Raw genomic sequence first — 288,358 nt, forward strand, 5'->3', positions numbered from 1 at the left:
ATCACGCCCGGCTAATTTTTGTATTTTTAGTAGAGATGGGGTTTCACCATGTTGGCCAGGCTGATCTCGAACTCCTGACCTCAGGTGATCCACCCCGCTTTGGCCTCCCAAAGTGTTGGGATTACAGGCATGAGCCACCTCGCCTGGCCCAATTCCTCAAAATTTGAAAGATAGAGTCACTTTATTAATCAGCAATTCCACTCTTAGGTATCTGCCCAAGAGAAATGAAACAGTTCATCCGCATAAGCACTTTTACATGAATGTTAACAGCAGCATTATTCACAATAGCCAAAAGGTGGAAACAGCTCACATATCTATCAACATTTGGATAAACAAAATGTGGTACATTCACACAATGAAATATTAACGATACAAAGGAAGTACTGACACATGCTGCAACATAGATGAACTGAAAATATGCTAAATGAAAGCAGTTATGTAAGACCACATATTGCATGATTTGGTTTATGTAAAATGTCCCGAAAGGGCAAATCCATAGCTACACTATAGAAAATAGATTAGTGGTTGTTAGGGACTGAAGAGAGTCACTGGAGTGACTGTTATGGGTACAGGGTTTCTTTTAGGGGGACAAAGGTTATTTTGGAATTAGTAGTGATGGTTGCACAACCTAGTAAATATACTAAAATATATGAAATTGTACATTTTCAGTGGGTGAGTTATGTAGTCTGTGTGATTTATATCTCAACAAAAAGGAGTTTAAAAAGGAGTATGTGTATCATTTATTCTTTCGATATAAAGATAGAAATCATTAGACTTATTGAAAGGGATGAATCTTTAGCCTCCACGGGATGTTCTTAAGCCTATTGCTGTTTTTTGATTTGTGAAGGAAAATAATCAAATTGAAGGTACATTAGGAAAGACAGCAAACGTATGATCAGTGATTGTGTCTAAAAATGCAGGTGTAATTGGACATGCTGTACCACTTTTTATTCCCAACATAAATTTGTTGTTTGACTTTCATACTTTTGACATTAGTGATATTTTCCGAAATACATTGTGTATGGAAGCAGGGGACTGTGTTTACTGTGTCATGGGGAAGGCAAATGATCTCTCAGCCCTCTTCGCTTCCCATTTGTTTAATGCTAGACCGTCAAGCAAACTTCCCCTAGAGAATAATTCAGCTGGTACCAGGAGACTGCACATAATTATTTGGGCCACTGGAAAATTCTAATGCCCATGAAAAAATAACTTTTGGTTTATAGATCAGTGTTTTGTGAATTTGGGCAGGAAAAGTCAGCCCTGGAAAGTGGTTTTATTTTGACCATAACTAAATATGCAAATAATAGTAGGATAAATAATGAGATTATTAATAAGTCTCACAAAACTATAATTCCAAGGTTTAGCTTTAGTTTGGTTGGTTCACCAACAGCTCAACAATTTTGAAGGTCCATATCTGTTCTGGTAAGAGCTGGGGATAAAATGGTGGATGATACAGACACAGTCTTGCTTGCCCAAAGTCAAGTGAAGTAACCAATGAGTGAATAACATTAATTATGCATTACCCATAGATTCCATTGTTATACTCATTTACAGATTCCAGATTTACAATTTACCTACTCACTAAAATTTATTTGTAATCTCAAAAATCAATGTTCATGGCCGGGTGCGGTGGCTCACGTCTGTAATCCCAACACTTTGGGAGGCTGAGGCAGGTGGATCACCTGAGGTCAGGAGTTCAAGACCAGCCTGACCAACATGGTGAAACCCGGTCTCTACTAAAAGTACAAAAATTAGCTGGGCATGGTGGCAGGCAACTGTAATCCCAGCTACTCGGGAGGCTGAGGCAGGAGAATCACTTGAACCCAGGAAGTGGAGGCTGCAGTGAGTCGAGATTGCACCTCTGCACTCCAGCTGGGGTGACAGAGCAAGACCCTGTCTCAAAAAAAAATAAATAATAAAAAAGAAAGGAAAAAAAAAATCAATGCTCATTGCACTTTTAAAAAATTGTATTTTTTGAGACTGGGTCTCACTCTGTCACCCAGGCTAGAGTGCAATGGTACAATCACAGCTCATTGCAGTCTTGACCTCCTGGGCTCAAGCAGTCCTCTCTCCTCAGTCTTCCTAGTAGCTGGGACTACAGGCGTGTACCACCACATCTGGCTTTTTTTTGTTTGTTTTTTGTAGAGATGGGGTCTTGCTATGTTGCTCGTGCTGGTCTTAAACTCCTGGCCTTAAATGATCCTCCTGCTTCAGCCTCCCAAAATACCAGGGTTACAGGCATTAGGCACCACACCCTGCCATATGGCACTTTTGAGATTACTTAAGGATGTGCATATGCACAGAGTGGTGAAGAAAATTCGAGTTGTTCAACATGCACTGTCACAGACTGAATGTTTGTGTCCCTTCCTGAATTCGTTTGTTGACATCCAAATCCCCAATTAGGAGATAGGGCCTTTGGTAAGTGATTAATTCATGAGGATGGAGCTCTAATGAATGGGGTTAGTACCCGTATAAAAAGACACTGCAGAGCTCCCTCTTCTTTTCCGCCGTATGAGGACATAGTGAAAAAATGGCAGTCTGTGAACCAGGAAGTGGGCTCTTAACAGATACTGACTCTGCTGGCACCTTGATCTTAGACTTCCCAGCTTCCAGGACTGTGAGAAATAAATTTCTGTTGCCAACTACGTTAAGTTATTTTGTTATACTAGCCGGTAGGCATACACGTTCACAGCTAAGGTCAAACCAGAGGACATCTGCCTTCTTGTTTCAGCTCTCATACTGTAAACAAGTGTCCTTTGGGGGTTTATTGAGTGCCACATTTTTCATATTTTTATACTTTCTGTTGGTGATTTCGGTTTACATGGTGCCCAAGCATAGGGCTGAAGTGCTGTCTAGTGTTCCTGAGCACAAGAAGACTGGGATGTGCCTTACAGGGAAAATATATGTGTTGGAGAAGCTTTGTTGAGGCATGAGTCATAGTGCTATTGGCCATGGGTTCAATGTAATGAATCAATGATAAATATTAACTAAGGTGTCTCTAAACAGAAATGCATATAAAACAAGATTATGTCATGATTACTTGATTAAAATGTTGTGATCAGAGACTTGCAGGAATGTAGCCCTGTACGTCCCCTAGGGACAATAGTTCAGTATTCACTAACTGTGTTCATGGTGACTTACAGAACGTAACTACCATGAATCATGAAAATCGACTGTAAGTCAGGATACATGCCACGGGGCTACAGAGGTGCTGAGAATGATTAAGAATGATGATGGGGGGATGTCTATTCTTAATAGGGTGGTCAAGGAAGCCTCTTGAGGGAGGTGACAATAAAGCTGAAACCTAAAGGATGAAGCTGCAGAGCAGCGGGGAAGAGTGTTCCATGCCAAGAGAACAGGGTCCGAAGGTGAGAAAGCCTTGGACTGTGTGTGTGAGGCACTGGGGCCCTGCCAGGAGGTGATGGAGAAGTAGGCAGGGGTCAGCCCCAACAGGCCTTTTGGACCAGGCTAGGGAGTTTGAGCTTATTATAAAGGCCTGGAGTAAAGTTACCTGTAGGGCAGTGGTCATCAAGTTATTCTCTTTTTATTTGTGTGGGGACTCATCTGTTTTCATCACTAGGCCATAGAAGTTATAGATCATCCCTTATGCACCTGGTATTTCCAGGGCTTAGGACAGAGCTGGGACCAATCTCTGTGGGTACAAAAATGCGAAACACCATGGGCCCACAGTACCTATTTCAATCCATGTTTGTTGATTAAATGACCAAGCCCTGGGATTCTGTGGCTGCAGCTGTGAAGAAATCATAGCAGGGATTTTTTTCCCAGATCCCAGAGAAACCCAGAATTTGGGCCTCTGCTTCCCAGGCTGACTGATAGGCCAGTGGCGTGGTGTGGGGGCTTAGCTCTGGGCTCTCATAAAGGCAGGCCTGCCATGCTCTTCCTCCTACCCGAGGGTGGAAGCTGGCAGGAGATCAGACGATACTTGGGATTCCAAGGAGCTCATGAACAAAGGCTGTAAAGTTGCTAAGAAACTGCCTTTCTGAGGTTCACCATGTATTTTGTTGTTGTTGTTCCCATGGTGTGTGTGAGTGTGAGCACACCCAGGGCTGTCACTCTGCCAGGCCCGAGTGAAGTCACACTCGAAGGGAAGAACTACAGGCTGCCATGCAGCACCACCATGGACCCCAGGTGTCCCTAAGCTGGGCAGACCAGGCATTGAGGATAGCAAAAGTGGAGCCAGCTGCCCGAGGCCAGAGATTGGCAGAGCCGTGTGCAGCTGCAGCAAGAAAGCCTTGGATGTTGAGTGTTGGACCCACTTGCAGCAAAAACCAAGAAGCCCTGGGTTGGGAGACACCAATAATAGAACTGGGAGGGAGTCCCACCCCTGCCCCCCAACTGAGCTTGGAAAGTAAATTCTTAACAAAACCAGATCATTGCAAAATACAAGATGCAAGATTCATAGAACTCATAAGAGTCCAGGCTGACCATTATCTAACTTGCCTCCTTCTCCCTGTTCTCATGTGGAGAATCTGAAGCCTAGGGAGGGGGAAGGAACGCTCTTAATGGGATATAGAATATATCAAGTGCAGGAGCCTGGCCTATCAGAAGGGCTGTGGGCTGTGAGTGGAGGGAAGAAAGGCCTGGCATGTGTCTGAAACTATAGTGCTCATCCATTTGTCCACTCGTCAAGTACTTATTGAGCCTCTGCTAAGTTCCAGGATCCCCTAAGCCCCAGTTCCAACCAAACAGAGAAAAGTAGAACCCAAAACTTTGAGCAAATTGCCAGCTTCTCTGATCGTTTCCCAATAAGTATGCCACCGCCAACCACCACTACCACTACCACCACCACCACCGCCGCCAACCACCGCCGCCACCACCACCGCCAACCACCGCCAACCACCGCCAACCACCACCACCACCACCGCCGCCGCTGCCAACACCGCTGCCAACCACCACTACTACCACCGCCGCCGCTGCCAACCACCACCGCCACCAAAACAGCAAAGCTCACACTCTGTGTCTAGCTCAGCATCGTAGATACCTTGGATTCTACTCTCGCTTGCAGGCTTGGAAGGAGAAGGAGCTAAAATGGGTGAGAAATGTAATACCTCCTCCCATTCTTCCACCAGCTCAAGGAAGGGACCTTGCCCCTAAGTGGTCAGTGTATTTGAGGAGGCACCAGAGGGCTACTTCCCTTGGCTTGTTTCTCAGTCTGTTTGCCCTGGGTGCGCATTATGTGCCAAGCAGTGGAATAAGTCAATTCCTGGCTCCAGACATCAGTCAAGGGCATATCTGATAATCTCACACTGTGCCCAGTTTTAAACCCTTTAATGGTTTCTGTTACTCTTAGAATAAAGATCAAGTCTCCTTAACGTGGCCCACAAGGGCCTATGGTGCTGGCTTTTGCCTACCCTCTCCCTGTTCTCCTCTTTCCTTCCCACTCTCTGCTCCAGCCTGCCTGCCTTTCTTGCCTGTCATACTCCCTCCATGGGGTCTTTGCACATGCTGGACCCTGCACCTGGAATACTCTCCCCCGCCCTTTTTTTTCTGTCTTTTTTTTTTCCTAATAAAACAGTTTAATCTTTTTCAGGAAATGATTAAACATTTTGGAAGTAAATATAGATGAAAGTTGATCTTATTCATTAGTGGAAAAATATTTTTTAAACAAAACAAAGTTACAAAAGAAAATATTGATACATTTGGCCACATAAAATTTGTCCAAATAAACTTAAAAAATGCAAATATAGGACAGAGTTTTAACATCGACATATAATAAAACATTCTTGTGTGTTGACAATAAAGGAACTTAAACTTTTAAAATGTATATATTAAAAGATACAGGCCGGGCTCACGCCTGTAATCCTAGCACTTTGGGAGGCTGAGGCAGGCAGATCACTTGACGTCAGACCAGCCTGGCCAAAATGGTGAAACCTTGTCTCTACTTAAAGTACACAAATTAGCCAGGTGTGGTGGCACATGCCTGTAGTGCCAGTTACCCAGGAGGCTGAGGCATGAGAATCGCTTGAACCCAGGAGGCGGAGGTTGCAGTGAGCCAAGACTGTGTCACTGTACTCCAGCCTGGGCAACAGAGCGAGATTCTGTCTCCGCCCCCACAAAAATAAAATTCACATGCCATAAAGTTCACCATTTTAAAGTGTACAATTCAGTGGTTTTTAGTCTATTTACAAAGTTGTGCAACCATCACCCCTTCTTTTTTAATTCATTTGTCTAAATTTATGGAGTACAGTGTCATTTTGTTACAAACCTAGATTACACAATGGTAAAGTCAGGGCTTTTTGTGTATCCATCACTGGAGTAATATACATTTTGCCCATTAGGTAATTTCTCAGCCTTCACCCCCTCCCAACTCCCACCCAATGGAGACCTGAGTTTTCATCGACTATTACTTCATACTCTATTTCCATGTGTATACATTATTTAGCTCCCACTTATAAGTGAGAACATGCAACATTTGTCTCTCTGTGTCTGACTTGTTTATTTTGAGTTAATGGCCTCTAGCTCCATCCATGTTGCTGCAAAATACATTATTTCATTCCTTTTTATGGCTGAATAATATTCCATTGTGTGTGTGGGTGCCTGTGTGCATATATATATACACACACACATGGATATACACACACAATGGAATACTAGTGTATGTGTGTATATACACACATATGTATACACACATACATGTATATATGTGTATATACAAACACACACACAATATATATTTACATACCACATTTTCTTTATCTAATTATCTGTTGATGGACATTTAGGTTGATTCCATATCTTTGCTATTGTGAGTGGTGCTGCAATAAACATACCAGTGTAGGTATCTTTTTGATATAGTGATTCCTTTTCCTTTGGGTAGATACTGTTTTCCATAAAGGTTATACTAATTAACATTCCCACCAGCAGTGTATGAGAGTTTCCTTTTCTCCACATCCTAGCCAACATCTGTTTTTTTTTGTCTTTTCAATAATAGTCATGCTGATTGGTGTAAGATGATATTTCATTGTGGTTTTAATTTGCATTTCCGTGATGATTGGTGATATTGAACTTTTTTCATATGCTTGTTGGCCATTTGCTTTTTTTTTTTGAAAAATGACTATTCATATCCTTAGCCCACTTTTTGATGAGATTATCTGTTTGGTTGTTGAGTAGTTTGAGTTCCTTGAAAATTCTGGATATTAGTCCCCTGTTGGGTGTACAGTTTGCAAATATTTTCTCCCATTCTGCAGGTTGTCTGTTCACTCTTTTACTATGCAGAACTTTTTTTTTTTTGAGATGGAGTCTTGCTCTGTTGCCCAGCCTGGAGTGCAGTGGCGCGACCTCTGCCCCTCGGGTTTAAGCGATTCTCCTTCCTCAGCCTCCCGAGTAGCTGGGATTACAGGTGCCTGCCAACATGCCTGGCTAATTTTTGTATTTTTAGTAGAGACAGGGTTTCACCATCTTGGTCAGGGTGGTCTTGAATTCCTGACCTCGTAACCCACCCGCCTTGGCCTCCCAAAGTGCTGAGATTACAGGCTTGAGCCACCGCGCCCGGCCTGCTATGCAGAACTGTTTAAAGTCCCATTTGTCTATTTTTGTTTTTGTTGCCTGTGCTTTTGAGGTCTTAGTCATGAATTCTTTGCCTAGATCAATGTCTAGAAGAGTTTCCCCTAGTTTTTCTTCTAGTATTTTTATAGTTTCATGTGCTGCATTCAAGTCTTTAATCCATTTTGAATTGATTTTTACATGGTGAGAGATAAGGGTCCAGTTTCATTCTTCCGCGTATGGCAATCCAATTTTCTCATCACCATTTATTGAAAAGGGTGTCCGTTCTGCAGTGTATATTTTTGTTGACTTTGTCAAAGATCAGTTGGCTGTAGATATGTGTTCAAATCTTTGCCTGGGTTATTCATCTTTTGATTGTTGTATTGCCAGAGATCCCTTTATGTATTTTGGATACCAGACCCTTGTCAAGTATGATTGGAAAATATTTTCTCATTCTGTGAGTTTTTTCTGTTTTCTGTTTCTTTTCTTTTCTTTCTTTTTTCTTTTTCTTTTTTTTTTTTTCAAGGCAGAGCCTCACTCTGTCACCCAGACTGGAGTGCAATGGCATGATCTTGGCTCACTGCAACCTCCGCCTTTTGGGTTCAAGTGATTCTCCTGCCTCAGCCTCCCAAGTAGCTGGGATTACAGGTGTCCACCACCACTCCTGACTAATTTTTGTATTTTTAGTAGAGACAGGGTTTCACCATGTTGGTCAGGATGCTCTCAAACTCCTGACTTGAAGTGATCTGCCCACCTCAGACTCCCAAAGTGCTGGGATTATAGGTGTGAGCCACTGCACCTGGCCTCTTTTCACTTTCTTAATAGTGTACATTGAGGTAAAGTAGTTTTTAATTTGATTTTAATTTTAAAATTTAATTTAAAATTTAATAATTAATTTTAAAACAATTAAAAATTTCATAATTAATTTTAAGGCTAGGTGCAGTGGCTCATGCCTGTAATCCCACCACTTTGGGAGGCTGAGGTGGGCAGATCATGAGGTCAGGGGATCAAGACCATCCTGGCTAACAGTGAAACCCCCTCTGTACTAAAAATACAAAAACTAACTGGTCGTGGTGGTGCGCGCCTGTAGTCCCAGCCTGCCCAGCACCTAAACTCCCAGGTGGGGGAATTGCTTGAACCCAGGAGGTGGAGGCTGCAGTGAGCCGAGACCACGCCACTGCACTCCAGCCTGGGTGACAGAGTGAGACTCTGTCTCAAAAACAAAACAAAACAAAAAATTTAATTTAAAATTTAATAATTAATTTTAAAATTTAATTTTAAATCAATGAAGTCCAATTTATTTATTCTTTAGTTGATTGTGTTTTAAATATATATTTAGGAAACTATTGTCTAATTTAAGGTCACAAAGATTAACATTTATTCTTTATTCTATAAATTTTTTAGTTTTCACTCTTACATTTAAGTCTTTTATCCATTTTAAGGTAATTTTTGTATGCAGTGTGAGGTAAAGGTACAAATCCGTTCTTTCGTATGTGGATATACAATTGTCCTAGTGCCATTTTTTTTTTTTTTTCTTTTTTGAGATGGAGTCTCACTCTGTTGCCCAGACTGGAGTGCAGTGGCATGATCTTGGTTCACCGCAACCTCCACCTTCCAGGTTCAAGTGATTCTCCTGCCTCAACCTCCCTAGTAGCTGGGATTACAGGCATGCGCTGCTGCACCCAGCTGATTTTTGTATTTTTAGTAGAGATGGGGTTTCACCATGTTGCCCAGGCTGGTCTTGAACTCCTGACCTCAGGTGAGCCACCCATCTCGGCCTCCCAAAGTGCTGGGATTACAGGTGTGAGCCCCTGCGCCCAGCTAGCATTGAAAATTTTGATGGAGATTGCATTGAATCTGTAGATTAGCTTGGTAAGTATTGTGATCTTAATATTGTTTTCTGATTCATGAGCAGGGAATGTCACTTTCTTAGGTCTTCTTTAATATCCTTCAACAATGTTTTATAGTTGTCAGTCTTGCACTTATTTGGCTAAATTTATTTCTAAGTATTTTATTCTCCCCAATTGCTGTTATAAATGAATTTTCCTTTTTGTTTTGTTTTGTTTTTTTGAGACAGGGTTTCACTTTGTCACCCAGGCTGGAGTGCAGTGGTGTGATCTTGACACACTGCAGCCTCAAACTCCTGGGCTCAAGGTATCCTCCCACTTCATCCTCCCTAGTAGCTGAGACTACAGATGTGCACCATCATACCTGGCTAAGTTTTAATTTTTTTTGTAGAGACAGGGTCTCACGATGTTGTCCATGCTCGTTTTGAACTGGGCTCAAGTGATCTACCTGCCTTAACCTCCTAACATGCTGGGATTACATGCGTGAGCTACCGTACCCAGCCACAAATGGATTTTCTTAATTTAATTTTTGTTTATTGTCAGTGTGTAGAAATACAACTTAGTTTTTCTTGGTCAGTCTAGCTGAAAGTTTGCCCATTTTTGTAGACAACACTTTTCTTTACAAGGAACCAACTCTTGGTTTCGTTGATTTTTTTCTATTTGTCTAATCTCTTTAATTGATTTCTGCTCTAATCTTTATTATTGCCTTGTTTGCTTTGGGTTACATTTGCTCTTCTTTTTCTAGTTTCTTTTCTTTTTTTTGAGACGGAGTCTTGCTCTGTCGCCCGGGCTGGAGTGCAGTGGCCGGATCTCAGCTCACTGCAAGCTCCGCCTCCCGGGTTTACGCCATTCTCCTGCCTCAGCCTCCTGAGTAGCTGGGACTACAGGCGCCGCCACCTCGCCCGGCTAGTTTTTTTTTGTATTTTTTAGTAGAGACGGGGTTTCACTGTGTTAGCCAGGATGGTCTCGATCTCCTGACCTCGTGATCCGCCCGTCTCGGCCTCCCAAAGTGCTAGGATTACAGGCTTGAGCCACCGAGCCCGGCCCTTTTTCTAGTTTCTTAAGGTGGAAGGTTGGATTATTAACTTAAATTTTTATTCTTTTTAAGTGTAGGCATTTATAGTCATAAATTTCCCTCTGAGCACTGCTTTTTCTACACCCCATGAATTTTGATATACATGTTTTTATTTTTGTTTATCTCCAATAATTTTCTAATTTTTCTGGGAATTCTTTTTTGACCCATTGGTCATTAAGAGTGTTTGTTTAATTTCCATATATTTTTGAATTTCCCCAAATTTTCCATTACTGATTTCTAATTACATTCTATTGTAGCTGAAGAACCTATTTTATGTTACTTCAGTCTTTTACAATTGATTGAGTCTTGTTTTATTACCTGACATATAATCTATCCTGGAGAATGTCTGATGTGCACTTGAATTCTGTTGTTGCTCTGTTCCTTTTCTCCTTTTTGTGTTGTTATGGTATTCTGCTGTTGATGGGTGGAGTGTTCTATAGATGTTAGTTCTAGTTGGTTTACAGTATTGTTTAAGTTTTAATATTTCCTTATTGATCTTATGTCTACTTGTTCTATTCATTATTAAAAGTGGGGTACTGTAGTCTGCAGCTATTCTTGTCAAATAATTATTTCTTCTTTCAATTCTGTCAGTTTTTACTTCATGAGTTTTGGGGCTCTGTTATTAGGTACACATATATTTTTAGTTGTTACATCTTCTATCTTCTTCTTGACCCTTTATCATTATAAAATGTCCTTCTTTATCTCTAGCAAGAATTTTTGTCTTAAAGTCTGTTTTGCCTGCCATTATAACCACTGCAGCTCTTTGTTGGTTGCTGTTTGTGTGGAATATCTTTTTCCACTTTAAAATCTTCAATTTATTTGTGTCTTTATATCTAAAGTGTGTCTCTTGTAGACAGCTTATAGTTGGGCCATTCTGTCAATCCATGCCTTTTTATAAGGAGAGTTGAATCCATTTGCATTTAATGTAATTGCCAATAAGGAAGGACTTACTTCTGCCATTTTGCTATTTGTTTTTTTATGTCATATCTTTTTTGTTCAATTCCTCCATTACTACTTTCTTTTGTTATTTTCTAATGTGCCATTTTGATTCCCTTCTCTTTTTAAAAACTATGTATTTTTGAGTTATTTTCTTAGTTGTTGCCCTGGGGGTTAAAATTAACATCTTAATTAAAAAATTTCTGATTCAGGTTATAGTATACGGCAACTTTGCTCTTATATAGCTCTGTCCCTTTCCTCCCCCTCTTTGTTGTTAGTTATTGACATATAAATTACATCCTTGCACATTGTGTGCCCATCAATAGATTTATAATTATTTAATTATGCAGTTTCCTTTTAAATCAGCTAGGAGAAAAAATGAGTTACAAAAAAAACCCCTATCTATACTGTCTTCTATATTTACCTATATAGTTATTTTGACCAGTGCTTTTTATTTCTTTATGTGAATTTGGATTACTGGGTTTACTCAATGGGAGGCAGTGAGTAGCAGATGACTGGAAGGTAGAAAAGGAGGAAGGACAGGGTATGTATTCCTCCCATCTCCTCTTGTTTTGGCAGTAGCTGCAATTTACTACCTGCAACTGCAGATACCATTGGGAAGCCCCCGTTCCTGGCTACAGCCTTCTCTGCATTCTAGTAACACCACTGCTTCTTGCCTTTTCAGGCTTACGAGTAGTAACAGCTTCCCATTTCTGCTACTCCTTAGGTGCTTCACCATCCTTTGTTGTTTCCTTAATCCCACACATACTTCTGCAAGTTCCTTCATTAAACTCTCTTCTGTTACTCCAGGAGTGGGCTATATCATGACAAGATCTTAGCTGATTCAGCATACTCCATGACCTTCTTGCTAAGGTCAAATGCTTACACTATCACATGTACTTCTCCTTTGCAGAGCTTACCACAGTCCCTAACTATACACTTATTTTAATGATCATTTGTTTAATGTCTGTTTTTCTAACTAGATCATAAGTGCCTTGTACAATCTTTTAATTTCTAGCAGAGTGCCTGGTATATAGTAGGCACTTGATAACATTTTTACTGAATGATAGCTAATATTTTTCTCTTATCTGTTTCATGGAATTCTTCTGAGAGTCTGGGGGGTACAACAGGTATAAAAGGCTTTAAAAATGGAATCTCTCCCCGTGTCTACAAAGCTGTAAGGTGTTATTGTGTGAGGATAACATGAGCGTGGGCATACTGAAAACCTGGACTCAGTCAGTCACCACCATGCCATCTTGGGTCAAAATTTCCCCTTTCTGTTATTCAGCCTTCATCAAGCCATGGTCCATAGCACCTTCCAGTGGTCCCTGAGTGACAGCATGAGGGGGCAGCTTCCGTTCATTGTCACCTGTAGCCCCCAACCAAGACTCAATCATAGGACCACAGGTGGAGCTGGAAGCGTCATCCAAAAACTCATCATTTTACTGTGGGAAACAGGCCTAGTTGGAAGCAACATTTGCACGAGATCTGAGTTTTTTTGCAGAGCTGGGCCAGACAGTGCTTTTCCTACCATATCTAATACCCGATAGCATCAAAATGTTTTGGCAAGTAAGTACTCATCCCTGGTGGGTGAGCATCAGAAATGAGCTATAGCTGGGTGTGGTGGCTCATGCCTGTAATTTCAGCACTTTGGGAGGCCGAGGCAGGAGGACAGTTTGAGGCCAGGAGTTCAAGAACAATCTGGGTAACATAGCAAGATTCCATCTCTACAAAAAAATAAAAAAAAATTAGATGGGCATGGTGGTGTGTGTCTGTGATACCAGCTACTAGGGAGGCTGAAGAGGGAGGCTCACTTGAGCTCACGAGTTGAAGGCTGCAGTAAACTATGAGTGCCACTGCACTCCCGCCTGGGTGACAGAGGGTGACCCCATCAAAAAAAAAAAAAAGTTATGTTTATTTCATATTGTCACTGCCCTCCTGAGATCCTCCACTCCTGGGTGTGACCCTTTGTGGGCTGCTCCACGTAACTCTTCAAGCTCACCTCCTTCTGCTCGTCCAACACAGAAACTTCTACTTACCTCAGGGCCTTTGTACTAGCTCTTCCCTCTGCCTGGAACTCTGTTCCCTGAAATCATCTTGGTTCACCCTCCTTCATGTCTTTCAGCTCTCACCATTCCAGCTAATGTTGACCCCCACCCCAGTCTCTAACACATCATTGCTTTATACCCTTCATAGCCCTATTTGCATCTGAAATCATCTTAGTTGTTATAGGTCTGCCTTCCACTCTAGAATGATGGCTGCTGGGAATTAGTTTTTAGTACCCAGCAGAGTGCCTGAGTCCGAAGTGGGTGGTCTATGTGAAGAACGATGGAAAGAAGAATGACACATGAGAAGGAAGAAGGCAGAGACCACTTTAGAGAAAGTCTGGAGGTTTACTCAACAACGTTTACAATCACAATTGTACATGGTAAATCAGTTTTTCACAAAGGCTCATTTTTCCAGGCAGGAGGAGAGGCTGGTGGTCTTGAGCTTTCGGCCTGGAATTCCAGTCTGAATTTCCAAATATTCCCTGCCTGCAACCCCTTTGGGATCCTAGTCTTCAAGCCGTTATTGGCTTGATAACATATAACAGATCAGGAGTCTGACCCTTTTCTGTTGCCTGGCACAGCTGAATCAAAGCCATTCTGGAAGCAGATGTTAAGATGAACTTGTCACTTGGTATGTAGGTCCAACTCCCACCCCAGAGGTGGCAGTGGGCCTTGGCTTAAGATCAAGTTTGAACTAAAATATTACTTGGATTTTTCACAAAGAGTGTCCGTTGAAAGCAATAAAGAATTCCAGAACAGAACTGCACTTCTTGTCCCTCTCTCACACACTTATAAAGCTTCAGAAAACATTACAAATGCATTACCTCCTAGGAATTATAAAAGATCACCCAACTGTACAAACTAGGTATCGCTGAAGCAGGGAATCTGATTCCTCAGTTATTACTGTAAAGTGCTTTGCCACTCTTTTTGAGACTCCAGAGACTAGGAAAATGGAGATGCACAGAGAGACACAAGGAGCTGTTTTCCAAGACATCACCTATTTCTTACAGAAAAAAAAAGAAATTCAACTGGTGGGAAGTTTGAAAAGTGAATGTCATGTAGACTTTGGAAATCTATTTGCTACATCTTCAACAGAAACTGCTCTTTCTCTCCTGGACCGAATGTCACATCCTCTCGTCAGATTCTTCCTGTGGATGTACCCCGTTCTGCCTGAGTGATTTTTTCCTAAAGGGAAGAATCAATAGTTTCTGATTGTTTTAAAAGCTGAAAGCTCCAACTGATGGCTTTTCACACATGTGCCTGCAAGGTTAGCCACCTCCAAAGACCTTGTTCTTAAAGCAACAGTGCTGTCTGCATTATGAAATGTTTCTGGAGTTCCCCTTTGGAAAGGCTGCTGGTGGGCCACATGGTCATGATACTTTCAAGTCACACCCTATTTTGTGACCTTATCTTCAGAGTAAAGGCTTTAGAGGAAAAGGGACCCGCAGTCTCACCCATCACCTGTCAGCATCTCTATACACTCCTGGCTGAGTTCTACTGAGTATCAGCTGGGGATGTGAGTGGAAACCTGAATCCTTGAGACAGGCAGTTTTCAAAAAGGAAGCCATAACAATGAGAGGCTTAGTACTGGCAATTGATCAGTTGGTCCATCAAACGGAGAGAGTCAAGTTCTGTCCTTCCTTTCCCTCCCGCGTACTTTGTCAAGTCCCAGGACCTACTGATGTGGACTCAGCAATGACAAATGCCAGAGTGCTCAGAGGACACACCCATCCCTTTTCAGGGTGTGAACCCAGACTGGAAAGGAGAACCAAATGATGGAAAGGCAGGCCCGGGACGGCTTGCTGCCGCTCCTGCTTTCACAGGAATCCTGGTCATGCCAGGAACACTGCCGCCCACTTGGGGCGAGACCATGTGGAAGTCTAGCTAGTGCTCGGCACCCCTTAACCCAATGGTGAGAAACAGGACAAACATGCTGGGGTTCAGAGGGTGGACCGCAGGGATGGCCCCCAAACAGGTCCCAGTGAGGTAATGCAAGGCCTCCTCTCAGGGGCCGATGAGGCCTTCTAGGCCACAGACTAAACGCACCGCCCAGCCTTTAGTTTGGAGTGTGACTTGCACTGACTGGAATAAATCTGGCCTCTCACCCCTGGGGGACATCTCAGTCTCAGATGTTGCTCCAGGCCCAACATCTCCTGCTTGAAATTAGACATTAAGAAACACACACTCATCCGGTAGGAACTGCACATGCCACCAGAAATGTTCCCCTCCCCACAACCCTGCCCCTTTATGTTTGTCTCACAAGGCACTAGGAAATGGTTCAAGTTTAGGGATTTGCTGTATATTTGCATTTTTCTTTTTAAAAGGCACATTTTTTATTTCAATGACACTGCATTGCTCTTTGATGATGAATCTCAATTCAACTCCTCAAACTGCCAACATTCTTGTTATCCTAGATTCTAGAAGGGGCCTCATCTTTTGATTTCTATGGAGGGCCACTTCTAAAGCTACAGCACTTATTTGGAAAAGGACACTGGGATCAACACGTAAGCGCTGCAAGCAGAGGGGCCACCTCTCTTGCAGACAGGTGGCCAGAGCAGGGCTTGTGCCGGGCCAGAAGTGGAAGTAATTTCTTGCCAGCTACACATTCGGTCTGACTGGTGGATGATTGGGAGTGTCTGTCCCTCCCTCCCCCAATAATTGATGGCCTTGAGATCTGCCAGCATCTCAAAGGCAGATTCGTGGCTCTGTTCCCAGACTTAGGTCTCAGTCATTTAATTGGTAAATGACACAATCAAGAGACTCAACACTAATTGGAATGCTGATTTCAAGTATTTCCTGGGCTAGCTGGTGGAAGCCATAGATTGTGGAATGCGATTTCCATTTCCGAATCAGTGGGCGGCAGGTTGGTTACAGAAATGCTTCCTATTAGTCTGGAGGCCCTCCAGGAGTCTGACAAATTAATGTAATTAACAAAGCAAAAGGTAAACATGAAGGGCCAGCATGGAGCTGGGTGTGTATCTGGCTGTGGGACATCGGGTTCTTTTCTCCACAGAAATGAGACTACAGTTGTGATGATGGTGGGAGATGCCGGGGGTGCAGGTCTTTACCGAGGACCATGTTGTACTACAGCCTCTGCTGAGCTGAGGGACACATGTACCCCTGCTTCCCCAACACCACCAACTTTGGATTTCACAGATTGTCTCTAGGCTGGGGGCTGCCTTGACTGTATTACACCCAGCTGGCTCCTTTAATCACAGCATTCTAGAAATCCATATTGGATGTGGGATACCAGAATCCTATGTAGCATCCTAGTTTGCAATCCAATTATAGAGTTCTTTAAAAATTCTGGGGTTTTATATGAGAACTAGAACCATGATGAGGTCAGAGGCAGGCACTTTGCCCACAGTTGATCCTGGAGACCTCCAGACTCTGTGAGGTGAGCACCTCGCAGCACCTCTGTTCCTCTTTTGAGGCCTGGGGAAGAGAGACGGGGAAATGGAAGCATGGATCAGGGCAAATCAGCCAGCTTTTCTAGTTTGGAGCTCTGCTCGGACTTTTCTGTGGGCTCAGGGCCATCTGAAACACTGCCCTGTAAAGCTGGTGGCTGGGCTGTCCTTGTGCCTGGAGAGTGCTGAAATGGACATTTCAAATACCCAGAGAGCAGAGGGAGATATCCCGCATGTCCACAGCTGCAGAGAAATGTCTGGGGGTCCCTCTTCTGACTCCTCACCTGGCAGCTGATCAGCAATCAGTATTGAACACTCTCAAGACCCTAAGTATGGCCTTTGACCAGACCAAATGACCTGGGGCTGTGACAGAGAACAGAAGCTGGGCAGTTACTGCAGTGTCCCCCCCAAGGACAGCAGAAACTAAAAAGCCCCAAGAGGACTTCTTTCCCTTCTGCTGCAGATGAGTGACATCGATACCAAAAGCTGCCCCAAACAGGCAAATTTTACATTTCTTTCTAAAGCACCATCATGTAGGAGAGCCATCTGAGAGCTGGGCAACCTTGCAGGACTCACTTTTGGGTGGCCTAGGCTACCTTGGTATTCTCCCACATAATGCTCAAGGGGACATAGTGACAAAGTTGAAAAGGCCCTGTTGCTTTTCTGTGATGCCAGCAGGGATTAAAGCAGGCTCTGCTCCCTGTGGGGCCTCTTGTGGGATATGCTCTTCACCCTACCCCCACAACTCAGGGGTTCAAGGACCAGGCAGACCCCAGGCCCTGAATCAAGAGCCCTCTTCACCCTGAACCATTTTGGCCAGCACCTTTTACACCCAGTGCCCACAAAGGCCCTGCCTCCCTTGAAAGAGGAAGGCTGCAGTGAGTGCCAGACCCTGGGGGGAGCCTGCCAAGGGGACACGAAGGCTCAGTTCCTATTGAATTTTTCCAAGACTGTTGAGTTGGTGTGTTCAAACAGCCACTGCTGGGTGAGAGAGGATGGGTTGCAGGTGTTCATGAAGATCCTATGGTCACTTTCACTGCAGTCCATGCAGCTGCCACTGACAGGGTGGTACAGGGTCTTGTCCTATAAAACATGGAGGTAATAAACCAGACAGCACTGGAGACATGTGACCAGTCAAACCACAGCAACAATACCAGCAATGAGAAAGTGAAGAAGTGACTGACTAGCAGTTCATACACCTGTTGGTTTTCCTCCTGAGCACACAACCAGCCTCCCTTGCAGCTGCCCAGCCTCCCTTGCAGCTGGTGTTGCCATGGGACTGGGTTCTGCCCGCTGGGATGTGACCAGAAATGATGCATGCTGCTTCCAGGCCTGGGACCTAGACACTGCCCACGTCCTGTCAAATCTTACTGGTCCTTTTGTGTGTGTGTGTGTGTGTGTGTGTGTGTGTGTGTGTGTGTGTGTGTATGTGTATGCACTTTTATCTTTTTCTTTTTTTCTTTTTTTTTTGAGACAGGTTCTCGCCCTGTCACCCAGGCTGGAGTGCAGTGGTGCAATCTTGGCTCACTGCAACCTCTGCCTCCCAGATTCAAGTGATTCTCCTGCTTCAGCCTCCTGAGTAGCTGGGAGTACAGGCATAAGCCACCACGCCCGGCTGAGTTTTGTATTTTTAGTAGGGACGGGGTTTCACCATGTTGGCCAGGCTAGTCTCAAACTCCTGACCTCAGGTGATCCACCCGCCTCGGCCTCCCAAAGTGCTGGGATTACAGGCATGAGCCACTGTGCCCGGCCATGCTTTTCTTTTTTAAATGGAATCAGTTGCCAACATTTAAGACTTGGTGATTTCACAGTGAAGTCTAGATTTCTGACTACTCTTGAATGACTGCAAAATCCAGCATGGTAGGTTTGTGGCACAAATGAATAAGTGGATGGACTCTGTTGAAAGAAGGGGTGAGGCACTATATGGCCTTAAAAAATATCAAGCAGGTGCCCTGCTCCCCGCACATCCCGTCTTACTTTGCGGTATTTCCACAGCTGGTTGCCCTTCATGCTGTGGCAGTCGTAGAGCGTGACAGGGCTGGTGTGGGAGATGGCATCAAAGCAGAACTTCTTCGTATGCTGGGGGTCTCCAGGCCGGATGTCCTCTCTCCAGGTGAAGGTGAATACCTGTGCACAGGGGTAGCATAAATAAGAACAGCAAAGCCAAGGACTTTCTTTTTTTCTCCATTTTTTTTAAATTATGGAAAAATTCAAACTCAGAGGTCCAAAAAACAATATATTAACTGTGACTCCTATTCTAACCACCTAGCTTTAAAAGTTACTAACTTGGCTGGGTGTGGTGGCTCACACCTGTAATACCAACAGTTTGGGAGGCCAAGGTGGGTGGATCACTTTGAGGCCAGGAGCTTGAGAGCAGCCTGGCTAATGTGGTGAAACCCCGTCGCTACTAAAAATAGAAAAATTAGCTGAGTGTGGTGGCGTGTGCCTGTAATCCCATCTACTCGGGAGGCTGAGGCATAAGAATCACTGGAGCCCAGGAGGCAGAGGTTGCAGTAAACTGAGATTTTACCACTTCACTCCAGCATGGGGGACAGAGTGAGACTCTGTCTCAAAAAAAAAAAAAAAAACTAAGTTACCAACTCAAGGCTAATGTTGTTGCAGCTCTACTTCCACCCCTATCGTTACACTCACATTATTTTGAAGCAAATCTCAGATATTGTATCATGTCAGGTATAAACACTTCAGTAAGTGCCATTATAACACCTAAAAGTAGTTACTACAAAGTCCAAAATGTCATCAAATATCCACAGTTCAAGTGTTCTTGGGATTCTTTTTTTTTTTTTTTTTTTTTTTGAGACAGAGTTTCGCTCTTGTCGCCCATGCTGGAGTGCAATAGTGCAATCTTGGCTCACTGCAAACTCCACCTCCTGGGTTCAACCAATTCTCCTGCCTCAGCTTCCCAAGTAGCTGGGATTACAGGTGTATGCCACTACACCTGGCTAATTTTGTATTTTTAGTAGAGAAGGGGTTTCACCATGTTGGTCAGGCTAGTCTTGAACTCCTAACCTCAGGTGATCCACCAACCTTGGCCTCCCAAAGTGCTGGGGTTATAGGCATGAGCCACTGTGCCCGCTCAGGATTCTTATCAATTTCTTTTCACAGTTAGTCTGTTTGAGTCATGATCCATTTGGTTGATAACCTTTGTTTCTTTTCGGTAGCTTTACTGAATAATAACTGGCATACAATAAACTGCACACATTTAAAGTGTACAATTTGATACATCTTGACATACGTTTACACTGAGAAACCATCATCATAGTCAAGGTAATGAACATACCCATCACCCCGCAAAAGTGTCCTTATGCTCCTCTGTAATCTCCTCCTCCTGTCCCCACCAACCCCCATGTCCTTAGGGCAGTCACTGATCTGCTTTCTGTTTCTAGAGATTAGTTTGCAATTTCTAGAATTTTCTATAAAGGAATCATACAGTATGTATTCTCTTTTGTCTCATTTCTTTCACTCAACATAATTTTGTTGAGAATCATCTATGTCCTAACAGCATTTATCAGTAATTCATTGCTTATTATTGCTGAATTTGCACTTCAGTTCCTTGTTATGGGACATCTTGGTGGTTTCCAGTTTTTGGCTATTAAAATGAAGCTGCTATGAACATTTGTGTACAAGTCTTTGTACGGACATATGTTTTCTTTCTCTTGGGTAAATACCTAGGAGTGGAATGACTGGTTCAATGGTCAACTTTCTAAGAAACTGCCACAGTTTCCCAAAGTGGCTGTGCCATTTACTCTCCCACCAGCAGCATACAGGTCCAGTTCATCCACATCTTTGCCAATCTTAGGTATGGTCAGTCTTTTTACTAGGTGTGTGCTGGAATTTCCTTGTAATTGCAATTTCTATTTCTCTATTAACTAATGAAATTCAGCATTTTAAATATGTTTATTTGCCACTCATATACTTTTTTTGGTAAAGTGTCTGCCCACTTTATTATTTATTTATTTATTTATTTATTTATTTTTGAGACGGAGTCTCGCTCTGTCGCCCAGGCTGGAGTGCAGTGGTGCCATCTCGGCTCACTGCAAGCTCCGCCTCTCAGGTTCATGCCATTCTCCTGCCTCAGCCTCCCGAGTAGCTGGGACTACAGACGTCCGCCACCATGCCCGACTAATTTTTTGTATTTTTAGTAAAGATGGGGTTTCACTGTGTTAGCCAGAATAGTCTCCATCTCCTGACCTTGTGATCTGCCCACCTTGGCCTCCCAAAGTGCCGGGATTACAGGTGTGAGCCACCACGCCTGGCCTGCCCACTTTAAAATTAAAAAAAATTATTGAGTTTGAGAGTCTGAGCAGATACAAGTCTTTTCATTTATATATTCTAGATACAAGTCCTTTATCAGCTATATGCTTTACAAACATTTTCTTCCCATCTGTGGCTTGCTTTTTATTCATTTTGAATTAGTCCAGTTTATCAATTTTTTTCTTTTATGGATTGTGTTTTTGCTGTTGTATCTAAAAAATAATTGTTTAACCCAAGGTCACTCCACCCAGGCTAGAGTGCATGGCACAATCACTATAACCTCGAACACCTGGCTTCAAGCAAGCCTCTCCTAAGCTTCCCACACTGTTGGGATTTCAGGCATGAGCCCACTGTGTCTGAGCAGTGGCTCTTCCTGCAGGCTGGCTCACCCTCTGCATCCCACCCATCTAGCAGGGGAGGCTGACCATGCCCCTAGGCTCCAGGAGTCAAGGTAATGAACATACCCATCACCTCCCAAAAATGATGGTTCTGTCCTCATCAATATGAGGGCTTCCTCACCTCCTGCATAATCAGCTCAGGGACATAATTCGTGGGAGCCCCGGGGCTTTTCCGGAACTCTTGGAAGGGGCCTGCCTATCCATCGGGCTGCTGATGGCCACACCTGCCTCTGTATAGGAAGAGCCAGGTGAGAATGAGGCCCGCAGAGAGGGAAGCACTCTCTTGAGAGATCCAGCAACATAATCAAGGCTTTTCAGTGACATGAGACAATAACCTCTTTTTGTGGAAGGCCATTTGGGCTGAGCATCCATCATTTGTAACCAAAATGGTCCAGACTGATGGTTTTATTGCAATGTGAAGGAGTCCCCTTTCCAGGGTGTTCAGGAGGATCTTAAAACTCATCCCTGGGGCTGACTCTTGTCACTTATCATTGACCCATGCCTCTTCCTCCCAGCTGGTCACGTCAGCACCCCAGGGGGCAGACGTTTCAAAAAACCTGGCTGCCAGTCCCTGAGGGGCAGCCCTTACCTGCATGTTGTTCCAGGCGGCTTCCCCGCGGCCCCGGACACAGCCCTCTAGCCTCAGTGGGGAGCCCAAGGCCCCGTGTTTTGTGTCTGCACATAGCCCTGTGCCCACATTTCGGATCTGAAAGGGAAAAAGGGAAGAAGTGGACCACTGAGGTGCCTCAAGGTGCCCACCGGGTCCCTGCCAGGTGAAAGGGGAAATCAAGGGGGAGACATTAGCTGGATTAAGTTCAAAATCGTCTTGATAAAGCTTGCCCTGGGCTGTCGGAAGTACCTCGAACCTCTCAATAAAGGAAGACTCAGTCCACAGAGTGTAATCCTCAAAGCACTGCTGCGTTTAGAGCATGCAGAGTCCCGGGTTGGTGGTAGGGGACTGGAGGTGAGGAGTTGGTAAAGGATTCCCTGGCCCCACTCCTGGAGAAATTGAACCAACAGATCCAGGAACCAGATTTTACCCCCATTTCAGGTGATCCAGGTTCTGGTGGTCCGGGGACCATACCTTGAAAGATCCTAGAAAAGGACACGAAACCTTTGCTGTATGTCATGGACTCTCTCTGTCCCTTAGGGCAGGTGAATGGCAAGAGGTGGCAGGAGGCCCCCTCACGCCCTGCTGAGCTCCAAAGAACAATAGTTGCCTCCTACCCTTCAACCATGAAGATGGGTGTGATGGCAAGAGCACTGGGCTAGGAGTCTGAAGCCCTAGCCCTCACTTGCATAGCCAACAAATACCGATTGGGCACTTACTGTGGGCAGGCTGTTGTGCTAGGTGCATAGTGTCACATCATATAGTTCCTACCTTACAGATATCAGTCCTACTTTGAGGGGTAGGGGGCTGTGGTGGCTATGAAAATGCACCACCCAATTTCCTGTTGCAGGGCATCTCATTGCACCCAGATCCTGTATTCTGAATCCACCACTGTGTCCACCCATGGATGGATCCCAGCCAATGAGTGAGGCAGACCCACTCTTGCGAGATGCTGAACTCCTCTGGCTGGTGATTTGGCTTGGGGACTCTTCAATAACCTGACCAAAGCTTTCTTACAGCTTTACTGCAGTCTGGACTCTTCCTACCCCAGCCGTCCTTCCTTCCCTCGTGCCTTCGCAGAGGTCAGACCAGTGTCATGGTCTTGTGGCTTTCCTAGTCTCCCCAGGCGTCTTCATTTTTCCTCTCAAGTGTTTTAACCATAAATCTCTTGCGTGTCTAATCCCACTGTGGCATCTGCTTCTTGGAGGACTTGAACTAACACGAACCGGTAAAGAGCCAAAGAGCCTCATGAGGGAAGTCCACACAGCAGTGCTCCTGGAAAGTGGTGGTGATGTTGGGGTACGCTAGTCAGGCAGCTGAGCCAGGCAGGGCTCTGTGATTTGCTGTGTGAATTTGAGCAAATCACACCTGGTGTTCCTGCCAGCCCACCATGTCTCTCCCCTTTCCTCTGGTAACACCACTCCGACTTTCCATGGGGCTACTGCTCCTCATGCACCCTGTGGCCAGTCGTAGTGTCCATCCTACCCTTGCTTTCCCTCTTCCCCGATGGCCCCAGTGATCGGTGCAGGATCCAAGAATAAGACTTGATTCCTGCACCTTTACTGGTATACTGGGAAAGACGTGTATACTTTCTGCTGGATTGGCCAAGCAGTAGGGGTTGGTCAGCCTGAAGCTTCTGGAAGCCATTCTGATACCTTCAGTATGAGACCAACACAAAAGGAAGCTGAGTTCAGCAGGAGAAAAAGAGACTGACATCATTTGAGGCCCTGGATCCAGGTTGTCTTAAACCATAGCTACGCCAGGCTCCTATGTGAGTCAAACACAATATATTCCCCCCATTTTTTTTCACTTTAAATTGGTCTTCTGAAAGAGTCCCAACTCTTATGCTCCCCTTTTCCAAGCTCCAACCTATCCATCTATGAATGGGTAGGTCCTCTCAGCTCGGAGACCCAGGATCCCATGATGGCATGCTCGTCTGCCTGCGAAGACTGGTCTGCCTCGGCCAGCATGGGCCTCATGGGCCGTGCCATGGCCCGCGTTCACAGGGCCCCATGCTCAGCAGAGCCTGGCTTGATGTAAAGCTCTGCTGCTGCTGTCTTGAAATTCTGAATAATTTTATCTTTGAACTGTTTTGTAAGTGAAATCTGATGGAACAGTGGAGCGTGTGCATGATAGAGAAGCACGCTGTTCTGCATTATAGAGAAGCACGCTGTTCCTCTCTGCCCTGTCTGCATGCAGCATGTGCGAAGACACTGAGTAAGTGAGGGCGCTGGGGGTCCCAGAGGCCCTGCTTTCCCTTCAAACCAGAACTTGCTCTGGGTGTGCTAAGAAGGGCAACGGCATCCTAAGAAGCAGGAATGACCAACAAGTCCTGTCATGTTCTTTCTTTCTTTCTTTTTTTTTTTTTTTGAGACAGAGTCTCGCTCTGTCGCCCAGGTTGGAGTGCAGTGGCTGGATCTCAGCTCACTGCACGCTCCGCCTTCCAGGTTTACGCCATTCTCCTGCCTCAGCCTCCCGAGTAGCTGGGACTACAGGCGCCCGCCACCTCTCCCGGCTAGTTTTTTGTGTTTTTTTTTAGTAGAGACGGGGTTTCACCGGGTTAGCCAGGATGGTCTCGATCTCCTGACCTCGTGATCCGCCCGTCTCGGCCTCCCAAAGTGCTGGGATTACAGGCTTGAGCCACCGCGCCCAGCGTCATGTTCTTTCTTACTTGTGTTACTGCCCCGTGTTAGCCAAGGACTTACGTAGGAAAGGGAAAGATAGGGCAACGCTAGTTCCTTTTCTTTTTTGAGGCAGGCTCTTGCTCTGTCACCAGGCTGGAGTGCAGTGGCACGAGCACAACTCATTAGAATCTTGACCTCCTGGGCTCAAGCAGTTCTCCTGCCTCAGCCTCCCAAGTTGCTGCAACTACATGCACGTACCACCATGCCTGGCTAATTTTTTTTTTTTTGTAGAGACAGGGTCTTCCTATGATTCCCATAGGAAAATGTTGTTTTCAAACTCCTGAGCTTAAGTCATCCTCTGGCCTTGGCCTCCCAAAGTGCTAGGATTACAGGCATGAGCCACCGCACCTGGCTCCTTAGTTCCTTTGCATTCCAGCCCTTCCTTACTCACCAGTAAATGGAAGGTAGAGAGTATTGGAAGAACATGCACATTATCAAGAAGTGAAGTAAAAACAAGCTGAGTTAGTTTTGTGCCATGTTTAGACTGTTCTGGTGAGAAATACTTATGCTTGCAGCAGGTGGGAAATACAGATCATGTCATTTCACCCATTCTGAACATGAGTTACATGCTGTTAATTTGCATTTTAAATTGTCACTGCATAATATAAAGATGAAAGATGAAAGGTAAAATTCATGCTAATAACTTAAAGTTTTAATTTGTCTACACTGAGAACACTAACTAGCAAGTAAAAATACACCATGACAAGGCTAGAGAGAGACCAGGAAAGAAAGGAAACAGTTTTATATTCATGCCTTTCCTCCCTGCACTTACTTTCTGCCTTTTGAACATGGGGTCTGCATTTGCATTTTACACGCCCAGCAAATTATGGAGGAAGCCCTGCCCTCCAGGCTCACCTCCCCCCAAGCTGCAGCCGGGGGCTCCACGGGTGGGTAGAATTTGGGCAGGTCCCAGGCTATCTTCGTCATAAACCACTTGAAACTTTTGCAGTTAAGGGAGCTGCGGAGCTTTTTCTGGGCGGCGACGTCCCCAGCAGAGAGGTGGCGGTATTCAGGCCGGCGCTGGTAAATGTACTCGGCATACTCGTCCATCCACACTTCAGCCACCCGCTTAAGGTTCTGTGGGGGCAAGAGGCAGTGGAGGGGTCAGTCTCTCCAAGAAGCCAAAGCCAGGCAGTGGGGTGAAAGGGTCCTGGCAGGTTGAGGTCAACCCTTCTGATTTTATGTTGCATCAGAAATCCCCGCCCCACCATGGGTTTAGGCCTTCTGTGTTACTGTGTATCACTATGCATGTTTTAAGGGCTTCACAGCTTAGAGTTGGCCCATAGGCTGCTGTTGTTTTGCCTGCCCATCTTCCATCCCCTCTTCTTCTAGCGATAGCTCCTACTGATTTTTCCTCTGGACAGCCACCCTGTCTCCCTGTCAGCTCATGTGGCAGGAGGAGAGGCATGGACCCAGCCTGGCTAATGTGAATACAGGCGCCTCTGGTGCAGGGGCTGGTCAAACAGCAGACCCATTCCCTAAGCCCTACCAATCACAACCAACAGGCATCAGCCTTGGGATTTTTGCAGGAACCATTGGAAGAATCGCTCTGTTTCTGCTTGGATTGCTGGGTAAGACAGGATGACAGCCAGAGCTCCTGGGCCATATGGCCTCCACACAAGGAGAGCCTGTCCAAGGATGAAATCAACCCAGAATGAAGCAGAGCAGAGGGCTGGATCCAGGAATGCATTCCGCCTTTTAACACCAGAATCCAGCCATGTCTGAAGCTAGAGCTACCTCGGACTTTCCAGTTACAGGAGTCTGTATATTCTCTCTTCGCTAAGCCAGTTTGATTTGGCTTTTTGTCATTTTTGACTAAGAGTTTTGACCAAGTTATGTGATAAAGGCAAATGATAATTTGAAACCAAAAGGTTTGGAAGTGGGAATTTCTAATAATCCTTTGAAGTGCAAAGGTTGCTGCTACTTTCGTCATGAAGCACAAAGATAATCAGTTTTAAAAAATGATAGTCACATGATTGGCAAGCAGAGGCAGCAGGTGAGGAAACTGTTTGTGAGTAGACTTGGGGACAGAGGAAGAGGGAATTCTTATGTATGTGATGAAAATTCCTGATTCCATCTGCAGTGTAGACCCCACCCAGTGAGAACTTCTGATATGTGATACATCTGAGAGCAAAACTTCAGGGTTCAGGGGAAATTCTCTGCTCCAAAACATCTTTCTTCAACCCCTAGCTGTTGTCCCCCCTCCCAATTTTAACTCTTCAGCTTTACCTCCTTCATCCGTTTTTTCCCTATTGCAATGTAAAATTTCCTCTGAAAGGCAAAGGGGAGTTAGTTAGCACTTGAAGCTGTTATCAGTCATTTGCACCTCAGTGTGAAGGACTGCTCTAGAAGCAGGTCAGGCAGGGATCCCGAATGTTTAAATGTCTTCTATAAAGAGCCGGAGAGTAAATACTTAGGCTTTGCAGACCATATGGTCTCACCTCTGATGTAGCTATAAAGCAGCCATAGACACCATATAAATGGTGTGGCTGGGTTCCAATAAAACTTATGGATACTGAAATTTGATTTTCATGTATCACAAAATATTCTTCTTTCGATTCCTGTTCCCTCTAATGATTTAAAAATGTAAAAACCATTCTTAGCTCACAGGCCATACAAAAACAGGTTGCTGACTCTTGAGTAATGGAGAAGGAAGCCAACATGAGGGAGGCCCCCGCACTGGAGACAAAATTCACCAGCTCCCCCATTTTGCTGGCTCTGAGTTGGGGACCAGGAAACAGCTGAATTTCCTTGTTGCTACCTAGTTCTTCCTGAGTGCTGAAGAGTCCACAGTGGGTTAGAAAACAGCTCAGGAACTGTTTATTCCCACCAGGCCCCTGCACAGAAAAGGCTGTGTTTAATTTAAAAGTGTGCTAGAGGAAGTTGAAGGCCTAACAGAGACTGTATATGTGAACAGTCTAAAACACAATATTTCCTCTGCTTTTTCCAGTATGCCCACCAGGCTCTTTTGGCTCACTGTCTGAGTCACAAAGGTAATGAGGAACTGCTGTAGTTTCACTCCAGCTGAAAGCAAGTCCAGCTACTCTGACCATGGCCAGACTGGTTAAGAATGATACTGAATGATACTGAAGGCCGGGCGCAGTGGCTCAAGCCTGTAATCCCAGCACTTTGGGAGGCCGAGACGGGCGGATCACGAGGTCAGGAGATCGAGACCATCCTGGCTAACACAGTGAAACCCCGTCTCTACTAAAAAATACCAAAAAAAAAAAAAAAAAAAACTAGCCAGGCGTGGTGGCGGGCGCCTGTAGTCCCAGCTACTCGGGAGGCTGAGGCAGGAGAATGGTGTAAACCCGGGAGGCGGAGCTTGCAGTGAGCTGAGATCCGGCCACTGCACTCCAGCCTGGGCGACAGAGCAAGACTCCGTCTCAAAAAAAAAAACAAAAAAAGAATGATACTGAAATTTACCAGTGTTAGTCTTAAAGGATTGAATAACATCATATTTTAATTCTTATTATAATTACCATTTTAATTTATATTGCATAATTGTATCTTCCAAACATAGCTTGAAAAGCTCTTTCTCCCAGATTTTGAACTTTTTTTGCTACAGTTCACTGTTTGCGCCAAAGGAAATGACTTTACACTTATTTCTCTCACATTTCCCCTTGTTAGAGACAGAAAAAGGACCTTGGGATTTTAGTGGGCTTCGGGCTCCTCATACCCCTACTCTCAACACCTTCCTGCTTCCGAGTCCCAGTCCCTTCTGAGGCCCAACTGTACTTCTTGTGCTTGGATTATAGAGATTTGCCTGGATCCTTGGAGTAAGTCTCCGTTTTTGTTTCACCAAGTTTGAGTAGTTTCTGTTACTGCCTTCCTTAAGATCCTTTTTCCAGAGGTAAAGATAAGACATATTTCAGCAAGTGTAGTAAACAATGTAAGACTAGCTACTTGTCCCTGAGGCAGGCAAGCTGGTGGACTGCTCATCCTTCCTGAACTGCTTCTACCTCAAGGCTGTCTGGCTGTTTGTCCTTCCGGAGTCGTACAATCTCAGTTTCTCTCTCTATCTGGCTCTCTCAGAGCTATCAGGACAACTCTCAAATCTATCAAAATGATCATCTAGGGGACAATGTTCTAGAAGGCTTAGGATGTAGCTATTAAAACATTGAACACCTTTTTTTTTTTTTTTTTTTTCCCAAGACAGAGTCTTGCTCTGTCACTCAGGCTGGAGTGCAGTGGTGTGGTCTCGGCTCACTGCAACTTCCGCCTCCCAGGTTCAAGTGATTCTCCTGCCTCAGTCTCCCTAGTAGCTGGGATTACAGGCACACACCACCATGCCTGGCTAATTTTCGTATTTTTAGTAGAGCTGGGGTTTTGCCATATTGACCAGGGTGGTCTTGAACTCCTGACCTCAGGTGATCCGCCCGCCTTGGCCTCCCAAACTGCTGGGATTACAGGCGTGAGCCACCACACCGGCCCACTGAACAAATATTTTAAATGTGGTCTGCAAGTAATTGAGGGTTGTTAGTCACCATACTAAAAGGCCACCCCTGATTCAGGCATCTCCGTGGTTCTGTAAACCTACACATAATCAGACCAGATGGATCACAGAGTCCCTGGGGAAGAAGCCATGGAGCATCAATCAGATTGTTAAGTGGTTTAAAGGCAAACACAGGACGTGGCTTTAGTACAGACAGCTAAAAGAGAAATATGTTAAAATGCCTAAAGACAGAATTTAGATAAGACTTTTAAATACACGTTCCAGTCTTTATTGTTAATGTTGACGCTAACACTAATAATAGCAGTCACTGTTTAACGAACAATTGCTATGTGCCAGGTACCTGTCAGACCTACACGGGTTTGAATTCTGGCTCTAGTTACTTAACACTTGCATGGCCAGCATCACATGTTTCATGTTCCCCATCCGTTAAAAACAAGTGAGAATTAAGTGAGATAAGTAAAATGTTTTGCATGCCTGGCTCGAAGGGAATTTTTATATGCGTTACTACAGTTAGCTCTTATCCACTGAATTAATCTATAATAATGGTTCTATAACAAGCAGGAGACGGTAGTGTCTCTTCATCAGGTGGGCCTTTTTAAAAAAAAAACAACAGCAGCAACAACAACAGCAAACTTTCTTTGAGACATGGTCTCGCTTTGTCACCCAGGCTGGAGTGCAGTGGCACACACAGCTCACTGCAGCCTCGACCTCCCTGGCCCAAGCGGTCTTCCCACCTTAGCCTCCTGAGTACCTGGGACTACAGGCACACACCACTGCGCCCGGCTATTTTTATTTTTAGGTGAGCCTTATCAATAACACCTCTGCAGAGCAAAAGAATATTTTAGGGTTGCTCCTGGTCTGGAGTTGGAGTGTCCCCAGTGGTCCCTTGTAGCCGGAAGAGTCGCAGTCTTGGGCGTACCAAGAGAGAGTACGCTCTTTTCCCGCCTGGCACCTTCCTCAGGGATCGCCAAATGGCCTTTCAGAAGAACGAGATTCCTGCTTCAAGGGGCTGAACCCAGAACCCACCCCCGGCGTCGGATGGGGCTGTGGGCAGCGCGGATGGCTGGTGAGGGCGTCGTTAGGCTCTGCTACCACTGGAGGGCACTGCCGGCTCTCCTTTCCCTCCACGCGGTCCCTGACACTTCCCGGAGCTCAGCTCTCACCCAAGGATGGCGCTAGGGGAGACGCGCGGCCCCTTTGAGCCTCTCGGCTTTCCTTGTAAGTCACGGGACAACGCTCTTCTAGGACCCGGGAGCCACAATTCTACACGTCAAGGTTGTTAAGTGACGAGGGAGGAGGAGGCAGCGCCCTGGACAGGAGGCAGTGCGGTCTAATGCCCACCCGGCCAGCACCGGGGTCTCCTGGCGGGGGCGGGGCTCACAGGCTCCGCGGAGGCAAAGCTGTGCGGAGGGTGGGGGGGTCCTTTCCAGCTTCCCCGCAAACCTCCCCGAGGCTCCTTCTATCCTCTGCGGACCCCCCCTCCTCTTCATTTTTCTTTTGTGGTCACCAGGATTTATTTATTTTTTCCCAATACATTTAATATCAAAAACAAAAACAAACTCTGGCTAACAGATTTCCATGTGCAGTCAGTGGCCAATTTAACTGAAGCAATGATTGATACAAACCATTTTAAGGCAGTGAAACAGTTTGACATGCAGAGGTTTTGGCAGTGAGAGTGGACAGGGGGTGAGGAGAAGAGAAAGACACTGACATTTATAAACCCCACTTCCCCTGGAGAAACTTAATACGCAAGCTTTCCCAAACACACCACACCACACCACCTGTATTCATATTTATCTAACATGTTTCTTTACGTCACCTCTGGTCTAATTTTGTACCTACTTTAGCTGTATGCTAATTAATAGTATCTGTGAAATTACAGGTTAGCCACATGAATACACATTAATTTAGAATCCATATTAACTTAAAACACATGAACAAGAAAACGTTCCTGTGTTTGCCGCCTAAGATTATCCCCTCTGCCACACTTTGGGAAACAGTATCACCTCCTGAATTCTCCTGGCAATGCTGAGAGTGGGAAATAATTAGTTCTCTTTAAACAAAGGAGGAAACACAGGTTCAGAGGAGTTAAGCAACCCTCCCCAGGTCACACAGCCAATGAATGGTTAAGTAGGGATTTAAGGGAGTTCTTTTAAATTGGATTTCACCTGGAGAATGGGAGCATATCCTCAAACCCAGAGATCACATAACACAGTCTAGAGCCCCAGGGTGACTCAGTGCAGCTGGTGGTCCTAGGCCAACCCCTTCTCCCCCCCAGGAAGGCCACCACCTTACCCGGGCCAGGCTGACTCCGGCCGGGACCTTGTAGGGCACATACTTCCTGTAGATATGGCCCACCCTGGAGCAGGGGATGTCCTCCATGCGGCCCCCACACATCCACACCTGCATGGCAAGAAGGGAGAGATTATCACGTTTCTGCTTCCAGTTCACCATCCCTCCAGGCCAGCATCCCTTAGTGCACTCAGCAAAAGCATCAGCCTGGATTGTCTACTGAAGCCTAGATCACAGACCTAATGACGTGGGAAAACACAGTAATATAATAACAGCAGTAAAAACAGCTGACAGCACTGAGTTCTTACCACTGCCACACACTATGCTAAGATGGTCACATGCACAACCACACTGAAGTCTCGTCAGAATACCTATGAAGTAGGTTGTAAGATTTTACAGATGCTGAAACGGAGGCTCAGAGAAGCTAAGAAATGTGTCTAAGGTCACAGAGTAAGTGGTGGAGCCAAAATGTAAACCCTGTTTTAGCTGACTTCAGAGTCTGAGCTCTACTCCACTATGGAGTGCTGTGTGGAGAATTCTAGGGTGGCATTGGGGGATCCGTGGGAAGGACCTGCTGGTCACAAAGTGACATCAGCCACAGCACAAGTAGTCAAGGTGCTGTAGATTTACTGACACATATTTATTTTCCTCTTGGATCTATAAGCCTCTCGCTGGGTCTGCCTGAGCAGTTCCATCAGCCTCCCTGCCCTGCCTTCTCTGAGTCTGCCTCGCTAGGCTGTGCAGCTGGGTCTTGCCGCAGTGTGGGATCTGATGGTTCTCTTTGCGTCCCTCTCCCAGGGAGGAGTATCTGACATCACAGAGAGCTCCCGAATTTGCCCACTGGGCTGACAGCAACTTGGAAATCAGAACATGTACAGCCAATACTGACTCCTACCCACTGAGGGGCCCAGCCTACAGACTCTCCTTGGCAGGCCTGGGTTTGAATCCTGGCTCAGTCACTTACCCACTTTACGACTTTGATCAAGGTACTTAACTTCTCTGAGACTCAGTTTCCTGTAAAGAAATAGAGGAGGCAGGACTGGAAGATGAGATACTGCGTGTAAAAGGGTTTAGTGCAAGACCTGGTGCATACACAGGGCACAGCAGTGATCAGTCAGCAGAGGCCCCAGCCTCCGAAGTAGCCTCACAGTCCCTGCCTCCTCATATTTGTGCCCCTGTGTAGATGCCCCCCAGTGAGTCACATGAGGACTGACCTGTGTAACCCACAGGATACTGCAGAAATGATGGTCATAAAGATGCCGTGGCTTCCACCTTTCTCTGTGGGACTGCTGGCCTTGGAGGAGCCAGCTGCCATGTTTGAGGACACCCAAGCCATTCTATGGAGAGGTCCATAAGGTGAGAGCTGAGGCCTCCTGCCCACAGCACTAATTTGCCAGCCAGGTCAGTGAACCACCAAGAAGCAGAGGTGGTGGTCACAGTCAAGCCTGCAGATGACTGCGGCCCTGGCTCATGGCCTGACTATTCTCCTATGCGAGACCCAAGGTGGAGCTATCAAACCAAGCCACTCCCAAATCCCTGGCCTAGGGAAGCACGGTCATCATAACTGTGTATTGTGTTAAGATGGATTCTCGGAGTAATTTTTCCTGGCATAGGTAACTAACATGGGAGATGGTTTCAGGTGGCGATGGCAGAGCAGGGCCATTGCATAGACTTGTTGTGGGGGTGTAAGGGATATGAGAGATGCTACTTTATGCTCCTCAGTCAGGGAAAGCCTCACTTCGGAGGGGATGTTTGAGGTGAAACTGAGAAGGTTAAAGTAAAGGCAAGGGGAACAGGTGAGAGAAGAGCAAGTGCAAAGGCACCAGGGCAGGGCCAGGCTTGGCATAATCAAAAAGAAAGCCAGGGCAGGAGCAGAGGGAGGAAAGGGGAAGAGGGACGGGAGGGGAGGCCAGAGAGGCTCTCACAGGGGCCTCACAGGGCAGATTAAGGAGTCTTCACAGAAGGTCTTCAGTGAGGGAGATACACAATCCACTTACATCTTACAAAGATGATTCTGCCTGTGGGGTGGAGAACAGCCTGAAGGGGCAGGCCTGGGGGAGAGAAGGCCTGGGAGGCTCTTGTAGTCATCCTGATGAGGCCTCCTGACCCTGGGCGAGGGGTGCTGAGGCGATGGAGGGACACAGCTGGATTCAGGACATTATTATTAATCTCGCTACTATATTCTCTCGTTTGTGGGATGGGGGGCAGGAATGGGGACATCTGCAAACCAGATTCTGTGCAAAAGTGCTCTTTTCAGTTGGAACTGCTCGATGAGGTCGTGGGGATTGGGCTTCACGTCTTGACTGATTCAGGGACTCTAGAGGGGCTTGCTCTTCCACCTGGCTCCTAAAAGGTCCTTTGTCCCCCACTACTTCCTGCTATCTCCATCCTCAGCCCAGATGTACTCTGGCCCTCCCGAGAGGGGATATGCACAGGGCTGCAATTAGTGGAAGTGCTGCCTGGAGAAATGCAATTATATTCTGATCTTGGGGGAGAAAAAAAATCCAGCCAGTCAATAGAACAGAACATTGGTCTTGAGATAATGGGCTCCTGATGGTAGATTAATGTCAAGGCCAAGCCAAGAAGTTTATTTTCAAAGCAGGAGATATTGATCAGGCGCCAGCATCCCATAACAATAACTCTTCCTTTATACAAAGTGATTGATGTGGAAGTGATGCTTTTGTCTGGCGGGTATTGGTCAGGTCGCCGCTGGGCTGCCCTCTGCCTTTCAGGTGGTGCAGTGGCCCTGAGCAGGTGGGACACCTTACCCTGCTCTATTTCTGGACGTCTCCTGGGCAGTTGACCAGGTCGGCATCCAGCTTCCTTGTCTTCATATTAAACTCGCATTAGCTAATGAGGTGGTGCAGTGGCCCTGAGCAGGTGGGACACCTTACCCTGCTCTATTTCTGGACGTCTCCTGGGCAGTTGACCAGGTCGGCATCCAGCTTCCTTGTCTTCATATTAAACTCGCATTAGCTAATGAGGCTGTGTGTCCAGCTCTGCTTGGCAGAGGCACCTAACTTTATGCAGGTGGATGATAAATTTCCAAATCCTTCTCTTTACTGTGACCTCTGGTTTCTTTGGCCCCAGTCATGCTGGTCATCAGCCTGAAGGTTCCTGAGGGACCAGGGTGACCCTGATATGTCAGGAGGCTTGAGGCATCCAGGATGCCATCAGATTCCTGGGATGTCTGGAGGGTTTGGTCAGTGGGTTTACTCCGTGGCTTCCCTGCCCAGCACAGGATGGCCTGGTGGCCGACTCAGAATGTGAACTACCCTCAGGAAGACAGACATCTATGAAGCTGCTTCACTCCTGGGTCCTTTGGGAGTATCCCAGCAAGCGGGCCACGCCCATCACTTCAGAATGTCCTCCGGCCTGACCAAGGGCCCCGTGCAGCCCTCCACCCTCACCTCATCCCACTTACTTCTTGCTCACCGCACCCATTGACTCCTCTTACAGACTCCTCCCTCTGCCTGGCTACCTCCTACTCATCCTTCAGGTCCCCTTAAGAGCCACCTCCTTAGGGGCTTCTCATCCTTTTATACCTACACACAGCACCTTGTTTCATTGCCTTTTACCAGAAGTGCAATATTAATTATTCACAGGATTATGTCCCTGGTCTAATCTCCCTGCCACAGGCATCTGTTGTTTTTGCCTGTCCAGTGCACCTTCTCCCTATTGGTGACTGTCCTCCCAACTGCTCCACCTGCGGCCTGTGACCCAGGATGGCCAGCCGGAGCACCCAACCTCCTGGGCTCTGAAGCTGGTGTAGGGCAGGGTAATGGGGTATATTTAACGGTTGCCATGCATGCTGGTGCTTGATGTGATGGCCACACACTTTCTCTGGGGGGAAGAGCGATGGGGACAACGCACTGCAGCTGCCAGTGATCACCTCTGCACCACACAGAAAGGGAGGGCCTGTCCATGAATGCAGCGAGTGCCGAGTCCCAAGACAGGGAAAGAGACACCTGTTTGAGCACCTGGAAGCAGGCCTGTTGAAGACAGCCCCCCACCCCCCACCCCCGCCGTGCCTTTTCTTGGCTACGGCTAGTTTAAGATGATGTTTTCACTTTTATATTTATTTATTTTTGAGGTCTCCCTCTGTCACACAGGCTAGAGTACAGTATCATGATCACTGCTTACTGCAGCCTTGACCTCATGGGCTTAAGTGACCCTCCTGCCTCAGCTTCCCAAGTAGCTGGGACCACAGGTGTGTGCCACCATACCTAGCTATTTTTATTTTTTGTAGACATGGAGGTCTCCCTATGTTGCCCACACTGGTCTTGAACTCCTAGGCTCAAGCAATCCCCCAACCTCGACCTCCCAAAGTGCTAGGATTACAGGCATGAGCCACTGCACCCAGCCTTTCTGTCACTTTTAACATAAGAGTCCTTACCAACCCCTCTGTGCCCCGCCAGACTCAGGGCCAGTGTTGGCAGGGGTCTCATCTGTTGCATTTGCCATTGGACCCCCAGTGCCCAGCAGAGTGCTCTGCCCGTAAGAGGCACTCAGTCATGAAGGAGGAGGTGAATCAAGACTGATTTAAAATCTTGGGCATAGGGACTTGACTAGAGAAAAAGACGACCTCATTTTGTCATCCATTCTTCAGTCACCGGCTTCAGGGATGAACTGTCTTTTTTGCTTCCAGTAATCCTAGCAACAATATAAGTCATGAGCAGGGAGCCCGAGGTTTCCTTGTTTCTCGGGCAGAAAGCACCATTGCCGTCTCTTTAGGGCTGGATCCTGGCTGAGCTTGTCTGGGGGGAAGTGGGACAGATGTAGGAGGCCAGAGACAGCATCGCCATGGTGCTCCCGGCTTGCTCACCTCCCTCTTGTGACAAACAACTCTCAACTCTGCCACGGAGAGACAGGATCCCAAGACAGGAGGGGACTCTCCTTCCAAGGACATGCTGGGGTGGGGTGCTGGCCACAGATCCCAGGCCCTGTGGTGCTCATAGCCCAGGTCACTTGTCCTTTGTATCTCTAGGCTCCTCCCTTCCTTCACAGCGGAGGCAGTGACCATCCAAGACCGAGACAGACACTGCAGACCCTGCAGCCTGACTCCCCTCATACCAATCCTCACACCGCCAATGCCCACTGTGTGACCTCCTGCAGGTCACTGAACCTGGGAGCCTCACTCTCCTCATCTGTGATGTGGGGATGATGATGGCTGTTGAGATGGCACAAGACAGCATGTGAAAAGCTGTTAGCTTGGTGCTTGACTCTTAGAGAACCGGATGACTATTAGTCATTTCTACTTGCAGAAGTACGAGAAACACTACCACCCTGAAATTAGAGCGCCTGTCCTCTGCCCAACAACATCCTGTTTTTTCACCCTATGGCCTGATTTCCCAAATGGAGAGACTGAAGTGCAAAGAGAGGAAGTATTTTTTCTTAACTAATTGGTGGCAAAACCTGCAAGTGACCAAGTAAATGAAATTATTATTAATCTCGCTACCATATTCTCTCATTTGTGGGGTGGGGGGTAGGAATGCGGACATCTGCAACCCAGATTCTGTGCAAAAGTGCTCTTTTCAGTTGGAACTGCTCAATGGGGTCGTGGGGATTGGGCTTCACGTCTTGATTAGTTCAGGGGCTCCAGATGGGCTGCTCTTCCAGCTGGCTCCTAAAAGGTCCTTTGTCCCCCACTACTTCCTGCTATCTCCGCCCCCCGCCCAGATGTACTCTGACGGGGTCAGGTGGGGTAGGGAGAGGTCACTGTACACCCTTTGGGGCCTGGCCACCCAAGAGCAACGTCCTCTCACCCAAGAGGCAGGAACAGAGTCCAGCTGGGGGCAAAGAGAAGGGGAGCTCCAGGGATGGCAGCAGCTGGATCATCTTTGACCGGGAACCCATCTTGTTCGAGATGGGGACAAATACAGGCCACCAAGATGATATTTTGCTGTCCCTCTCCTTGTGTTGCTATCAGCTGTCTCCCTGCCCTGTCCCTTCAACTCCCACCCCTACAGGGGGATGCAGCTGTCTGCTCTGGGTCCCTTGCCGCTCCACCACAGGAGTTCCCAAACATATCCTGCCAGCTTGTTTCCAGGCCCCTTTCACTGCCCCTGTGGCAGTCTTCTCTCTAGAAGCACCATGCCTCTAGACAAGTACAAATCTAATTGTGAAAGCCTGTTCCCCATTCATTTTCATTGCTGCTTTGATTTATTTTATTAGCAAACTTCTTTTGTGTGATGACAGGCTTCATTACAGTGTCTATAAAAGACAATTACCCGCTCTTATCTCCTAAACTGAGGGGGAAAGAAACGAGTGGTGATGTGCATTGGGAAAACACAATGGGACCCAGAAAGAGAGCGCAGCGGAAGGGCTCATCCATGGAGGAGAACCCGAGAGGGCAGCAGGGGCTGGGGCAGAGCCTCTCTCTGTCGAGGAAATGGCTGCCTGGAAGCCAGCCAGGAATGGCACGGCACCTGACCTGCCCAGAGATAAGGAAAAGACTGGCAGCTGGCCACGGCTTTTGCTGTTGGCATCTCAGTTGAGGACCCCTATGAAGTTCAAACCCTAATCAGTTGCACTTGGGGGAAAGACTAATAATTGCCACCAATCATTCAGCATTCACTGTGTGCTTAGGAGGCACATAGGGCAGCGGTTAGGAGCTTGGTTCTGGAATTAGAACTGAGGTCTCACCCAGACTGTTAAGCAAGTTATAAATCTGAAAGCCTCAGTTTCCTCCTCTGCAAAATGGGAAAAATTACTGTGCCTACCTCCTTAGGGTTGTGGTGAGGCTAAAATGAGGTAATGCAGAAGCTTGGAGGACACCGTGAGCTATCCATATGGTGTCCTGTGGGCATGTGGCCTGTCGCTACTGGTGGAGGGCGTTGCATGAATGCTACACAATTCCCTGCTGAAAAGAAACTCACGTTATTTTGAATGTATTAGTTTGTTTTCAACAAGATATTGTTTCAAGAAGTATCACCACCATGAAAGGACAACCTCAGTCATGCTGGTTTTTGGATGTTTACTGGATGCAGTTGTTAAAAAGAAAAAAAATAGTAGAAAAGAAGAACTTTGGTTTTAAATTTACTTCTAAATTTAAGCTGTATTTTTTTTTTTTTTTTTTTTTTTGAGATGGAGTCTTGCTCTGTCACCCAGGCTGGAGTGCAATGGCACAATCTCGGCTCACTGCAACCTCCACCTCCCAGGTTCAAGTGATTCTCCTGCCTCAGCCTCCCGAGTAGCTGGGATTACAGGTGCCCGCCATCATGCCCAGCCAATATTTTTATGTTTAGTAGAGACAGGTTTTCCCTATGTTGGCCAAGCTGGTCTCGAACTTCTGGCCTCAGGTGATCCACCCACCTTGGCCTCCCCAAATGCTGGAATTACAGGTGTGAGCCACCGTGCCTGGCCTAGTATTTTTATATGATACAGTTTTAAGCATATGTGCATCTAAATTAATAAATTAAACATGACTATTTCAACAATATCCTTAAGTGTTTATAGTTAGTTAATTCCCCAACAAGAGGGGATGGTTACTTTACATTAGGTTTTGACTCAGATTTGGAAATACAGCAATCTCACAGCAACCCGGTGAGGGAGGCACGATCACACCCTTTACAAATGAGGAAACTGAGGTTTACTTAACACTTTACCCAGGGTTCCTCAGTGCATAAATGGCAGAACCCAAAATGGAACCTGGGGTTGGGTCCCCCAGAACTAGGCAGATCTGAGTTCCACAGAGACTGTGCCTTCCTAGGGTCTGGACCGACCCTATCACGGTCTTCTTCAAAGATCCCTAACAGCACTTGTATTGTCTGCAGAACAAAGGGGTCACCCTTGGCTTGCAATCAGGCCCTCTGCCACCTGCTCCCCTCTATCACTTCCTACCCTCTTCACACCCCCTGGACTCCCTATGTGGATGCTGCTGACAACTGGCCACAATGCATTCACTTTTCTGCCCCAGGGACTTGTGAATTTTTCTTTCTGTGACTGTTGAAACCCCAAACAAACATTAATTATCTAATTCATTCATTCATTCATTCATTCATGATCTGGTCATTGGTCAGTTTTGTTCTAAAAACCATGCTGAAAAAAAATGGTACAGAAATGAACTGCCACGGGTGGACCAAAGATATAGAGCCTTGAAAGCCAGGTGAAGGTGTTGGAACTTGTTGGCCAACTTGCCAACCAACCTGCCCATTTACTCTGTCCTTCCACACCCAGGCCTAAGCATCCTCTCTCCACAACCTCCCACCCATTCAGTACAGCTGCGATTTTCAACCTTGAGCCTCATCGGAAGCACCTGGAGGGCATGTTAAAACAGCTGCCTGGGCTCCACCGCAGCGTCTGACTCAGCAGCCTGGGAGGAGCCTGATAATCTGCATTTCTAGTAAGTTCCCAGGTGATGCTAATGCTGCTCGTTCAGGGATCACACTTTGAGAGCCACCGCATACTGGAATGGTGACAACCTCTCAGGTGACTGTGCCTGCCAGTTCACAGTACATTTCTTAATAGCCCTGTGAATTTGGGACTATTGGTGCCCCTTTGTAGGGCTGCAGCTGTCCGAGGCAGAGGTGCTGGTAGGGGCAGGGAAAAGGATGGGGAAATGCATCGCCATACAGGTGCCCAATGGTGGCCCTGGATCTCCTTCTGGTGCTTGGGGCTGGCCTTTGGCAATCATTTCTCCCTCCTGTGTGGCAACTTAACCCCTCTCAGGGCTGGTCCTGACCTCTGGGCCCTTCCTGGGACATGGGCCTCTCTCTAGACTGGATACACCTTTTCTCTACTCTTACCACGAGGCGGAATGAGATGAGCACTGGGCTTGGAGCCAGGGCATCTGGGATTTAGCCCTAGCACTGCCACCTTCCAGCGGAGGGACCCTGCCCCGTCACCTAACCGCTCTGGGCATCAGGTCGCAATATTACCCTTGCGCAGCTTCTGGGTGTGTCCTGCCTTCTTTTCACACGTCCTGTGTCACTTAGTCTTCTTGATACCACTGAGTTTTATGGAAAAAAAAAATCAGACTTTTTTTTTCTTTCAAGTCTGTCCCTGTAGCCTGGGACTGGGCTAGCCTTTCAGTAACCATATCAGTATCACACAAAGCCAACCCCAGTCTCCTTTGAGTCTTCATTCCTCTACCGAGAGAATGGATTTTCCTCTCAGAACAAGCTCAAAGATCTTCCTGACTTCCGCAGTGGAGGGTGTCCTCCCTCTCGTCCCCTCACATGGCTTTCTATCACTCCCTTGCTCTGCAAGCCTGCCTGATGGAACCCTCGTACCTGTCTCCATTTTGCCAAGGACAGTGGAGCCCACCTCTGCCTCCTGAAGCAGACCCTGCAGAGTTACTCTTGACCTCAGGCCTTCCCTGGGAGTCTCGCACTGCTGACTTGTGCACAATCTCATCTCAGAGCTTGCAAATGGCCCAAACAATGTGCTGGAATGTATATGGATGGGGGGTGGGTTGGGAGTGCTGAGAACCCAACATTTTCTTCTTTTTTATTTCCTTTCTTTTGAGACAAGTTCTCACTCTATATAACCTAGGCTGGAGTGCAGTGTCATGAACATGGCTTACTGCAGCCTTGATCTCCCAGACTCAAGCAATCCTCCCACCTTAGCCTCCCAAGTAGCTGGGACTATAGGAGCGCAGTGCACCACCATGCCCAGCTAATTAAAATAACTTTTTTTTTTTTTTTTGTAGAGATGAGGTCTCAGTGTGTTGCCCAAAGCTGGTCTTGAACTTTTGGGCTCAAGCAATACTCCTGCCTCGACCTCCCAAAGTGTGAGAATTACCGGCATGAGGCACTGCGCCTGGCCCCTTCTTCTTTTTTTTTTTTGAGACGGAGTCTGGCTCTGTCACCCAGGCTGGAGTGCAGTGGCGTGATCTCAGCTCACTGCAAGCTCCGCCTCCCAGGTTCCTGCCATTCTCCTGCCTCAGCCTCCCGAGTAGCTGGGACTACAGGTGCCGCCATCACACCCGGCTAATTTTTGTAATTTTAGTAGAGGCGGGGTTTCACCATGTTGGTCAGGATGGTCTCGATCTCCTGACCTTGTGATCCGCCCACCTCGGCCTCCCAAAGTGCTGGGATTACAGGCGTGAGCCACCGCGCCTGGCTGCCCCTTCTTCTTATAACTTTTCCTGGTTACAGAAGTAATACATACTTATGATGAACACATTCAATGTTATAGACACACATTAGGTAGAAAGAGACGGCTATACTCTGAAGCCCTCCCACCCCCAATGGCCACTAGGGATAAAGGCTTCATGGCACTGTGAGTCATTTTCAGAAGTGAGATGGGCTGGGTGCAGTGGCCCATACCTGTAATGCCAGCATTTTGGGAGCCCGAGGCAAGAAGACTGCTTGAGGCCAGAAGTTCAAGACCAGCCTGGGCAACCTATGGAGACCCCATCATTACAAAATATTTAAAAATTAGCTGGGAGTGGTGGTGTAGACCTGTAGTCCCAGCTATTTGGGAGGCTGAAGTGGGATGACTGCTTGAACCCTCGGGTGCTGAGGCTGCAGTGAGTTCTGATCACATCACTGCCCTCCAGCCTGGGCAACAGTGTGAGATCCTGTCTGAAAAAAATGTTTTTTTGTGGAGACCTCCAATTTATTTTATGAAATATTTTCTCGTTTAGATATGCTCTAACTTATTTATCCCCAAAGGACGTGCATTTGGGTCATTTTCAATCTTCTGCTATGGTAAGTGACATTTCAGCAAATAAATCTTTGCTCATCGCTGTCTGTCTTGGATAAACTCCTGTGCATGGAATTTCAGGTCAAAGAATGTGCTTGCTCTGAAATGTAATGGATTTTGCCAAATTGCTATTCACAAAAGATAGATCCACTTACATTGCCCCAAAGCCTACATTTTTCTCACTTAATTTGGTCACATTGTCCTGGTTGGATACTTTCTGTCTCCTGTATCTCACAGTTGGAGATATCCTAACTGTGGCCTACTGGGGACACTGTGCAGTTTCCTTTCTGCTCATCCTGCTGCCTCCACCCCTAATCCAAACAACCCCTCATATCTGTGTGTATCAGAGAGCTTTCCACACAGTATCTGATTTGATCCTATCTTGTGGGGTATGAAGGAAAATCGTGTCAGCACAATCTGGGATGTGAGGACTGGAGGTCAAACAACTGGCCCAGGGTCCTAGGACGGAAGGAGAGCCTCCTTGCTGAGCACCTTTCCCATCATACACCATTGTCCAAAGATGGCCTCCTAAGTCTGGGAAGGGTAGTATCAAGGAGGTTTATCAGTTGGAAGTGATGCCACTAACACACTAACAGTTACTGCAAACACTGATGTGGGCCAGAGACTGGGTATATAGAGGTGGACAAAACCTCCTGCCTACCTCCAGGGAGCATGCAGATATGGGAGTGCAACATGGGTTGGTTCCCAGGCAGCATGGGGAGCCATCTATATAAGCTGAGATTGGAAAGATGAGTGAGCGTTGGCCAGACTAAGGAAAGGCATTTCAGGAGTGGACAGTGTGGGCCTGCAGAGAGGGGCTGGCCCATAAGCCTGGATCTTACATGTAGTCTTGTCTGGCCGGGTTTGCCCTGCTCCACATCCATTCTCCCTTCTGGGCACAGCACCTGGACTTTCCTTTGGGTAACTAGCCCATCCCCACCTTCCTGGCTCCAGGATGGGCATGTGACTGCAGGTGACCAATCGCAGTATTGTTCAGGGATGGGCATGGGGCCAGCAGGTCAATGAGACTCAACCTGGGGACTTGTACAAGATGATGGGAAAAGCAAACTCTCTTTTCACGGGCTGCTGAGGATCTCCACGAGAAAAAGCCCACCTGAGAGGGAAGCCAGCTCAGATAAAATATGGCCTAGGCATTGAGAGAGACCTAGCCCGAGTGAGATGAGTGAGTCCCTGCATCCAGCCCGGCCTTAGGGTCTATCCTGGAATTTCAGTTGTGTGAGCCTATCAATTCTGGTTTTTGCTTAAATCAGATTGACTAGGGTTTTGGTTATCTGTAAGCAAGAATCCAGACTAATGCAATGGGATAAGAGGAAAAGGGGGAAGGAGAGAGCAGCAGGGTCAGCTCATGAAGCTAGCTGGAGGCTAGGCTATGGAGTTAAAGACTTGTCCAACCACTAGAACTGGGAAGATTCTGACTTCCATGTGAGAACTTTGCTCTGCTGAGAGAGACAGACAGAGAAGGAGGGAGGGAAAGGGGAAGTTAATGACTTTTCTAGAAATTTCAGAGCTGTTGGAACACTTTTTGGGGGTTTTCTCATCAGGATAGACTGGAATCAGCCCTCAGCCCTGAAGGTACATGTTGATTGATCTTAATTTCTGAAAATACGCTCATGCCTTTCAGACTGGGCTTCTCTCTGTCACCAAGAAAAGGGATCTCTTAGCAGAGATGAATCAGAGGGAATTTGGTCCTTTGTAAATGCCCGGTTCTGGTTGAAAGAGAACACCTGCATTCCAGCAGGGCGCTGCCAGGGATGAATGGGCTCGCCTGTTCCCCTCAGCCCTGCAGGCAGCCTTTCCACAGGGTCCTGGGAGACAGTGCACTGCCAGATGGGCTGTTGCTGGCTCCAGGAACTCTCCTTTTCCAAGCCAGGAGAGAGAAAGCCCAAGGAGAAAAGTCTCCCTTCTGGACCTCAGGAGCCTCCTCATTACACCATCTCATTTCCTCTGGAAAGGGATGGACATAATTGGATCAAATGGCAATGTAAGCCAGCCTCCTTCCCCCTCCCGGGTGAGAGACTTCCAATATGGCTTCATTACCAAGTCTATGGTAAATAACTGTGAAGAAAAATGCCATTTGTTCTACCATAATTGCCTGATGAGCATCAGTAGAGGGGTCTTTGAAACACATAGAATGAAATCATTTTGGGCTGGTTTAGAAATTCCTTTGTGCAAATCTTTCTCCATTCACTGTTCTCCATAGAGGGGGTTTCTGAAGGGGGTCTTTTAGACCAAGTGAGCCAGTTAGGAGCTTGGAGGCTGATTCTGGTCAGGGACACACTGACTTGGAATATTCAGCCAATATTTATTAACTGCTGTCAACTAAAAAAAAAAAAAAAAAAATGAAGCTTTTCAAGAATTAAAGTTAGTTTTATTTAGAAGTCTCACTGAAGATTATAGACCAAGGCCTGTAGCCTAGGAGGAGGCTTTTAGAAAGTTCTCTCAGACTCCTCCAATGTCGTATTTTAGTTTATACATAGGTGGTGAAGATTTAGTATGTGTAATATTACATCAAGGTTTGGGTGTTAGGTCTATAACATCTGGTTATAGATTACAGAAGCATAGTCACTAATCTTGTCGGACGTTATTTTATGAGCAGAGAAAGGCGAGGACTAGGGTCATTTATCTTTGATGGAATGTAGTGACTCAGGCAAGAGACATGGGGGGCCATGCGTTCTATCCCGTTTTGCCTTTAAGACATCTTTCCAGATTGCTGCACAGTGTCCCGGAGTCAGGGGCTTTGTGAAATTCTCCTGGCAAAGGGAAATGGGCAAACATGGCCTCTTACATTTGCTACTTTATCTCACAAAGTTTTTGGTCATAAATTAATTGTCTGGTTGTGTTGATAAGACTAATATTGATTGCCTTCTGTAGTTAGGAGGGCTCTTGTTTAGGAAGGTTGGTAATTTTTAGTTATAGTTGTATCAGACCTAGTGTGTTTTTTAGCCTTTTCTTGGAAAATATGTTTTGGATTGAATGTAGTTCTCATTAGTATGATGTGGGGGGGGTTTTGATGGTGTCTTTTTTTTGTATTCAATACAATATTTTAATAGGATTATTATGAGGATATTATAGATTCTATACATTAATATATACTTCATAGTAATAAAGTCTGTTGTAGATTGAAAAAATATGATATTTAATAAAATTGGAATATATATTTGCATACTTTTAATTGTATTATTTTTTATACTTATATTTATTAGAGTCTTTTTAATGAAAACCAATGTTGGACTAGAATTTATCGTAAATGCCTTTAGAGAAGAATTTAGAATAATTCTAAATAAGTGACAAAAATAGAATAATCACGGTTACAATTTGATAAAAGTTTTTAATTTTTTTTTTTTTTTTTTGACACAGAGTCTCACTGGGTCGCCCAGGCTGGAGTGCAGTGGCACGATCTCGGCTCACTGCAAGCTCCGCCTCCCAGCTTCAAGCAATTCTTCTGTCTCCACCTCCTGAGTAGCTGGAATTACAGGCACGCATCACCACGCGTGGCTAATTTTTGTATTTTTAGTAAAGATGGGGTTCCACGATGTTGACCAGGTTGGTCTCGAATTTAGTTATTTTATTCTATGTAGTATTTTAAAATGATAACCAGAATTATGGCTGACAGTGTTATATCAGAACTACTAGACTTTTATACATTTTACATATTTTTAGAATATTTATAATTTATATAAATATAATTTTAGAAAAGATTTAATACAATAATAAAAATTATGACTCATAAAAATTGGTCTCATAGTGTCTTTTCTGTGTTGGGCCAGGCTTTAGGTGCCTGGGATATGGTAGTGAGTGAAACACAAAAGGATCCCTCCCCCACTGACTACACTTTGCTGGTAAACTTGGAATGCCTCAGAATGCACATCAACACCCACCTGGGACAGCCCTTACCAATGGATCAGAGTTGGCCAGGCAGGGAGTAGAAACCTATTTGCTATCTCTCTCTCTCTCTCTCCCTCCCTCCCTCCCTCTCCCCCTCCTTCTCTCTCTCTCTGTCTCTTTCTTTCTTTTTTTTTTTTTAAATGATATGGGGTCGTGTTGTGTTGTCCAGGCTGGTCTCAAACTCCTAGGCTCAAGAGATCCTCCCACCTCAGCCACTGTTCCTGGCCCTATTTGCCACTTCCGACTTAGACTGTTATTAATTCCATTAACTAAGAGGTTGCAGAATATCCAAGTAAATTAGGAATAATCCCAGAAGAGGCAAAAAAAAAAAAAAAAAAAAAAAAAAAAAAAAATCCCAGAAAGAGTGAGGCAGAGGTCCATAAAACATGGCAGGTTTTCAGAACAGTCTGGGTATGATTTAAACAACAACAAAAATAGGTCAGAGCATGGGCTTTGGAGTCAAGCAGACCTGCGTTCGGGCCCCAGTTCTGCTTCTTCTGACTGTGTGAGGCCTTGGTCTCAGCTTTGCTTGCCTTCCTGGTGAAATGGGTATAACAATGGTACCACTCTCCTAAGGCTGTTGTGAGGATTAAACAAGTCAGCATTTGTGAAGGGCTTGGCACACTGTCCTGTTAGCTATGATCAGGACTGAAATTCGCTTGTTACATACTGGAGTGGATGCGCCATTGTTTATAGCTGGTGTCTGTTCCGACTGTATGTGCTTGTGTCATCAGAGTTGTTACATATTTTGAATATTACCCTCTTATGTGAATATTAATTTTATTTGGGGGGGCTGGTCTCCTTATGGGAGACAACTTCAGAACTCTGGTGGTTAAAATAGATATAAACTGGCTGGGCACAGTGGCTCACACCTGTAATCCCAGCACTTTGAAAGGCCGAAGTGGGTGGATCACCTGCGGTCAGGGGGTCGACATCAGCCTGGTCAACATGGTGAAACCCCATCTCTATTACAAACACAAAACATTAGCTAGGCGTGGTGGCGGGCACCTGTAGTCCCAGCTACTCAGGATGCTGAGGCAGGAGAATCACTTGAACCCAGGAGGCAGAGGCTGCAGTGAGCCGAGATTGCACCACTGCACTCCAGCCTGGGCAGCAGATTGAAACTCCATCTCAAAAAAAAAAGAAAAGAAAAAGATATAAACTGCTTTTCAAACCTAAATAACATCAGTAGAATTCTAGGTTTTGGTTTTTTTTTTTTTTTTGGCTAATCAAGAATTTATGTTCTCCAGTTCTGAACTACCCAACCACTGTTGCAGATAGTAATATTAATGTATCAATAATAATCTTTAGGATAATTTATTAAGACGCACCTAATAAACATGGTCTCACTTAATCCTCTCAACAACTCTGTGAGGATTAACATTTCATTAAACCCATTTTATGGAAGTAGAAACCGAGGCTCAGTGAGGTGAGGATTCCTTGCCCAAGATCACACAGCTGGCAGGACATGGCAGAGCTAGGATCTGATCTTGGCACTCTACTGCCAATACCAAAGCCTTAATTCACTGTGCCTGACAATGGTCCTTTGCATTGAAAGTTGAGGCCTGACTCAGGGGGCATCAGAGTTGTGTATTCACAGAGGTCAGATCAGTAATGGTGTTATCTGTCCCTCGTGGGTTGGGGATATGCCTTAGCCAGGGGTCTAAGCTGTTAGAAGCTGACTCTGACAGGCCACAAGGGCATGGAACAAGCTAACCCTCCCCTCGGAAGGTCCAAGCCTTCACTTGAGAACAAGACAGACTCCCACAAATAAAGTGGAGAATGTAGCCTTGGAAGTTTGGGTGCTTAACTAGTTATTAGTTAACTAGTAACTCCTTTACCACTACTGTCAGAAAGCTTCTAGAGCCCATAGGCTGGTCAAGTAGGTTACAGTAACTATTTACTCACTGAAACTTTAACAATTTCTACCAATTATTAATTGCTGGTCATGTTCCCAGGTTGTGTGCTAAGCACTTTCTAGACATGCTCGCACTTAATCTTCACGATAGCTCTGTAAGCTAGGTAGTTATCATGATTCCCTTACTTCAGATGAGGAAAGAAAGCTCAGGCGGGTCATCTAACTTGCTCAAAGTCAGATAGCTACTGATGATGGAGTTGGGATCTGAATCTAGGCCTGTGACTTTACAACTGGAGCTTATGCTCACTGGTCTTTGTCAAACTCCCAGAGCAACAGGTACAAAAGGGAAAACTTGAGGGGGTGACCAAGAGCACTCCTCTAGGCCTACGTATCCTGTTTGGCCTTCCTAGCTTCTCTGGCCCACTGCTTATTTGCTGGACATCTCAATCTCAGACCCGCCATCTTGAGTAGAAACAAGACCTTATTCCAACATCTTAAGAAGACACAAGGCAAATGCCCGTCAGAGCTGTGGTGAAGACCAGCCTTTGGCAGCTGGAGGGTACTCCCCTTCCCACCCACACCTCCCCCTCCACCACAACAAAGAGTGGCCCATGAGCCCCTGTCTTCTTCACCTGATGGGCTGAAGGGCTATAGAACCCTGAGGTCTCCAGTCTTTCCAAGCTCAGGCAGAAGCTGAGGCACCTACTGGGACAGGCACTCAGGAGGCTGTGCCAAGAAGGGGGCGTCCGGAGGGCTGGCTCACCTTGAAGGAGATTTCATACTGCTCCCCTCCCCAGATCTCCAAGCCTGGGTCATACCCGCCCAGCTCCCAGAACCACTTCCGATCCACAGCAAACAGTCCACCGGCCATCACGGGAGACCTGTCAGAGAAGAAGAACATGGCGTGAAGGTGCAGATGTCCTGGCTGCGTGCTCTCTGATAACGCCGTTCCCCCAGTGATGGTGTTCCATGATGCTCCCTGAACACAGCTCAAGTGTCTTCCAGGGAATCCAAGGCCCTTCCAGGCATTCCCCTTTCTTGCCTACAACTTCCTTTCATAAGAGCTACATTTTAACCAAATGGGACCCGAAGTTCCTTTACACAATTAACACCTAAGAGTACTTGTGAAATGAAATCACAGTACTTTGTCCACATGGGACCTGTAGTTGTATCATAAATATGTACATGTTAGTCCTCTCACTAAATGGTCCAAGTTGGTCTCTCCAAGAGTGTCTGTTATAGAATCTCTTAGAGAGATGAAAAAATATACAGCTTGCTGGGCCCCACCTCAGACCTGCTGAAACAATCCCCGCGGGAGGGAGCCTAGGACTCTTTTTGAACATGCTCCTTTGACAATTGTTACTCAGCAGGCCTGGCATGGACATTTATTCTGCTGCGGTGTTTACAGAAGAAGCCACCGTTTCTGCCTTTTCAGTTAAACTGGGAGATAAGATTAACTCCATTCATTCATTCTCTCATGAGTTTGTTCATCCCATGCCAGTTGTGAGGGAGGTGCTGGAAGAATCTCGAGGTCAATCAGTCCTTCAGGGGATAGTGGTGTAGTGGGGCAGCCCCCTCAAGACAGAGGGTGCATAAGGGACTCTGGGAGGTACACATAGAACATTATAGGAATCTGAAAGGAGTGTGTCTGTTTCCAGCTTTTGGGGTAAGGAGGATGGCTGGGGCAAGGGTCAAGGAATGAGGCTCAGGGGAGATGGCATTTAAGTGGTTTGGACAAGGGGAAATTTGGGGGAGGGAAAGGCACTGAGGGGAGGATAAAACGACGTCAGCAAGGACACAGAGACGACAAATCGTGCAGTACCCACGGGAACAGGAAGTCCGCCTGGCACCGTGCTAAGTGAGGAAACGTCATGCTGCTGACTGCCGGCGTCCCCCAGGGTATCTCACACAAGACTGGCACCTGGTAGGGGCCAACCAGCGTTTGCTGTGTGCAAATCTATCACAGTGGCTATATCCTTGTCTGGCTCCACTGGAAAACTCCAAACCCTCAAATCCAAATATTCCAGCAGGCCTCATTATCATCACCATTTTACACATGTACAACTGGAGTGCAGACAGGGAACTTGCTCAAGGCCCCATGGCTACAAAGCAGCACTGCTGGGATGTGAATCTCTAACCTAAGCCACAGTTCACACCCCTCGCCACCACAATATACTGCCTCCAGGCAGGCAGGAACACTGGAGGAGCAGGTGATGCATGCAAAGAACAGGGCATGAGAATTGGGAACCCTCACTCTCATTTCTGCTTTCCTTAACCTGCTGTGTGACCTGAGATGCAGTGTTTAACCGTTAACCCTGTGCTGCCCAGGAAGGAGGCCACTGGCCACAGGTGATGACTCCGTACTTAAAATGTGACTGGTGTGAACTGACATGTGCTGTGAGCGTAAGATACACACCAGATTTCTAAAACTTAGGATGAAAAGAGTATGAAAGAACTCAATAATTTTAAAGCGTTGGTTACACGTTAAAATGATAATATTTGAGATATACTGGTTTAAATAAGATATATTATTAAGATGAATTTTGCCTGTTTCTCTTTACCTTAAAAAAATAGTATCACATATGCGGCTTGTATTATATTGGACAGTGCTGACTTAACCTCTTTGAGCCCTATTCCCCATCTAAACAATGGAGTGATAGCTATACTTCCTATCCCACACTGCTAGTGATATGGTTGGCTGCGTCCCCACCCAAATCTCATCTTGAATTGTAGTTACCATAATCCCCAGGTGTCATGGGAGGTACCTGGTGGGAGGTAATTGAATCACGGGGGCAGTTACCCTCATGCTGCTGTTCTCATGATAGTGAGTGAGTTCTCATGAGATCTGATGGTTTTATAAGGGGCTTTTTCCTCTTTGCTCAGCACTTCTCTCTCCTGCTGCCTTGTGAAGATGTGTTTGCTTTCCCCTCTGCCATGACTGTAAGTTTCTTGAGGCCTCCCCAGCCATGTGGAACTGCAAGTCAGTTGAACTTCTTTTCTTTATAAATTACCCAGTCTCAGGCAGTTCTTTGTAGGAGTGTGAGAATGGATTAACACAGCTAGACTAGTTCTAAAAGTACCCAGTACTATAAAGAAATAAGGTATTGACTCCCCTTTGTCTTCTGGAGATTGGGGGGGTCCTGTTTTTTTTTTTGGCTGGAGCCACAAAGTCCCTGGAAAGGCTGACAGTGTTTCTGACTTGGTGCTTCATGGGAGACTGAAATCGAGGCTTTGCATATGAAAATCAGCCTGGGTCAAAGCAGGGGCAGGGGCCGAGGAGCTACGCGGAATAGGCAGGATATCAGCCGTAAGGCATTTGGGATGCTTGAGGCTTTGCCTCCAGAGAGAGGCTTCTCTGCCCAGCCTGTTCTGGTTTCTGCTGTGTTTGGCAATACTAGTAACAATTCTGAGGGTCCAGTGTGTGCTACTCATTTTACTGACACCATCTCTAGCTCTCACAAAGCTCTATTATTAGTCTCCTTCTCGGATGGAGATATTGGAAAATCAAAAATGTTAAATAATTTGCTCATAGTGAGTGGATAAGCTATGACAACTGTCCTTAAGTGCCTTTCAATGAGTCTGCTTATTGCAAAGGTTCAAACAATAAAGGAGGTTCCAATTACCCCCTTGGTTGCCCTGAAAAGTCCATTTTCTGGAGCAATCTATTCTACCTCAGCTTCCGCAGTCATGTCAACTCAGACAAGTTTTGTTTCCTCTCTGAACCACAAGGCCTCCATCAGTCAAATGAGGGTAATTCTACCAACACCTGAGGATCCTACATTATTGTGAGGATCATGCACAATAATGTCAGTAGAAATTGCTTTGCCAACACAGGCCAGATGTTAGTTACTCCTGGTGTTGGTATTATTCTACAAGGACTTAGGTCAACTGAGGATTGATTCTGAGGTATACGGAAGGTGGAGCAGACTGCATAATGTGATCGTGGCTAAATCATATCTTTGGGCCAGGAAGGGATCTAATAGTAGTGATCCACTGTGTTTAAGATAAAAGAGGCCAAGAGAAGACCACAAATGTTTGACCTGCTGCTGGAGACGTGGAATCCACTCTTGCTCTCCACTCTTGGCTCAGGCTGGTCCATTGTCCTGGCCACCTTTCATTTCCTCAAAGAAGCCCAGCTCTTCCTATCTCTGAGCCTGCTCTGAGGCCCATAGTGTTAGGGGTTCCTCTCAGGAGCCCTGGGTATGTATGTACCATGCCCACGAAGATGGCTGAGCTTCCAACAGCCCTGCTTCTCAGGCGGGGAGGGTAAGGCACAGAGAAGTATGGTTCACTGGGGAACAAACTGTGGTGAGAAGTGTGACTCCCCATTTATGGCAGTGTCTGAATCTCCAGAACCTGTGAATATGTTACCTTTTATGGCGAAAGAGACTTCACAGATGTGATTAAGGTTAAGTACCTTGAGGTGGGGAGGTTATCTTGGCAAACCTGATGGAATCACATATCATTAATGTAATCACAGGGCTTGTAAGTGAAAGAAGGAGGAAGGAAAGTCAGAGTCAGAAGGAGATGTGATGAAGGAAGCAGAGGTGTGAAGGAAAGTGGGGAGAAGGAAACAGAGATCTGAAGATGCTATACTTCTGGCTTTAAAGTTGGAGGCAGGGGCTATGAGCCAAGGAATGTAAGCATCCTCTAGAAGCCAGGAAAGGTAGAGAAATGGAATCTTCCCAAAGCATCCAGAGGGAATGCAGCCCTGCCGACGCTATGATTTTAGCCCAGTAAGACTCATTTCAGGCTTCTGACCTTCAGAGTTTTAATCATAAATTTGTGTTGTTTTAAGCTTCTAAGTTTATAGTAATTTATCACAGCAACCATAGGAAACTAATATAGCAGGAGAGCTTGGGCTTTGGCTTTGTATCCAGAGATCTTTTCCACAACTGTTGCAGGAGAGCTGGAACAGCTCACAGGACAGCTGCAGGGATGGTGAGCCTACTATTGGGGAGAAGCCCTTTCCAGAGCTTGGAGCACCAGAGAGGGGCTGGCTCTATTTCTGTCTTAGCCACTCACAGAGCTCCTCCTTCTGGAGCCTTAGTTCCTCATCTGCAAGGGGTTGACTTCTTCATTGGTAGGTTCCTTCCAGCCTTCACATTCTAGGATGCTATGAGTCCAGCCCATCACCCTCCCCCAGTCCGCAAACTTCTGCTGTGGGACAAACTGTTATTTTCCTAACACTTCCAAGTGGGTATAGCAGTATGATGGGAAAATTGGCCCCAGAAGCAGGCAGACAGACCTGCATTTGTATCTAGTGACCTGGGCAAATTACTTAGGCTCTTGGAGCATTGGTGTCCCCATTTGGAAAACATGGATAATAATTTTCACCATATATAGTTGTAGGGGGTTGAATTGGATCAGAGTGTAATGTGCTTAGTACTGGGCTGGGCACCTGGTGACGATGATGGTTATAATTGCATGCCAGGCTTGAGGAAGAGAGCATGAGAGACCACTCACCCCTGCTGGCAATGCTGGCAAACTGTGCAGAAGTGGGCAAAGTGGAGACCAGCCTGGTGGGCCATGAGCTGAGGTTGTTACAAGCTGGGAGGGATGATGCTTCTGGCTGGGGATATCTGACACTTGGTACTAAGTGGGGCTGGGAAGCTGGACCCTCTGCATTGGGCTTTTAAGGGAGATGGTGACCCTGAGTTGTGTGCGTGCTGGGAGCGGTCATTGGGTAGCCACTGGGAGCAGCCAGGGTTGTTCATACTTACTCAAATGGGTCGCTGGGGTCAGCTTTCTGCAGTTCTGGAGGGATTGGGATCCGCTTGTAGTACATCTCCCAGTCAAAGGCTCCCCGCATGGCATCCCCTGCCTGTGTCTCGTACCGAAAGTCATCATGATCAATCACGTCAATCATTGGGCACACAATGGTCTTGCGGTTCCGAGCAATGCGGTCTGAAGAAACCAAGAGATGCCTATCAGATGAAGCAGGATGGGGGAGCAGCTAAGTGCACCATCCTGTTCTGCAGCTTACTTGTATTTTTAACATCTCTGAACCCTCAGTTTGACAATCCATGCAGGGGATGGGAGAGTGCAAGCTTTAAGCAAGAGGGACCAGGGTTCTCATCTCAGTCCTTTTACTATCAATAGGGCCCTGAGTCAGCTGCACAAATAATATCTCTAAACCCCAGTGTTCTCCTCTGTGCAATGGGTTAAGAAGAGGCTCTGCCTCATAGATTACGAGGACTGAACACAGTATGTTTGAAAATGCTTAGCATGCATGCCTTATTAGCCTAATGATCAGTACCACTATGGAAAAAGATAGGTTTCCTTCTGGGAAGGCCCTGTTCTAGTCCTGCGAGGCTCCGCATTCCAAGTCCTGAGCTTGACTTACGGCCCAAAGCAGTAGGCACCCCAGCACTTTCCTTCATAGCAGACTATGTGCCCCCAACAGCTCACTGACACCCTACGCTGTAATCAGTGAGCAAATGGCCCTCCTTGCAAGAATTCAGCCCAACTTTTTCAATCATTGGAATTATGGATGGGGGAATGAACTGCCCCAGAAAGTTTGAGTCCTCAAGACTGGAGGTATGTAAGCAGGGCCTGGTGGACCATCACCCTGCAGGGATGCCAGAGGCTGGGTGATTCCAAAGGCAAATGGAGGTCTTGACCTAGATGGCTTCATGGTCCCTGGGAGAAGCTGATTCTAGAAAATCGAGTCTCTGTCCAACCTACCAACATAATTCCAGCTTTGGTTTGCTTTGCCCTTCTTCTTTGTGCCAAGAAACCCTGACCACAGCTAGGGGGTAACAGTGAGCTACCGGGTCCCCAATCTGCTGTAGGGGACAAGTGGGCTGTGCTCAGTGCCTGGCTGCTTTGGACCAGAAGTCAAATTCGAGGCTTGGAAATGGGAGCCTGGTAGGGCCAGGGCAGTCAGCAGCTGCCTGGGGCCCAAGCTTCCTTCATCAAGTGATAGCACATTTTTCTTCCAGGGGAGAAAACAGCATTTTTGCTTTTTTCTAAACTGCAAGGCATGATCCATAGGTGGGGTCATGAAATTGATTGTGCGTGCGTTTGCAATGAACCAAAAAACAATACTAAATATCAGGCTGCATTTCAGGTGACAAGGGATACTGTGACAGGTGTTCAGGAACATGTTTCTGTCATACTGCATGAGTGTGTATATCTGTGTACTGGATTGAGATGCCCAAGGTATTTCTTACTGGGGCACATGGTTTAAAGGGTTTGAGAAATACTGTTTTTGGCAGTGTACCCCCACATGTGGATCACGGGCCATCAGTGCCAGACGCACCTGGGGGTGTGTTTAAAAAACTCATGTGCCCGCCCCCGACCCAGGCCCATTGAATCAGAATCTCTGGAGGTTGACTTGGATTTGCCTTGTGGACAGATTCCCCAGGGATTCTTAATGAAGCTTAAGAATCTCCTCCAGGGAAAGATCTAGAGTAGGGCCTCCCATCTAATCGTTCATGGCCGTTCAGCGGACTTCAAGTCCAAGAAGGGCTGGGGCTGAGGACACAGTGACCTGCTGGCTGCTGGCTGATTGTGGGAGGCATGAGGTCAAGGTAGCTTCGGAAGGCAGTGTTCTAAGGCACTGTGCCCACCTGGGGACAGAATGCCCAGGCTCAAATCCTGGTTTTCTCACCTCTTAGCAGTATAACCTTGGATAAGACTATCTGATGTCTTGGAGCCTCTGTTTCCTTGCTGACAAAGGGGAGGAAGACAGCACCTATCTCATGGGGCCTCTGTGAGGTCCAAGTGGGATGACGGAACCACAGCGCTCAGTGCAGCCTCTGGCACATAGTCAGCACTCAGCAACACTCTCTGTGACCAGGATTACTGAGGGCAGCTCAGAAGCGGGAGAGGAAGGCTGAGCATCTCCCTCACTCTGTGCCTCTCGGTTTTCTCGTTTGCAAAAAGTGGATAATAATGCCTGGTCTGCCTGCCTTACCAGGCAGTGGTCAAATTCAAATGTCAATGTGGCTGAGAAAGTGAAGGGGTTCTGAGAGCCACGATGATGATGATGATGATGATGATGATGATGATGATGATGATGAAGGAAATGATGAGCAACAGTGGCTTTCCATAGGGGGAATGAATCCTTCTCAGGCTCAAAAACGTGTGTTCTCCAAAGGAGGCAGAGTGAGCTGTGAACGGAGGTGTTAATGGTTTCACAGACAAAAGCCATGATGCGCTCTGTCAGCTGCTGATATTAGCAGGGACAGACTTTTAAATCTATACCACTGGTTCACATTTCTATTGGAAGAAGCAAAAAACAAAACAACAACAACAAAAAACCAACACGGGGATGTTTCTTCCACGTATGTCTGCAGATTATGAAAATTGCCCTCATACATTTCCATAGAAACAGAGTTAAGGGCTATTTAGACTACAAGCTCAGCTTCGAGCCCCACCACTTCATTCTCTTTATGAGTCACTGAATGACCCTACAAATGAGTTGTTCCTTCAGGACTATAAATTAGGCAATTTATGGTAAGGCTTTTTTCTTTTTCTTTTTTTTCTTTCAGTAATAAGAGGCAAATGCAGAATATCTCTTGGTTTAATTAAATAAACAGTTTATCAGAAATTCTGGGTTATATCCTTTCCCCAGCCCAGTGAGATCCTAGACCCTTGGGGTCGGAAGCACAGAATCGAATGAGAAAGTTTCTTGCTGATCTGTGTTACAGATTTACGGGATTATCTTTCTGTGTGTTTGTGTGGGTTCTGTTTTCTGTCCTCTCCCTTGAATGATGGCATACCCTAACCAGTGCTTCTCAAAGTATGGTCCCTAGACCAGCAGCACTGGCATCACTGGGAGCTGGGTAGCATGCAACTTGTGAGGCTCCACCCCGGGCCTCCTGGATCAGAAATTGTGGATAGGGGCCAGCATCTGTGTTTTCATAGTCTTTTAAGTGATTCTGATGCACGCTCAAGTTTGCCCTAAACTTCAGTCCTCTTTGCTCCCTAAGCTTTCTATAGTGGAGAGCTTACCCATCCTTTCTTAAGGAGTTCATTTTTCTCTCCAGATGACAACTCTTCCCCAGTCTGCCTCCAGCCCTGGCTGTGTCCCTCACCTGACTCCCAGTCTCAACGGGACAGTTCCTCTTCCGTGTCTGCCTGTCACAACCAGCACACTGCCCTCGTCAAAACTGAACTCAAGATTCAGGCCTGATTCAGGCATGTTTCACCCAGCCTCCAGTCTTCCCATCTCCTTTCTGTCTGTAGGCTGTGGTGGTGGGCTCCTGGATCATGCTGCCCTCTCTACAGCCCTTCCCTGATATCTGCCAGGAACTCTTGTCTAAGAGGAAGTGAATACCGGGAGGCAATGTACAACTGCGAAGGAGAATAGACTTTCGAGCCCGACAGATGGTGACTTTGACACTTATGGCCCAAGGGGACAAGAGAGTCATTCAACATCTCAGAACCTTAGTTTACTACATAAGGGGTATACTTATGAACTGCATGGTTTTGTGAGAATTAGAGATAATGCTTATAACTGCCTGGCTCACAGTGGCAGCAGTCTATGGTAACTCTTCTAAGTTGACATGATGATGATCCCCCCAGTTTGGCTATTAACAGCAAACAGCATGGGCTTGCTTTGCAATGAAATGAAATGATCTGAGGAAAGCAGTCATGTTACTAGATGGTGATATGCTGTGTGACTTTGGGTAAGTCAGTTCCCCTCTCTGAGTCTTAACTTCTCTGTGAAATGAAGGGACAGGACTGGTTGGATTTTAACTTTGAGCACTCCTGAGCTTCTGAATCCCTCATGGCACCTGGCATTGTGCTGGGGGCATCTCGAGCAGGCAAGGGAAGTCTCATGGATGGCTCTCTGCTGCAGGAGGGGGCCACTGGCACAGGCTCATTGCAGTTTGCTTCCCTCCAAGTGGGAAGGGCTCCCTTACCGAGCAAGGGGGGAAGCCAGTTGACATTGGCCTCACAGTGTGAATCCAAGAACGTGATGACATCCCCAGTTGCCACTGAGGCCCCCAGCATTCGGGTCCTTATCAGCCCTTCCCGTTTCTTGGTTCGAAGAATTCTCACGCTGGGGAAAAGAGCCATGTAGTCTTCAAGGGGCTTCTTCAGGTGCTCTATGAGACAGAAGAGGACAGACGGGTGAGAACAGTTGCTTAGTAGTCATCCTTATGACTGCTCCCTTACATGCGAACTGCACTTCACAGTCTAGAAACATCTTTCCTGTACACTGCCTCACTAGACCTTTCAGACAGGGCGAAGAAGGGCAGGGCTCATCACCTGTGTACTACAGATGGAGAAATTAAGGCTTAAAGAGGTCCAGAGATGGTGCCACGACCTGGAACCCTTCTGTCCAAGGGTGTGAGCATTTGTGGTTTATGCCTGACTGGGAACCATTTCCCCATCTTCTGGTCACAATATTTTTTATTTTTCTTTGGGACACTGCCCCTTCCCTTCTCAGTCCATTAGACTTTGGTAGGGCTGATTCCATTCCACAGGTCCAACACGTGGTATAGGCCTGACCAGTCAGGGCATTCCATTCCCTTGGCCACAGTGTTTGTCTCAGGAATGGCCATGTGACCTTAGTTGGTCCAAATAATGGGTCCTGAGAATGTTTTGTAGGATTATTGAAAAATGAGGTCCTTTCCTTTTGCTAGTTGGTTGGCCCTAAGTTTGGAGCCACTGGTAACATCTTTGGTGAAATGAGGTGATGAGAGGTGGTAAGCGAATATGCTGAGACTGAAGCCAACCTGTAAAAATAGGAGTCAAGACATGGAGAGAGAGAAAGACATTGTCCTGATGACATTTCAGTTCCCTAGACCCACGTGCCTGAAGCAGACAGACTCCTAGATGCTCTTATTACACAAGACAGCAAATTCCTCTCCTTGCTTATCCTAATGTGGGTTGGATTTCTGCCCCAAGCCTGGATAAATTGTTTTAAATAAATATCAGACAGTCTATTTCTCCTAAAAGTCTCAGCCTCAACATTGGTGTCTCTCGATTTTAATCAGGCTTGGTGTCCTTTATGAAGACTCTAGGACGGCTGCAAAAGAAACCTCCAGCATACGTCATACTTACTGATGAAATGTAGAATGCTTTCCTCCTCTGATCAGGAGAAAAGCTGTATGCTTTCACAACATCTATTCAATATTGTACTAGAATTCCCAGCCAGTGTAATTGGTAAGAAAAAGAAAAGGCATAAGGATTAGACATACAGCCAGTGAATTCCTGGGTTTGCTGTGGAAACATGATGGTCTCCTTCTTCTAGCTGTGTTTTCCCAGTCACTGACAAACATATACTACCATCTAGATTTTTGCCACATTCATCTACTTTACTACAATTTACTTAATTGTTTTAAAAATCAACTAACTTTTACAAATTAAAGTTTTTATTAAATTTATTTTAAAAGGAAACTTTAAACACCATAGATGAAAAATTGGTATCATTTCTAATAAAGAGCTAATAATTAAAAATCTCCAAGAAATAAAAATTTGTTGTAAGGTTTTAGATTTCTACCAGATACTCCTGCCTCTCTACAACTGTGAGCTTAAGGTCTGCCCTCTCTTTGTCAAGCAGGGAGCTATGGAAAACCCACCAAGGCTCCTCATTTCAGGTGATCAGAAGAATGAAAGAGAATTGAAAAGAGAAGGCTTTCCCTCCACATGATCCAGTGTTACTTTTAATGCAAAGTCTCTGAACCACCTGTAATCATTTTAGGTGTGACTTAAAATCACTTTTGGGCCAGGCACTGTGCCTACAATCCCAGCACTTCAGGAGGCTGAGGTGGGGGGATCGCCTGAACCGGGAATATTGAGGCTGCAGGGAGCCATGATCGAGCCACTGCACTCCAGCCTGGATGACAGAGCAAGAACCTGTCTCAATGAATGAATGAATGAATGAATGAAAGAAAAAAATGACTTTTGCGTTGGTACACTTAGTTAAGCACTGCTTCCATCACTGTGATTTTTGTCACCAGGAACTTCATTGAGATGAAGTGTGTTTCATGTTATGTTGTCTGGCATCTTGTAGGCAGGAGAAATTAGAATACAGAGAAAAGATTATCTACATACATACAACCAGAAGCTAGAAGGCTAAAAAATGCTCCAGGTCTCTTCTTGCTTGTGCACAAAGATTAATATGGCTTCCCTCACCCTTTCCCACTTCTCTTTGGAACAGTGACTCTGTAGAAAGCAGAAATCAATTTGCCCTAATTGAGGGACTAAATCTTTCCAAAAGAGACTTTCTTGGGCAACAAGACAAGATAGCAAGAGGCATGATCACACTCCAAATATGCTGCTGTTCGGGCAGGAACACTATGTTTGAAAAAAGAAAAAAATCCATAGTCATTGTCTGTGACCACCGCTTCTTCTTGGCTGGGTTCAACTGATAGGTCATTACAACGAGAATGAGATAATCTCCTGTACCACACACCACTACTCCCATCAGAGGGAGAAATATCACCCTGGCCGGCTCTAATCATTGAGGCCCCCACTTGGGCAGAGCCCTATCGCTAAATCACCCCGAACGCAGATGGCCACAGTCATTACAGAGTGACCAATTAAGGCCTTCTGACAGCTTGTGGTAAAGTCAGAGCAATTATTTAGGGGCAATTATGCTCCTTATTAAACAGTGCATTTACACAAAATCAGGGCCGTTGCCCTATTTTACCACACTATCTTCCTGAATGAGGACATTTCATAAAGTCATACAGTTTTAGAGCTGGGAGGGACTTTAAATGAAGATGATGATGATTATGATGACAATTATAGGGAACAATTACAGAGCCCCTGCTCGCATGCAAAACTCCTTCTTTCACCTACATTACCTCTGATACCCACACCACCACCACAAACTGGGTACTATAGAAGGAGATGCCGAGACTCAGAGTGGAGGACATGAGTCGCTCAAGGAACACAGTTTATAAATGATGATGCCAAGGTCTAAGACTCACCCTGCTTGATTGTAAAAGAGCAGGCTCTTCCTACTGCACCAAACCCCATGTCTGCCTCACTTTAGTTCGTCCCTTCATTCTACCCCGAGAAGAGCAGGGAGAGTCAGAGAAGTTAAATATCTTACCTAGAATCAAACAGTGGGTCCTTGACACAGCAGGATTATAACCCAGTTCAGAGCTTTTTCCAGCCTCAAATTTACCCCAGCTTCATAAGTCCTAAGGCAGGGCTGACAACCTGTGTTCACCAAAGTGCCCACACTGATGGGTTTGGGACACCTAAAGCTCTGTTAAGAAAGATTCTGAGGCTGTATCCTGGCTCAGTATGAAAGTGTCAGGACTGAGAAGAGATGCCTCAGCGTCTGACACAGCATCCCTAATGCCACATACTCATCATCCCTATTCTAGGGGCTGCCCTGATTGTAAACAGCACAGAATTGTTTTTGTCCTTATTACCCCTAATTTAATAATGATTCAGAGCCATCAATAGACACTGAGGCTGATTCTGAAGGTGGGAGCGCCCATCATTGTAAGGCATTACGCAGGTGTTAGACGAGCACTTGTCAGAGAGCTGACAGATGGTTTCTGCGGCACATGCATCTGGTGCCCCACCCATATCCCCTCTCAGCATTTAGTCTCATGCCTGCCTGCCCACCACCTGCCGGCATCTGCCATTCTTCCCCAGTGGCTGCATAGGTCCATGTGTCAGACCTCGGCCAAAAACCCCCCGAGCTCCCTCACCCCTCAGGTGGGATGACACTGAACACATGCTCCACGCTGGCTCCCAGAATTCCCAGGGGACCATGCTTAGCCACCCACAGTGCTGCCTGTCACAGGCACTCTTCCTGGGGGCCCCTCTTTCTGTTCTCACTTACCTACTTTCTTGCTGATATTTCCTGGCATCTCCTCCCAAATAAACTATTTGCACTGTCCCAGGATCTGCTTCAGAAAACCCAAACTCAGATTCCAAGGAGCAGGCATGACGTAGAAGATCTCCAAAGCTGAACGCGTGATCCCATGAAACTCACAGTGATAACTTCAGCACAGCAACATGTAGTTCTTTGGTGCCCACTTTCTCCAAACAATGGCTAACATGTTTTTAGTACTCACTCAAACCACAGCCCCAGAAGCTTTACACCGGTTTAATCCTTTAATATTCACAAAAACTCTATGAAGCTAGTCACTAATTAGTACCCTCATTTTGCTGATGAGGAAACTGAGGGCACAGAGAGGTTAAGTAACTTTTCCAAGCTCCACACGGTAAGTGGTAGGTATTGGATTAAAACCCAGGCAATCTGGCTCCAGAGTGTAGTTTTCTTTGTTAAACTTTAAACATCAAGAATCACTGCAGATATAGTTTTAAAAGTAGAATAGAATGATGAACCTCCCATGTACCCATCCTTTAGCTTTATGTCTCTTGTTTCATCTCTGTCTCTGCCTGTGGGATGATTTGGAAGCGAATGGAGTCTGTACTTGTAACTACCAAGCTGTAAGAGGAGACGAGCCCAGGGGATTAATGGAGAAGGATGTAACAACCTCAACTTGTATAACTCTTGCTCCTCTCCCAAGAACACTCCCAATAAGTTATCTCAGTGTTGGGCAGGTAGTAACTTCTCAGGAAATACTTGATTATCCCACTGGACTCCTCAGAGCCAATGTAAGGAGGATGGGGCAGGCAGGTAACATCACTTCTGATATCACTGGAGAGAAAACTGAGACCTAGGGAAGGGAAAGCCTTGCCCCAACTCTCTCAGCTGGTGAGGTCTGAGTGAGGCCAGAACTCAGGGCTCACGCTTCCCACAGTCCTCTCTCTACATGCTGTCCTGAGTGTGTGCACATGTGTACACACACACACACACACATACACACACTGTGGTGTGTCTGGGGCCTGTGGCTCTCTTGGTTCCTGTCTTAAAGTGGAGCCTCTCCCTCCTGTCTGGTCTGAAGGGTTCTTAGGACTCTGATGATGGTTCTACCGGGTTGATCGTGGCACAAGGAGGAGTTGTTGTGGCTTGAATCATATCCCCCAAAAGACATACTGAAGTCCTAACCCCTGGCGGTTGTGAATGTGGCTTTATTTGGAAACAGGGTCTTTGCAGATGTAGTTATGTTAAGATGAGGTCATACTGGATTAGGGTGGGCACTCATCCAATGGCTGGTGTATTTTTAAGAAAAGAGAAATCCGGACCCAGACACACAGAGAGGATACTGCGTGATGATGGAGGCAGAGACTGGAGTAGTGAGTCTACGAGCCAAGCAATGCCAAGGCTTGCCAGCAATACCAGAAGCTGGGAACAGGCATGAAATCCTCTCGAGGCCTTCAGAGACAGCAGGACACTTTGATTTTGGACGTGTAGGCTCCAGAACTGTGAGAGAATGAAATTCTGTTTTAAGCCACGCAGTTTTTGGTTCTCTGTTACAGCAGCCCTAGGAAACTAAGATAGGAACGGTTAAGATTCTCACGCACTGGCACTGTGACAGTGACAAGGCAGAAATACAGCCTGCTGGTGGCCTCTACTGAGCCTGGTCTGGAGCACCGCACTCCATGGCCTATGCACCGGCCAGGGCTCGCCCCTCTGTAGTCTAGACTGTTTGTAGCCATTCGAGCAGTCTTTAAAAGGAGCAGTACGTTGCATCTTGTTACTCTTCCACTCTCCTGTTTAAATTTAAACCCTTCAACGGCTTCGCCTGGCTCTTGGAAGAAGGGTCATATGGCAAGGCGTGCACAGTCAGTCTCTGTTCCCTCTCCAGCCTCGTCCTGCTCCCTCCCTCAACGATGCTCCCTCCCTTACTATCTTATTTCTGGTTTTCAAAGGCCTCATGATGTCTCCTTCAGCCTCAGGGTCTCTGCCCATGCTGGTCCTTCTGCCTGGATTGGTTGACATCCCAAGGCCTTCACATAATTCCTCCCAGTTAACTCTGTCTCATCCTTCAGATCCCAGTGCAAACTTCAACTCCTTACAAAGCCTTTCTTGATGTACTCAAACCTCAGCAGGTTCCTACGTCAGCCCCTTGCAAAGGCCTGGAACTCATCCTTCAAGGCACTCAGCTCAGATCACCCTGCATATTTGCGGAATTCCTCACTGTCTCTTTCACTCAACCCTAAGCTTATGAGGGCAACTTCTGTGAATGGTCCTCTCACCAGGGTGCCCCTCGTGCCTAGCACCCAAGCCAGAGGTGTCTGTGAACCTTCATCTCATCTGAATTTCACAACCCTTTGAGGGAAGCAGGTCCCAGTTCCACACCTTCACTTCAAGACAAGGTCCAGAAAACACTTCTCATCCAAGGCTACACAGCTAACAAGTTATGTGCTGAAGACAGGATTCAGATATAGTTTCGTTTGTTCAGGAATCTTCACTACTCTGTGTAATCAGATCAATTCCCAAGTGGAATATTTCAGAGTTTCAATCTCTGATGCCACTGAGTCTTGCAGAAACACCACTGAGGAGCACCAAAAGTAAAGGAGCTCTACTGTTCCATGCTCTGGCAGGACGCAGAGCATCGGGAAGAGCACCCCATGGAGTGGCCCAAGAGGGAAGAAGAGGAGGAGCAGCAGAAGGGAAGCAGGGAGGGGCCACCAACCAGATGAGTCAGCAGCATCACCAGAGTCAGTTCTCTGGTCCCTGGGGTGCTGCTAACCATGCAGAGTCCTGAACTGGCTCTGGGACTTGTAGGTGTTCCGGGTCTTGTCAAGTCTTCGTTCTGCTTGGCTTCTGCTCTTAAAGCACCATAGTTCATCTGTTTCCTGGGATAGATTTATTCACTTGTAAATCTTGGTGTATCACAAGGTACCGGCAATCCATTTGGAGAGAGAGGAGAGTACATGTTAGAAGTGGCATCATCCCTTATCCTGTTTTGATACTCTGGTGTTTCCAACCAAAGGAAATGTTAAGATGAGGTGGGCCCTCACCTTTATCATCACTGTCTTGATTTCTGTCAGGTGCTTACCATGGCCTAGGTCCTGTGCTGTCTGTCATTTCATTCTTCTTCTTTTTTTTTTTTTTTGAGATGAGGTCTCGTTCTATCGCCCAGGCTGGAGTGCAGTGGTGCCATTTCAGCTCACTGCAGCAGTGCCATCTTAGCTCACTGCAGCCTCCACTTCCTGGGTTCAAGTGATTTTCCTACCTTAGCCTCCCGAGTAGCTGGGATTACAGACCTGTACCACCATGCCCGGCTAATTTTTGTATTTTTCGTAGAGATGGGGTTTCGACATGTTGGCCAGGGTGGTCTCGAACTTCTGATCTCAAGTGATTCACCCATTTCGGCCTCCCAAATTGCTGGGATTACAGGCATGAGCCACCGTGCCTGGCCTCATTTCATTCTTGTGACAAATCTCCTAGTGACAACTCTCTTGTGACAACTTTCTTAGACCAAGAGAAACTGAGTCTCAGAAAAGTTCTATGTGAATCTGTTTTCAGACAGCTGGTAGGTGACAGCCAGGAATCAGAGCAGGTGTTTCTGATTACAAAGCTGTTATTATTAACCATGCAACTATACCACCTCTCAATGCCTTCAGTCTGTCTATTCTGCCTGGCAAATACCAGTTTCCAACCCTAATCCTCTAGGATGTCCAAGGCTTTCCCTTGCTTGAAAAACTTACAGACAGGTAAATACAAACAGCAGGAAAATTAAAAAGACAGGTTGAGAAGGAAAGCTATGCTTATACCAGGATGGGTTTTGGCAGGTGAAATGCACAAGCATTTAAGCATCATTTACTGTTTGGAAAAGGGAAACAGATCAGCCCTTCAGGAAAGACATACTTTTTCTGGCTCAGAGCCCCAGGAGGAATTTTAGAGAGTGGCAGAGCTGAAAGGAAGCTCAGAGTTCAGCTAGAAGACCTTTGTTTTCCTTTGACATGAGTCTGCTCATAAGACAATTTCAGGCGTAATGGACACTTTCAATGAGCAGCTTGGAAAGCTGGCCATTTCTTTTCTTTCCCTTCCCTTCCTCCTCTTCTTTTTGATAACAGCTTTACTGAGATATAATTCACATATTATGCAATTCACCCATTTAAAGCATACAATTCAATATCAACCAGCCATTTCTTGCCCCACTGAAAGCAGAGAGCCAACTGAACCTCAGCGAGAGCATCTCTGCTGAGGAGAATTCAGTCCAGTTTAATCAGGAAAGCATTTACTGAGCTCCTGCTGTGCCAGGAGCTATGCTGGGTACATTCCTTTCTGGTGATCTCACACAGTGGTTTTCAAAGTGTGGTTCCAGACCAGATGCATCAGCATTGTTTGGGAATTTAGTAGAAATGCCCATTCTTAGGCCGCACCTTAAACCTACAGAAGCAGATGGGTGGGGCCCACTGAGCCGGATTTTAACAAGCCCTCCCCGTGATTCTTAGGCATGCTAAAGGTTTGAGGATCACTGGTGTGACATAATGCCGAAGGTGAGTTCAGAAAAACCAACCTAGGCCATCTTGATCATATTAGGAACTCTAAGTGATCAAAATCAGAATCCCATGTTTCCTGCTAGAACAATGGAAAAACTGAAGTTCTTTTTTTTTTTTTTTTTTGAGATGGAGTCTCTCTCTGTCGCCCAGGCTGGAGTGCAGTGGCGCGATCTCGGCTCACTGCAAAGCTCTGCCTCCTGGGTTCACACCATTCTCCCGCCTCAGCCTCCCGAGTAGCTGGGACTACAGGCGCCCGCCATCACGCCCGGCTAGTTTTGTTTTTGTATTTTTAGTACAGATGGGGTTTCACCGTGTTAGCCAGGATCTCCTGATCTCGTGATCTGCCCGCCTCAGCCTCCCAAAGTGCTGGGATTACAGGTGTGAGCCACCGCACCCGGCCAAACCTGACGTTCTTTAAGGAATACAAGAGTATTTTGCCCCCTAACCCAGCAAACCTGTGAGTGGGAGGGTGCTGGCTTGGGTGCCCTCACATCCCTCCTCCTGTCTCTGAGCACAGCCCTCAGATTCACACTGGTCCCCACCTAGCCTGGCTGCTTTGTTTCCATCCTCTCACCTTCAAGTGAGAAAAGGTCTGACAAATGAACACATCTCCCAATAGCGCTCACAGCAAAGGTTGTCAAACCTCAGCCCTAAGAACCCCCAAGGAAGCTGGTTTCCACACAGATGCTGAGGCAGTCTCACAGATTCTGATTCTATATTTCTGGGAACAGTGGCTTTCAAACCTTTGACTGTGACTCATAGAAAGAAATACATTTTACATCATGACCTGAAACAAAAACATACAAAAGTATACACACACATATAACTGAAATACAAGGTGTGATTCACTGGGATACATTTATTTTTTCTATTCTATCCTCTTGTATTATATTTTTATTAAAATCCTAGACATGATGACCCTGTAAACTGATTTTATGACCTTCCAATGGGTCTACTCCTACCATCTGAAAAACCCTGGCCTAGGGCACAGCCTGGAACCTATAATGTTAAAAGGTGGCCCACCTGATCCTGAGACAGGTGATCCTCCGCCACGGCCCCTGACCAAGGCTAGTGCTCTGCACGACATACCATGGTTACTATTGCTATTGTTATTGGCCTTCTGAGAATGGACAAAAGTGCACCCAGGGTTTTATACACAGGACTATCATTGCATTGCTTACCTTAATAGATCATTCCAGAATTATTTTCTGTTGACTTGAGATCTCTGAAGTACCAATAGGTGGAGGAAGCGGTTATTCCCAAATAGCCAATTTCCTTCTCCCAAAGACTCCAGAGGGCCTATTTTAGGTGTCTTTCCTACCACCATAAGAGCTGCCAGGAAAAGGTGTGTATTGGAGCTTTTGGTATCTACGGGCCTATTGTCTCAGCAGCTGGAAAACATCAAGGACACAGCACATCCGAGGGAATTGGACCTAACCCCCTTAGTCAAAGACCAGCATAGCTCCAACATCTGGCTGACTCACTCACCCTCTAATTCAGGGGTTTTCTTTTCTTTTCTTTTTAAAAATTTTTATTTTTACCTTGTAGCTCTAGCTTAAAGGAAAATTCAGGGGTTTTCAACCCTCTCCAACTCAATGCCCCTTTATGAAACAGCTGTTTTGTATGGCACCCTTTAATATTTTAAAATAAAATTAACAAGTAGTATAACCTGCCTAACACCCATTTCCAAAAATTCTAATAATGTCCCAATTGTGATGTAAAGGAGAAATAATAAAATAACATGTGTTTCAACATAAATGCTTAGGCTGACTACAAGAAGACACAGAAGAAGCCAAATGCTCGTACTTGTAAGTGCCATATATTGGACTGCATATTACTTCACCTAACAGACAGGGCTGGCAACTCAAGTACCCTAAGCAGCATTGCTGTTGATGACATGGTTGTCTAAAACAGCAAACAACTGCTGGTGGAGTTTCAACCAAAACGAGTACCATCTGCTCTTGATATACGTGCCTTCCTGGACAAGTCAGTGCAGTGGCAAGCCTGGGAGGAGACAGCAAAGAGATGGAGACAATTCCTTTCACTGGAGTTCAGTTTGGAAAGAATAGTGTATTGCCTGTAAGTGGTTTTGGGTGGTAGCTGACAACAAGTGAAGAGGAGTTTGAGTGGAATGCTAATGGGCATGCTCCATTAACAAAATAAATTTCTCAGGGGAAAATTTAGGAACAAGGAGAGAGGAACCAGTAAGGCTGAGTGTGGTGCGGAAGGAAGGGTGAGAGGGCAGACAGTCCCCAGTGGTGTGGTCTCGGTAGGGGACTTTGGAGAGCAGGAATGTCTAGTGAGATTGTGAGTGGGTTGCTATGGAGTATGTGAGGTAACTGCCTCTTCCATCGAGTGCTCAGTTAAGTTTAAAGTCCTCCTTGATGATGGTTTGGTGCACGTAGGTTCTTTCAGGGGACTCTAGATTACCACCCAAGATTAAACAGCTCATGTTGGCTTCTCTGGAATTCAAGTCTAAGTCAGTCTCTTTTCACCATCCCTTAACAATTGAGGCCTCCTGGACTGATGGCTTAGATTAACATGTTAAGTTTATTTCTCTGACCTTTTTCTGAAAATGAATGGTTGGAATGACCTGCAACCTAAAGAAAGATTGTACACCTTCCCCAAACATTTGCTGTGAAACCACAGGCCCGCCCATTCTTAGGTGTCATGCTACAAATTAGCCTACTCCTCAGGGTGCAGGTATTTGGCCTGAACAAGCCTTTGGTGATTTTAAGAATGAATTATTCTCCTTCTTCAAGCAATCACATCCACCAGCCAGCTCCCAGAAATAGAAAGCACTTCATCACACAAATTAACTCCTCTCTCCTATTTTGCAGAAGATGAGTAATCTATTAAAAAAGAGATGCTATTATCTAAACAGGCAGCTCTGTCTGCACTTTTAATTTCAACTAAATGCCCTGCTCCCTTTTTGGCAGTGGGCAGGACCGTAAATCTGTTTAATAATCAGACGACGAATAAAAACACTCCAGAAACCACCCCTATCAAGTTAATTACAGTCTCCTCTGTTTTCTGAAAGTGACTCCCCACCAATCAGCTACAAATGAGAAGAGAAGACCAGGCCCTTTGGACTTAGCCCACTTTACTTTTTCACCCAGTTGGAGCCCATCCAGGGGAGCAGATTCATGGGCAATTCCAGTTGTGGGCTTCTGGTAGCTGCTCTTAAATTATGTCAGGTTGTCAGGTGTCGGAGAGCAACATGTGTTTCATTTAGGATGCCGGCTTCCATGACTATCGTTTAAGGTGTTATTAAAAAAGAAAAAAAAAATCCTTCCACTTCAGCAACAGTGTCGGCCTGTCAGTTTCATATTTGTTAAAGGGCAAAAGTGTTCTCCTGAGGGAAATTTTCCTGCTCAGTGCACAGGAAGAGAAAGCTGAACATATGTCGGAACTTTCCTTACCACCTCCTTCAACCATCACCGCCCCCTCCCCATGCAAAAAACCCCAACCCAATCTAACACCAAATATTTTGAAACCTCCCATTCAGGGCCTCTTCCCTCTGCTTCTGCATTGGGATCTTCTGCCACTTACAGAAATGTCCACACCAGAGACTAATCTGATGTGCACAGGTCTTCTGGCATCTCATCCCTCACCTCTCATCTCATTCACACTACCGGTGCTACAGCACAGGTCTACTGATGTCATGTGGTGACATTTCAGGCTTCTCAGGATGGCCAGAACCAACCCTTCCAGAATCATCTCTCATCTCACCCCTGCCCCTGGTGCATTCTCTGCAGACACTGCTCGACTAATTTCCTTGCTTTCACTCTTGCAAATCTGTCAGCTCAGAGCATCCTTCTCTGCTTCTCTGTCTCAAGGAATCCTATTCTATTCTTCCCCCAAGGCTCAGCACAAAGTGCTCCTGAAGCATCACCTGCATGTTCTGATTTGGGACTTGTGTCTATCTGCTTGGCACAAGCTACTTGAGGGCAGGACTCAGAGTGATCGATTTTCCTCACAGCATCTGGCATACTGTAGGCACACAGATGTTCGATCATAACTTAACATATTTTGCTTGTCATTTGCTGCTTTTATTTTATAAAATCTATATATACAGTGTGCTTCCAAAGACTCAACATGTCACCCTGGGGAAGATATAAAGCATGTTTGGGAGGCCCTGTCACTCAGGTACACTTGTGAGTCTCCAAACATAGGAGGTAGCATCAGGAAGCAAATGCTATCATCTGGGCAGGATATTTATCAATAAAAGCACCACTCATCAATAAAGTTCCCACTCAAACCTCTCTCCCCACTTAACAACATCTCTGTCCATCACATGAAAGTGTGTTTGTGGATGGTTGTGTTTCAGGTGTGCCCACCCTGTTAATATCATATATGCAGCAAATGCAAAGGCCCTGAGGTAGACTGGGCAGGACCTAAAGCAGTCACTGATTTTGTCATTGTTGTTAGATGTTTGGAGCCATTTTTTTTGCAGCTAAATGCTGGCACAAAATCCTTTCAGGATACGCCTTGAAGATGCAGACATCCTGCAGGGAAAGAAGCACCACAATTGATACAGGTGGTCTCCATTTTTGGACATAAAATATTCTGGATATTTCATCTTTTTCTTTCTAAAATGGAAAGTCTTGACTATTTTTTGTGATTCTAAATATGACACATTTTCGAAAAAAATGTTTTAACCATCATGGCAGAATGTAACATCTGAGTGACAAGCTGTGCTAGTCACACCCACCAGAGATGGCCACTCTTAAGTTTGCTCTATTTCTCACCCAATTTCCCAATCTTTTTATGCTTCTTTATTTCTTCTGAAACCTATTTTTTCCAGTTGACAATATGCCAAAATCATCTTTCTATATGAGTACATGTAGATCTAGCATGTCCTTTTTCTTTTCACTATCTCACTTTATCCTCAAATTAACTGAAGCCAGGGAGGTAGCCCCACTTTGACTGATACAAAGACTGAGGTTGGGAGAGAGTTCTTCTGCCCAAGTGGACAACTGGTAGGTTAGAATACTGGGCTCTGTGATTCAATAGCTTATGCCCTCGCCCTGACACCATACTCTCTGCCTCCAGAAGACAAGACTAGAACCAGAAGATACACTTTGCGGAGAGCTAGAGTTCCGCTCCATGTAAGGAAAAAGCCTTCCGATAAGAAGAGCTGTCTCACAAAAGAATGGGATAGCTCATAAGACAGTGAGTTGTCCATCACTGGAAGAATTCAATCAGAGGTGAAACTTACTATGCAAACCATACAAAAGACTCAAATATTGGAGAAATAGTTGAACTGTGTAGCCTCGAAGACCCCCCTCCAGCACTGGAATTGTGTCATTTCACAGTTCCAAGATGCTATGCCTCTCTGCAATTGGTTCTAAGAACAGTGAAAATCCAGCTAAGGACTTAGTCCTTTAATCCAATAGCTCCTTCTGAGATGCATTAGTAATTAGCAGAGAGAGACTGTGGTTTTCTTTTCACTAAGCTCTAGACTATTTTATCTACCCATGTAATTTTCTCCCTACCCTAGCTGTGAGCAACTTTTACTTTTGAATGTTTAATTTGTCAAAGGCCCGAAAGCACACTGAATGCTGCCTTCGAGAGAACTCCACAATGTGGGTGTATGTGAGGCAATGTGGGCTGAGAGGTCTATGCATTCTGAACCCAGACCAGAGATGGACAGAAAGACTGTTCAGTCCTCTGGTTATGTATGAGCTGCTCGATGCCCAGGTATTCCGATTTGTTAGCACAGGCTCAAACACAAACATGAACAAACACACGCATACATCCCAATGTCCATTGTTGGAGTGAGGGGGACACTTTTCACTTCCTGCTGGGGTGCCCAGTTTGAACAGAAGGTGTTTCTTATATTTGGGGTATCATAAGCTCAAAAGCAAACAAGGAGCACTGGTCTGAGTACGCTGTGGCAAAAGACTCTCAGCCCTGGACAGGCATCTTGTTCCCATTCCAGGACCCAGATGGCTGTCTGGGTGGAGCCATAGATGACCCACATCACCCAGAAGCCAGGTGGTGTGATGTGAGTCTTGCCAGCAATGCCGCATGGCTCCTCAGTACCTATTCCATTTGAGTCTGTCACAGCGCCTGACCTTCCACCACTGGTTACCCGATTCTTGTGGGTCACCACTGCCCTCCTCTGGGGGGCATTAAGACATTATACAAGTCATATTAATACGTGTTCATGTTAGAAATTTTTGAAAATCATAAATTAAATACTACCAATTAACCCACTGTCTAGATGGCCTCTTTTAATACCTTATGGTCTGTTGAGGCTTTCACGTTCCTTTAGCAGAAAATCCTTATGGACCAAAAGGTCATCCTTCCGTATTCTTCATTGCACAGTTCAGTACAAAACAACATTTAACTGAGCCTCCAGTATTTTTCAGGGATGATATGAGCCGATCAGAAACCAAGTAACCAAGCTCGGGTCCCAGGAAGACATTTCTGCAGGAGAACATGAACAGCTGACACCTAGTGAGAGTGTACTCTGTACCAGGCATGTGCTAAGCATCTTTCATGTATTATCTCCCTTAGTGCCCTCGATGATTTTACAAGGTGGGACTGTGATCCCCATTTTAGAAAAGAGAAAATTGAGGTTTGGAGAGTTGGAGGATCTTATCATTGCTGGTAGGTGGCAGAGCAGGGACTGAATCCAGGTCGGGTTGACTCCAGAGCCTGTGCTCCTAACTACTGTGCTTTCCTTTAATAGTGGAAGCATTTGCAAAGATCAGCAGCAGCTCTCTAGGAAAGGATTAACTCTGCAGAGGAGGACCAAAGGCAGAGGAGGTCTCCTAAGCAGAGTTTCAGTGAAACTCACCAGGTGGACATTCTAGACAGGAAAAAACAACCCATGCAAAGACACAGAGTTTTAAAACATCTGAGTACACAGGGAACTAGAGTTCCATATATTCCCTCTAATGATAAATCTTTTAAATAAACAATGATGAAGTAATTCGTAATTCCTTTCAATTGAAAGGGTGCATTTCTTAAGTATCAAATATAGGCTTTGCTGAGAAACAAAAATTTAGCTTATAAAGGATTATAACACAAATCTCCAGCTGGGAGGGGAAGATGTTAAGTCTCTAAAACCTTCTGGGAAATAAATTCTTGGATCAATCACTTTCTTTTCTTCAAGATAGTATTGTTTTTTAATTAAATGAGAAATACATAAACATATTCTCCTTGTGAAAAGAAATAAAACCTTATAAATACAAGAGAGGGTGAAGTTTCTTTTGACCACGATCTGGATTGGCTCCCCTGTCTCATAGGTAACCACTGTTGGGACTTCAGAGTATATCCTTCTCTGTCTTTTTCTACACGTTTACACACATATACTTCACACTGAAAAGGTATGGTATTGGTTGTATTCTGTGCTGTATTACATAAGTGGTTCTGCAACTCGCTTTTTTTCACTTTATAATACGCCTTAGAGCTCTGCTTATGTCATGTGGATCCAGTGTGTGTGTGTGTGTGTGTGTGTTTTCAGATGGAGTTTTGCTCTTGTCACCCAGGCTGGAATACAGTGGCACAATCTTGGCTCACTGCAACCTCCACCTCCTGGGTTCAAGTGATTCTCCTGCCTCAGCCTCCCGAGTAGTTGGGATTACAGGCACGTGCCACCATACCTGGCAAATTTTTGTATTTTTAGTAGAGATGGGGTTTCACCATGTTGGCCAGGCTGGTCTCGAACTCCTGACCTCAGGTGATCTACCCACCTCAGCCTCCCAAAGTGCTGGGATTACAGGTGTGAGCCACCGCACCTAGCCCAGTGCATTGTTTTTAATAGCTTCATCATATTCCATATTAGAGATGAGGCATTGCTTATTTCCCTTAGCCTACTGATGAATACTGAGGTTGCTTCTAATTTGGTACTATTACAAACAGTGCTGCAGTGAGCATCCTTACATATGCTCATGGTGTAAATAGTGAAGAATTCTCCAGGATACACACTGAGAAGTAGGATTCCTGGATTATAGAATATGCACGTTAAAATTTTTTTGATACTTCCAAATTGCCCTCTGAAGTGGCTTTCCCAATTTTAGTCCCACCACCAAGCAGTTCCTATTTAGAATGGTGACAAGAATCTTGGGAGGGAAGAGGGGGTTGAGTGAGAAGTGAAGCTGTATTTTAAATGGCATACTTGATATCATAAAATACTTAGAAAAATAACTACTGTTTTCATAATACAAACTAGACAGGGCTCCAGCTTTACTTTTAGAGCTGGTCAAAATCTTGGCTTGGGGTGATACACAAAAGGATGGCCCCTCTCAAAGAGGAAGCCATACCCTGTCCCCCCAAGAACCTCTGGTAGGGTGATGGGGAAAGGATATAGGATTTACAAGTTTTTAAAAAGGAAGTGTTTTTTCTTTTCTCTCTCTCTTTTTTTTTTTTTTTTTTCAAAAGAAAGAAACAGAGTCCTTTTAGGATTTAGGTGAAGGCCACTGACTCAGGGCTGGGAAGAAGGCGCCAAATAGGTAGACTGCACTCTCCTCCCCAGGCCTCCAGGGCCACCTTATGTTTTAGGAGGCACGTCTGGTCATCATCAAAATCGGGTTGAGCATGAATTCCCTGGGGCCAGAGGCAGGACTGCTCCACCGACCTCATAAATCTCTCTAGGGTCAAACACCCCTGCCCAGCTGGTCTGAGTCGAGAGGGCTTGTTTAACTCATACAGCCCAGGATTTCAGGGGCAAAATGCGGCTCTAGCAAAAAGCTGCCTCTGCGGATGGCTGTGGTTAGGAAGGTGCATTTACCATGGCATTAATGGTACATGAAGGAGGAGACAGCCCTTCAGGAGAGAGTCCCACTCCGCTCCAAAGTGTGCACCAATTAAGATGATTACTGGTTTCCTTACAACACAAATACTAATGGCCTGTCACACTCTGGCTATTTTTCTTGGTAACCTTCAACTCCGAATGATTAATAAGACTCTTGTGGCGAGGCTCATACACACACAGGCAGAAAACAGGGGAAAAATAATACAACACTCTGACGGAGGCATATTCAATGAGGCAGAGGTTTGTGAAAACAAGTTCTGAAGGACCGTGACTGTTTGGGAAGTCCCAGCCATGATCAGCGGGGAGAGTGTCCTGAGAATGCTCTGAGCAGTTAGGATGAGGACTAGCCATGCGACCCCACAAAGGTCACTTTCCTGCCCTGGCCCTCAGCGCCGTGTCTGTTGAATGGGGGAGTAATCCCTCTCCTGCTTGCCAGGCAGGATGTTTGTACTGAAGTGTGCTTAAAGATGCGGAGAGTGGGAGCACCGTCATTACTGGCAGTGTTGAAAGTGGAAGAGGGCACACAGGAGGAGTGGGAGGTAGCACAGTGTGTGGGAGAGAGGCTCTAAGTGTGGGAGAGAGGCTCTAAGAGCAGCCAGACTTAAGTGGAATGTCTACTTTTCCAACAGACCAGCAAGCTCTGCCAAACTACTTAAATTTCTCTAAGCCTCAGTTTCCTTATCTGCAAAGTGGAAATAGTAATAGAAGCCTTTTCCACTGGGTGTTAGGATGATATAAGGTGATATCAGAATGCTCAGCAGGCCCAGTGACTGAGACAGACCAAGCATTTATATTTGTTGGTGGCGATTGCTATTATTATTGTTGTTGTTACTCTAAGCCAAGAAAAATGGCATCAGCCCTGGAGCCGCCAAGGAGACCCTTGCATGTAATTACTAGAGACACGTCCCCCCATGCAGAACATTTCTTGTTTTTTTGGAGACAGAGTCTCGCTCTGCTGCCCAGGCTGGAGTGCGGTGGCCGGATCTCAGCTCACTGGAAGCTCCGCCTCCTGGGTTTACGCCATTCTCCTGCCTCAGCCTCCTGAGTAGCTGGGACTACAGGCGCCCGCCACGTCGCCCGGCTAGTTTTTTTGTATTTTTTAGTAGAGACGGGGTTTCACCGTGTTAGCCAGGATGGTCTCGATCTCCTGACCTCGTGATCCGCCCGTCTCAGCCTCCCAAAGTGCTGGGATTACAGGCTTGAGCCACTGCGCCCGGCCATGCAGAACATTTCAAAACCCATTGCTTCCCCTTATCAAGGTCAGATAAGGCCTCCAATTGTGCTGCACACAATTCCCTCCCAGTGTTCCATGGGCTTTATTAAGGGAGAAAAATGGTAAAGAGTGTTTTCCACGTGGCCTTCTCAGAAATGTGAACTGCCGGGTAGAGGTACCAATACCTCACTGATGTTTTTTGTGTAATATTCAGTAATTAATGAGGATGTAGTTAGAGGAGGTTCTGCCTGACCACTCTGGGGTTTTCTTTCCCCATTCATTTTATGTAAAGTACTGTGCAAAGCCCTCTCTTCCACCCAACTGTCATCCCTAAACCTTTCTCATGAATAAATTTTGGAGCATGCTGAGCCTTGGGTGAGTCAAATGTCCACCTCAGCTCACATAGGGAGCGGCCCCTGTGGGATGCTTAAGGCCCACCCCTCTCCAGGTTGGAGGACTGGGAGTCCTGAGAGCAGAAGAGGGGCTCACACACTCCCAGGGCCAGGCAGCTAAGGGATACGTGGGAAATGGGCCATAGGGAAGCCTGCAAACCCAACTGTGGCCTTGTGGGAATGAGGTCTCGGAGATGATATCAGGAGAACTGGAGAAGCAGATTTTTATGGGAGTTCTCATATTGGCAATTCAATCAGATTTTAAAAAATTATTTTGAAGGCCAAATAAGGAGGTTGATGGGGCTGTTTCCAGCACCTTGAAAGGAACATAAACTCTTCAAAGCCAGAAGTTTATGACCTAGAGCAAAGGAGGAGTAATTCACCAAATGGAGTTCTCTAAGACCAAAGGCGTTTAATGGATTGGAAAAAAGAAGACAGTAAAAACCACCTGTAATTCTACTACCCAGACCACTATTAACATTTTGATATATATACTTCTAAACATTAAAAAAATCCACATATATAACTATAGTTAGAGATGTGTTGCTTGGTTCCTATATTTCATAGGAATGGGCCCAGATGTACATCTCCATCTGTAGCCTTGGCTTTCCTGCACTTAACCCCTACCTTGTAAACATCTTTGCAGGTTTTTGTTTTCCGGCAGCTTCCTTACACCAAACCCTCCTCACTACCAAAATTTGCTCACTCGGCAGTTTTTCTGGGATGGGCTGAGCCAGTGTTTCCCAAATGTAAGTAATAAACAGTCCCTTTTAAAAGAAAAAAAAAATTTTGTGGCCTCTTCTATAAACATACCCAGGAATGTATCTAAGAAATACTAATCAAAGAAACCAAAGTTTCTGTCTTTTAATTGTGAATTTTCACCACAAAGAGGAGTATCATAGTTGGTAAAAGAATCTTTTAAGACACTAAAAATCAAAATAAAAAGATGGGTAAAATTCCTGTCTACCTCTTGGGTGCAGTGAACCCTCATTTGAGAAGCACTGGTCAAAGGCATGATAACGGATCCCTCACAACCCAAGGTCCTCGTTGGTTCGGCCTCTGCAGCCCTCTTTATCTGGGCCCAGCCCTGCTGGCCCTTCCTCCCTAATGAGGGACCTTAGAAACTGCATAGGTCACTGGTTTGCACCCTGTACACCCTAGAGCCGTGGAGTGCGGCTCAGGTTCTCCCAGGGTCTCCCTTCTCCCACCTTCAAGGGGAGTAGGCATCCTTTACAATTTTTTCTGCATCAGGCTCTTGGGTAAGATTTATTTTGAAAAAAGTTTTTACTATTGAAAAAGGGAAAAAAGCTAGAAAAGCATAAATGTAGGCCATTCCATGTCACAGATGGTGAAATTATGAACCAGAGAGGGCAGGGCTTCCTGGGCCACCAGCAAGTTTGTGGCAGACAGGCCCGAGACGTGGGGCTCCCTCCCCCAGCTCTGCCACACCTCAGATCCCTCTCCCAGAGCCTTTCTCATACCCAGCCCCCAGCCCTCACAGTACCCTGCTTCACTGTCTCCTTGCTTTCCCCAAAATAAGCATCAATTTTTAAGAGTTCCCTATGTATTTCCTCTCACATGCAGATGGGAAGACACAAAAGCAACGGGTGCAGAAGTCTCCAAATGGAATCCTGGCATCATCCCAGAGCTGCGTATGCTGAAGGGTCTTTAGCACACAAAGGGAGAGAGAGTTGATGCAGTCGGCAGATCTGTAATTGCAGACATAATCTTTTTAGCTGGAGACACCTTTCTGATTCCACCGAAGATGAAATGAACTCAATTTGAGAATTCATTCCCATTCTAAATACCAAAACAGAGGCTTTCAGGAAATGAAGGCTCTCTCCTTCATGGAGCCAAATGTCTGACAAGTGGCAGCCAGGTACTGGATCTGTGACCTGGAAGAGGGAGGGGCTGGGAGGTACAGTGTGGGAGGTAGGTACCTTGGTGTAGACCTGGCTTCCAGGTCCAGTGAGCCTTGCCTCAAATTTGCCATGTGACTTTAGACTACTCATGTATCCTTACTAAGCGCCAATGTCCTCATCTCTAAAATGTGTTCACTGGATTGTAGTTACAGTGCAAATGATGGATGGTGCCTGGAGGCAGGCTGATGTGTTTTGTCACTCAGCCCCAGCATGTCCGATATCTCATCTGCAAAATGGGAGCAAACAAATTTACTAATGGGGAGAGGAGTAATACTGGCATCAGAGATTCTCCATAAATAGGATACCAAAAAAAAAATCACTTCTTTCTTTGACATGCAATGGCAGCTGCTGCCTCAAACATGTCATTTTTTGGTGAGTGCTGATATCGCCAATGAGCTCTAAGGCATGCCTACTCCCACTGAACCTGGCCCTGGCCCTTCCTTGGCTCCCTCCTGAGCTGGCAGAGGCAGGGCCAGGCCCAGAATGGGAGGGGGAGCAAATAACAAAGGGCCAACCATTCAAGCTGCAGGACCTCCAGGGAAGAGAGGGCTGGGCCAAAGCATCAGAGAAAGCTTCACAGAGGGCAGAGGGCCTGATAGTCCTGGGCCTTGAGGACGAGTGGGACTGTCAGGAGGCAGATAAACAGATATGCACTGGGCCATGAAAGCATGTGTGATGATGAGAGAGAGTGATGGGGGAGGAGCAGGAAGGGAGGTTGGACAGGAAGGTGGGGCCCCATCCTCTGTCTCCTGGTAATGTCAGGCCTGACCTTGGGAGGGCAGATACTGAGCCCTGTCCTGCAGCAGCATCCACCCCTCATCTGTCCAACCCCAGCTCTACAGTGTGCAAGACAGACAGCGTGTGTGCGATACATTTCAAAGGGGCATTCTACATCTATCATGTGGATGTCATAATTGAGCACAATGCACAAACAGTACCACAATGCTTTGACAGTCTGGCTGGGGAGATGAGAATTAGATAAGCAAAAGCAATATCCAATTTATCAGATGGACTTGGAGCTGAGATGAAAACACATATGACTGATGATGTTCACGAAGTGACAGGATCCCACGGATATACCCAGGGTCACGTACAGTTTCCATGCCTGGGGCTCTAAGAGCTATAATGGCATCTCTTTTTCTCCCACCCAGTAAAGCACAGGGCACAGCAGATGTGTGAGTGTCATGATATAAAGACATACTAGACACAAGGCTGTGTGCCTTCTGCAATGTCCTTAACTGTCTGTCTCCTCTCCCCAACAATACCCCCCCACCCCAATGCCCCAGCATCTCACCTGAATCAGGTCAAAGAGAGACTCAGATGAAACATCACACAGTACACTGGGGCATGGGATGTGGCTTTCTGAGTAGCCACCAAAGAACTCGACGACACAACTGGGAAGTCAGTTCGGACTATGACCAATGGGAAGCAGGAGACGAGAGACAAGCAGGTAGAAAAACTTCCTCTTCTCTCTCCTCTACGGACTCCTCTGAGATGCTGTCCCCCATGGTGAGCTACTAGAGCAGCGCCCCTACGCTGCGAGAGCACACCTGCTGGATGCTGGCACTGCTATGAAGAGGAAGCTGCAGTCGTCCCTTGAGTTTTCCTGAGTCACTTTCCCTTTTATCCTCACCGTCACTATCTCAGGCTCACACTCCCTTCCCCCAAATGAACTGTCAGTGACTTAATCCTTCCTTAGGCTGTGTTTTCTAGAGGACACAGGCTTAACTATGACAAAGAATAACCATACATTTGATCTAATTTGTAAGATAAAAGTAAATCATTCACAAACATTGATGCTTTTGGAATGGTCACAAAATTGCTTGTGACGCTCTTACAGCACATCCCAGCCCACAGTATCTCACAATGCTAGGGAATGGTAGGTTAGGATACAGAGTGCTGGTGGGTTGCGATTCAAGTCCTCAAAGGCGCTCTCGTACCTATTCACTAATTCAACAAACACTTAATGATGTCGCTATGCATCTAGCATTGTGGCGAGTACTGGGACACAGAAGTAACTAAGACATGGTCTGTGGGAGGGTCAGCATGGAAGTGCAAGGGCAGGTGCCACATGAGAGCTGAGAGTCAGTGAGGGGGAAAAGGGAGGTAAGGCTGTTCCCTGTCTGAGGACAAGAGATGGGGATGGCATCACAGAGGAGGGGACTCTTGAGTTTGGTCCAGAAGGATGAACAGGAGTTTGCCAGGAGGAAAAGTGAGAGGGAATGAATCACTCTTTTCTCCGAACTTCCACTGCCTGTTGCCTATTCTCTCGCAGCATAGACTTCATTTTGCTAAAGAATCTCAGGCCCTTAGGGCAGGGCCCGTGTCTTCTTATTCATCAAGGTATCCCTAAAGTCTAGCCCAAGGCCTGGTTTGTGGCAAGGGCTCGGCAGAGAACGACACAGACAGCCCGGCTCAGTGGTCTAGCCCTCCCTTCCACCCAATGCGCCTGAGGGATGCTGCTTATTCCTTCCCACTGGCCACAGTGACTCCAGGGAGCTGTGCTCCCCTTGGAAGGTGGGGTGCTGAGGACAAAAGCCCTTTTTGCAGCTTTGCTCCACTCCTCTGGGTGGTGTGGAAAATGTTTCCCCTGGGAGAACCTTAGCCGGGGGTTGGCTAATGATTAAATTGAGTATGGTAGGATAATATTTAGAAGGTTGTTTTGGGGGTGGTGGTGTCATTGCAATCTGTTTTTGCTCATAATTGCTGCTTCACTAGCTCCACCACAACCCAAAACATAAACAGAATTCACCTTGAACTCCACCGCCCCCAGAGATGAAAGCCATACTCAACATCAGAAAACAAAACAAAAGTTTTCAGCAAAAACCAAGGTCCTGACACAGCAATCCATGTGGAGGAACATCTGCTGAGTAAGTAACCAGCCCTCCCAGGCCTCATCAGTACCTGGACTGCAAACTCTCCCGGGCTTGGGGAGTGGGCCGTTATTAGAGAGGAGCGGGGAAGAGGTCAGAGCTGGTGAGGATTCCTGGATCCAAGTTCCCCTTCAGATGACACAGAGCTTGCGACAGAAGGAAACTGCATTCTATGTAAAAAGTTTACATCTTTGTCCACCTGAGTTGGGCGCCCTGTGAAAATTTCTTCCCTCCCATAGCCATGTCCCAGTGCAAGACCGCGGGGTGATCAAGGTTTCTTAAACCGAAAAAAGTGAATGCAATGTCCTAAGCAGCTGAATTAAAACGTTCAGACCCTTGGAAGGGCTCACCTTCTTCCATCTGGTCAACCTCCCATTGGTATACCAGCCAGTATCTCTGCCATTCATAGTGGGCTTTGCTCAATTAACACAATTTAAAAGACTCTGCAGCATTACACACTACTAAATGGGCCTCTGCACGAACAAACATGCAGTTGACAAAATTAAAAAAAAAAAGTCAGAGGACAGGGACAGGTCCAAGGCCAATTCCCCTCTGCCTGAATGACAGGCAAGACCTCTGGGGGCAAGATGGTAGAAAGCAGTGGTAGGGACCTGGGGCCCACCCAGCCCAGGGAAGCTCCCAGCTTCCGTTTACTAGCTGTGTGATCTTGGGCCAATTACTTAACCTCTCCCAGCTGCAGGGTTTTCACGGGCAAAATGGGGATAATATTATACCTCCCTTATAAGGCTGCTGTGAAGAATTACTGAGATGTGAGGGTAACTCACTCAGAACTATGCCTGGGACATAGTAAGTACTTTATCTAGGGCCAGGATCCCCAGGTGGAAACCCAAATGAAACAGGTGAACTTTATGTCCACTGGCAGAGGGGCTACCAGCACTCAGTTATTCCCACCAGTGGGTCCTGTTGAGTTTGGGGTGTGGAAGAGTGGTTGGAGCCAGGGGTGGCTGAGCGAGCCTTCCCTTGTGAGCCCTGCCTGGGAACAGTCCCTGAGGCCCAGGTCAGGGTGCTGGGTACAGAGTCAGGCCAGGAATGGCCAACGCTAGAAACTCAGGTATCTGGTAAACAGATACAGAGTGCGTATTTCATAAATATTCCTTTTTTTTTTTTTTTTTTTTGAGGCGGAGTCTCGCTCTGTCGCCCGGACTGGAGTGCAGTGGCCAGATCTCAGCTCACTGCAAGCTCCGCCTCCCGGGTTTACGCCATTCTCCTGCCTCAGCCTCCCAAGTAGCTGGGACTACAGGCGCCCACCACCTCGCCCGGCTAGTTTTTGTATTTTTTAGTAGAGACGGGGTTTCACCGTGTTAGCCAGGATGGTCTCGATCTCCTGACCTCGTGATCCGCCCGTCTCGGCCTCCCAAAGTGCTGGGATTACAGGCTTGAGCCACCGCGCCCGGCCTTCATAAATATTCCTTAAGTGAATCAGTGGGCTTTGGAATCATCAACTGGTTGTGCATCCCTGTACACGGCACATAGCCTTTCTGACTCTCATTTTCACCTCTAAAAAGTGATGATAATGTCTTCCTGCTGGGGTTGTTGCAAAGTTAAAATGCAGTAAGTAAAATACCTGGCACAAAGTAAGTGTAATGAATGGTAGCCATTGAATTACACTGTGAACTAGGAACAGGAACCAGAAAATAAGTGAGTCATAACTGAAGGGAAATCACTCTACTTAAGTGTGTAACCTCAGGCAAGTCATTTTCCTTTATTAAAGTCTCAGTTGCCTCATCTATAAAGTGGAAGCAGTCAGATGGCCTAACCCATAGGATTGCTGTGGGGATCAGGCAAGGTACCCAAAGTGAAAACTTCGTAAAGTCTAAAGTGGTGAACGGATGCTAGTGGCTGAGCAGAGTCAAGCTGGACTGTGGGTTACAGAGGAGTGGAAGCCACTCAAACCAAAGGAGCCAGGAACAAGGTGTGTGCACAGCGAACCAAAGTCACAATGGCCTTTCCAATTTATCATGTTTACTATGTTGGATATTTTTTCTGATTATAAAAATATTGTATTGTAGAAAATTTGGAAAACACATACAAGCAAGCAGTACAACACAGAAATCTTCTGTGATTCTATCACCTAGTCACCTAGAAATAACCATGGGAATCTGGTTGTGTTTCAGTGTGGCACTGCCCTAGGTGAGCCCCAGGTGAGCCCCAGATGAGTGGACACAAGGCTGCACACTAGAGTGGTTTGAGGGCAGGCCCTCAGGTCAGCTGCCAAGTTCAAATCCTGTCTCACTCCCACTAGATGCGTGGGAGAAGAAACCTCACTTCTCTAAATCTCAGTTTCTTTGTATGTAAAATGGGGATAACAATAACATCACTTTCTTCATAGTAGTGAGGAATAAACAAGGTAATACACATCAATTGCTTGGCATAGCACTTGTCACATTACATGAATTCAATCAGTGTAGCTATTATTTTCATACATACATACATACTCATAACATGGGATATTTTTGGTAATTATCATGTCATCAAAGTTTCTTCTATAACAGTAGTTCTCCAAGTATAGATTCAGGGCCAGCAGGATCAGCATTTCCTGGGAACTTGTTAGAAATGCAAATCCTCAGCCAGACTTGACCTGCTGAATCAGAAACTCCAAATGGGGAGACCCAGCAAACTAGGTTTTAACGAGCCCTCCTGGTGATTCTGGTGCACACTCAAGTTTGAGAACCACTGGCTTACAGCATATTTTTAATGGTTTCATGGAATTTTCTACCATGATTTACTGACTAGGTCTCCTTTTTGCAGACACTTAGGCTATTTGCTAGCGGTGTGCGGGAGCAAGCTTGCACAGGCTCACAAGAAGCAACTGTGAACATCTCTTCCCAGCTCTGTTCCATTGGTAGCTTGAAATCAGCAAAAGTGGGGTTTTTAATGCCACAGAAATCGGCAAATGGAACAAACCAGGGCTCCTCCCCTTCACTCCAGCTTGTTGGTAACTTTTACCAGCATACTACTGGCTATTTCCATTGGTTTTTGTATGATAAACCACATTATGGTGAATAAACCTGCACATACATCTATTTAACTATCTTTGATTGTCTCTTTAGAAAAATCTCTAGAGATGGAATTGCTAGATCAAAGGATATGCTCATGTAAGGTGTTTTGATACAAACTGCCAGTTTGGCCTGTTAATTTATACTCCCACTAGCAGAGTAGGAGTGAGTTTATTTTCCTGCACTGGTTGCAATGGACATTTGCGCTATGGACTGTGGACCCAGGGTCCTGTACCATGCCCCAGCCATGGTGAAGAATAGAGCAAGTCCTGACATTATAAAACAACCACTGCCCCCTATCCCATTCTCAGTGCCTCCAGCTCTACGGGGACTACATTTTTTTTTTTTTCTAAAGGGAAAGCAAGTTTATTAGAGAAGTAAAGAAACAAAAAAATGGCTACTGCACAGGCAGGCAGTCAGGAACTAAGTGTTAATGGCTGTATCATGTGTCCCACACTTGTCTTTCTGGAGTAGGGCTGTCCGGCAGAATTTTCTATGATGATCTGTATCTGTGCTGTCTCAGTTACATATGGCTACTGAGCATGTGAAATGTGGCTTGTGTGACTGAGAAACTGAAGTTTTAATTTTACTGAATTTTAATTTAAATGTGAATAGCCACATGTGGCTAGTGGCTACTGTAATAGACAACACAGCTCCTGGAATTCAGGAGGGACCAGGACTTATGGTTCTTCTATAACTGATAACCATGGTGACCAGACATCCTGCATTACTGGTCTCAGCTCTAATTTCAAAGTCTGTTCCCACTGACTCATAAACACTAACATACTGAAAGTTAAAAAAAAATTTTTTTCTTCAGACATGGGGTCTTGCTATGTTGCCTAGGCTGGAGTGCAGTGGCTATTCATAAGCACAACCCCACTACTGATCAGCACAGGAGTTTTGACCTGCTCTGTTTCCAACCAGGCTGGTTCCCCCCACTTTAGGCAACTTGGTGGTCCCCTGCTCCTAGGAGGTCACCTGATTGATGCCAAACTTAGTGCAAACACCCAATCAGCATAGTGCACTAAAGTCCCAAACTCGCCAGCTCAAGCTATTCTCCTGCCTCAGCCTCCTGAGTAGCTAGGACTACAGGCACACACCACCTTGGCTGGAGAAATTTTTTTAATGTCTGGAAATTCTGATATTTCAGAATTTAAATTATATCTCCCAGACTACTCTTTCTACCTGGAATCCTTTTTCAGATTATGTGTCTCCTTGGGGATCAGGAAATGATCTCCAGGCTCAGCAGGGAGGACAGAGGTACAGTAACTCAGGAGGTACAGCCTCCTGACAATCACCGCTCAGGACTGCTGAGAGATCATCCTGCCTCGATGCTTTTGCTTATGCTATTCTCTTAGCCCAGGGAACCTCCTTTACGAGGCAATGACACCTATCTAGGAAGCCTTTCCTGATTACTTTTATTTAAAATAATATAAATAAAGGGTTTGCTGTCTCTCTGGCCGCTAAACATTGCTCATAAAGTCTAATCTCAAGTGAGAGCCTTGAGCCACCCACTTAGGATCTATTTAACCCATCTATTTACTTTAGATAATACCTGAAAAACTAATAACTGGCTTTCTTATTCCAAAGCTGAATTGAAATAGCAAATTAGAAAGGGTACAAGCCACCTAGGGACAGACACACTGGAGGTGACAAGAAGTAAACATCATCTAAGAGTTATGCAGTAAGGGAGAAGATTTAGAAAAAGATATAACTGAAATCAAGACATTGGAAAGTTATCAATTTATATCTCTTAAACTCTAGGGAAGAAGTGAAGACAGTCATTCTAGGATTCTAGGATTTAAAGCTTGACAAGATTTTAGAAGTCATCCGTACTTTCTAGATGCAGACACTGAAGCACAAAGAAGTGATGTAATTTGCTCAAGATCACAAAGCTATTTATTTACTGGTAGGGCTGGAGCCAAAGCTGGTCTACTTGTTCTCATACCAACACCTAGAAAAGTCACTAATGGATGTTCTACTCCACAAAGGAACTGAATTGATGAGGTATTTATGGAGGAAAAATAATAATAATTCCCCACCCCTCTACACAAAGATATTTTCTCTTATCACTGATGACAAACTCTGGGAAAGAATACCACTCCATAGAGAAACAAGTGTCAAAAGGAAGAATAAAACAATAGCTGGCATTTATAGCTTTATGGTATGAATAGCGCAACAGTGGAGGTGATACAACATTTGAAAGGCCATTCTCTAACTGAGGTAATTAATATCTAAGACGGTATTACAAATGGACAATGTGACCAAAGGCTGTAATGAAAATGAAATCCCCCAAACATATGGCTCTCCATCAAAATGCAACTAACAGAAGAGAAACAAGTGACTGATGATATACAAATGATTTCAATGCTCTGTACATCACCAGCCATTTATTTTGCGGCTTGAGCCATGGAGGAAGAATAATATGATTGATCTAAGGCAGCTATGAACCACCACTGATAAATAAATAGACATCTTCCGGCTCTACGCAGGAACAGGTATTCAGAACAAGGTGGTTCACACAGACAGACAGTTCTTTAAATGACACCTTGCAATGACATTACAGCCTTCCAGCAGATAATAAACCTTCAATATCTTGAATAATTTAAAATTTTCCAGTGGCGTGAAGGTCGAAGGGAAAGAAAATCACACTCTGTTTTAGAGGGGACAAAATTCTCAGCAAATCAACCGTGGGGATTGATAACCAAGTAGAAAAATGTCTGGTTTTTCATTCCTTCTCCTGATAGGTGAATATTTTCTCTGGCTCAACCTGGTCCCTGATTTTCAAAGTCAAAGTGCGAAGACTGAATGCTTCTATGAGAAATAAATGAAGAAAACACAAGGCATTAAATCCTTAGAAGTAGGCCAGGTGTGGTGGCTCGCACCTGTAATCCCAGCACTTTGGGAGGCAGAGGCGGGAGGATCACCTGGGCTCAGGAATTTGAGATCAGCCTGGGCAACACAGCGAGACCTTGTCTCTACCAAAAACTAAAAATTAGCTGGGTGTGGTGGTGCATGCCTATAGTCCCAGTTACTCGGGAGGCTGAGGTGGGATGACTGATTGGGCCCAGGAGTTTGAGGCTGCAGTGGGCTATGATTACATCATTGCACTTCAGCCTGAATGACAGATCAAGATCCTGTAAAAAAAAAAAAAAAAAAAAAATCCTTATAAGTTATTCCTATCATCATACACGAGGTAATGGGAAGTAATACATAATCGTGTATCACTCTTGAACTCTTGATCCAAATAAATTTGAGTTTGGATTCTGACTCTGCCATGCACTTGTCCAGTTCACACCTTCCTAATCCTCAGTTTCACCTCACTGAGCCCTGTGAGGTTGGCACTGTTATATATCAGACAACGCCAGACAACAATGCCAACCTCACAGGACTCAGTGAGATCATAAATGAACAGATCTTGGCACATATTAAGTGTTAATAAATGGTGACATTTATTAGTGTTCTCATATATCATTATTAATGATCGTTTAAGTTTAGGATCTTCAATGTGGAACTAGAAAGGAGGATGAAAGAAAGAGCAGGGATGAATAAACACAGAATTTCCTAGCAAGGAATGTTATGGTATCAAGGTTGATGGATGCTCTGAGCCAGGCACTGTTCTAAGCTCTCTACACAAAATATCTCAATTAATCTGTAAAACTCTGAGAAAGTAGCCCAGTTTTACTCAATCAGGCACAGAGAGGTTAAGTACTAGCTCAAGGTCACTGCTGCCTGACTAAAGCTTGTGTTCTAAGAACACAAGGAGTCAAAGCCCAAACAAGTTAAGGTTTAAATCTTGCATTTAGCTTCTTTAAAACAAAAAAATCGGCACTACTGTGATTTACACTGCTACAAAAGCAGTACTACCTATAGGAGAGTTGCTGGTTATAACATTTGGTTCCTGGTACTGCCAAGGCAGCTTCTGTCATTAAGTTAGCTATAGACGCAGCACATTGAGGTATGTCCAAAAAAGTTGTCATGAGACGAAATGCCTTTGTTAGATGACTAAACATGTTGTTCAGTCCTGCTAAAAGTATTTACTGCATGTGTTGTGTTAGCAATTAGCTAAAATATAAAGACAGGGCAGATACTTGAATGCACTAGTCAAGAAATGTTACTCGAGAATGAGCTTTGGTTCATATTTTCCATACAGCCATTATGCAAAACAGTATGGAGGTTCCTCAAAACAGTAAAAACGGAGCTACCATATGATCCAGCAATCTCATTTCTGGATATGTAGCCAAAGAGAATAAAATCACTATCCCTAAGAGATATCTGTACTGCCATGTTCACTGCAGCACTATTCCCAATAGCCAAGATATGGAAACAATCTAAGTGTCCATCAACAGATGAAAAAAGAAAATGTGGTGTGTGTGTCTCTCTCTCTCTCTCTCTCTCTCTCTCACACACACACACATGAATATTATTCAGCCTTAAAAAGGAAGGAAATAGCCAGGCATGGTGGCTCATGCCTATAATCCCAGGCACTTTGGGTGGCTGAGGTGGGTGGATCACTTGAGCCCAGGAGTTCAATAACAGCCTAGGCAACATGGTGAAACGCTGGCTCTACAAAAAAAAAAAAAAAAAATTAGCTGGGTGTGGTGGTGCAGGCCTGTAGTCTCAGTTACTTGGGAGGCTGAGGTGGAAGGATTGCTGGATCCCAGAGAAGTCAAGGTTGCAGTGAGCCATAATTGGGGCACTGTACTCCAGCCTGGGCAACAGTGTGAAACTCTGTCAAAAAAAAAAAAAAAAAAAAAAAACCAAGGAGGAAATTTGCTGCTTGTGACAACCTGGATGAACTTGGAGGACATTATGCTAAGTGAAATAGGCCAGACACAGAAAGATAAATACTGCATGATCTCACTCATATGAGGAATCTAAAAAAGTTGAACTCATAGTAACAGAGCAGAATGGTGATTTCCAGGGGCTCGGGGTGGGGGAAATAGGGAGATGTGGGTCAAAGGGTACAAACTTTCAGTTCAAAGATGAATAAGTTCTGGAGACTTAATGTGCAGCATGGTGAATATAGTTAATAATAATGTATTATGTACTTGAAATTTGCTAAAAGAATAGATCTTAAATATTCTCACCACAAAAAAGATAGCTATGGGCGGTGATGAACACATTAATTAGCTTGATTGTGGTAATGACTTCACAATGTATACAAATATCAGATCATCACATTGTATACCTTAAATATACACAATTTTTACTTGTCAATTATCCCTCAATTATAGGTGGGGGTTGGGGGAGGATGAGTTTTGATGCATCTTTGGCTCATTATGTTAAGTCAGCAAAGGAACAAAAAAGGACCCAACTAGAGTGTCCATACCTGCTGCCGGCAGATTTGTCTTCTGGGCATGTGGATGGTCCTGCCACTGTAGCATGCCCACTGGGGACAGCCTGGACTGGGGGGCTATGACTGTGGGCCTGATTTTTGGAGGGGCCTGGCAGCTTGTCAGAGCTATGCCTGGCCAGCAACAGGTGCTCCCTGAAGGTGGAGCAGGACTTGTCATTAACCAGTCATATAACCTTAGGAAGTTCCTAAATGTATATTCTCATCTCTAAAATGTACAGGTTGGGTGAAGATTCCTGAAAATGGTGCAGAAATTCCCTTAACTCTGAAGTCATGCTGCCTGGGAACACTCGGCTTTCTAACATCAGTGGAAAGCCTTGATTTCTTCTAGATTTAAAAATAGACTTTGTGTGTGGGTAACTTGCAAATACCTGAACTTGAGGTTTTGTATGTGGAGGGCTTGCTAAGAGATAGGATCCGTAGTGGTGTAGAAGAAATATTTAAAAATAAAGGTTGAAATGTGAATAGAAGCAGAATATCTGTTCTTGAACTCAGTCTACCATCACGTTTTTTAGAAATTTATTGGCCAGGTGCAGTGGCTCATGCATGTAATCTTAGCACTTTGGGAAGCCGAGGTGGGCGGATCACGAGGTCAGGAGATCGAGACCATCCTAGCCAACATGGTGAAACCCCGTCTCTACTAAAAATACAAAAATTAGCTGGGCATGGTGGCACACGCCTGTAATCCCAGCTACTCAGGAGGCTGAGGCAGGAGAACCACTTGAACCCAGGAGGCGGAGGCTGCAGTGAGCCACTGCAGAGATCTTGCCACTGCCTGGGCGACAGAGTGAGACCTGTTGCCAAAAAAAAAAGAAATTCATTTTGTGGTGGAAGGAACTTATGGACTTGGATACAAACAGAGTCTTCTAAAACCTGGAGGGAGTCATGGGAAGATCAGGATAGATGCAGACCCCACTGATGAACCCTGCAAGGAGTGTGATTCTAAATCAGTATGAGGAAATGCTTTCCTAAAAGCTATCCAGTTAATCATGACACAGCAGGACAAACACACACAGAAGCACAGAGGTAGCCTGCAGGATCAGCAACCTGGCCTCGAAGTACACTTGCAGCAAACCCAAGCCACTGAGTATTCTGAACTAAAGGAACTTTAAGACCTGGGGTGCCCTGATTTCAGCTTTCCTATGTCCAAAGCCACAAAGATGTTAGAAGTGGGCTCATATGGAGGAAGCATTCTGAGGGCAAAAATGTTCATGGATGAGTTTTATATGTTCCAAGAAAGGCCAGAAGTCCACCTGCTGGAAAGCAGGGCTTTTGAAGCAGGTACCCGAGGTTGGAGGAGATGTGATCTTCCCCCAGAATTGATGGGGCCAGGCAACAGAAAAAGGAAACTTCTGACTGAGGACCAGGCAGGGCCTCAAGCACATTCTTCTATAAAATATTTTTTTATTGGACATTTCAGGAGGAATTTATTCCATGCCTGGTGAATTTAGAGTTATGGGCTTGGCTGAGGCCTCAAACAGGTGATTATGGTAATTTAGAGAGAAAGTACTAAGCCATTTCTGTCACAAGGCCGGCCCAACCTGAAAATAATAGTGCCTCCTTGCATTTATAGAGTGCTGAATACTTTCCAAAGTGCTTTCCCATCTATTATCTCATTTGATCCTTACAACGGGCCAGAGATGTCAGCAGTGTCTCTGCCGTGGGGCTTTGAAGGAGAGCTTTCCCCTCTCTGGGTGTCAGTTTCCGTACTGAAAAATGAGGGGACTGTTCTCATCACTCAGTATTTGTTCTCATCAAATATCTCTTGAGAGCTTCTACCAGCAGTAACATCTGAAGGCAGAGTTTCTCAGCTCAGGGTCCCAGAACTGGCTGCATCACAATCCTCAGAAAGCTGGTTACAACACAGATTCCTGGACTCCTCCGAGACTGAGGACCTGGACACTCACAGGGCCTAGGGAATCTGCATGTTAAACATTCTTCCCAGGTGATTCTTATGCATACCAAAATTTGAGAACCTCTGCTCTCATATTTCATAATTCCTCAGCTCTGAGATCTTGTCACATAAAACACATGTGGCAACTGAAAAAATCCTGAAAAAGTGTAAAATTCTGATGAGTGAGGAGAAAACAGTCTAGTGTTGGCTGAGTGTATCTGATCATCCAGATAATAACAGCCTCTCAAGGATATAATTAGTGCCCTCAAAATTGGAATATATGACTGTTTAATAATTTAAGTGAGATCATCAGGATTAATGAATAGCGGCTGAAATTAAATGTGAGACCATAAATCCACACAAGCCTGTTATAGCAAGGCAATTATTTAGGACAAGACATCCTAGAAAACAGGGGTCTGGCCAAGGCTGAAGGCATCTTAACTTATCTCCTCCCAGAAGGGCCATGCGTTGTTGCACTTACCATGACCCAGGGTATACATTCCAAGACATCACTATCCAAATCTATCACAAAGCACACTGAGTGACCTGCCACACCTGGAATCCTGTGTTTTCCAAAAGTCCGAGGATCTTTTCAACTCTATCAAAATAATCTGAGATGTCTGTTAAGAATGCAGATTCCTGAGGCCCACCCTAGAACCGCTGAATCAGAATCTCTGTGGGTGGGCCCTGGTAACCTGCATTTAACAAGCTCCTCAGTCAAAGTTGATAAGGATAAGAGTTAAGAGCCATTGCTTGAACCCAGATGACCTGGAGACCGCGGGGGCACACTCCAGGTTTGGAATGTCTGCTTTGAAGGTCACATTTTTCTCTGCCACCCGACTAGAAAGTTCTCCTCGGGGTTCTTTCCTTCTGTGAAAATCAGTACCCTCTTGTATGTCCTCATTGCATTGTTTAGCTCATTAATCTCACATTTTTAATTTCATCTCATTCCCATAATGAGACTTTGAGGTAGACAGGGTAGCGCAGCATTTCAGGTAACAGTAATAACAACAAGCATCACCATAACAACAGCATCATTAACAACCACCACTGAAGGAATGATGACCATGTGCCCGGCCTGTCACGGTGCAGGACCTTACTCAATCCTCACTCATCCCGCAAAAGGGGAGACAGTACTTACGGCTTTGGGGTTAGACATGACAGAAAATCAACTCCAACTAGTTTACACAAGAAGAGAATGTACTGGCTCATGGGATGGGGAAAGGATGGGGTGGGACTGGTCGGAGGCACATCTGGACTTAGGACCCAGCTGGCATGACAAGCACTGGGTGCGAGGTGAGGAGCTGTTCACCAAAATGACTATGTCCTCCACCTCCCTGCAGCCGAAAGGGAGAAAGGACACAGGGTTTTGTGTCTACTAAAAAGAATATTCGGCATCACTTTGCTCAGGAAGAAAGTCTATTTATAGGTCATTTTCATTCCTTCATGAGTTCAAGTTCTGTGGTATGGCAGCAGAACGTGTGTGCTGGGAAGGGTCAGGGCTAGTCTTTCCTCCTGTCTGGTTAAGATAAATCTGCTAGCTGGTGTGGAGGCTCTGGGAAGGTTATTGTTAGTTTGAGTTTTCTATTAACAGAGACTGGAGTGAGGTTATTATTTAGAATATTCTAAACCATGTGTTCTGACAGCATATAGGAAAACAAAAACAATTTCTGAGAAGACTAGACAGAAAGCATAGCCTTATAATTCCATCTGCTTTCACCTTCACTGCAGATTATTAGCAATGCCCAATAAATCTCATTCATTAACAAGTCCAGGAGTGGAGGACAAATAGGAGATGATAGGAAGTTATTGGTTATTTTGAGATTCCTGGTTGCTTATAAATAAGGTGGGCATCTCTGAAGAGGTCCGCATTTATAAAGTAAGCAAATAAAATACTTTTATTATTATTCTAGGAGGAATGAGCATTTTTGTCTTTTAGGCGAAGAAATTGAGTAAAATGAGGATCCCCAAAGGTTGGAAAAGGCAGCCTGCATCTGTGAATATTTTACAGGAACTAACTTCACTAAATCACACGAGAAGAAGGGATGTTACTTTGGCCTTAACACGTGTCTATTTCTTTGTTCCATATACTGATGTAAAAATTCCATTTTCATGAGATTTCGGTATGAGACAGTAAAATAAGAGAAAAAGAGGGAAAAAAGAAATTAAACTTTCAATACCCACGAATGCTATATTAAGGTACAGTGGTGGAATTTTCTTTTTTAAAAAAATTTGAAATAAATAAATGATACATAAATGTGTATATTTGGCCTTCTTGATCTTTAGAGCTGTCAACTGTTGCCTATTTTTGGCTATGAAAATTGGTAGCATTTTAAGCCTCTGATGTAAATAGCTCTAAAGGTGCCTCCAGATTCAGATCAAAACATAATTGACTCTGGAGTTGTGGTTGTCTGATAAAGATGTGCTTGAAAGCTTCAGGGGCTGGAAGTTCTTTAAGGAAATTGGGAAGAATCCCTGAACTATCTCTGTTTGCAATGGGTTTACTTGGAGATTCCCGTGGGTTGGGGTCAGGCAGCAGATTAGAACTAATGCCTACTTTTTGGCCAACATGCTTCATTTGTCTGCTAGAACCAATATTATTTAGAGGATTTACAATAAATGAAAACAGAATAACATACCTATTAGACATATAGACATACATCAAAGGTCATGCTGTAGTCATTTCACATCTATATTTAAAAGTTTTTGTTTTATTTAGGAGGCGGGGCACACAGAGAAGGGAAATCTCTTGGATTTGGTTTGACTGCTCTACTAAATGTGAATTTTTCCTTTAGGCAAATGTTGTCTATAAAGAGGCTTCCTATAAAGTGAAATATAATGTGTTTAAGTCACTTACAACAGTGTCTGGCACATAGAAAGTGCTATATAGGTGCTGTGTCACATTATTATTATTGCTATTACTGCTTTTTTTCACTCTGCAATGCAGGCAAATGAGCACTTTCAGCTCCCCACTTATTGAGCTTGAGAATGTGAATGATGTGAATAGGACTTGGCTGGTGTGCACTAGACCAGGTTAGTTATTAAGGAACCTACTGTTAGGTTGGTGCAAAAATAACTGCGGCTTTTCCTATGAAAGGTAATGGCAAAAACCGCAATTCCTTTTGCACCGACCTAATACTTTTATTTCAGCCTCAAATCTCATCTCTCTTCAAACCCTGAGCAGATAAGAATTTACATCAGGCCTAAGCTGGCAGGAAGGCCCAGGAGCTTTCTGAAGGAAGACTATGACAGAAGGGGGCAGTTCCTCTGCCCTCTCCCTGGGGACATTATCCAAGGCTCCCCAATCTGGTGTTCCATTGGTTTTTACTCCCCCACACTGTGTTTTTAAGGAAACACTGAAACAGTGGAAAAGGTTAGACTTTAATCCCATAAGAAAATCACGAGAATATCCGTGATTTACCGCACTCTTACCGCACCAAGTTTTTAAAATGTAGAAGGTTCACCCACGTCAAAAGAAGCGTCACCTTTCTGAAAATACAATGCAGCTATTTTCCACTACAGAAACAATTCTTTCTCAAACATTGGAGCTTTTGATGCTTCAGATGCAATCTGAGCGATTTATTTGATTTTTTTTTTTCTCTCCAGTAAATCATTTATACAGTACTTGATCCACAAAATCCTGGGGTTTTTTTTTTTTAAAGATGCACAAAATATCCCATAGATATATTGACTCTTGCATCCTGTGTTTCTACCAGATATCCACCAAAATGTTTATAGATTTCCCTCATTATAAACTAATTGATATTCTGTAACAGTTTTAATCTTAGCTGTTCTCTCCTTTGGAGTCTGAGGGAGAAGCGTTTAGGATGTCAAAGATATGAAAGGAGAAGAGAATCAAGAAAGCCTGAAGATTTCCTTAGTGGTGGAGACTGATACTTGAGATGTGGGATTCTTAAGATTACTGAGCCCACTGTGGGGACGATCAATCCCTTCTGTCAATGCAATTCCCAACGAGGAGATGACTATGAGGGCAGATAAGCAGCTGAGGCCACCTCCCAACCATCTCTCCAAGCCTCAGCTTCATCATCTGGAACAGAAGTCACTTCCCCTGCCCTTGTGCTTTCGTAGCAGGAAACTATTTCACCTCTAAGGAAGGTTGTGGAGGTGAGGCCGGACAGGCTGAAGTGAAAACAGTCACTGTGCCTGCACGGCTGGCTTTATCTGTCCTCCTTGTGCCATGCTTTTTGGCCGACTCTGCCCTGCCAGCGAGGCCATGGTTCCACACCTGCTAAGCCTGTCCCTGGGTCAGTCATTCAGAAGAAAACGGGTACAAAGAGATTCATGTTGTGTTCTCTGGATCAGCCTCTGCAACAATACAGCTGATATTCTGGACTTGCTTGACTCCTGTCTCTATGTCACCATTGTCTCAAAGAAAAAGAGATGGGTAGTCATTTCACAATGACAAGGGGAAGGGATTGTAAAAAGTTAAGTGAAAGAAACCAGGATGCAAAGTTGTATATGATTGAATGTTCACTCCACAAAGTGCCCTTAAAAAGGGACTAAATATAGATTACCACTATGGAATATTAATTTAGTTATTAAAAGACAAATGAGTTTGCTCTGTTTCTACTACTGACCTGAAGGATGGCTGTGATACATTAACAGAAAAAAAAAAAAGTTGTAGCTTTCTGCCTGTGGACGCCACTGAGGAAGCATCATTAAAGTCTCTTCCCACTGCTATCATGTCTAAGTCAGAGTCTCCTAAAGAGCCCAAGCAGCTGAGGAAGCTCTTCATTGGAGGGCTGAGCTTTGAAACAACTGATGAGAGCCTGAGGAGCCATTTTGAGCAACGGGGAACGCTCACAGATTGTGTGGTAAGGAGAGATCCAAGCACCAAGCGCCCCAGGGGCTGTGTGTTTGCCACCTATGCCACCGTGGAGGAGGTGGATGCAGCCATGAATGCAAGGCCACACAAGGTGGATGGAAGAGCTGTGGAACCAAAGACAGCTGTCTCAAGAGGAGATTCTCAAAGACCAGGTGTCCACTCAACTGTGAAAAAGATATTTGCTGGTTGCATTAAAGAAGACGCTAAAGTACATCACCTAAGAGATTATTTTGAACAATATGGAAAAAATGAAGTGATTGAAATCATGACTGATCAAGGCAGTGGCAAGAAAAGGGGCTTTGCCTTTGTAACCTTTGACGACCATGACTCCGTGGATAAGACTGTCATTTAGAAATACTATCCTGTGAATGGCCACAACTGTGAAGTTAGGAAAGCCCCGTCAAAGCAAGAGATGGCGAGTGCTTCATCCAGCCAAAGAAGCTGAAGTGGCTCTGGAAACTTTGGTGCTGGTTGTGGAGGTGGTTTTAGTGGGAATGATGACTTTGGTCACGGATGGAACTTCGGTGATTGTGGTGGCTTTGGTGGCAGCCATGGTGGTGGTGGATATGGTGGCAGTGGGGATGGCTCTAATGGATTTGGTAATGATGGAAGCAATTCTGGAGGTGATGGAAGCTACAATGATTTTGGCAATTACAACCATCAGTCTTCAAATTTTGGACCCATGAAGGGAGGAAACTTTGGAGGCAGAAGTGCTGTCCCCTATGGTGGTGGAGGCCAATACTTTGCCAAACCATGAAACCAAGGTGCCTATGGCAGTTCCAGTACCAGCAGTAGCTATGGCAGTGACAGAAGATTTTAATTACTGCAAGAAAACAAAGCTTAGCAGGAGAGGAGAGCCAGAGAAGTGACAAGGAAGCTACAGGTTATATCAGATTTGTGAACTCAGCCAAGCACAGTAGTGGCAGAGCCGAGCTGCTACAAAGAAGACATGTTTTAGACAAATACTCATGTGGGTGGGCAAAAAACTCAAGGCCTGTATTTGTGATTAACTGTCTAACAGGTTATTTTAGTCCCTGTTCTGTGGAAAGTGTAAAGCATTCGAACAAAGGGTTTTAATGTTGATTTTTTTTTTTTGCACCCATGCTGTTGATTGCTAAATGTAATAGTCTGATCATGATGCTGAATAAATATGTCTTTTAAAAAAGTAATGTATACAGTATGATTCCAATAAAAGAGGGGGAAAAGCATGTAAAGCTTAGGAGTAAAGGTTCTGGAATCAGAATGGATGGTTTTAAATCAAAGCTCTGCCTCTTTCAGCTAAGTACACATCAGCAACTTACTTGTGTCCCAGTTTTATCATCTGTAAAATGGGGACAAAAATATTAAATTTTTAAGTAGAAAAATGAGGTCTGATATCATTGAGGCCACTATGGTTTTCACACTGGGCATGACAGAACCTATCATAGTGCTGTGATAATAAATGAGTGAATGCACTTAGCACACAGTAGAAGCTCAATAAACATGAGTTCTTTTTATTACATGTTGCTATATGTTAGTTAGTATGATTATACAGAATGGTCTGGGATGATACATACCAGACGGCAAACCTGAATTTCCTCAGCAGGGTGGGACTGGAGGGGAATTGGGAGGGTATGAAAAAGAAAACAGAAATGATAAAATACTGAGAACAAAAAGAAAATTTACAAATGGCAGATAGGCATACAAAAAGATGCTCCATATCATATGTGACTAGAAAATTCAAGTGAAAATAAAAGTGAGAAACCACTAAGCAGCTATTGGCAAAATCCAAAACACTGACAATATCAAATGCTGGCGAGGAGGTGGAACAGCAGGAACTCTCATTCATTGCAGGTGGAAACGCAAAATGGTAAGCCACTTTGGAAGACAATTTGGCAGTTTCTTATAAAACTATATATACTCTTACCAAATGATCCACCAATCACATTCCTTGGCATTTACCTAAGTAAGCTGAAAACTTATGTCCACACAAAATCCTGTACACAAATGTTCACAGTGGTTTTACTAATATTTGCCAAAACTTGGAAGCAGCCAAGATGTCCTTCAGTAGGTAAATGGATAAACAAACTGTGGTATATCCAGAAAATGGAACGTTATTCAGCACTAAAAAGAAATGAGCTACCAAGCCATAAAAAGACACAGAGGAACCTTAAGTGCATATTCGTGGGTGAAAGAAGCCAATCTGAAAAGGTTTTATATACTGTATGATTCCAACTACATTACATTGTGGAAAATGTAAAACTATAGCGACAGTAAAATGATTGGTGGCTGCCAGGGTTTAGGGAAAGGGAGAGATGAACAGGTGGAGCACAGAGGACTTTTAGGGTAGTGAAACTACTCTGTATGATGCTATAATGGTAGATATATGTCATTATATACTTGTCCAAATCCATAGAATGTACAACACCAGAGTGAACCCTAATATAAACTATGGATTTTAGGAGAAAATGATGTATTGATATGGGTTCAGGGATTGTAACAAATGTACCACTATGGTATGAGATTTTGATAGTGGAGAACTCTCTGTACTTTCAGATGAGATCGGGTGTGTTCAGGGTAGTATGGCCATGGACCTACCTACTTTTTACTTAGTTTTGCTGTGAACCTAAACTGTTCTAAAAAGTAAGGTCTATTGAAAGAAAAAACACTGGGGCAAAAAGCCTAAATATTAATACTAATTGCCTCCACGTGATAAGGTTATGGACGGCTCTTTCTGCATTTCTCACATTTTCTCCTCGACTTTCAGCCTGTGCTTTTCCTGCTCTTTCTGCCTGGAATGTTCTTCCTTTCCCTAACCCCAAGGAGTAGTATCTACAATGCTTTGGATTAAATTTCGCTGGAATTTTTTCCAGGAAGTCTGCCCTGTTGTCCTCTGTACTCTACATTGCTTGGACTTTCACCAGGTAGCACATATTTCATGGTTTCATGGTCTTACAACTGCCCCTTACCTCCTCTAGGCCTACTGGAGCCATCGAGGGAAGCCTATTTGACTCCTCTTATATCAGCACAAACTACAGCATGTGGCACAGAGTCATGTCACAAATACTGCTGAATACATGAATATGAATTACTTTGATAAATCAGAACAGACATAGAAAAAAACAAAATAAGCAGCAAAAAAACTCAAAAATGTGAAAGAACCTGAGCAATAAAACGTAAGTGGGAAAAGGCCACGCCAACAAGTTGTGGTGGTATCAGAAGCAAACTAAGGCTGCTCGAGAGAAGACAAGAAATGGGGAATAGATGCTTATCGGGCAGTGTCAAGAGTGATGCAAAGAGGGACGGGGCAAAATGGATTTCCGTGATGTGTTCCCATGACTGGCATGGTGTGAGAGTGCAGGTCAGACTTAATAAGCCCATCATGGGAAGAGGACTACTGACCCTGGCCTCATGGGCGAGGTGAGCTCACTACCATGTGAACTAATGGGCCCGGCATTGTCTATCCTCCTTCCAGCACCAATCACTGCCAACAACTTTTCAACAGCTCTGCAAACACCTGCTAAGAACTTCTGTTGGGAACCATTCCCTATGTTTGTTTGTTTGTAGAAAGGGAGTTGAGCTGGAGAAAATGCTGTCAATGAGATCATATAGCCTGTCACTTTTGTACCTCATCATTCTGGGCAGCCTGTAGTTAATCCAAACACAGTAATTCTTTCCATTACCACATAACTAATTTTTCTGGAAAAACAACACTGTTTGAAAGTGGAGAGGCTAAGGAGACAGGGAATAAAAACAAACAAATGAACAAGACCTCTCTTGTTTTTCCTCATAAAAACATGCCACCCAGGCAGTGCAACCCAGAGACAAGTCTGCCAGCCTATACCCCCATCTTTCCCTTCCACATGTGCAAAAACACCTCAATGTTCTCCTAATCCTCAAGCAAAGCTCGTGCATTTGAAGAGCTTTTGGAGACCCCTGGCAAACTGTAGTGTTCTATTTGTAAGCAGAGCCAGGATTATTCCGGTGTCAGCTTCTGCTTCCACTCGAGTCCCTGATACTGCCCGCACAAAGCTCTGGATCTTATTTCAAGAATTCATTTGCTCCAATTTTGTCTCCTATCTGAGGTCTCGACCCTTAGCTGAACTACAATTAGTTGCCCTGAGGATCTTGGAGGAGATTCATTTCAGAGGAAAATGCCTTCTGCTAGGCAGTGCCAATCTAGCTTGTAGTTAGCATCTATGAATTTCAGCTCTGAGAACAGCCTCTGCTAACGTAGCCCAGAGAAATCTGTCTTGTAGGATGGTCCATATTTGCTGTACTTTAGACAGGCCTCTCCATAATCCTGAAATTGTTTCTCCCAAATCTCATTTTTAAAACAATCACTGCTGAGTAAGTTTTCTTCCAAAGCCGCCTTGAGAATTTCTTCTTGAAACAAGAATAATGATTGCTTTTCTGAAAAATGCAGGCTGTAAAACATGGCAGCTGAGGTGCAAGACTGAGGGGTGTGAGGTGGGAGTCCGCCTCTGGGCTGGGTGCCTGATTGATTGAGAAAAAGGGGCAGCGATCGGGGGTCTCAGTTTTCATTCTCACCTGTGAAATGGGATGGTATTATTTTTCTTCTGTATCTTTTTAGGATTGGGTATGGTACCACATTGAATTAATATTTTTGCTCTCTGGAGAAACTGATGCACTTAGAGAATGATCTTCTTATGAAGTGTACCTTTTCTTTGTCAAGACTGCTACACTTCATTGGCAGGGGAGGGGGTTATTCTGTTATCTTTACCACTGGGTACAACACTGAGGAAACTGGGATATTTAGAAGTGCAAACCACTATAGGTCAGGACTAATCATGTTTGATAATGAATTCTTTTTAGCAAAAAGTTTACACTGTAATACAAAGGGAAAGTAATTTATTAAGAAGTGCCCTTGGAAATAGAAAGGAATAACGCATTTCTGCAGATGTGTCACTTAACCACCCGAGGTGAGTGGGGACAAGGCTGCACTGTGGCCCAGATATGGGGTCTTGTCCCTCTCCTGCAACCAGCTAGCTGTGTGCTCCTGGTTAAGTCTGCCTACTGCTCCAGGCCTCGGGCCTCTCATCTGTAAAATGAGCAGGTTGAGTTACACAGTGGTTTTCACATACTTTTTTTTAGCAGTGGAACTCCCCCAGTGATCACTTTTTCAGAAAGTAAATACAGATCATGCCGGGAGAGGCACCTGAACCCCACTGGTGCCTGTGTGGTTCTCTATACCTCTCACAGCATTTCCTGAGACTTCTCTGGGGCCTCTGCTGCTCTGAGAAGCAGGCACGAAGTCACTGGCCTAGATGATCTTGAAATTCTTTTCTAACTGAACAAGGAGAGATGCTTGTTTCAAATCTGGCTGAGGTCTGGTTTACTCCATGTCTGAAGGATGGATGCCCTATCATGCCCAGAGGGGGATCCTGCTGAGTGCTGCAAGCCCAATCCCAGGGCAGCTGATGCTTCAGAAAAACAGGTTACAGGGACCCCAGCCTGAAAACACAGGCGTGGACCAGCACCAGTCACTGCAGGAACTGCAGTGTCTTCCACAGCCACATCTGTCTTGCTGGCTGAAGATGGCCCTGCTGCTGGTGATGGTTTTCTGTATGCATGGGTAGCTGCCATACATTCCCTCCCTCCCTCCTCATGCATCTATTCACTCATTCACAAACATTTACTAATCACCTCCTTCTAGACCACAAGTGGTCTAGTGGGGGAAGACTGACAATGAATAAACAGCTCAACAAATAGCCATGTAACCGCAGCATGGTGAATAATGGTAGTGGTGCGGTCTAAATGACGATGGGATGAGGGGAGCCAGCCATTGGAAGAGCTGGGAAGAGGGCGTTTAGGCAGAGGAAGAGCACAGGATCCCGAGGCAGGACAGAGCACGGTGTGTGCTGTGCTCCAGGACAGAGGGCCCTGCTGTGGCTGGGTCTTTGGGGAGTGTGAGAGAGTGAGCACAGCCCTCACTGCCACTGCTGTGGCCCTGAGAAGGAGTACAACAAGGAGCCTGCTCAGAGCAAGCAGCCCGTACCGAGGGAAGGCTCAGGTGTTTGTCCCCAGGTGGCGGAGGCTGTTTATGCTGCAGAAAGTCAATTAATCACTTGAGCAGTTCGCTCATTTTTTTCCCTTTCTACTGCCCAGCTGTGAGCCCTTGGCTTGTGGGTGGCAGCCCACACTGGGACAAGGATGAGGTTGGGAGAGGAGGCTGGGAAAGGGAAAGCAGAAGAGAGGAAGCAAGAGGCAGAAGTGGAGCCAGGGTCTGCATGCTGAGTCCATAGGCCTAGGGATGCCGCTCCATGGCCTGTGATTCTGGGCAAATTACTTAGCCCTCCTCATCTGAGAGGAGGGACCCCAAGGCTTCCTTCAGAGGCTGCTGTCAAGAATAAATGAGAGAATATATGGGCCTGGCATATTGAGCTTCTCCCCAAAATGGGGGCTGCTATTATAAAGAGAGGAGTGAAGGAACAGGGAGATATTTTAGGCAGAGGATGAGACCACAGACTGTTTGCTCAGTGTTTTACAGTTTGCAAAAATCTTCTTCCCTACAGAAAGAAAAGACATACCTGCACCCACACATCCGTCCTGTGCATGCACCTCTGTACACTCATCCCTGACTTCCCTTCCTGCACACCAACCATAAGTAACGTCCACAACAGAAATGATACCAAGCTCAGATGTCTATCTTTAATGTTCACTCTGCACCAGGCACTGTCCTAAGCACTTGATAGACATCTATTAACTCATTTGACAGTGACAGCCACCTAAGAGGTCATAGGTACTATTGTGATCCCATTTGATAGATGAGGGGAGTAAAGTTCTGAAAGGGGAAGTGACTGGGTCAAGGTCACAGAGACAGTGTGTGGCAGGGCCGGGATCAGAGATATAGCTATTTCCAGGCTCTCTGCCAAACAGCAGGACTACGGGACGAGGAAGGCACACCCCTACCATCAGCAGGCTCACAGGCCTTGCTCTGTGGACACAGATAAATCTCATACAGTGTGCTCGAGGTTTACTGTTAGTACTTCCAGGGTGGAAGCACTAAGAAGACTGAAGAACCAGGCTCTGATCATGCATCAAACATGTAGTAAGCACCTGCTGTATGCCTAAGGAGCTGGGATCTGTGGTGAACAGGACCAATGTGGTGGTCCTTGCAATCAGAATAGACAGTCTAGTAGGAGAGGCACACAACACACCAATGTTCACACAAATACATATTTTAATTTCACCTGTGATAAGTTGTAAGGGAAGGGAAGGAAATGTAAAGGGTAGCATGAGAATGAGTGTATGTCAAGAGTTAGGGAAGACTTTATAGACCGGGTAAGAACTGAGTTAAATGTCTACACACACACACACACACACACACATACACACACACATACACACACACATACACACACACATACACACACACATACACACCCTCTCTCTCTCTGTCTCTCTGAGGCCTCTGTACTAAAGGTGTGTAATTAAGAGCATGGTATTAAAACGGGGCGATGGCAGGTGAGGCGCTCCTGAAACTGTCAGCTGCAATTATTCTGGAGTGCACGCATACTCCCTCTCTTCACTGCTTATTAGTGCCTCTGTAAAAAGGTGAGCAGAGGAAAGGGATTCTCTTAATTTTGCAGCAATTGGTGAAAGCTTTGATGCAAAGAATAAGCTTGAGGCCACTGGCTGAAGGGCAATTTCTTCTTGGATTTCACTTTTGGCCCCATCTCTGTCTCTTAAACCCAAGACCGAGAGTTATTCCACAGGGTAAGATTCACAGCTAAGAGGCTCTGGATGTAGCTAAGATCACATGCTTGGGGCCAGACAGACATGGTTTGGTCGCCACATTACTATCTGAGAGCTGTGACCAAGGGTAAGTCACTTAACTTCTCTGGGTCTCAGTTTTCTCATCTGTAAAACGGTGTGCCAGACACTGCAATCCCAGCTGGACCTACTTGACATCTCCAATCCACTTCTCCTTTTCCTAACTCACCAAAGAGGCCACAAACCAAAACACTCACATTCCCTGCCTTCCTTGCAGATAGGGGTGCCCAGATGTCAGGGATCTGGCTGTGAGTCTACAGGACACTTTCTTGAATTAGAAGGCAAAACCTTGACAGATGAAGGCTTTGTGCCCTTTGTTTTCCACCCTTTTTCCTGCCTGAAAGGCAGACTTGCCAGAGGTACCATTTTGTGACCATGAGGATGAGGAAGCAGAAACAAAGAAACAGCCTGGCTCTTGGATGACAGCTCTGAGCAGCCAGTTGTACCAGTCCTGGAGCTCTTGTTATGCAATATTTAATAAATAGATAGAGACAGATAAGTGAATGAATCCTTACACTTGTTTGGGCTATTGTGTATCAAGTTTTCTGTTTTGGTTTTTTTTTTTTTTTTTCCAGTTAATATATTTCTAAACAGATACACAGCGGTAAAAATAGCAGCCACTTCATGAGTTGTGAGGATTAAATGAGAAAATGTGTGCACAGTGCAAGGTCCAGGCATTCAGCCAATGATGGCCTATACGTTGACGCTGCTAAAGAAGGGAAAACCTGCCATCCCTTTGGTGAGTCACCAGATGAAGCACAGGGGGTGGGAGGCTCGGTGGGACAGATCCTACCTCGATCACTGAAGTCGTCGACCAGCACAATCTCAGCAACCAGCTCTGGGGGCGAGCGGTTGAGCACACTGTGGACGGTGCGGAGGAGGGAGGACCAGCCTTCGTTGTGGAAGGGGATGATGATGCTTGTATTGGGAAGTGTCTCCAGGTAGCGCTTGCTGTTGCAGCTAGAGGGAAACACAAGGGGAGGCAGAGGACAGGGTCAGCTCTCCTCCTGCCAAGAGAACTCAGTCACAGGGTTTAGCTAACTGCAAATCCCACTTTCTCTCTAGTCGTTAGGGAATGAGCAAAATCCAGGGAGACTTTGGTCACATAGGAACTTCTACATGACATCCCAAAGTTGTACCTCTAATCTCTGCATATATACCACACAGGGATATGTATAAAAGACCTCCCTGATTTTGAATAGTCGTGATTTCATGTGGAGGACAGCCCTTCAGTAACACTCTGGCCTCTCTGTCCAGCTGTGATATTGTGATTTATAATAAGAACTACAGACTTTGGTCTTTGTCCTTGGTTCCTGGCACAGAGCTTCTAAAACTTGTCACTTCCTAAGCAACAGGGGTGCCAGGAAAATCTTATGTTCTAATATTTCATCTTTGACCCCAGTTCCTGACACAGAGCTCCTAAATCTCTCGGTGTTTTCTGGGTGACAGACGCATCTTTTGTTCTAATGAGGTGACTCTTGGTGGGCTCCAGGAGGCAGGGTGGTCACCAGAAAGAACATGCCATGATTAGAAGCTTAGAACTCTCAGCCCCACCCCACCGTCCTCCAGGAAGGGGACAGCAGCTGGAGACTGTGATGATAATTAATCATGTCCATGTGATGAGGCCTCCACAAGAACGTGGGAGGTCCTTCCCACAGACCCCGCCCTATGCAGCTCTTCATCTGGTTGTTCATTTGTATCCTTTCTAATATGCTTCATAATAAACTGGTGAAGGTGTCCCCCTGAGTTCTGTGAGCCACTCTGGCAGATAATCAAATCCAAGGAGGGTAACCACCAATTTACACCCAACTGGTCAGAATTACCCCAGGCCTGGATTTGCAAATGGCATCTGAAGGTGGGGGGTGAGGTATAATCTTGTGGGACCAAGCCCTTTACCTGTGGGATCTGACTCTAACTCCAGGCAGGTAGTGTCAGAATTGAATTGAATCACAGGATAGCAGGCTGGTGTTGGAGAATTGCTTGTTGGGGGAGCCCCTCTCCCTACCCCGCACATTTGGTCACAGAAATACTCTGTGTTGCATGTATGAATAGAGAGCAAAAAACAGTGAGTTTGTTTTTTCCTATTACACATTCCTCTCCAATAGAGGAGAAATGATTTATCCATGAGTTTGGAAGAATAAACTGGGCTTCAATGGCTCAGCCCCTCCTCTTTCTCTCCCTGGGCTCTAGTCTCCACCATGGTAAGCTTAGGGGTGGAAGGCCCTGCCCCTTGTGCATCTTTCATACCATTATAACACCCAGAAGAATTAACATTGTTCCTTAATATCATCAAATATCTAGTTGGTGTGCAAATTTCCCTGATCTTATGTCTTTCTATAGTTGGTTTAAAACAGGATCAAAACAAGGTCCACATACTACGTACAGCTCATGGGTCTCCTAAGTCTCTTTTACACATAAACTTATGCCCTCCTTTTTTTTCCCTTTGATTTATTTGTTGAAGAAACTGGGCCATTTATCCTATAGGAGTCCCCACAGTCTGCATTTTGCTGCTTGCGTCTCTGTGGTATCCTTTAAACTGTTCCTCTGTCTGTCCCCCTTTAGTTCTTATAAACTGCTAGCTAGATCTATAAGCTTGACCTAATTCAATAAGCTATTCTGACAGCCTCTTCAAAGATGGTGGTACAGGGATCCCTTAGGAGACACATTGTGTCCAGTTGTCTTTCCTTTTGTGATAATCGATGCCTAAATATTTTATTTCATCAGGAGTTTGAAAAATGATTACATTCTAATTCTATTACTCCATCTTCATTTACCAGCTGAAATTATTCTATAGAGAAAAATTTACCACATCAACTATTTGTTCACTCCAAAGTATAGGAAAGGCAGGGTAAGTTCTTGATTCTTTACAAGTCTTTAGAATGAGTTGGTTACCTAGCATCCTCCAAAGATGGTCAATTATGTTAACTCACAAATGGACACATAACTAATGTGGTTCAATCCAATGCAGTTCTCATTCTTACTGGTTCCCAAATAAACCCATCTTTAGCCAAAAGGAGTCTTCTCAGGTTGACTCCAGAGTCCTTTGGACGTGACCAGAGTACTGATAGCTTCCTTGTTTTGTGATAAAAGATATGAAAAGATTCCCCAGACTTAACTTGCACATTTCCTGCCCTAACCTGGAATCAGCCATTCTGCCAAGGAACCTTTAATCCTTAACATCATCAATATCACCATTCGGATGCTGCAATATGAGCACTAAGGGTGTTCCTTACCACTAGGTTGGTTATAGTTTCTATGCCTTTCCAGTGGTCAGAACTACAAATATATTTTATTTTATTTTTTTGAGACAGGGTTTCACTCTGTCACCCAGGCTGAAGTGCAGTGACACAATCTCGGCTCAATGCAATCTCCATCTCCCAGGCTCATGCCATCCCACCTCAGCCTCCCAAGTCGCTGGGACTACAGGCGCACGCCACCCTGTGCCTGGCTAATTTTTGAATTTTTTTGTAGATACAAGGTTTCACTAAGTTGCCCAGGCTGGTACAAATATATTTTAAACAATACATTATGAGTTTAAGCAGAAATTTTATATTTAACATATAGAATTACTGAGTTTTACTGAACTCTAATTTTATATTGTATCTCCTTTGTATTGAGATATAATTCGCACACCATAAAAGTTACTCTTTTTTAATTTAGCAGTTCTTAATATATTCACAGAGTTGTGCAACTATAACCACTGTCTAATTCCACAACATTTTCATCACTCCTAAAGAAACCCTGTGTGTACTAGTGGTCATTCCCCATCTTCCCCTCCTGCCAGCTAGCTGCTAGCAATCCCTAATCTGCTTTCCGTGTTCATGGATTTTCCTATCCTGGACATTTTATATAAATGGATTCATATTTGAGGCTTTTTGTGTCTGGCCACACTTAGTGTAATGTTTTCAAAGTTCATCCATGTTGTAGCATGCATCAATGTTTCATTTCTTTTTCATAGCTGAATCATAGCCCATTGTATGAATTCACCACATTTTATTTATCTATTCATCAATTAATGGATATTTGGGATGTTTCCCCCTTTTGCCTATTATGAATAATACATGAATATGAACATTCATGTGCAAGTTTTTATGTAGACATGTTTTCAATTCTATGGGTACACAGCAAACAGCAGAACTGCTGGGTCAAAGGCAACTCCATTTTTAACTTTGTAAGGACCTATCAAATGGTTTTCCAAAGTGATAACACCATTTCACATTCCCACCAGCAATGTGAAATGAGATTTCCAATTTCCCCATATCCTCACCAATGCATGCTATTGTCCACCTTTCTGATTATAGCCATCCTAGTGAGTGTGAAGTGGTATCTCCTTATCATTTAACGACTAAGGACGTTGAGTATCTTTTCATATGTCTATCGGCCATTTGTACATCTTCTCTGGAAAAATGGCTAGTAAATGTACATTTTACTTTCAATTTGTTTTGCAAGTGTGTAGAAATACAATTATCCTTATCTTGTTCCTGATCTTAGGAGGAAAAGCATTCAGTCTCTCACCAGTAAGTAAGATGTTAGAGTGGGTTTTTCACAGAAGCACTTTATCAGCTTGGAGCAGTTCCCTTCTATTCCTAGTTTGCTGAGTGTTTTAATCCTGGAAAAAGAAGTGTTGGATTTTGTCAAATGCTTTTTTTTTTTTTTTTTTTGCATCTACTGAGATGATCATGTCAGTTTTGTCTTTTATTTTATTAATATGATGTATTTACATCGATTTTCATATATTGAACCAGTCTTCTATTCCTGCAACATCCTACTTGGTCATAGTGTATAACCTTTCTTATACGTTGCTGAATTTGGTTTGCTAGTATTTTGTTGAGAATTTCTGCATCAAAACTCACAAGGGACACTGGTCTATAGTTTTCTTGTTATGTCTTTGTCTGATTTTATTGTATCTCTTTTGCTAAAAATATGAATTCTCAACATTAATATGGCTACTTATTTGCTTTTTTCTACAATATATAATAGTTTCAGAAAACAATACCAATATTATGGCTAAGAATATGATTACAGAAAAGTTATTTGTCTCCAGCATACATATATAACTAGGAATCTACAGTCAAATTTTTATATATTTAAGCCACTTGAAACAACTCCTCTCTGCATGGTTAGGCCACCAACTCACACACATTGGGCTCATTTATTTCATTTAGCTCTTTATTTTTAGGGATTGCTTTCTGCATTTAGTTTAGACTTAATCTTGTTTTTATAATTATATTAAATATTTATATGGTTCCCAAGTCAAATCCAAAAACCAAGTAATGCAAAGATTTCTGGCTTTTATCTATATATCTTCCATCTTGATTTTTCCCTCCTTCTAAGACTCCATTTTATTTTATGGTTGATCCTTGCATTCTTTCTTTCTAAGCAAGTCTACTTGGTCACACCAAGACCATTTTACAGAAATAAAATTTATCAATTTGATTTCGATAAGCTCTATGATTTAGCTTTAGGTGAGAAGAGGAATAAGAGGAGGGCAGCAACTTACTGAGTTCTAAAGCACGGATTTGGAAAGTGGTAGCATCACCGAGAGCTTCTTGTTAGAAATGCAGATTCTCTGGCCACCCCAGACCACTTGAATCAGAAACTCTCAGGTTGGGGCCCAGCAATTTTTATTTTATCAGGCTCCCTGGGTGACTTTGATGCCCACTCAAACCTGAGAATCGTTACTCTAAAATATTCACATCCATAACTGGTAGATATTGGGTTCCCTGGGAACAGATCTTGAGGTGAAAATTGTTTTTTGATGGCTTCTTGGGGAGCACTCTGGGGAGATTCACCTGTAAGGAGGTGAGACAGGCAGAGGAGTGAGGAAGAGGCTGCCCCCATGTGGCTGCATTTGAGCCCCTGGCCCATTTTTACCAGGAACTCTGTAGCTGAGAAGGCCTTTCTAAGTGGTCCTAGAGTGAGACAAGGGGCCTGGCCTTTATATCCAAGCATCAATTAGTCATTGGGAGGGGGCATAACCTTGAGCAAGGCTGTCTAGGGCAATTCCCGGTGGGAAGCACAGCTGTGAGCTGCCCACTGTCCCTCCTGCCAGCAGCTGGGGACACTGCATCTGCACAGAGCGCTGCCTCATCACTCAACACTGACAGAACCCCACATGGAAGGCATGATTACCTTCCCCGGGTTACACGCAATGAGCCTGAAGCACAGAGACGGTGTAGAAATGTATGTAGTCACACAACTAGAAACAGTAGACTCTGAACCTGGTACTCACCCCAGAGCCTGTCCTCTCAACCATGAGGCTGACATCCACAGGCCACTTTCACATCCAAATTTTCACCAGAGCCCCAGGGAGCAGGCAAGGCAGGGCTTCCATCCCCATTTCACAGAAGGTGCTGAGGCTCAAGGCAGAGGAGGCGGCCAGGGAAGGTGGAATTCTCAGTGCTGCGGCACTCCACAGTGTAACACAGCCCTACCCCCGTAATGGGGCTTGAAGCACTGAACATCGTAGGGGGTGGTAGCAGCTCTGCCTGCCATACCTGGTTTCAGTACCTGACAGAATCTCAGGTAATGCTCAAGACAATCCTGTGAGGAGGAAGGAACGCTGAGGGAGGCTCAACGAGGCGAAGGAACCTGCTGAGGTGGAGAAGCACCAAAAAATGGGGCTTCCTCTTGGTTCTTCGAATTGTCAGCAGGGGTTCCCTTGACCTCCCTGTCCACACCTGCCCTCCTACATACATCACCTGACTGCCCGGCTGGCTGCTCCTCATACCTCCACATCCTAGCTTGAAGGTTGCCTCCTCACAGAAGTCTCTCCTGGCCCCTGCTTCCCCAGCTGTAGGTAGGTCCCTCCTGATATTCCGTCCCAGGCATCAGCCAAAACTATGGTCTGAAGGCCAAATCCAGCAGCCTGTTTTTGTATGACCCTCAAGCTAAAATGACTTTTACATTTTTTTTTTGAGATGGGGTCTTACTCTGTTGTCCAGGCTGGAGTGTGGTGGTGCAATCATAGCTCACTGAAGTTTCAAACTCCTGGGTTCAAATGATCCTCCCACCTCAGTCTCCTGAGTAGCTGGGACTACAGGTGGGTGCCACCACGCCAGGCTAACTTTTAGATTTTTAACAAAACAAAACAACATACAGATCAAAGTAAACTATGCAATAGAGACCCCATGTGGCCCGCAAAGCCTGTAACATTTACTATCTGGCCCCTTACAGAAAAAGTTTGCTGAGCCCTATTTAATCTCCTAGCACACTATGCTTCTCTTCATTGCACTTTATAGATTTTATCTGGGAGTTTACTTGTCTGTGTTCTTCCCTAGAATATAAGCTCCATGATGAGGGACATTTTTATGCTTAGCCTAGCACAGTATCAGGCACACAGTCTGTGATCAATAAATACTTGCTGAATGAATAAATGATACCAGAGTTCAACTTCAGTCTTTTTATACCGTATCCCAAGTTCTTTTGTCTACGTGTCTCTTGCTTTGTAGCTGTAGGGCAGTGTGATTCCCTTGCAGGAAATGCTCTTGCCCTTGCTGCAGGGAGGCCAGGGTCCAGGGAGGAGGGGGAGTCTCAGGAATTGTACCAGCATGGTGAGCTCTGGCTGAGGACATCAGCTCCTTTGGGAGGACAGGGAATTTTCCCAGGGCCCACAAGAGGGCCCTGGGAAAGGCAGGCTCAGAAAGAACAATTGCCCACCTGTGTCTCCAGCCAGAAACCAGGTGTGGTAAGCAGAGTAGCAGCCCCCAAGGATGGCCATACTCTAATCCCTGGAACCTGTGAACATGTGTACCTTATGTAGCAAAGGGGGCCTTGCAGACATGATTGAGGTTAAGGACCTGGAGATGATTGAGGTTAAGGAGCCAGGATTATCTACATGGTCCCAATGTAATCACAAGGGGTCTTTAAAAGCAGAGAACCTTTCTGTCTGCATTAAAAGATGAGACAGAAGAAGTAGAGATTTGAGCTACAAGAGGGACTCCACCCATGGTTGCTGGCTCTGAAGATGGAGGAAAGGGGTCGTGAGCCCAGGAAGGTGGGCAGCTCTTAGCAGCTGGGAACAGTCCTCAGCTGACAACCAGCCAGGGAACAGGAGCCTCAGTCCTCAACCCAGACAAGCAAGGTTCCCCTAGAGCCTCCAGAAAGGAAAGTAACACTGCCACTGACACCTTGATTTTAGCCTGGTGAGACCCACGCACGTTGTATTTCTGACCTACAGAACTGTAAGAATACCTCTATGTTGTTTAAAATGGTAAGAATACATTATGCATTGTATTGTTTAAGCTTCCAGATCCATGGTAATTTGCTATGGCAGCTATAGAAAACAAATACACGAGGAGTTGTCCTTGATACCCTTTTGCCCAGGGTGTAAACATTATTTGCAAACATTTAAAAAGTGGAAGATTCCACACAAAACCCCTCATTTCTGGTTTTTCTTAAACTTGGGCAACACTGACCCCAGAGTCTCATGCAACAGCAATGGGCTAGAGGTGACAGCGGGTGCCCCTCTCTAGGGGGCAGGTGCTCTCCAGACACTTCAGCTCTCCCCACAGCCTCACACCAGGGCAGCTTCAGCTGTTTCATTCCCTCATGTTAGCTCCCAGATCCCTGGTGATGCTGGAATCTGAGAGCCTGGAAGTAAAAAGCCTCAAGGGAAGGGGCTCCAGAGACTGGTAACAAGTTTTGGGGGTGGCCAGGTGCAGTGGCTCACACCTGTAATCACAGCACTTTGGGAGGCTGAGGCAGGAGGATCACTTGAGCTCATGAGTTCAAGACAGCTTAAGCAATATAGTGAGACCTCATCTACAAAAATAAAAAATAAAAAATAAAAAAAACAACAATTAGCGGGTGTAGTGGTGGGCACCTGTAGTTGTAGCTACTTGGGAGGCTGAGGCTGAGCCTGGGAGGCAGAGGAGGTTGCCGTGAGCCAAGATCATGTCACTGCACTCTGTCTGGGTGACAGAGCAAGACCCTGTCTCAAGGAGAAAAAAAAAAAAAAAAAGTTTTAAGCAGAAACTTGTGACATCTCAGGGCAATGCATGTAACAACATCTCTTTGTATGCCACTGCAATCTACTGTTCAACTGTCAAAATGGGCAGGAGTCACTTTGCAACTTACTTTGAAATGCATCAAAACATATAGTGGATTGAGGAGTGGAGAGAGGGTTAGATGGATAGAGATGTGATCCAGTAAGTAAACCAATGCTAATTATGGACATGATGGGAATATGGGTGTTCACTGTATAATTCTTTCAACTTTTCTGTATGTCTGATGATTTCAGAAAGAAATGCTGGGGGAAAAAAACAGGTCAGAGTCCAGGACTTCTTAGTTTCAAATTATACCTCTGCTAGAGGCACAAGGGGAAACTGTGGGAGGGCAGATATGCCTTTGCCCTGACTTCACCATTACATCTGGCAGAGAGCTCATTCCGTCGTGTGAACAAGACTCCTCTGATTCCAGTAGTCCAGTTCTGATGGAAAAGTCAGCCTCTCTCCCTTTGGGACCTTCCAGACATCCTTCATATCCTCTCTTGCTCTACCATCTTGCTGGCCTCTTTTTATTCAGTCCCCACACAGCCTTCCTCTGCCCCTTCCCCTCCTCTCTAATCCTTTTGATCATTTCAGCCAGCATTCTCTGGGAATCTGCTCCAACTTCATTATGTTGGCCTTCACAAATAAATGAAAGCACCCCTTCTTAAAAATCCCCTTTCCTTAACTCGGCTAAATCCTTTGCAGCCAAGAAAGACTGGTGATATCTGGTTTTCTACAAAAGTTCCTGTCTTAACATCTAATTTCACAGGAGGCTTGCTTGATTGAAGCAGGGTTGGGGGTGGGGTGGGGTGTTAGCTGTAATAAATTGCCTGGGGGTCCACGGGTGAAATACAATATAGCTATTACACATTAGAAAGCCCTCACTCACTCCAGGCCCAGAGCCGGGCCCCACAGCCTGCAGTTAGACACACAAACACCATCATGCATTAAGGGAAGTAGACAAAGCCACAATAGACTAAATTCACTTCTAATTTAATTCAATCATGGAATTAAAGATTATTCAGAACTCAAATAAAAGGCTCAGCTTGGATCACAGCCCTGAACGTGTGCCTGTCTTTACAATTTTTTTTGATCTCTCTTTTCCTCCTCTATCCATCCAGTCATTTCCTAAACAAACACAAAACTTAAATTCGACGTTTGCCATGAGCACTAGTCATTAGTTTGGTTCCTAGCTTCGTAGAGATTCTTTGTTTAAACAAAAAAATCGTGTGACCTGCTTAAATTAATCTCTCCAGCATCCAGCAGGGTACCTGGCTCTATAGACCTGCCCACAAGCCACCTTCCAGTCCAGAGCCCAAGCAAAGCCCCTTTTCTCTGCCTCTTATTAGGCTACAGATCACAGCAGACAAAGGGGATCTGGGGACTGCACATAAGAAAATAGAAAGCCGCTACTCATACCAGTGACGTTCCCATCTTAGCAGCTCCACTTAAGACCTGTCTACATGTTGTGTTTTAGGATCTTAACACTGGATGGTGGAGTGTGCCCTCTTCCTTTGTGTATGATAAATAAGAAGCATCCTTTTGTCCACATGTCCTCAGAAAGCAGCCACAGGAAAAGGGGCCTAGGGCAATGCTCCCACTGCAAAGAGGCTGGGCATGGCTACCACCGTGGGCCAGGCAAGATAACCTCTGCTTCCTCATGGTTTATGCCTGACAGTTTAGAGAGCACGTTTCCTTCTTTCTCCTCTAATCTGTACCATATTCAAATAAGGTAGATGATGCAGGGAGTGTTAACCCCATTTTCCAGATGAGGAAAATGGAGCTCAGAGGGGTAAATGACTTGGATTTGGGCCTCAAATCTAGGTAGTATTTATTTAAAATAACATATTTTTTAAAATTTCAAAAGTGATCATTGCTAAGCACAAAAGTCTGGAAGACACAGCGAGGTTCAAAGGAAAACTGACAACAGCAAACATACTGTCCTGCCGCTAACATGTGGGGCTGGCCTCTGCTAAACATTCAGGATGTGTCCTCTCTGTGTTCTCCTCTGCACACGTGCATTTGTCTTTACAACATGGCACACAGCACACGGACTCTTCCGTGTCCTCCCTCTGCTTCCCCCACCCCAGATGGCATCCAGGTCTTTGTGGGCTTCTAGATGCAGCGTGATCTCCTGAGGTGCTTGGAAGGGTCTCTCTGGGGTCAGGATCGGGCGGAGTGGTGGCCCAGCAGAGGGTCAAAGCAATGGCACTCTGAAACTTCCAGCACATAGCCTCAATGTTGAGGCCCTCTTGAATCAATACTTCGGACCCCAAAAGGTACTGTGAAAGAAGAGACTTCTGTGGAGTTTAGAATCTTACAACTGAGAGTTGGTGGAAACATTTTCTCCGTTGTAAAAGCACTTTCACTGTCCTGTGGTTTATGGTCTGATTAGGTTCCGAGCCTGCCTGTGCAAAGCTTAGTGAGAGGTGTACAGCACAGGGACAAAGAGACACAACTGGGGATGTTCATTGACACACACTGAAATAGTGTAAAGAGCAGAAACAGTGAATGTCCACCAATAGGGGAAGATGAAATAAAAGATGAAAAATTCAAACGATGGAATACTGATAAGCAGTTAAAAAATAAGGCAGAAAGTGACAATGACAATAATAGAAAACATCTGTTGAGGATTTCCAATATGCCAGACAGTGCTGTAGGCACTAAATATGCATTAAGTCATTTAATTGTCAAAATAATCTTATAATGTAGGGAATATAATTCTCATCACAAAGAAGAAGAAACAAGCCACAGAGAAGAAACTTGCCTATGGTCAAATAGCTGGCAAGGAATGAAGCCCAAATTTAAACCCATCTGTCTTTTATATATATTAGTATTTTATAGGGATAATTTATCAATCCTATTAATTGTATCGGCACAAAAGAATGACTAGGTAAAAAACAAATATTGAGGAAACTAAGTAGGTGTTTGAAATTGTGGCTTCTAGCCTTTATTCTGCCATGCAACAATCCAAGTCAACAATCCATGCAACTGAGGTCCCAGCTGGACCTCAGTTTCCCTTTATGTCAATGAGGGAATGGACAAGTCTGCATGTCTTCTCTTTCTCTTTTTTTTTTATTTTTATTTTTATTTATTTTTATTTTTTTATTTTTTTATTTTATTTTTATTTTTTAATTATACTTTAAGTTCTAGGGTACATGTGCATAACGTGCAGGTTTGTTACATATGTATACTTATGCCATGTTGGTGTGCTGCACCCATCAACTCGTCAGCACCCATCAATTCATCATTTATATCATGTATAACTCCCCAAGGCAATCCCTCCCTCCTCCCCCCTTCTCTTTCTCTTGGTAGCAGCAACCTGATTTTCCTTGGGGAATCTCCTACACATCACCTGTAGAGGGCTGGGGTGGAGCTGACTCCTTCCTTGCCTTGAGGGTGGGCAAAGGAGCCTGGCTTAGCCAGTCACAGCATCTCACCTCTCCAGCCTTGTTATAAGTAGGTTGAGGGCAGGCACACCTGCAAATCAGAGAAAGTCTTGGCTGAGACAACTGGGAAAGACACAAGCTCTTTTCTGTTGAGACTGAACATGGGAGGATATATATCTGGTCTTCCTAGGGCAACCATGTGGACTGTTCCTTGCCTCAGAATGAAGTTAACAGAGTAGAAAACAGAGCCAAGAGTTGGAGAGAGAGATTCCTATTGGCATCAGTTGGGGACCGGGATCCAGCTATGGCTGAAGCCAAGGTCTATTCCTGGCCTTTTCAGTTATATAAACCAATACATTTTCTTTTCTTAAGTCAGTTTGAGTTAGGTTTTTTGTCACTTGCAACTAGAAGAATCTTTGCTGATATAACTAGATAATCTTAGGTATATTCAGTCAAATGAATCTGTTTTGGACCCAGTGATGGCTTCTGAAGGACAAACAGGCACAACTGTTGCCCAGACTTTACCCCTGATCTGAAGTGGGCAGGTTCTCTCTGCTGTAGAAGAACTTTGCTTGTTCACTGACCAAGAGAAAGTAACCTGGGCAGAGGGGCATGATGGGACTGGGAGGAAAGGAGATAACCCAGATTGCTTGTGACCAAACGGTTCCTAATTTCACATTCCCTAGAGGATTCTGAGCTCTTGGGACACAAAGACATATATAATATACTAAGATGTACCATCACGGCTTAATGCTGGAGCACTAGAAAACAAAAGTCAAAATACAAGAGACGCATTTCAAAAATCTCTCTGAGTTAACTTTGAAATATAACAATCTAATCATTTAAAAGGGAACTATAACAAACATTCAGTTCCCTAGCATGGGACATGATCCACAGACCAAACTGAAATGTTAAGTCAATTGAACAAACCCAATATTATATATGCCTAAGGGAGCAAGAATGCTCCGGACCTGGGTTCAAATCCTGACTCTGATCCTTTGCAACTGTGAGACCCCAGCAAGTTCCTATCCCATGCTGAGCCTCAGTTTCCTTATCTATGGAATAGGGATGGTAACACCATGAGAATGTCATGAGAACCAAATGAGACAGTACATTTAAAACAGCCATATGGAGGGATAAGTAGCTGGCTGTTCTTGGAGATGGGTAAATGTGGAGGTCAACTCACAGCAAAGATTTCACAGCTCCTGATTTCAATTCTCTCAGAATCAGGGCTGACCATCCCAGGAAGGGCATGGGGCTTCAGTAAGGCTTCACTGAAGAGTTCTGCTCTAGTAGGCAAGAATCCCACTTTTGGTACCTCAGGCTTTGGCTGGCTCATGACTCAAAACATTCTCATTTGCTCACGCCCTTGCATCATTCATGTATTCAAGAAATGTAATACACTGAGCACTTACCATGTGACAGGCACAATGCTAAGCCCTGGAATTAAAATGGCAGGAAATAAGCTGTCGTTCCTGTCCCGTGGGATACAGAGTCTAATCAGGGTTGTGGACGACAGGCAAATAACATAAACAGTAATAAATTATGATAATTTTTTTCTGCCTTCCTGTGTACGGCTGTGAGGTGACAGCAAAATGAAAACAGCCTAGAAAGGCACAGACTGAAGTGTTACTAGTGGCACAGCCTCATGCCCAGGCCTGTGCCTTGCCATCAACAAGCATGCCATGAGTAGTTGCTGAGTTGAAGTGGAGTTGGAAGTTGCCTCGTCCAACCTGTCTGTTTTCCAATTCCAAGTAAGGTAGTGAGGCTTAGAGGAGCTGTTTGGTGATCCCAGACAACGTGGCCAGCTGGGAGGTGGACCTGGCTCCTCAGTTTAGTCCCAAAGAGAAAATCTTTTGGAGACTCTGGATGTAAATAACAAATCTAAATCGGACACAGTTTCAAGGAGCCAGTGTTTGCCGTCATGTTCCAAGTGGTGCCTGTTGGCTTGGCAAGTCCATGGGGGGCTGACCACGCAGCCTAGAGAAGTGGGATTTTCAAGAAGATTCAATGAACTTCAGCAACTAAAAACTCTCACTAATAAAAATGTGGATGCCCTACATATGCTTGCTGAGGTCCATTCAATGTTCATTCTCTTTTCTCAGAAGTAGTTTGGTATGGACTTGGAGCCAAAAAGACCACAGAGTATTAGCTATATAGCCTTTGGCAAGTTATCAAACACCTGCTTAGTTTCTTCCTTTATAAAATGGACTTGTAGGTTGAGCTGAGAAGTGAATAAGAAAGGAATATGTTGGTGCTCTGTAAACAGGAGGGTCATCAGGTACCATCTTGGTCCAACAAGGAACTTACATGGTGATCAGGTCAGTCACGGGGCCTACCTTGTCCATGCCTTCCCTTCTGACAGAAATGACCAAGCCCACAGTCCTGGGTGGGCTCTATGACCGCCCCTTACCTAGCCACAGTTGCTTAGGGCATTAGCAGAGCTCTGACTCAGGGTCACCAATCCATTGACTTGCCAGGGGTCAATGGCCTTGCAAGAAATCTGTGCCAAAATGAGGCTCACCAGACCAACCAAATTCTCCCTTCTGAGGACACAGCTTGATGTGTGGAAAGAATGTCACAGAGCTAATGAGAGGAGCAGACAGAGCTACACAGAGGAGAGCTAAGGCCTCTTAATGGTGGAATCTAGAAATTCCTGGTGCTGAGGAGATCGTAAGAGAACCTGGAGGCCAGCCTTGGAAAAATTTCCCCTTTCAGGCACTGAGAGGTCTGTCTGTGCCGTGGCTCCACCTCCTTCCCCTGGGGGGCCTTTCTCACATTCCACCTAGACAACATTCCCATTTCCCTCTACTGCCCGTGATTCCTTGCGTGGGATACTCCATTAGCTGAGGTAATCTTGAAGCCAAGGAATTCTGTCCATCTCTAAATCTGTTCCCTGGATTAAAAAACCAAGAGTAAGCACCCAAAAGTTGTACTAGAGCTGAGTCAATTATTTTTATTATTTATTTTTGATTGTGAAAATAATTGGATTCTTTTAGAATTCAGATTTCTAAACTTCAGAAGTACCATTAATATGGAAATCTGGACTTTCAGGTCATAGACACAGACTGCTAGGACACACTGTTGTTCCACATGATTTGCAATGCCCTATCAACATGGAACTAACTGGGCCATCATGACATTAAGAGCAATTACTTGTAGTTCACAGCACTTCACCATCACTACGCTCTGCACATTGTGGCAAATTACTCTTCGGCAATTTTAGGGATTCGTTTTTGGGTTTTTCTTTTTTTAAGGAAATTATCATTTTAAAAATTGTCAAGTGACTCTTGTTTGAAAGCTTTTAGTGCTTGGACTCCTAGATAAACAATCATCTTCTGGAAATGGGCACCACTTTAGCACTTTCTCATGGTAACCAAATCCAACATACCCTCCTTTGCCAAGCAGATGACAACTTTGGATTTTTCCCTAATGAGATGGAGCTGGTTGGGAGCTGGTTTGTATGTTGTGGGAGGCAGGGAGGCAGGTACGCAGACGCCAGCATCTGTTTGGGTTGAGGACCAAGGCAGAAGGCCAATTATCATTCCCAGGCCACATACACAGCTTTAACCTGAAAGGCCAATCAGAAGCAATGAATATATTAAGTCTGGAAAGCCTGACTCTCATCTCATTTGTGCTCCTTGGTTTAAAGATGAGGAAAATGAGCCCTAGAATGAGGAGGGACCTTCCCAGGGTCACAGAGGGAGATAACATATCCATATCTCAAACAGTGGCCCTTGGTCCAAGGGTAAGAATCCTAGGAAGGGCACTTCCTTGGGATGCAACTACAGGTGTGGTGAGGGAAGCAGATAGGCTGAAGAGACACTCAGATCTGGGTTCAAATCCCATGTCTGTCACTTAGCAGCTGGGTCACCTTGGGAAAGTCATAACCTCCCTGAGACTTAGTTTCCTCTTGGGTAAAATGCATCCTTCCTATTAAGGCTGTCACAAGGAATAAAAGAGGTGCCATATGTGAATGCACCTGGTATAGCATCTGGTATGTAAATTTAGTTTCCACTTTACAGAGGCCACAGCATAGGTCATTTTCCAGCAAATGGTGTAAGTTCAAACTTCTAGAATTTTCTCCTCTCTATTCTGCAAAAGACAATCCCCTTAAAATATAACATTCTCAGAAAGACTACGACCAATGGTCTTGGAACCACCAAGAAACTGACTAAGTGGAAGTCAGAGACAGCTCCACCAGAACAAGAGGCAAAAGCTGAGTCTTAGTGGGTAGAATGTGAGAAGTCCCTGTTCCCTTTCCCCATCCTCCCTCGAGCTGCAGACTTAGGCGTTCTCCTGACACACTGATTTCAAGCCTCTTTCCTCAGCTCAAGGCTCAGGCTCATGCTCAGCTATCCAGCCCTTCTCTACCCTCCTCTCGGGGATGAGATAGGCACGAGCTTTCTCTTTAACACAGTCTGGCTGGAATCAGAGGACCCAAAAGATTACCTGACAACGTGTGCCAAGGCTGACATCTTTATGAAGGCCCTTTGCCATTCAGGGGAGGCTTTGCTGAGAGCCAGCCAAACCCACCTGCTAGTCCCTGTTCAACAGACAGCTAAGAGACACACAGAGGTTTATTCTTATTATTCATATTGTTAATTATAAACCTCAGCAGTATCAGTTCGTCACTAGTTGTGCACCCCCTGACTAGGACCAGAGATGTCAGATACAAGGAGTATTTAAAGGATCTTGGTTTGTGCTTTCTTGTCCTTCCTTTTGAACTTACATTTTGGGAACTGTTTTATTTAGGTCATATCTAGTTTTAAGATGGTTATAAAAACAATAACTTTTTTTCTTTTAGAGTCTCGCTCTGTCACCCAGGCTGGAGTGCAGTGATGTGATTTCAGCTCACTGCAACCTCCGCCTCCCACATTGAAGCAATTCTCCTGCCTCAGCTTCCTAAGTAGCTGGGACTATGAGGCACTCACCATCACAACCGGCTAATTTTTGTATTTTTTGTAGAGATGTGGTTTCACCATGTTGGCCAGGCTGGTATCAAACTCCTGACCTCAAGTGATGCACCTGCCTCGGCCTCCCAAAGTGTTGGGATTAAAGGCATGAGCCACCGCACCCAGTCTAACAATAACATTTTTTAAAAATCTAGCAACAGTTTCTTTACACTGCTGTCCCACATGATAAAATGTTTAGTCTTCCTACAGATGTAACATGCAATATATTCTACATACTCAAGCTTTAAACCAAGGATGACAGCAGGAAGGAGGAACTCTGGTCAATGAATATGCTGTGCAAGGCATAAAACAACCCTAAGGACCACACCTCACATACCAGTGAACTGCCAGCTGCCAGGCAAACATTCCTTAGAAGGAAATGGACTTTAATATCAAGTTACTTGATGATTCACAAAAGAGGAGAAAAGAAGAAATAACAATGTAAAGATATGTGTTCCAGGATGTTTTTTGCCACACTGTTTCCAGAAGCAAGGACCTGGGAATGACCTGTATGTCTGTCTACAGAGGAACTGTTGACTAAATTATATTCCTATGGAATATTACACAGCTATTAGAAATATCTTAAAATGTGACCACAACATATTAAGTGAAAAAAGTACTTGTAGAATAAAACACAATAGTATAACCACATTTTTATAAAACAAAACAAAACCCTAAGCCCCATTCATATGTCTCTATATATTATATAAGCAAAGAAAAAACTATGGAAAGCTATACACTAAACTGTTACAATTCACTACCCGGGAGAACTTAGGATTGGAGTGTAAAGTGGGGGGATAGAGAGGGGAGAGGGACTATTGATTTCTTCCCCTGAAAGGTGTGGGGAAGGAGGCTTACAATCAAGAAAGAATTATGTTCTTTTCTATGTAACAGTGCTCCTAAGCTAAGCTGTTCTACTTGTCTTATCATCATGCTGCCCTTGATACCATCTTAATGAAGGGAGAGAACTGATAATCACTCTCATCTTCCAGTCATTATTTTCTTTTCTCTTAAACCCTTTCAAGGCCAACACCACTTAGAAATCAAACTCATCTCTGTAACCAATTTTGCTGAATGCTATTTATCTGCTTCTGGACAAGAACATATTACCTTCTGCATGGTGAATGCGATGCACGCAGAGGAGTCTGCTGGTTGTGTTTGCTGGATTTATATAGCAAATACCACTCACTAGGCCTGGTCCAAGTACCTTCATGGACAGAGGATTCAGATTTAAAAACGTTTCCCTCCCCCAGGTATGGTGGCTCATGACTGTAATTTCAGTACTTTGGGAGGCTAAGGTGGGCAGATCAACTCAAGGCCAGGTGTTTGAGACCAGCCTGGCCAACATGGTGAAACTACGTCTCTACTAAAAATACAAAAATTAGCCTGGGTGTGGTGGTGTGTGCCTGTAGTCCCAGATACTTGAGAGGCTGAGTACAAGAATTGCTTGACCCCGAATGGTAGTTTGAGGTGAGCTGAGATTGCATCATTGTACTCCAGCCTGGGCAAAAGAAGGAGAATCTGTCTCAAAAAAAAAAAAAAAAAGTCCCCCTCTCTGTGAGACATGGGTTTCGGGTCTCAGGTCTCAGGTCTCAGCCTGTGTATGATGCAATAGAAAAAACACAGGCTTGGATCTAGGTCAAGCCTTCTTTGCCTTCTACTAGCAGTGTGAACTGGAACAAAGGGCTGAGGTTCTCTGAGGTTTAGTTTGTGCATCTGTAAAATGGAGCTAGTGATGATCCCCATTTGATACAATTTCAGAGAGGCTGGAACCACAAAATAGTTGTAATAGTTTGTAAACCGGAAGACAATGTTGAGTATAAAAGAAATAAATCATCATCGCACAACAGTTCAGAATAGGAACAAGCAAAGTACAACTGGCAAGGTGTTCAGCACAATGCCTGGCACATTGACAAATAAATAGGAGCACTTGACAAACAGTACATGTTGTTATTAATGGAGAACACAGCATCCATCTCTAGAAGACTTAGAAAATGCATCTGTTTGCAGAAATAATAAAAAGAAAACAAGTTATACATCCAGTCATGTAGATATACGTGGCTTTTATCTAGCATAAACTGTAGGGAGTAGATGCTCATATAATTTTTAGTTGATAGGCATCCATTTTTGCTGGTAGATTATTTATCGTCACAATTTCAACCTGAGGGCCGAATTCACTGAACTCTTTTAAAAATTAGAGAAAAGAAGTCAATGTGAGAAATGTTATTGGCTGCCATTTTATTTTAAGGCATATAAGCACCTTTAAATCCCAATATTAGTCAATATTGGGATCAATATTGGATCAATAACTGTTATCTTGAAAGAAACACCACTGTTCAGAAGGGAGTCATTTAATTTCAGAGGAGAAGAGCTGACTTAAGTCTCCTAAAAAATCAGTAATGCGGCCAGGCACAGTGGCTCATGCCTGTAATCCCAGCCCTTTGGGAGGCTGAGGTGGGCGGATCACTTGAGGTCAGGAGTCCAGACCAGCCTGGCCAACATGGCGAAACTTGTCTTTGCTACAAATACAAAAATTAGCTGGGTGTGGTGGTATGCACCTGTAATTCCAGCTACTTGGGAGGCTGAGGCAGGAGAATCACTTGAACCCAGGAAGTGGAGGATGCAGTGAGCCAAGATCACAGCTGCACTCCAGCCTGGGTGACAGAGCAAGACTCTGTCTCAAAAAAAAAAAAAAAAAAAAAAAAAAAAAAAAAAAAAAAAAAAAAAAAAAAATCAGTGATGGTCCAAAAAAAGAAAAACCTACATTTTTTCCTTTCCCAGCTTACAAATCATTCCACCTACAGGCCCTCCCCTCCCACAACAGTCTCGCTAACAACCTGCCAAAACAGGGAGGCTGCATTGCTCTCGAATCCTGAGTATCTCTGGGGCACTAACCTTATACTGAAGTACTCCATTATAAAGGTGTCAGGCAAGCTTGCTCTACCACATGAATCATGATTAAAAAGCGTAAAAACTACTAGTAAGTACTAAATATGTCTTCTAAGCCTGTCACTGTTCTATGGAGGGTCTGACAAACCACTCTGCACCACGGGGTAGGGGCGGGTACAGACTCCTGTCATTCATTCCCAACAAAAAGGGTGCAAGGTTATGGGCACCGCTCTTGCCATAACCTGAACGCTGACCATAAACTCCATTATGCCCCATGCCACACACCACGTCTGGTCTTGGGTCATTTTTAGGCTTACTATCTGTTACGCCTCAGGCACTTCCTGATATTCTAGGAAGGTGAGTTAATTAAAACCACAATAAAAACACAGCAACTCAGAAAAAAATCCTGTCACTATTTCCATTTTTCACAACACAAATGGAATCATTTATTCAACTGCCTACTTGACACTGACATTTGGATGTGAAACAATGTTGCAAACTTTTCTGCAATCAAAATCGTGATTTTCCCCAAAACCTGCTCTTCCCAAAGTCATCTCCATTTCTGCAGATGGCAGCTCCATCTCCCCAGCTGGTCTGGCCAAAAACCTTGGCATTATCCCCGGCTCCTCTCTTATTCTCATATCCACAATCTTGTAAGTAAATTCTGGCACCTCCATCTCCACCTTCCAAGTATGTCTAGAAATCAGCCATGGCTACTCCACTACTCCTACCGTGGACTGACTCTCTCTCACGCTCCCCTGCCTTGCTGTTAACATACTCCTAACTAGTCTCCCTGCTTCCACCCTTGGCTGCCTACAGTCTGTTCTTAAAACAGCAACCAAAGTGATCCTTTTAAGATGAAAATCAGATTATGTCACTCTCTGTTCGAAACCTTCCAGTGGTGTCCCGTCTTAGCCATTTTGGGAAAAGCTCCAGCCCCACTACAACCCCTGACCACCACCCAGACACCTCTCCAGCCTTCTCATCACTCGCATCATCAGGCTCCAGCCACACTGGCCTCCACAAGCCAGGCACAGTGGCCTCTGGGCCTTTGCATTTGCTATTTTCTCTGCCTACAGGGCTCTTCCGCCAATTAACTGCCCTGCTAGGCCCCTTACCACTTCATAGCTCTGTTCATATGCTATCTTATCAGAAAGCACTTCCTGACCCCTGAAATAAAATCTACCCCATTCTTACTATTTTTTTCTACCCTTTATCCTGTTAATCTTTTTCCCCCTACATCACTTATTGCTGTCGAAAAAATCAATCCATTTATTTGTTTGTTTATATTATGACTCTCCCACCCCTACCCCCAGTGGAATGTAAGCTCTAGGAGGGAAGGAGATTTTGACCATTTGCTCATTGCTGATTCCCTAGGACCTAGGCCATACAGTAAGCACACAAAATAGACACTCAATAAATATTTGCTGAATGAATAAATGGCTTTCAGAGACAGTTTTAAGTGACTAATAGGCTTGAAATCTCTTCAAGACAGGGACTATCTCTTGATCATTTTAGCATAATAGGCCTGAGTAAGGGCTGGCCGCATTTCAGATGAGCTGCAGACTGGAGGTGGAAGGGTCGAAAGGAGTCCATAATAAACACACAGTTATCGTAGATAAAGTTCCTGATTTAGTTAGCTCTGGATACATCAGTTGGGTGGGCCATGCAAGGCAGGAGCCCAGGAGCACAGGCAGCAGCTCTGCCAACAGCTTGTCCTAGTTCTCAGGGTCTCCAACAGGGATGCACAGCTGGCGATGCCACCTGGGGCAGGAAAGCTCAATCCTTTTACACCCCTGCTCTTTCTTGCCCCAGGCTTACATCACTATTCGAGAAGACTCCCTTTCTGCTATGGGAATATTTATGAACATCAAGTTTTTGCTTTTCAAGCCAAACTCAGCGTCACTAAGGCCATATTATCATGGGGGCAAGTGGGTGGTCCTGAATAGGACCTCAGCCACCAGCTCTGCTAGGTCCAGGATGCTATTTCCTCATAGTCCACTCCCTCCTTCTGATTCCTCACCCTTTTATCAGGGTGTTTTGAATGCTGCAATGGTTGGCAAACCATGATAACAAATCCCTTTCCAACTGCACTCTACCCCACAGTCAATTATCTTTTATAAGATTTAAACAATAAGAAAAATAGCATATATTTACCCACATGGCTACTATTTGCAGTGATCTTTATTCTTTGTGAATAAAGATCTCTATTTCTATCTGGTATCTTTTTTATTTTTTTGGAAGATATTTTCACTGGGTATAGAATTCTAAGTTGACAGGTTTTTTCTTTTCATACTTTATTGTTATTATTTTTTCACTAAACACACAACCCTGCTCAGGGTGTACCTGTGTGACTTTGGCGCACTTCTTTATCCTTTGATCTTTTAGTTACTGATCTGAAAAAAAGTGAATAATGATGACGATACCACTGGCCCAACCCATTCACGAGGGATATTGGTCTGTAATATTTTTTTTTTGTAATGTCTTTATCTGATTTTGGTATCAGGATAATGCTGGTTTTACGATGAGTTGGAAAGTACCCCATCCTCTTTAATTTTGGGGAAAAATTTGTATAGAATTATTTCTTTTTTTTTTTTTTCTTGAGAGAGAGTCTCGCTCTGTCGCCCAGGCTGGAGTGCAGTGGCGTGATCTTGGCTCACTGCAAGCTCTGCCTCCAGGGTTCATGCCATTCTCCTGCCTCAGCCTCCCGAGTAGCTGGGACTACAGGTGCCCGCCACCATGCCCGGCTAATTGTTTGTGTTTTTAGTAGAGACGGGGTTTCACTGTGTTAGCCAGGATGGTCTCTATCTCCTGACCTCGTGATCTGCCCACCTTGACCTCCACAAGTGCTGGGATTACAGGTGTGAGCCACCGTGCCCGGCCAGAATTATTTCTTAAATTGTCAAAAGAATTCATCAGTGAACCCACCTGGGCCTGAAGTTTTCTTTATGAGAAGGTACTTAACTACACTGTCAATCTCTTTAATACATATAGGACTATTCAGGTTGATTGTTTCTTCTTAAGTGAGCTTTGGCAGTTTGTGTCTTTCAAAGAATCTGTAATTTCAGCTAAGCTGTTAGAAGTTTAGGCACAAAGTTGTTCAGGATATTCCTCTATTATTCTCTTAACAGTTATAGAATCTATAGCTATGTCATCTCTCTCATTCCTGATACTGGTAATTTTTGTCTTCTTTTTCTCTTTTTCAAGCTGGTTAGACGTTAATTAATTTAACTGACCATTTCAAAGAGCCAGCTTTTGTTTTTCTTGATTTTCTGTTTCATTGATCTCTGCTTTGATCTTTTTCATGTCCTTTCTTCTGTTTACTGTGGATTAATTTGCTCTTCTTTTACTAGTTTCTGAAAGTGGAAGTTGATGTCATCAATTTTAGACCATTCTTTTTTTTCTAACATAGGCACTAATGCTGCAAATTTCCCCTTATGTAGTGGTTTAGTGACATTCCACAAATTCTGAAATATAGTGTTTTCATTATCATTCAGTTAATAATACTTTCTAATTTTGTTTTTTATTTCTTTTTTGACCCATCTGCTATTTATATGTAAGTAATATATTTTCTAATCTTTTGGAAAGTTTAAAAGGATTATTTTGTTACTGATTTCTAAATTTAATTTCATTGTGGTTAGAGTGATACTTTGCATCACTTGAATCCTTTTAAATTTATGAGGACTTGTTTTCTGGCCCAAAATATAATCTATCTTGGTAAATGTTTCATATCCACTTGAAAAGAATGTGTATTCTGCTGTTATTGGTGGAGTATTCTATAAATGTCAATTAGGTTATATTGGTCGACAGTGCTGTGAGAGTCTACTATATCCTTGCTGACTTTCTGTCTATCTGTTATTACCAATTATTGAGACAGAGGTGTTGAAATCTCTTAATCTCATAATTGTGGCTTTTAAAAAAAAATTCTCCTTATAGTTTTGTTGTTGTTGTTTGAGACGAGTCTTGCTTTGTCGCCCAGGCTGGAATACAGTGGCACAATCTCGGCTGACTGCAGCCTCTGCCTCCCAGGTTCCAGTGATTCTCCTGCCTCAGCTTCTTGGGTAGTTGGGATTACAGGCACGTGCCACCGTGCCTGGCTAATTTTTGTATTTTTAGTAGAGACAGGGTTTCACCATGTTGGTCAGGTTGGTATGGAACTGCTGACCTCAGATGATCCACCCTCCTTGGCCTCCCGAAGTGCTGGGATTACAGGCGAGAGCCACTGTACCCAGCCTCTCCTTATAGTTCTATCAGTTTTTGCTTCATGTATTTTGAAGCTTTCTTATCAAGTACATAAACATTTAGGATTGCTATGTCTTCCTTATGAACTACCTCTTTATTATGACTTTCTTTATTCCTGGTAATATTCTTTGCTCTGAAATCTACTTTGACTGATATTAATATTGACACTACAGCTTTCTTTTGACTGGTGTTAGCATGGCATATCTTTTCTTTTACATTTAACTTATTTGTATCTCTACATTTAAAGTGTGTTTCTTGCAGGTAGCATGTATTTGAATCTTGTTTTCTTATCCAATCTGACAATCTCCACCTTTTAACCAGAATAATTAGAGCATTTACATTTAACGTGATTATTGATATGGTTAGGTTAAAGTCCATCATTTTAGTATTTTCTATTTCTTCTTCTTCTTCTTTTATTTTTTACAGATGAGGTCTTGCTCTGTCACTAAGGCTGGAGTGCAGTAGCATGATCATAGTTTACTGCAGCCTCAAACTTCTGGGCTCAAGTGATTCTCCCACCTTAGCCTCCCAAGTAGCTGGGAATACAAACATGTGCCACTATGCCTGGCTAATTTTTTTTTTTTTTAAGAAATGGGGTCTTGCCCAGGTTGATCTTAAACTCCTACGCTCAAGTGATCCTCCTGCCTCAGCCTCCTGAGTAGCTAGGATCACAGGTGCAAGCCACTGCACCCAGTTCTATTTCTCCTTTCTGATTTTGATTCCTTTCCTTGCTTTCTCTGCCATATTTTGGATTACTTTTTCTGATTTCATTTCATCGCCTCTGTTGGCTTATTAGCTATAATTCTGTTTTGTTATTTTAGTGCTTGCTTTAGGGTTTATAATATATGTTTTTAATTCATCAGTCTACCTTTATACTTCACATGCACTATTGAGAGGTGAAGCCGGCTGGGCTTCTGGGTTGGGTGGGGACTTGGAGAACTTTTCTGTCTAGCTAAAGGATTGTAAACACACCAATCAGCACTCTGTGTCTAGCTAAACGTTTGTAAACACACCAAGCAGCACTCTGTAAAAACGCACCAATCAGCACTCTGTGTCTAGTTAAAGGTTTGTAAACGCACCAATCAGCACTCTGTAACATGGAACAATCAGCAGGACGTGGGTGGGGCCAAATAAGGGAATAAAAGCTGGGCACCTGAGCCAGCAGCAGCAACTCTCTTGGGTCCCCTTCCATGCTGTGGAAGCTTTGTTCTTTCGCTCTTCACAATAAATCTTGCTGCTGCTCCCTCTTTGGGCCCGCACTACCTTTATGAGCTGTAATACTCAAAGCAAAGGTCTGCAGCTTCACTCCTGAAGTCAGTGAGACCACGAACCCACAGGGAGGAACAAACAACTCCAGACACGTCACCTTTAAGAGCTGTAACACTTACTGTGAAGGTCTGCAGCTTCACTCCTGAAGTCAGCGAGACTACGAACCCACTAGGAGGAATGAGCAACTCTGGACGTGCCACCTTTAAGAGCTGTAACACTCACTGCAAAGGTCTGTGGCTTCACTCGTGAAGTCAGCAAGACCATGAACCCGCCAGAAGGAAGAAACTCCAGACACATCTGAACATCTGAAGGAACAAACTCCAGACACACCATCTTTAAGTACTGTAACACTCACAGCGAGCGTCATGGCTTCATTCTTGAAGTCAGCGAGACCAAGAACCCACCAGAAGGAACCAATTCTTCCAGACACACCGTGAGAACCTTATGATAGCAGATTACTATTTCTCCCCTCCAATCTTTATGTTGGCACACATTTTATTTTACATATATTTTAAATCCAATAATGTTATTATTCTTGGTTACACAGCCAATCGTCTTTTAAAAGATTTAAACAATAAGACAAATAGCATATATTTACCCACAAAGCTACTATTTCTAGTGATCTTCGTATTTTGTAAATAAAGATCTCTATTTGTAGACAGTATCTTGTTTAAAAAAAGATTATTTTCACTGGGTACAGAATTCTAAGTTGACAGAGTTTTCTCTTCCATACCTCATTTTTTAATTACTAACCATAGTTTACTGATATTTCCATACTTTAAAGATGTTGCTACACCATATTCTTTTTGGAGTGTTTACAACAAGAATTCTCCTGTTATCTTTGTTCCTCTCGCTATAACAAGTTTTATTTCTCTGGCTGCTTTAACATTTTTTTCTTCATCGCTGGTTTTTAGTAATTTGATTATAACATGCTTTGATGTCATTTTCTTTGTATTTCTTGAGCTTGTGTTTCACTGAGTTTCTTGGATGTGGTATTATAGTTGTTATCCAATTTGGAAGACTTTCAGCCATTACTTCCTTACACACACTCTAATTACATGAATACTAGAATTTTTAAAGTTGTCCCACAGGTAATTGAACTTCTTTTCAATTTTTAAAGTTCTTTTTCTGTGTTTTGCTTTGAGTAGTTTCTTTTGCTACAGCTTCAAGTTCATTAATCTTTTTTTTTCCAGCAATATCTACATCATTAATCCCATTCAGTGTATTTTTCATTTTAGACATGGTTGATTTCATTTCTAGAATTTTGATTTGGATCTTCTTATATTCTCCATATCTCTACCTAACTTTTTAAACATATGAAATACAGTTACAATTAACTCTGCTAATTCTACTGTCTTTGTCAGCTCTGGGTTGGTTTTGATTGAGTGATTATATTTGTCACTGTGGGTCATTTTTTTCTACTTTTTTGCATGCCTGGTAATCTTCGATTGGGTTTCACATTGCTTAGTACTGAATATTTATGTATTGATGTCAGTATTATCAAGCTTTGTTCTGGGTGCATTATAGATTTGGAAACAGTTTGATCCTTTTGGGTAATAATTTATGATTTTTTTAGACTGGTCCAGAGCACCGTTTAGTCTAGAGCTGATTAGATGCCACTAAGACAAAACTCTTCTAAGTACTCTACCTGATTCCCCATGAGTTATGAATTAGGAGGTTTTCCAGTCCGGGTGGTAGGAAGAGGCACTATTCTTGGCCCTGAGGGAGCACTAGGCACTGTTCCTTATAGCATTTTAGGGTGATTCCTTTCCCAGTGTCAGATAGCTTCCTCATGGCATGTGCTGATCAACAATCTGCTGAGTGTTTGAGAGGATTCTGTAGATCTCTGTAGGTCTCTCTTTGCACAGTTCTCCTCTCTCCAGTACTGTGTCCTCTGAACTCTAGCCTCCTTGATCTCCTTGGACTCTCAGCTCCACTTCCTTAACTCAGGAAGTCTTCTGGGCTCTATCTTGGTTCGCCCTCCCTGCACCATGGCCTAGAAATTCTCCCAAGGCAATAAGCTGGGGCAACTATAGGGCTCACCTCATTTGTTTCCCATTTCTTAGAAATTATTGTTCTTTACTGCCTGATGTCCAGTATCTTAAAAACCAGTGTTTCATGTATTTTGCCTGGCCTTATTTATTTATTTATTTTTTGGTTGTTTTAGGCAGGAGGGCAAATTTATCTTACTTTATCTTGACCCAAATGTGATTTTATACCCACGTGTATGTTCCAATCAGGGCACTATTATATTATGACTACAATAAATGTGGTTGACTTAAACTTCCTGTGTTGGCAAGCTGTCATTTTTTCAGGGTTTGTATTTAATACATGTTTGTCAAAGGTAATAAGTGATAACTCCCTTCCTTCTTGCTTCTATTACACTTTGTAGCCTGTTAGGGATGTACAGGTGCTCAATAAAATACTGGCCTATTATAGTAATATGAGCTTACAAGTTCTTCTGAGGAAATTCAGTATATGTCATAAATTGACTGTGTTAATTTAACAAAAAGGAAGTGCAAAAAGGAACATGGAAGTAGGGATCTGGTAGACTTGGGCCTTTTATTGAAACACAGGTTTATTCATTAGTGAAGCTAAAACTATGGAATGGAGAAAGCAGGTCAGAATTGTGGACTGCTTTCATTCCCACTATGGATAATCTTTGCATGGGAGAAACTGACCACCTAACATGGGGTGTGCACAGGAAACTGCAGATTCCAGGCACTTTAGCAGTTGGGTCTCTGTTGTGCCATCAGCTCGGTGCTCTGGAGGGGCCTCCACGTTCAGTTGCCAAGCAGCCCAGCAGGGCTCCCAGGGAGTAGGGAAAGTGGGCCAGCCCACCAGCCAGCCACTGTTCATGCTCACTTGGCAGGAGGTGCAGAGGGCAGGCCCACTCAGAGCCAGCTGGCTGACTCCCATTTGCAGGACCAGTGAGTCTCGGCCAAACTGCCTCGCTTCCGTTCTCTGGCTACGCGGTCCCCAGTGCAGCTTCTGGTGGAAGCAAAGGCAGCTGGCACAAACAAACAGCCCCTCAATCCTGTTCTTGACATGCTGTTGCCAAAATTCAGTTTGAAGGAACAAAAGGCAAACATAAACCTCAGCTCCTGCTGGAGAAGTTGTTTAAGCTAAAAGAAACCGAAGGGAGTGAGCGGCTCAGCTGCTCTAATTTACTCACACATTTCTGCTGTCAAACTGCAGGAAAGATTCCCCTCTGGAAAAAAAGGAAACCTCTTCGAGACATCTGTCAACCCATTTCTGAAAAGTCAGCTTCCACACTTGGTGACTCTAAAAAAGGGAGGTGTCAGGAGCGCTGGCAGTAGTGACATCTTTTGCAGTTAGTAGCTTGGATGCTGGCTGGCTGGCTGGCTGGGTGGGCTCGTGATAGAGGTGCCTGAGACCTCCTTAGCTCCACTCCCACCCACCTGGAACAGGAATTGCACAGCTTATTGATGCCAGGGGCCCATCCGCCAGGCTGTGGGAGCCTAGGGACACTTCTCAGAGCAATGCTCATACTCCATAAAATGTACCAGATTTTAAAGAAAACCAATTAGACTGAAATACAGTTATCAAAATGTATTCAAAGCCAAGTGTGATGAGGTTTTGCCTGTAATCTCAGCTCCTCAGGAGGCTGAGGCAAGGGGATCGCTTGAGCCCAGGAGTTCAAGACCAGCCTAGGCAACATAGCAAGACCCTGTCTCAAAAACAAAAAAAAAAAAAAAGAGAAGAAACAAGATCTAGTGGTAAAAGAAATGATAAATGATTGAGGTGATGGATTTCCCAATTACCTTGATTTGATCATTACATATTGTACGCTCATATCAAAGCATCACATGTATCTCATAAATATATACAATCATTATATAGCCATAATAATTAAAAATAAAAAGTAAATATCTAGAAAAAAAAGATCAGTGGTAGTTCTAAAAACTACCTCCATTTCCAAGTAGTGATGAGTGTCCATGGGATTCAAGAGGTCTGTAAGTGATGTGAAAGCAAATGCTTTCCTTGGGGGACATCACAGGGCTCTGTGGATTACATTCACAACTGAAGGGAACACCAAATTGCAGATAAAGCTTAATTTAAAAAAAAAATTGAACGTTTTTCTCATCCAACTTTACAGACTCCCCTGAATTCTACTGAGGGACACATCTGTGGATCCCAGGACTCTGCGATGAAGAAAAGGTTTCTTTTTCTGGACTGTCAGGAAAGAGCACTACAATGGGAGACAAAGGGGTGAGGTCCTCATCCTGGCTCCACTTCCTAAGTCCTAAGCCAGAGAACATGTGCTGTCTGGCCTGGAGGCCTCTAGGGCCAGGCCACTCTCTCTACCCACAGTGCTCTTGCTCACCCTCGTGCCCTGGCCAGTCCTAGCTGTTCCTTTCAGAGGCTGTAGATAGCACCCCTTCAGAAGGCCTTCCTAGCTTTCAAAGGGCAGGCACAGGGTCAGGGTATCCTCTGTGGTCCCAAAGCACCCTGTGCCCAACCCTATTATTGATCTTCTCAACTATGGTGTAATGCCCAGCTCATGTCATCCGTCCCCACCTCTTGCACAAGAGTGGGAGTTCCTTTGAGGCAACACTAATGATTCATTTATCTTTGTGATCCTAGTGTCAAGCACAGGGCTTGGCACATAGAAGACCTACATATTTACTATGAGTAGATGAAAGAATGGAAGAAAGCTGTGACCACATCCAGCCTGTGTCTCTCTCTCACTGCAGAAATATTAATTTCACACCAGTGATTCTCAACCTTCATTATATATGAGAATTGCTTTTGGAGATCTTAGAAAATACTGAGATCCAGGTAACAACCTCAGAGATTCAGATTTTAGTGGTCTGGGGTAGGGTCCTAGCTTTCGAATTTTTAAAAAACCATCCAGGTGCAGCCAGGGTTGAGAACCCACAGTACCACAAGAACAGCAGCTGTGGTGAGAGAACAATGAATGAACTCACCAGGTGAACTTCTTTCCTAGATTCAGAAAGATGAAATTAGTGCAGAACTCAGAACTCCGCAAGGAGCTAAATACATACATTGAGTTTCTGACCCTCAGAGTCAGGTTACAGTTCCAAATCCAGTAACATCTGTGATAGCTGAACTACAAACAGTCTAGACTTACATCAAAAAATCTGGGGCTCGGCCAGGCACGGTGGGTCACACCTGTAATCCTGACACTTTGGGAGGCTGAGGCAGGAATATCACTTGAGTCTGGGAGTTCAAAACCAGGCTAGGCAGCATAATGAGATCCCATCTCTACCAAAAATACAAAAAATTCGCCAGCAGTGGTGGCACACACCTGTGGTCCCAGCTACATGGGAGGCTGAGGTGGGAGGACTGTTTGAGCTCAGGAGGCAGAGGTTGCAGTGAATATAAAAAATTCGCCAGCAGTGGTGGCACACACCTGTGGTCCCAGCTCCAGGGGAGGCTGAGGTGGGAGGACTGTTTGAGCTCAGGAGGCAGAGGTTGCAGTGAATATAAAAAATTCGCCAGCAGTGGTGGCACACACCTGTGGTCCCAGCTACACGGGAGGCTGAGGTGGGAGGACTGCTTGAGCTCAGGAGGCAGAGGTTGCAGTGAGCCGAGATCGCACCACTGCACTCCAGCCTGTGTGATAGAGCAAGACCCTGTCTCGAAAAAAAAAAAAAAAAAAGAAATCTGGGGTTTGACAGTGAAAACCATGAAACAAATGGCAAACCCCAAGGGAAAGCATACTGCGGCCCCTGCTCTGCTCCCCTGCTGTAAGGCATCTTTGGAAAAAGGGCCCAATCCTAGGTGACAGCACATCTTTTACATCTACAAAGTAGAGACGATCATAGTAATGCCAATCTCAAAGTACTGTTGTAGGAACTAAAGGAGGTTATGGGGATGAAGGCATTTTGTAAGCTGCCAAACATGTTACCAAGATGAAGTCTTTAGCACGGCATTCTACTGATTGAGTTCTTATAGCTGGGAAGATCTTTATGGTTCAGTGATTAAAACCATAGATTCTAGAGCCAGACTCCCTGGGTTCAAATTCTGGCTCCATCTCTTTTCAGCTATGTTATCCTATGCAAATTACTTAATCTTTTTGTGCCTCAATTCCTCATCTGTGAAATGGTTATAATAACAGTACCTACCTCACAGGGATTTTAGAAGATTTGACTGAGTTAATATACTTAAAATACCTGAAACAGTGGTTCTCAAATGCAAGCATGCATCAGAATCTCCTGGAGGCCTTGTTAAAACACTGATTGCTGGACCCTTCCCCATAGCTTTGATTCGGTAAATCTGGGCTGGTGTCCAAGAAACTGCAGGTCTACCAAATTCCTAGGTGATGCTGATGTTGCTGGTCTGGGAACCACACTTTGGAACCACTGGCTTAGAAAAATGCCTGGCATATAGTGAGCAACAAATAAATGTTAGCTTTTATTATCTTTTCCTGGGCTCTGTTTTCTCAGTCCCTGAGCAAAACTTACGCTCCAGTGCTACTCAGTACTGCCTTCACGTGGAAGCAATTCTGAAATCTACTTGCAGTGATTCTCAAAGTGTGGTCCCAAGATAAGGAGCACCAGAATCCCCAGGGAGTCTGTTTGAAACGCAAGTTCTTGGGCCCCCATCCAGACCTACTAATCAACAGCTTTGAGGCTCAATATCCTGTGTCCTAACAACCCTCCAAGTGATTCTAATGTACCTCAAGTTTAAGAACGGCTCTACCAGAAAATCACCATCATCACAATGACCCTTATTGAAAATGTATGGGGAGGCAGGATAGCTTAAAGTCCAGGGTATAGTTTTTGATTGAACTGGAGTCTAAGGCCTGGCTCAGCCTGTTAATCACCTTATGGCCTTAAGTGAGTTATGACCCTCCTTTAAGCCCCAGTTTTCTCACTGTAAAACTGGCATCATTACAGGACCTACCTGACAGCAACCTGAGATGATACAAATAAAGTGTTTGGCACATACTACCAGTTCAAAGAATGTTAGCTGTCACTGTTATCAGCTTTATAATCATTCTGATATGTCTGCTCTCAATGTGAATAGAGATGGTTCATAACAAAGACAGAAATATAAGAAAGATTTTTTAAAAAAGAAATAAAAACATCACATAGAAAATGAAGATAATGAAAGTTAAAAACTTCATGACAACTTGTCCTCTACATTGGGGTCTGAACTTCCCTTCAGCCCAGAGCGAAAGGGGAAATGCAGAGGCTTCATAGTTCCAACTCCCTGAAAAGAGGAAGGAGGCTGGCTCTTCTGAAGCGACAGTATTATCCCTTACCCTCAACACCACGAACCTTTGCACAAATGCCTGTGTAAGAGGAGGGAGTCTCTGTCAGCAGGGCTCCAGGTACCTGCTTCTTTAATTAATTCTCAACAAGGCCAGGGGCAACATCCTTAGATCTCAGAATTTAAGAGATGTTACACTCACTTTGGGTGCCGGATATCTGGGAGAGAGCGATTCAAGGAGATTTTGTCACTGACGTAGATGTTAAATCCATTTTCTCGGTACGCCTGATCCACTCTCTCAGCATCGGTCATGGGGTAAGGTCTTCCTTGTTCTCCATTTCCTAGAAGCAAAGAGCAAATTCGATGTTGCTAATGGGGGTACTGTATATGGAGTGGGGAAAAAGGATGAAAAATATGATTAAACCACCAACATAAAACTTGACTTGGATGTACAGCATAGCTCAGATTTTGCAGTGGGAAGTACAAAGAGTAAGCGAGGAGCAAGCATTTATTCAGCCACTTTGCACATCTTGTTCTCATGTAATCACAGTGGCTCTGTGGGGTGGACATGAGACCTCTCATTCCATAGAAAGATAATCTGAGACTCAGAAAGGTTATCAAATCAGGAGTATGGATTCCAAAGCCCACATTCCCCTCACTCCGTCAGGAGCTCCGAAGACCCATGCCCTCGGAGACCAGTCACTGGACAGCTAGGTCCACCATCTGTGAGTGGATCAACCTTGGGCCAAGTCCCACCAGCTTTCAGAGCTAAAGCTTCCCCCTCCGATAACCACAGCACACTTGGAAGAGTCAAATGAGAGCTGCCTATTCGAAAGCTTTTTGTAAAGTATAAAACACCTCATAAACACGAGGAAAGATGATTACTGTAGGTAAGGCAAACTTTAAAAGTAAATCAAAATTGTCATAAATGATAAAAGATGCTTTGATTTTATTTTTGTTTTTAGGCCAGCAAACAAATTAAGATCTGCCTACTCTAAACCAGGAGTGCCTGAAAAGTGTTGCTTTGAGTCGTGGATTTGGGTGGGTTAAAGTGCTAGCTTTCCTCTCTCTGCACAACCCATCTGGAGAAGGAGTCTGATACTCTGGGAAATTTTTCTCTAGGTTCCCAGGGTACATATGGTAAGAGGGAATGTCCACATCCACCCCTGCAATAGTAGCTTAAGAGTCTGTCATTGATGGCTGGACGCGGTGGCTCACGCCTGTAATCCCAGCACTTTGGGAGGCCGAGGCAGGCGGATCACGAGGTCAGGAGATCAAGACCATCCTGGCTAACACGGTGAAACCCTGTCTCTACTAAAAATACAAAAAAAGTTAGCTGGGCGTGGTGGTGGGTGCCTGTAGTCCCAGCTGCTCAGGAGGCTGAGGCAGGAGAATGGTGTGAACCCAGGAGGCAGAGCTTGCAGTGAGCCGAGATTATGCCACTGCACTCCAGCCTGGGTGACAGAGCGAGACTCTGTCTCAAAAAAAAAAAGGATCTGTCATTGGTGAGGATCTTGAAGAAATGGCAATAAAACCAGCTGGTTAAAAATCATCTTGCCTTCCAGAGCTTGTGGTCTGAGCAACACCTATTTACTCTGCAAAGTAAACATTGACAAAGTCAGATATCCAGGAAGGTGCAAGCTGAGACGTGGAGCCGAAGGGCTCTGACTACTCCAATCCAGTCAGACAAGAAACAGGACTCCGTCATCTACAGTTTGTAATGCTTCATAAGACATCACTGATTAGACCCCAGGACAGATAACACGAGGGATCCAAATTCAGTAAGCAGAAGACCAGAAGTGTTTGCTCAGGGAGGGAAGCTTCAAGAGGGCAATACAGGAGAGCAATTCAGAGTTCAGGTCCTGGAGCCAGATGGAGTGGAGTTCCAAGGCCAGCCCTACCCGTCCCCAGCTATGTCATCTTGGGCATGCCGTCAGCCTTTCTGAGTCTGAAGATTTTGCCTTTTGTATTAATTAGAATGAGGAGGTTCAATGTGAATGATGTGATGATTAAGGAGATAATGCAGACAAGATGCCTGGCACATAATTAGCATTCGACAGATGCTGGTTATTATTATTCTTAATGTCTCCACTGCTGGTTACTCTTGTCTTGCTGTTTAGCCCAATGTTCTAATAATTCTGGTATGTCTGGCAAATCAGCTCTTCTCAAACGTTTTCTTTCTTAATTTAGGCAGCACCGGCTGGGCATGGTGGCTCACACCTGTAATCCCAGCACTTTGGGAGGCTGAGGTGGGCAGATCACTTGAGGACAGAAGTTTGAGACCAGCCTGGCCAACATAGTGAAACCCTGACTCTACTAAAAATACAAAAATTAGCCTGGTGTGGTGGCACGGGTCTGTAATCCCAGTTACTTGGGAGGCTGAGGCAGAAGAATCACTTGAACCTGGGAGGCAAAGGTTGCAGTGAGCAAAGATTGCACCACTGAATTCCAGCTTGGGTGACAGAGCGAGACTCCATCTAAAAAAAAAAAAAAAAAAAAAGAGCAGCACCCATTCCCCATTTTCTGGCATCTCTAGATTTCTCTTTCCATCAGTTAAGTTATTGTACCAGCTCTATTCAGAACCTTGTGGTAAGTTGGTTTTGTCATAATGTAATTTTAAAAAAATCAGTAGTGGTGGGAGCCTTTAATGGAGATAAAAATGAATAAAATATTAATACCAATGCCTTAGATTTCTATAGTGCTTTCTAGTATTGCAAAGCTACTACATATTCATTGCTTTATTTGGCACCTCACAATAACATCCTGAGGTTGTCAAAGCAGGAAGCATGAGTCCCACGGACAGATGAAAAACCTGAGGCTCTGGGAGTATGGACTTTAACTGCTGATTAGATGGCTGTAAGTGGCATCAGAGCTGCTCTCCTGACTCCTTAGTCTAGGCTCCCTAGAGTTGATTCTCCATATAATTTCTGTACCACCTTACCCCAACCCTTCCCAACTCTCCAGTATAAACGGAACTGCTCCCAAGACTAATTAGCCACAGAAAACTTTAGCTGAAGCCCTCTAAGTTGACTCAGTCTCATGGCTGCAGTGTCAGGTAGGAATCAACTCTGCCCTCCCTCCAGACCTGGGTTCAAATTCCAAGTCTGCCTCTTTCTTTCTGTGCAACAGTGGGCAGATTACCACCCCTCTTAGAGCCACAGGTCCCTTCTTATTAAATGGGCCATAAAGGTTGATCTGAGGTTTCACAGAGGAAATTTCCAAGCACAGAGCATGGATCTTCCTCACAACAGGTGTTCAATAAATGGTGGCTCCTGTTAATACTGCTCCTTGTTTTAGTTGTAATCCCATAAGGGAGAGACATTTCTATCCTATGAAAATAAAATACAAAATATCCTATATGAGGGAGACATTTTCTATCATCCAATAAAGGTGGCAGGCAAATTCTTGCAGGCAGCAGATCTGGTGATGGGAGTGGAAAAAGGGGTCAGCTAACCAGTGAAGAGGGGCATCTGGGAATCAGGGGAAGGGATGGTGGCTGACGGGGAGGGAGCCAACAGGAGGTCCAGACACCCCTACTAAACACACACACGAACACACACACACCCACACACACACGTAAGCATATGTGCATATGCCCTTCACAGAGCCCACCCATGGCCAATCCCGCCCTCCATACCTACGCGCTGAGTGTCCCTCCGGATGGCCTCCTTGTCATGCCAGTCCTTCAGCTTCTGTCCATCTCCTAAGAAAAACGCCTTCTTTTGTCGACTGTGTGAGCCCTTTAAAAAAAGACAAAAACTATGAAAAATAGAAAAGGGCAAATAAGTTCAGTAACACAGGCCCAGGAGTTACACTGCCTAAACGAGCTTTTTATTGACCAAATGCCTGTCATCCTGTGTTCCTTTATCCACTCCCTCAGTATACCTTTGTTGGTGCCTTGCCATGTGCCAGCCAGGTGTGCAAACGTCAGCAAGATGACAGGAACGCAGTGTCTACCTTTCGGGAACTCACAAATCAGTGATGGAGAAAAAAGATGATCGCATTCTTTTTACCCACAGGAGAAAGTGCGCAGTGTGGTGACACCCAACAGAAATATAACATGAGCCACATATGTAACTTGAAATTTTCCAGTATCCACATTTAAAGAAGGAGGTGAAGTTGTTTTAATAATGTACTCTACCTAAAATATTACCACTTCAACATGCAATCAATGTAGTAAACAGATTAAGGTATTTTACATTTTTTGGTGGGGAGGGTGAGTGGTGGGAGACAAGGTCTCGCTCTGTTGGCCAGGCTAGAGTGCAGTAGCACCATGACGGCTCACTGCAGGCTCGAACTCCTGGGCTCAAACGATTCTCCATCCTCAACCTCCTGAGTAGCTGGGACTACAGGTACGTGCTACCATACCAGCTAATTACTTTTTGTAGCGATGGGGTCACCCTATGTTACCCAGGCTGTTCTTGGACTCCTGGGCTCAAGCTGTCCTCCCACCTCAGCCTCCCAAAGTGCTGGGATTACAGGCATGAGCCACCATGTCCGACCTACATTCTTTTTCTTTGTACTGCCTTTGAAATCCAGTGTGTATTTTACACTTGTGGTCATCCCAATTCAGACTCATTTCAAATGTTCAACAGTTGCATGTGGCTAATCACTACATATTGGATAGGGGAAGGGCTCAGAGAATGCACCACATGAGTTCAGTTCCACTGGGGAGAAATGGGAGAATGTTTCATGGAGCTGAGTGCATTTGGGCTGGGTCTCAGACAGATCAACAGGAGAGGCAGGCAAGACAAACATCCTGGGCACTGACTTGTGACGTTTGGGTGGAGTAAGGCAAAGCAGTGTGTGGCCCAAGGAAAAGGAGTGCCGTAAGCAAGAGCAGAAGGCAGGTCTTGGTCATCCCTGTGGTCCTGAGGGCCCAGCTCCAAAGAGAATAAATGTGTGGCAAATGGGCGTGGACTGTATGAAGAAGCAATTGAATGGCTGAAAGGAGAAAAAAAAAAAAAAAAAAAAAATATATATATATATATATATGTATGTGTATATATATATGTATGTATGTATATATATATGTATGTATATATATATATGTATGTATATATATATATGTATGTATATATATATATGTATGTATGTATATATATATATATGTATGTATATATATATATGGCAGCCCCAAGAGAGCAGCCCCCACGGCCTGGGCTCTGACAGCATTTATCATTTACCTGGGGAGGTGAGCCCATCCGTACAGGCTCAATACTTCCCATTAGGAAGTAGTTTCCCTAATTAAAGGAGGCTGCATTTCAGTGACTGGGGTCAGCAGAAGGAACCTGATACTTTCTCAAGCCAACAGTGAAGTCAAAGGCCTCCAGGCCCAGAGCCTTCCCCAGGTAATGCTGCACCACACAGCTACTTACATATATTCCATGTTCATGTAAATACTTTCTGAATCACCTTGCCCATTACAAATCTTGCGGACTTGTTCTTGCCACTGTGGCAGGCAGAATCCAATAGTCCTCTTTCCGATATAATTAACTTCAAAGGCCCGGATGTGTGGTGTGCTGGACCTTAGTGCTAACAAGAAGCCCCCTGAATAAAATCATCCCTGCGCTTGTTTATTAAGCGTCTGGTTGATCCTTGTGTTAGCAGGCTTTCCACAATGGCTCAACATCTTTATGACAGCTCTAGTAATAATAACAATCCTTTGTATTCTCTCTCCTATAGACCTCTCTGAATTGCAAGAAGATAATTCTGAAACTTGGTGTGTTAGATGTCTTGGTTAGAGGGGGGAAAAAAACTACAAAAACTAAGGCCACATGCTTTCAACAGTTCTCAGGGTTCTTAGAAATCACAGAAGCTGAGCTAGAAGGTCCTTATGGAACCATCTAATCAGTTCAGGATACAGTTCCACAGGAGAGGCCCCCGGCACTGCCTTGGGAAGAGGAAGGCTGAGAGTAGGGGCTTGCTCTGCCCGCTCTTCAATCAGAACAACAACACATCTGTTTTATGCACTGGGGTTCCATGTGGGATTTCATTTGAAGACAGTTCTTCTGCTAAAAATAAATAGATACCAAATTTCCTACACAAGTAAACAAATATATTTGGAAGCTGAGCTAGGACCACTTCCCCATACCACAGACAGAGAAACCAAGCCTTGGGGCAGGCCAGGAACCTGCCCAAGGTAATATTCTGCTTCTGTGATGTCAGGGTTGATCAGTTAGGGGCTAGTTAGCTCTCCTTTCTCCAGCCCTCCCTCCCAATCTCTTTTTCCTCTTCTGCTGCCCACAGATTGGAAACTTTGGTTGATTACTTCAGCCTACTGGTAGGACTAGAGGCTCTGCAAACCGAGGCTCCCTTAATGGAAGGCACAAAACTAAAGCCATGGTGCTCAAAAGGTTGTGTCTGAAGGGCACAGGATGGGCACCACCTGGGAACTTGCCAGAAATGCAAATTCCCAGGGTCCTACCCTAGACCTCTAGAAGCAGAAGCTCTGGGGGTGGGGCCCGGCAATCCGTATTTTAGCAAGCCCTCGAAGAGATTCTGACACACGCTGAGGTTTGAGAACCACTGGTCTACAACGAAGCAGACGATAATCCTACCTGATCTGTGTTGGTCACATCAAGTTGAACAGATAATTATCATAGATGGTTGCAAAACCCTGAGGCCTGTTGGCCAAATGTGGTCACTAGCAAACAACCTGGTGGCTTTCAAGGTGCTTTTTGTTTTGGTTTGGTTTTCTTAATTCTAGTGTGAAAATAGGGAGATTTCATATTGTTTTATCAAGATTTTTGGCTTCTCCTGAAAACCTAAAAGACATGCCAGTACTGGGCTGACTTCCCTCAGCTCATCAGCTGGGCTGTGTGGATGGGGAACGTCTCCCCAGTTTGCCACAGTCCCTACCATTCCTTATTGCATTTCACCTGCCTCCCATCTCTCATTTTTGTTACCTGCCTGGCCCTGGTGAGCTTGAAACATGCTGGGATATTCAGGAATGTATCCTGGTTGGGGAAGATTAGAAACTACAAGGACTAGGAGACAAGAAGCCCTGGAAGACATGGGAGATGTTATTTTGTTCTATGAAGTCCTAAGGCTACACTGAGGACCAATGGTAGACGTTACTGAATGACTGAGGGGACTCAGACAGAGAAGAAATTGCAAAAGTCGGGTTGCTGCTAGGATGAAACAAGACCATTTGGAAGAAGATATTAGAAGTGGCCAGGAATAGAAAGACCGAGAGTCCATCAGGATGTGAAGGAGAAGAATCAAGTGCAGGGTTGGGACTAGTGCTTCTCAAATTTTAATGTGCAGGAGAATCATGTGGGGATCTTGTTAATACTGATTCTGGTACACTAGGTCTGGGGTGGGGCCTGAGATTCTGCATTTCTAACAAGAACCCGAGTGATGCTGACGCTGCTGGGCCACAAAAGACACTTTGAGTAGCAAGGGTTAGGCAACTTTAAAGGGCACTTCAAGAGTCTAAGATTCCATGAAGGGTACTATTTCCTCTACAAGCCTGCGAATGTCTTCCAGTGCTAGTGGGAATGGGGTACAGGGATAAATCTCACTGTTTTGATCTCACAGAAGTAAACCCCTAGAATCTCGTTCTCAAAACAAAACACTGGATTGCTGAACTGATGGCACTGAGAATTAAGGCTCCAAAATCCTGGGAGTTTCATACCTAACTCCACTGCCTTTGCCTTATGATGCACACTGCTCCCTCTATCCCTCCCTCCCTCCCAGGATCTGCAGAGATGAACTATGCTGCTTTAGGTCTCATTGGTCCTTATATCTTCCCTAAACCAGGAGGACTTTGGAGCCTGCTGATACAAGGAGTTCTACATGTCTAAGCACGCAGCTGCTAGAGTCCTCAGCCATCTGAGCTAAGTAGCTATTCAGAGACAATTAGTCTACCTCCGCTCATCTTACAGATAAAGGAACTGAAGTCCAAACAAGCCAAGCTACCCAACCAAGGCCTCACAGCAGGCAAGAGGATAAAAACCATGTCCTTTGACTCCCAGGCTAGTTTTTAGTGGGAAAGAACCCTTGACTGTGACCTTGCACAAGCTACAGGAGTCACTGGTACCTCAATTTTCCCACCTGGAAAATGGAGTCAGCACTACCTGCCCAAAAGGTACTTTCAGATGAGCTGAGACAATCACAAACAGTATAGCCTGAGCACTCTCCTAATTTACACATGGATTGAGGATACTGACTCCTTAAGGATTTTAAAAATCTACTGTAAATTGACATCTCACCAAATCATGTAGATATAGAACTCAAATGTTATTGTATAGGTTAAAAAGTATTCCAGTTATAGGTCAGGGCCTTCAGTAGGGTGGAAAACAAGTTTCAGTCTTAAAATTATAGAGTTGGTCAGGAGTGGTGGCTCACGCCTGTAATCCCAATACTTTGGAAGGCTGAGGTGGGCGGATCACTTGAGGTCAGTTCGAGACCAGCCTGGCCAACATGGTGAAACTATGTCTCTACTAAAAAAAAAAAAAAAAAAAAAAAAAATTAGCCGAGTGTTGTGGCATACACCTGTAATCCCAGCTACTTGGGAGGCTGAGGCAGTAGAATCACTTGAACCCAGGAAGCAGAGGTTGTGCTGAGCTGCAATTGTGTCACTGTACTCCAGCCTGGGCAACGGAGTAAGACTCCATCTCAAAAAAATAAATAAATAAATAAATAACAGAGTACATGAAGCCTGAAGGGCCCTAAGAATCCTATCCAAAAACCTTAACAGAAATTGTAGTTAATTTCAGGTGGTTTAGGAGCCCCTGAGGACAATCCATGGAATTTCTAGAGGTAGTGCAGATTAAGAAACCCCAGATCATCTGAACTATCACCAAATGTTTACTGACACCTACTCTGTACAAAGCAGTGTGTCAGGCACCAAGGATGCAGGTTTGACAGCACAGATACCATGTAGGCCTAATGAGGTTTACATAAAGATCAGTCTCTCTCAAAAGGTGGTTCTTGGAGAACCTGGACCCTTATTATAGATGCAAATTCCTGGACTCAAATGCTGAATCCACTAAGTCAAAGTATCTACAGATAGGAGCCCAGGAAGATATCTTTTTTAGAAAACACATTCTCCATGTGATTCTAATTCACAATAAAGTTGGAAGACCTTTTGTCTAAACCCAGCAGGTTTGACAGATATTAAATCTGAGGCTAAGAGAGTAGAATGAATTTGCCCTAAATCCTACAGCTTGTCAGCCCCAAAGACCAAACCAGAGCTCGCAGTTCTCTCCCTAGAATAGACTGTAAGCTTCTTGAAGGCAGGGGCATTACACCACTGCACTTTCCGAGGCCAATACCTGACTCATCTTAGGCCCTTGAAAAATACCAGCTGAATGAATGAATGAATGCTCTTCAATGGGGTGAATGAATGCTAGTTTAATGACTCAGAACATTCTGGTTTCAAAGTTAGAAAAACCTAGGTTTTACTTCCTCGGCAGGTGGACCCCAGTTTCCCTGACTGATAAATAGAGAAAACTAACAGAATAAGAGTATCTGTTGGGAGGATTAACTGAGCTAATCTGGCACAAAGTGTCCCAGTATTTGGGACAAAGTTAGGTCCTCTTCTAGTAAAGGAGAGCTACTATCAATACATTATTTTTAGGGAAAGTTTATGAAAACATGGTATGTTCCAGTGTTTGTGATAACCATGTTTGGAGGAATAGGACAGCGGATAGGAATCTAACAAGAAAAACTGTGGGTCCTGCAGAGGCAACCTATCTAACACCTGATTCAATTCAACTGGCTCTTGCTGATAACAGGATTTAGAGTTTCCTCATTAACAGGATGTCATATGCCCACGTCGAAACACAGTGTTCTTCAAGGAGAGAAAAAAGTCTTAGTTAATAGTGGCACTCTACAATAGAAACAAATGCCACAAGACCATTAACAACAAAAAAGGCAGGAACATTGCTTCTCAAAAGACAGCAATTCTTATGCAATAGCAATCACTTAATATTATGTAAAAGAGCACGTCTGGATTTTTCAATCCAGAGGTAATTTTAAGTTTCTTTAATTCTGTAGGCTCAAAGATTTGTCTACAAAAGCTGTGATTATTTTCCTTCAACAACCATCTTTTGCTACTTTGCTTTCCCTTGGTTTCCTGATGTCCTTCTGCTACAGGAAGCAAAGGGCTGAGGAAGGAACATGGCAAGAGAAGTGAGCGGGAGTGTGTGGAGGAGACTGGCAGAATCAATGTGGAAATCACATTAAATAATAAATTGGCAATAGATTTTGACTGGCTGCTCTAAATAACTGCTTCTGGTATCTGCATGCTTTTACTTAACATTCCACTAAAATAATCGATTAGTGTTCAAACACACACACACACACACACACACACACAAATGGAATTTTAATCTTTGTTTAATCACTACTTAGCAGGCCTGGCAGCCTTTGGAGGTAGGAAAGAATAGTGGTGAAGCAAGCCAACTATATTCTGCTCAAGAAGGAAGATTTGTTAAAGTGCATACTCTAATCCCAACACTGCAGACTTGGCAAAGAGCATCTCTGGCCGAGCTGGCTAGTGTCTTCAAAACAATGAAAGGGCTGTATGCTCTCAAACAGCAATGTTGGAAGGAAAGCTGAGCAGGTTATCTGCTTCATCCACAGTCTGAGGCTGTGTTACAGACCAGGTTCTGCTGTAAATTTTAGGATGGCTTCCCTCCATCTTCCTCTCAAAGAACCCTACAAAGGCAATGAAATGATTTTGCTTTGAGGTTTAAATAACTATAATTTCAAACATCTGTTTATCTACCAAGTAGATTAATAAACTTCTCTCTCTCTCTCTCTCTCTCTGTCTCTCTCTGTCTCTCTCTGTCTCTCTGTCTCTCTGTCTCTCTCTCTCTCTCTCTCTCTCTCTCTCTCATACACACACACACACACACACACACACACACACACACACACACACACACACACAGCACAAAGTAATCTCTTCAAGATTACCTTCAAGGTTACCTTCGAAGAGGACCAGGTAGGCCTTAATTTAGCTCAAAGCATAAAGTTTAAACAAGGGAGTGTGGACAATTAGATAAATGTACTTTCTTCCTGAATTTCAAGGACATAAGCTGGATTGTTTTTATTAATTCATTCATCCAAAAAATGAAATATTGAGGGCCTACTACGGCCAAAGACCTCTGGGAGAGACAAAGATGAACAAGGTAGTCCATGGCCTCCACAGACAGCTATGACACAAGTATATAAGGAAGGAAAACACACACACACACATATACAAGCCTATAACATAGTGCCTTGAAAGCTGTACAGATAAATTCAATAGATATTTACAAAAGCCAAAAATTAAATTCTACCTGGGATGATCGGGGAAGAATTCCTACAGAAGCAGAGTCTTTGACAGGAACCTGGGAGAAGGGGTAGGATTTTAACTGGTAGCAGTTGAGGGGTGGGGGTTAGGGGTGGAATCTAGCTAGAGGGAAAGTACGTAGAAAGAATGGGAGTTAGAAAGTGAAGGGCATATTTACTTAATGGCAAGGAGCCTGATACGGCTGGAGTGAGCAGGATGCAAAAGAGAGTCATGAGCAATAAGACTAGGAAGGAAGTCTGGACCAGAATTGGAGGGCCTTACATCTGAGCTGCTTGGCAGGTGGGAGCCACAGTAAGTCTTTGAGCAAGGAACAGGCTGAAGTAGAGCTCCAAGAATAAAATACGTTACTACCTATCCACTTTCAATTAATCTCAGAATCCTCCTCCTCCCATGAGAAATGCAAGGAGAGAGATGATTTTGTTTTCATTCAGAGAAAATGTCCCCTTTTCATAGGCTTAGGATCATTCATTCTGGTACCCCACAGTCAGACTTAGGTGACGCTGACCCAACTCTAGCACCTATCCAGTAGGCTGCTGTTTTGAGAAAACTTAACTTTCACTATAACCAGGATCAAGCTGTATGAGAAAACAATCAAACCTGAATGGCACTATTTATGAATGGAAGGAGGCACTACAACCCAGCAACCACGAGACTACGTCCGCTGGGCCCATGTCAGGCAAGTCCTGTTGGTCCAATAAGCAATGGGGCTGTGTCTGTTGTCCCTGCTCCAGTAACTCCATTGTCTCAACACCAGGATGTTGAAATCTGAAATCTGGCCCTTCCCTAAGAGGGGAAGGTCACTCACAGATAGGAGCCATTGTTTCAAAGGACTGATCCTGTGTTTCCAAGGGCAAAACCATACCAACCCTCCAATTCCTTTGTTTGATGTAGGTGGCTCTAGAAAAGGTCATTTGCTATGTAAGGCGTGAAAGCTCATTAAAAGACTTTAAACAGTAGGGAGGGAAAAAAAAAGCCAAGATACTTTGGAATGCCTGTTATCTAAAGGGCAAATAGAACCTTCAGTAGCTTTTCCCTTCCATTCTAAAAGAACAATTTCAACACTTTCTTCAGGATAAGTGCCCAAATGTTTTATCACTGGGGGAAAAAAAACAAATCGACTCTGATTGATAATTTGATAATGTTCATCTGAGTCTCTTACCTATCAATCCATCTGTCCATCTATCCATCAACTTAAGTGTATGATGAACACAAGCACAAATCAGGCCTTGTGCTAGGTGCTGAGGATATACTGGGGAGGAAGACGGACGGGGTCCTGCTCTCATAGAGCTTATAGAAGTATGTGTGGTGGGGGAGAAATGTCGACTTTCATCCAAAACTACAGGTAAATTAAAAAAGCTACAGTGGCAGGTCATAAAAGAGTGGTACATGGTACAAAGAGAGTCCCTTTCTTTCAGATCAGATTGGGGGGGATCTGATCCAGCCTGCAAGGCTTTCTTGAGAAAATTGGATTAGAGGTTAACTCAGTAGAAGGAGGAGTACAGAGCATTCCAGACAGAGGGAAAAGTAAAGACATACAAAGACTCTGTGGCTGAGCAAACACGAATCACAGGAGGGCCTGGAAGAGCAGTGTGTGTGGTGCACAGAGAAGCAGGGAAAGTCTGGTAGGAAGGAGAGGTAGGCAGGGGTGAGGATTCTGTCTTTCCTCCAGGAGCATTTAGAAATACAAGTGTTTTATATAAGGAGGTGATAACATCAGGTTGCATTTGGAAAGCTCTCTTGTAGCCAAGTGGAAAAGGGACTAGGAGGCCAAGAGGAGGGCTGGAGGCCGGGAAGGAGGCTATTACAGTGGTGCAGGCAGAGATGATGCTAGATTGTGCTGGGAAGGCAGAATTGGGGTGGGCACACACAGATTTTTTAAAAATAGGGTTACTAGGGTCCTGTGGGTTTGAGTCAAAAATACAGCCTGAGAACTTAGTCAGGTGAGAAGTTCATCTGTAAGATCTGGATATCCATAGTCCCACAGATGCAGGTGAAACCTACCTGGGACCTGAGCCCAGCTCTCCCCTCACCTAGCCTAGTGTCTGTGTCCTCACATGTTACTTTTAAGTTTCAATACTGTCCACAGAAAGCAAGTCAGGAAATCAGACCTAATGAGATAAGATTTTGTATCTATTTCACCCTCAAGAATTCAGTGACACATAGTCAAGAAAGAAGAGAGAAATCCTAGAGGGGTGGTGGCGAGCCTCCCGTGCTCATGTAGAGTGTGCCTGTGCCCTCACAGAGTCCCTGGAGGCCCCAGTTCTCTCCGGTCCCTGGGAGCGTGAGCGCTCTGTGCTGGGGGAGCCTACTCTAGGAAGATAAGTATTTTCACTACCTCAGAAGGCACTGTGATTACTTCAACCAAAGAAACAGTCATCATTGGTGTTCACGCTGGAGTTAAACCTGCCTAAACTGGACTTTTGAGAGGTGGTGTGTCTTCACATTCCATGGGCGATTGTCAAGGGTGATTCTGATTTTGTGTTATTTTCATCTTAAGTGGTAAGTTTTTTATAGCCTAACTCTTTCATGAGATTAGACTTGACTATATTATTATCGTCATTATATCCACTTTGTAGATGACAAAACTGAGGCTTGGAGAGAATATCCATATGAAAGCATTTTGCAAACTGCCAGCCACCACATGAGTGTAATCATCACAGCTAATATCACCTATCACATGTACCTGCCCATTCCTTCCCAAACTCAGTATCTATAAAGGCTGCAGGAACATAGTTCTCAAATAAGGAAAACATGGTGAGATGAATCATACTTCTGTACCAAGAGGGCAATTCCCAAGAGGTTTTGAAAATCTCAGTCTAGCTGATGTGTGATCAATCACAGGAAAGCCCCTAGAAAGTGCTCTTCTTAGAGGCTTGACGGGCTGGGCAGGAGCGAGGGCTGCAATATTGCTCTGCACAGCAGCTGTGGATGGGAAAAAAGAAAAAAAGGGACTGGAAAGCTCATCAGAAGGCAAGTTCCTACTTTTCAGAGAGAGAATAAAAAATGACTGCAAACATATCCTATTAGTCTCCTAGCTGGGTAAGTAGGGTTGAGCCACCCAGTTATAAAGAAGTTGCTCTTATAATAGTAATAATTATAATCATAATCCCCTACATTCTGAAGACAGCAGACCAGAGTGAATAAGACCATCTGTTTTGGCGTTGGAAAGGCCTAGGCTTGTGCCACAGTTCTGTTTATTAGCTCTGTGATCTTGAGCAAGTTACGCTATTTTTCACAAGCCTTGGTTCCCCAACTGTAAAATGGGGGAAATTAATAGTCCCTAGCATAAAGGTTATTATGAAGATTAAATGAGATGCAGCAAGTATAGCTCTTAGCAGTGTTTGGTATCTAGGAAGCACTAGCAATGCTAGCTACCATTATTAGTTACTATTTGGTAGTATTTCATAATTTACAAAGCACTTTTATATTTATGTCCCATTCCTTCCTCTCAGTTGCACCAGGGCAAAAGCAGACATCACCAACCTATTGTAATATTCTTCCTTGTGGATTCCAGACTTCGAGAATCTTTCTCAACACTGTACTCCAAGCAGTGCTTACCCATCAGCTGGCGTTGGTCAGGGGACAGGACCCATCTGCCACAGCTGCCTTAAGCTGGAAGAGTGAATTTCCAAGTATACCTGGTAGACAGTGACCCACTGGTTGATTTCTACAATCTTGGCTCTTTGGCCTGGCTGGCTGCTCACTGCTTGAAAAGGTCCCCCAAGAAGGGGAGAGGGGTAAGAGCATGGGGAAACAACATGTGACTGATGGTAGTCCCCTCCTCTTTGAACTCCTTCCTGGCCCAGGAGGAAAGTCTCTGCCTGGACAATGATCCTGGCCTTCTCCATCTCCCATCTTGGAAACTGAGAACTCTCTGAATTCTTCTTTGCTTCTCTTAGGGTGGAGGCCATAAAGGGCTTTGAATCTCCTGGGCAGCACCCAGCCCCTTACCTATCCTGCCTCACGCTCACTCTGGCATTCTTGTTTTTTATTTATTTATTTTTTAAGAGATGGGATCTTGCTCTGTTGCCCAGGCTGGCTTGCAGTAGCATGATGATAGCTCACTGCAGCTCCAGCCTCAACCTCTTGGACTCAAGCAATCTTCCTGCCTCAGCGTCCCAAGAAACTAAGACTACAGGTACACGTACCGCCACACCTGGCTTTTTTTTTTTTTGTACAGACGAGGTCTTATTATGTTGCCCAGGTTGGTCTCAACCTCCTGGCCTTAGGCGATCTTCCCACCTGGGACTCCCAAAGTGCTGAGATTATAGGCGTGCACCATCATGCCCAGCCTCTCTTGTTCTTATATAATGATTTCTTAGATATATGGTGTCCCAGGCAGGATATGTGAGGTGCAACCACAAGAGAGCACACAGGACAGTCTTCCCAGACCATAGCAAACTGCTATGAATGCAGATACTCCTGTAGGAATCATCGAAACCTCAGGCAAGCTTCCCTGACCCCTCTGGCTAGATCACGCCCCTGATATGGGAACTTACAGCATCCTCACTGCTCCTTTGTGACTTCACATTCATTTGGATGATCATTTGACTACTGTCTGTCTATCCTCAAATTGTGAGCTCTATGAGAAGACATCAATTTCTGTTGAATGAATGAATAATGAATGAATGAGTGGAGACATCTTTTATCTTTTCCAGATGAAGGAAAGGTCACCCATGGATTAGACATGTCTATTATAGTCACAAAGATTTGATACCATAAAAGGGTTCTGAGAATTGACTTTATCCTATGACTAAATGGCTTCAGGTCAACTTAATGGGCTACAAAACTCAAAGGAGAGCTGACTCACCTGATCCTGAAATAATTTTTAAAAAGATGCAACAGGCTTTGAACTCTTCTACCTTCTTCCTTCTTTCATTTTCAAACAGTTTCCTTTCTGGATTCCTAACTAAGGCTTGTGGCAGAAATTGCTGTATATCCCCTAGGAGCTGTTCTTTTCTTCCACAGAAATAAGAATTTTGGCTGGGATATGATTGCTCAGAATAAAGATGATATTTTCCTGACATCCTTGTAGCTAGATGTAGCCTGACTGGGTTCTGTCCAATGAGAGGTGAGTGGAGGAGCTGCATGGTAGCCTGCTATGGTTTGAGCATGTTCCCCAAAGTTTGTGTGTTGGAAACTGAATCCTCAGTGCAACAGTATTGGGAGGTGGAACCTTTAAGACGTGATTAGCTCATGAGGGCTCTACCCTGATGAATGGATTAATGCTGTTATGGAGGGAGTGGGTTAATTACTGTGAGAGCAGGGCCCTTACAGGATGAATTTGGTCCCATCCATCTCTCTCACCCATGTGACGCTTTCTACCACCTTATGTGGCAGCAAGAAAGCCCTCACGTGATGCTGCCCTTGATCTCGGACTTCCCAGCCTCGGAAACTGTGACCAAATACATTTATTTTCTTTATAAATTATCCAGTTTCTGGCATCTGTTACTACAGCACAAAACAGGTTAAGACCCAGCCTCATGGAACTTACCAGAAAAAATTACTAATGTGCACCTTTGCCTTTCTTGTTTATCCCTTCCTCTGTCTTGCTGCCTAGAATGCAAAGGCCGCTATGATGGACCATAAGGTGCAGCTCCACGCTCTTGGGATGGCTGAAGCCATCAGCAGGGAGTACAGGTTCTTGAGGACTTCAGGGGGCAGAAATGTGATACTAGTCCTGGAGTTAAAACCTCCAGACTTTGAAGTGACAGAAAAATACACTATCTTGTTTGAACCATTCAAATATAATCGTAACTGATATAAGCTTCTTCTCTTGAAGCTTGAAAGACTGAGGAATAGCTTACGGTGTGGAGAGGTTCTTGAAGGAGGACCCGAAAGACACAGGCTTCAGATTCCTGGCTGTACATTTATGAAGAGTAGGACCTTAGGCAGGTCCCCTTGTCTTTCCAGGCCTCCATTATTTGACAGTAGAATGGGGATCAAAATAATATCTGCCCATGACACGATTATCTACATAAGAAATGCTAAGGAATCTACAAAAAAGCTAGTAGAACTAATGAGTTTAGCAACATATAAGGTCAATATATAAAAATCCATTTTATTTCTAAATACTATCAATGAAACATTGAAAACTGATGTTAAAATACCAATTTCCATGGTGTCAAAAATATCAAATAGTCGAGATACATTTAACAAAATGTATAAGACCTACACACTGAAAACTACAACACTGCTAGAGAAATCAAAGATCTAAATAAACGGAGAGATACATCATGTTTATTGGTCAGAAGACTCAATATTGTTAAAATGTGAGTCCTCTCAAAATTGATCGATCGACTCAAGGCACTCTTTATAGAAACTGATATTCAACAGACCTGGAAAAATAGCCAAAATAATTCTGTTTCAAAAGAGGGGCAAAGTTGGAGGACTTACATGTCCTAATTTCAAGGCACTCCTGGGATACAGTGACCAAGAGAGAGTGGCCATAAGGTAAGGACAGATATGTGATCAATGGAGTGGACAGCTCATAACAATACACATTCAGTTGTTTTTGAACAAAGGTGCTAAGAAAATTCAATAGGTAAAGGATAATCTTTTCAACAAATAGTGTCCAAACAATTAGATATTCATATGTCAAAAAAATACACCCCACACTTCCTCACACCCGACACGATGTAAACTTGAAATAGATCATAGACCTAAGTGTAAGAGCCAAAACTATAAAATTTGTAGAAGAAAGTATGTGAGAAAATCTTAGTGACTTTGGTTTAGGCAAAGGTTTCTTATAGAGGACACAAACTGCAATAAAATATGAATAAGTTAGAATTCATCACAATTAAAAACTTTTGTTGTTGTTTAAGGGACAAGCCATGAACTGGGACTGGGAGAATATATTTGCAAAACACATATCCTTTAAAATAATTTTTTTTTTTTTTTTTTGAGACGGAGTCTCGCTCTGTCGCCCGGGCTGGATGGAGTGCAGTGGCACAATCTTGGCTCACTGCAAGCTCCGCCTCCCGGATTCACGCCATTCTCCTGCCGAAGCCTCCTGAGTAGCTGGGACTACAGGCGTCCACCACCGCGCCCGGCTAATTTTTTGTATTTTTAGTTTCCATCCCTTTCCTTCCCAGTCTCTAGTAACCACTATTCTACTCTCTACTTCTATGAGGTCAACTATTTTAGCTCCCACATATAAGTGAGAATATGCGGTATTTGTCTTTCTGTGCCTAGTTTATTTCCCTTAACATAACTACCTCCAGTTTCATCCATGGTGCTGCAAATAACTTAATTTCATTCTTTTTTATGGCTGAAAAATATTCTATTTTGTATATATACCACATTTTCTTTATCCATTTATCTGTTGATGGATATTTAGGTGGATTCCTTACCTTGCTGCAATAAACATGGGAGTACAGATGTCTCTTTGACAGGCTGATTTACTTTTCTTTGGATATATACCCAGAAGTGGGATTGCTGGATTGCTGGATTATATGGCAGTTCTATTTCTAGCTTTCTGAGGAACTTCCATACTGTGTAAAACACATATTTGATTAAGGACATATTCAGAATGCATAAAGAACTCATACCAGTCTGGGCAACACAGTGAGACCTCATCTCTAAAAAAACAAAATAAAAAAAAAAATTGTCAAGGGTGGTGGCACATTCCTAGAGTCCCAGCTACTTAGGAGGATGAGCTGGGAGGATTGCTTGAGTCTAGGGGTTTGAGGCTGCAGTGAGTCACTGCACACACTGTGACACACAGTGTGTCATGTGACACAATGTCACTATACTCCAGTGGACAGAGTGAGACCTGGTCTCAAAAAAAAAAAAAAAAAGAACTTTTATAAATTCACCATTACTAGTCATTAGGGAAAGGCAAATCAAACTACACCATTAAGCTGGGTGGAGTGGATCATGCCTGTAATCCCAGCACTTTGGGAGGCTGAGGTGGGTGGATCACTTGAGGTCAGGGGTTCAAGACCAGCCTGGCCAACATGGTGAAACCCTGTCTGTACTAAAAATACAAAATTAGCTGGGCGTGGTGGTGCGTGCCTGTAATCCCAGCTACTTCGGAGGCTGAGGCAGGAGAATCACTTTAACCTAGGAGGCGGAGGTTGCGGTGAGCCGAGATCGCACCATTGCACTCCAGCGTGGGCAATAAGAGCAAAGCTCCATCTCAAAAAAAAAAAACCCAAAAAGGCAAAAAAAAACAACAACAAAAAACCCTACCATTAAATATCATTTTACACCTACTAGGCTAGCTATAGTTTAAAAAGTGGAAAACAACAAGTGTTAGTGAGGATGTGGGTGGAGAAATTGAAACCTTTGTGCACTGCTGGTAAAAATGCAAAATGGTGCAGCTGCTGTTAAAAAGTTTTGTGGTTTCCAAAAGGTTAAATGTAGAACTACCATATAATCCAACAATTCCATTTTAGGTATGTATCTAAAAGAACTGAAAGCAGAGACTGGAACAGACATTCTTAGGCCAATATTCTTAATAGTCACATTACCACAATAGACAAAAGGTGGCAACAACTCAAGTGTCCATTAACAGATGAAGATGGAAACAAGATGTGACATATATATACAATGGAATATTATTAAGTCATAAAGAAGAATGGAATTTTGATATATACTACAACATGGATAGACCTTGACCATATTATGCTTAGTGAAACAAGCCTGACATAGAAGGTCATACATTGTATGATTCCACTTACATGAGGTACCTAGAATAGGCAAATTCATAAAGACAGAAAGTAGAATAGAGGTTACAGAGGAGTAAGAATGGGGATTATTGTTTACAGGGAGTTATTGTGGGGAATCATTAAAAAATTGGGTATAGATAGTGGTAATGGTTACATGGCATTGTGAACATATCTAATGCCACACAATTGTACACTTGTGAATGGTTAAAATGACAACTATTATATTCATTTTAGCACAATAAAAAAAATACCTCCCTTCTCCTCCCCTCTAAAAAAGCCAATTCTTCTCATTTTCAACTCTTACATATTCTAATATCCTTCTGGTGATTCAAATGTATATTAGCATATTAAAGGCTCTTTGAAGTCACACAGAAAAGAAAGCTGTCTAACTTTGTTTAATACAGCATTTCACAAGTTTATTTGACTAGAAGTCTCCCACCCTGACAACCACTCATCTACCCCCACTCACTAGACAATGATTAATACCCTAGGAAACTCACATACTTTTTTGATGGTTATAGGGATTGGGTTGATGAGGGAGAATACAACATGATTTCTCCTCTTGGCAACGTGCAATTCAGTTTTGTTTTGTTTTAAAAAAGCACATAGACATCAAACAACTACACCAAGATTTCAAACTGACATACTAACTTGGAAGGAGGGAAATGAAGTTTATGTTAACATTTTCCAAAGGAAAGTTTCAGTCAATTTCTGAAGCATCTGTCACCCATCTGTCCACTCACTCATCCATTCATCCATCTGTCCATTCATCTAATACATGTTTATTGTGCAACTACTATTTTTTGGCCTTACGTTAGGTACTCCAGGGAATATCATAAAGACAATGATTTATGTCTACGACACAGGCCATATTGGAGATCATTTCGTTTCAAAAACTGCTACTGGGACCTGGGAGAAGAACTACAAATTCTCAGGAGCCAGAAGAATGGTTCTGGGAACAGTTTTGCAGAGGGGCACTGGGGCTGGGTGTTGAAGGGTGAGTATATAATGAGTACCACATGAGTAAAGGTAATAAAGTTGCCCTGAAATACTCCTCTTTTGTCTTTCACTCACAAAGAAGACTGTAGACTATTTTATAAGCCTGGCTTCTCATAACTCTGGTTTATGAGTCACTGTACATTTTCCAAATGGTTTATCACATTTAGATTTCTCCAAAAGCCTGAGAAACAATGCATTTGAATTTCTTTCATTCTAGAGAGTTGAGGACGATTTCTCAGGATGACTACAGTAGATTGTGAAAGTGGTCTCAATCCTCCATCCCAGGCCCTTTGCAAAGTGATTGTGTAGCTCCTCCCATCAAGAGTGGAATCTCTTTCCCCACCTACTGAAGTTGGTCTGGCTCTGTGACTTGCTTTGGCCAAAAGAATGAGGCAGAAGTGACAGTGTGCCAGCTTGAGTCCAAGCTTCGAGAGACTTGTACTCTTTTGCACTTATTTCTTGTCCTTCTGCCTCCTCTATGAGAACAAATCCAGCCTAGTATGCTAGAGAGATGTTAGAGGCAAGCAGAAGATAAGACATGTGGAGAAGAACTGAGGTAATCCTAGACAGCTGACAGAGAGCCAAGCCCCAAGGATAGGAGAGAGCCCAGCCAAGTTCGGCAGAGCTGCCCAGCCCAGCCCCAGTTGACCAGAGATACATGAGTCAGCACAGCCAAGGCCAGAGAAACCACCTGACTGGTGTGTAGTCCTGTGAGCAACAATATATGGTTGTTGTTTGAGGTCACGGAGCTTTGGCGTAATTTGTTATACAGCATTGTTTATGGTAAGGAGGAATCAATCAAATGACCTTAGAGAGGATTCAGTTCCGTTCTGTGTTTGCATGCTAAGGTGCCAAAACAGAAATAGAACTGTTTGAATCTTGTCCTCCCACCTCATTTTTTAAGATCCAAATAACATCTATCTCCCAAGGCTCAGTTCAAACACCACATCTTCAAGAAGCCCTACTTCTATCCTCCTCCACTTACAAAATAATCTCCCTTCCACTGACCTCTCACTGCACTCTCTCTGCCTCTCTCTTTTTGAAAGTTAGCACTTAAAGTCTTAAACTATAGCCATTTATATACATGTTATTCCCTCTTACTGGACTCTAAACTAGTGTTTTTAAACTATCTGTAATGAAGAACCACTTCAATTTCTAATTCACTGTGAATGAAACCATCTGTGGTAGGCAGAATTCTAAGAATGACTTCCAATGACCTTCATCTTCCTATAATCCCCTCCCTTTTGAATGGAGATGGAACCTGTGAATATGATGAGATATCACTCCTGTGATTACTCATGTTATATGGCAAAATGGAGATTATTCAAGTCGACTTAACCTAATCACACACAAAAAGCTGAGCGCTCTCTCCATCTGGCGGTACAGAAGGAAGTCAAAGTGATTTGAAGAGAGAGAAGAATTAGATATGGCATTGCTGGTTTTGTAGATCAAGGGGGCCATGTATGGGTAGCCTCTAGGAACAGAGAGCAACCCCTAGCTTCCACAAAAACCAGGGGCCTCAATCCTGAACTGCAAAAAACTGAATTCTGCCAACACCCTGAATGAGTCTGGAAGTGGATTCTTCTCCAGAGCCTCCAGATAAGAGCCCAGCCTGGCTGAAATATTGATTTTGGCCTTGTCAGACCCTAAACAGAAACTCCAGTTTAGTCAGCTTAGTTAGACTCATGACCTGTAAAACTCTGAACTAATAAATTCATATTGTTTTAAGCCACTAAATTTGTAGTAATTGTTACACAGCAATGGGAGCATAATATACTTCTCAATAGTATGGCAGATTATATTTTCAAAAGCTAGCTGCAGTGAAATCTTCTGTCTCTCGTGCTCTTCTAGAACCTTTCCACAAGCTCACTGAGAGGTGGAATTTCCATACTCTGCCTTTGAACTTGGGCAAATCTTTGTGAATGCTTCAATCAATAGAGTTTGGCAGCAGAAATGCAATGTGACTTCTGATTTCTACATGACTAGATCATAAAAGTGCCAGGCACATTTTCCTTGTTCTCCTGGGACACTCATTCTTGGATCCCAGCCACCATGCTATGAAGAACCTCCCCTGTGGAGAGGTCGACAAGGAAAGGAACTGACAGCCAGCACCACTTTACCAGTCATGCGAATGAGCCATCTTGGAAGTGGATCCTCTGGCTCCTGCTGACCCACCTGGCAGGCGCTATGTGCAGCAGAGATAAAGTGTTCAGAAAGTCCTGCTCAAATTGTAGATTTGAACAAATGAATGACTGTTGTTCTTTTAAAGCCACTAAGTTTGGGAGCAATTTGTTAAGCACCAATAGTAACTGAAACAAGTATGCAGCTTGCGTCACATGCAATTCACCACACGAGCTTGACAGCATGTGAATTGCTCTATGTCTATTCAACAAGATGAGTCTACTGAGCATGCACCTGGCTGTCATGGCAATATCAAATTACAACAAAAGTCTCCGAACAACTATCCTCAATTCCCATATCTATCTCATTGTGAACTGGTGGCGGTCTGCAGACTACATTTTGAGACGCATTGCTATAAAACATCTCTGGGCCAGACCCATTCTTATTCATCTCTGTATCCTCCCACATGCTTTTTAGAATTCCTGGAAACAGGAGCAACTCAGTAAATGTTTATGAACTGCACAGAAGACCCAAAGAAAGCTGAGGCTGGAAACTTAACTCATTCGTTTTATAGACGGTGATGTGGTAGTCCAGAGAGGTGAAGGAATACACTCAGGGTCATGGAATGAGCCAGTGGCAGAACCAGGAGAAAGGCACAGAATTCCTGAAACTTTCCAATCCAGACTTTGGAAACCCAGCTGCTTATGTATGTTGTGAAGGGGGACTGGCCAGGTGTAAGGCCCTGCAGAAATATGATGGCTGGGGGAGAGGCAAGTGCATGCATGCCCATGGGAGGGGCAGCTGCTACCCCACCTCCCGCCAACTGTTGCCAAGTGAGGGCCAGTGGAACTAGATGTTCATTTTTCAAAGGGAAGCTGGAAAATTCAGATTTCTAGGGGCTATTTCTTGATTTTTAGTTTGTTACATGAGATAAACACGTTTGCAGGCTAGATTTTATCTAGCAGGCCACCAATTTGCAACTCCTGAACTGGTTGAGCACCTCTAATTTACAGATAAGGAAAAATGAGGTCCTGAGAGGTTACAGGTTTTACCAAGAACATGTAGGAAGAGGTGGTAAGGCCATTTTCTGACTTGTCCAGGAATTTGGTGACGATGATGGTGACCCACATTTACTGAACTCCTATCATGAGCAAGGCAATATACCAGGCATTTAGACCTATAGTCTCATTTAATCTTTTCAACAGTTGTAGGAAGTAGGCACTAGTATTTCCCCTTTTTACAGACTCCAAGAAGCCAAGTAACTTGGCAAGATCATAGCATAAGTAAGCAGCAGGTCTGTGTTCATAAGCACGTTTTTACAAGGAGAATGGTTTTCTATCACCTTACACCATTTCAATGTCTCTTTAGCATCCTACCTATCAAAGCGCCCCAGGTTCAGTTTTGCCTAGAATTGTTGCAAAATCCACCTTCTAACATTGTCTATCATTTCAACCCAGAAATAACTCAGGGTTGACACGTTTCCTGTCCCCCAGAGTCTGAACGACATTCAGCCTGTACACAGCTCATCCTCCCCAACTGTTGACTCTCCAAAGGGCCAGGGTGTGTCTGCAGCTACTGCAGTGCAAGCAGCAGCTTAGGCTACAGGGTTTAGAATGTCCTAGATTTCTTTGCTAAATAGAAGGGAAGCATAGAATTGAAGGGGTGAAAGAGGCTCCAGAGAAATCATGTAAACCTATTATTTTCAAACCACATTCAATGGATATCTGGAGATGCAGCAACTGGGAGTTGGAGGGGGAGCCCGGCAAGAAGGGCCCCAATTTCTTCTTTGTGATACATTAATTAGGCTTTCAAATAAGATTATGTGAAAAGTGTTCCACTGCTTTAAAAAACAAGTTTGAAAACCAATGATCTAATCCAAACCCTTCACGGCATTTTAAAAATGCCAAACCCTATAATTTGATTTGCAATTATAAAAATAATAAAGGCACATGGTGAAAGATGTAGCCAAAAGGGTATAATGAAAAATAGAAATTTCTCCCTACTCCCAATGCTTACTCTCACCCCCTAGAGATAACCACTATTAACAGCTGCTTGTGTATCCCCTCCAGATTTTTTAATAAACAAACTGAGCCCCAGGGATTGGCTTGTCTGAGGTTATTTGGCCAGGCTCAGGGCTATTTACTGGACGTTATGCTCCTGGCAACCCTCTCTCCTTTTATAACTTACAAAAGTCTGAAATGTTTCCACAGGTTGCAAACTCTCTCCCCAGTCCACTTGCAGCATGAGAAACCATACATTATGCATCTGCTGGCCTCACTCCCTGAACAGGAAGCTTACATGTCTTTTTCATGTGACCTTATTTCTCCATGATCTTTGCTTCATATGGTGGAGAAACCACCAGAATCAGGTTCTCCGTGCTGGCCAGAGTTCAAGCCAGGAGCAGCAGCTATAAAACTGCATGCTCAGCAAGTGATCTGGGCCACTGGACAGCAACTCAGGCTTGAACCAAATTCCTGCAAGGGGCCACACCTCCATACCTGTTGCCTCAGAAGATCCTCCTCCAACAGCTTAGGTTCTTCTGAGTGCAGTGTTAGCCTCTCCACTCCTCTGCTGGCCCTCAGGCCACTCTCTCCCTATTCCCAATCTTCCTGCCTGCCTTCTGGGCCTCAGCTGACCCCTCTCCCTCAGCATTCCCCATCTGCAGCCCCCTTTCCTAACCACCAGAAACTGCAGATTCATCTCCAGGCTGAGCCCATTTCCTACCTGGTAGTCTAGAGTACACAATTCAAGGTTGCAATGAGCTATGATCCGGCCACTGCATTCCAGCTTGGGTGACAGAGTGAGACCCTGTCTGTAAAAAAACAGAGTACACATAAGACAGAGCACTCTGAGCCTCTTTCTCCCATACAGAAGACCTGAAATGCTAACACTTATTGGACTCTCTATGTTCCAGGCTCTGTGCTAGGCAATTTCAAGTCCTTATCTTCACCACAACCCTAGAGGGTGGCACTATTATTATCATTCCTATTTTATAGATGCGGAAACTGACATGGAACTGGTAGCTGGGATAGGAACATGGAGCTGGCTAACACAAGGTTCAGGAGGGATTTGTTCAAGTTCCTGATGCAGGTGAATGGCGCTGACCCCAGGCCTCTGATGTCTGCCCACTCCACTCCACTCCACTGCCCACATGGTGTTCCTGGAGGGACAAAACACCCACAAGTAACCCTGGCTGACTGTTACCAATTCCCCTCCCCCTGTTATCCAACAGCCTACTTCCTTCTCGAGGTTCTTGAAGAGGACCCTGAGCCTAAAAGAAGGCCGTAGATCTGGGAAGAAATTAATCCCACATTACTTGTCAGCAGTGGCACAGACTCCCTGCCGTTGCCTAGGTTACCTGACTGGAGTTTAAGCCACTACCAAAAACCCCCCTATTTACCTTAATTAATCAGATTGGCATGACTCCCTCGGGAGGGGTGCTGAGACCTCCCTGTGCCCCTGGGATAAGTGAGGAGGTTGGGGAGCACTTCTTGGCGAAATGACCTAAGAACTGCAAGGAGGCAGCCCTGGAGGCCAGGGCGGGTAGGAACAGTAACAGAGGGGCCGCCTGCACCAGGTGGGACAGAAGAGGCTCATTCCCAAGGGTGTTTACTTGCCAGGAAATTTCAACTATCACTCAGAAGGCAAAAATATACTGCCAGGCAAAGCATAATTATAAGTTGTATTATTCGAGCTATTCATAAGGAAGGCATGAGACCTGAGAAAATAGCTGTCTCATACGTGAAGGGCCTCATTTCATTTTGCATGCTTTAAAAAATCATGCAGGAAGGAGGCAGAGCAGCAGCCGGGGGTAGGGAGAAAAGCTTTCCTCTGCATACTGCAGAAGGCTTATTTTCTAAGAAATACTCTATTGGATGACCTGAACCTCAGCGTGGACTCCACCTGCATTTCTGGCTTTCGACTCTTTCCTTTCTAGGTATGCATTTTAGTTCCCTGAAGGAGTCACAGATGACTGGACATGTGGCACCCACTGGGACACTGTCTAAAACATGTCAAGGCTCAAAAGACGCAAGACTTACAGACATAATGACTTCTGCTTCCTCACCAGATAGAAATGAACACATAATGAGAAGGACAGACAGACACACACTCCCACACAACCCCTTGGACTTAGAAAGCTTGAATGCAGCAAAATCATCTAAAAGAGGCTTTGGCTCTATTATTTTTATTTTATTTACTTATTTGTTGAGGCGGAGTTTTGTCCTTGTTGCCCAGGCTGGAGTACAATGGCACAATCTCGGCTCACTGCAACCTCTGCCTCCGGAGTTCAAGCGATTTTCCTATCTCAGCCTCCTGAGTGGCTGAGATTACAGGCGCATGCCACCACGCTGGCTAATTTTTGTATTCTTAGTAGAAATGGGGTTTTATCATATTGGTCAGGCTGGTCTTGAACTCAGGTGATCTGCCTGCCTCAGCCCCCCAAAGTGCTGGGATTACAGCCTCATTTATAGGACTCAAATATCTGTCCAGGCTATTGTTTCTTTGGACATATTACTTGTCCACTTTACCCTTTTTAAGGCATGCAGTGAGCCACACAAGCAAATGAATCTCGACTGGCCACTTGGTGTCCCAATTTTTCTTTTTTTTTTTTTTTTTTTTTTTGAGACAGAATCTCGCTCTGTCACCCAGGCTGGAGTGCAGTGGTGTGATCTCGGCTCACTGCAACCTCTGCCTTCCAGGTTCAAGTGATTCTCCTGCCTCAGCCTCCTGAGTAGCTGGGACTACAGGTGTGCACCACCACTCCCAGCTAATTTTTATATGTTTAGTAGAGATGGGTTTTCGCCATGTTGGCCAGACTGGTCTTGAATGCCTGACCTCAGATGATCCGCCCACTTCAGCCCCCCTAAGTTTTAGGATTACAGACATGAGCCACTGTGCCCAGTCAGGAGTTCCAATTTCACAAGTGACCCTGAACATGGTGTGTAATGACCAGGCCTCAGTCTCCTCATCTGGAGAAGGAGGATAACAGCTGCCCAGGATACTTCATCCAGCTGACTGAAGGATCAAACGGCAACATGCGTAGAAAAGTGTTTTGTAACGTGAAGGACCATGCGCTTGGAAGTGCTCATCATCGTCATCAAATATGTCCTAAAAGTTGAGACCTCCTTCATCCCCACTAGGAGCCTCAGCCAAGCCACTTGGCTTTGAAGGTCAGTCTGGCCTTTGATAAGAGAAAGAGTAAGACCTCTGGACCTGAGGTTGTGGGGTTCAGTATCCCTGTTTGGGTCAGACTACCTGGACTTGTTCCACTAGCTTCAGTGCCCAGATTCTTTCCTTCTTCCTTCAGACAAGGTCCCACCTCTCACCTTGGTGTCACTGTGGGCTTCCCCTTGGTCTTCTGACTCAAGAGCCCAGTCCCTCCTACCCTCTGCCAGTCCAGCCCCTAGTTCCCTTCCCAAGGATGTCCCAGACTCTCTAATGTCCTGTCTGCTTCAACTATGCCAGGCTCCCTCCGCTGACACTATTCTCTGTCCACCAGCCTCTATCCACACAATGGTAGAGGCCTGAAGGCAACCTTGCTTGGGTTGTGGAAGCCGACCTAGTTCAGTAGGCCTGCCAAGTCCACTGGCCCCAGCCACGTCCAGCTGGGCCCGGCTCTGGTTCTGACAGTCTCACATTTCTGAAATATGTCAGGGCTCAAAGGACACAGCATTTATAGATATATTGAGCCAGGCTGCTTTTAGTGTCCTTCTGATACCACATGGAGGAGGAAGCACATCACAATAGACTAAGTGGTTCTAGTATATTACAGATTCTGCTTTCAGAACACCAAATGGATCAATAGGACTTCTTTGTGTGTATTTTTAAAAATTATGTATTCAATCAATAATGTTGGGATGTAGTAGAAAATTCTTGGAAAGGAACAATAACAGCTAGCATTTATTAAGCTTAATACTTTTTAGCAGCACCTGTGCACTTTGGGAGGCTGAGGTGGGTAGATCACAAGGTCAGGAGATGGAGACCATCATGGTCAACATGGTGAAACCCTGTCTCTACTAAAATCCAAAAAATTAGCCGGGTATGGTGGCAAGCACCTGTAGTTCCAGCTACTCAGGAGGCTGAGGCAGGGGAATCGCTTGAACCTGGGAGGTGGAGACTGCACTGAGCTGAGATGGTGCCACTGAACTCCAGCCTGATGACAGAACAAGACTCTGTCTCAAAAAATATATAATAATTTTTAAGACCCTGCTTAAACTCCTCCAACGGTTTCCCATTGCTCTTAAGATGAAACCAAACTCCTTTCCAGGCTTAGAAGGTTCTACTCGGCCTGACCTCTACCCACCTCTCCAGCCCATCCCGTGTCATGCTCCCATGGCCTCAGAACTCCAGTGACTTCTGTAAGTTCCTCAAATGCACCTCACTTTTGCCTATCGCAGGGCCTTTGCACATGCTGTTTCCTCTATCTCAAACACTCTTCATACTCTGTTACCACTCCACCAAATTCACTTCACATTTCAGTTCAGATGTCATTTCTTCTAAGAATTCTTCCCAGACCTTTTAAGTCCAAGCCTCTGGCAAGCACAGTATGGTCCTTTCCTTCAGAGCACTAAGTCAGCAGACTTTTATTTAGAGTGATTGTTACACAACTGCATGTCTGTGTCTGGACTATAAGCTCTAGAAGAGCAGGGCAGTGTCTGTGTGGCTCACCATACACCCCGCTTACTAACACTTCGCACTGTACCAGACACATAGAGGTGCTCAGTAAATGTTAGCTGAAGAAACTGAATGAATGGATGAATGGATGTCTACTATGTGCTGGTTCCTGGAATAATTCCTTCTCAATGCACTAGCTCATTTTACCCTGAAAACAACTCCATGAGGTGGGTATAGTTATCCCCAAGGCTACAGACAGTAGCTAGGATTTTACAAGTATTAAGTAACTTGCTCAACGCCACATAGATGTAGCAAGTGATAAAGTTAGGATTTGAACCCAGGTCGGCCTGACTCTAATGCTTGCAGCTCTTTACTCTGTAAAACCTGACCCCAGCCAAGCAGTGGAGGAACATTTATTTTTCCCTTTTGTTCTAGAGTACAAACTATGCCAGAGGGGTGAGCAGAGAGGAAGGGAGAGGTTTTTTCCCTCTTCCACACACCTGGATTTGAGCCACAATGAGATGAGGGCATCTCGGATTCTTTATATTTTCCAAAATAAATTCTATTTTTTAAGTAGAGATGGGGGTCTCACTATGTTGCCCAGGCTGGTCTTGAACTCTTGGCCTCAAGCAATCCTCTCGCCTTGGCCTCCCAAAGTGGTGGGATTACAGGCATCAGCCACTGCGCCTGGCTCCAAAGTGAATTTAAATATTAATAAGTTCCCTGGAAACTTCTTGAGAATTCCATTTCCTCTTCCTTTTCTCTTATGGGGTACTCTTAAGACCTAAGCCAGAGTATAATTTAAACTTTATTGAATGAGAAATAAATTCAGGGTTGGTCTGTTATACCACCTAACATTACCAATAAGAATGCAAGTCCAAAGTTACACACCAACACACTTCCTTGAATAGATTTTTCTGAATGAGATTTAATATTCTTTTGCCACCTTTATGAACTTGAGGATATCCTAAATTGTTACTCAAATGTGCACACTGTTTATCCAGACCTGTCTGCTCTATTGTCTCTTCCCCTCGAATGTTGTCATCTGGGACTCCTTAACTCTAATGTGATGTTTAGTCTGGGTGAGAGGCTGAAAGTACAGCTACCTCTCTGGTAAGGAGTTGCTTGGATGCTGTTTGGTTGAGTCTCTTTAGCCAACCCAGGGAGTGTGACTTTGTATGGTGGACTCATAGGAGTCTGAAGCTCCATGAGTGGGTTGACCCTCTAACACTGTGTTATTCAGTGAACTTCAGTGTCAATGGACTGTGCTGTGCCCAGTATTTGAAATGACATCATGGGTGAACTCCTCACGGCTAGGGACTTGCTCCTTTACAAGGTGCTTGGCTAACTTTGTTTTGGTGATGGAGTCTGCTAATTGCATGTACCATCTGACCTTGCTAATAACTGCTCAAGCTGCAAACCTGCTTCTAAAGTCACTATGTTATAAGCAATTATTTGGCTCTGTGCAAAAATGTTAATTTCATGCTTTGTAAACACATCTCTTGTAAAAGACCAACCTGCTCATAAAATTTGCTTTTGACATTCCCAAGATAATCTTCAGGGGAAAGGAAAAAAGGGGGTATCCTGTTAATCAGTTTCTACAACCTTCTTTTTCTTGAAACTTTTTTTTTTTTTTTTTAAATGACAAACGAGAGGTGTCAACATCAAGGTTCACTGAGGAGGCAGAAAAATACCCAAAGTGAAGGCTGGCATCTAAGGATGCTTACATTCTTGCAAGTTCATTGTGTACTTTCAATTAGGTACAAGGAGTTTGGCAAATCTGGGAAAATCACATGCTTTTGACTGACTAAACCTAGTGTCTCAGAGTTAGAAGGCTCTTAGCAATGATTTGGTCTACACACCTCATTCTGCTGGCAAGGAAAAGGTGACCCAGAAATGAGACATCCTGCCAGGCTTACACAGAGCTCAACACTGGAGCCAAAAATTGAACCCAGAGGCCTTAATTTCTAAGTAGCATATTTTCCAGCAAGACATGGGCCCTAGGGAAGACACGGAAAACCTAAACCTTTTTTTAAGAAATGAAGAACTCCAATCATCCTCTTCTCCAGGTATTTTCTACAGGGCTATGTGTTTCCTGGCATCCTGCTGGGCAGGGACAAGAAAGCAGCTGAAGAAGCAGATCACCGAATTCAATTCAAGAGGCATATCTGGGTCACCTACAACAAGTGCTTCTCACATTTTCTGCCACCCTCTACCCCCTACTACTTTCCCCAGAAAAACATGATGTGCTTAGCGCAGGAGCATCTGGGAGGCTTTTGGCCCCAAGTAGCCACAGCTACTTTGCTTCACCTTAAATATTCATCCCATATTGCAAATTGTACTTACCACGCCATGATTTGGATGTTTTACTTTAACTTTAATATAAAAATGTGTTTCTCTTCCTGTCTTCTCTAGTCTGGGTCAACTTCATGCTTTTGGAAGGAATGTCATGATTATCCAGCATGAACTCACTGTATGAAAGACCATACACAGGCATGGGATCCAATTAACTCCAATATTAGCAGAAGGTGCTAAGATCTACAAGGGACCGAAAGCCCAGGTAATGGGCTATGGGTACACAGGAAAATGAGAGATCAATTAAAATTTGGAGCAAAGTTCTCCAGAAGGATGAATAAGTTCTGTCTGTTTTGGAGGGTCTTGCCCTGTCGCCCAGGCTGGAGTGCAATGGCACAATCAAGCTCGCCGCAGCTTCTAACTCCTGGGCTCAGGCAATCCTTCCACCTCAGCCTCTTGTGTGGTTAGGACTACAGGTAGGCACTACCACACCCTGCTAATATTTATTTTATTTTTTTATTTTTGTAGAGACAGGGTCTGGCTACCTTGTCCAGGCTTATCTTGAACTCCTGGCCTCAAGGGATCCTTCGCCTCAGCCTCCCAAAGTGCTGGAATTAAACACTCGAGTCATTACACCTGGGCAGTTTTTTTAAAAAAATGATAGTCTTTAATTTTATTTTCCCTGATTGTAGATTATTGGGAAAAGAGAAAAGCACAAAGGAGGAAATTTAAATCCCCTATAGGAAACTAGGTAAAGGGTTCATAGGATCTCCCTGTAATTTTTATTACAAGTGCATATGAAATCCATAATTAACTCAAAATAAAGCATTTAATTAAAGAAATCCTCCATAATCCTGCCATCCAATAATCATCATTGTTAAGAATTTTGTAGTTCCTTTATTTATGTTGTTTCAAGACATGTGCCTGAAATCTGAAATCTAAAGAACTGATTGGAGGTCTGCAGCCTGCTTTCTTTACTCATCACATGTCAAGAGAAATTTCCTACTATTAAAACTTCTTTGAAAGTATTTTCAAAGAATGTCTTATATTTGAATACATGGAATATCATATTTCCTAATGCTCAGTATTTACTTGCTTCCAGTTTCCTACTATTAAATTTTTTTCATGTTACATATATTTTGCCACAATACAAAAATTTCTTTAAGTTTCAATAAACATTCTATACATCCCACATTTCTGATGATCACCTCAGGCTGGACTCTCAGAAAGAAAGTTGCTGGATGAGTTTTGTAAAGTTCTCATTGCATGTTAACTAATTTCTTTTCTGATGGGAGTGGAGGAAGGTGGGCAGCATTTTTTTTTTTTAATGAGATTGAAACATGTCTCAACAGAAAAACTCCAGGCGACTGCAAAGTGCCTAATTGGCGGTTTTCAAATGCAAGGCCATCTGGGAGCCGGGTAAGAGGGTCCAGAAACCCGAAAACCCACCTGCTTGCAAACTGGGGTAGGTGCTTCATCCAGCTGTCATGCTTTCCTGACATCTCAATGCAAAGTGATCTTTGAGGAGAGATGCACTAAACCAGGACATATGGGACTGTCTTTTGTAAAAGGAGGCTGTTCGCTCTTCTCCTAGGAGGGTAATAACTTGGGAAATATGCATAAACCATTGCTGCTAGGATATAAACAGCATAAAATTATCCAAACTTGGAGCCATTAAAGATGCACATTGTGAATTTAGAATCAAAACACTCTATAAATTCATAGCAAATCTGCACATTGAAAACTCAGTCTGTACACTGTAAAAGCAGTAGTTGGTTTAAAGACTTTTGCAAATGCTCCTGAGTGTATTCCCTGGGCAGGCATGAGGTGTGAAATCAGTGGGCTTCTCTTGTGAAAGTCCTCGTCAGCATCAGGAAATGGAAGACGTTCTGAGGTCCCTTATTTCCTGAGGTCCCTTCCAGGTCTACTATTCTCAAGTAGGGTTTCACCCTTTGTTCTGGAAGGGATGTGCACACATTTTCCTTCAAGTCTAAAGACCACATGACACCCTGCTGATTGTCTGGGGAAAGGGGAACAGGAAACTAGTCTTGACATGTTATCACAAGGCTCCCTACATCCCTTCCCAAACTATAAATACTGCAAGAAGGGGAGAACATGTAAGGTTTAGAATACTCATCAAGAAATCTTTCTCTCCAGAAATTACACTCGCTGACTATTTTAGTGTTTCCCTTAGAAATTGGTAAAGAAAGTCTGCTTCACTACCGCCCCTGGAATGATCCTAGAATGAGGTCAGGAAGGGAGCTCTGACTGGTGGTCCCATTGGCCATAATTTCTGGCCCACTGGAAGTCATAAGAAAGCCCCCTCTTTTGACAGTTGGCATGAAGAGCCCACAGTATTGGGCTGTAGATTTCAGGCACTCCCTAAGAACTGCTAAGTGGGGGTCTGTACTGCTCAGAAATGCAATTGATTTCATCTAAGAAAAGAGGAAACAAGTGTTCATTTATCCTTGTCTTGGACAGAGACCAAAGGGTCAGTATGGACAGCCAAAAGCCCTTTGACTTATCTCTGTCTCTTGGTATTCTAAAAATTCTGCCTCATTGTCAGCCTATGATTTTGAACAATTTCAATAGAAAAGTTTTAAGAAGAGTAAAAAGATTTACTGTTTTTACTCACCAAGATTTATCAATTGTTAATATTTTACCGCATTTGCTCTCTGCCTATTATTACATTATATACATTTTTTGCTGAATCACATGGAAGCAAATTGCAGCTATCATAATGCTTGGTCACTGAGTACTTCAGCATGCATCTGTTGAGCAAAGGAACACTCTCCTATATAACCACAATTCTATTATGACATTGATATAAATTATCTAATACATACCCCATATTCAGGTTTCCCATTGTCCCCCAAATCTTTTTTTTTTTTTTTTTTTTTTTTTTGAGACAGAGTCTTGCTCTGTCTCCCAGGCTGGAGTGCAGTGGCACGATCTCAGCTCACTGCAACCTCCGCCTCCCAGGTTCAAGGGATTCTCATGCCTCCACCTTCCAAGTAGCTGGGATTACAGGCATGCACTACTATGTATAGCTAATTTTTGTACATTTAGTAGAGATGGGGTTTTGCCATGTTGGCCAGGCTGGTCTCGAACTCCTGGCCTCAAGTGATCTGCCCGCCTCAGTCTCTCAAAGTGCTGGGATTACAGGCATGAGCCATCACACCCAGCCTTTTTAAAACTGACATATAAATCATGTAACACAAAATTTTCCCTTTTAAAGCATACAATTCAGTGTTTTTTTAGTATTCTTATATAAAGTTGTATAAACATCACCACTAATTCCAGATTATTTTCATCATCCTAAAAAGAAACTCTGCACCCATTATCAATGCTATGGTGTGAATGTTTGTGTCCCCTCCCGAATTCATACGTTAAAATTCGAATCCCAAGGTAATGTTATTAGGAGGTAGGGCCTTTGGGAGTGATTGGGTCATAAGGGCTTGGATTAGTGCCCTTAGAAATAAGACCCAAAAGAGGTCGCTTGTCCTTTCTACTATGTAAGGACACAAATAAGAAGGCACCGTCTATGAACTAGAAAGCAGGCCCTCATCAGACACTGAATCTGCCACTGCCTTGATCCTGGACTTCCCAGCTTCCAGGAATGTGAGAAATAAATTTCTGTTGTTTATAAGCTACCCAGTTTGTGGTCTTCTGATATAGCAGTCTGAATCAACTAAGACAATCAGTCACTCCCCTTCTCCCTCCCCTGAGCCCTTAGAAACCATAAATCTATTTTCTGTCTCCAGGGATTTGCCTATTCTGGATATTCCATATAAATGGAATCATACAATATGTGGCCTTGGTGTCTGGCTTCTTTAACTTAGTATAATGTTTTCAAGGTTCATCCATGTTGTAGTGTGTATCAGTACTTCATTCCTTTTTACAGCTGAATAATATTCCACAATAGGTATATATACCCATATTTTATAAATCCACTCATAAGTAGACATTTCAGTTGTTTCCACCTTTTGTCTACTATAAATAATGCTGATATAAACACTCATGTACACGTTTTTGTGTGGCCATCTGTTTCCATTTCTCTTGGGTATATACCTAGGAGTGAGACTGCTGGGTCATACAGTCACTGTATGTTTAACCTTTTAAAGAACTGCCAGACTGTTTTCCAAAGTGGCTGCATCACTTTACAGAACCACCAGCAATGTCTGAGGGTTCCAATTCCTCCACATCCTTGCCAACACTTGTTATTGTCTGTCTCCAAATTGGTTTTATAGCCATTTTTTCCTCAAACCAAGATCTAATCAGGGATTCTGCATTGTATTTAGTTACCATGTCTCTTTCATTTTCTTTATTCTGGACCAGTTCACCAGTCTTCTTTTGCCTTTCCTGATGTTAACATTAAAAGAATAAAAACAGGGTCTAGTTCAGATGAGGGATTTATTCCTGATTCTGATAGGATCCTAAAGCACCCTTCTCTTCATCATTGCACTGACAACTTGAGAGTCTTAAGGGTGCAGCCTCCAGGGAGATAAAATGGAGCCCAGCTTAGTGTCAAGCACAATGACCTAGTGGCTCTTACCTGGTAAATGCTTCTCAACCTCTTAAGGCTTCTGTTCAGCATCAATAGGGAGGCTCAGGGGAAGGAGAGCAGGTCAGACTGGGGTGGAGAAGAGTGTGTCTGATGGACACTAGGGAATCTGGGTACCTGCCTCAAGTGGCCCTTGGTGATGCCTGCCTGGCTGGGCTGTCTTGAGTACTGGAGTTAATTGGGGTCACTGAACTACAACAGGGTATAGCACTGGAGAATAATACCCACTAGCCCCCACTGCAGTAATGAGCGCTGACATATATCACATTTCAGACTGTAGCTAATTAAATACTCTACAGCTTCTCCAACAGAAATGAAGATTTGAAGCATTGAGCTGAGGGAGACAGAAGGATGGGTCCTGTGACCTAGCTCTGGCTTAGCCAAATTCCCTGTATGATGCCAGGCAGGTAAATCAACCTGTCTGGGCCCCTCCCTAATCTATAATGTGGGAGAAAGGAATGCACATGAGGTTTCTTTAAATGTTAGGGGTCTCCCATTCTAGGCAGGATACTGTCAGTTAATGTTACTGAAAATAACTCAAATGTATTCCTTGTCAAAGGAAAATTATAGGAAGAGCTAAATGCAATACAGCTAAAGCCTACAATGTAATACTACCAGTAACCCACATGAACTGCCTCTTCACTTTTATGGAGTATCTCACCACTCTTCCATATATGCTATCTCCTTCATCCCCAAATAGGGCAGATAAGTGTTATCATTCCCATTTTACAAATGAAGGTTCACAGATCTGAGGTTAATTCATTCATTCTGGGACAATAGTCATAAAGCATCCACCAAGTGCCAGGTGCTATGCTAGACCCTGATGGCACAAATCGCAAGCTAAATAGGTAGGGATTTTGCATTTTTGCTGTGAGCTTTCAACTGGGCAGGGAAGACAATTAATAAGCAACATTAACAGGTAAGCACCACTCTCCTAAGGGAACTACAGGGAGTCCATGTGTGGGGCCCTAACTTTGGCTAGGGATTTGCCTCAGGTGTCATTCACAGAAGGTCTGAGGCCTCTGGTTCCTTCCTTCCATTCTACCAAGGCAGCAGGAGATATATACTTCTGGTAGTAGGAATAAAACTCTCACCTAGGGCCTGCTTAGCTGGTGGAAGAAGGGCAGTGGAACATATTTTCCCTTGTTTGGTGCTACACACAGAACTGTGGAATGAAAGCACTTTAGTGTCCAAGGGGCTCATCCCCTAAAGCAACAAGTCCAGATAAGACTCAAGGGATCTTAGGGTTTGAGTAATGTCCCTGAGGTCTTTGACCTCACCAGTAGCATGTGGTGTCGCTGGACAGTGTGGACAGCCTGGGTCCCTCCCTGCTCTGGGGCTCAGTTTTGCCACCTGTAAGGTGAATAGGTTGAACTAATGCTGTTTTTTTTTCTTTTAGCTTAAACCTACTTATGAGCCATCAAAACTTTCTCTCTTACTTTCTCCATCAAAAGCCAAAGACAAGGTATGATTGATGAATTTCAATGGTGTATCCTAAAATGAAATTAACAGTGTCAGAAATCTTCATTGACCTGTGAATCAGACTCTTCAAGGTTGATTGGCTGGACACAGCTGTTTAATAATGGGTGTCCCCACCCCCGCCCCAGCCCAATCTCACACTCCTTTGCAGTTAATAGGGCTATCCCATAACTCATCCCAAGCAAGTGGAGACAGAATGGCCAGTGTCTACACTTTCTGCAGATGCTGGTTCATAAAGCAGTATTTATACATTCCCTTTAACCTGACATTGCATTAGATCTATTACCAGTTAATTAAATTGTAACCATTTTATACATGGACTTCTGGTTGTGATCAGCATCTAAATGTACAGATCCATGAGGCCTCATTGACTCACGTGAAGAAGCTAAATAATATTCACTTAAAGGAGCATTAAATTGTGCAGAACCATCATGAGCAGTCAATAAAGGCTTCATGTTAAACAGAATTTAAAGGGATGGTATTTGCTACTTTACTCCCTTGAGAAACATATGCTTTTAAAAGTTATTTCCTACCTCTGAATTCCCTGCGACTAGAGTGGTTTTGACAATTTTCTGATTTGTTTAAAATGAACGATTATAAAACTTCGTTAGAAGCATTTGCATTCATTTAAAAGGGGGTGCATCCTGAATTCTGCCACTGTCATAAAGGGAAAAGAGACAGGAGACTAATTAAGTAACAAAGGCTCAGCCAGAAACCTCAGTTCCAGAGGCATAATCTCCTTTGCCAGGCACGGGGCAGATGACTGGCTGCACGCTTGCTCCAGCCTTCTCGGCCTAATCCTCCCTCCTCAGCAAGAAGCATTCTGACAGTGTCTGGAATAATAATGTAATTATGGACAGCTAAAACACCTCATCCATGAAGGACAAGGATTTGGATCCTTTCAAACATGGGAAAGAGAATCAAAGGCACCAAAGGGTGGGTCTTTTTTGGGAGGGTTGGGGGAGGTGGTTAGAACTATCTCTCTCTTTTATTTTCTGCTAAAGAATATATGCTTCTCAGAGGAGAAATAGTGCTTTGACCATGACATGACAGCCATTTAGGCCAAAGTGGCCCCTGTACACACTCAAAAAACAAAACATTCACAAGTGTATTTCCCTACAAAAAGCCAATTTGTTTGTTTGTTTTCTCCCTTCATATTTCTTCCTTGGGTCTAGATTATAAAGTCCTCACTGTTCTGAAAGAAAATATGTAGGACTGATGGGCAGAGATTGTGTTTTATGAATTTTATATTCCCTAGATTTAGCACAGTGACTGGTATACAAAAGGTGTTAAATACATGTTTGCTGATTGGTATCAGTTATACTTCATGTTGTTGGTTAGAACTAACTATGCTAATTTCCATTTGGAAGAAAACCATTTTGTAGAACATTTTGACTGCAGGGGCTTATAACATATGGAAGAATCATAACCACCAAAAGCCAAAACCAACACCTAGAGCCATGATTTTCAACCAGCATTCCACAGAGACTCAGGGGCTCAAGAGAAGTGACTCAGTGGTTGTTTTAGGGGAGGAGGTGGGAGAGGCTGCTGGGCTGCTGCCCTGTCTCATGTCCATTTCAATCAACATAACTCACTTCTACCTGTTTTCTTTGCTACACTTTCACATAAAATATCCTTTGAAGAAATCGTTCCTGCAAATGGATTTTCATATAATCTCAAAGTATCTCCCAAAAATATACCTATTAATTGCAAAGAGGAAAATGGTAACTTTACGCTGGCAGACATAGCTTAACTAAGTGATCAAAGTTATATCACCCATAATAAGATGTCAGGACTATGCCCTGATATGATGCACGGAGAAGGTAAACATCTCACTTCTGTGTTATTCTTGCCTAAATGCGTCAAATTAATCATGAGAGAACATCAGACAAAGCCAAATTGGAGGACATTCTGCAAAATAATTGGCTACTGTTTTCAAAACTGCCGAGGTCATGAAAAACAGAAGACTGAGGAGATGTCATAGACTGAAGGAAACTAAAGAGATCCTACAATTAAATGTAATGGGTTGAATGTGTTTTCAGAAAAAGAAAAAAAAAGGCATCAATGGGAAAAACTGCTGATATTCAAATAAAATCGGTACATAAGTTAATAATATTGTTTCAATAATTTCATAGTCTAGATTGTTAAACTATGCTTATGTAGGATGTTAACATTAGGGGAAGCTGGGTAAAGGGTACAAAGAATTATTGTTGCCACTTTTTTTGTAAATCTAAAATTATTTCAAAATAAGAGTTTTTTAAAAAAGTTTCTGCAACTAAAAAAAGTTTAATCGCCATTCATGAGAAACACAATTGAACTTTTGTTTGGATTGACCTTTAAATATGGCAGAGGCAGGCCTCAGTGGGGACCAAAAGCAATTCAACCTCATGATCAAAGCCATGAGTTTCAAATAGTCATGAATAGCCAGGCCATAATACCCTGCACCTGCCTGGAGGAAAAGTCCAAAGAGCAGGAAATAAGAATCATTTACAGTGATGAACAGACTGACCATTCTGCACTAGTGTCAAGAAGCATAGAAAGCCCACATCCGTGTAAGTGACAAGGGTCACGGGCTAGAATCAGTGACCAGGCCAGTGGATACTCCATTTATCTGTGATCAGAATCCCAAAGACTTCACCAATCTCTGCCCAGTGTGAGGACTCACACAGCCTTGAACTTATTTTATAGAAAAAGAACAGAACTCTTGTCAAGTCTACTGATTTAGGTATATGTGTGTGGATCTTAATGTTATTCATTTAAAAAGTATAACTATCTGGTTTTCCCTGGCAATGCCCAATTATTCCCTAGCATAGTATAAGAAATAAGCAGTGATGGAGAACTGCTCAAGACAATAGATACTGAATAAGAAAAAAATAAATAACAATAATAAAAATTACAGTCCTTCCTAACTCCTTCCTTCCTTCTTCTCTTGAAAAGAAATGCCGTATTTATTCTGTCGATTTTTGCACCTGCTGACATACACCCTAACTTCTAGAAGCATGATGCAAAAAGGCTCAGAAAATGTTAATTTATGTATTGTAATAGCATATTCTGGTACTGCAAAGAAGTGTTTCAAGAAATATTTTTAAAAACAGATGTAAATCTTAATAGCACAAACATATCTGCAAAATCTACTCATCCAGAAAACCTCACTCCCTAATGATGTCAGATAAATGAAACATTGCTTTACCAGGAAGCTATGTTAAGACTAGGAAATCTATATTGTATAACATATAATCTATGTTAAGACTAGGAAATCTATATTGTACCTATATTACTCATGCATGGGAAAATAAAGCTTGCCCTTTCCTTTTCTTTTTTTTTTTTTTTTTTCTTTAAGACGGAGTCTTACTCTGTCGCCAAGCTGGAGTGCAGTGGCGTGATCTCAGCTCACTGCAACCTCTGACTCCCTGGTTCAAGTGATTGATTCTCCTGCCTCAGCTTCCCCAGTAGCTGGGATTACAGGCACATGCCATCTTTTCAGTTACAGAAGCCAATGAATTCCCTTTTCCACTTATGCCACTTTGAGACAAGTTTCTGTCACTTGCAATTGAAACAGTCCTAATACAAATGTCATTTAAAAATAGAAAACATAGGAAGGCAGAGATGAAGTGGGTTTTTCTAATCTCTAAAACTCAACTTTAAGATTCAGCTGAGGCAGCTTTGGTCAGGTGAAAGTATAGTCACAAGGACATGAAGGTATAAAGGAATAAAAGGCACACTGGTTTCAATGTTAGCAAGCCAATTTCAAAACGGACTCTGCAACTGGCTAGATAGGTAGCTTTGGGCAATTGCTTAACCTGAGTCTCAGTTTATTTTTATTTATTTATTATTTTTTGGAGATGGGGACTTGCTATGGTGCCCCAACTGGTCTCAAACTCCTGGCTTCAAGTGATCCTCCCACCTTGGCCTCCTAAAATGCTGGATTACAGGCATGAGCCACCTGTAATGCCCAGCCGAGCCTGTTTCTACACCTTGAAAATAAAGGTGATAACTTCACAGGGTTGGTATGAAAACCAAAGAGTTAATGGATGAAACAGCTAAGTACTGCCCAATCAAAAGAATCCTTTCTTTTCTTTGCTGGGGTACATGATAAGATAGGAGGAGATAGGGTGTGCATGCACTGTTTGGAGAGCATCTGAATTTGGGGAGACATCTGTTGAAGCCTGTATAGAAGGACTAACATCAAAAACATCAGCCATTGACTCTGAACAAGGGGGAAAATCAAACCATCTCACCCAAACACTGTAACAGTGTTTGAAGAATATGTGAACCAAACATTTGACTATAACTTCATCACAAGCCCTCTCTCTTTCATAGAATTGCCTACTCCTAATATTTAAGAACACAATTGTATTCATCTTATGGATCTTCAGGGGAATTATCCAGTATTAGGTTTATTTTTATTTTATTTTTATTTTTATTTTTTTGAGACGGAGTCTCGCTCTGTCACCCAGGCTGGAGTGCAGTGGCCGGATCTCAGCTCACTGCAACCTCCGCCTCCCGGGTTCCCGCCATTCTCCTGCCTCAGCCTCCCGAGTAGCTGGGACTACAGGCGCCCGCCACCTCGTCCGGCTAGATTTTTGTATTTTTTTAGTAGAGACAGGGTTTCACCGTGTTAGCCAGGATGGTCTCGATCTCCTGACCTCGTGATCCGCCCGTCTCGGCCTCCCAAGTGCTGGGATTACAGGCTTGAGCCACCGCGCCCGGCCCAGTATTAGGTTTTTAAAAGCTGGCTCCTGTGACACACCTAGAAAATCCCACTCCCTAGTGATATGAAATAATAAATGAATGAGTGAAATGAATGAAAATAGATGAAACTGAACGAGAGAAATCAAATAATGATAAAAAGTCTCAAACTGCAGGTCTAAGGTCATCCATCTATAAGGGACCACACACAATATTAAAATATATATATATAGCCTATGTTTAAAAACCCAGAAAGTTCTCTTAAAAAATCCAAATGTCCAGCTTCTCTCAAAAAATCAGAAGACCTGGCAAGCCAAGCCCTGTATTCCTGCATGATAGCAGTCAGCAGGAGCTAAGCTGGCAGAGATGTCCCTGGGGATGGTGGGCATGTTCTCCAACTCATCCACCTCCTAGTCTCTTAAATAGGCAGATGTCACTCATTCAAGTGGCATACCCAAAGCCCTGTAAGGATCTGCTTTTGTCTTCCTTGAGAAGGAAGATCTGGGAGCTCAGGGAGCCATAACCAGACTTGTCCTCTGTCAACCTCCCCACTCTAGAGGCAAAGTTATATGGTTACTTAAGAAAGTTATACTTCACTGGTAATGGATGCACAAGTCTATGATATACTAAAAACACTGAAATGTGAATCATATCTCAATAAAACTGTTATTTAGAAGAAGAGAGAAGAAGAAGGGAAAGAAGGGGAGGGGAGGGGAGCAGGAGGGGAAGGAAAGGGAAGGGAGGGGAGGGGAGGGGAGGGGAGGGAAGGGAAGGGAAGGGAAGGGAAAGGAAGGGAAGGGAAGGGAACTGAAGGGAAGGGAAGGAAAGGGAAAGGAAAGTAAGGGAAGGGAAGGGAGGCTTCTTGCAGGGTAAGGTTAGGTTTTGTGATACTGACAAGGCCTACCCTCAGTAACCTCCCAGCTCCCATTTTAGTGACCTTTGCCTACTCCTTGAGAGAAAACCTTGGTTTCCAGCCAGCCACCAGCATGGGAAAGTGTGGGAAAGTGGAAGGCATACTAGACCCGGAGGCAGGAAACCCTGCTTTGTCCTTTTCTTGCTCTGTGACCTTGTACAAGTCAATATGCCCCTCTGGGTCTCAGTGACCCTACTATAAAATAAGAAGTATAACCCTTGAGCTGCTTAAGTCAAGGAGTGTTGACCAACAGTAGAGATAATGTTTGTGAAAACATTTTTTAACCTATAAAAAGTTCTATCAGGTGCAAACAATACATGACCTCATGATACCACATCTCTGTCCTATGCCTATGGCAGATATAGTTAATCAATCATGACACTCCTTCTCATTACACCCGGCACTGCAGTTGTTTATCCAAGAGCCATTTCCTCTTTTTGCCATGCCCGCAGGGCCCTGATTTTCACATAAGTACCAGATTTCCCTCACATAATTGAGGGATATATCTTGATGAGTCAGTAACAATCCTGGTGGCCCCATTTTCCTAATTATTAGGCATTAATTCAAGGATAGAGTCAATTGAGGGAGTCCGTTTGGGGTTAGACAGGGGTTAGTGAAAAGATTTTCCCCCGATTAGAAGGTAATAAAGGGGCTGGGCATGGTGACTCACACCTGTATCCCAGCACTTTGGGAGGCTAAGGTAGGAAGATTGCTTGAGCCCAGGAGTTGACCAACCTGGGCAACATAGTGAGACCTTGTCTCTAAAAACAACAACAACAATGCTCTTCTCTGCTTCTGGCAGGAGCTCCTATAGGAATCTTACATCTCTGAAGGAAAAAAGCAGACATGCACAGGATGATAGCAAAGAAAGATGGAAAGAACCAGGTCCCTGATGGCATTATTGAGCGGCTAAATTACCGAGCTCTGAAGCTGCCCTGCCCCGAACTTCTTGTTGTTTTAATATATTCAATGCTTTTACTGTTTTGGTCATTTTGAATAGAGTTTTCTGTTACTTGCAGCCAAAAGTATGCTAATTTATATATCCAGCAAGCCATATTTAGCCTTAGACCTCTTCTTAACATAATGCTTCAGAAAGTCATTATCAATTGATCAGAATTACCACTCGGCATAAAAGTATGCTTGCCTTCCTGAGGCTACAGACTTTTCTCAAAGAGGTATCGATGCCAGTAAAAAATTCCTGATTTGATGTTATCCCTCTTTCAGGAATTCATTACTAATAAAAGTTACCTGAAGACAGAAAACAAAACACAACAAGAACAGCGACAACAACAAAAAAACACCTCTATGGGAATTCTGGGACCAAAAGGGCTGCAAAAAACAAAACATCTCTGAGTAAACATTTCTCTGCCATCAGGAATGATTCTTCAGTGTGATCTCAATATTTATGAGCATCTACTATATATGTAAAAGGCACTGGAAGAATTAAAGGGATGAAGAATAAGATGGTCGTAGAAGCAAAAAAGTTCTTCAGTATCTCTGAATCCCCACAGAAACATACACAAACATAGCAAAATCCACAAAACAACATACACAACCAAATTTGCTAACAAGGCATCCCTATGAACCCTATACAAGCATGTGAGAGCAAATCACCACTAACCATGAGGCTTGCATGTTACCGGCATCTATGTGGGAGGAAATAGGAAGCAATGGGAACAGTGGCTGCTGCTCCTGAGAGCATAACATAAAAATAGCCAACATTCTCTAGGAGAGCACCATGGGCTAGGTAAGAACTACAGTTAAAACTGGAAGGGTTTCCACCCAGTGCAGTAATGGGTAAGTGTAGAAGGTCCATAGTGAGCAGGTCTGAAGGGGATGGGGCTACCTCACTCCTATGAACTCTTAAAGCTGATCATCTAGGGCAGATTAAGACCTGTACTGAGGTAGACCTGCAAAGAGGGAAGTCCAAACTGAGCAGGACAGGAACAATGGAGACAAAGGAAAGAGGAATTTCAGATAAACAACTGCAGTGCCGGGAGAGAGAAACAGAGCCAGGAAATCTAAGAAAGCAAGCCACCATATTTTTTAACACTATACCAAAAAAAAAAAAAGAAAAAAGAAAAGTAAAAGAGAAAAGAAAGAGGAGTCTTTATGAAGTTAGAAGAGCTTTCCTGAATCCCAACTTCTTCTGAAAGTTCAAGAAAACTGATTTCACCAACAAACGAACAACTGAAAAGTACTGATGTCAAATCCCATACTAAATTGTTATTTTTAAAAAGGATACAAAGCAGAATATTTTCTATAGACAATGAAAGCATGCCTGAAAGACATGGTCACAAAACAGACCAAACTGCAACCTACATTTTCAAAATTTTCAAAATAGTTAAAAGGTATTAAGAAAATCCTCTAAGATATACAACATAAATTATAATTAGACTCAGAAATGAGGCAACAAACTCAGCAAAGAACTAAAAACTAAAAAAAATCATTTCACAAATGAAGACTAAACTAAAAAAACAACACACACACACACACACACACACACACACACACACAACAGTTAATGCCCCAAATAAGTGAAAGGAGATAAAAATTTTAAATCAAGATGAAATGGGAAAAAAAGAGGTAAAGACTCAAGAGAAAGTGACTACAGAGAAATACCGAAGACAGGTAATGAAGATCTAACACACAGATGAGTCCCTGAATAAGCAAACCAAAACAAGGTAATAAGGAAAAAAATATGGAAAATTAAAATTCAATAAAAATTTTCCAAAATTTAAGAAAAAATAAGATTTGAAAGCACAAATTGAAAGAGCCCAGGACATAACTAAGAATATCAGCCCAGGACAACCAACACTAAGGCATTAATTTACTAAAAAGGAGGAAGGAAGGAATGAAGGAGAAAAGGAGGGAGTATCCTTCTTAGATACCTAGAAAAAAAGAGCAAGGGACTTGTAAAGGAAAAAAAAAAAAAGATTATTATCCGACATTGTAATGGCAGTAAACATCTTAATGCCAGAAGAAACTAGAATAACAAGATATGCGAGGAAAGAAAAAGTGAACCACAAATTTTATATCTAGCAAAACTGACTTTCAAGTATAAAGGGCAAAACTGTTATCAACATCCAAGCACTCACAAAATATTGTTCCCACTAGTGCTCCATAAGGAATCTACTAGAGGTAGAGCTTCAGGCAAGCAAACTGATTGGAGAAACATCAACATATGGACTGATGGTGAACATTATATACTCACCTGTAGAACTAAGTGGGAGTTAAGAGGGAGATAGTGGTATAACATAGATACAGCACAACTATAGAAACAATGGGGGAAATAGGAGAGCATATGCAAAAAATATTGTTTAGTGTTTTCCATAATCATATTGGTGGTAGTATTAGTATTGCTGTTCTGATATTGTTGTGTGTGTAATAGGGGTAAGAAAAGAATCTAATTCTACTATCTCCTGTGTCCTTGAAAACCAGGGTTCTTGCTATAAAGAAAGGAGCTGCAGAGATATAATAGAGAAAAAATTCTATAATCTTTAATTTAAAGTAAATATATATTTATGAACTCACAGGGTATTTTCTCTTTAAATTTAAATAAAATACAACTATAAACATATTTATAATCTCCTCCCCCTGTCCAATCTCAAGGCAAGAAACAAGCCCAGTAGCAAAGAACATCCCTAATGCCCAATTTGTGGTCTTAAAATACCATTTCCCACTAAAAGAAACCAAGCAGCTCCTTAGAGAAATGATGAATTCCAGGTCTGGGGTAGGGAATGTGTCAGACAGATCTGGAATACCTTAATGTAGCAGAGAGCAAGGCAGTCATCAAAGACTACTGAGGTTATGTCACAAGGACTCAGGGTCCAATTTGAAGAGACTACCACTGAATAAATGAAAAAGAAACGATAGAATACCAGAAGATGTAATGTGCCTCCTGATGTAGAAACATGGCATCCCCTCATTCTTGCCAAAGGGTCAATGCCAGTCTGACCAAGTCTCTGGATCCAGCTGCCAATTTGCAGAAAGTAAAGAAAACTGAGGAATATGTTCACTTGAACCACGAGAGTAGAATCAGCAAAATCCAGACTGTGGAAAACCTGGCAGGCCTGTGTTGTTCAACAGATAAATTTTAAGGAAAAGAAAAAAATGAAGGGGGAAACCTGTAGATTGAGACTTTAAAAACATCACACTTAAAAATGGATAAGGCTAAACTAACAGGGGTACACATTTGGGTGATAAATCCATTTTTAAAATGAAAGGAAGTGACTGGTATAAAAGTAAGGTTACTATTAAGGGGAAAAGGGGGGATGTGATCAGATGGGGCACAAGAAGGGGTTTCTGGAGGGAATGGCAATGTTCCACTTCTTAGCCGGTAGTGGCTCCAAAGGGGTTCACCTTATAATAATTCATTACGTCCACAGTTTTGTTTAGCTTTCTGTATCTTGTATTTTATTTTGCAATAAAAAGACTGTCTAAAAAAGATAGGGACAAGAGGAAGAAGAGAAAGTCTCTGTTTTTATCCCGGTCCCTTGACATGTTTGTGTTGAGAGACAGAGATCATGAACAGAGTGTATTCCAGATATAGGGCACAGCCCGAGCAAGGGAAGAAAGTAGAAATCAAATGTGTGGCAAATTCTGGCAATAGCGGATATTCCTGTTTGGCTGTGCAACGGCTATATGCAGAGAATATGGGAGAAAATAAAAACTAGGAAGTCAGGGCATACTGTGGAAGTCAAATTATGTCAGGACAAGATGTTTGTAATCTTTTAAGCAGAAGAAAATGGGTAAATGTTTCTCAACAAGGATTGACACCTAGATTGAGCGACTCTGGCGGTTATTTCTCGCTCCAAACCCTTCCTCCTTCCTAACAGAACTCTAATTTTGTCCAGTGATCCATCCTGAAGGTTTCTGTGTCTATGTGTGATGTCTGGAACTGCAGCAGCCATCTTGGGACAATGAGAAACTTTAATCTGGGAAGTAAATGCTGCACATGTACATTTAAGTACAAAGAGGTGGCAGGAATATGAATCTCAGATTATGCTGCTGAGCCACTGAATAAATTAACCCCATAATCGCCCTTGTGCCAGGGTTCTTGACAAATGAAATAATGAATCTCCATATCATTTAAATGAGCTGGGTCTTCCATCACTTGTAGCTGAAGCAGCCAAAATGATGCATGGGCTTTATGGAAAAATAATTTAAAAGCCCACCTAGACACTCAGAAGTAAGACTCCAAGAAATAAAGACCAAAATGCCTTTAAATAGTTCCCATGCCATCAGTGGTCCAAAGGACTGACTTATCAGTTGCCCTGAAAAATCTCCCAGTTCCACAGAAACACACAGCGGGCTCCAGCAGCCAGCTTAAGTTTACCACTTAATCACACAAGTCTAGCTGGTGTCAAGCTCTTAAAGGAGTTGATCCGCGGGAACGGGGAGAAAAATGAAAAGGAAATAAAATTGAACAGTTGCCTGCAGAGAACACCAGCTGTGCATGATTGATTTCCATGTAATCTCCATTTGTCTCCCTGGAATTTCTTCATCAGATTTCTGGCACAGGGTCACAGGGAGGCCTGATGCTGCTCATGCCTAGAGTGTGGTCAAGAAAAAAAAATTTCCTTATATGCCCCTGAAGGCCAAGGAGGCCAAGATGGGTGATCTGTGGGGTAGCAAGAGAGAGAAGCTTTTCTTCTTCTCACCCAAAGGCAATACTCAGGCCATAGGCTTCTGCTGCCTAGGATAAAGGGCAGCCCTGTAGGCTACTTCAGTAGAAGTTTTATCTCTCAAGCTGGTAAACTCCTGTGACCTGGGGAGTTTGTGCCTGTCTTGGGTGTCTTCAATCCATCAACTGTTTGGGGCAGGTGTCTTGGCCCTGACAACAGTTGGTATGTAGGACTCCTCCATGGACCCATCTGTCCTGAAACCCACAAAGGGAAACAAGTTATTGGGGCGGGGGCGGTGTTGGCCTTGGGCTTACTGGTGGTGGGCATAGGATTAAAAAAGAGTAGAAGAGAATGGACGGGCAGGATCAATTCTACCCTGTTGTCATTTCAAAGTGCCACCCCTTTTACTTGATTTATGCTGTTTATCTTGGACTGAATGCCCTGTGGTATTAATATTGGTGTGTGCATTTGCCTGCTTTGTCTCTGCCCACTGGAATGGAGCTCACATGCTCAAAAGGAACAGAAAGAGCACCTAGGACAGTGTGGTCCTCAGTCTGGCAGCACTAGCATCTCCTAAAAACTGATTAGAAATGCAAATTCTCAGGCTCTACACCAGGCCTCCTAAATCACAACTTTGGGCATAGGGGCCAGAAATCTGTTTGAACAAGTGCACATGAGGACTAGACCAGGAACCTCATTATGTGAAAGGAAAAGGGGCAAGTCCAGGAACTTAAAGTGATTTACCTAGGATTAGATAGCAGGAAAGTAGCAGGGACAAAACTAGAAGCTGGGTTTGACTCCCAATCTTTCTCACTGTACCAGAAAAGGAAAGCAAAGCTGTAAAGCTTCGGTGAGCTATTTCAAAACCATTATTAGCCATTTCTAGTATCTCTGTATACATTCCAGCAATTTATCTGGAGCCTGGAGCCTAAAATACTGCCATTCCTAATATGGGACTATAAGACTGGGTCAACCTCTCCTGCTCTGACTCCTCTATATGACCCGCATGAAATAAAAGTGCCCTCATTCCCTCAGTGGCCTGAGCCAGAAACCCAAGGAATGGTGAGGTGCAGCAGTTAAAAGCAGGAGCTCAAAGTCCCAGCTACATGATTCATTCACTGTGACCTGCGGACCAGTTTGAACCTTTCTGAGCCAGTCTCCTCAGCTGTGACAAGGGTAGAGCAAGTTTACAGGGGTAGTACCCACTGGTGAGGATAAAATGAGATTAGCCATGTCAGGTGCTTAGCACAATGCAGGGCACACAGCTAAGTGCTCAATACACAACAGCTGTCATTGCTAGCCTCAACATCACCTGTCCCTCACCTCCCTGTATCCAACTGGTGACCAAGTCATGCTGACTCCACCTCTTGGACACTTCTGTCCTCTCATTCTTGTCTTTGCATGCCCATCCTCACTGCCACCATTGTGGCTCTAGTTGTCATCTCCACTCCCTTGCACCACCTCACAAGTCTTCAACAGCTCTCCTGGCCTCCAGCGTCCCTTCTAGTCTGCTTTCCAGGCTGACAGCCTAGTGAGCTTTCTAAATTGCAAAGCTGTGCAGCTCATTCTGCTGCATGAGCTTCCAGAATCCCTGCAGTGGCACTCCATGGCCTTAAGGGTCGAATTCCAGCTCCTGGGAAGAACCTACAGGCCCCTGGTGATCAGCACCCCCAATCTCTATCTTACATCTACGTCCCCCTCAACTCCATGTTCTATGCCTAAGGAGTTCTGAGACCACCAAAAATGGTGAACTTTTCATACTGTGCTGTGTTATCTCTGCTGGGAATGTCCCAACCTCCATCTGCCTGGAAAACACACATTCATCTTTGAAGATGTACCCCAGCAGTGATACCTCCTTGAAATCTGGTTCCAGGCTGAAGTGGCTGCCCCTGCTTTTTGCCCTCCCTGGCTGTTGCCTTTGCTTCTCTCACAGCACCTGTTCCACTTTACCGGGCTCATGTGTTTTTACATCTGCCACCCTTGCTGTCTGCCGGATTATCACTCCATCCTGGGCACTCCTCCAGCATAGAGAAAACACTCTAAACTTACTGATTACATGGATAAGCACTGAACTCCCCCAATCTCACCAGTCCCAGCTTTGCCCTCTGGGCTCACAGAATAAACTTGATCCAGCATTCCCCCAGAAAAGTCTTTCATATGTTGGAGTCTCATCTCACTTTAAAAGCAGGTTGAAATAATTCTTTTTTTTTTTAAATTAAGAAAATTTTTTTGCAGAGACAGGATCTCACTATATTGCACAGGCTGGTCTTAAACACCCAGCCTCAAGCAATCCTCCCACCTGAGCCTCTGAAAGTGCTGGGATTACAGGCATGAACCACCATGCCCAGCCTCCTGAAATAATTCTTAATATTATACAAGTGTGGCTGTGGTTATGCGAGGAATAATGCAGGCCACATGACTGCTATCTAGCTATGTAATCCATCCCTTGCTAGGTGGTCACTCCATTCCCAGCAGTGGCAAAGCTCCTGTTTAGGGAGAAAATGAGCCTTCTCATCCCCTGCTGGTTGCGGAATGTGGCAATGAAAACTAAGTGCTTGCTGTCATGGTCCGAGCCCTGGGCTAAAGTCTTGGCTTCTGCTTCTTGGTGCTGCTACTCACCCACTGAGTGACCGGGGCAAGCTTCCTCCCTGTCTGGGCCTCTTATCCTCATCTATAAAACAAGGACTATGGCCAAGAAGCTCTCTAAGCACCCTTTAAAGCACTAACATCTCAGGAATTTAAATCCTTATTAAGCCACTGGTGGCTGAAGAGATGGGGACCAATTTATAATATAAGTCAAACAATGGCTTAGAGGAAGAATTCTGAGTTTTAAGACCAGCTCCCCTAGCAACTTCTTGAAATTCCTTTAGACAGTAATACTCCTTCCCTGAAAGAACATAATAATAACAACTTTCATCAAGGGCTTACTCTGTGACAGACCCTATTTAAGGAATTAACTGTATTAACTACTTTAATCCTCATGATGACCACATAAGAAAGAACTATTATTGCTTCTTTACAGATGAGAAAACTGAGACACAGAGTGGTTAAATAATTTGCTCAAGGTCACACAGCTATCAAATGGTGGAATCAGGAGTCAAATCCAGGTAGTCTAATTCTGGACCATGCATTATTAACCACTATATAATATCGGCACTTTTGGTAAAATTTTCCCCAAAAGGGAAAATTGCTTGTGTAGGAAAGTACACCCAGGTACTCCTGGCAAGCAGTCCTATGTTAAATAGTACTTAGATGGAAACAAGAAGAGTCAAATAATTTGTTGAACAAATACCGCATCTCTCTTCTGTTATGGCAACTGCAAATGCTCAGAAGTGAGTGGGAGTAGAAAGCAAAAGAGTAGCCCTGTTCCCAAGGGAGGATACAGTAATACTATCAATGACAGTACCAGTGTACCAGGCACCCTGCTAAGCACCTTCATTCATTATCTTATTTGAGATAAGATAATTTGAGACCCCATCTCTTAAAAAATTTATAAGGTGAGGGCTGATGCTATCTCATTTTGCAGACAGGAGAGGAGGCACAGAGATGTGAAGTAACCAGCTCAAGGTCACACAGCTAGTAAGTGGCAGAGCTAGCATGTGAACCCAGATCTGCTTGTGTTTCATGGTCTGTGCTTTTAACAGAACTGACTTACTACACTCTTAGGAAAGTAACTTAAGCTTTGCAGAATCAAAAGACATGCCAAAATAGAACAAATGACAAAGCTATAAGAGACCAGGGCTAAAAACAATAATTAGACAAGCTTGAAGCACTTTTAAGGGGTGGTGGCTATTGTGCTCCAAGGAGACCAATGAAGAGAAAGGACTTTTTAAAATGCATGGGTTATATCTGGGAGTCTGGGTTCCGGGTAGGAGCTAGAATAACCTCAGACACTTTAGGCAGACAAGGTCAGCAAGGCTGAACCAGGACGATACTGTTACACAGAGGAGGGCTCTGAGTGCTTGCGCATAATCCCACCAGTGCCCACGGTCACTGAGCTCTCAAGAGCGTGACAGGAGGGAAGCAAGGATTTAGGAGCTTTTGCCTGGCCACTGGGACCCTCTCCAGGAAGGGTTTATGCCTCATAGGATCACAATTATTATTAACCCTGGAAAAGCTGCCTGGGCAGATGTACCAAAGAGCATTCAAAGAGCGTGATACAGAAGAAGCAGGAAGAAGAAAAGTGCCCGAGGGACCCAACCAATGGTGCAAAGGGCCCAGGCTCAGACCAGCGATTCTCAAACCATAACAGTCACCCTAGAAACCTTAAAACGCAGCTTTCTGGGCTACCACCAGAAAAGTGCTGCCTCAGGAGGTCCAAAGTGGGGTGGAGACTGTACCCTCCTCAAACAAGATGGCTGTCCTGCAGGGAACCCTGGACCAACCTAAAAAAATAGTGATTTATTATCAAAAGACTCATTGAATTAGACGGAGTGGAGTAGAATCAAGTCTCTGGTAATTACTGTTTTCTAATTGTGCAACTTTGAGCAAGTCCCTTAAAAGTTCTCTGAGATTCCATTTTCTAATCTGCAAAATGGAGGTACCTTGCCCTGCCCACTTCACAGAGCTGGTCACATGAGACAAGGACTGAAAATCCTTTGTGATTCTGAAGGACTGGACGTTGTGAGTTACTGTGGTGGTGATGGTGATGAAGAATAAGAAGCCCGTTCCCAAACTCCAGCATCCTTTCTCTTAATGCCACTTCCAAGCCTTGCAGTGGCGAAGGGGAAAAAAGGGTTATTCAAAAAGCTTTATGATGACTCCAATTCTAAGGATTTTTACTGAGGAAATAACTGGACAAACACGCCAATATGTGTTGAAGAGAATGCTCACTGTGTGTTGTTTATAATAATGAAAAACTGGAAATAATCTAAATGTCCAATAACATGGGAATGGTTAAAGAAACCAGAATTCATCTCCCAAAGAGGAATAATGTCTGGTATTTTTAAATGATGAGGCACAACTCTATTAACATAAAATAATTCCTATTCACAATATATTAAGTGAAAAAAAGCTTGGTTTTAATTTTTAGTTGACACAATAATTACACGTATTTATGGAATACAATGTGATGTTTTGATACATGTAAAAAAAAACCTTGTTAACACAAACCTCTTTATTATCTCCTTAAAAATACATAAATTGCATGCTAAAAATGTGAACAGATACATGCAATGCAACTATGGTTATCTCTGGATGGTCACAATTACTGGGAAAATTCTTTTTGTTTGCGCTTATCTGCATTTCGTGAACTTTCTATAATGAGATTATGTTGCTGTTGTCCCCTCTACCCCACCCGTCTCTGCCCACATTTCAGTGACTCTGAACTGGCTAATCTCACAGCTCTGCCCCTCAGCTGGGGCCCAGAATTCTAAGGAACTGCCAAACCTCAAACCCATACTCCTCAGGAATGGGCTGGGGTGGGGCCTCTCTAGAAGGCCTCGTCTAACCGGCAATAGCACATTCTTTCCGTGGACATTTCCAGAAAAACCTCAGTCAAAAGCAAGAATGACAGAAATCTGAAATAGACCATCTATCAGGCAGAACACCGTGGGGTTCCAAATCTCAGCAAGAGGCCCCCTCAAAGCAACACCTCCAGCCATTTACTGAGCATTTAAGCTCTACTCCTCACTGGAAAGCTGTACTAAATGCATTCTGAGCATTACCTTATTTGATCTCCACAATTTTGCAAGGCAGGTATTTTTTTCCTTCAAATTACAAATGAAGATACTTGAGGCTCTGCTCTACCTTGCCCAGGTCACATAGCCAGGAAGCATCTGAGAGGGCCTCAACCCCAGGTCTAACTCTGCTCTGCACCACAGTGAAATAGTACCTTCTCATTGGTTTTGTGTACCTGGCCTTGAATTTCTCTTTCCTTATCCAAGGAACTGGACTCTTATCAACACTCAAGATTCCTAAATAAAATACTTTCAGCTACACTTGCATGATTTTTCCCAACTTCCCTAGCCACAAAATATAATGGTTGTTTTCAATCAATTAATAGCATTTATTAGGTGTTGAGTACACATCCATCTTCTGTCTAGGGAGGTTCACACTCTTAACCCAGGACACAGAAAACTATCAGAAATGATCCATGTCCTTAAGTATCTAAAGAACTCATTGTAGCTCTAAGACCAACAGACTGAGAAGTCCACAAAATTATGTCAAGCTGACCCCTTACTGAGTACTCTAACCTGGGATTACGACCTCACTAACACTTGCAGTCAGTGCTACTGTGTATGGGGTCTACCATATACTAAGTGCTTTATGTACTTCCTCTCTCCCACTCTTTATCACAATCCCGGGACATAGGTTTTATTATCCCTGTTTTATAAGTGAGGACACTAGCACTGAGAGAAGTTAAGAGACTTGCCCAAGGTCAAGTAGTATCTATAATCAAATTTGAGGGTTATTATTGTGTCTGTCTGTCACCCCACCAGCTGGTGGGCCTATAAGGATAGCAATGTGTCCCTCACTGACCTAGTCCTGTGCCTGACGTATGGTAAGTGTAAGTCTGTCTATACACGAATACACACTCTTATATATACATGGGCAACACTACAAGGAAAGCAATCAAGGTAACACAAAAGGGAGCCTCTGGATTCAGGCAGATCTGAGTTTGAAAAGCAGCTCTGCCAACTCCCAAATGTCTCTTCTTAAGCAATTCAATCTTCTAAGAGTTCTAGTTTTTTTTACCTGTTACATGGGGAGAACAAAACACTCACTAAGGAGGGGGTGAGGAATGAACCAGAGTCACGGATATCAATCTATGAGCAGAAGGTCTGGCATGTGGGAATTGCTTATTAAAACACAGATATCTATTACTACAAGGCCAGAAACACAAGTGCCCAATTAATGGGACACCTGGAACTCAAAGTGTTTTCTTCCCTCAGTAGACTGTGAGCTGCTTGAGGGCAGGAATGGGCAGTTCACATCTGTAACCCCAGCACTAGCCAATAAACAATGTTCAACAAATGGCCGATAATGGCAGAGACCTTATACCAGCAGTCTCCCAACCTTTTTGGCACAGGGACTGGTTTTGTGGAAGACAATTTTTCCACGGATGGGGACGGGGGTCCGGGGGGTGGGGGAAGTGCATTACATTTATCATTAGATTCTCAGAAAGAGTGCGCAACCTAGATCCCTCATATGCACGTTCACCATAGGGTTCGGCTCCTATGAGAACCTAATGCCGCAGCTGACCTGACAGGAGTCAGAGCTCAGCTTTACTTGCTCGCTCCACTGCTCACCTCCTGCTGTGCCAGCCAGTTCCCGAAAGGCAGTCCGTGGCCTGGGGTTGGGGACCCCTGCCTTATACAGTCTTTTCTGCCCAGGGTGATGACCCTGAACACTGCACAGAAGGACAGGTAGGCAGAAGGGAGGCGAGAGAACCTCCTTCAGCGGCAGCAGAGGACTCCTGAGCCAGCCCACTATAAATAAAGACAGTACTTACCCTGAAGAGTTATAATGAGGCTGAACCGAAATATTCTCAGAAAGACTTGTATTCCCCAGAGACCAACAAGAAGAGGAAGGAAGATGTGAAGATACAGAACAAAGTGGGCAGTGAGGCTGGGAAGGCACTGAATGGTGAGGTAAAGAGAAGCACTAAGAGGGAAGGCTCTGGAGCTATATGGTTAAGAATTCAAAGCTCAGCTCTGACACTGACCAGCCCTGAGATCGCCCCTCCCTGAGACTTGGCTTCCTCAGTTCTGCAAGGAAGAAAATAACAGAACCTCCCCCCATGAGGTTGGTGTGAATCAAATACGAGGTTTGCTGAACACTTGGTGCACAGCAACAGCACAATAAATGGTAGTCATATTATGAAGGATATACTTTTTTCTGAAGGTAAAAGCCAACATCCTCAGACAATAACAGCCAAGGAGGAATACAGCTTAGTACAACTAAAATAAAAATAGGAGAGCTGAAACTGTTTCCTGAGGATGACTATTTATGAGACCAATTTCGCTTTCCCAGTGCTAATGAATCCCCCACGGCAGCCTCTGTGCAGCTCTGCATCCAGAGAGCAGGGACTTGCCTTCCCTGGAGTTCTTCAAAGCACCGTAGACACTTCCAGTGCTCATCAGCGTTTAATAATCACGGGAATAATCCTAATAATGACCAGGGTAAAGTGCAGGGGGAGAAGGAGAAGATGCAGGTGGGGAGAAATAACACTTAAGTTATTTTGCTTCCTCAAGACAAACTTCTGCCTGAAATAGATTAATTCAATCTGCATATTAATGTGGATTACTAATTAATGACTAAAAAATGCTTTCAACAGACAAAGTGCTATGCAAATGCCTAAAAAATAATATCCAGGAGTCTCAGGATAACTATGGAAAGGAAATAAGCTAGGCTTTTTTTTTTTTCTTTTTGAACATTTAAAACTTTATGGTTGAAGGAAATAGAGGGCATTAAGAAAATTCACTTAAAGCACCGAAACAGAAAACAGAAAAGCCTGGTGTGAGGTGACTTCCTTTCCATGCCTGTGGGAACTTCTCACTGCATTTCCCTTGGGTTGCTGTAACTGTTGACACATGTGTCTGTGTTGCCTTCTAGACCCCAAATGCCTCAAGGGCACAGGCCATGTCTTACGTATCTCCACAACCCTGGTACCCAACACTGTGCTGGGCATGCAGGCAGCAGCCAATAATGTTTAATGAAGTAAACAAATGGCCCCAAAAGCCTTTGCAAAAGAGGAGGCCAAGGGCAGCTTATAATGACTTCCTTCAAAGAGTACAGTGTGAAAAGGAAGAAAACATGATTCACAGTGCGGAGGCAAAATCTAGCAGGCACTAACTTCACTAGGTGATCGAGGCCAACGTCGACAGTGAAAAGCCATGTTAGTAGTTAGGTACCCTTGATGTGACGCAAGGAAAATGGCACATCTGTAATCTTGCTCCCCAAACCCATAATCCCCATCTACGCATCAGAAAAACATCAGACAAATTCCAACAGATTCTAAAAAATGCCTGGCCAGGACTCCTCAAAAACAAGGGAAGTCTGATAAACTGTCCCAGGCAAGAGGAGGTTAAGGAGACATGGCAACCTAATGTAATGCGGTATCCTGCAGGGATTTCCCAACGGGAGAAAAAAAGCAAGGGGAACCAGGATCTGTCCAAGGTCTCACAGAGATAGCCAAGTCAGGACTTGCATCCTCACCTCAGACTCTCCCGGTAGACAGATTCTCACAAGCGTATAGATGCATGGCAGTGGTGGAGATGGTATTCTTTTTCATACACAATGAATAGCTTGGATTGTTTTAAAAACTGCAACTTAAATGCAATTTCTTCTCTCCTCTCAAAACCCTCAACTTCTCTTGACCGAAAATCCCAAATAATTTCACAGTCAAGCACCTCTGTGAAATCAAGAGATTCAACGGGCTGAAAGAATGGTCCTCAGAGCTCACCAAAACCAAATCCTCCCATTTAGCAGAGGAAAAATTGAGGCCCAAAGGCGACAACGTCCGGCCCGTTGCCAGTTCAGTATATTGGTGTCACACTTAATTCATGCTTCCTCACTTGCAAGTTCCGAAACTCTCTCTGCTACCTGGGACATGAAGAACCAGTTTAGGACCATGGAGGAATGCCTGCCAAATCCTAGCTCTATCTTTGCCAATCTCACGGCTGTGAAGGGCATTCATGTGGAAAATGGTTTTGGTATTTAGCTACATGTCTTTTTGCCCCAGACCCCTAGATACTGCCAAACAGAAAGCCCAGGCCTGGCAGGCTAAGGCTTGAGACACAAAGATAGCTTCCCACTGGGGTATGTGGAAAGGGCACAGCGCAGCCTGGCTGGCAGGCCACACTTCCCCTGTGCAGCCCCATCCATCGACCACTCTGGGGGATCTCATTTTCCAGCTCGGCGTAGGGTACATTTTCTAAATGTGACCCTGTTTCTGTTATGAGAATCAAAGTGCTCCAACCGCAAGATCATAAATACTCAAAAGTGACAGCTAATGGCAATGGCAGTTTGCAAAATGCCAAATGGCAGTGAGAAGTGGACGCCATAAATCACATTTTGACTCCTTCACTCGCACTGAGGTGTTTTGTGGGTTTTTAGTGATGAAATCTGCTTTCAAGTGGATTTACAGGGGCTCCCCATGAATTCAGGCAGAGCTTTTAAAAATACTTCTAACAGATGCTAAAAAGAAGACCAGAGGAGCCTACAATTTAAGCCTAAAACAAGTTTATTAAAAATGTGTTTAATGTGCAATGACCAAAATATGGAAAGTGGCTCATTTAAAGATGGATACATTTAGTGTGAATGTGCTAATAGTTATATTAACAGTAACAATGATGGCTAAGATGTATTGGGTCAGGCACTGAGCTGGGCATTTTACATGGATTATCTCACAGAATTCTTGCAATAGTTCCATGGGGTAGGTACTACAGTTATCCTTATTTTGCACATAAGAAAATTCAGGTTCCAGGAGGTTAAGCCATTTGTTCTGGTGACACAGCTGGGGAGTGACAGATCGGAACTATGAACACAAGGGATCTAACTTCAGAGTTCTGGTTTTGACTCCCTCTGCTAGTCTCCCTCCCAGTCCAAGCAGACCTAAGACGGGGTACATCAAGGGCTCCCCAGACCTAAGTAAAACATCGCTGTGCACAAGAGTGGTCTGGGAACTATGTAAATGTCAAATTGTGGGAACTTGGCACAATGAACAAAAGGACAAACTTTTAGAAAATACAAAGGATCCCTATTTTAAAATTATGGACTTCTAGGTCTGGCTTTGCTTCCTCCTAAGTCTTCAGCCTCAGTTCCTTTATCAGTAAAATGAGGGCAATATAACTTCTTGCCATTAAGACAACTGGTGAGATTACATATGTGAACCGCTCTTTGAAAACCCCAAAGCACTATCCAACTTGTGTTATTAATGGGAATAGCTAGACAAACATTTTTCAAGTTGAGTACTAACATTAATCCTCTCATGCCTCCTTTACAGAGGTAGAAATTGAGGATCAAAGTGATTAAATAACTGGCTCAGGGTCACAACATGAAGAGTTACTGGTATAGCTATGATAGAATGTCTAGAAGGTCATAGGTTTCTCACATCCTCAATTTTTGGTCCCCCAAAACACTCAAGCACACATACATACATGTGGCTTCCAGAGAACAGTTTGAGAACTCCTGTTGTCAAACTGAATCAACCCCTAAGGCCCTTTCCTAGTACTGAAGCTACAAGTCTCTGTTCAGCTCTCCAGGTGGTAAGGAAAGTCTCTGCAAAGACTACAGCCTCAGAGGACAGGAGAACTCAAGGTCTTAGAATGAACCCCATCTGTGCTGCTGTAATCACGGTATTTCCAGCTGCTGCTATGGCTGGTGCCCCATTGGTAGAACCTATAGGCTCACTGAGATCAAGAAGGCCCCCCAACTGAATGCTCATTTTATTTTTCTGCAGCTAGTCAGGGGCATTTCTGGTGATAATGGAGAGAGAAGCAGGTTTTTGTGGCAATGGTGCTGGTCTTCGAAGGGACCGCAGCCCAGTGCCATTGCCAGCAGTCTAGGGAAATGTCTCCAGGTTTCTTGTCCTTCCATGGATTTCTCTCCTTTGGGAACTGTCCCACTTTCTCACTAAATTCTATGCACTAGACTATTTCCCGCAGGCCCTGTTTCCTCTATTTCCTAACTTTCAGTAAAGTTGTGGAAGGGAAAGTCCCAGAATCCTAGACTCTCAAGGCTCAGCAGACCTCAGATGCTAAAGGCTGTCTAGTCCAGCCTCCTCCTATCAGGCACTTACGCCTCCTCTACAGTATTCCTGCTCAAGTGTTGTCCAGACTCATCTTGAACATTTTCCAGGCTGGGGAACTCACTACTTATTGGGGCAGCTTGTGCCATATTCTGCCTACTGTCAGAATAATGTAGTGAGAGATAAGAAACACAGGCCCTGATCAGGACCAACCCCATATATGCAGGGCCTCTTTCAGTGCAGGGCCCTGTGCATATGCACTGGTCACATGCCCGCATGACCTGATCCTGATGCCAGACTCAATGGATTTGAATCCCACTATCAAGTTGCTTGACCTCATGGTACCTTACTTCCTTCGTGTGTAAGATGAAGGTAATCATATCTATTTCATAAACTTGTTTCTGAGGATTAAAGGAGTTGCTGTATAATGATGGGCTTAGAACAGTGCCTGTCACAGAGGAAATGCTATCAATTTTGTACCCAATTTATGCACCAGGTATAGATAGATATGCTTAGTAATCTCCATGCCAGGCCTTTGGTGTCTGCAGACAGCTCTTGTAGCCTGTGAGCCTGTTCTTCACCTAGAACAAAGTCGCTGGTTCCTGTCACTGCTGCCTGCCAGCAAGACCTTGGGTAGGAAAAATCAAAGTCACCACCATGGGCAGGTCTGGTTTTGTGGGATCTGATGTTGATGCTTTGGCAGGTGGGGGTGAGGACAGGCTCTTTAAGAAGAACATGAAATTAAAGCACGCACACAATGCATTTTGTAAGTGCTGTTAGATGTATCCCAACTCAACTTTCCCACCACAGAATCTTAAAAATACCTGTGGCCACTCCACCACCAGAGAGGAGGGGAAGTTAGAGAGAAGAGACATGGTGGTTGTAACTAATCATAGTTAAATGATCTTGTGCAAATGTTAAGAGAACTGATGACCATGGAACACATTGCTAGGGCCCCTCCCAGAGCCTTGGAAGGAAGGGGCTCTGAAGCTTCATGGTGAATCTGACACTGGCCACTACCATAGCTTAGGACATCTGGTCGGATAATAAAGAGAAAAGTAAACTGTCCAAGAAGCTAGCCACAGCCATTCTAACCCACGGCATCCTCTGCTTGCCCACCAAAAGCACTTCTGTCACCTTCCTGCCATTACAGTCTCCCAGCAAGACTATAGGTGCCATGAAGGAGGCCCTGTCTACCCTGTATCCCCAGGGCCTAACACAGTATCACAAACATGGCAGCCACTCGACAACCATGTACTGTGGAATAACTGTTTCAGAATGCCAAGAGTAGAGGGCTGGGGTACAGAGACCACTTGGAGGGGGGGCGCTCTGAAGAACCACAATCTCATCCCAGTGCCACCACTAACCTGTTGGGCACCCCAGGACAAGGCCTCCACCCCTTGGTGCCTCACTAGGTCTCTTTTCAGAGACCAGAGCCTTTGTTCATAACACAGTAGTGCCTGCAGAAGCCCACTTTTCCTTGCAGAGACAGCACAATGAGACCATTTTCTTTTTGCTGTTTCCCACACACAGAAATCTTGCAGGAGCAGCCTGACTTCAGAGCCCTTCATTTATTATTCATTTATTTCCTTGTAATACCATTTCTGCTGCACTCGAAGGACAAGCCCTAGCACAGGCTTCCCACCTGCAAGTTAACATTGATTCAACCCAGCTACAGAAAATCTCATCTGAGAGTATCCAATTACCAACAGCCAAGCAGGCCCAGGATGCAAAGAACCAACCTGGAGTCAAGACATTCTCTTTCTCGTTAACAATGTTCTTTAAACATCCCAACCATTTTCATATTTATCATTTTGTTAAAAAAATTTTCTAACAATCTTCTGAAGAATGGAGCTCAGAGATTATTATCCCCATTTTACAGATAAGGAAACTGAGGCCCAGAAAGGCTGAGTAACTTGTCCAAGATCAGAGAGCTTGTAAATGGCATAGCTGATGTGAACCTGGGGCTAACTGACTCCACAGGCCATATATACTCTGCTAACTACTCTAGAGTAATTCTCCCTTCTATATTCTAAAGACATTTTAAAGAATGATTTTAAAATCCAGAACATATCTATAAATTAATTTTGTTCCCAAAGACAAATAAGCTTGAAAAACAGGATGAAATGCATGAAAACAAGTTATAGCTACTCAACACTTTTTGAAATTGACCACATGCTGTTACTTGTCACAATGCTCCTGCCACACTGCACACTTTCTAGTCTTCAAGCAAGACAGCCCTTTGCAGCCTCATGGCCCCTCTACTTGCTGAGCCTGCTGGCTGGACATTCTTCTCCCGGCTTCTTCCCGGCTTTGGATCACAACCTGACCCTCACATCTTATGAGAAACCTTTTCTAACCTCCTCCCCTGACTCCTACGCCAGCCTATTTGTTTCCTTCATAGCACCTATTATCACTGTCTTATTTGTTTGCTTGTTTATTGTCTGTTGTTGTTGTTGTTTTTCCACTGGAATGTAAGCTTTCTGAAGGCTATATCTGGTTTTCTCACAACTACACAGAAAGATGCCTGGCACATAGCTGGCATTAGCAACAAGTGTACTGAATAAGTAAATGAATCCTATTTGCCTTTGACCATTATCAAGCTCACGGTATCTTATTCATAATAAACAAAGCACATATAATAGCCAATTAACCTTACAATAAGCAACTAAAAGGACAGATAACAGCATTCTGTTTTTATTAAGGATGAAAATAAAAGAAAAGACCTAGAGAGGTTAAGTGGCTTGCCTGCAGCCACACAGCACTAAGAGGTAGGGGTGGGCCTGTGGGGTGGCTTTCTAACTCACTTTCTATAAAAATCTGCTTACAATATCTCTCCTTTAGTTTATTCCCACTGCCTTAAAGGTTCTCATAGGTCACTGTTTAGTAGTTTGCTGAGCTCCTGGCTCTCTCTCCCTGGAGGGCAGAGAGCCACCCATGCCTGCAGCATTTCCTTGAGCTGATATACAGCGAGGACATGTGACTTAACAGGCTCTTTGGGCTGAAGCTAATCCACAACTGGACTGTATGCAGGATCCTGGGCAGAAAAGCTGATGGGCCCAAAAACCTGGGTTTGTAGGATTATCAACAAAGACAAGTACACAAGTAACAAAGGACTTTTCTGTATCCCAGAGAGCTAGAAAGGTACATAGAGGTGGAGATGTGCCAGCAATAAAGCTCATGCCAAACTCATGACCTACAAACATGTATGGCCTTGAGATAAGAGACCAAGATGCTGTCCCACAAAGGCCTCATTACCCCCACAGGAGACTGGGGTTCACTCTAATTCAAACTTAGTATTCCCGTAATGACTTGATATACCCCTGGGCATAGAGAGGCACTTGATAGTTAACTGGACTAAAAAGAGGGCTGAGACAGGGGTTTGAGCATGGTAAAAAATAAAATAAAAAATAAACCAAAACCCAACTTCACAGCTAATAAGAAAAGAAAAGTGTCTCCCACCCTCCCATAATCCACACATCAGAAAAACTTGAGGCTGTCCAATTTTGAAGTCATTTAACCTGGCATTTCTGACTTCTGAAATCAATGGGCTTGAAAAGATTTTCCCAAAAAGCAGTAATGGGAAGAGACGATGTTATCAGCTTTGCGTTCTGTGCAGTATGTACATTCAAACGAACCAAGAAGGCAAACAACCTACTGTCTGCTATTACTACTATTTTATAAAATAAGAGGATGCATTATACCAACTTGGAAAGATGTCCGCTCAGGAGCAGTAACACATAGCTTTCTGAAAAACTCACCACTCTCTCCTCACTTTCCCTTGGACTGGTAAAAATTTTAGCCACAGGAACAGGTCTGTGGACCAATGATTGGAATCACAGCTCCAGCCTATTTCTCTCATCTATATATATAAGGACAAGGAGGACTAGGATATGGCCAGGCAGCCAACATTCACAAAGCTGATTCGTGGCAGGTCCTAAGAAGCTGCAGGGACCCACCTTGTCTGGTGTATGCCTTGCCATCTCTGTGAAGTCACATGCATAAAAAATGTCAAATAAGCTTGACTTTCTTTTATTTACCAAATGGTACATCCGCTCTCCCTAGGCTAGGTCAGACCCCAGGACTGGTCTGGATTCCAGAAAGAGTAAGAATTGTTACCTGGATTAGGTTCAGGGTCACTGACCTTTGTTTCATTCCAGAAGCTGCTAGTAAGCGGTGCAGAGGAAGTGCACGGGAGGAAAGGATGCTGTGGGCACACACAACTGCTATCTGACTTGTGTCTTCTCAGAGCCACATCTCGAGCCCAGGGATGTAGGTGGTCCCATGCAAGAGAGGCTCACAAGTCTAAGAAGCACAGAACTGTGGGCTTGTTACCTGTTATCTCTCTAGCCCCATCACACCTAGAAAACAACTTCTAAGACCATAAAGCTGCTATTCATAAGCCAGACACAGAAGCCTATGGTGCAGATTTGGGGACTTGAAAGTCTTGCTGCGGACCAAGGGGCAGTGTCCCCTTATCTGTGCCCTGTGCTGCAGGGCCCAGGAATTTTCTACTTGTGTCCACATAGGGCTTCTACAGGCAGGCCCAGTGGTTGCTGTCCACAATCTCCACACTCCCTAACTAGTAAACCCCTTGGGATTAGGAACTTAGGTTTTATTTTAAACTTAGTATTCCCCAAATGATTTGATACGCTTCTGGGCATAGGGAGGCACTTGATAGTCAACTGGACTGAAGAGAGGTTTGAGATAGGAGTTTGAGCATCACACGAGGTACCTACCTGAGACTGTTTCAGGGACATAAAGCTTTGTGCACACAGGATTATAGTATTTAAAACCTGGAGAGCTGATCAATAGTGAGGTTCCACCCCAACACGAGTCTATTCACAAGACAAAAAAATTTATTATTTGAATATGGAAATTCCAATAATGGGAACACTGCCTTTTTTCCACCGGACTGAGGATTCCTTGAGAGTGAGACTTGTGTTGTACTTATCTTTGTGTTTTCCAAAGGTGCCCAGCATGGAGACTGACACAGACTAGGGGCTCCATAGGTGGCCGTTGGACCAAACTAAGTTATCACAGATGTCTGCTTCCTCAATGAATCCTGACAAACCCTCTCAATCATTCATTCATTCACTTTGTTTATCAAACGCTCTTTATATGCCAGGGACTGTGCCAGAAAGTAGGGATACTACAGAAGGAGTAAGACTGTCCTGGTCCCTGATTTCATGGAACTTACATTCCTTTTTGCGATGGAGTCTCACTCTGCTGCCCGGGCTGGAGTACAGCGGCGCAATCTCGGTTTACCACAAGCTCCGCCTCCCAGGTTCACGCCATTCTCCTGCCTCAGCCTCCCAAGTAGCTGGGACTACAGGTGCCCACCACCACGCCCGGTTAATTTTTTGTGTGTGTTTTTAGTAGAGACGGGGTTTCACCATGTTAGCCAGGATGGTCTTGATTTCCTGACCACGTGATCCGCCCGCCTCAGCCTCCCAAAGTGCTGGGATTACAGGCATGAGCCACCACGCCTGGCCGGAACTTATATTCTTTGTAAGGAAGATTAAAATCAATAGTCACACAAATAATTATATTGTTTTAATTATACTAAATAATCTAAAAGAGAGGTAGAGCATACTATGTGAGTAGATAAGAAATTAACTCTAGATGTAGTGTAGTGCAGGAATTTTAATCACACTAAAATAAAACTTCAACTTAGTTGGCACAGAAGATTTAGTAAGAGGGAAAGATATACAAAGCCCAGGAGTTCATTAGGTGGTCATAATACCACAGTGTACAGAGACCACCAATATAGGAGAAGTAAGTACCTTCCTCCTCTGGTTCTCTAGTGCTTACCAAAAGAAATGGAAACGAAAACTAACAAAAATGCAATCAATTCCATGTTACCAGAGAAGAAACAATTCCTAACAATATAAAAAGACCAAGACCCAACCTCCATTTCCAGCAGTATGGTAGAATACCCTGGCCAACCCACTCGGTGAAAACAATGAAAAAGGCAGAATTAAAAGCAAAAGCAAAATCACATTTTTAAAACGCATGGACAAACTTGCAAGAAAGTAAGAAATAATCAGAAACCAAAAACCAAATGAAAACAAGAACCCAGAGTTAAGTAAAGAACTGAAACTGGCTTTCATTTTGAGGGCATTTACTAAACCAGGTTATCTTGAATGTGGATTTGCACATCCTCTTAGAACACAGGACACAGAGAACAAGCCCAGAGTCCACACAAGGTGGGAGTTTGGCAGTTTACTCTATACCATCACCCACATATAATTGGGACTCCCGACATCCTTAGTATGAGTGAGAAATAAACCCCCTAATTCTGGCAAAGAGTAAATGGGATGGGAAGGAATTTCTCTTGATAATTTGTTACTATGCCAGCTCTCGTGCAGGTTTTGGTCCATAATCAGAGTACGTGGGAGATCTGACAAACTTCAAGCTGAAAATTTAATGTAAAGTGATTTTATTAGGCACATGGCAGAAGCAAATGCCAATCTTTCCTGGAGGAGCCTGCCTTTACCTAGCCCTCGAAGGATCCCCAGAGAAAAATTTCCAAGAAATATGAGTTCATATACATACGCATATATGGGCAACTAATTTTTGACAAAGATGCAAAAGTAATTAGTGGAGAAATGATAGTCTACTCAACCAATGATACCAGAACAACTGAATATCAGTAGAAAAACAAGAACTTTGATCTATACTTTAAACCACCGTGGTAGGCCATTCTTGCATTGCTATAAAGAAATACCTGAGACTGGGTAATTTATAAAGAGAAGAGGTTTAATTGGCTCACGGTTCTGAAGGCTTTACAGGAAGCATGGTGCCAGCATCTGTTTGGCTTCTAGGGAGGCCTCAGGAAGCTTACAATCATGGTGGAAGGTGAAGTAGGAGCAGGCACATCACATGGAGAATGTAGGAGCAAGAGAGAATGGCTGGGAGGGGAGGTGCCATGCAGTTTTAAACAACCAGATCTTGCAAGAACTCACTATCATGAAGACAGAACCAAGGTATGAGGGATCCACCTCCCTGATCCAAACACCTCTGACTAAGCCCCACTTCCAGCACTGGGGATTACAGTTCAACATGAGATTTCAGTGGAGACAAATATCCAAATTATATCAACCACATACAAAAATTACCTCAAAGTTGATCATAAATCTAAATGTAAAGTCTAAAATTATAAAACATCTAGGAGAAAACATGAGGGAAAAAAAACCTTGGGACTTATGGTTAGGCAAAGACTTCTTAGATACAACACCGAAAGCATAATACATAAAAGAACAAATTGATCAATCAAACTGCATCAAAATTTAAAACTTCTGCTCTTCAAAAGACGCTATTAAGAGAATAAAAGACAAGCCAGAGGCTGGGAAAAAATACTGCAAAAACATACCTCTGATAAAATACTTGTATATAGAATATAAAGGACTCTCAAAATTCAGTAAAAAGAAACCAACAACCAAATTTTTTAAATGAGCAAAAGGTATTAACAGACACATAACAAAAAAAGATATACAGAGGAAAATAAGCATGCAAAAAGATACTCAACATAATTGTTTATTAGAGAAATACAAATTAAAACCACATTGAGATATCACCACATACACATTAGAAAGGCTAAAATTTAAAAGACTGATCATACTAAGTGTTGGCGAGCACGTGGGGAAACTGAAACTCTCATATACTGCTGCTGGGAATGTAAAATGGTGCCACCACAGTTAAACATACGCATAATCCAGCCATTCTACTCCTAGGTATTTACCCAAGAGAAATAAAAGCATATGGCCACACAAAGACTTGTACATGAATTTCACAGAAACTTTGCAATAGCACAAAATTAGAAACAATCCACATGTCCATCAACAGGTAAATGGAAAAGTAAACTGTGGTATAACTACACAAAGGAATATTATTTCCCAATAAAAAGGGAACAAACTATTGATACATGTTACATGAATGAATCTCAAAATAATCATGGTCACTGAAAAAAGGAAGTTTTTTTTTTTTTAAAGAATACATACTGTATGATTCCATTTGTATAAAACTCTAGAAAATACAAACTAATCTATAGTGATAGAGGGCAGTGGTTGCCTAGGATTAGAGGAGGGGCAGGAGGAATAGGAGGGAGAGATTACAAATGCAAAGGGACACGAAGAAATTTTAGGGGATGATGGATATAGTCATTTTCTTGAGGTGGTGATGTTTTCATGGGTGTATAATATGTCAAAACTTACAAAATTGAACACTTTAAACGTGCAGTTTAAGTTTGGTCATTTATATGACAGTAAAGCTATTTTTAAAAATCTACATTACAGTGAAAGTACAGAACACTAAAAACAGAGATAAAATCTTAAAAGTAGCCGGATAAAAGACAGATGTCATTTAAAGCAATAATCATTAGATGACCCCTGACTCCTCAGCAGCTATAATGGAAACCAGAATGCAGTAGAATAATATACTGAATGTACTGAGAGTAAACACTGTCAACTAGAATTGTATACCCAGCAAGAATAGGAGGGAAATAAAGCTATTCCTAAGCAAACATGGAGAGTTTGCTGTCAAGAGCCCCTTGCTGAAGGAAATTTAAAAGGATAAGCTTCAGGCAGAAGGAACGTGATTCCACTTGGAAGGTCTGCAGAAAACAGTAATACTATAGTCTTAGGAAATTAAAAAATATAACTAAAATACATGACAACCATAGCATATAGAGGTCAAAGTACGGTGATCAAAGCTGATATGCTAAGTTCCCTGTACTGGCTATAAAAAATTAATTAATTTTAGATTCAAGAATGCATGTTAAATTTCTTGGTTAACTATTCAAAGTGGAGAAACAATATGAAACTCTCTTAGCAGGAGAGAGGGAAAAAGGAAAATGAGAAAAAAATCCAAAAGAAGGAAAGAAAGGAGAGGAAAAGGAACATAAAAAGGTGAGACAAAAAGAAAATCCAAAAGAAGATGGCAGAACGAATCCTCCATTAAAATGTGAACTTTGGCTGGGCATGGTGGCTCACACCTGTAATCCTAATACTTTGGGAAGCCAAGGTGGGGGGACTGCTTGAGCTCAGGAATTCAAGACCAGCCTGGGCAACATAGTGAGACCTCGTCTCAACAAAAGATAAAAATTAAAAAAAAAAAAAAAAATTAGCCAACTGTGGTGGCACAGGCCTGTAGTTCCAGCTACTCAGGAGGCTGAGTTGGGAGGACTGCTTGAGCCCAGGAGGTTGAGGCTGCAGTGAGCCATGATCATTCCACTGCACTCTAGCCTGGGCGACAGACTGAGACCCTGCCTCCAAAAAAAAAAAAAAAAAAGGTCAGGCATTGTGGGTCACGCCTGTAATCCCAGCACTTCGGGAGGCTGAGGTGGGTGGATTGCTTGAGGTCAGGAGGTCAGGACCAGCCTGACCAAAATGGTGAAACCCCGTCTCTACCAAAAATACAAAAAATTAGCCAGGCATGGTGGTGCACACCTGAAGTCCTAGCTACCCAGGAGGCTGAGGCAGGAGAATCGCTTGAACCCGGGAGGTGGAGGTTGCAGTGATCTGAGATTGTGCCATCTCACTCCAGCCTGGGAGACAGAGAGAGACTCCGTCTCAAAAAAAAAAAAAAAAGAAGTGAGCTTCTTGTAGATAGACTGTGCACTGTTGTCCACTGTATCTTCAGTACCTACCACAATGTCTGGAACATATTAACATATTAGATACTCAATACATATCAAATGACTGTTTATAGAATGAATAACTGTTTGGATGAATGAATGGCAAATGAATGAATCTGGTTAGCTTAATGAATGAATAAATAAATGTACAAATAGTATAAAACTTCATTTTAGCCAAAAGTTTCCGCCTTTTCCAGGAACCACCTCATTTATCAGAATTAGCCAACAAATTACAAGCTGGACAAATTGAGTTTCTCTCTTCTCTCTTGCTACATCTGGGAGCAATGAAGCATGCAAAATACAGATGGATGAGGAAGAAGGCGGAAGCAAGAGACTGGGTCAAATTAGTCCCAGATTACAGAAGAATTGATAGAATAAAAATGATGAATGGGGAAGGTGGCGACTACTTTTGGATTATGTATTTATCCGTTCTTGTCCATTTCTGTGGCTAATGACCTAGTTGGGGTCCCCAACACTTATAGTGGGGACCACAAGATCCCTGACTGTTCTCTGTACCTCCTCTACTTCCTTGTCCTTCTGGGACACACAACGTTCTATAAAACTTACCCTCCCGGCTGCTCAAATGCTTCAGTGGATCACTATTGCCTCTGGAATCAAATTCAAACTTTTGAGCCCAAATTTCAAGGCCTCTTGAGAACAGATTTTAATCTCCCTTTCTCTCTGTTCCCCTTGAGGAAAATGAGGCTTTAGTCAACAGATCCCAGGACCATTCCCACCTCTGCATCCTTGCTTATGCTGCTCCCTCCAATTGTTCTGTTGTTGTTGTTTAGTTTTTTTTCGGGGGGCGGGGACAGGGTCTTGCTCTGTCCTCCATGCTGGAGTGCACTGATGCGATCTCGGCTCACTGCAACCTCCACCTCCTAGGCTCTGGTGATCCTCCTGCCTCAGCCTCCCGAGTAGCTAGGATGACAGGTCTGCACTACCACACCCAGTTAATCTATGTATTTTCAGTAGAGATGAGGTTTCACCATGTTGGCCAGGCTGGTCTCAAACTCCTGACCTCAGGTGATGCACCCGCCTCAGCCTCCCACAGTGCTGGGATTACAGGTGTGAGCCACTGCACCTGGCCTACTCCCTCCAACTGTTATTCCCTTTCTGTCATCTTTGTTGTTGAGGTTATGTACATCTTTCAAGGCCTAGCTCAAATGCTAACTCCTTCATTGCGCTTTCTGGCACAGAGCCCAAAATAAATGTTCACTTCTTGCTCTACAATGCTCTGTTTATAACTTATAGTTCCTTAACACAGTCTACCTTAAACTAGAGAGGCAATTTAGGCCAAAAGTTAAGAATGTGGCCTTCAAAGTCAGACAGTATTGGGATTGAATCCAGGTCCCCCATGTCCTAGCTGTACGAACTGGGGATGTGACTTAACTTCTCTAAGCCTCAGTTTCTACACCTGCCAAATGAGGACAATCTGCCTCAGAGGGTTGTTCTGAGGATTATCAAGTCAATAAAGCAGATCACGCATGCAATAATGATTAGTATTAGAATGCATGCCTTAGGCCTCTCCCTCCACAGATGTGGGCCTCCTGAGAACAGTGTCCATGTCTGATTATGTCTGTACCTTTCCTTCCATCTCTTCTAGCACCTAATATGGTGTCCTACACAATGTTTTTCTCAAATTATACAAAATAATATCAAATTCAGAGTTAATATGATAAATATTCATGTTGGTACCACATTCAGGTTCCACGGGACTCTTAAGGTTTACTACATTTGTTAAATTTCAATGTCTTACTTATCCCTGGAAACCCCTATGCTCTAGATTTTGCCAGATGATACTGATACCTTATTAGGAAAACAAAGAGGCAAGTCACAGATTGGGAGAATATAGTCACAAAACATATATCAGACAAAAGACTTGTAGGCAGAATATATAAAACATTCTTAAAACTCAATAAGACAATCCAATTAAAAAATGGCAAAAGATTTTAACAGATACTTCACAAAAGACATAAAATGGCCAATAAACACAAGAAGAGATGGTCTTCATGGCAGCATGTAAATTTCATGTGAGACATGAAGATTTCACTTCTTCACATCTACCAGAATGGCTAAAATTAAAGACTGACCATTCTAAGTGTTGGTGAGGATACTGAGCAGCCAGAACTCTTATATACTGATGGTGGGAATGCAATATGATACAGCCACTTTGGAAAACAATTTGGCAGTTTCTTAGAAAGATATATATATATATACACCATACAATCCAGTCATTCCATTCCTATTTACCCAAGAAAAACAAAAACATATATATACACAAAGACTTGTACACAAATGTTCATAACAGCTTTATTTGTAATAACCCAAAGCTAGAAACAATCCAAATGTCCATCAACAGGTAAATGACTAAATGAATTAGTCTATCTATGTAATGGTCTACTACTCAGCAATAAAGAATGCACTGTTGATACACACAAGAACATGGATGAATGTCAAAAATCATCATGCTGAAAAAAACCAGGCAAAAAGGAACACATACTATATTATTCCTTCAATACACATTTCTAGAAAATGTAAACTCATCCAGAAAGACAAAAAGCAGGTAGGTGGTTATTAGGGGACACAGAGAGGAATGGGTAACAAAGGGGCACAAAGAACCTTTTGGAGGTGATAGAAAGGTTCATTCTCTTGACTGTGATGATGGCTTCACAGGTTTATATATATGTTAAAATTGATCAAGTTGCGCACTCTTAAAATGTGCAGTTTATTGTAATTCGAATAAACTTCAACTAAGCTTCATGGAAAAAAAAGTACCAATACTTAAAAAAAGAAAAAAAAAACCTTTAAACAAACAAGCAAGCAGTCCACTGGCAAAGTAAGCAAGGCCTCAAGTTGGTCTGAAAGCTGCTACTGAAAGCGTGGTGTCAGCATAAAGAGTGGCAGGAAGGCCAAGAAGCAGGAAGCTAGGCAGACAGGCCTCAAGTGGCACTGGGGAGTGCTGTAAATGTGGCTTGGAAATGACTGGCTTTTTGAGGTTGCCTTCGTGGCAAAACTAATTTCTTCAGTACCCAAGTCCTGGCAGTCCAATACTTAGAGCCTGAGACAGATGTCAGGTTGCATTCCTGTGGTTTTTTTCTTTTCCCTGTGTTCACTGTGAAAGTGATTCCTGGGTACCTGTGAAGGCTTCACCCAAAAGCAGGCTTATAATGGTGAAATTTCAGGCATGGCTAGAGGCCTAAAGACACAGATCCTTGGGGAATAGGAGAGGACCGAGTTTTAGAATGGCTCCAGGCAGGAGCTCTGTGCAGGATGTGCAGACTGAGTAAGGCACAACTCAGGGGCACCCTAACCCCTGGAGCGGTGCAGGGAGGATACCCCTCACCCCAGAGCCCCTGGGAGGCAGAATTCCCTGCTCCAGTCCTACAGGAAGTACGGGGCCTTCCAGGCGCTCCCTTCATCAAATGTTATTTTAAGAGAAGAGCTAAAAAACGAAACGTGGAGCAGCTGAGGGACATAACTACCTATTCACCCTACGTATCCCAATTCTAGCCCTTGTCTGTTATATTACCCTGGAGTGGGTCTATCTAGAAGTCCCTTAACCTCCCGGTGTCTTGACTTGCCCATCTGTTGAATGGGAGGATAATCCCTACCTATTTCATTTATCTTACTTGCGAAGGGCAAAAGTGCACATAACCCTGAGAATCCTGGAACAGAAGGGTCAAATTGGCAGGCCACAACCAAGACCCTCTAGGCACAGATGGCTTTATTTGGCCTGCATGATATTTAAAACTCAGGAGAGTCCATATTTTTAAAAATCCACAAGTCTGTCCTTTCTTGAAAGATCAGAAAAAGGATCTGGCCTTGCTGGACCCACATTCCCAAGCAATTGGCTGGAGCTGAGTAATGACTGACTCATTCAGGTCACTGTTTTGGTCCTGTGGCCACTTGTGTTTGCCCCAGAGTCCATCAGAAAGGTACCTGGACTTCATCTAGTCCAGACCACCCCTCACCCAGGACATTCTGTGACAGCTCCATCAGATGGCTCCAGCTTTGAACATTTCTCTTGCTGTGGGAACTCACCGCCTTAAAAGGATGCTTATTTGCAGGATTCCATTTGCTAGGAAGTTCTTCCTCATATTCCGGTGGAAGATCTGTCCTAGTAACTTCCACCCTCAGGTCCAGGTCTACTTTCCTTGCAAGCCTACCCACCCCTATTTCAGCACTTCAGGCATTTACAGTCACTGAGTTCCCTCCATGGAAACCCAAATGTCCAGTTTTTCAGCCCTTCCCTTGAGACATCATTTCCTGATCTCTTGGTGTCCTGGCGCTTTGAACATGCTCCACTTTATCTGTGTCAAATGTGGGTTCTTCCTTTTCATTTTGTCCCAGTGAGCAGGTTGAATTAATTAGTAACTCATGTTCCTGCATGGTGGCTCTCTGGCATGCTTCAAAGGCAGGCAGTGTCACTGAGTACTATAAGCAATACTAAATATGTTGTCAGTTTCAGTCTCAACATCCCAAATGATAAAAATAGATCTCATGGCATCAGACAGGATAATTCATCTTCTCTAAAAATCATTTCCAAAACGAAAATGAAACATCAGGGATTCCCATGTTTAAAAAATTATGTACATCTTGGAGTGAAAGTAATTGTTAAAAGTAAGTAGCCCCTACTCTGAGGCTAAGTACTTTTTGCGGAAAGGAAATAAACAATATGTGAAGATTCGCCAGATCAGATCTGTTTAGGACAAGGGTTAAAACAAAGACAAAAGTTCTCTCTCCTATGCCTCCCATGGTTTTCTCGAAGGTCTACTTTGTGGGAGTGGGAAAAGCATTGTGTGTTCACGTCATCTCATAAATGAAATCTCTCCCTCTTTCTCTTTCTCTCTCTGTGTGTGTGTGTGTGAGAGAGAGAGAGAGAGCTTGAGATCTTACAGAAGTCACTTACTATCTGGATCAGTTACCTGTTTTGTATTTTACAAAACAGGGTCTTGGACCAGATCACTCAGAGGTTCTCAAATTTGCATTATCATCACCTGGGTGTGCACTTTGTTAAACATGCAGATTCCCCGGCCCACCCATAGAAATTCTGAATCTGGAGGGCTGAGGTGGGACCAGGAAGCCCTTGGCTGGGTGAGTGCCCAGATGATTCTGGTACGCCCAGGTTTCTCAGTCTGGCGGTAACAGCCTATGTCCATTCCTCCATCCATTATTTGGCAGGCACTGTGTGGCAGGAGGTGTGCTAGGCGCTGGGGGATAGAACAGTAAACAGGTCATACAGACGCAGCCTGAAAGGAGCTCATGCATCTGTACGGTAGGTGAGGGGAGGCCGCCAAGGACATGGATGACTGTCCTGGGATACAGTTGGGACCAAGACATCCATAAGCACAGGACACTACAGGAACCCACTCAGGCTAAGGAGGGCAGAGTGGTCAGGGAAGGCTTGCTGGGGGAGGTGATGTCTCAGTAGACATGTAAAGCATGAGGAGGACCTGGCCAGGGAGGCCTAGACTGGTAGCACATCAAGGCCTGGGGACCCAGGTAGAGCACGTGTCTGCAGAGCAGATGGGCTACATTGGGAGCCAAAGGTGAGCAGGAGGGAGAGCAGGGGACTATGGCTACAGATGTTGTCAGAGCCAGAGCAGCAGGGCCTGAGCAGCCACAGCAAGAACCTGGATTTTATCCTAAAGACTAGGGGAGCCGGGGAAGGGCTCTGGACAGGTTAAGGATATGAGCAGATATGTTTTGGAAAGATCACTCTGGTTGCTGCATGCAGAATACACTGCAGGAAAAAGAAAGGACACAGGAAAACAGAAGAGGCTTCAATAAACAAAGACTCAGCACTAGAGGTGGCCAGTGTAGTGAACAGCCCTCACTCTCGGGGAAAGCCAAGGCTTCTGTCTTCTTATGCCAGGTCCCACAAGCATGACTACCTTTTCCTTGCTGGAGAAACTTAGGGCTTACCGAACAGGAACTTCTTCCCATCTATACCCTCTCCCCACAATTCTGTCTGGGCTGCTTGCTTTTCAGACTCAGAAAGGAAAATGGAAGCTGCCAGGTGGTTTTAAGGTATTAAATAACAAAAAGCAAGAAGCTTCTAGAAATGGCTCAGAAGAGAAACACCTCTCATACTCACCCTTTAGCAATATAAATACCCCCTTAATAATAACTTACTTGTGGTTAGCACTCTATATTTTACAACACTTTGATTGCCATACCTTTTTGAAGACTCTCATTATGCCTGTGAAATAAATATTCCCATTCTAGAGAGGAGGAAACCAAAACCCCGAGGGCTTGAGCGACGGGTACAAGGTCACAGGGAGAGCTGGAAACAGCACAGAGGCTGGAATTCATTCCATGGCTCTTTATTGCTATTGATCCCCGAGCCCACGGGACTATAATTAATTAAAACGTCTCTCCTCAGCACTGGAGACAGTGAACCGAAGAATTCAATGAGAATCTCTGCCCAGTGTGGAAGTGTTTCATCTTGAAGTCCTGGGAGGGCTTTTAAAACGAGAGAGGGACCCACAAGGTGGGGAGGGAGGAGATGCCGCAGGCTTGTTAGAAAATGTCATTCACGCCTGAAAATGCCCACTCCACGAAGGCAGAGGCTGTGCATCTGAGCCCTTCTCTGCTCTTGGGAGGTGGGAGTAATCCTGGTCTCAGTCGAACAGGAGTGCCCAGGCTGGGGTGGGGAAGCAAGTTGGCAGGAGAAATAGAAGGAAGAAACCACATGGAATGCTTCCCTTTCTTCTGTCCCTACCCCAACATTTTTATCCAGGTCCAATCAGGGAGTTAAACTGTACAATTTATTTATAGAAAGTAAAACAGTCGGCCGGGCGCGGTGGCTCAAGCCTGTAATCCCAGCACTTTGGGAGGCCGAGGCGGGCGGATCACAAGGTCAGGAGATCGAGACCATCCTGGCTAACACGGTGAAACCCCGTCTCTACTAAAAAATACAAAAAACTAGCCGGGCGAGGTGGCGGGCGCCTGTAGTCCCAGCTACTCGGGAGGCTGAGGCAGGAGAATGGCGTGAACCCAGGAGGCGGAGCTTGCAGTGAGCTGAGATCTGGCCAGTGCACTCCAGCTTGGGTGACAGAGCGAGACTCCGTCTCAAAAAAAAAAAAAAAAAAAAAAAAAAGAAAGTAAAACAGTCTCCAAACACCACTGTCACCAAAAAATTAGCAGTTATTTTTGAGCTCTTACAATGTGCAAGGCACAAGCCCTCCCCCTACAGTCTCCCAATTAATCTTTAGCATAAGTCTAGGCATCGTCCTTAAGGTCCACATGGCCGTTACAAATGACAGAACCAAGATTTAACCCAGGCCTTTCTGAATGCAGGGCCTGCGCTGCCCTGCTTGAGAGGGCAGGGGCCCCTCACCACACTTGTTTTGGTGACAGGGGTGTGGAGGGGAAGAGGATGCATCTGGCTCTGTGTATGTGGGAACTTTCGTTGATTTTAATTCATCTGGGAGGCAAGTGGAACTCTCTCCATCTCTTCCACTTCCTGCTTTCTTGAGACAAGACAGGGACGCGGTACTGAAGAGTGAAAGAGCTCAGATAACAGCTCCACAGAGAAGAGGCAGCAGAACCTCCAATTCCCCCAGCACTCAAGTGCCCCCAACCACCCTCTCACTGTCTCCCTTGCCCCTCATGATAAACCCTGTAAGGCAGGAAGAGAGATGTAACATTCCCATTTTCCACAAGAAGAGCGTGATCTGCCAGGGGTCATGGAACACACAGATCTTGGAGCTCCCCGGGCATCTCTCAGAGGGCGAACAAGGCTTTAGACAGAAGCCACTGTAGTGCACAAAAATTGGGAAAGGTGGGAGTAGTGTCAGAGAGGTCTAGCCAGACAGACGGAGAGGGTGGAAAACAGATCTAGTGAAAGGAGGAGGAAGGAAGTGGGGGCTGCCTGAGCTCAGAGGGTGAGGGATGATCTAATTTATCATCCTAGGCTTTCAATAGCTGCTGGAGTGATTTTTATGGGCAAATTGCTCAACAAACCTCTAAGCACATAGGAAACAACTGAACAGGAGGTAAAAGGTAACAACAGTCTTATAATTAAAGCAGTACTTCCTGGGGTTGGGCAGAGGGAAGAATTTCTCATGCTGGAGGATAGGAGAGGAGATTTTTTTTTTCATAAGTTGATACAATCTATAAGAGAAAAATCTGCCAGGATCTACTCACAAGTAAAAAGCAATTGCTGAGATGTGAACATGAAAATATAAAGGTTGTTGCCAGTAAGTAGGCCTTCTTGTGCAAATACCATCTTGTTATGTAGTCCACCTGGAACACAATTTAATAAATAAACAATGATGGACTAGAAGAAATTCCCAAACAACTGAGGAATGCCAGTTCCATGTTCTCTGAGAAGCTGATAGGTTTTCAGTGAGTGAAGTCTTTCAATTGGTGAGACTTGGAGGTGCATTTTATGATTACAAATCTCTAATTTTCATATTAATAACATTTGTTTGCTGTAAAGTTAAGCAATGAGGACAATGAGGTTGTTCTGATCAACACAAATAATTTGAACTCAGGAATTGGAGACAACAGCTTGCAGCTTACATCTTACAAAGTACAGTTTTCTGTTTGGTTTTAGTTGCCCAGTGCTAAAAAAAACTTTTTAATTTAATGGAGAGTTGATGCATTTGATGAATAAGTAGATACATTTTTTTAAAAAAACATAGCCTGCCCTATAATCTCAGGATTATCTTCAACTAAACAGATGTTAAAAGAATAAGCTGGCGACCTTCGACATGTAAAAATGCAGTATATAACACATAGGAATATTTTTAAAAATAATATTCTTATTATTACAACTTTAAAAAGAGCTAACAATTTGAAACAGTGTAAACACTGAAGCATCCTTGTGGACTTGCAAATACAGTTTGTAAAGTGCTGGCTGGGATGATCTTCAAGATCTTCCTGACCCTGGTCTCTGCCTCCTCCCTCACCATGACATCTTGAACAGAAAGCAGTGAAAACATCAGTGGCAGAAGCTGGCATGAAACAAACAGGTTTCCCCTCCACTTCAGAGGGTAAAGAGAGGAGGGAAGAAGAGAAGGTAACAATTAACTGCCACACAAACTCTACCTTTTCAGATAAATCTTTATATACCTAAAGCTAGATAAACCACCAGCTAAAAAAACAGAAAGGTATGCAGATGCTCAGAGCTAAGAGGGCACTGCCAAGTCCTCCTTCTGCCCCAGGGCTGAAGCCTTAGCCCTAATAACTCAGTAGCTTCTGCTACAGAGAACATCAGATCCCCTTGAACAAGTAATTCAAGCACTTTGGAGACTGGCTAACATACCTGCAGCAGCGATGCATACAGATGGTAGATCTTCACAATGCATGCTGTGGCACATTTATTCATTTTTAACCATGACAGTATTCTTTTGCTGTCTATCGTTGGGATAAGGAAAATCACTGTTATATCTTAGATCTAGAAGAACTAAAAGGCTGGGATAATTAGGAAAAAGGAGAAAAGACAGAGGTGGTGACCTCCACATCCCTGGAGCTATTCAAACCAATACTTAGAAAACACCTTTTGTTTTTGTGTGTGTGTGTTTTTTTTTTTAAGACGGAATCTTGCTCTGTCGCCCTGGCTGGAGTGCAGTGGCGCCATCTCAGCTCACTGCAAGCTCCGCCTCCTGGGTTCACGCCATTCTGCTGCCTCAGCCTCCCGAGTAGCTGGGACTACAGGCACCGGCCACCACGCCCGGCTAATTTTTTTGTATTTTTTAGTAGAGAGGGGGTTTCACTCTGTTAGCCAGGATGGTCTCGATCTCCTGACTTCGTGATCCGCCTGCCTTGGCCTCCCAAAGTGCTGGGATTACAGGCATGAGCCACCATGCCTGGCCTAGATAACACCTTTGAAGGCAACTGTAGAGAGGACTCCTCTCCAGGGTGACACGTCGTACTGAATGATTCCTAAGGTTCCCTTCCAACTCAAACTCTGTTTCTAAAAATAAAGGCAACCCTTTCAAAATTAAGTTTTAAAAATCATACAAGTTATACATATATGCAATCATATCTCAGTACCAACAATAGTATAACGGAATTTACAAAGCATGTTTCCCATGGGTATTTTCTCAGGTAATCATTGCCACAGCCCTGCAACACAGCCGCTACTGTTATTATCCCCATTTCAGAAGTGGGGCAGGGGCTCTGAGTTTAAGTTATTGCTCTGAGGTTAGGCAGCTGGAGAGCAGTAATTGCTGACAGCTCCAGGTTTCCCTCTGACATTTCTCCTCCTCCTCTTCCCTCATCTTCTCCCCTTTTCGTCTTCTGAAAAGTACAGTTTCATAATGAGAAAATGGAGGAGAGAAACAGAATGAGCCTCCTGTACAGGTAGCTGACTGAATCCCCTCCTGTCACTTTGTACAACAAGATGATTCAGGGAAGACTGACTCATAACCTCGGTGTGTAATGAATATACTGAGTTGTGCAATAATTAAAAAAAAAAAAAATGGTTCATGTGTATCTGAACCAATTTTGAAAAGAAAAAAATTAGTCCCTTTTTTAAGTTTAAAAAAGGAAGTATTTTAGTCTAAAGTGAGGAAATGAAAGGGAGGAGGTTTGGGTTTTTTTTTTTTTCCTTTTTTCCAAAATAGGCTCTATCATTCCCACCAGTGATGAGTGCTCGCTGCTTCTGAGATCACAATGAAACATGAGGCTGAATTCCACAATTAATCGGCACAGCAGACAAATGCCAATTCATTAAAGATGGAAAAGAGATTAATTCTAAAAGATAAGTCCCTCTGGTTGGTTATCAGGTTTGAATTTTCAATAGGAGAACCACCTGTTTTTTTTTATTTTGGAGGCTGATTTTTTTTGTGCTTGATTTTTGGAGGCTGTTTTGGTCCTCAGAATTCAGATCAAAACCGATTTTTCTGAAAAACGTTTTAGCAAAGAAGGCGTGGGTGGAAGTGGTTAGGGAGGAGTGATTCCCATCAAAAAGCCTTACAGTATTCCAATTGCTTGAAGAAGCCACATTTCTCAAATGGCTGGAAAGAAACGAGGAGTCCTGAAACCTTGCACTAGAGTTGAACAGTTTCTATAACATATCCTCTCTCTGATGGAGAACTCAATCCTCTTTCTGATGGAGAACTCTGGAGGGGAGAAGTTGCTATGTCCAAAAGAGACCCCTGGGGCCCAGAAAGATTTACTAATTGGCTCTAGCACACACAATACAGGCTGCGCACATGGTTCATGCCTGCAATCCTAACACTTTGGGAGGCCAGGACAGGAGGATCACTTGAGGCCAGGAGTCTTGAGACCAGCCTTGGGCAACATAGCAAGATCCCCTGTCGCTACAAAATGTACAAAAACTAGCCAGCATGGTGGCACCTGCCTATAGTCCCAGCAACTGGGGATGTTGAAGCAGGAAGATCACTTGAGCCCAAGAGTTTGAGGGTGCAGTGAGCTATGATCATTGCACTTCGGCCTGGGCCACACAGTAAGGAAAAAAAAAAACAACAAACCACAGCATAGACTTGTATCCTGACTGACTGATACCCTGTGATATCCTGAGTTATATCCAAGTCAGTGTCCCTTGCCCCTCAAGAGGGAAAGCACTTCCAAAGAAAGATGTCAACTCGAGTTCAGCTTCCTGAAACCCAGCTTAGCCACTATGTGTGCTATGCAGAGAGGGGAATGGCCAGGTATCCCTCAAAGCATTGATATCCTCATGGACATAAAACAGAGAGAAACTGGGAATGATCAGAATCTGTCATTTAAGACTTGCGGGAATGTTCAGCCTGGAGAAGTTGTTTTTCCTTTCAAATTCTTAATCCCTACAAATGAAGAGTGGTAGCTGTAGTTACCACTTGCTTCTCTCAACTCTGTATAACAAACCAATGCAAAGAACTCAAGGAGAGCATAGCTGTGTTTGACTGTGAGCTGATAATAATAGCAATAGCACCTAATGCTCATCACATGTCAGGCACTGCGCTGAGAACATTAAATAGTTTTATATGCATATTACAGATTAGGAAACTGAGGCACAAAGAGGTTAAAGTCACCTGCTCAAAGCTCTAAAGTAGAAGCATTGAAATTTAAACTCACAGGTCTGACTCTGGAGCCTGTGATCTTTTTTTTTTTTTTTTTTGAGACAGAGTCTCACTCGGTCGCCCAGGCCCAGGTTGGAGAGCAGTGGTGCGATCTCCGCTCACTGCAAGCTCCGCCTCCCGGGTTCACGCCATCCTCCTGCCTCAGTCTCCTGAGTAGCTGGGACTACAGGCACCCACCACCACGACCAGCTAATTTTTTGTATTTTTAGTAGAGACGGGGTTTCACCATGTTAGCCAGGATGATCTCAATCTTCTGACCTGGTGATCCGCCCGCCTCGGCCTCCCAAAGTGCTGGGACTGCAGGCATGAGCCACCGCGCCCAGCCTGGAGCCTATGATATTAACCACTCTGCCACTTATAAGCTGTGCCATCATGCTTAAGTTACTTAATTTTTTCAAGCCTTATATTTGTAATCTGTGAATTAATCTCTGTTGTTGAGACAAACAGAGATATCAGATGAAAATGTGAAATGGGGATTACAGCAACTCCACAAGGTAGTTCAAAGCATGAAATGAAGTAACATAAGTGAAGTATTAATATTTAGCATCAGTATAGTCCCACTGCACAATTCCAAGGATGTTATTTAAACACACAGATGTGCTACAAGGCACACCCTGCCTGGCGCAATGCCTGTCATGGTAGAAATGTTCAAATGCTATCATTATTATTCATTACCATTATATGACAACATCAATAATCAGGGTTAAGAACCAAGGGGAAAGTTGCTCATCCATGAAGGCAGTGTCAGCTCCTTCCAAGAGCTCTCCTTTGCTACCACCTATTCTGATTTCTGCTTCCTCAGAACCCTGTCAAGCCATCTCTCATGGGACATCTTGGTTCTTATGAGCAATTTCGGAGCATGTCTTACTTCCCTAAACAGATGATGTAAACTTCTGGAGGGCAGACACTGGCCCTCCAGAAGCAAAAGGCTTTCAGGAACTATGGTGATTTAAAATGTCCACAATTTCTTCCACATTCCTCCCTCCAAGAAGTGGAGTTGAATTCTTTTTTTGCACATAGGCTGAACTTCATAACTCACTTCTAATAGAATAAAAAGTCCATGATGATATATAACTTTGGAGACTAGTTCCTAGAAGGACTGTGGCTTCCTGCTTGCTCTCTCCCTATCTCTTGGATGGTGTGCTCTGGGGAAAGTGAGCTGCCATGTTTCAAGGACACTCAAGCTTCCTCATGAAGAGGTCTTGTCGTTGAGGAACTGCGGTCTCCTTCTGGCAGTCAAGGGAGTGAGCCACCTTGGAAGTAGATTAACCAGCTCCGGTTGAGACTTCAGATGCCAGCAGGGCTGGCCAACGTCTTGAGAGCAACCTCATGAGAGGCCCTGTACCACCACCATTCAGCTAAGCCCACACTGCTGACCCACAGAAACTTTAAGATAACAAATGGTTGTTTTGTTACGCTACCACATTTTGTTATGCAGCACTACATGACCAAAACGGGAAATGCATGGTGAGTTTAACAGCAAGAGACAACAGGAAAGTCACAGTTTCAGAGCAGAAGGAGTAACCTGCATACATGAATGAGATTTTCCCTATTGTTAAGACAAAAGAGAAATCAGATGGAAGACCTGAGACACACTGGCTTCACGCAATCAGACTTTTGCTCAAAAATCACCAAGAGAAAAAGAGAGGGGAAAGTGCAGATGAAGGTTGACTGAACAGTTCAATACTGCACTCCCTCCAGAGAGGCCACAGTGGGGGCTCCAGCTCCATCCCCTGCTGTTCCCTCCCAAGCCCCAGGGCAAGTTTCCCAAAGGGACCAAGCCCTTTCCTGCCTTCTTGCCTTTGTACCTGAGGGGTCCTCCTCCTCCTGGCATCCCTTTCCTCAATTATTCATTTTTATTCATTGAGTTTTTAAAAACTTTTTATTGTAAAATAATTTCAAACTAATAGGAAAGATGCAAGACTGGTACAGAGGATCCTACATATCCTTTATCCACATTGGCTGTTATCATTCTCCACATCTGTTTTATCATTCTCTCTCCCTCTCCCCCATCTACCTATATCTACAATTTTTTTCTAAGCCATTTGTGAGAAAGCTGAAGACATGATAACCCTTTATTCCTAAATTCTTCAGTGTGTATTTTCTAAGAACACAGACAACAAAATCAAGAAACTTCACACTGATACAATACTATTATCTAATCTACAGTTCATATTCAAATTTTGCCACTTGTTCCAATAATGTCCTTTATGTCTAATTGATTTTTTTCTGGTTCAGGATCTAATCCAAGATGGTTTATTCCTTTTATCACTCATCAAATACGTCACATGCCAGGCACTGCGTAGAGCACTGGGAATAAAATAGTGTGTGCAAGGGAAACAGATACAGTCACTGTCCTATAACACTTACAGTTTAATAGAGAGACATGTTAATCAAATAATCACACTTATTATAAGTCTGTATAATCACAAACTAAGATACATGCTTTAATGCCTGAGTGGGCTGAGGACTGGGGTAGAAAGGGGTCAGCAAGTTATCTTGGAGTAGGGATACCGAGCTGCCATTAGAAGGGTGAGGCAGGATTACCCAAGCAAACTGTGTGTGTGTGTGTGTGTGTGTGTGTGTGTGTGTGTGTATGCATGTGTGTGTGCATGCAGGTGCATGTGTGTGTGCGTGCATGCGCTTGTGTGCATGGTAGGTAACTAGAAGAGTGCTCCATGTAATAAGAGTAACATGTGCCAAGGCTCTATTGCAGGACACATGGCTTGTTGGACGTCAGCGTGTTTTTGGAGGGCAGAGGTGGGTGAGGGCAGAGTGGGAAGGGGGCCAGGGGTGGAGTGGAGTTTAGTCTTTATCCTGGAACAGGAAGTCACTTAGGCTTTCCCAGTGGCATAATTTACATTTCCAAAAGATCACTCTGACTGCTGCGTGGAGAAAGGAAATGAAAATGATGCAGGTCAACCAACCCTTAGCCTCAATTCCAAAGTCCAAACAGGCTTTTTAAATAACTTTAAAAAAATAACTCATTTAGTGACAAAGCCTGACTTGAATAGACATGAAGCTATTTATAGTCTTTATTTATCCTCTTACTATGAACACATTTTTGCTACAGAAAAAAAATGTGTTTGATTATGGGGAGCACTGTAAACCCCACTAGAGTTATTACATAATAATATATGCACTTTACTAACATTCCTAAATCAGAAAGACTCTTCTGCCAGTGTTAGAGACTGACTGTTGCATGCCCCCCAAATTCCTGTGATGAAGTCCTAACCCCCAAGGTGATGGTATTACGAGATGGGGCCTTTGGAAGGTAATTAGGTCATGAAGGTGGAGCCATCATGAAATGGATTAGTGCCCTTGTGAGTAGAGACATGAGTGCTTGCTCTCTTTCTGCTCTCTGCCACGTGAGGACACAGCAGGAAAGTCGCTGTCTATAAACCAGGAAGAGGGCCGTCGGCAAGAACCTGACCATGGTGGTACCCTGATCTTGGACTTCCAGCCTCCAGAACTGTGAGCAGTAAATGTTTCCTGTCGAAGTCACACAGTCCATGGTATTCTGTTGTAGCAGCCCAAACTCACTGAGACAGTCAGTCATCATTTTATTGCCTCTCAGCTCCAAACCCACCTTCACTGCCTGCTGTGCAAAAATGGTTCTGGGCCCTTAAATGTGTTTCCCTTGCCAGCTAACATGATGTTAACAGTGGTTAGCAGAAGATGCTGGAGAGACACTACAGAAGGAAAGGCTTTTTTCACCCTGGTTCTAGTGTGTTCAGCAGGCAGGCAGCATGGGTGGTGTCTCTGGGACTTGCCTCCTGCAGCGTGCATGACCTCTCCATGTCTAGCTCCTGCAGTATGTGTAGCTTCTCCACTGCCTCGCTCCTGCATTGTGCAGCAACCACCAGCATCCGGCAACCTATAGCTTCTCCCAGCACCCATTGCCTTGAGTGGTTTTGTAGCAGAATGTCTTCCATGAGATACCTCACCATGTGTTTCTTCCCATGAACTTTGCTGGGGTGGCACTGCAGTGACTTCTCTACCACTCAGTAAGCATAGCTGTGGCCTCTCCAACAAAGTCAGGATCTCAGCCTACGAGGGCTTCTTCCTTGGGTGCTGTTATCTCAACAATGGGGGTAAGAGCTGTTCCTCTATCTGCTATTCCTATATTCTTTAGAGTGCTTTTCACTTCTTACTAGCCAATTCTTCATTACTCTAATCTTCTGTTACAGTAAATAATTCTTTTTATTAAACTTTCTGTGTTCAAATTACTTTGTGATTTCTCTGTCCTGACTGAACCTTGACTAATAATCTGAATGCTAAAATGTGCCTAATACACAGGGTTTGGGCTAAGAGATTCCAGATCTGTAATCCTAACGATATCTAGGTACCACTTTTTAAATGCCAGGCACTATTCCAAGTGTTTTGTGTATGTGAATTCCTTTAATCCTGATAACTAACCTGTGAAGTAGCTACTATTATCAGGCCCATTTTAAAATGTAAGAAATGAGAGAGAGAATAAAAGATTAAGGAAATTTCTCGAAGTCACACAGCTAGTAAAGAGCAGAGCTGGGATTCAATCCTAGGCAAATCCGTGGCTTTATAAGCCTGAGGTGAGTGGGATGGGCAGGTAGAGGTGGCGGCTGGAAAGCCAGCATGAAGGCTAACGTGAATCCTTCACTGTGCTCTCAGGCCTGTGCTCACTCCACCTGTGGTATGCATCCCACTGCCCTGGAATTATCTGTCTAATGGGCCAGCTGGTCCTCAAGGGCTGAGACCATGTCCTTTCCTCTTAGAATGTCAAGTGCTTAGCAGAGAACCAGCCTGGGGCATGCGCAGTATTCAGTCAAAAACTGCTGCATAAATGACATATTGAATGAAGAAGAACTGCAGACCTAAATGCCAGCTATACAGCAGGCTGAGCCTTCCAGGTCAGGTCCTGTGCCTGGAGTGCCCTGGCCCCTCGAGAGCTGTCCTGGGAGCGCCTCTGCCTTATCTGGTCTGGTTGCAAACATCTGACAGTGGTTGACAACATGGCCTCCTGATCTCTTTCAACTATTGAACGCCAGGACCCATACGAAAGCAAATCTGGTCATTACTCAACTTCTCTGCCCAACACCCTTCATGCTCCTGGGAACTGGAGGATGGAATGTAGCTCATGACCTGGCCCTACCTGTGTTTTAGCCTCTCCTAGCCCCACTCCTGGGGCCAGGAATAATGAGCTTAGGAGACCCTGCACACCCTATGCTGTTTTCCCAACTCTGGACTTCTGACCGTGCTATCCCCTCTACCTGGAATCCCTTCACTACCCACCCCATGCCCAGCCATTTCTCTGCCTGGCTAAACCATCCCACTCCCCTTAAAAGACTTAGGGCAGGATTCCCTCCTTCAGGGAGCCTTTTCTGCTTACCCATCCTGCCCATCCGGGTTCACTGGCTTTCCTATATGCTCACATAGAACCCTGTACCTACTGCTACCAAGAAAGATCTCATTATACTCTGACTTGACCTGTTTAGTGTGTGGAGTCCAGAGAAGTGGTTAAGGCCCAGGACTCTGTAGGCCAGTCACAGCCCCACCAGTGACCAGTTGTGTGACCTTGGGTGAAACAGTTCATCTCCCTGATACTTAGTGCCTTCATCCATAAAATGGGGATAATTAGAGTGAGTATGTTATTGGGTTGCTGTGAGGATCAAAGATGATAATGTATGCAAAGTGCTTAACATTGTGCCTGGCAAAAACAGTCTGCAACAGTAGTAATGCATTCCTTAAGCTCAAAGGCTGCACGTTACACATCTTGGTGACCTCAGAACCTAGCACAGCATCTGGGCCACAGAAAGGCGCAGTGGATGAATGAATGGATTCGTTCTCTCTCCACCCCAATAGCCTCCAAACTGGTCTCCATGCCTCCTGTGGCTCCTGCATTGCCAGAGTTACCTTTCTGAGGCCTACCCCTGATCAAGTCATCCTCTGCTCAAAAACTATCCATGGCTTCCTTGCCTCCTGCAGGCCAGCCTCCCTGGGCTAGCAATCAGGGACCCTGTGACCTGGTCCTCACCCACTTTTCCAGCTACTTTCTAACTGACATGTGAAGTTTCAGTGACTCTGCCTTACTCGCTGTTCTTGAAACAGGCTCCCCACTTCCTGCCACCTGAGAGACCCCAATCCTACCATGTACACTTTGCTAAAGCTTTAACCTTCTTCAGGACCATCTTAAAAATCAGCACCTTTCAGAAGTCCTTCCTGACCTCAACCAGGGTGCTGCTCTCTTCCCCTCGGCTTCCCGCAGCACCGGCTGATCTCCTCTTGCAACACTCATCATGCTCTGCCTGACACGCTGCATCCCTGTGAACTTGTCTGAGTCCCTTTTTAGACTAGGAGCTCTCTCAAGGCAGCGGCTGTTTCTCGTACCTATCACATAGTAATCCCCCAAATCAATTTAGCGGGGACCCAGAACAAAAATAAATTGTTGAGCTCAGAACAAAAAGATAATACAGTTAAGTGAAAGGCAGTATGTACCATGTGTTTATTCACTGTGATTCAACGCTAATGGCTCAGGTTTTTTTTAAAGAGGTTGATCTCTTAATAAGCAGAGTGGCTTTAGTTAAAGAATATATACGTGCAGTGTAATATGCTAATCCTCCATAGAAAGAGAGGCTCTTTTCCATGAATTAAAAAGAAATGTAAGTAGCTAGAAGAGATTAAGACAATTATCCCGGCCTTTGCGAAGGTGTTTTATCTATCTGCCTTCAAATATAATATACAGACACACTCATACACACATACAACACAATCTGATGAGAAAATGGAAAATGGTCCGTGTATTAGTTCCCTAGGGCTACCATAACAAAGTACCATAAAGTGAGTGGCTTCAAACAACAGAAATTTATTGTGTCACAGTTCTGGAGGCTTGAAATTCAAAATCAAGGTATTGGCAGGGCTATCCTATCTCCAAAGCCTCTAGGGGAGATGCTTCCTTCCTCTTCTTCCAGCTTCTAGTAGCCCCAGGTGTACCTTGGCTTAGGGCAGCATCGCTCCAGTCTCTGCCTCCAGCTTTTCACAGCCCTCTTCCCTCTCCCTGTCTCTGTGTCTCTTCTCCTCTTCTTATAAGGATATCAGTCAGTCACAGAGGATTAAGGGCCTACCCCATTCCAGCATGACATCATTTTGATTGGTTACATTTGCAACAAACCTATTTCCAAATTAGGTCATATTCTGAGGTACAGCGAGTAAGGACTTTGCCATAGCTTTTTGAGAGACATGATTCAACCCACGAGCCCATTTACCCACTTACTGGGAGCTGCAGTCCTTGGGAAAGCCTGGGGCACGACCAGCAGCCCTCTTCCTTAAGGCGCTCCCTCTAAACAGCAGGAAAGCTCCTCACAAAAGAAGTAAGCAGGGGTCCACCCTCATATTTTCCTCCTAAGAACCAGGGAGAAAATATAATCCCAGACAAGCTACTTACTTCATATTCTAAAGACTGGAAGGAGAGAACCAAACGGATCCTCATCCGGAGATACCACCAACGAAGCCACGTGGACTGAGGACAGGAGCTGCTTCTGATGAAAAGATCTCAGAGAAACAGTGTCCTTTGACTGTTGCCCCAGGGAGCTAACACTTTTGAGGCCTTCTGATCTCAACAGGGGAGAAGGAAGTCTGTTTCTTCCCCCACTATGAGAACACAGCCCCTTAGGGTGAAAGTGTGCAATTTCCCACAACACCAAGAACAGAATGGTGTCCAAATGATACACGGAGGAATGGCGAGAAGAAACATGGAGCAGTCAGAGTCCTATCTGTAGGGTATCTGGGAACACAGGTATGCATGCATTCATTCATTAATTCAACAAATATTCATTGAGCACCTGTAACATGCTAGCACTATAAGGTACTGCAGTAAACAAGACACACGAGGCCCCTACCCTCACGGCTGAGGGTAGTATCTTAGTATCTACTAAGTGCTAGTATCTACTGGAGCAGAGAAATAGGTAAGTAAATAAATAAACAAGGTGACTCCAGATACTGCTAAGTTGCTATATGTGACATTTCACAGTTGATCAAGTTGCAGAGTAGGTAGGAAAGAGGTACTTCAGATGGTATGTTCACAGAAGGCCTCTCTGAGGAGGTGACTTTGGAGCCAAGACCTAAAAGATGAGGAGGAACCAGTCCTGCTATAATCTTGGGGAAGAGTATTCCAGGCAGGACCACATGCAAAGGTCCTGAAGAAGGACCATGCTGGATGTGTAAGAAGGGTAATGCGGCTGTAGTGTGGTGACTGAGAGGAGGGGACACGGTGAGCCCAGAGGGTAAGCAGGGCCAGACGAGACAGGGGTCTGGGCTGTGTTTCAGCGCAGCAGTGGAAGCCACTGAAGAGTTTTAGGAAAGAGGCGGAAATCTCTGATTTACCCTTGCAAAAGAACACTTGGGCTGTGCATAAAGAATCGACTATGATTTTAGGGTGGAGGTGGGAGAGGAGCCAGGAGGCTGTGTCAGGAATCCAGGTGAGATGTGACGGTCTGGTGGGAAGCGGGAAGAAAATAAGTGGATTTGGAATCCGTTTCAGAGATGCAGTCAGATCCAGCAGAGAATTCAGGTCCTCACTGAGTGTCAAAAACTGGAGGGATCCTTAGAACTCATCCTCCCAATTAACACAGCTTATGTAGGAGAGGACAGAGGCACTGCTGAGTCAGGGATCCAACTAGGGTCATAAAGCAACTCAAGGTGGCTCCTACCCGAGGAGTCAGGCTCCTGCCTCAAAACCCAGGGCTCTTTGACCATGAAAAGACTAGAAAGGGGTCAGCAAACCTTGGCCTGGCAATCCAGCTTGCTGACTGCTTTTGCAAATAAAGTTTTATTGGAACACAGCACTCGCATTGGTTTATGTAGTGTCTATGGCCACTCTCATGCTACAAAGACAGATTGAGTAGTTGTGGCAGCAACTACATGGCCTGTAAAAATCTAGAATATTCTCTGGATTAAAAGATCACATAAAACACAGTGGCCAAGTTTGGGAATGGAACTTTTTGAAAGAGGAGGAAGCCCAGGCTCACAAGAGAGAGCTCTGGGATCTCTTCTTCCCAGCTGGAGCCTCATCCAAGGGGATGTCCTGCTGGGAAGACTCCTTCAACAGTACATTCCTCCACCTAGGGAAATGACAACACATAGCACTATAACATTCATGTCACCACAGTTGCACAAATTAAGTTTTGTAGGCATTTCCAAGAGACAGATTAATTCTAACTGGAAAGATCCGGGAAGGCTTTCTGGGAAGAAAAAGATTTGAAAGGTGCCTGAAGGGATGGGTAGAGGGTACTTAAGAAATTCTTAGGTCACCCCTGAGCCACGGCAGACTACCTAGGACTCTGCTGAGCTAAAGGGGGTGAGTTCCCCATCACTGGGGGTGTTCAAGTCAAAGATGGTAACCATTTGGCAGGGATAAGATAGCGGGAGACTGGATATGATAAAAGATACAATTCATTGAAATTGTGGATTCCACCGTGGTAGGCTTATGGCTTCTTTAGTGTCATTTCTCATCATATTTGCTAAGAGAGAGACACACAGCATGGAGACTATGGGGCTTGCGGGGGCCGGCGGGGCGGGTCGAAGGAGAGACAGAGAAACACACACAGACAGAGAGGGGAGAGCGCTGACAATAGGAGACAGGTGAAAGAGTCATATTCACACCCAGAGTCAAAGAGAGCCTATACAAGTCACAGAGGGAGGAAACCCACACCAGGGCTTCACCCTCCTCTCCAACCCGCCACTTAATTGCTACAGAGAACAAAAGAAAGCAAAAGCCTGACAATTAGAGTTAAAACTAATCAAACGTCCCTTTAATACCTCTGGTTTGGCACCTGGCAGCCTTCTTAACGTACCCCATTGTTCCCTGGCAGGGCTTGGATGGCAGGAGCCCTCAGCTGCCTCTCTCGCTGCCAGGGGAGAGTGTGGAGTAGCAGACAAGGGGGATCCAGGCTGTGAAAGGGAGAAGCAGGGAGGCATACCCCAGGCTGACTCTGCTGGGAGACCCCAACCCACAAGCAGAGAGGCCCCACCCTGGCGAGAAAGACAGCTCACACCACACCAGTGTCTGACAACCGCCCCGAGGCAGGGGTGGCAGGAAGAGTTATGGGTGGCAAAACTGACTCTGCTCATGTGCCAAGAAGCTATCATTCCCACGTACAGGTGAGGAAATGGAGGCCAAAAGACGTTAAAAGACTTGCCCAGAGAAGTCAACAAAACATGGTAGCTAAGAGTACAAGTTGGAGAGTCAGAAATCTGAATTTGAGTCCCACCACTTGTTTCTTGTACAGGCCTGGGAAGTGATTTAAGTTTCCTGAGCCTCAGTTTTCCCATCTGTAAAATGACAACAGTAAGGTCACTCATCCCCTGGGATTACAGTGTTGATGAACTGAGATGGGCACAGTGCATGGCATGCAGTAAGAGCTCAATAAACTCATGGTCATCATCATTTCTGCTGTGGAGCCAGTGCTCAAGGACAAAGCTAACTCCTGGTCACCACACCGAGCTGTGCCCCACACTCCATGCCCCACTGCCGCACCAGGAGCCACCTGGAGCTTCCAAGGGAAGGTTCTTGAAATGGCGGGCAGAGGGGCCCCCACTCCTGCCCTGACAATGAACCGTACTCTCAGAGACACGAGTGGCTATGTTCAGCTGCCTCTGGGGGACCTAAGCTGTTCTCATCCAGGTTCTCTCTTTCCCAGAAACCTCCTGGGTGCCTGTGAGGTCCCCTCAGGCCAGGGAGTGGAGTATGTACCATTTCTGCTGGGAAAGCTGTCTTCACTCTCATTTAATGGATCCTAACACTTCCCCAATAATAGCAAGATACATTCTAGGGTTTTCTGACATGCCAGGAAGCACAGGCAAAAAACAAGGTGGATTCTGTACCTACGTCATTTCTTTTTTTGTTTGTTTTTCTTTGAGATGGAGTCTTGCTCTGTCACCCAGGCTGGAGTGTAGTGGTACGATCTCAGCTCACTGCAACCTCCGCCTCCCAGTTTCAAATGATTATCCTGCCTCAGACTCCTGAGTAACTGGGATTACAGGCATCTGCCACTACACCCAGCTAATTTTTGTATTTTTAGTAGAGATGGGGTTTCCCTATGTTAGCCAGGCTGGTCTCAAACTCCTGACCTCGTGATCCGCCCACCTTGGCCTCCCAAAGTGCTGGGATTACAGGTGTGAGTCACCATGCCCGGCCTCTACCTACATCATTTCTAATAAATCTAGAGCATCCCCTGACATGGCTTTAAAAAATAAAAAAATTAAAAAAAAAAAAACTTTATTAGATAGGGTAGACCTGAAATTCAGATACCTAGAAACAGAGAGAAGCAAGGCAAATGATTTCTTGAGCTGAGACGGAGCAGGAATCACCTAAATATAAACATAAGTGAGTCTGTCAGAGCCTAAGGTTTATATACTTATACTTCCAAGTAATTACTTTTTTTTCTCTGAAAAGTACATTAGTCTTAGAGACAGAAGGATTAGCCTCAGCTTATTGGCTTTGTGACTAGTCGTGTCACTTACGCTCTTTGAACCTCAGTTTTTGCATCTGTGAAGTGGGGACTGTAAGCCCCACCCTGCCTCCACCATGAGACGGAACTGGGAAAAGGCCATGGGAATTTGCATATCATAAAGGAGGGCTCCCAAAGTCGAATGTCTCCTGCAGCCGGGCCAATTGTATGAAAGGGTGAAGTGCCCAGGTTTGAGACCACTAAGTGCAGCAGGGGCGATGGCCAACTGGAGAGCTAGGATCTGTCTAGAGGAGACAGCTGCTCCCACATCCAGAAAATTCTTACAAAACTTGAACCTGAACTCAGCAGCCGGACTTTCAGATTTAAAAAACAAAAACAAGGCCGGGCGCGGTGGCTCAACCCTGTAATCCCAGCACTTTGGGAGGCCGAGACGGGCGGATCATGAGGTCAGGAGATCGAGACCAGCCTGGCTAACCTGGTGAAACCCCGTCTCTACTAAAAAATACAGAAAACTAGCCGGGCAAGGTGGCGGGCGCCTGTAGTCCCAGCTACTCGGGAGGCTGAGGCAGGAGAATGGCGTAAACCCGGGAGGCGGAGCTTGCAGTGAGCTGAGATCCGGCCACTGCACTCCAGCCTGGGCGACAGAGCGAGACTCCGTCTCAAAAAAAAAAAAAAAACAAACAAAAACAAACAAAAAAAAAACAGAAATTAGTATAGAATTGTTTTAAAATAGGAAATATTCTCATGTTTAGGTACTGGTAACATATGAACACTAAAAAATAAAGAAACCAAACTATCTATGGGCCAGCACTGTTCAAGGCACACAAAACATAACTCTGGACTGCATCTGGCCCACAGGCCACCAGTTTGCAACCTCCATTAAAGTATACAGGTAAGGTGATTAAAAATATATAAAGGTCAAAGAAATTAATAAAAGAAGCTCTCTGAATGAAACAGCCATTAAGGTTTATTATTAATAAAATAACCACAAATCCAAAGGACAGACCCTGGCTCTCCAAGAACAGAATTAGTAATTTTTCACTGAAGTTAGGTAGCAAATTTAGAAACTGGTTATTTCACAAATAGGCACACACACACATATACATTTTAACTCTCAGCAGCTGACTCTGATCAATACTCAGGAGGAAACATGCAAAAAATAACAGTTTTCAGTTGAGAACATACAAAGTGCTTTAGCAGCAGGAAGTAATTTTCACACACACACGCCGGCCAGATGTTTCCAACCTGTTCCCTCGAAGAAACCCCCTTCTCTCCAGAAGCCCCTGTCGGCCCCTCTGCTCAGCAGCCCTCCTCTCAGAGGAGGCTGACATTTGTAACTCACAGGGGAGACCCACACACACACACACAACTCCGGCGAACTGGGCTCTTGGGAGGCTGCCCGAGTGCGGCATCCAGGCGGCACGTGGGACTTGCTATAATCCCTGCCCTGGCACGGCTGCCTGGGTATTCAGCTAAAAGAGCTTTCTGGAGCCAACAACAACAAATCCAAGAACCAGGCTCACGGGGCTCTCAGTGATAACCTCCCACTGAGGCCTCCTCAAGACCCTGTGAGTGGGGGCAGACCCACACACTCGCCCAAGACCATCCAGTCAGTGGCTGGCGCAGACAGCGGAAGGAAGCATCCCAGCTGGGCTGGAATCCTGTTTCCATCACTTCCTAGCTGTGTGGCCCTGGATATGTTACCTGACCTCTCTGCACCTCGATCCTCACAACTTTAATGTAATTTAATCTAATCATCACCACGACACTAGGAAGTAGTGATGACTTTGCTCATCTTAGGAGAAGGAGCTGGAAGCCCCAGAGGTCAGGCACAGAGCTGGCAAGTGGCAGAGCTGGACCTGGGGATCAGGTCACATTGGTTCCCAACTCCACACTCTCTCCACTGGTCTCTCCAGTACAAGGGAGAGGTTTACAGGGTCTCCACAATACTAACCTTTCCTAAAAGACCCCCTAGTTCAGCCTGTCACCCACTTAGAGGCACCTCATCCTTGCCCATGGCAGGAAGGCAGAGCACCCATCCTGGAAGAGAAGCAGACTGTGGGCATCAAAGGAAAACAAAGCTCTATGGTTCCAGCCAATCCTCACAGCCCACAGGACAGGGATTCCAAAGTGCATCTCCCACGCCTGTCCTGAACTGGAGCCTGATCTGCCTGCATCAGATACAGTGCCACTGCTAAAAGCACCACAGAGCTCCCCTGTGAGTGCTGATTGACAACTTGGGAAGCTGCAGATAAACACACTCCCCAGGAACAGAAGTTCAAGGGCTGGTTCTGAAGCATTCCTGGGGAGAGTGGAGAGGGTCCCTGGGGAAAGAGAGGTCTGTCTCCTGTTAGGTGGGTGGAGAGGAGTTCGCTATTGGACCCTCAGTAGGATTTGTTAAATATGTGATCCTTGGCCAAGCCCAAACCAGCCCCTTCATGCTCCTTGGGCACGGATCCTGGTGTCACCATCCTTAACAGGCTCCCTAGGGATTGTGAAGCATCCTGAAGTTCAAGAAGAACCATTCCTAAGGCTAAGCTTCCAGCACTCAGCCAGCAGTTACTGAGTACCAACCATATTATTCACTCACTCACTCACTCACCCCCTCAGCCATTCAGCAAATATTTTAGGCAAACAAGAGTGACCGAGAGAGTTTAGTTCCTGCCTTTAGGAAGCAGACAGTCTGGACAGATTAAAAACAATTACAGCATTGCATGACAGATTTATATGTATGGCTCCAGGCCCTGGTTGGAAAGAATGCTAACCCAGGCGGCCCTGGCAGGGGTTGTCAGGTCTAGGGGCAAGGCTGCAGGGAAGAAGGATGTTAGAAGTCTTCCTGGAAGGGCCTCTGATCTAAGTAGGCAGATGAGAAAATCAAGGGACTAAGACCCCTGAGTGACCTTTGGGGGCTGGAGTGACCAAAGAACACTTCCTAGAGGCAGCAGGCTATGAGCTGAATCTAGAAGGATACAGAAGGTCTGGGTTGTCTCCCAGGGTGGGAGTTGAGAAGGCATTCCCAACAACTGCTTCACATTCCAAAGTTTCAGGGAGACGGGTACCAAGAGCAGCCTCTGCATGCACAATTTCCTTCTCACCCCCAATAATCAGAGACTGCACCCACCTGGCTTCTTCCACGTCTTCTGAACCCTGTGCTGTTAGGCCAACCACTTATCTTCAAATTGCTCACCTTCTAGACAATGACAATGTTATGCAGCTCTCCCTACCTCCGCCAAAGGGAAGCCACAGAGAATTGAGTCCCTGCCATAGGCCAGGCACGTCACAAAGGCAGCAGCATCACCAAGTTTACCGAGCACTTGTTCTGCACCAAGCACTGTGTTTGGGGTTTTGCCCACAGTGACTCACTGAACCCTCAGGAGAACTCTCTGCTACAGTTAACATTACTAGCATTTTACAGACCAAGAATTCCAGGCACAGAGGCCAAGCTTGCCCAAGCCTCAGGTTTTGAATCAGGCAGTATAGCTCCAAAGCTAGAGCACGATATGCACCCCACATGCCTCAAACCAGGAGGAACGGAGACAGGAGGAAGCTGAGGTAGAGGTTTATCTTCCAGCGCACACCACCACCACATGACCTTAGGCGCTCCACTTTGGCTACTGAAGAGGCTGTCTTAGGGCAATGGTCTCTCTCGCCAGCTCAGATGTCCGGGCTTGCAGGAAGGGCTTAAGGGGCAGGGGTGGAAGACAGGTCCTTTGTCCTGCTCAGATATGGAGGAAGTATGGTGGTTAAGGACTCAGCACTAGGTCAGAGTTCAAATGCCAACTCCACCACTACAGGCTGTGCATCCTTGGGCAAACACCTGCCTCTTTTCGAGCTTCGGTTCCCTCCTTTCCTACCTGGTTACAACAATATTTAACAGATGTACAAGTAAAGGACCTAGCAGAGTAAGTGCTAAATAAATGGTAACTGCTATTACTACTATTAACATTATCAACCTCATTATCAACCAACCATATCATCATCATTCTTCGGATCAGTATCATTTTATGCTGTGGCTTTCATCACCTGAGAAAACTGAAGACAATTAGCATCTGAAGCTTAACATTCTCTTAAAGCCAAAGGGAAGGAAAAAAATAGGTCTGCTTTTTTCTTTTCTCTCCTATCTACACTCAGCAGAGGGCAGCAAACAGGAACCATTCAAAGATAAGAGAGAGAGAAGAGAGACACATGGAGAGAAAGCTACACACGCATAAATACACACCCACCCACCACAGCAAGCAGAATTGTTTAGCTTCCTCTAGCTTCCAAAGTATGAACACTCCACCTCCTCCAGCTAAGAGGGCCAGGCAGAAAAAAACGTGGAAGCTGCAGAGACAGAAGTTCTTTTTCAGCTTGAGAGAAATTTTCAACGAATTGACTTTTAGTGTGTACGGGGGCAGGGGAGACACTTCTTGGGACGTCTGTGAGGGGAAAGGAAGGCAGCGGCAGAACTGGTAAGTAAGATTCAATAAAGACAGCTTTCAACTGCTCTTTATCTCCACCCTCCACTGTGTGTTGGCAACCATTTGCACCCAAGCCTTCCTCAGCAACAAATCAAGGCCCACACAGCTAATCATCTCAGCCAAGGGGTGGCAGAGCTGGAACGAGAGCACAGACCTCCAGACTGCAGGTTCGGTGCCCAAAAATGGGTCCAGGGTGGCAAAGGGGTTTTCCCTCCAGGACCAAATCTCATCCCCAAGGAGTGACTGCTGCCTGGAACACTGTGTCAGCAGGACTCTGGAGTGGATATCTGTGGGCTTCTTCTCTAGATATCTTTCTCTTCTTCCCAAAAGCAGCACCCAGAGTCTTCTCTGGGGAACTGCTCTTCTTAGATCTGGGTAATCTGACTCCACTCCTAGCTCCAGGGTAGGTGAAGTTAATCAATACAGCTTCTCCTCCTGAAATCTGCGAATGGTTCAGACAGCACATTAGATCCAAAGTGGACCAGTAAGACCTAAGGAGATCTTGCTAGAGCTTATAGAAAAGATGTTTTCTCTGCCAGGCGTGGTGGCTCACGCCTGTAATCCCATCACTTTGGGAGGCCACGGCAGGTGGATCACGAGGTCAGGAGATCGAGACCATCCTGGCTAACACGGTGAAACCCCATCTCTACTAAAAATACAAAAAATTGGCCGGGTGTGGTGGCAGCTGCCTGTGGTCCCAGCTGCTCAGGAGGCTGAGGCAGAAGAATGGTGTGGACCCGGGAGGTGGAGCTTGCAGTGAGCCAAGATCGTGCCACTGCACTCCAGCCTGGGCGACAGAGCAAGACTCCGTCTCTAAATAAATAAATAAATCAGCAAATAATAAATAAATAGAAAAGATGTTTTCTCTCTCTTCTGTAGAAGCTACCAGAGGACAGAGACCCTCTCCTCTACGATCTAGGTGTGGATCTGAGGTCTGAAAGAGCTACTACCATTTTTTGCTGCCATGGAGCCTCAGAATGGAACAAAGTCAACACACAGAGAAAGTCAGAACCAACAGAAACCAGAGGAAAGGAGACCTAGCCCTGACAATGCCACAAACCTCTAGATCACACCATACCTGAAGCCAACTACAGTCACAGGAGCCAATATATTCCCTTACTCATTTCAGCTCACATGGCTTAATTTGTTTTGTTACTTGCAACTGATAGAGAATCTGAGGTGGTTCTTAGGCTCAGATTCTGTCTGTCAGGGATAGCAGTAATGGTGCCATGTGCTACACAGCCTTTAATTCCTCTACCCCTGTCCCTTTGCCCCCCTTAAATTTTAATCCATTTAGTTGCTTTTGAAACTATAAAATGAGGCCAGGTGCGGTGGCTCACACCTGTAATCCCAACACTTTGGGAGGCCGAAGTGGGTGGATCGCCTGAGGTCGGGAGTTCGAGACCAGCCTGACCCACACAGAAAAACCCCATCTCTACTAAAAATACAAAATTAGCCAGGCTTGGTGGTGCATGCCTATAATCCCAGCTACTTGGGAAGGCTAAGGCAGGAGAATTGCTTGAACCTGGGAGGTGGAGGTTGCGGTGGGCCGAGATCGCGCCATTGCACTCCAGCCTGGGCAACAAGAGCAAAACTCCATCTCAAAAAACAACAACAACAACAACAACAAAACACTATAAAATGTTGGAAAGAAAATGAACAAAAATAGATCTACAAAAAAATAGACAGGTAAGTTCTAGTAGATAATCGGTCTCACTAAGCAGTGGCCTCCAAAATTTGGGGTGATAATCTTGGCTCCTGAAAGAAATAATGGTAGAGAAGGATCAAATATCAGTATATAGAGGGAAAAAATTTCTCATGGTGAAATAGAACAAGAACTTGGAGAACGGATTCTGATCTGCATTCCTCCCTATGGGAACTTGTTTAATTTGTTTCCCCTTTTCTTGGCCTCAGTTTTCATACCTACAAATTGAGGAGATTGAACTAGATGACTTCTGAAGCCCCCTGCCTGCTCTAATACATTTCAGTCATTCAGCAAACACATCCTGTCTTCCAAGTGCCAAATCTTGTGCTTTGTGCTAGAGGAGGATGTGTTCCTACCTTAAGACATTTCCAGCAGGGAGGCCACAATACACTTCTTGCCACGGGAATTCAGGTGTATATGGGCTACCTCCTTTCCCCACTCCACTGCGCATAAGGACAGAGGTTCTCTGGGGAAACAAGACTCTTATTCAAGGCCTTCCCTTACCAGCTCTGACACATATATGGGATGCAGAGGGTTAGATATATGTAAAACACAGGAACCACTGCAAACACCGTCAGGAGCATTTCGCTGCTATGGGGCTTACTGGTAGCTGCCAGGTTTGCCTCAAGGTGCTTTTGATTCAGTGAGAAGAACCTGATGCCATCTCTGTGTAAGAGCTGACTGTGGACAAGGTACAATTAGCAAGCTAGATGGTTATCTTTTAAATGGGCTTTTGCTTTTCATTCCTGATTCCATTATCTGTTACCGTGTCACTGGAACCAACAGATCAAAGGCTGAACATCCTTAGACTACAGCCTGAGAAAAGACATTCAAATATGAACATACTCTTAAGTTGTGGCCTCATTACAAGTTAGATACAGAGGCCTGTTTAAATATACTATCATTATTCAGATGTGCTTCCAAGCATACTCACAGAACCTCAGGATGTAAGAGTTGGAAAAGCCCTAACAGAGTATCTATTCCCTACATTGCTAATGAGTTTCCATATGTCATTAACTCTACTTGAGTAGCCCTGCTGGGAAACAATCTGAGCTCAAGTCTGGTGTTAGTAACAAAAAGATTGATTAGCAATGTCTGCCTTGGCCATGGGAGGGGAAGCATCATTACAATATGCATTTGCCTTTTCCCTTCTGAATCTAAGCCTCACTTAGCAGATGAGGAATCCAAGGCTCAGAGAGGTTAAACCTCTTTCCTGAGTACACGCAGTGAGTTTAGGGCAGGAGAAAGGACTAAAAACCAGGTCTCTGTTCCCAGGCCTTCCTCAGCTGGAATCCTTGGGAGACAGCAAGCCAAGAATGAGAGAAAGAATGTAGGGAGCTGGATTTGTTCTGGCAAATCAACAACCCTTCCCTAGTGGCATCAGATTTCACCTGGGCATGCAGACAGAGGAGTGATTAGCAAGCTAAAGGATACTAGCCCTTCTGTGGAAAATTAAGGAAATCATTCCAAGGCTACATTTCTATGATACTTTCTGATGGGCAAGGCTTCTGCCACCAGGAAGACTGAAAAAAGAGAAAAAAACATTGATTTCTGGATGCTCTAAGAATAAAGTTCAGCTCTAACACAATGAGAAATAAATCCTGATACTTGAAAATTAAAGTCACCAGTATTCCATTATTCCACCAGTTTCTATTCCACACATTCTATTATCCAGTGAAGCCATTTTTCAACAAGAGATTATGGCTCAGAAATGAGGAGAGACTGCACTCAGTTTCCTAACTAGAGCTTTTAATAACCTGTCCCAAACCTGGAATATGAAACAGACTGTTGAATTAAACCAAGATGTTAAACAGATTGGGGGTTGGAATGAGAGGGACCCACACATTAAAAGGAAGATGGCTTCAAGACCAGCTTTTCTTGCTTGGTTTTGCACTTTTCCAAGAAGCCAACTGTCTGACCAGATGACTGCTGAAATCCTGGAAGCATTATGTGTCCTTTATAAATCAGCTATCCCACCCAGCTGCAGAGGTACACCCAGGATGAGTTGGCATGACAGTTATGTAGACTTTCATTCTAGCAGATGATAAACACTCTTAATTTGAAACTCCGTATTCTTTAATCCAGTGGAGAAATCAAGGAGTTAGAGGACTACTCAAGTAGTGGATATGTTACTCTCAAAGAATCTTCTTTCAAACCCATATGGAACACATTTTTTATTTGGATAAAGTCCTGTCAGACTTCCTTCCAGAGCCTCTGCAGTTATTTCTATCAGAAAGATCAAAGAGATGCTCAAAGATGATTCTCAACAATTACAAGAATGACAGGCTGAGCTCAGAACTGGTCAGCCCTGTCGAAAAAGCTCTGTATGCTCAAGATGCCAGATTTCCCAGATAGCAGCCTGGCGTGTTACGTGTATGTTCCAGTACACTGGGGTGAGGGATGGAACACCATCACTCCGAGAAGTCAGCCTCTTTCCTCAAGGCCAGCTGACATTCAGACAAGGGACTGGGGGCCAAGCCCAGTGCTCTGCATCTGTGAGAGAGTGAAACAAAAAGGGGCTGTGTGGAAATTTGGCAGGGTGTTCTTGAAAGGCAGCAGATGAATGCTGAATCCTGTAGCACCTACAAGTGCTTATCATTGGGGAAACAGCTCCATTCTGCTGCTTCCAGGAAGCAAAGAGATTTTCTTTAAAGCAAAAATAATCAGTTGGTATTCCCCCCAACCCCCCAAACCCCCTTCACCACTTCTTCCTCCTCCTCTTCATGCTATTCCAGAGAAAAAGAAATAAACAAAAACTAGATCTTCCCAGATGAGCCTGTCTATCCATTTCAGTTAGGGGCTCTGAGCAGCACCCAGCTGTTGCTCCCTGCTCTCCCTGCCCAAAAGGCTGCCTTACTCCATCAATACCCTCTTGCACAAGTGAGTAATTTACTTTGAAAGCTTAGGCCAAACTGGCAGTTAACCTTGACCTTCTCTACACATCTGGGTCTATAGAAGTGAAAATCAGGACGTCTTTGGCATCTATAGCAAATGAAATACGAAGGCTTTCTCCAAGCAGAGGCAGAATGTCAAGCGCTATTTTAGAATGGGCTACAGCTATTCTAAAGGAGAGTTTTGCATTAGGGTAGGACACTCCCCCTTGACCTGGGGCTGTGTCCAGTATGGAGCCTCCACAGCTAGGGATGCTACAAGGAACTCTGGACTCAAGACAGAAAAAAAGAAGTGACCATTGTATTCCTCATTGATTAACTGATAGTATCACAGAATGTTAGAGCTGGACCAATAATCATGGTTTACAGATCAAGAAAGTAAGGCTCAGAGAAGGAGATGAAAGGTGATCAAGGACACACACAGTAAGTTAGTGGTAGAGCTGAGGTCAGAACCCTGGAACTCCTGACTCTGATGCTGGTACTGAATAGGAACAGAGGAAAGAGATTTCATGAAAGGAAAACCCACACAGATACAGAATATCAGGGAGAGAGGTCTATGCTAACTGTCAGGGTTTGAACCAGGGGTTTATGAAAGAGATGGAAACCTTAGTTTCTAAACAGTAAGCTCTACCAGAAAGATCAATGAGACCCTCTGGGATGCTTTGCAACAATTAACAGAGTGACAGGCGGAGCTCAAATTGGTCAGCTCTGTAGCAAAGAGCCCTCTGCGCTCCAGATGCCAGACTGCCTAGACAGCAGCCTAATACTGGGAAGAATAAGGAAAACCATCAATCTCAGAAAAGCCAGCCTCTTTCGTCAAGGCCAGCCAACAATCAGTCAAGTCTGACCCTGATACACAAATTATCCACTTCTCATGGGACCAGAGAAATCCCATAAGAAAGCCTGAAATGTTCCACTATACGAAACAGTCTAAGCAATACACTCACTAGCACCTCCTGGGAGGGTGGGAGTGATGTGACAGAGCTTCTGCTATCAGGGAGCTGCTAGTCTAAATGCATGCACGCACACATACACACAAACATACATGGGTAAGTTCAAAGGAGGCAGAAACCATTCCGATCCCAGTTTTGGCTGCAGTAAACACTACAACTAACCAGACTAGACAAGTTCAGAAGAGACAGGGAAGGCTTCTGGTGTTCCATCCTCAGGACGCTGGGCACCAATAGCCTCTGGGACATTTTGGGGGTCCCCCCACCAGAGCCCCACCTCTGGACTCCCATAAGGTCAAAGGCAGCAGGTACCTCAAGGACCAGAAGCTTACCCCCTTCTCCACCCCCAGGGGCTTGAAGCTTCAAGGAGAGCGTGATCTTTACATTCTGCAAGGAATCCACAGGATCTGAGAAAGGAAAAGGCTAGAGTTGCTGGGGGGTTGGGGGGGCGGGCGCTGTTGAATAAATGGGGAGAGTAGGAAGGCCTGGATGTCTCGTTGGGCAGACAAGAAATCAGGAAAAGGGCTGACCTGAGTAAAGAACACTGGGATCAGCAGGTAGGGGTTGTTGGGGGGTGGGAGGAGGGGAGCAGAGAGGACCTGGACACCAAATAGAAGAACCAGAATCTGCATTCCTATTGGCACAAGGCAGGAGTCATTCTGGGATACAGGGATGCAGATAGGATCCTTCAAAAGAGATCCGCTGGAAGACCTCAAGGAGCACCAGACAGAAAGGAAGGCGGTAACATGTGGTGAGAAATAGCGTCCTGGGTTCTAGTTCGTACTCAGTCTCTGACTGGCTTGGGACCCTGGAGGAGTCCCGACAGAACTCAATTTTCCCATCCGGAAAATGGGAAGAGCTTTACAGTCTCGGAGCTGACTCTGAGGCGGCAGACAGCAGAAGGTGGAGGAAGGAACCACAGGCTAAAAGTGATTCGGAAAGAGGGTGTTCCCGGCCTGTAGCAACGGGGGGACTCACCTGTCCCGCCGCCGGCGCCACCGCCGCCCCCGATCCCCCAGGGGTGCCGTCGGGCTGCCGCTCGCGGTACAGCGCCCAAAGCCCCACGTTGGGCAGGAGGACCAGGGCCGCCAGCACCAGCGCCACCGCCTGCAGGAGCCGCTTCTCCTTCCGCCTCATCGGGGCCGGTCAGCCCCGCCGCGCCCCGCCGGCACCGCCGCGCCGCCCCCAGCTCCGAGCGTCCGCCAGTCCGCCCGGCGGCGGCAGCAGCTCAGCGAGCAGAAGCGGCCACGGCGCCGGCCCCGCTCCAACTCCGCGGCACTTCCGCCGCTCGCCGGCCGGGGAGCCGGGCGCCGCCACCGCGCCGCCGCCACAGGGGGGTCCTCGACGCCGACACCGCCCCCGGGCCCCGCCAAGTCGCCCGCCCTGCGCCGCCAGCCCCCGCGTCGGTAGCCGAGTCTCTGCGCCACCAGCCTAGGCCCTCTCGCGGAGCGTCTCGGCCCGCCTGGGCGCGGCAGGGTGCCGGGCCAGAGCGCTTCCCCCTTCTCGAGCTGCGATGGTGCCTCCCGCTCCTTGGTGGCTCCCCCGCCCTCGGGAGCTTTGCGAAAGTCCGGAGTTGGCGAGTTGGGCGCTAACTGGTGCGGGCTGGGCACCGCTGGGTGGGGTGCATGTTCGCGCGCCCGGGTACCCTGCCCGGCAACCTCCGCCCGGGACTGCAGCCGAACGTTTGCTGCCTCTCTGGGGATATGCAAATAGTGCTGGGGCCCCGCCGAGCGTTCAGCGCCTGCAGCCCCCGGGGCTGTCACTTCCAGCCCACCTAGGCTCGGCCCCCAGGACCTGCGGACCTATTTTGACCCCGGGGACTCGGTGTTCCCGGCCATGAAACGGGGCCACAGCCGTGCTCCACGCTCACTGTTCCGCCGGCGGGCCCTGGTTTTCTTCCTCTAGGAGGCCCCTGGCGTTAGTTGTGAACGCCCACTGCAAACTGTGGGGAGCTGTGCCCGCCCGCCGCCCGTCTGTAGATCCTGCAAACCGGCGGGTAGGTGACAGTAGCCTCTCTGCAGCACCTTTCCTCACGCAAGTCCAACCCACTTAGAGTTAGAATGCCCTGCATTCTCACGCGTGCTTTTGGACCCTCAGCGCACTGAGCTCTTCCCGGAAAGCTCTCAGCGAACCGTTGGCGAGCGCCTACTATGTGCCAAACACTGTGCCAGGCTCTGGGATGAAATGAAAACAGACCTGAGCCCTGACATCTGGGAGCTGAAACATGAAACACGTAATTTCACTAGACCAGGCAATGTGTCTGTAACTGTGGCGAGGGCTTTGACAGAGGAGTCGGGCTTCTGGGCGATGCGGAGGGCCGCGGAGCTGGACTCCGACGGTGATGCCAGCCAGCGGCTCCTCCTCGGGGACACTTGACACTGGTCACTTAGCTGCCTCCTTCCTGATGCGGAGGAACGGAGCACCCTCTTGGCTGCATTCCTCTCTGCCACCCCCACATTCGTCCTTTTGATTCTCTGCTTCTCTAGCTCAGCCGCTGACCCTCGTGCCTAGCTGCCCCCAGTCCTTGACCAGCGTTCTGACAACTCTTGCCTCCCAGTTCTTCCAGCTCCAGGCTGAGCCATGAGGATTCAGTTTTCTGACATCACAGCTCAGTTCTTGATTTTTGCCGCAAAACCTTCAAAGCTTCCATCACCTCGGCTCTAGAGTCCACCATGCTCCTCGCCTGTGACCTGCTAGGGCTGATCAAACGTTCTGTCTCCTGCCCTGCCCTGCCCTGCCCTGCCCTGCCCTGCCCTGAGCTTCGCTCAGCCTGTTGCAGGCTTTGTGTTTTCCTTCTTGTGGTGTTGACCACGCAGCTCCTTCTACACATAGAACCCCCTCCTCTAGGTCGGTGGAAATCTTGTTCATCCTTCCGTGTCTAGTTGAACTGCCACCTCCTCCACGAAGTCTTCTAAAACTCCTCCTCAGGGAACTGTTGTCTTTCTTCGGATTTCCATCACAATAATGCTTACCTTTTATTGAGTGCTTACTCTATGTCAGGCACCATGTTAAACCCTTGATATGCATTACCTCTTTAAATGCTCAGTTACCCTGTGAGGTACATACTTTTCTCATGCCCATTGGCGAATGAGACTCAGATTTAAAAATTCATGTAATCCCAGCACTTTGGGAGCCCAAGGCGGGCAGATCATGAGGTCAAGAGATCGAGACCATCCTGGCCAACATGGTGAAACCCCGTCTCTACTAAAAATACAAAAATTAGCTGGGCATGGTGGCAGGTGCCTGTAATCCCAGCTACTTGGGAGGCTGAGGCAGGAGAATCGCTTGAACCCAGGAAGTGGAGGTTGCAGTGAGCCGAGATCGTGCCACTGCACTCCAGCCTGGCAACAGAGCGAGACTCTGTCTCAAAAAACAAAACAAAAACAAAAACAAACAAAAAAAGAATGTGGCAGCCAGAATGATCTGGTTTTATCCAAGGTTAGATAGTATCGCCCCTCTGCTCAAATCCCTCTGGTGGCTTCCCACCTCCCATTAGGTTCCTAAGAAAGTACAGGATCCTACAAGCCCATATATGATCAACCCTCACTCCTTACTGTACTTATTGTGCCCCAGTGACATTGGCCTCCTTGCTGTTCCTCAGAGCATGCCTCAGGTAGGCACAGTCCTGCCTCAGGACATTTGCACCTGGTGTTACCTCTGCCTAGAATGGCCATTTTTCTATTTCTAGTTCCTAACTCTATGTCTTTTTTAAAACACATTTTTTTTTGTGATAAACATACGTAAAACTGATCATTTGAACTATTTTAAAGTATACAATTCAGCGGCATTATGTAAATGCACATTGTTGTGCAGCCATCATGGCTATCTATCTCCAGAACTGGTCATCTGAAACTCTGTACCCGTTAAACACTAACTCCCTATTCCCCTCTCGCCACAACTGCTGGCAACCACCCACCATTCTGCTTTATCCTTTTTGAATTTGACTATTCTAGGTACATCATGTAAGTGGAATCATATCATATTAGTTCTTTTGTTTCCGGTTTATTTCACTTATAATATTTTTCAGATTCACCCATGTTGTTACATGTGTCTGAGTTTCATTCCTGTTTTTTTTTTTTTTTTTTTTTTTTTTGACACAGTGTCTTACTCTGTTGCCCAGGCAGGTGTGTAGTGGTGTGGTCACTGGTACAGTCATAGGATCATAGCTGGTTGCAGCCTCAAACTCCTGGGCTGAAGTCAACCTCCCACCTCAGCCTCCTAAGTAGCTAGGACTACAGGCCCATGCCACCACACCCAGCTAATTTTTAAAAAATATTTTGTGGAGACCTGGGTCTAGCTATGTTGCCCAGGCTGGTCTTGAACTTCTGGCCTCAAATGATCCTCCCACCTTGGCCTCCCAAAGTGCTGGGATTACAGGTGTAAGCCACTATGCTCAGCCAAATTCCATTCCTTTTTTCAAGATTGAATACTGTTCCATTGTATGTATGCCATGTTTTGTTTATTCATTCATCCATAGATGGACATTTGGGTTGTTTCTACCTTTTGGCTGCTGTGAATAATGTTGCTATGAATAGCCCTATGTCTTTTATACTGCAGTGGATACACAGTGTTTATGTAATTAGATAATGTTGCAAAAACTTTTATGTGCTGCTATAGCACTGAGCACAATGCTGGTAACAGAGCAACTAGAATGTTCTTTTTACAAACACAAGGCTAACTCTGCTGCTAGGACTTGCCTATGGCTTCTCTTCATGTTAGAATATGTCTATGAAGCCAGGCATGGTGGCATGTGTCTGTAGTCCTGTCTACTCTGGAGGCTGAGGTGAGAGGATTGAGCCCAGGAGTTCAGGCTGCAGTGAGCTATGATCACAGAATTGTACTCCAGCCTGGGTAACAAAGCAAGACCAAGTCTTTCAAAACAAATAAACAAAAAACAGCCCAAAATCTATGAGAATCCTTACCCTACATTATTTGACCCAACTTCTAATTTTTGCCTTCTTTCCTTCTCTTCTAGTTACACTGGTCTTGCTATATTCCTCAAATATATACCAAATTGGTGATTCCCTCAGGGCCTTTGCAAGTTTACTGTGCCCTTGTCTGGAAACCTCTTCCTCTACAGCTTTGCATGGTTCTCTCTCCACCTTCTCTCAGGAAGCAGATCAGAGGTCCTGCCTCAGAGAGAGCTTCCCTGACCATCAGGTCTAAGATATCAACTAGCACCACCATCATCTCCATTTGCTTGATTTTTCTTCAGAGCAGGTATCATTTTTGGTCTCCCTCTCTAGAATGTTGAGTTCCAAACAGATAGGAACTTTGTATTTATTTGCCTTCTATGGTGTCCCCTGCCTCTGTCAGCACATAAAGGCATGCACTGTTCAACAACATTTCAGTCAGCAACGAACTGTATATACATGATGGTGTTCCCGTAAGACTATAATACTCTATTTTTACTGTACCTTTTCTATGTTTAGTTATGCTTAAATACACAAATACCATTGTGTTACAATTGCCTACAGTATTCAGGACAGAAACATGCTGTACAGGTTTGTAGCCTGAGAGTAATAGGCTATACTCTGTAGCCTAGGTGTGTAGTAGGCTATCCTATCTAAGTTTGTGCAAATATGCTTTATGATGTCCTCTATGAGAAATCACCTAATGACACATTTCACAGAGTATATCCCCATTGCTAAGCCATGCACAATTGTATTTCCCTTCATTGTGAATCAGAAAACTGGTGCTCCTTCCAGGCGGGAGAACTTACAGAAAGGATCCCCCCTCTCCTTATGCTAAAGCAACCAGAGCAGAGCCAAGGTGTGTGGATTTCAGCTCGTATTCCCACCCAGCCACACAAACTAAGCTGTGGCCTTTCCCAGGTCTGGCACACAGTAGGTGCTCAATAAGCACCTGTTAAGTGAAGTGCTGTATAGCAGTGGAGATCAAGTCCAGGAGGGAAGATACTCAGCATCTCTCTCCTTCCCATCCCGTCTTCTAGCTCCTTAGAAGATTCTGCACAAAATTGGATTTGAGCTTTTTCTCATGTCACTTGTTGATCAAATCTGCATGCCAGCCCAGTCTGGCCCCAGTGGGGGCTCTAGCCCAAGAACCCAGCTTTAATCCAGGGACTCTTTGATCACTTTCTATAATATGGGATGTGCCAGGCAGGGGGCAGGCTCCTGGAGTTTCATTCCACTCACTGAGATAATACCATTTGAGACATAGGCAATCTATTAGCCCCGGCTGGTTTCCTGGGAGAACTGATCTGGTCATTGATTGAAATTGAACAAAAAATGTTACTTTCAGACTGAGCCCTCTAGGCCTATTGTGGGCATTAAACAAGATAATGTGTGCAAAGGGCTTACCGCGCAGACCCTGGTCTAATGTAAGCACTAGGAGCTGGGTGAAATAAAAGCTCAACAACACAGGAACATTGAGAGGGATGAACAGAATTTCAGCTGTCAGGCAAAACCTTCTGCTCTGGCCTGTGCCTCTGTGCTCTCACCTCCTGTTACTCTCCTCATTCGTTCCAAAGCAGCCACACTCTCCTTCTTCCTGGTCCTTGAAGGCCCTCTGCCCATTCCAGCCCCAAGACCTTTGCATTAGCTCGTCTCTGCCAGCTGTTTCCCCAGATCTTGTTCCACTGTTGGCTCCCTCTCACCCTTCAGGTCCCAGACTACATATCACCTCTTCACAGAGACCTTCCTTAACTACGACCTTCCACAACTACCTAGGCACTCTCTCCCATACTTTACATCCTGCCATGTTTTCTTCACAGTGCCTACATATCCCTCTTTGCCATAGTCTCATTTGTGTGTTTATTTTCTTATTTATTATTGGGCTCTCCTAAACAGAATATCAGCTGCATGGGGCGAGGGCCCTGTCTGCTCATTGCCTGCTGTTTTCCTGCATCCTGGAACATTTGTGCCTGACACACAGAAAGGGCTTAAAACATACATTTGATGAATGAGAAGCTCCTCTCTTTCCCCATCTTCCCATCTTTACTTTTTTTGTTTTATTTTTTAAATGAGCTGCATATTCTCTTGCTCACTCTTTGGTTTCTCATCTTGTCATCAGTAACAAGCAGGTCTTTCAGTATCCCCCTAGAACATACTTCAGCAAGAAGGGTCAACCAGAGGAGAGGTGACAGGCGCAGGCCTTCAACCTCCCTGATGAGGATATGAAAAGCGTTCCTACTAGGTGTCCTCACCTTGGTTCTCTTAGGGTCCCTTGGTACTGACCCCATTTGTCCAGAACTTTACCCTCAGGCTGGTCTGGACCAACCCTGAGCTGAGAAGATGTAAAAGTAGAATGGGTCAGCAAGTCAAGAGGTCTGCAGACCAACAGGTCTGCATGTCAGTTTAACTCTCTTTCACCTTGGCCAAGTCCCTTAGCTACTCAATTTTCTCATCTGAAAAATGAGAATAATTATGGCTCTGTAATGACGTAATTTCCAGGTTGACCTGAGAGAAGTCTGCTTGACTGCAAGTAAAACCCAGAATGCTGTAAGTGTTGGACTTCCGCGTCTCCTGCAAATTTAAAGCCTCCTTGCTTCTTCTTTCCTTGGGCATCATCAAGCTCAAATGATACATTCTCAGAGAAGCCTGACTGACCTCCCTAAACAGAGTGAGCTCCCCAGCTATGGAACCTCTTAGCAATGCCTTTCCTCAACAGTCACAGTGTTTACAGTTACTGGGTCATTGTTTGATATCTGTCTCCCACACTGGACTGTAAGTCCCATGAGGACAGAGACAGACTTTGTTTGGTTTTGGTATTGTTTGTTTTTAGTAGGCTTTACTTTTTAGAACAGTTTTAGATTCATCGCCAAATTGAGTATAAGGTACAGAGATTTCCCGTATTCTCCAGCCCCCACACATGCACAGCTTCCGGAATTATCAGCATCCCCCACCAGAGTATTATACGTATTACAATTTATGAACTTGCATTAACATTATCATTGTCACTCAGAATCCATAGTTTACATTAGGGTTCACTCTTGGTATTATACCTCCTACGGGTTTGGACAGATGTATAATGACATATCCACTATTATAGCATCATACGGAGTAGTTTTGTTACTGGTGGAGGGTGTCCAGGTTTTTGGTGTTTTGAACAAAGAATTGGACAAAATGCACAAAGCAAGGAAAGAGTGAAGCAAGAAAAGCAGAGATTTGTTTAAAACGAAAGCACACTCCACAGGGTGGGAGGGGGCCTGAGCAAGCAGCTCAAGGACCTGGTTACAGAGGTTTTCTGGGGGCTTAAATACCCTTTAGAGGTTTCCCATTGGTTACTTGGTATACACCCTATATAAATGAAGAGGCTGAAGTGAAGTTACGAAGTTATTTACTTGGTGTACATTCTATGCAAATGAAGGGGATGTTTCCTGTCATAGCAGGAGTTACAAAGTTATTTACTTGGTCTTAGAAAGTTGGGGATTTTCAGTTTGATTTAGTTCTAGAAAGTCCTTAGGTTCCCTGCCTCCAGGCCTTATTCTCCTGCCTCAGTTTTACTGCCCTAAAAATCCTCTGTGTCCATTTATTCATCCTTCATACCCCCAACCCAGCAACCACTGATCTTTTTACTGTCTGCATAGTTTTGCCTTTTCCAGAATGTCATATAGTAGGAATTACACAGTATGGAGTAGCCTTTTCAGATTGGCTTCTCTCACTTAGCAATATGCATTCAAGGTCCTTCTGTGTGTCCTTTTGTGGCTTGATAGCTCATTTCTTTTTAGTGCTGAATAATATTCCATTGCCTGGATATAACACAGTTTGCCCATTCACCTACTGAAGGACATATTGGTTCTTCCAAGTTTTGGCAATTATGAATAAAAGTGCTGCAAACACCCATGTGCAGGTTTTTGTGTAGACATAAATTTTTGACTCCTTTGGGTAAATACTAAGGAACTCAATTACTGGATCATATGGCAAGGGTTTCTCTAGTTTTTCAAGAAACTGGAAAACTGGCTTCCAAAGTGACTGTACCATTTTTCATTCCCACCAGCAATGAATGGCAGTTTCCATTGTTCCACATCCTTGCCAGGACTTGGTGCTGTTAGTGTTCTGGGTTTTGGCCATTCTAACAGGTGCGTAGTGGTATCTCACTGTTTTAATTTGCATTTCCCTTGGCCACATGTCAGGACTTCGTGAGGCTGTGTGACGGGCACATCCCTAACCTTAGCAAAATAAACTTTCTAAACTGCTGATTGAGACTTGTCTCAGGTACTTTTTGGTTTATACAAGCAAGCACATTAAAAAGATACTCCACATCATCAGGTGCAGTGGCTCACACCTGTAATTTCAGCACTTTGGGAGGCCAAGGCTGATGAATCACAAGGTCAGGAGTTTGAGACCAGCCTGGCCAACATGGTGAAACCCCGTCTCTACTGAAAATACAAAAATTAGCCAGGCGTGGTGGCATGCACCTGTGATGCCAGCTACCCTGGGGGCCGAGACAGGAGAATTGCTTGAATATGGGAGGCAGAGATTGCACTGAGCTGAGATCATGCCACTGCACTCCAGCCTGGGCGGCGGAGTGAGACTCCATCTCAGAGAAAAAAAAAAAGATACTCCACATCATATGTCATCAGGGAAATGCTATCTGTGTGGGAATAGAATGGGAGGCAGGTTTTCCCTAAGCAGTTCCCAGCTTGACTTTTCCCTTTGGCTTAGTGGTTTTGGGGTCCCAAAGTCTGTTTTCCTTTCACATTTGCCATGTATGTTTTTGTTCCCTGGCATATCCCCAATACCTAGCACAGTACCTACCATAGGTGCTCAACAAATATATGGGAAATAAATGAATCAGTCAATCAATTAATAATCATATACCCATCTCTTTAAAATCTGTATTCAGAAAACTCATTAACACTAGTGTCAGTGACCCAAATTTCTGTCTCCACCAGGTTGGTCATTTAACAAGGCTCAATCTTCTAATACAGAGGAAGAGAAAAAAAATTACTGGAGCTGAAATTTCCCCACCTGCACCTGGTCAGCCTCAATCAGCCCAGACTTTGCTTCTAGCTTCCTGTGTGATCTCAGGTCACTCAAATTCTCTGAGCCTCAGGTTTATTATATGTGGGTTTGTGAGTGTATGTGGTAGCAGGAATGAGAGATGTCTAGACAAACACAGAACATGGTTGTATAAATAAAGCAGTTGAATCAGATGCTCTTTAAGGTCTTTTTAAATTTCAAAATTCTGTGACTAAATCCTGCAAGGCAGAATGGGAAAAGTAGGGGCAGACATGGAACACCACTTGGGATTCAATCCAGTTTCTGCGTCTAGTGGCACTTCAACTCCTATTTTGAATGCAAAGAAGGCGTTTTCAGGATGCCTGTGTAGGGGTAAAGGGAATTTCTCCCTCCCCTTCTGAAAGTTTGAGTCTTTAAGTCTCCAAAATAAACTGGTAATAGACAAACTAACAGGAGAGAAGACCTACACATTTATTAACGTGCCATTTGCATGGGAGCCACACAAAATATGAAACTCAAAGAAGGGCCAGATGGTTGAAGCTTAAATACCCTCTTCATGAGAGAGAATAAAGTGGAGGATGTAGGCAATTTTAGAAGAAGAGTAAATGATTTTTAAGGGAGATTAATGGGCCTGAAGAACAGACAATAACCTGGGACAAAGTTCCTCCAGGCTCTGAAAGAGGTGGTGACAAGTTATGAAAAGGTGAGGGGTGGAACTGCACTGTGAACAAAGGTTGTCTTATTATGCAGATAAAGTCTCTCAGGTAACAGCCCTCAGAAGAATAGTTGAAAGGACAGGTGAAAAGTCTGTCTGTGTGTGGTATCCTGGGCTTGGAGACTCTTAGTTTCCTCTCTTGCAAAAGGAGCTCCTTCTCTCTGGTTAACATAGATTTCAGAGAAGGAGTCTAAGACATTAATTCCTCTAGTTCTGAAGCTTATTTCTGAGGCCTTTCAGTCTCCTTAGTTCAAAGCACTCAGCATGCAAAAGTCCGATATTTTGAGTTGTTCTTTTCTGAGCCCCAACACCTATTTGAAATGACCTCTAGATGGGAACTGCCTGTCTGCCTTTCTCTTTTTCTCCCAGACCCTATTTTGTCATTTCCACAATGAGATGCCAATTAAATCAATCCTGTCGACTATAAAGGAACTCCACTGAATCAAGACAGTAGACATCGAAAGTACCTCAAGTAGGAATGTTTTGAAAGAGCAAACAGAGAAGGCCACAAATCTCAAACAAAGAATAAATATACTAGGTCATTGGGTGGACCCATCTCAAACAGAGCATTAGCCAGTAGGGTCAGATACAAATATCAGGTGTATAGGGAGGCATCCTCCTCCTGTCACTGCTATGAAAATATCAGGGCTTGGTAAATGAGAGTGCTTTCTGTTTAATTTTCATTTGTGTACAAAAGAAAAAAAAAAGGTATACAAAACACAGATAGAGGGGTGGTGGGGCGCAGAACCAAAGGGGGCTTCCTAGGAGTTTGAGACTCTTGGAAGAATGGCTCCAGTCTGTGGGCACCTCTGTAAAGTAAGAGGACTGGGTACTCTCTAACCCGGTAGTCAGAACCTTAGCTACACATTAGAATCACCTGTGGACCATTAAAAGCTCTGGACGCTTAACCTGCACCCCAGACCAATTAAGTCAGAATCTCTGGGATCAGACTCAGCCATCCCTACATGATTCCAATTTGTAGCCAAGTTTGAGAGAACCACTGCTCCAACATGGCTCTCAGGGCTCTAAAGCCCTGCTAGGGTTTCTTTTTGTCCAAGCGGTAGGTCCTCTATTGTTCCACTAGGTGGCACGCTCCAGCAAACTTCAGTGGGTCCAGAGAAGTCGCTTCTAGGTCTAACTGCAAGGAATGAATTCATTAAGCAGGGCTTGGTGGGCTTTACTGCCAAGGAGGGGTCTGCACTCTTGACAAGAAGGCTGAACTTGTTGTTTAACAACTTGCTGGTGAGCGCTGGAGCCACAGATGGTTGATTCATCCCTATTTAAAAAGGTGAGGCTGGGCTGGGAGCGTGGTTCACGCCTGTAATCCCAGCTACTTGGGAGGCTGAGGCAGGAGAATCGCTTGAACCTGGGAGGCGCAGGTTGTGGTGAACTGAGACCGCACCACAGCACTCCAACCTGGGTGACAGAGCGAGACTCTGTCGCAATAAATAAAGAAATAAACAAACAATAAAATAAAATAAAAAGGTGAAGCTTGAAGAGGGATATCTCTATCTCTTACGATTGAGTTCACCTCTTCACGGATGCACTCTGGTCTCTTCCCCCACCCCCACCCATCTCTCCAGCAGGATTGATAAACTCCTCTCAAAAGTTCTCAAGGAGCCCCATTATGTGCAGTAGTGGACACGTGTTCTTTTTATCTCGTTAGTTAACAACACCGTGATTTACTTTGAAGATTCACCCTTCTGCGTCTCAGAACTTAGCCAATCAGAGCAGTAACCCCGCTTCAGCTGCAGTGATTCGTCCAGGGACGGAATCTGAACAATCGAGCTTCAATTCCGTGGCTTTTGTATGGAAGCTATCAAGAAAGTAGTGGCTGCTTCCAGCGGATTGTTGCGAGCTGGATGTGAGCCCCACCGTGAGGCGTGTATTGGACCTCTTGCCCTGGCTCCTCCGCACCTTCTCCCCGCTCCAGGGAGGCAATGTAGACTACATCAGTGGGCTTCCTTGCTCTATGTTTTCCGGTTGGGTTTAGCCCTTGAGGAGCCAGGGCAGGATTTCAGAGGGAGGGAGAAGAGCCAGGTCAGAGCATTTCTTTCTTCCGCCGTTCCCTTGCTGCAACTTTGCCACAGGCTGTCTGTGTCCTCCACTAAAGTCCACGGCTCCCATCCCGCAGGCTTCTTGAAACAGTCCTCCCTTTCTAGATTCCAATAACTGCCCCTTTCCTCACCCTTCAGGGCTAGGGCTGGACAGCACACGCTGTTTCTGGCCCCAGGGTACTGCACCGTCCCTCATGGTTACACTATATCCTGCCCGTTGTCCTCCTATTAAACTCTCTTCAAATGTTCCAGTGTGAGAGCATCATTCGTTTCCTGCAGACCCTAACTCAATCAAGGGAAAAGCTTCTTGAGAACCTGAAAACAGTCCCAACACAGGGGAAAGTGGGAGAGATCACGGAGTAACCCAAGCCAACCCCTGATGTCATCCATGCCTCCAGCTCAACTCCCCTCCCACATTCACACAATTACCTAATAATGCTGATTTTATTGCCTAATAAATTTTAAATGTATCCCTTCCCCTCTAGGCCTATTATACGAGACATATTTCAGGTGTCTGTAAGACGAATCCGTGATCAGAAACCTGCTACTTATAATGACTCCGTTTTCTACTTTGTGGACAGCCTCTACCCTCATCTCTGGGCTGGTCCTTGGCCTATGACTTGCCTGAACTGTTCTAAGGCAAGTTCAAAAGGATGAGCTGAGCCATTCAGATGCTGTCTCAGAAACTGGAATCCAGTGACACAGAGGGAAGAAGGCAGCTGGTGGTGGCCTCTGAAGGTGGCAGTTCAGGTAGCACGAGGGAGGAGATTACTCTTGGGCCACAATGAAGGAGAGATATGGGAAGGCAGAAGCCTGGAGTAACAGAGGAAGTGCTTCAGTCAAAAGAAGCCAGTGCAGCCCAAGTGTGGCAGGCAGGGATGCTGAGAGAGAAAACTGACAGAGAACTGCCTTGGCTCCTGGTTTTCCAGTTCCAGTTCTTGTTTCTGGGATGCCCAACTGGACTGAAGCCCCTGCCTTGGGGTTTACGCCTTCCCTGAAGTTATGAGTGACTCTGTCACTTATGACCAAAGGAGCCCTGGCCTTGATACTTGATAGTCTTGTCTCAAAGTCCAAGTTGTAGCCATTATCATCTCTCGCTTGAATTGTTGCATCTCTCACTCCTAATTCCTCTGCCACTTCTGTTCTGCATTCTCTAACATTCATCCTCCCCACTGGAGTGACCATTCTGGGATGCCAACTTGCCACATTGCTTCCCTCTGGAGGTTTATTGTCCTCACAGTAAAATCTGAGTTGCTGGCCTTATACTTTATACGAAACTGCTAGTCGCTCATTACTTTAATAATGCTATTTCTCACCCCCATGCCTTTGCTCATGCTGTTTCCTCCTCCGGGAATACCCTTCACATCCTCTTGTACTGATGGACTCAGCTTCAATGCCGTCTCCTCTTCCATCCCTTCTTCACTTTCCCACCCGGTTTGGCTAAGAACTCCTTCTTTAGTTTTTCTCATACTACTGTATATGTTCCTGTTTTAGCATTATCTACCAATAAAGATGAGAGAGATGATGTCAGCTAACATTTATGAACCTCTTATTACATACCAAATGCTAAGCTAGCACCTTACAGATGTCATCTCTTTAATCCTCATTGAAACCCTATGAAGTAGTTCTTTTATTATTCCTATTTCTCAAAAGAGAAAACTGAAGCAGAGATGTCAGGTGACTTGCTCAAAGTCACACAGACAGAATGTGGTTGACTCGGGTCTATTGTTTCTTTCTTTTTTTTTTTTAATAACAGTTTATTGAGATGTAATTCACATGCCATACAATTAATTTACTCATTTAAAGTGTACAAGTCAATGTCTCTTAATATATTCACAGCTGCCTGCAACCATCAACATAATCAATTTTAGAACATTTTTATCACCACAGAAGAAACTCATACCCATTGATTACTCATTGTTTTAATGCTGCTCTTAGCAGCTGGTGTGGTGCCTAGCACATAGCACTTGTTCAACCAGCACTCGTTGAAGAATGGATAGCTACCCTATCTTAGAAGACAGGGGAAGGTGTAAGAGAGAGGCTCTTCAGGCAACGCTTCTGTCATTTCAACATCAGTTAAGAGATTTGCCTGATTCTTTTGTTTATTTATCTTATTCTCTTTCTTTCTTTCTTTCTTTCTTTCTTTCTTTCTTTCTTTCTTTCTTTCTTTCTTTCTTTCTTTCTTTCTTTCTTCTTTCTTTGAGGGAGGGTCTTCTTCAGTCACCAGGATGATGACATGTGACAGTGCAGTGGTGTGAACAAGGTTCACTGCAGCCTTGACCTCCTGGGCTCAAGTGATTCCCCTGTCTCAGCCTGTGTAGCTGGGGCTACAGGTGCACGCCACCATGCCTAGCTAATTTTTTGATTTTTTTGTAGAGACAGGGTCTCGCTTTGCTATCCGGGGTCATTTCGAACTCCTGGGCTCAAGCAATCCACCTGCCTCAGATTCCTAAAGTGCTGGGATTACAGGTGTGAGCCACTCTACCTGGCCCTATTTTTCTTTACTAACAGCCCCCACTTACTGGGGGAGGTGTGTTGTGATATAGGAGTCTGAATCTCTTATCATTTGCTCAGGGTTTTTTCACATCTCTGTGGCCCCAGGGAATTTCTCATCAACACATTTGAGTTCTGGGTTATTGCTGGTGATAATCTAGGTGTGGATATTTGATTTTGGTTTTCAGTGGGAGAGAGTCAAGCCAGATTGCTTCTACTGCACTATTTTGGTGACGTCACTCTCCGCCACTGATTTTTTATGTGTGAGACCTTTCAGTGTGTGAGCTGTATATATTATTAGCGTATTAAACAGCAAAACCTGGAGATAGGTATTATTGTATCCATAACACAAATGAGGAAACCAAATGTATTAGTTCATTTATGTTACCATAACAGAATACCAAAGACTGGGTAATCTGTGAAGAAAATAGGTTTACTTTGGCTCAGGGTTCTGCAGGCTATACAGGAAGTGTGGTGCTGGCATTCATTCCTAGTAAGGCCTCAGAAAGCTTTCAAACATGATAGAAGGGAAGGGGAGCTGGTGTGTCACTTGGCAAGAGAGGGAGCAAGAGAGAGAGGAAGGAGGAGCCAGGCTCTTTAAACAGCCAGCGCACTTGTGAACTCATAACCATGGGGAGGGCACCAATCCGTTCATGAGAGATCTGCCCCCACGACCCAAACACCTTCCACTAGGCACACCTCCAGCATTGGAGGCCATATTTTTCTTTTTCTTTTCTTTTTTTTTTTTTGAGATGTAGTCTCGCTATGTTACCAGGTTGGAGTGCCATGGCTCCTCCATTCACTGCAAACTCCACATTCCGGGTTCAAGCGATTCTCCTGCCTCAGCCTCTCGAGTAGCTGGGACTACAGGCGCCCACCACCACGCCCAGCTAATTTTTTGTATTTTCAGTAGAGACAGGGTTTCACCATGTTGGCCAAGATGGTCTCGATCTCCTGACCTCGTGATCCGCCTGCCTCAGCCTCCCAAAGTGCTGGGATTACAGGCGTGAGCCACCGCATCCAGCCTGGAGGCCATGTTTCAACATGAGATTTTGAGGAGACACACATTCAAACTATATCCCCAAGGCTCAGGGATTTCATTTGTCTAAAGCCAAACAACTAGTAATCAGCATCATCCTAACATTAAGTAAACAACTACTACCTTTAATTGAACATTTAACTATGCTTGGATACTATGCTAAGTTCTTTATGAACATCACCTCACTGATTCATTTATGCATTCAACAGATATTTATTGAGTACCTACCCCAAGCCAGGCATTGTAACAGATGTTAGGGATTTGGTGGTGGGCAAACAGATGTTCACCCAGGACTCACAGTCTAGTGGTAGAAAAGGCATTGTAGAAATGAACACATGAATAACAACTACATTAGATGGGAGGAAGAAGAAAGGACCTGTTGGCTGTTAGGGGAAGATCTGGTATTAGAAGCCAATACTCTTCAAATCCAGGTCCAAAACTTTCTGCAAAGTTACACTAGTGTAATTCCTCTAAGATGTTTTCCTAGTGGGACATTGAGTTTGCCAATGGCTCTCTGAGCTGCTTGTCCCTGTAGGAAGTTCCTGCCACCAACTGAATGCATGTTCATATACACACATACACATACACTCAGTGGGAGCTACACAGCCCATGCCCTCATCTGCATAGCTTGCTAGGGAAAAAACCAATGCTGTGGGCTTTGCGAATGTCTTATCCTCAGCTAGGGGATTTGCGTATGAAGAACACTTCTCTGTATACGGGGCTGGATCTTGCTTTTATTACATAAATGATCCTGGAGATCACTTCATATAAATACAGAGAGATCATTCCCATTCTCTTTTTCAGCTGCAAGTACTCCACAGTGTGAATGAATCAGGTTCAAACAGTCTCCTATGGATGGACATTTGGAGTTGTTTTCAATCTTTGTATATTAAAATAACATCATAATGAATAATCCTGTGCGCAGCTTGTTCTATAGTGTGGAGGTAGATCTTCAGGAGAGATTCCTAGAAGTGGAAGTTGCTGGATTAAGGGATAAACATATCTTTAATTGTAAAGCTATCCTTTTGCACTCCTACAAGCAGTGTAGGAGAGTGCCTGGTTCTTCACAGCCTAGGCCCACACAGTATTTTTTAAAGTATGCATTCTATATAAAAATTCACACTCCTGGTTTCTCTTAAAAAATTCAAGATCTACAAAAATCACACACACACACACACGCACACTGCAAGATCTGGCAACACTAGGCCTGTTTTCCTGCATGGAAATAACAAGCTAGGGCTGAGTGGTCACCAGAGCCCTGTGGGTCTTAGACATTTCAACTGATCTAATTCAGACCCTTCATTGTGAAGATGAGAAAGGTCTACAGATTCATAGAGGCAGCTGAGTGGAAGTTAACTCCCAGTCTCTTGCATCAAGTGACCTCCAGAGTAAGTACAAAAGGGATGGGTAGCAAGGGAGGGTAAGTGTATAAAAGCACTGACAATTCAGCATTAAAACTGGAATTGTTTTTAGCATTTACTGAGCTCAGTAAATACATTACACCACCCTGTAGTTAGTTAAAGTGTGACTAATCCACATAGAGCAGAGTAACAAATTGGTTTCTATTTCTTCTGAGCAACCATAAAGAAGGCTAATGCCACAGCAGGAGGATCCGGGTTATGTATGCATTCATTCCCTCATTCATTAAACACGAACTGTGTGCCAGCCCCTGATCTAGGCACTGGGAATTCAAAGACACACAAACACTCGAACACAGGGATCCAAACACATGAGTATGGAAAAAACTTGATATAATGCAATAAGGGTTTTATTGGAGGAATGTACTACAGCCTGCTATGAAAGCCCAGAGAAAGGAACTTCTAATTCTGCTAAAGGGTACATGGAAAGGCTCACAAGGGAGGTGATGTTTGGGAGGCTCCTAAAGGATGCATAGGAGTTTGCTAAGAAAAAAAAGGGACATGGGAGAGACTTTCTTAAAAATAAACAAAGTTCAAAGACAGAAAGTGACAGAAAACCAGCTCAAAAAAGATTTGGGCAATAAAAAAGAGAAAAAGGATGACAGAAATTTGCTGTCGTACTTAATTGAAAAGTCCATGGATTCAAGTGCAGTGAGCTTCAGGTGTTCAAAGGATGCCATCAAACCATAGTCTCTCTCTCTTTGTGTCTCTCTCTCAACTCTTCTTCTTACTCATGATTTTTGCCCTCAGGCAGACCACTCTCTCCAGATGACAGACACCTGCCAGCAGCTCCAGGTTTATGTTATCCCGACAGCTAGCAATGTCGGGGGAAATTTCTCTTTCTCAACAGATTCATTAAAAATCTCACTCCGAGTTTCATTGGCTAGGTCTGGGTCATTTGCTTACCCCCAGAGTAAGGAGTGAACTCTCACCTAAGTCTTTGAGTTCTGAGAGTAGGGCAGAATGAGTCTCAAAGGAAAATTAGAGTCCTGTGTTCAGAGGAAGGATAGATGGGTGCTGGGTAGGCAAAGTCATCAGATCTGGAAACAGTGGGGGATTGAGAGTACACTGTCTCATCAGGGCTGGAGGAGTCTCTGTATAATGGGGTTGTACACACATCGCCATTTGTGAGACCAGAAGACAAAAGCTAAATGTTCCTAGACTGGCAGAGATTGAGGAAAAAGGAGCAAGGATTAGACTTCAAAGTCTTTCAGGACAAACCAGTTCTTCATTTATGAAGGAGGAAGTTGAGTCTCAGAAAAGCGAAGTGACTTATCTACAGTCACACAACCTAACAGCAGCAGCATGCAGGAGGAGTCCTGGTTTCCTGAATCTGAATCCCAGGACCTTCATGCGGTGAGCATTCCTCATCTGAGGAGGCAAAGGCACCTTGGAGAGGGATGTAGGTGCTTCCAGGAACCCCTGGAATCCCTTGCTCTGTGGCAGATCCATCAGCCTGCAGGCCCAAACGCAACACCATCTACCCCAGATATGTGTCTGATATTTGGCCTAGGCCTCATAATAGCATTGCAACAGGTTCCTGGGCCCAGGGGCTGAATGACTCACGGGCACCAAGCCCTACTTAGGGCAGTTAAGGGTGGGTGACAAGACAAACAGAAAGTAAGGAAGCAAAGTTGGGTGGTGGAAAACTGAGGCTGAAGACGGGGCAAGGAAGGGGGAGGAGTTTTGAATGAGGCGGGAAAAGAGCTGCTCAGGCCAGATGAGTTCAGTCACTGTCCTGTTTTCTATAGTAGTCACCCAATTTGTATGTATATTTTAAAAATTCTTTTTTGGCAGTGTGATACATGCCTATGGTTATATAATTAAATAACAAAGAGAGCTTATAATAAAAAAAATCTGCCTTCCACCCCCTGCACCCTTGTGTATCCTGTCCCCCAGAAACCACTGACTTTCCATGGTTCTGCTTTTAGCCTTGGCTAATATTTATGGAGCACTTGTCATGTGCCAATCCCTTTGTGTACCTCATTTCTTTAAGTGCTCCCCACAACTCTATGAGGTAGGTATCATTATTGTGCCCATTTTGCAGATATGAAAACTAAGGAGAAGTAGGTGATGTGTTCAAGGTCACATGGCTGGTGAACAACAGAAGTGGGATTTCCGCCAGGGTGTCTGACTCCAGCCGCCGGAGCGTTCTTAATCATCACACTCTGGTGGTTCCTGTCAAAGCTTTATTACCTCTCTTCCTTGATTTATCGGTTAGATATTATCTATTGACTTCTTGGTATGATTGACGAGGATTTAGCTCACTTAACCCCCACCTTCTGTGCACCAATTTTAACTAGATATGTTACAATATTTAGTTCTCTTGTGGGAAACTTTGAGGCTTTAGTCGATGCACTTAAATCTCAATTTCTAGTTCCTACTCTACACTCATTTGTTGATTGGTTGTGTAGGGTGACCTGAAAGGTGGTAGGCCATCCCGATGTTTTTTTTATATCTATCCCTGCTCATTGCAGTCTCCACCTCTGTGCCGGGCACACAGCAGGTGCTTGATAAATATCTGTGCAATGGAACACATGCAAAACATCTTAACAGCACCAAAGGTAGGAAATGACCAGGAAATCTCAGGCAGGCAAAGGGCATGGTAATTGCAGCCTGCAATGTCAGCCTGACTTCTTCAGAGATACAGCCTCCCACTGAGGAGGGAACACTGAGCTATAAAATGAAAATTGAAGGAGAATCGCTTCAGAGCAGCTGTCAGGAAGCACTTCCCCCAACGGATGTGCTGAATGACCTCGCTGCAAGGTTGTCTTGGCTAACACACCTGGGCCTGTTCCACCAGCCTGCAGGGAAACCACCAGGGAACAACTCCAGGCAGGCCTCTGACCATGTGCCCATTCTGGGAAACTTGGGTATCCTATTAGCACCACTTCCAAAGTGAGTTTTCTGAAAGGGGTGTCTGGGGCTGCTACCTTCTCCCATGGGCTGGGGAGCCCTACCTGCCTAGGAAGACTCCATTTGATGATGAGGGCCACTTCTTCTCCTGCCGTAGGCTCTTTGTGCATACTACGCCTCTGCTTGTAGCAGCCCCCTCCCTTTCAGCTCCCACCCTTCTGGCTAATTCTTATTCAGCGTTTACACCTTGAGTCAGGTGCCACTGTCTAAGGGAAAACTTCCAGAACCTCCAGACTAGGCCACATTCCTTATTATGTTCTGTAAGTATTTTCTGTTTCTTACACTAAGCACAGTTGTAATTTTACAATTATTAGAGTCAATACTTGTAGAAAATTGGCCTTACCCACTAGACTGGAACCCCCATGAGGGCAGGGAGTGTGTCTGATTTTCTTTACCACTGTATCCCTGGCACCTAGCACAGCACCCAGCACATAGTAGGTGCTCAGTAAACATTGCTTGAATGAATGGAGTTCATCAAGCTCCTTTAATCAAATCGTTCATTTGTGTAAGCGTTAACCTCCTCAAAACCCAGTATATCTTTTGCATCTTAAAAGGAGGGGATGATGCTTTCTATCCTTGACCTCTCCAGTCAAGGTTGTGATTTACCTTGTGAAAATGTAGTGACTAGCCTCCCTGAAGACTCACACTGACTCCTGGGGCACCCCCTACCCCACTGCTGCCATACACACATGCTTTCCTTCCTCTCCCCTTCTTACCCTCCCCTGACAATGTCACTGAGCCCTGGATCTTCACCTTTGACCTCAGTGACTGTCAGCCTTGGCTGAAGCTGAATGACCCAGGAAGCTTTTTGAACAGCTACTCAAGTTTCTGATTCCAGAGTCCTGATAGGGGCCCAGAAAAGTGTTTCCCTAAAAAATTCCTTAGGTGGTTCTGATGTGTGGCCCACTCTCTGAATTGATCTCAAAGATGTTTACTTCCCTTCAGCCACCTTCCCTGCTCCAGTCCTACCTTCTACCTCTTCCCCCCTGGGGAGAGCAGCCTCCTCCCCCGTCTCTTAGGACTCCAGGCTTGGGCTCTCCAGTCTATTCACCTTGAGGCTGTCTACCAGAAGGATCTTTCTTGGATGAAACCCTCATCATGTCGCTCTTCTGCTTAAAACCTTCTTCTGCCTTCAGGAGAAAGCTCCAGGTCCCTGGAAAACCTCGCAAAGCTCTAGCTTACTTCTTCAGGCCCAACCCACCCCGGTTGTTCCTCAGCCACCTTGCTCACACTCTGCCTCTCACATAGGAGCCATAGTCATGGACTGCCTGAGCTGGGCCTTGTTCTTTCCTTCTTCTGGGCCTCAGCACACTGCTCCCCTGTCCAGTGTTAAAGATTTATCGTTAAAATAAAATGGTAAGGAAGACTTTCCACAGGGCTATGCAATAGAGGTGTTGCAATAGGCGAGAGAGATTGGACTCAACTCCCAATACAACAAAAATGGCAGGAGATGTACAGGCAAGGAGCAGAGTAAGAGCTCAGCGGATGGGAAATCACTAAGAGGAGACACTGGGGTAGGGGGATTCTTGCTAAACTAGCCTAATGAGATTCTTGCTAAAGGCAGGTCAGAGGCTTAGACATCAAGGGTAGGGGATGAGGAATTTAATCAGATCTCAAGGATGAGGAATGACTTAGTGGATTCTTTGCCAAGACTGGGCTGGGCAGACCAAAGACAAGATGGGGGCCCAGGTCAAGGCCTAGTCAAGAAGAGGGCTCAGAGGAGTCTGACTACCGTGTGGTCAAGGATAGAGACTTTGCCACCAGGAACACTTCACTGGGCTGCCTCTAGGAAGTCATCTGAGATTCTTCCACCTACAGCACCCTTTGCTTATGTTAGCACTCATCACATCCCAGTGTAGTGATCTGTTTACTTGCCTGCTCCTCTGCTTGACTATGAGCAACTTGAGGCCAGAGACTATATCGTGAATCCCCAGGGCCCAATGCAGTGTTTGGCTCTCAGTGTTGAATGAGCACATATTGGTGAGCATGACTCTCGTGGAATTGCTACTCTGCTCTGAAACAATCAGTAACTGCATTGCCTGTATCAGTGGTTCTTGGAGTTCACTGTGATCAGAGTCATTGGAAGGGCTTGTTAAACATCAGTGCCTGGGCCCCACCTCCAGAGTCTCTGATTCAGTAGGTCAGACTGCATCCCATGAATCTGCATGTCTAACAACAGGTGATGCTGATGCTGCTGATCTTAGACTGCACTAATTTATTTATTTATTTACTTACTTACTTACTTAATTTTTATTTGCTTATTTAGTTTTGAGACAGAGTTTCGCTCCTGTTGCCCAGGCTGAAGTGCAATGGCATGATCTCAGCTCACCGCAAACTCTGCCTCCCGGTTTCAAACAATTCTCCTGCCTCAGACTCCTGAGTAGCTGGGATTACAGGCATGCGCCACCATGCCCGGTTAATTTTGTATTTTTAGTAGAAATGGGGTTTCTCCATGCTGGTCAGGCTGGTCTCGAACTCCCACAACCTCAGATGATCCGCCTGCCTTGGCCTCCCAAAGTGCTGGGATTACAGGCATGAGCCACCGTGCCTGGCCATAGACTGTACTTTAAATAATCACTGACCTGTAGGATTACAGCTGATATCATCCCTAAGTGATATGCATCATCATATTTTTTTAAATTTAAAGGTTATAAGATTTAGCAGGCAAATTTCAGGTGAGATGGTGAAGTAGATATGATCTCATGATCTAGGTCACCCCCTTCCCTGCCTAAAGTATATGATTCTCCCTGTCTCTCATTTGCAGGCAAGAGTAACATCTCAAGACTGCATTTCCTTTCCCTGTGCTTCATTTGCTGTGGGGAGGGGCTGCCTTCCAGTGCCTGCTGCCAGGCCTGGTGCCAGGCTGAGACCAAGGCCGCAAGTGGCTGAGTGGCATTCTAATGCAGGTGGCTAAAGGACTTGCAACATCCTGAGTCCTCTACCCTCTCAGCCCCCATGATTAGCTGTTGGTGCAAATGGATTCAAAGGGCAGAGATAGCCAGACAGTGGCTATGGCTGGAGCAGGCAGGGCAAGACAGAGCTTTCCAAAAATGACTCAGCCCAGCCCAAAGGGGGCCAAGATTCAGCCATTTGCAGGGCATGTGGTCAAAGCTGGGATGTGCAGGCTATGATATTCACACGTGTGCATGTGAGGCCTTCAGGCTGTGGGGCAGAGTCAGGGTTGGAAAGAGAAGGAGACAGTGCCAGGAACCAGGGCTGGGGGCCAGTTCTCCCTACATTTGCCACATTCTAGGGAGGAGTGCCTTCAAATTTTAATTTGAACTTGACCCTTCCAGGCCATGATGAAAGAATATTTGTCAAAACAGGAAGATAGAACATGTATTATTTACAGTGTGTTACCTTCATTCAGACAGGTGATATGTGGGCCTCTATTTATACTCTTGCTCAGGCCCTGCAAATGTTTGGGGTGGGCCTGTGAGAATGACCAAGGGAGGTGAACAGCCTAGACAAGCAAGACTGCTTCTTGAGGGTCTATGCTGCTCTTTGGGACGAGAATCACCCAGTGGGCACCCCAGGTACTCTGCTTCCCCAGGGACTGGCTATACTCCTTAGGAGCACCTGGTAGGATCTCTTCTTGGAGGTGAGGGTGAAAACTGGTCCCAATGTCAAATGAAAACAACTTCGCATCGGCTCATTTGGAACAAAGGAAGAAGCCTGGACCTTAGGAGGCTTAGATCTGGGGTTCCCAGTGCAAAAGGAAAATAAAGTCTTGGGACCCCAAACTCACAACGCCAAAGGAAAAAATTAAGTTTGGAAACTGAATCACATTTAAAAAAACAAAACAAACAAACAAAAAAAACCCCTGCTTTTCCTTTTCTTCCTAAACAAGTAGCTGCAAGATAGAAGGCCACATTTCTCTTAAGGTGGCCTTCCTCACCCTAACAATGTAAATTAACAGTGTATCTTAAGGCATATGGGACAAGACAAGACTAGAGATCATCCTAGATGTACTTTCTTGGGCCAGTCACATCAGCTCTGTAAACCTGTTTGTTTGTTAAATGAGGATGATTATTGTAGTGCTTACACATACAGGGATTATGCCAAACCCTTTGTACTGTGTCTACGCAAGTGGGTTCTTAGTAAGTGAGAGCTGTTGTTTGTGATTTTCTGGTAGTTTATTTCTATTTAATGTGGCTTCTTCCCTAATCAGCCTCATTCTTGGTAGAGTTTGATAAGTTGGAGAACTTAGCCCTCTGGATCCCTGGTCTTCCTTTTGAACATTCCTGCCCTGCTTGTGGACACCTTTTCAATTCATTGTGGGGGCCCACCAGCCCTACGGATCTTAGAGATTAGGCATGTGCATTGATATGCAGATTCCTGGGCCCTGCATCAGATATTCTCCCTCACCAGGATGGGATCTGGCCCAGGAATCTGCATTTTAATGAGTTCCCCAGGTGATTCTCACACAAGCAACAACTCTTGGATAAATATTGTGACTGAGAAAGCAGGTTGCCAGGCAGAACCAAGAGCAGTGGCTGAGAGGCAGATTCCTGTTCCACCTAATACAATTTTCTTTCTCTTTCTCCCTTCCTTCCTTCCTTCCTTCCTTCCTTCCTTCCTTCCTTCCTTCCTTCCTTCCTTCCTTCCTTTTCTTTCTTTCTTTCTTTCTTTCTTTCTTTCTTTCTTTCTTTCTTTCTTTCTTTCTTTCTTTCTTTCTTTCTTTCTTTCTTTCTTTCTTTCTTTCTTTTCTTTCTTTTCTTTCTCTGTTTCTTTCTTTTTTTCCTTTCTTTTTTTTTTTTTTTTTTTCCGAAGTCTCACTCTGTCACCCAGGCTGGAGTGCAGTGGTAGCTCGGCTACCTGCAACCTCTGCCACCCAGGTTCAAGCGATTCTCCTGCCTCAGCTTCCTAAGTAGCTAGGATTACAGGCACTTGCCACCACGCCTGGCTAATTTTTGTAGTTTTACTAGAGATGGGGTTTTACATCTTAGCCAGGCTGGTCTTGAACTTCTGACCTCGTGGTCCACCCACCATGGCCTGGGATTACAGGCCAGTGAGCCACTGCAACTAGCCCCTAATAGAATTTTCTAAGAGTCAAAGCTGCATAAGAATGAATTAAGCTGCCCCGAAAAGTAGTGAGCCCCCTGTCAAGGAAGGTGTGCAAGCAAATGACAGGTAAATATCTGACAGAAATAGGAGAGAAACTTTAGTTCAGGAGTTAAATTTTATGACCTTAACATTTCTATGATTCCATCTTCTTTTTCCTTTTTCCTTTATCTCTCAGGAAACGCTTTGTCTCTTCAGAGAGATTTTTGGTTCAAGTTTCATTTTTGAGAATGGAATAAATACTTTTCTGTCCTAGGACAGAAAACTGGTGATAAAGAAGAGCATTTCAAGCCACCCCATCTAATTGTGTCAACAGAGGGGTTTCCCCCACTCTGGCCTCTGGGGAAGGGTCCTGCCTCTAGCCTTCTGTGCACCCCTCTCTATTCCTTCCCCACGCCTGCATAAATAATTTTTAAAAAGAGTTGGAAGCAAAGGAGGCTGTAGAGTCAGCTTAAGACTGCTCAAGAGGGGACTTGGAGCAGCCCTGTCTCGCAGTAACTGTGCCTAACGTCGCGTGTAATCGCCGCCATGTGTCTCTGTCAGGAACTTGAGCAGCCTTCAGCAAGGTCCCTGGAAACTCCCCTGTCAGGACCCTCTGGGCAGGAGACAAATGGGTAAGTTAGGACAGTGATAAATCCTGCTGTCCTTCTGTAGTCAGACCCCCTGCAGCAAAGCAGCTCAACAGGGCACAAAAGGTAAGCAAACCTCAGGTGTGAGACTATGGTGTGTGGGTGCTTTGCAAGCACATCTCTGTCTCCGAAAGCGGAACCTGGCCAACAATTTTTTTGAGTCGATGGGTTGACATGCTAGTTGTGAAGGATCTGAGAAAGTAGTTGGAGGGAGCAGAAAGGGTTGTTTTTTTTAACCTGCTAACTTCCCCGCCAATCAACCTTCTCTGGTCCTAGGCTGGCATATTCCAGATCTTAACCTGGATACGTTTCTTTTCACCTGTGTTATAAAAGCCAGGAGAAAGCATCCCACTCCACAGCCAGTCCCAGAGCTATCCTTGGAGACCCAGCTCCTCTGAGCCTAAAGTGAACATTTCCTCCTTGGACCAACCCCCATCCTCATTTAAGGGCATTGAATCTATCTCTTCAGGCACCTGCCATTTTCGCTCTTCAAATGACAGTTTTAAGAATGGTGGCCATGTGTTGAGCACCTCCCATGGGCCAGACACAGTGCTAAGAATGCCAACCTCAAATGTTCATAAGCATAAAATTACTAGTTCCATTTTACAGATGACAAAAATGAGGAACAACATGGTTAAGTGACTTGCCCAGGTCTGTGTGATCTAAAATCTATAACTGGGTTGGAGGGGAGAATAACGCAATGAATGTAGACAATGGATCAGACCCCCTGGTAATGAATCAAGGCTTTGGCTCTTACTAGTTATCAAAAGGGATGCTATAACTTTTCTAAGCCTTAGCTTTTTTCTTTATAAAATGGAGATCGTAATAGCCAGGACTGTGGCTCACACTTGTAATCCCAGTACTTTGAGAGGTGGAGGAGGGTGAATCATTTGAAGTCAGGAGTTTGAGACCAGCCTGGCCAACATGATGAAACCTCGTCTCTACTAAAAATACAAAAATTAGCCATGTGTGGTGGCGCATGACTGTAATCCCAGCTATTTGGGAGAATGAGGCAGGAGAATCACTTGAACCTGAGAGGCAGAGGTTGCAGAGAGCAGAGATTGTGCCACTGCATTCCAGCCTGGGCAACAGAGCGAGACTCTGGCTCAAAACAAAAAAAAAGAAAAAGGTTGTGGGGGGGTGGTGTGGGGATAATAATACCTATTTTTTTATTTGTAGTAGGCAAGGTCCCCCAAATATGGCTACATCCTCATCTCTGGAATCTGTGAATATGTTACCCTATGTAATCAAATGTAAGCATGAATGTAAAGGTGCTTTGCATGTCAATAATAACACTAATGGTAATAATAAGTATTACAATTATACGCCAGACACTGTTCTAAAGAGAATCATTGAGAATGTGACAGAATCCACCAAATGTCAGCCTCCCATCCAAAAGACCCCTCCTAGCCAAATTGCCTGTGGAAGATGTTCTCTCAACCATTCCTTTCCTCTTCCCTGAACCAGAAATGAAATAACTCACAGGCAGCTCTCCAGACAAGAGGAAAATGAAGAAGGTAGTGCTTATTACAACATAAAAAGGACCAGGCTCTGTTTACTCAGATTGGAAAACAGATTCTAGAAACAATGTGTCTGCTCCAATGTAATTATCCTGAAAGTGGTCGGCATTTTACTCAGCTCCAAAACTCATAAAGAGGCTTCAAAGAAGTACCCTCGGGACTGTTTTATCAAAAGGGACTTAAGAAGGGGTAAAGTTTTGAGATCAAACTAAGCTCTTAATTGAATCAGCAAAAACTGAAAAAATTTTGAAAGGGAGTTTTGTGCAACAGCAGGAAAACATTTTAGATATGCAGACTGAAAAGAAAAGAGAGAAACAGATCCAGATACCTGGCAGAATATCTCTGCACTGTTGGCTAGTGTCAGTGAGAGGAGAAAGAAATGAAGTTATTGGAATCATAAACCCCTAGCTTGGAAGAAACATGGAGCTTCCATCTGTTTCATCCTTTTCACTTAATTCGCTTACATTTAATTCAACATATCCATTCATTCATTTTTCAATAAATAGAGACCAAGCATCTGCTAAGTGCTGCTTTGTTACGTGGTGGGGATGCAAGGTAGAACACAACACAGTCCTTCCTTCCAGGAGCTTAGAGTGCTCCAGCTCCCACATACCCATTTTAGCAGGAAGTCTCTAATCCTACCATCTCCCCACCCCCATGCTCCACTTTATTTTTCCACAAAATATCATGGGGCTTAGTAGCAGAGCCAGAGCTTCTACTCTAGCCTATTTGCCTTTAGAACCAGATGAGTTTGGGATTCAGAAGGCCAGACCCTGGTTCTGTTTCTGCCTCCTAGTCTCTATGTGATCTTGGAAAAGAAAATACTATTCATATGTGGGAGGAAACTGAGCTCAGAGAAGGCTTTCCTCCTCTTGCTCCCCCAACTCCCATGTTATGTTCGAATCTTGGCTCCCCTACCCACAAGCTGTGTGCTCATAAGCAAGTTGCTTAACCACTCGGTTCCTCTGTTTCATCATGTGTAAAACAGGATGTTGGAAGTCTCTGTTAAAATAAATGTATGTGAAATGGTTAGAATAGTGCCAGGTATATAATAAACATTTAATAGACATTAACCATTATTACTAGAGCACTGTGGACATGTGGATCTTTTTTTTTTTTTCATAGTATTGATCACTGTTTGATATTACATATTTTAGTGATTCTTAGATTTAATCTGCCTCCACTCATTAGACTGTAAACTCTGTAAGGGCTGTTTTACCTATTCTCAACAGCTACTTCAGTGATTGGCACATAATAGGAGCTCAATAAATATTTGTTTAATGGGTTAATGAATGAATGAATTTTTTCCCCAACCCATCTCAGATTGCAGAGGAAAGAAGAATCTGAAGGGCTGCTAGAGCATCTGTTCCCGGAGGTTTTTTCAAACAAGTTCCAACAGCTGTTTGTGCTAGAAGCCACCATAAAAAGCATTCTTAAAAGCAAGAGGGAAAGAACAGCAGTAACGAAGAGATCTATGGCCCAGCTGGGATCCTGGATCTATGGCTGCAGCAAGGCTCAGGGGAGGGAAGCGAGAGAGCAGGAAGGTAGATGCAGGGGCTGAAGAGAGGCAGACAGAGGCATAATTTTGAACCAGAGACAGAGAGATACTCCGTGGGAAAGATGCCCAGAGAGGCAGAGATAGGCATTGAGAGGCACTCTGTGGTTGACAGAGACAAAGATGGAGTGGGAGAAGGAAAGGAGGGCAGACAAGTGTTTGAACTGCCAGCTAATTCCCCAAATCCTTGAGGGGTTTTGAGAGATAGAGAGTAATGCAGGCTTCAGCCTTGCCTAGTTGATTTATGACCAGCGAGAGTTGAGCCACAGTTGAACTAAGCACATTAGGTGGCTGTGTGGCCTGGAATTTCTTGCAGTCATGCCTGGGACTTCCCCGGAGCAGATCGCAGGATGGAGAGGCTGTCTGCTCTAACAGGATGTGAACAGTTCTCAGAATCAGGGAAATCATGGCATGGAGGACTTATACCTTTGTAATTACCCTCCGTTCTAACTGGGAGCCACGCAAGAAGTTTTGATGGGAAAGACTGACCCTGTTGGCTGGGCTTCCTTCCGTCCTTCCTTTTCTCCTTCTTTCCCTCCTTTCTTCCCTCCTCCCCACTTCCTTCCCTCATCTCTCCCTTCCTTCTTTCCTCCCTCCCTCCTCCCTTCCTTCCTTCTTTCCTTTCTCATTTATTAAGCATTTGGAATGTACAAGGCAACCAGAGATGTGATTAGAGAAGACGTGATTCTTAAGTTTTAAAGGGCTCTCAGTGGCACAGCATAAAGAGGAGAAAAGCAGGCAGCAGAATAATAGGTACAGTGGGATACCATTCATGTAAACTACTTTTGTTGTTTTTATTTGTTCATGATACCTGTATTTAATGGATACTTGTAAGTATAAAAACAGATTAGGCAGAAATAATCTAAATTTATATCTGAGGTTCCTGTGTGATGAGGTGGGGAGGAAATGAAACCTGGAAGGGGAATCAGGGGATTTCATCTTCAGATGAGTGACATATTGCTTATTTTATTAAAAAAAAATGTGACAATTTTTTGATGGTCATTTTTACATGGTGGATACACGGTAATTTGGTATATGCTGTTCTTTTAAAATTTCTCAGAATCCAAAAAAGAAAAAAAACCTCAAGAAATTGAAACATTGACTGTAATTCACTGAGACAAGTCACTTTTATAGATCTCTTCTGCATTAATTTCAGAAGGTGGAAGCAGCAAGGATGATCAGAAGGTGGAACTTAATCCTTCTCTCTCTCGTACCCCAATCCATGTATTCCCCAGTACATATTTTCAGGAACACATTCCCCAGGATTGATCAAAGAAGCTACTACATGCTAAGTCAAATAAAATATGACTCTCACCTTCTAGAGACTTCCAAGAATCAGGAACTTGGGTACTTAAGGCAGGAAGGGACTGAGAATTGGGAGCCAAAGTGAGTAGACTCCTCTGAGCATCTGTGGAAAGCAGGCACTGGCCATCCATGGTCTCTGTCTCCTTAGACACCTTAATTTGTAGGCAGGTGGTATAATGAAAAGAGCACAGGCTTTGGAGTCTGTCAGATCTGGGATAGGGGCTCCATAGTAGCTATTTGACCTTGGGCAAATTACTAAGTCACTGTGAACTTTAGTTTCCTCATCTGTAAAATGAGGACAACAATATTTTCCAAGGTGGCTGTGAGGTTTAAATGACCCAGTAGAAGTCAAATGACAACAAAGCCCAGCATAGTGTCCAGCAAGCAATAGAATAGCAGCATGGGTTTGTCTCTTCCTTCCCAGGGGTAGGACTTCCTCAGTGGGACATCTGAAATTGGCTCCATCAGTCACACTCAGTAAAAGGCCAGAGTCACCAGGACTTCCTTGTCTTAAAAATCTTCCCCCATGGAGAAAGCAGCAATTTAAGTGGCAAAGATGGTGTAGACCCTGGGCCTAAACAAGTCCCATGCCTAGGAGAAGGCAGGAGTCACAGGATCATAGAACAACAGAGCTGGAACCGACATCACCAAACCTCACTGCACATCACCTGGAAAAAATCACTCAGATTCTCTCTTTTTTATCTTTTTTTTTTTTTTTTTTTTTTTTTTTTTTTTTTTGAGACAGCGTCTCACTCTGTCACTCAGGCTGGAATGCTGTGGCAAGATCTCTGCCTCCTGGGTTCAAGCAATTCTTCTGCCTCAGCCTCCCAAGTAGCTGGGATTACAGGCATGCGCCACCATGCCCACCTAATTTTTTTTTTTTGTATCTTCAGTAGAGGCAGGGTTTCACCATGGTGGTCAGGCTGGTCTCAAACTCTTGACTTCAAGTGATCTCCCCGCCTTGGCCTCCCAAAGTGCTGGGATTATGGGCATAAGCCGCTGAGCCAGGCCAAATCACTCAGATTCTTAAGCCTCAGATCAGAATGGCCAAGACTGGGGTGCAGAAATCTTTTCTTCTGTGAAAACGCCCCTTAAAATACAAATTAAAAGAATGACATATAATTTTTCATCCATAATATGGCAAACAAAAATTTGAGAACATCAAACATTGTAGGAAAAATGTGAGCTATTAACCACTGCTGGTGGTTGCAGCCGCTTTGGAGAGCAATTAAAATTGTCCAAACCATATTGTCCGGGATCCATGTCATGAGACTTTGTACAAAGAGGCCTGCCTGAGGATCCTTGTTGAAGGATTTCTTGAAATAGTGAACGTTGTGAACAAACTAAAGCAGAGAGGAATGTCTGGATAAAACAGGCTATACCTGTATCTTGCAATACTATGCAGCTAAAAACAATTAGGTGAATCTCTAAATACTGATTTAGAAACAGCTCCGAGAAATATCGTGTTCTAAAAAGGAAACTATGACATCATACATACAACATGACTTTTATGGAAAAACAATAACAAACAGGTAGTACTCTATATATTCTGTGGGTACATTATAGCCATAAATGTACAAAAAAAAATCTGTAAAGATACACACTAATCTGTTAACAGGAAGGACAGAGGGATAGTGGAAAAGGATAGTTTCACTTTATATCTAATGTCTTAACTTTTTACCAGGAGAGCATATTTATTTGCTACTTACGCAAAAATTATTGAAACAACTTTATTGAAGTATGATTGACATACAATATATTGCACACATTTAAAGTATACAATTTGACACATGTACACACCTGTGAAACTATCACTATAATCAAAATAATAAAGATATTTATCAGTTACACCCAGAACTTTGCTCATGTGACAAAATTTTGTCCAATGAGATGTAAGTGCAATTCTGTGGAAAGACTTCTAGAAAAGGCTTCCTTGCCCTTACATAGAGACAGACAGGAAGAAAAAAACCTCTTCTTGTGCTGAAGGTTTTTTTCCTTCCCCTGAGTGATGCCTGGAGTAGTGTGATCCAGCTTATGACTCAGGGGAAAGCAGAGTCAACTTGGGAGCAAAACCAACACACGTAAGGATGGTGGAAGGAGAAAGTGGAAAGAACCTGAGTCCCTGATAATATTGCTGAGCCACTGAATTAACTAACCCTGGAGGTACCAGGTACCCTCCTTCGGAACTTCTGGTTAAAAAAATGGAATAAAATGTCTGTATTGTTTAAATGCATTTGAGTTGGGTTTTCTGTTACTTACTTATGGCTAAAAACAACCTAAGAGATGTGTTTTGAGAATAAAGGGAGAGCTGGTATCCTGGCTTTGGAAAGGAAGAAAGTCAGAGGTTAAGCAGAGGTTTGAGGAAATCAGAGATGACCACTAGAGGAACAAACATGCTTAAAATAGAATGTGACATGGGAGAGCCAGGAGGGACTGCTAAAACATGTAAGTATTCCTCCTGGGTACCCATAACATCACTTGCGGGGATGTATAGTGGACTTTCTGAAGTCAAGGGAGAAGGGAGCTTGAATTGTTGTTATTTGGGCATTGAAGAAAATGAGGTCCTTGATGATTAAGGAGGTGGAGGCACCTGGGTGCCCCTTGAACACCCTGATTCCCAGTTTCCTCATATGTAACATGGGCATAATAGTTCCTTCCATGTCCACCTATAGGGTTATCGTGAGAATGGACTATGAGCTGAGATAAGGTAAAAAGAGCTGCAAAAATCAAACACACAACACAAAGACTCATCCCTACCATTTGCCTTCTACCCCTGTCAGAGCAAATCTATTGAACCAAGTCCTCTGGGTGTCTCCAGGGAGCTAATACGTACAATTCAGAAGCGTCATCTACAAGAAAGCCAGAACATTTTTGGAAAGACAGATTCTTCCTTAGAACTGTTGGTGACATGTCAGTGAAATTTCTTTCCATGTTTGGGTATGTGTATAAGTGCCCACGTGGGTAGAAATGTAACCACTTATGTATGGATGATTGCAGGATGCATCTGTGTGGGTCTGTGTCTGCATGTGTAGGGAGAGCAGGGTGTGGCTAAAGAATAATCAGAGCCAGGAGCACTAGAGGGCTTGTCTCAATTCTGTCACTTCCCAGCTTTGTGACCTTGAGGAAATTCTTCAACATCTCTGAATCTCCAGTTCTCTACCTGGAAAATGTGACTGCCATGGCTTACAAGGAGACCAGGATCCTGAACACTGAATTTGAAAGTTATCTGGCAAGCAGTAAGGAAAATATATCTGAAATGTGTATGAATGTGTGTTCGAATGTGTGTGAGGGAGGCATATATAAATAATATATGTGTAGGAGGTGGATATGTGGGTGTGTATGTTTATATGCATGGGTGTTATGTCTGATCATGGGTTAGTAAATGTGTGAGAGAAAGGGAGAGAGGAGGAACAGAGGGAGGGAGGGTGGGAAGGAAGAAAGGAAGAGTAAGGAATTAGGAAGAAAGGAAAGGCTGAAGAAAGGAAATTTGGAAGGAAAAAGGAGAGAGGGAACTAAGACACGTGAGCCCAGATCTTGCTATTCTCTCTAGAGGCCTCTGCCAGCTCCAGGAATGCAGATTGGAATTGGTTCAGACACCTCAGGAACTCTCTCTGGAGCCAGTCCATCTGCTGGCTCTTCTGTCCCAGAATCACCTCTTGACACTTTTCAGGAGGCTGGGATGGAAGAGGGATGTGTTCAGAGCATCAGGGTGCATTTCCTTGGCCCTCCAGTGGCTAAGGGGCTGCTTGGTCTCCAGGTGCTTTGCCTCATCTGCACCTGACCACTTGGGCCACCCATGAAGCCATGCTCACCTCTGCTTGCTCCCCACGATTTTCACAGCAGCAGCAGTGAAAAGCAGAGGATTTTCACTCCTGCTGCCTCCCCACCTTGGTCCCTCCCATTCCTCTAGGTCAGCCTGTACACTGCCACCAGGCTTGCACTCATAAGATGTAGGGTGCCCTCACCCCCTGCATGGATGGTCCCTCTGGCTATGGAAGTTGGTCTCAAATAGCCTCTCTTCTGAGAGGTCTTCTCTGGCCTTCCAGTCGACAGCAACTCTGTTCTCCACGCCCAGTTATTCCCTTAAAAAATGTACTTCGATTTTAGCTGTGAAAAATAGCACACAGCAAAGTATATACAACATGGGTGTACAGCATAGTGGATGATTATCAACCAAACACCCATATAACCACTACCATCCCTTGCATTACTGTAAACCAAAAATAAAATACTAAGACCCACAACCATCCCTTTTCTAGGCTAAGGAAATTCCAAAGGTAACCTGAAAAACTAATTCAGGACATGATGGGAAGCTGGGTTCAGACACATCTCATTATAGCCTCTTCCCTTTTGGAATTCAGGAAAAGCCAACCAGCACTGACATAAACACAGACCTTAACTCTGATAAGAAACATTTACAGTTGGTTCTGTCTGAAGCCTGCTACCTGGAGGCTTCATCTGCATGATAAATCACTGGTCTCCATAACCCTTTATTGTAACCCAGACATTTCCTTCTATTGATTCCTGGTCATTAGATAAATGACTTAGCTTAGCTCTTTCAACCAATTGCAATCAGAAAATCTTTAAATCTACCTATGACCTGGAAGCCCCCATTTCTAGTTGTCCCGCCTTTCTAGATCGAAGTGATGTACATCTTATATATATTGACTGATGTACTATGTCTCCCTAATATAAAAGCAAGTATAAAAGCAAGCTATGCCACAACCACTTTGGGCACATGTCATCAGGACCTCCTGAGGCTGTGTCACAGGCGCATCTTTAACCTTGGCAAAGTAAACTTTCTAAATTGATTGAGACCTGTCTCAGATACTTTTGGGTTTACCTTACAAAATAACATTTTGTAATGCATCTGCATCTGATAAAGAAGAGCTCTTCTCCATTCCTAAATGTTTCCTTCCTGGCACACCCTCTCCCTCCTTCCCGAAAGTAACCATTACTTTGACTTTTCGATAATCACTCCGCGCTGGCTGTTAAACTATTGTCTCCAGGGTTGAAGCCCCACGGTTCTAATCTCTGCTTTGTGATGCTCAGGCTGGGACCCTGCAAGCCACTTTCCCCTCTTCCAGCGGCCTCCCTCTTACATTCTGCCTATAGGGGGCGCTATAGGGGAAGGCGCTTAGAGGAGGGTGAAAGGAAAGAAAGCTTTATCTTATTTGTATGTATCTGTCAGCTTCAACATAACAAAGCAGTTTGTTTCACAGAAGAAGTTGGTTCCAATTTGTAGTTTTCCTGACACTCAGAAACAATCTCAAGGTGCCGCTTCAGAGACACCAATACCTGTCAGCCAGGCTGCACCCCCTTCTCAGAAACGCCTGACCCAGCTCCAAGTTTTGAAGTTTTAGTCATTTTCACCTCCTTCCTCTGTCCCCGCTCCGTCAGCTGCTTCCTGCAATTACTACCTCTATGAACTCGTTTTGCCTTTTTAGTTCTTTAATACCGAATAATTTTATATTAAATTCCTCCTGTTGAAATAGCTTGTGTGATGGTTTCTATCTCATGAGTGAATCTTGTCTCATATAATTTCCTTATTTTTCTTTATACTTTTATCACCTAAGAATGCATCCCTAAACACTAAAATATGGTTTTACTAATATTAAACTCCACCTAAATGAAACCATACAGTACTCTTTGGTGTCCAACTTCTTTCATTCAACATGTTTGTTGCATGTGTTGTAGTATATCTATTTCTATTGCTGTGTGATTTTCCATTGTACAGATATACCCCAATTTATCCATTCTTCTCTTGATAGACATTGGAGTTGTTTCCAGTTCCCAGCTATCATAAATAATAAATACTACAATGAAAATTCTTATACATATTTATTGATACCACCATGCACACATTTTTATTGGGCATATAAGTAGGAAAGGAATTGCTAGGTCATAGGGAATGTGGACAAAAGTTTCCCAAAGTGGTTGTACCAATCCATACTCTCATCAGCAAAACATGGTAGTTTCTATTACTCCACATTCTCACTAACTCTTCATATTGTAAGTCTTTTTAAGATTAGCCATTCTGGTGGGTACACAGTGGTATCACATATATACCACTGTACATGTATGATACAATGTACAACCTTTACCACCTTTTGCAATAGTAGATAGTGGTACTGCATTATTATTTTAATTTGGATTCCCTGATGACAAATGAGGTTGAGAACCTCCTCTTTTGTGAGGAGGTTCCAGTTCAAATCTCTCCTCTGCTTTCCTACTGAGTTGTCTTTTAGTTATTGATTTGTAATCATTCTTTATATATTCAGAATATGGCCAGTTACAATTTTTATACACATCTCCTTCCACTCTATGGCTTGCCTTTTCACTTTCTTGGGATATCATGAACAGTTTTAAAATTCTAGTGTAGTCAAAATTGTACTTTTTTCCCTACGTGATTAGTGCTTTTTTTGTGTGTACTGTTTAAAAAAATTTCTCCTACATAGAAAGTTCTTCTCTGTTATCTTTTTAAAGCATTATTCTTTTGCCTTTCAGATTTAGATCTGAGACCCCCCCTCATATTAATTTTTTGTATGAGTGAGTGATCAATGGATTTTCATGGATTCTTTTCTGTAATCTGGTATCAAATGCAAATAAGGATAATTTTATTTTTTTGCTTTCCAGTCCTTCTGTCTTCAATTTTTTTTCTTATCTTATCATACTGGCCAGGATTTTCAGTGTAAAGTTGAATGGAAGTAGGAATAGCAGGTATTCCTGTCGCATTCCACATCTCAAAAGAAACTCTGCATTTCACCATTAAGTAGGATGTTTGCTCTAATATACTTTTCTAGATACTTTTTATCAAATCAAGGAAATTTTATTTCTGGTTTCCAAGAGTTTTATGTTGTGACTAGATAACAAATTTTATCATATGCGTTTTCTGTACCTATTGAGATTATAATTTGATTTTCTCCATTATTCAACTAACGTGGTGAACCATACCAATTTTTAAGCTTTATACTAATTTGGCATCCAGGAATAAACCCAATTTAACTAAGATACATATCCTAATTATATATTCCTAGAATAATTTTTGCAATATTTTGGTTAGCGTTTTTGCATTTGTGTTCATGAGCGAGATTGCTCGTAATTTTCCTTTCTTATATTATCCTTGTTAGGGTTTGGTATCAAGATTATAGTTTATCTTATAAAATGAGTTAAGAAGTATTTCATCTTTTTTCTATTCTCTGTAAGTGTTTGTATAATACATTTTACAATATAATATTGTATAATAAATACTTAACCTAATTTATATGAAATTCATTGGTGTAAAATAGTTAATACTATGATTTTATTATATTTTAAATTCTAATTAAAATTATATATTATGTAGGATATCTCTCTTTTTGTTGGTTATTTGTTTCTACTCTCTTTTTCTTCTTGGATAACTCTTTCCAGCCATTTATCAATGTTATCAGTCTTTTCAGATGACCTACTTTTGGCTTTATTGATTCAGTCTATTGTATGATTGTTTTCTATATTAGTAAATTCTGTTCTTATTTTTATTTTTTTCTAATTTATTTGGCATAAATTTGTTGTTTATTTTTCTATTGTTCTGAGATAAATACTTTTCCAACCTTTCTTCTTTTCTAATATGTGTATTTGAAGCTATATATTTCTCTCTAAGCATATTGCAAACTGTATCCCAAGGTTTAGATATGTCATATTTCAATTAACATTCAATCTAAAACAGCTTCTAACCCCCACTGTGATTGGTACTTGAATCTATAAAATATTTAGAAGTATATTTCTTATTTTCAAATAAGAATTTTTTAATGTTACCCTTTTTTCTGATGAATTGAGCCTTTTATATTAAGAAAAAAACTATCTTTATCTCCACACTGCTTTTTGACTTAAAGTCTACTTGCTATTAAGATAGCTGCACCAGCTTTTTAAAAATTAGTATTTGCATGGTATATTTTAATTATTATTTTCCATCTTTTATTCTCAACCTGATTTCCCTGTTCATTTCACTTTCATATGAAAGGAAGCCTCGTTATCTTTTTTCTTTTTTAGGTGGAGTCTCACTCTGTTGCCCAGGCTGAAGTGCAGTGGCATGATCTTGGCTCACTGCAACTTCCACGTTCCGGATTCTTCTGCCTCAGCCTCCTGAGTAGCTGGGACTACAGACATGTGTCACCACGCCCGGCTAATTTTTGTATTTTTAATAGAGACGAGGTTTCAGCATATTGGCCAGGCTGGTCTTGAACTACTGACTTCAAGTGATCTGCCTGCCTCAGCCTCCCAAAGTGCTAGAATTACAGGTGTGAGACACTGCACCTGGCCCTCATTATCTTTATATAGTAATTGATCACTTTGATTGAGCCACACATTTACCATTTTCATTCCTTCTGACTTCTCTTACCTTCTCTGTAGGATGGTTTCCTTCTACCTGGGAAAACACCAGTTACTATTTCCTTTAGTGTAGGCCTGCTAGTGATAACTTCTCTTAGACAAAATTCAGTGTGTACAAAATGTCTTTATTTTATATTCATTTTTGAAGGATGTTTTTGCTAGCTTTAACACTCTATTTTAGCAGACATTTTCTTTCATGATTTAAAAGACATCAATCCATTGTTTTCTATCCTCCATTATTTCTCTTGAGAAGTCAGTTGCTAGTCTGATTTTTGTTCCTTCTAAAGTAATGGGTCATTTTTTGGCCAGGCGTGGCGGCTCATGTCTGTAATCCCAGCACTTTGGGAGGCTGAGGTGGGTGGATCACCTGAGGTCAGGAGTTTGAGACCAGCCTGACCAACATGGAGAAACCCCATCTTTACTAAAAATACAAAATTAACGAGGCATGGTGGCACGCACCTGTAATCCCAGCTATTTGGGAGGCTGAGGCAGGAGAATCGCTCGAACTCTGGAGGTGGAGGTTGTGGTAAGCCAAGATTGCGCCATTGTACTCCAGCCTGGGCAACGAGAGCGAAACTCCCTTTCAAGAAAGAAAGAAAGAAAGAAAGAAAGAAAGAAAGAAAGAAAGAAAGAAAGAAAGAAAGAAAGAAAGAAAGAAAGAAAGAAAGAAAGAAAGAAAGAAGGAAGGAAGGAAGGAAGGAAGGAAGGAAGGAAGGAAGGAAGGAAGGAAGGAAGGAAGGAAGGAAGGAAGGAAGGAAGGAAGGAAGGAAGGAAGGAAGGAAGGAAGGAAGGAAGGAAGGAAGGAAGGAAGGAAGGAAGGAAAGGGCGGGCTCATTTTTCTGGGGTTGTTTTTAAGGCAAAATCTCTAATTTGGGCTACTGTTAGAGCAGGGCTGGTTTGCTTCTGGTTTACCTATATTTCTGTAATATAGCTATTTTGAGTTCTAGCCAGAAATGAGAGGTCCTAGACTTTAATTTTTGTCTTCTCAGCCTTGAGAAACTATCAAAAGAGGGCTTCTCTGCCTCTCAGCTGCCTCATTTGGGACAAAATTCTAAACTCACATGTATAAATCTCTTCCAGCCCCCAATCCTGTTCTAGTGATTCTTTACTACCCTTGTGAACCCCTTGATGCACTCAATGAGATTTAAAAAAAAATTGTCCAGCTTTTCTTATTGCTCTCAACTAGAAGGTTGCTCTGAATTCCTCAGTTCAGTATTGCTGATTATGTCATATCACTTCATTTTATACAATTTGTTTTTCATTTTCCTAGACACAGGGGCTTGCTCTGTCACTCAGGGTGGAGTGCAGTGGCACAATCATAGCTAACTGCAGCCTCAAACTCCTAGACTCAACTAATCCTTCCACTTTAGCCTTCCAAGTAGCTAGGACTACAGGCATGCACCACTACACCTGGCTTATCACCTCATTTTATTTTCTTTGTAGTTTTTACTGACATCTGAAATATTCTTGTTTATTCATTTGTCTGCTTTTTTAGTAGTCCTAATAGGCTGTAAATCCTATAAGATCAGAGACCTTCCCTTGCTATCTGTTGGGACCCCAGCCTGTAGCCATGACCAGTCACAAATTAGGCCTCTCTCTTCAATGTGTTATACCACATTCTTCTTGCCATCTCTCTTTATTGCCCTCACTTGTCTTCTTCTAGCCCTTGTTCTTTTTCCATGCCCTCTCACCCCAGGGCCTTTGCAAATGCTGCTGCTTCTACCTGGAAAGTCTTTTCCTTCCTACTTCACTTAGTTAACTCCTCAGCTCAAGCATAACTTCTCAGGAAATCCATCTCTAACCACCTTTCCTTGGTCAGTTGCCACCATTATATTGTTCCATAGTACTATATACATATCATTTATTGCACTTTCTACAGTTTAGACATTATACACACTTTAAAAATAATTTTATTGTAAATGCCATGAAGAAAACTTGTCTGTTTTTCTCACTACATTGTTGGCACTTAGAACGGTGCCTAGTTCTCAATAAACATTTCCTGCATGAATGAATGTGGCCATCCTCACACATTTATTCTTGTATTATCCTTATTTTATGTATTATCCTTATTTTATCCTTATTTTGTGTGTGAGAACATGGGTGAATTAGAGAGTTTTAAGTTAGATGTGAACTGTACAGAGACATGTAAGTATCCTTTCACTGTGTTTTGTGGGACTTTAATAAAGCAAGATTTTTGGCTTCTTTAAGACCCAGTTTCTTCATCTACAAAACAAGAATGACAATCCAATCCATTCTCATTGTATTATCCTTAGAATCAAGCAAATTTTTGTGCATAAGAGCCTAGCACATTGCACATGCAAATGGCCATAAAATGGTAACAGTTAATTTTGTCATTGCTGTTATTATTGTTATAAATAGTTCATGTTCCCATTGGAGACCTTCTTTCTGCAGCCCGGCTATTGGGAGAAAGGACCAAAAGTCACTTGGATCCAGAGCCTTTAGTGGTGAATTTTAGCAGTGGTGGGAGCAATGCTCAGCCAGAGACATAATCAGAGGCAGGTGAGGAATTGAGGACTAGGAAGAGAGAAACCAAAGAGCAGAATGCCGGTGACAAAGGAGGCCCAGACTACCGTCTTCCTAGAGTCAGCTGCAAATGCTCTCTAAGAAAGTCCTGTCACCCTTTCCCCAGGGACCTCCAGTGTGCTTTCAGCAGGCTCCATGAGGTAGCCAGCTAGTTCTCAAGACCTGATTACATCCAATTTACTTGAATTTTTATCAGAGTGCCAGTCAGCAGTGTTCTAGATAAGCTGCCCCAAATCAAACAGAGGCCAGTGAGGTCCTGCTTTAAGCTCTTGTCTTACTCTCTATCAGTGACTCCCAGGGGACCTTGGAAAATCCAATAATCTCACAGAGCTGTTCCTGAGCCTACAGAGTCCTGGCGCTGTGAAAGCACGGTGAAAACTAGCCAAAGCAGCCTGAGATCAGCCATAGCTGTAGCAGGAAAAGTAGACGTGCTCTCTGCTTTTTATTCTTGAAAGTTTCTGTTGCTGTTCAGAGGAAAAAAGCAGCAGTAAATGCTTAGGCAGAGCTGTACTTTATGGCAGTTTTCTCTGAGCAGTTGTTCTGAGCAGGCCAAAAAGCCAAGACAGTGTAGCCAAGGGTTCAAGTGCGGTTTGTAACTGAGGGCTGATGTCATCCCAAGTCTGGCCCACAGGGGTCAATGGCATCCTCTGCATCTTTGGAATGATTATGGGTCTGTACAGCAGGGATTGCTCCCTTGCCTGGAGCACTGCACTGCATTTATCAGGTAAAGGAAATGGTTTATCAATAACAATAACCATTTACACTCAGCAAACTGTTATTTAACCACACGTTGATTTCATTAAGCCTGGATCACAATAATCATTATAATAACAGTGTGTGCTTTCCACTTGCCCTCCTAATAGTGAAAGGTTTTAGAGCCCAGTCCTGCTTAGTGGACTGACATTGAATTTTGAGATATAAGCTCAAAAGGAAGGAAAAAAGGAAAAAGCTTTGGGCAAATGTTGAATTCAAAGAACTTATTGTTGTTACTCTGATCAATTAATTGATTCATTTATTTGCCAAATATCTTTGAGTACCTACCGTGTGCCATGTACAGCAGGCCTCTGTCCCTCTGTATCCACAGGTTTTACGTCCATGGATTCAACCAGCCGCTGATCAAAACTATTTAAAAAATAAAAATACAAGAATAAAAAAGAATTCAAATACCAAAATACAGTATAACTATTTACATAGCATCTACATTGTATTAGATATTATGTGTAATGTAGAGATGATTTAAAGTATTTGGGATGATATGCATAGGTTACAAGTGACTTTCTTTCTTTCTCTCTCTCTCTCTCGCTCATTCATTCATTCGTTTTTTTTTTGTTTTGTTTTGAAATGGAGTCTCACTCTGTTGCCCAGGCTGGAGTGCAGTGGAGCCATCTCGGCTCACTGCAACCTCTGTCTCCTGGGTTCACCAATTCCCCTGCCTCAGCCTCCCGAGTAGCTGGGATTACAGGTGCTCACCACCATGCCCAGCTAATTTTTGTATTTTTAGTAGAGATGGGGTTTCATTTTGTTGACCAGGCTGGTCTCAAACTCCTGACCTCAGGTGATCCACTCACCTTGGCCTCCCAAAGTGCTGGGATTATAGGTGTGAGCCACTGCATCAAGTTTTTCTTCCTTCCTTATTTCATTTCCTTCCTTCCTTCCTTCCTTCCTTCCTTCCTTCCTTCCTTCCTTCCTTCCTTCCTTCCTTCCTTCCTTCCTCTCTCTTTCCTTTCCTTTCTTTTTTTCTTTTTTTTGAGACATGATCTTACTCTGTAACCTAAGCTGGAATACAGTGGTGCCATCAAATGGCTCACTGCCATCTCATACTCCTGGGCTCAGGCAATCCTCCCACCTCAGCCTCCCAAATAGCTGGGATAATAGGTGTGCACTACTATGCCCAGCTATTATTATTATTATTATTATATGTAAAGTCAGGGTCTCCCTATGTTGCTCAGGCTGGTCTTGAACTCTTGGGCTCAAGTGATCCTCCTGCCTTGGCCTCCCAAAGTACTGGGATTACAGGCGTGAGCCACTGTGCTTGCTGACTATGCTATTTTATGTAAGGGACTTGCACATCTGTGGATTTTGGTATTTGTGGGGGTCCTGGAAACAATCCCCTGCAGATACCAAGGGATAGCTGTACTGTGTCAGATGGTAAGGATACAGTAGTTGAATGAAGTAGGCTCAGCGTATGTGTTATCTATTGCCACATAACAATACAACCACAAACTTATAAGCTTAAAATAACACACATTTATGATCTCAGTTTCTTTAGATCAGGAGTCCGGGTACAGAGTAACTGGGACCTCTCCAAGGCTACAATCAAAGTGTCAGCTAAGGGTGGGTTCTTATCAAAAGATTTGACTGGGGAGGATCTACTTCAAAGTTCATGTAGTTGTTAGCAGGGTTTGGGTGTTTGCAGGCTGTGAGGCTCAGAGCCTCAATTTCTAGCTAGTTGTGGCTGGAGGCTACTCTCAGTTTCTTGACACGTGGCCCTCCCCAACATAGCCATTTGCTTCATCAAAGCTAGCAAGGGAAGGAGCCTAGCAAGACAGACATTGCAATCTTACATAATATAATCATAGAACTGGCCTCCCATCACCTTTGTCATATTGCATAGATTAGAAGCAAGTCACAGTCTCCCACCACACTCTAGGAATGGGAAGATTACACACGGATGTGAGTACTAGGTCTACTATACCAGTCTCTGCTGTCACTCAGTTTACAGGAAAGACAGCCATAAAACATAATTACTATGAAGTATGATTCCGGCTATAAGAAGAGAAGAACTCAGGTAATGTCTCCTTCGCTCAGTGTAATGAGGGATATTTAAGCAAGAACTCTGAGGAACTGCTCAAAGAAATTGTGGGGTAAGTGTACACGGGAGTTGGGGGTAAGTGGGAAGTAGTGGGAGTGTATGATGCACAGAGGGTTCCAGGAAGAGGAGTTCTCAACTCATAAAATGTTAGAGCAATTGCCAGGCACGGTGGCTCATGCCCGTAATCCCAGCATTTTGGGAGGCCGAGGCAGGCAGATTGCTCGAGCTCATGAGTTCGAGACCAGCCAGGGGAATACAGTAAAATCCCCGTCTCTACAAAAAAATGCAAAAATTAGCCAGGCATGGTGGTGCATGCCTGTCGTCCCAGCTACTTCAGAGGCTAAGGTGACAGGATGGCTTGAACCCAGGAGGCAGAGATTGCAGTAAGCCGAGATTGTGCCATTGCACTCCAGGCTGGGTTATAGAGCCAGACCTTGTCTCAGAAACAAACAAAAAACTGTTAGAGCAAAAGAGACATAGTGATTATCTAGTCTCCTGGTTCTCAGTCTAGACATAACTTAGAATCACCTGAAGAGCTTTATAAACCACTCATGTCCAGGTCCACCCTAGAGACTATGCGGAATTGGTCTCAGGTGGGTCCAGACACTGGCATTTCTTAAAGCTCTCCAGATGATTTTAATGTGTGGTCAAGGTGGAGAACTACTGCTCTGGTCTAAATTATTTGATTTTGTATGTAAGGAATTTGAAGCTCAGAAAGGAAACAGGCTGGGCACTGTGGCTCACGCCTGTAATCCTAGCACTTTGGGAGGCCATGGCGGGCAGATCACTTGAGGTCAGGAGTTCAAAACCAGCCTGGCCTACATGGTGAAACCCCCTCTCTACTAAAAATACAAAAAAATTAGCCAGGCATGGTGGTGGGTGGCTGTAATCCCACTACTTGGGAGGCTGAGGCAGGAGATTTGCTTGAACCTGGGAGGCAGAGGTTGCAGTGAAGCTGAGATTGTGCCACTGCACTGCAGCCTGAATGACAGAGTGAGACTCCATTTCAAAAAAAAAAAGGAAAGAAAAGAAAGGAAAGAGATTTGCCCAGGGATACGCAGCTCCTATTTGATGAAACCAGGGTGGGGAGGTCACTGAGCCGGGAGGTATGGGAGATCTGTTCCTGCTACTAGCAGGTTTCTGGCCCTTTCTCTCTCTCTAGGACTCTATGTCTCTATCTGTAAAAGGATATGAGACAGATAGTCTCAGAGCCCCTTCTAAAACTGACAATTCTCTGATTCTATTTGGTTAAGTACCAGTTCCATACTAGCAGCTGACCTGAAACTGGCACCCAGCTGTCTCCACTCTGGGCTGTGTCATTGGAAACCTAGAGTCAGTGATGTTGGGGACCATGGCCAAGGCCCTTCTTTGAGTGAGGCTGCCTGATAGACTGGATGTTCCTGAACATGCCCTTTTACTAAAGATAATTTTGTCTACTGAAGCATGTGAGAAGTTCACCCAGCAGGAAGCTGCTCTAGCTGGGTTTAATCTATGATGTGCCTATTAGGATTAAGGTTTTAATTAAAATTGACATTTCAAAGACTACCTGCGAAGAGGCCCTGTTTTAATGAAAATAAATTCATAATGGCATAGGTAACCTTCTCACGTGACTAGGCAGGTGACTGTGGAATTCAATTCTCTTCTCCCCTGGCTACATTCACCCATTACCTGCTGGTGTTCATGGACCTTCTGTGCCAAATCATCAGCAAGGCAGGGGATAGTGCCGTGGGGGCAGAGACAGTATTATTTTGGCCTTCTGGGGACCAGAACTCCCCTCCAGCTCTGGACCAATATGTTGAGTTTCCTCACATGTAGAATAAACTGCTCTATTACCTACTTTTAAAAAAGCTTGCTAAGCACTTACTCTGAGTTATAACTTCGTCTTTCTCCTTGTGGGATTCACACAACTGGGGGTGGGGTGGGTGGCATGGAGCAAAGGCAAGAAAATCAATGTCCAGCAAGGCCCTATGTCAGTGCCTGGCACATAGGAAACTCCTGTGATATTTATTGTATCCAGATGCTGTGGGAGCCCAGAGGAGGTAGCTGGAAATTACGTAGTGATGGGGGAAGTAGATAAGCCATGCCTCCCAAAAGTATGGTCATTAATTAATTCTCCAGGTATTTATTGAGCACTGATTATATGCCAGGTGACGGGGATAGAGGGGTGAGCAAGGCATTGATAGTGACCTCATCTTTACAGAGCCTACCTTCTCATGGGAATAATAGTAATAGTAATGGTAATTGTAGTAACAATGGCTTCTATTTAAAAAGCACTTCCTCACTAACAACCTTATCATATAGGTACTTTTAATATTTTTCCCTTTTACAGATGAGGAACTGGAAGCTCAGAGAAGAGTTGAGGACCTTGCCCAAAGCTGCCCAGCTAAGAAACGGCAGAGCTAGGGATATCCCCCCTGCGCTGGGTGACTCAGAGCCTGAACTCTGAACCCCTATACTATTCTGGTTTAAGATTGCAGTCATGCATAAGTAGTGGAGGAGTTAACCCATTGTGAGAACAAATATGTGTAAGTGTGTACATGAGCATGTGCATGTGTGTGTGAGAGATGGTGAGAGAAGCAGAGAAAATACACTGACCAGCTGCAGTGCTGTTCCCGACCAAGTCCTCCATACAGCCGGAGAAGATGCCCTGTCCTCAATCCATGCTGCACTTGATAA

At 44.3% G+C, this 288,358-nt stretch overlaps 1 protein-coding gene and 1 pseudogene across 4 annotated transcripts; one reads left to right on the forward strand and one right to left on the reverse strand.

The window, feature by feature from the left end:
* Positions 1–13,734: 13,734 nt before the first annotated feature.
* On the reverse strand, positions 13,735–242,599 carry GALNT10 (polypeptide N-acetylgalactosaminyltransferase 10). Of its 4 annotated transcripts, none has more exons than XM_030927278.1 (12): positions 242,304–242,596; positions 140,864–140,966; positions 137,429–137,567; positions 105,083–105,249; positions 57,818–58,003; positions 53,666–53,849; positions 48,706–48,823; positions 31,532–31,639; positions 25,636–25,857; positions 22,076–22,192; positions 18,794–18,943; positions 13,735–17,899 (listed from the first exon to the last, which is right to left on the reverse strand). In XM_030927278.1, exons 1-12 carry the CDS (start codon positions 242,460–242,462, stop codon positions 17,741–17,743), a joined length of 1,812 nt encoding a protein of 603 aa, XP_030783138.1. In that variant the 5' UTR covers positions 242,463–242,596; the 3' UTR covers positions 13,735–17,740. The 4 variants fall into 4 exon arrangements, with proteins under 4 accessions (XP_030783138.1, XP_030783139.1, XP_030783140.1 ...); XM_030927281.1 differs by lacking the exon at positions 242,304–242,596 and adding an exon at positions 241,658–241,718 and having other exon boundaries at positions 16,298–17,899; XM_030927279.1 differs by lacking the exon at positions 31,532–31,639 and having other exon boundaries at positions 242,304–242,599.
* Positions 96,371–97,333, forward strand: LOC104660239 (annotated as a pseudogene).
* Positions 242,600–288,358: the final 45,759 nt, after the last annotated feature.

This window comes from Rhinopithecus roxellana, chromosome 3 (genome assembly GCF_007565055.1).
Source record: "Rhinopithecus roxellana isolate Shanxi Qingling chromosome 3, ASM756505v1, whole genome shotgun sequence".
NCBI lineage: Eukaryota > Metazoa > Chordata > Mammalia > Primates > Cercopithecidae > Rhinopithecus > Rhinopithecus roxellana.

Excerpts from the sequence above, each read along its gene's own strand:
- GALNT10 (XM_030927278.1), bottom strand. The coding sequence starts at position 242,462 with ATGAGGCGGAAGGAGAAGCGGCTCCTGCAGGCGGTGGCGCTGGTGCTG. Across the intron at positions 48,824-53,665 it reads GACCCCAGCGACCCATTTGA|GTCTCCCGTGATGGCCGGTG; the intron begins GTAAGTATGAAC and ends CTTCTCTGACAG. Across the intron at positions 22,193-25,635 it reads CGGCTGCAGCTTGGGGGGAG|ATCCGAAATGTGGGCACAGG; the intron begins GTGAGCCTGGAG and ends TTTCCCTTTCAG.